General features: G+C 37.4%; 2 protein-coding genes across 10 annotated transcripts in view; one reads left to right on the forward strand and one right to left on the reverse strand.

The window, feature by feature from the left end:
- Positions 1-24,713: 24,713 nt before the first annotated feature.
- cadm1b (cell adhesion molecule 1b) lies at positions 24,714-230,492 on the reverse strand. 3 transcript variants are annotated; one of them, XM_065281369.1, is made up of 11 exons: positions 230,343-230,481; positions 114,050-114,070; positions 103,574-103,720; positions 91,731-91,883; positions 89,166-89,303; positions 85,830-85,988; positions 84,035-84,131; positions 80,430-80,602; positions 64,570-64,629; positions 30,164-30,289; positions 24,714-27,388 (listed from the first exon to the last, which is right to left on the reverse strand). In XM_065281369.1, the coding sequence occupies exons 1-11, from the start codon at positions 230,416-230,418 to the stop codon at positions 27,270-27,272; spliced, it is 1,269 nt and encodes a 422-aa protein (XP_065137441.1). In that variant the 5' UTR covers positions 230,419-230,481; the 3' UTR covers positions 24,714-27,269. The 3 variants fall into 3 exon arrangements, with proteins under 3 accessions (XP_065137441.1, XP_065137442.1, XP_065137443.1); XM_065281370.1 differs by lacking the exon at positions 114,050-114,070 and having other exon boundaries at positions 230,343-230,492; XM_065281371.1 differs by lacking the exon at positions 64,570-64,629 and having other exon boundaries at positions 230,343-230,480.
- Positions 230,493-268,742: 38,250 nt separating this feature from the next.
- ncam1b (neural cell adhesion molecule 1b) overlaps positions 268,743-273,699 on the forward strand; it is a 107,571-nt gene continuing 102,614 nt past the window's right edge. For all 7 annotated transcript variants that reach the window (XM_065281372.1, XM_065281373.1, XM_065281376.1 and 4 more), the window contains exon 1: positions 268,743-269,089. In XM_065281372.1, coding sequence (XP_065137444.1) covers positions 269,038-269,089 — 52 coding nt within the window. In that variant the 5' untranslated portion in view covers positions 268,743-269,037. The remainder of the gene's footprint in view (positions 269,090-273,699) is intronic.

Consider the following 273,699-nt stretch of genomic DNA (forward strand, 5'->3'; position numbering starts at 1 on the left):
CAGCATTGGAGACGTGCTGTATTTAATGACGCTCGTGCATTGAAGTTTTCTCAGTGTGAACTAATGTGAAGGGAGATCAAAGGTTCTGGGTTTCTGATGCAATACAATTATTATTTCGGTAAGATTACTTTTCTGTTCATTGTCCAAAGTATGATGAGTTTACAGTAGGATTTTGAACTGTCAGAAATGGCGGTATAAATGAACCTGAAGAGTTGAGATGCAGTGCACTGGCGGATCATTATTTGATAGCTACTGTATGAAATATTAACAGTTCTCACGCTACAAGCAAAAAAAAAAACGGTTGAGAGTTAATCTATCCAGTATTGTACTGACTTACCTTTTGAGTTTTAATTGGATAAATTCAACACCTTAAAATCTATATTTAACGTAGACTTTTCTGTATTTGTTAGTAGATTTAAAATGGGCAGCGTGCATTGACGTCAGAGAGTTGGGGCGGGGCATATCGAGTCGCTCCTCCTTTATTTAAATAGCGTGTTTCGTTTACCTCACGGTCACGAATCTGACAAGAAGATTAAAAGCTGAATGTTGCCATAAAATCGTGGATCTGCTTGAGAGAGTTTGTAAGTTTTGAATGTGTATATATTTTAAATGCACATTTTGTTATGTAGACACAGTTATCCTTAAGACTAACTAAACAAAAAACTAAATTTGATTTTGTGAAGACATGCTACCTGGCCTAGAGTGCAGCAGGGATGACATATTTTTGTAGGTAAAACCTGGGAGCGAGTTGCCATTTTAGTACTTCAGTTTCATCATTCTGATAACAATGGGTTTCATAATGTTTTTTTTGGGTAAACTCCTTAAATTAGATACTTGGTTAACACAAGCTCAAGATATTTTACGTTTATTCTATGACATACAACACACCAACAAAGCTTTAAAGATCACATAACAGACAGTTTCATGTTAATCTCTATAGAGTAGTATGTCATCCTTCATATGTCCATATAGCCTTTCGTGTTGTAAGTTTTATAAAAGACAGAATAGCCAGAAAAAGGCTGAACTCTTGGAAGTGTATATGGGAGGAGATAAAGAAGAGTTACGAGTACAGGACAGCTATATGTTCGTGTTGTTTACATTATATTCAATTATGCGCTGATTGCAAACAAAACACTTGAGATCCGATTTTTATTTACTAACCGGCTGTGGTTCGACTCCTGAACGGGGTATTTTAATGTGGGGACCGCTCCATCACTCAGTTGTAAACGATTGGCAAGTCCAGTGTCGTATTGGGCCTTGTTTGTAAAGCAATTGTCTCCGAAATGCAGGTAACAAACATAAACCCATTCGCAATTACCTTGCTGTCCGGAAAAAAACCAACTGCATCCACTGTTGTCTTAAGACAGGGTTACTTGGAAAGCTGAATAAGGTTTTTTTCTCCTTACTTTCAAAAAACACACTTCTTTCGTTGCTGATTCTTGATGTATAACAAAGTTGTTGTGTGCAGTGATGCTTGTTCTTCTATTCAAAATGTGGACATGCTTTCCGGGGGAAGTGCCCATAAAAGGAATAAGGGGTCCATGATACGTAACAGTTAACCATGTTCGAAAAAACTTTCCGAAACTTGTAAGAAAATGGAGTGAGTTTGGCCTAGTCTAGCACTCAACTGCTTTTTTGACACTTTTTTGATACAACTCTTTAACTGTTTATAGGTCAGAATGCATGAAATACCATTACCCCTCACATGTCTTTAAAAGGGTGGTTGCTACATGGGACTACAGACATTGGGGACTTTAAATGTCATCATTCATGAAGATCTCAAAAATAACGCAACATAGGCACAATTCCCAAAAAACATTTATCCTCACAGTATTTCCTTATTAGGGAACATGGTTTTAAATGTTTTTAATACATTTTGAAAGAGCTGTCGAAAGCTTGGTGGTGATAACATTGAGGTCAAGAGACCGTGGTGTGGGTCGCTTGTAGCCTAAGGTCTAGTAAATGCATACTTCAAAATTCATAGAAGTTTTATCTGTAAAGATTGTCTTGTTGGAGTAGGTGTGATGAACATTTGTTAAAAACTGCGCTTATTTTTTGTAAGACTGGGACGATTAATCGTGCAAATGCACGTTTTCTCAATTAATTAATTTGTATGAATTACGGTAAAATGCACCACATCCAAATCCAGAGGGCGATCTCATGCAGAAACTCTATTTATGCATCATAAGACACTTACTATTACAAACGCTATTCCAGGAAATGTCTATAAGCATATTTATATTGCTTTATATTCTTCAAATTGTTTCAGGTATTTTCAGATATTCTGAATGATTGTGTTTGACAAGTGTTGCTTTTTAAAATGCATGTTATAAACTTAAACTCATATGGGTGGTTTTTCCCAGACAGGGATTAGACTAATCCCAGACTAAAATTAATGTAAATGGTGTCCGAACTGAAAACAACTTGTACTGACATATCTTAAAATACATCAGTGCCCTTTGTTTTGCTTCAGAATGCACACAAGTAATATTTTAAGTCAGGCGTGTTTGTTAAAACTAGTTATATTTTCTTATTAAACTAAGGCCTAGTCCTGGTTTAAGATAATCCCTGTCCGGGAAACCACCCCATAGTGTTTTTAGATTGATAAGGACTTAGTTATCAAAGCACGAGCTGTGAATGAAACGCAGAATTGGAGCCTTGAAATTCAGAATCCGTTTCAGACAGATGTTTTTAATGGGAAATGTGATGCATGGTCACAGCCCCAATTTTTTGTCTATGAAAAAAGAATGGGCTTCTTGGCGAGGGAACCAGTGTCCAGCTAACTTCCGTGTTGGCCTAAAAAAATGAGATGGTTCTCACTGCGTAACACAACATCCAGGGGGCGGGGTTGGATCTAGATCCAACTCCTCCCACTTTATATACTTTGTTTTCCGCCAAATGAACCAGTATATTTGCGTTGTTGCAGCCCGCAATTAGTTGCAACCTGTGGTCGCCAACGTTTGCTCTTATCAATTTAAGTTTGATTAATAATATAGTTGAGAAAGATTCATAATTTAGAAAGTATCACAGTTAGGTGTAAGTGGAGGTAAGGACACGTTCCCGACATTGTGATATCACTGAAGGGATTTATTTGTACATTATCCCACTTATTTATTTGATATCTTTTATTAGCAAATAAAAAAAAGTAAACCATCTAACTTACGAGGGAAACCTGTTTCCTGTAAGCAACGCGTAAAACAAGTTCAAAGTCCATACAAGATAAACATTCAATTTATTAATTTCTAAATAACATGCCATAGCCTATATATTTTAATAATTATGCATATTTATACTGTATCCATTCATAGGTCTTAAACTGCAAGTGGTAAGATTACTTGTAGTAGGCTTACCCGAAATGTTTTACTCCAAACATTATAGCAAAAACTTACATTTCACCCTAAAGGCACTACTTTTATTGTAGTCATAAGTAAAGTTTGTTTTTATGTCTTAAGAATAACTTAATTTAGTTACGACTTTAATGCAGAAATGGTAACGCAGCAACACGTGTATGACATGTCTTGTGGTAAAACTGCCTACCAATGGGATCTCTGGATCTGGATCCAGCTCCGCCCCTGGATCTAAATCCAAACCCGCCCCCTTGATGTCGTGTTCTGCAGTGAGGCGCTACTGAAAAAAATCCTTGCCACACTCTATAGTGAAGTCAACTAAATTACTGTAAATCAGTGTTTCTCAAACTTTTTTTGGCAAGCGGCCCCCACTTGTGTAGGGTGCATCCCTTCATGGCCCCCCAAAGAAAATTTAGTGACATAAAATATTCCAAAACTTAACATTTTAATTAAACAAAACATATTAAATTATACGATGTAGTACTGTTGGTTAGTAGCCTTATTTTATGAGGTTTAATTACACAGAATTTATGATAAATTAATGTATTGTATAAAATTTCATTAAACTGGGGCCCCCTGGGCACCATCCTAGGGCCCCCCTAGTGGGCCATGGCCCCCAAGTTGAGAACCACTGCTGTAAATGAATTACAAAGAACAAAAAAAGCAATACCGCAATCTTAACTGCAAGTAATTTAGCTACCGTAAATATGCACACTTATATATTTATTGCATTTACCATATCTTTGCTGTTTACCATGCATTTAGTGACTCGCTGTCTCCCTTATTGAGGTCAAATCTCGTCCTAAAGCAAACCTAACCTAAAAACATACTTGCTGTATATATAAATATAAATGTGTTTCTAAAGTAACGGTTTACATAAATCAAACAAAAACAGTGGTCTTGACTCAAATATTAAGGCATAATTGAATTGTCTCGCACAATAGCAGCCATCTAATCTTTACATTCAGTGTGCACCTCCATTCAGAAACCGACTAGCTGCAATTTTGATGCTTCTGAAGGCTGCAGCCAAATAATTCATAGGAGCCTGAAATTGAAGAAAGCAGATTTCCAGCAGTATGGTGTGGGACTCTTAATGCACCATGTTGTACCGAATAAGCAGACGCTGCCTGAGTGAAATTGTATTATTTGATGTCATATGAAATTGTGAGGCGTTTGTGCCATGTTCACTTATCTGATTTGACTGTTAGCTTGTGTGACACTAACAAGTGTACACGTCTTTTATGCAAACCACAAATGCACATTGTTAACTGCGAATAAGACCATAGAGGTTCCTTCTCTGCAATTTTCAGTCTAAACTAATTGTGTAGCCTGAGCTAAAACACCATCAACATACTGGCAGTACATTGTTTGTGCGTCATAGTGGCCGTAAAATGATGATTTCTGGAAGTAGAAATGTGCCATGTAAAACTAAAGTATTGCTATGTAAGTGCCACCAACAGCTGCAGAAATCTGCTTTGTGAGGAGATTTAAAGCCAACAACAGATGTCTTGACTAGTGAACCTACTGGCATACTCTCACACATACACATAGTGTATACAGGTACAGGTATAGCCAGCCTAGAGATACTGGGCCAACAAACACTTCATCAATAACTTAGACAATTCTTTAAGGTAAAATCAAACAACAAGTGCTTTGTTCAAGAGTGGCATGCATACGTTCAACATATAGCTACAGTAAATCTGCAAAGTATAGGGTAGTGTGTATTTACATCCCATGCAGGATAGGCCCAGCTTTTAATAACTTGGCACCATAAAAGAATCACGGCTGCAGTTTCTAAACATAAATGAATGCTAGACAGGTTTAAGCCCCTTTTCATGCTGTCCTATCTGTCCATTAGAGCTGCCTTTTCTCCCATTATCATGGAGCTTTTTGGATGGCTTCAATATGCGGCACTCTGTCCATTAGCATTGATCAGTATGAACACGTGCAGCTTTCAACATGTTTCCCCTTCGTCTTATAGTCAGCAGGGAAGAATGACTGACAGGGCAAAGCCCCATGCAGTAAAACTTTCTTTTGGATGATGGAAGGTGAAATGTCTGGAAATTAAAGTTTAATTTCTGTAATTTAACTGAGTTTTCTTCATAAAAATAGCAATTAACAACAAACTTAAGCATCCGTGGTGTTTTGTTTATTTCTCTTATATTGTAATATGTAATATTTATCTTGTATTTCTCTTATCACTGTCATGTCATCAGGCGTATTAGTTTTTTAAAATTTTAAATTAAAGTCCCTGTAAAGTTGGATATTAAATGTGTTCTGCGTTTGTCACACCACAGAAAAATGTCTTATTAACCACCCAACCAAATTTGAATGATGGAAAAACAGCAGGTAAATAAGTTATCAAAATCTTGGCAAAATTAGGCAGCATTCTCTGCTCTCAAAGGCTAGGGGCGTGTCCGCAGTCAGCGCTGAAACCACACCCACTCGTGGGAAAGCTGCCATCTCTCAATTTTCAAATACTGCTACTACTTGAATAGATGCTCACGTTTGGTGGGGGCCATGCATGGTGGCTCAAGTGCCACCGTTTTAGGCCCTCCTAAAAATCCTAAACTCCTGTTAAAGGGGACATACCATGAAAATTTGACTTTTTCCATGTTTAAGTGATATTATTGGATCTCCAGTGCTTTTATCAACCTAGAAAATGTGAATAAGATCAACCCAGTAACTTAGTTTTGGTGAACCATTCTCAATAAGCATGTGAAAAAATAGGTAATTGAAATTTGGCTCCCCTGGTTATGTCAAAGGGGATAATACTGCCCCTTAAAGGGACACTTTTTAAAAAAATAATATGTTCTTTTTCCAGCTTGCGTGGTTCATGGTTAAAAAACATTATTTTCCACACACCGTACATTTTTGTAGCTCCAGATATACTGCCTTCCACAAATGCTCTGATTTTGAACAAAGCTCATCGATCTGAAAAGCTCTGTGCCCTTGATTGGCCAGCTAATCTGTACGTTGTGATTGGCCTGAATACCTCTGACGTCAGCCGGAAATGTGACGCTCCTTACCATGTTTAAAAGATTCGGTCACAATGCAAGGCTAACAGGAGTTAACTTACAGGCTGTGAGTCTGAAGCGGGAGGAATTATGATAATGTCGGTCTGGTCTACATCACCAATCCAAGGAAGTAAACTGTTGCCTACAATCTGTATGTTTGATGTAGTCCAAGAAAAGAAATTTACTTTGGAAATGGTAACTCGCGTCATCGTTTACTTTTGGGATTTGTACCTTTTGCATATCATTAACATGTACTAACACACACTTACACACCAAAAGAAATGTAAAATCGTGAATCGGACAATAGTTGCTCTTTAAGAATTCTTGGTACGAGTTTATATTGCTTATACAAAATGTATTGTTAGTCATGTGATCAAAACAGACTGGGGACACATTTGTCCTCAATATCCATCTCTATCCATTCAAACAAATGACAACTTGTCAACCATTTCCACAATTTCTTGATATCATAATGGTGATGGGATGCAAATTGGTCTCAAAAAGACATGACAGCACCTTTATTCGGTGAAATGTGTTCTGGCTTGGTCTGTTTTGTGAAATGACAGCTGATGACTATAACTTGGCATAATTTTGCAGCTGAATTTGTTCATAATGTTTTTTATATATATGAATACTCAATCTGACATCCCTGTACTTACTTTGGAGCAAAAGAAACAGCTCCAGAACGAAATAAGATACCAACTCATGTCAGTTGTGTTTGCTTTCATTACATTGTAACATTATAATCCAAAAAGTGAATATTTCACGGTTAATGATACAATACATATCACCAAAATGGGGGGGGGGTCTTGGCGATACGTTGCGGTACTGAAAGGATCTGCTGTATATTGTGACATTTCCTCTTTATGGAATAAAATTTTATAGATTTGTATGACAGCCTTCATTGAGAACACACCACCATGCAAACTTAGCAAAAACAATTATGACGCACCCTTATGTATAAAAAGTATCCTAGTGTGTATATCTCCTCTCCACTAATAAGATGGTGTGTGGTGAGCGTACTGGCGCAATATGGCTGCCGTCGCATCATCCAGGTGGATGCTGCACATTGGTGGTGGTTGAGGAGATTCCCCGTTCATATGTTAAGCGCTATATAAATGTAAGGAATTATTATTATTATTATTATCTAGTGGTCAGGATGAAAACTCCAAACTAAACAACTATGATTCTTGTATGATTTCATGACTCGTGACTGCTCATCCCAGTGGCGCAAATTCAAAATAAGTGTTCAGAGTGTCATATGTGTTGCTTGTGTTTTCAAAATATGTGTTCTGCGCATCAAGTGATCCTATGTGCATCGCGTGTTTTGTCAAAATAAGTGCCTGCTGCACATGCGTCAAAACCGTTTATGATAAAAGAGACGCTCACGTTCACAAAATACACGCAAGACACTCCCTTAACAGTAAACTCTTATTCCGCATGAGATTATACGAGTATCTGGCAAACGCGAGCGTCTCTTTTATCATAAACCCTTTAGACACGTCTGTAGCAGGCACTTATTTTGACAAGACACGTGATGCACATAGGTTCACTCGACACGCAGAACACATATTTTAAAATTACAAACCACACACATGACAGGCTACATACATGTTTTGACGTACTTCACATCAAGCGCCCTCAAAAAAAAAGTCATTGGCCACCACTGCTTACATCTCTGTTCTTATCTCAGACTAACTCAGTCTTGACTCACTGAATTTACATGCAACTGGTCTAAATCTTGTTTACCTTACGTCAACATGCACTTATATCATAAATTATTTCATTACGCATTCATGAAGTTGTTTTCCCCTTGTTTTCACTATCATTTAGAGAAATTTGAGCATTGAGAAGCTTATTTGGAAAATCTTGTCACATTAAGGACTCTGGGGAAATGCATGGCCTTGGTTTCCTGGTGCGTTGATGGTTTTGAAATGCTTCGGGTCACGGTTAGCACAAACATGCTTTATTGAGAGCTGAATGTTTAAGTGGCATCAATACTTGTGTATTTTGTGTCGTGTCTCAGCTGTTTGGTAAATCTTTGAAACTTGCGTTTCATAATCTAATCAGGATCAATCTTTATGTAAACAAAGAACATTGTGCCTACGCAATTGTTAATACAAAATTCCACAACAGCAATCATCCAAAATGCAATTCATAAGTTTGCATGAACATGTTATCAATAGGGAATGAGATGAAGCATATTTTGGCATGCTGTCTGAGGGGAGGGCCCTGAGCTCTTTAAATGGGATAGATGAACTAGCTGAGAGTGAGGTGATGGGGTGGAGGAGGGATGCTGCAAAAAACTGTCACGAGACAGAGATGTGGGACGGCCTCTTTTGCGCTGATTTGGTTGGATGACATGACCATGCTTCTCCCGAACTTAGTTTAATAAACTTCATCACATTTGTAGATGCAAACAATATATTTGGGATACATATTAGATGTGTGTAATGTAAATGATGTACATTGTGGGCAGGACATACCAATGAACCTGTCACATTTAAACCTTTAGTTACTATATCATTAGTGACCGTGATTTGTTACCTGCTGGTTGTTTGTAGATAGAAGGGACATTCAAATTATAGAGTATTTGATTGGACAAACATATGTAAAGTGCATGATGAGTCATTCGCATTTTTGGTCTGTTTTCCGAGGTTGGAGAAACTTCTAGGAATGAACACAAGTACAGAATCCACACCAGTCAATCCAATTTCACTTCAATCCTATTCCACACAGCTAATCCAAACCTTGATTTTCCTGTTCGGTTGTGTTTGATTAGTGTTGTAGCCGGATTGATAACCCTTGGACCATCATATAGTTGGCTTCAGAACCAACAGACATGGGTTAAAATCCACAAAACCCTGTTTTTGATTTCATGAGTTCACCACTACATCAGCTAAAGAGCCCAGAGCAGGTTAAACAGTAAGTTATCCAAACCTGAGATAAAAACCATGTAAATCTATTCGATTTCGGTGAGGACTGATAAAAGAGCACTTAAATGATTATCAATTTACTTGAAATAACGCAGTTATCAAAAGACTAGCTCCAATGCCCTTCGAGTTCAAATAGTCCTTTTATTAATATGCCCTCGAGCGACCGTGCCAGCGCTGACGGACAGTTTAAAAGACAAAGCCTCACCTGTGCCCCTAGCCGCTGTTCTGTCATTAGCGTTAAATGCAGCTATTAGAGAGCAGAATAGAGTCCGACTGAAGTGAGCAGGGCCAACGTTTGGGAAAGCTCTCAAATGTGTAATGATGGTACTAAAAAAAAACACAAAATGTACAAAGCAAGGTCTAGAAGGGAGGATCAGATGTGCCTGTTGCCGTGTGCACTGATAGGTTGGTGGTTGAACACACACACAGAGAGATTTCACCCTGATTTTTCGTGTGAGCGTGTACCTCTGGCTTTGGCATCTGCATGCTGATGGCTTGATTATCTATGATGAGCGGAGCTCTGATTCTCATTTCTACCCTCGGTGGAATAACCGAGGCAAATCTAGGGGTCTGATTTGCCTTGACACCAGGAGTAAAAATCTATCAGGAAAAATGGATTTAAGTTGACAAACCTCTGAAAGCTATTCATCTGCATTGTTTATGGAGTTTATGTTAATACAATAGGGTGCGGAGGAGCAGACCTGAATATTTATAATTCTCTGCTGCTGCTGTCCATTCCGGCCATTTAGCCAGATGTCCAGCGATATAGAGATGCCAGGGTTGAGCACTGCCTGCCAAAAAGTTGTGGGCATAATGGATAAATTATGCCCATTTTTACCAGAGGTTTCAAATATTTCTGACATTAAGCAGAAATTAATGGTCATTGTTGTTGTTATAACTGACTCGACAACACAAATGAAGGCATGTGTTTGACCTTCAGTGCCTGACCGTTTACAATAGTATTATACGGTGTCAATACTTTAAAAGGGCGATTCCTGTTACTTAATTTGACCCTCCTACATTATATTTACTACTGTATTAAACTCACAATTTCTAAAAACATATTTTATAATATATTTTATAATAAAAGAGCCACTAAACGCCACCTCCATTAAAAAATAACCAGAAATACCGGTTTGATGGCAAAATCTGATAAACGCCACAACATGTTTTTTTACCTGGTTAAAGGAGGTTTATTGAACGTATTAGGACATTGTCTGACCTTTTTTTTTCAGAAATAACAGTGAAAAGTGACTCGAGACTTTGTTAGGAGTGGGGATTTTTGCATGCAGAGGGTTTAGCAGCGAACCTTTTCATTGCTATTAAAGGCAGGGTATCTGATTTAATCCAGAAACATTTTTAGTTATGCTAGTTGAATGTCTCCTCACATTCTGATAGCAATCACTACGTTAAAGTGTCTAAATGTATTTTATAACTATGTATATATCACTTGTTAAAGGCTTAGGACCAAAAAAATTATTATTAAACTCGGACCAAATGCATTAATTGAAGACATGCAATTTTTGCTTCTCTTCTGTGAACGTTTTTGCATATGCCACTGCGCAGCCTGTTCACGCAGACATCATACATCAACAGAGCGTTCACGTGTGCTTACCTCCTTTTTGTAAACTGTAAATTTCCTGCTGAATTGACAACCTGCACAGGAATCACAAAACAAAATATATTTTTTGAAACAACAACGACAACACCATCTGGGTAAGCAAAGAGCAAAAACCTGAATTAACATTGGTAACTTTTCCGCTTTTCCACGATAGGGTTTGAAAGGGTCGTTGCTTTTGGAAAGGTAGGTATGCGGTGTGATTTTATTGAGATTAATTCAGATATTCTATTTTGATGGAACATTGTTGCTTCCATAGTTTGTGCACCTTTACGAATTAGCGTAACAATATTTGTTTTTAAAATTACAAGCAAACTGCTACGTCTATGAAAACGTGCTGTATCTAATTCCTATTTCCGTTATCTTGGTAATTTTATTCACTTTCATGGCTGGGTAGATTACTTATGAATTGTAATCCGTTACTGATTAGGTATTACATGACAAAATTTGTAGTCAGTAATATAATCTCTTAGATTACACATCGTTGGTAACGTAATCTGACTACTTATGGATTACATTTAGATTACTTTTGACATCTTATTTGATTTCAAATATATAAAGAGGGGAAAAATATACTCAATTCTATTTCACCAACAATAGCCTTAAAAACTCATTTTTAAAAAGCGAAATGTACTGACAGTTAATACTTCACAATACTAACACTGATTTACTTTGCTATTAGTGTCAACTGATAGTAACATACTGAATAAAACAAAATCACTCTATATGAATTTAAAACATATGTACTTAATTTTAATTTTAAAAATATGCAAAAAAATCGCTTTTATTTTGTATGCGATTAATCGCGATTAATCCTTTCCCAGCGCTACTCATAAAACATGTCATTCATGTTGCTTTGTGACATTTTTTCATGCCGTTTTCACACATAGCAACTTCTAATATAAAAAATCTTCCAGTTTCAGTTGTTTAGGTTTTAACAACTTTTTACAGAAATACTTCCTTAAATTCCCAAATTCAAGTAACAGCGCTGACAGGCACAACAAGAACGACCTTTTAACCTCATGCTGTAGAAGTATTCATACACAATAACCTTACTGAAGAGGGCAATCTATTTTTGTTTTCCACCGAGATATAAAAATATCTCTGTCTGTTTCTGAAGTCCCATCGCTGCTAACAGATCAAAAAAACTGACTTGCATGCTACGGTTGACATATATCTAAGCAGGCCTCTCGGGGTTAAAGCGTTTTATTTTCCTGTCCTTTGATTGTCCAGAGGAAGAGGTGATGTGCAGTGAGAAATGGAGAGAAATAAGATGGCTGCATCGGTAATCACTGTGCACTCAGCTATAGAGAGAAGCAATAGATGTTGCGGTAAGGAAGTGTTCAGTGTAAAGAGTTCAATCTTTGGTGTCACATCAAGGACAGTTTCTGTCATGATCGGTTGAGATAACGCAAAGCTCTTGGGGGTAAAACAGCAGTACACTTGCAAATAGGTTATAATGTACGAGACCTAAATCCCGAATCCCTTGTGAACATTACAGTAGATATCCTAAAGCACTTATTGTTAATTGGTTGAATGTCAAACCCATCTATTAAGTGTCAATTTCTTTTTGTATTTTTAAATCATTGGTTGACTGGTAACAGAATCCAGACGTCACTGTCGCCAGGATGACTGCCGCCGAAAAGTTACTTTTTCGAGACGCTAGAGAGACTCTAGATAATCTTATTATACGGAGTGGAAAAACTTACTACAGGGAAGCTCGGGGCTAGTTGTCACTCTTAACTGCCGTGAAAATTTCTCCGGGTATTCTCAAGGTATTTTTGAAAGCTGTTTTCTGTTTAGGCACATACAAAGTCATAAATCTTAGCTGGAAAAATCTATTAAACACTTTTGTACCATTATCACCCAGAGAAAAGTTCACTGAACATACATTGAGCTTGACTCAGAGTGACCTCACTGACCACATTGTTACAATATGAACCTGCAGATAAACAACATAAGCTTTTCAGCTGAACTTGAAAAATAAGGAAACAGAATACACCAAATTACTGTCTGTCCAAAATATATAGTAAATAATATATTAAATAGCAGTTAATTTCAGCATATAAAATACATGTGATTGCTTCATCATGACAATTATGAGCTTTCATTTAAATGTATGTCAAATGTGTTGTCAGCGTTTAGTTCACTTGCTAACTCACAAAAATGAAAATTCTGTCATCATTTACTAACCCTTATGTTCTTATAAACCCGTATAAATTTATTTTCTGATGAACACAAAGGCAGATATTTTGAGAAATGTTTGTAACCAAAATGTTCATGGTCCCCATTCACTTTCATAGTAGGAAAAAAAATACTATGGAAGTAAATGGGGTCCACGACTGGTTTGGTTAAAAAAAACCAATGGAATCAAAATAAACTGACTATACCAGAACAGGCCTTAAATAGTAGCCAATCCTACTAAGGAAAGATTAGTAAGGACTAAGGACATATTAGTACTGTCTGCAAAAAAATCAATCCTTTACAGATCCTTAAGAATAGCATCCTTCACTTCCCTAAATTTGGAATTGCTGTTTTGGAAATGAATGTTTTACCTGGCAGTTCATACTGCTTCTCAAAGTTATCCAGCATTAAATGCTGTTTTTCCACAATATTGAATGGCTTTGCAATGCATTGCATTACACTCAGTCTTAATACGGTCTTGTTTATACAGGCGCTGCAGCTCCCCCTTGTGTTTTTTAGAGAGATGGCAATCATTGTGGTGATCTGAAGCCATCGCGATGAGGTCTAATAATCGCGGTAAGACGATTATTTAATCACCATTACTAATATGTTAGTTGTTCAAATGTACAATGTGCAAACCATTATTACGGGTACATCCTGTAAGACCTATCCAGTCTCACAAAGTTTCATTATATAGTCACGTTTTTTTTATTATTTTTTCGTGATATTATCACGAATTTCCACGATTTTCCGTGATCGTTTAAAGAGTAACTAAACCCCTGGTCAGAGCCTGACTCCACCCACTGGCAATATTTGAAAAATGCAAGAAAAGTGGGCAGATCCCAACGAAGATAGAGGGGACGAACTAAGCTCATACCAAGTGTGTGGTGAGATCGTAACAAGGGTGTGGTGAGCTTGAACCTGCTTACGTCACGAGTCATTTTTTGGACCCAACATCCAATAGGAAAATTCAACTGCAGTAGCCACCGTTCAACCTGAAGAGGGAAGCAATCAGACGTTTTTACACCATATATTGTAGTATTGAAACACTTTATATCCAAATGTCAAAAAAATTACTAAAATCAATGAACAGCACTAATAAAGCATCATTCTTACAGATCATTAACTAAAAAAAGTTGGTTTAGGGTTTAGTTACTCCTTAACGAATTCCTGTTTTCGTGTGATTATCACGTATTGGTTACTCAACTGCTATTTCCTATTTTTAAACAATTGTCGCTTCGGTTTAGGGTTAGATTTGGTGCTTGCATTAGAATGCCACTTTATACATTGGTTTATACTATTTTTTCTGATTTATTTTTTTATATGTCGCCTGGCGTTGGGGTTAGAGTTGGGTTTGGTTAGGGATGTCATTTTATGTCTAGCCATAAACCGAAGCGACAATGGTAAGAAAATAGGACAAAACAGTTGAGTAACCAATACGTGTTAATCACACGAAAACAGGAATTCGTTATACGATCACGAAACTAGGGATGGCGAAAACGAAAAATTTTCTTGACCGGCCACCGAGCCTCATTAGCCGGTTGAAACCGGTTAACCGATAGGCCTATTAGTTTAAAATATGCTATGCTATTTAAAATAACAGCCATTTCTAGGCATGTGACAAAATGACGTAACACACACGAGCGCTTTGTTCCCACGGCTGTGTTCCCAGCAGGTATTCAGCGCCAGACACGTTGGTGACTTAGGAAATCTGTCATATCTTTGCTTTGTGAATACCTCTAAAGCCCATATACTAGTGACATAAATTACTTCCTCACGTTGATTCTCACGTTCGAATTTCCAAGACAGCTGTCGTAAAAAGAAAGTTATACGCGAAGCAAAATTTCTCTCGTGTTTGGCATTGAAATCCTCTATGAAGGCGAGTATTTTTTTGTTTCAAACCAAATACTTTTGATAGAATATACATTTAACTTGAATTAGGTGAAGTTTGGGATTGATTGTAACATTCGCATGTGCTTTTTTAAGATCCGCAAGTGACGTTGTTGTCAAAAGCAGAATCGCCCATTCAATCATATTGGCTTTCAAAACTTCTCCGTTTTCATCAATCCGTGCAGTATTTTTCAAAGTAATCATACAGAACGAAGGATTAGACTCTCTAGATTACATTATTGGCATAATTTTGTCAAACATATAAATAAATACATGCATGCAACATGCATGCATTTATTGATTTATGAATGATAAATAACATAATCATCAATTAATGTATTAATAATATCTGACCATTTAAATCGCTCGCCAGCATTATTAGTCAATTAAGAAATATTAAAGAAACAATGAAATGTTTCTTTAATATATAAAAATACAGCAATTTTATTTGAGAAGGCTTTGATTTCATATGGAAAGATATGCGTGGATTGATGCTCTGGGTTTCATTAATTAGTGGTTAATCAAACATAATAACATTTTTATATATCTTTTAAAAAGATGTCATCTTAATCTTGTTGGGCTTTTAATTACCTACAATGTGGTGTTTGAATTATGCAAATAGACCAAGAAATGAGGAAGTTATGATATTTTAAAGTGTTTGGTCAAGCGGAAGAGGTCACAGTTTTTCATAGTTTTATCGTTTTAATTGGGTACAAAAATGCCCCCTAATTTTCGAGATAAAAAATTCCATAACTTTCTTAATAATTATCCGATTTTAATAATTTAAAAACCATGTTAAAGTTCTTTTTATTATCTATATGGTTATATTTATATATGAATTTTCTAGTATTTATATTTTTTGTCACATACCTACCATTTCGAGCCGCGCCTGCAATTTCGCAACTTGCATCTCTCTGCGCTCTGCCTCCGGCTCACACACACACACAGACCTCACAACACTTTTTAAATCCCCTACAGCGCGAAACATAAGTCCCGCAAACGCGGCGCCGTGCTTAGTTTCGAAATAGTTTAGGTACTAGGTGATCGCGTTGAACTTGAAAATAAAGGCGTTTGTGAAGCTCATTTGAAAATTGCCGCGGCTCATTTAAGAAAATGACAGCTCAAAAGAGACTGCGCTTTAGTGGGGTAGTAATAATAAAGACATAGGATGAGCATCATCACCTTTTCTGTTACCACTGAAATATAGATGTAATGTATTTCCAAATCTAAACCCATCTTATGCGGAATGTTGCCTAATAGACTGCAACACGATAAAACCAATGGATTAAACGGGCACCTTTAGAATGTGTAAAAGACGCACCGGCCAAAGCAGGTCTCGCACTGTGTTTGTTCTAGAACAAATGCAGCAAAGATATTTAATGCTTGTATGAGGCATATAGGCCTACGCTGAGTTTTATTTATTTATGATGAGGTGTGTTCTAATTAACAATTCAATGCAAATGAACGCGCCGTGCCGGCGCCTTCATGCACGGACCGGTAATTATATACTCTGCTATATTTGCTTTTTATTTATGAAATCCATGCATTTGGTTGATGAAACATTTATTAAAATTAAGATACAATTTATACAAAACGAAATTCACTTTAAAGGAATGCTTTCTACAAAGCAAAACTTAATAAAGTGGTAAAAATCATGGCTGAGGATTTACAGAAACAAAACTTACTCTGCACTTTACTGTTAGCCTTAAAGACATAAATGTTAATAATTTGAAACACAACCAGGAGAGACTTTAATTTTAATTATTTTATTGCTGTATTTTATTTACTATTCGAATAAAGGAATTTATCAAAAAATAGCCTGTAGCATTTACTTTTCGCAAACCTTGTGAGCATGCGAAACCAAACGCAGTGACCTCGCGCCAAATGTTTTTTTATTGGTTTATAAAGTACAAACAGACCAGTTATGAAAAACTGAGTGTGAGGGATTTGTTCACTTCACACAACATGATCTTGGAAAGAAAGAGATGACTAACTGTAGTAGGGTTTAGTCCACTGTCTATAATAGCCTAATTTACAGATCCCTTTTTTTAACCGACAACCGACAACTTTGACCGGTTAACGTTGATACGGTCAACCATCGGTCAAACGGTCATCGGTTAACATCCCTACACGAAACGTGAAAATTTGTGATAATATTTTGAAAAAAGAATAAAAAAATACGTGACTATACAGAGAGACTGGTTAAACAGGTGTTAATTAGACTTTTGACTGAAGATAAGAGGAGATTTAACCGGTTTTGTTTATTTTCAGATTAAAATGGTAACATTTTTTACAAAGGTATAAAAAGTTAATAAAATTGGTTTTCAGATAAACCCATTTACAGTATACAAACAAGGAAAACTGCATTAATAGACATAAACGTTTATTCAGAGCACGATGAAAACACAAGACTATAGACACACTGTTACAATGCTATCTTTATATAGGTGGTAGATCCTATCCTTTCTTGACACATATAAAACCTTCATTCATTTAAAAACTAATTAGATTTAACAATACCAAATAAGATGGTTTAAAGATAGAGGGTTCATTTGAGTGCCATGTGATTTCATTCTCCCAATTAAAACGTTTCAACAGTGTTGTCAAGTGGAGCGGATTTGTCAATCTCAGATAAAAAATTGCCAGCAACTTCTTAAGCCGGAGCCATTTGTGTGTAGTGAAACATTTTACGCGGATTGAGTCACACACAGAAAAAGCTGTCCGTAAAGATTGCTTACGAGCTTTTCAATAAAATCAATTCCACATTCTATCAAAAGCAGCCCTCTTTGAAGGGAGCAGGCCGCTGATAAACTGTACAGTCAAACGTGACATTTACAGCTTTGAAATATTGCCTTGTATCTGAAACATAAAACATGCCTGGGGGAGACATCGTCCGAACATGATGTATGAGACTAACGCTTGCATTGGTTAATGTCATGTCGGCCATTTATCAAAGAGTATTTTCGGTACCTCCGCAGTCGTTTGACATGCTATTTGACGTCCACCCGCTGACTGCGAGAAACTGCCATTGAACCCGGAGCAGGGTTTATATTACCTGTGGTTAATATGAAGGTCATTCAGGTGTCAGTCAGTGTCCCGAGCATCAGTCTGCTGTGTTGAAGAAGTTTACTTTCTCTAGATATTTTGTGGCTCACCACAGACAGAGATGACTCACTATCAACTGTGCCGCTTCGTATTCCCACCGTGCTGAAGCAGGCCGCCTCTCCCATTGACAGCAGCCATGGGAAAGATCAAGCTCTAGACACGCAGCCAGTGACAAGCAATGAAGATATTTATTTGCTTCGTCTCAAAATGTGGGTCACGGGCGATACTGCAGCATACCCAGCTAAGCTCCCTGCTCAGTTTTTGACACACTTAAAAGGAAACATTAACCCTGTGTGCCCAAACAGGGAAGGATGCTACAATGGGATGCTATTAGGGTGCAATAGTCTGTGGTGAGTTTTGTGCTGTGTCAGCTTATAGACGGTTTCATCAGATGCACACGACACATGAACCGAAATGAACTTTTAGCTTGTATTTATTTATTGGTCTGGCTAATGGCTAAACTGATCTCTGAAACAAATACCTTATCGAAAATAAATTGTTTTGGTTTGCTAAGACGAGGGGAGACGGCGAGCATGAATCACAACTGTGTGGATAGGTTTGCTAGCCAGGAAAGAATTCAAGAAGCTGGAGCTGGGTCAGTGACAAAAACGGTTTGGCAAGATGAGAAATTCAAAAATCTTTGTGAAACTTGTTTTAAAAGCACGCATCAGGTTTATTTCAATGCACATAGTGCATTTATGTAAATTTTATGCAATAAAAAATGACATTTGCTTACATGCGATCAAGGTAGATAAAATTTTCTATATTTTGCATTTTTTTGGGGCAATTGGCGGTTACACCATTTGACATTTTCAGGTCCAATCAGTTATGAAAGTTAAGACTGATTGGACCTGAAAATGTCAAATGGTGTAACCGCCAATTGCGCCAAAGAATGCAAAATATAAAAAATTTTATCTACCTTGATCGCATGTAAGCGTAATCATAAATATATATATATATATATATATATATATATATATATATATATATACATATATATATACATATATATATATATATATATATCTATATATATATATATGTATATGTATATATATATATGTATACGTATATATATATATATATATACATATATATATATATATATATATGTATATATATATATATATATATGTATATATATGTATATATATGTATATGTGTATGTATATATATGTATATGTATATATATATATATATATATATATATATATATATATATATATATATATATATATATATATATATATATACATATACATATATATATATATATATACATATATATATATATATATATACGTATATATATATATATATATATGTATATATATATATATATATATATATATGTATATATATATATATATATATATATATATGTATATATATATATATATATATATATATATGTATATATATATATATATATATATATATATATATATATATATATATATATATATATATATATATATATATATATATATATATGTATATATATATATATATATGTATATATATGTATATATATGTATATATATGTATATATATGTATATGTGTATGTATATATATGTATATGTATATATATGTATGTATATGTATGTATGTATGTATATGTATATATATATGTATATATATGTATGTGTATATATATATACATATACATATACATATATATACCCAAGGTACCGTTTTGTATCTTTACAGGTATTTAAACATAATACAATGTTGTACCTTTTGGGGTACATACTGTTCCTTAAGGATCTATTTTGTACCCTTAAAGGTACAGGTAACTTTTTTGTACCCCTAAAATTTAACTGGTACAAAATTGTTCCTTAAGCTACACAATAGGTCCTTAGAGTATAATATTGTACCCCATAAGGTACAACTTTACAATGTGTTTAATACCCATAATGGTACCACCCCAGCGACAGAAAAAGGAACAACTTGTACTTTTTTTCTGACAGTGTAGGTTTATTTAAAACCCAACGGTTTGGGTTTTTTCATATTTTACCCAACCATGGGTTAAAACAACCCAACCTTTTTCAAAGCATAGAAGCAGAATGGCTTCCCAAACAGCAGATCTGCACCTCAGACATCCTGCAGTGAATGGTGTTTACATTACAGTACTTATATTGTACAGTACAATGCAAGTCTAATGGTACTGTAAGGCACTGTTCTTGACCAAATGTTGCCGTTTAAAAAGTATAACTGCAAAACATTATAAGCAGTGTTGTATATGGGAAATTATCCTGAATCATGTGTTTGGTTCTTCTAATAAGACGGTGCATATTTCTCCCAAGAGGATATTTAGCACAGCTTTAAAAGCTTAATGGTAAAACACAGGCATTTTAAGCTGACCCATACCCGGCTTAACCCTGCGTAAGAGTTAATAACCGATCAATGTGTTTCTCCTGAGAGTAACTTTGTGCATGAACTTACAAACCGAATCTGGGAGACCGATAACCCCAGCTATCATTCTCATGGGTGTCTTAAGGTTTTCATTAAATGTACTGACTAGTTTTTTTAATATGGTACCATGTTAGAATAGTGAAATTAAGAAAGAGTTGTTGTTCACAGCATCATTCAGATTTTACAGTCTGATAGTTTATCCATAAGGTAAAGTCTAAAAGCTTAGAAAAGTTAAAGCACACATATATTTGATAAACAGTAACTGCATGCTTGTCCTTGTAAGTGCCTCTTACTATATAGTAAGTGGAAAACAAGATACTAATTCTCAATATGTATACTATGTATACATCAACCATAAATCATCTCATTGTGTAACTTTTATTTATGTACTGCACTGTTGACTCTATTGTCAGCACTGTCTGTGCATATATATTAATATTTACAGTATACAGTATATACCATTTTCAGAATACGCACCTAAAGCTTACATGTAAATGCTCTTGTGACAATAAAGTTGACTTTGAATTAGGTGAAAAATATTTTAAAACAGATTTTTTTATTAATCAAAAAAGCTATTTACAAAGGAAATCAAATGTGTTACTCATTGTTTGATGGTGACGTGCTGCTGTCTTTTCAACAGCTGCAAGATCATTTAATTTGTTATCTACAAATTAGGCATTTATACAAACTAAGATTCTAGATTCCTCTCCTAGCTTGTCAAAATCTCCAATGGTTGATTTATTGAAGTGAATTATGAAGAGTGATCTCTGCAGTTTATTCATTTTTCTCAAGCAGGCTGGCGCTAATGTCTCAGCCTTTGAAAATGTGTGGGAGAAATATTTCGGTAGCATCCCTGAGAACAAAGAAAGAAAGCCTTAAAGGGCTTCAACCTAGGTGTTTTCATCGATATTAAAATAGTCTCTGGTATGCCCAGAATACACCACAGATCTTTCATTATACGATGTTGAACATGGCCATTTGTGGCTGCAATGAAAACGCGCTGTTTTTATGCAAAGAAAGGTTCTGTTCCCCTCCCCGTATGCAAAATATTACTACACGCTCATAATGCGGAGTATGTGAGCGGTCATGGGTGGGGCGTAATCAATGTGACATCACATTGATGCGGGATCCCCAACAGCCTGTTTTGTGTGACTGTTGCACTTTAAAGGAGATTATACAAAGAAGAAAAGATGGATTTGTATAATAACAGGATGTTTCTGCACACACACTGGCGACTCATTTTCTGATAGAAACGCATTTAAAAGTGCATTTTCTAGGTTAGGGGGGCTTTAACTCTTTTCCCGCCAGCGTTTTTTTTTTAAAACGTTGCTAGCCAGCACCAGCATTTTTCATGATTTTCACAAAAGTTTAATGCCTTCCAGAAAATGTTCTTCTTTAAATATATAAACATTCAATATATCACCACCTGGTGGATAACAGCGTTATTGCGGAAAGCCGGAAATACCCGTCAATAGCGGGGAAAGAGTTAAAGCATATGGCCAGTATATTTATTTGCAACACACTATAAAATTATCCATTGTACTCCATACATTCTTAACAAAATCAATCCACAAAGGTCAGCGATTTGCTTAAAGGAATATTCCATTTTCTTAAAAGAAAAATCCAGATAATTTACTCACCACCATGTCTTCCAAAATGTTGATGTCTTTCTTTGTTCAGTCGAGAAGAAATTATGTTTTTTGAGGAAAACATTGCAGGATTTTTCTCATTTTAATGGACTTTAATGGACACCAACATTTAACACTTAACTCAACACTTAACAGTTTTTTTCAGCTGAGTTTCAAAGGACTCTAAACCATCCCAAACGAGGCATAAGGGTCTTATCTAGCAAAACGATTGTCATTTTTGACAATAAAAATAACAAATATACACTTTTAAAGCACAACTTCTCGTCTAAATCCGGTCCAGCGCGACCTAACGTAAATGCGTAGTGACGTAGGGAGGTCACGTGTTCGTCCTCTGTGACCTCTTGACGTCATGACGTATTGCGTGGGGTCACGCTGGTGCATCACGACCGGATTTAAACGAGAAGTTGTGCTTTAAAAGTGTATATTTGTTATTTTTCTTGTCAAAAATGACAATCGTTTTGCTAGATAAGACCCTTATGCCTTGTTTGGGATCGTTTAGAGTCCTTTAAAGTCCATTAAAATGAGAAAAATCCTGCAATGTTTTCCTCAAAAAACATAATTTCTTCTCGACTGAACAAAGAAAGACATCAACATTTTGGATGACATGGTGGTGAGTAAATTATCTGGATTTTTCTTTTAAGAAAATTGAATATTCCTTTAAAGTGTAAGAGTAGTGTTGGTACGCATAGCCATATGTTTTGTTTCTGTCCTTTAATCCCAAGATTCTGGAGCCAGGTTCAAAAAAGATTAGAGAATATACAAAAAAATGCCAAGAGACTTGATTCTTGCCCAGAAGTTGCTATTTATTGCCTGAAGATGTATTTTACTTAAGTGGACTAAAGACAAACCACCATCAATCCACCAGAGATTTACAGTAGCCTATTCTCCCATTTGAAAGAATTGATCCATCACTTAATGCATCTTTTTTGCCATTCGAGTTTGGCCAGGTAGACTGAGAATGTAATTTATTTTTATATTTGATGCTGTTGTTATGTAAGCCCACTATCCTGGGGGTGGGTGGTGGGAGTGAATGTTTTTATTAAATGTGCATTTTTTATATGTGCTATTATGTATGCTATTTTTGTCAAAAACTAATAAACAGTCAGTCAAAAAAAGAAAGTTTTTTTTTTTAGCAAAATACACTGCCGTTTCTGCTTAGTTTGTTTCGTGTTTCACTTATTGTAATTGGCTTTGGCACAGAAACTCTCAACATATGTTTACAGCGTTGCCAAGCCTCGAATCGTGATGAAATCAGGTAATTCGTCGTCAGTATGACAAATGGGGGCGTTTATGTGACAATTCGAAACAGAAGTCTAACGTTTTGGGATAAAGTAGCGCTCTGTGTTTCTGTGCTAATTAGCGACTGTATGCAGGGCCTGAAGTTAACTTTTTTGACCACCAGCCACTGTGGCAGGTGGATTTAGAAATCCACCTGCCACAGAGACTTTTTACCAGCCAGTTTTTTTTTTTTGCCCGAATAGTGAATTATAACACTGTCTTTATTGTATGAATTAAATATAATTTTTTTCAGAGCTACAAAAGTGAATTTCTCTTTGTCTTAGGTTGTTTGATTAACATTAATGACACAGACTTAAGTAGGTTAATTGGGGTTACTGTCTCTTTAAGACCAGCACAGACTGGTTTTTGACTCTCTATACATACACTTAAGACATAAAGAAATGTTTTATTAGAAAATGAATACTGTTGAGATCATTTTATTTATATGTGCCCTGTCAAGAGCAGAAAGATTTTATGTACGCATGCTTTTAGGAACGCGTCTCTCCGATGTGCCCTATTGAGTCCCCTTAAACCCGCGCACGCACACAGAGACAGAGGGGGCACAAACTGCGCACATAAACGCCGCACATACGTTGTTTTTCATTACTATATTCGCAAAATGCATGTTACTATATTCGCAAAATGTATGTTAATGTACTACAGTATAAAGCATAGTAGCGAAACTCTCTCTAAAGTTTACACATCAAGAGTTCTGATCCATCACAGCAGCACTACACATCTGTGCAACTGTGATTGTACAGTAGCATATGTCAGCATTGCATTCTCTTCCCATCTCACCACCAGTTTAATACTTACTCGCACATCCAAACGTAGTCAGAGAAGTGCCTCATCTTCTTTCCAATCGCATGAACGTTGAGAAACAGTCGCATCCTCTCAATGAATCACTCAATTTGCATCGGTGATATGTGCAGGTTGATAAGAAATGAGCGGGTGCCGGTTACGAGTCATCCAAAAATATTTTAATGATATTCAGGCCGCGGTCAGTCGGTCGAGTTTAAAAACTATTTTGAACAATTGCGGGCGGGGCGGGTTAGTTGAAAATGTCGGTCGGGAGTGGGTTGTTTATACAATGACCCGCGCATCACTGATTCGCATTGGCTACCCGCCAATGTGGCTGGTAGATTGACAGTGTTACCCGCCAATTGCAAAATCCACCCGCATTTGGCGCGTGGTCGGGTGTTAATTTCATGCCCTGACTGTATGGAGTTATGGCTTTCAGTGAACGTATGAGACAGACTCAACTGGTGTTTGAACATTAATACCTCTTTTATTGAGACAGTACTGCTCCATTTCTGTAAAAATGTATTTTCATGGTCAAATACAAAGTGTAATTGGGAACGTGTAAATACTTTTAATTACACAGGAATACAAATTACATAGATGAGACAAACTATTGAACATAAAACAATGAAGGACAGATGATACAAGTTGTCTAAAAGTAAGAAATTCATAAATGTATGCACCAAAATTCTTTTTTTTTTTTTTTTAAATAAACAATTTGCTGTGACGTATCTATACAAAGTAATATAACATTTACACAGTGCACAGCATTTAAAGATCTGATAAAACATGTCGAATGTGTTATTATAATAATAACTTAAAGTTACATGGGACTTTTTGCATTCTACCTGAGATGCAAAACAACATAAAATAAAAGACCTGAGACAGGGGAAAATGAAACCTACATTAAAACTGATGATTTTTTTTAGATTTGGGCAGTTTTATATCAGTTAAAAATTGAATAGATATGAATGGAGTGTTATGGCTGTATGCTTGGTATCAGCCAGCTATATGAAAGGAGCCCACTTTACTGTGGAGATCCTTTGGGGTGCAGACCCTACACCATAAAGTCACTGTTGCGTGATTGTTTGACTGTACTGTAGCCCTCCTTATTTGATATGCTATAAAGTCAAAACAGCTTTGTGTCATGTTAAATGAGTAATATGACAAGATCGTATAGCTTTATAATGACCTTTTATTCCTTGCTTGCCATGTTAGGGGCACACAGTGATTTCTTTTGTCTTGCAAAACTTTGGCTCCAATTACAGGCATTCTCTTCTTATATTTTTGTGGGGTCGTTTTTCCATTACTCTCTAAATCAATACAGGGATGTAGGTGTTTAAAATGTGTTTAAATAAATCTGCTGCTTTATAAAATCACAAAATTCTGTACAACTCACAATGTCAATAAGAACATGTTTCTTTCCATATAACCAAATATAAAGTATGGCATTAGCTAGCCTCGCACAAATATACCATCATTTATAAGCGCTTTTGAATCTAAATAATGATCTCCTGTCGGATAACGTCAAAAAACAAACAACCAAACAAAAAAAGTAGCACTCCATAATACACAAATTCATGTAAACGATATGACCAAACATCTGTGCTGTCACGAGAATTTTACAATGCTAACCTCACCATAACTTCAAAAAATGTCATATTATACATCCTCAATATAGTTAATAATCACATACAATGTGTATCTGTCCTACCTTCTAGGACGATGTGTGAAGGCCCAAGATAACAAAAACAATGTCTGGTATGACTAATAGTTTAAGAAATCAACTATATACCAACTCTACAATAATGCAATAACTTCAAGTTCTATATAATTTTTAATACATTTATGAATTACAGAACATAATAGGCGATAGGTGTCCCTGTATTCTCCCTCACAAAAACGCAAACATATATCATATTAAAACAAAGCGTGTCACTGATAAAAGAGAAAGTTACTGCATTTATAAACTATTACGTTATTGTAGAGTTATTACATTCAGCCAGACATCTATAAATCAGCTATATTAAAAAAATCAAGATAACTAAACCGTACAGGAGGGCTACATACACCGAGTATGGCTTACAACATATAGGCTCAATCTATTTGATTAAAATTGTTGATACTATGACTGACCTCAACGTCATACTGACTCCATTAAATGAGAACTATGTTACTCACTACCTACGCTGTTTTATTTGATCTAAGGAACATCCTTTTGACAAATTTCTCATTCGGTTGAACCAGAAGCCATTTAGCTGTTTGCTTTGGCATTCATTTTTAATGTCTGGGTGTAATCGTGATTAAATTAATAGGCGAGTGGGGCAGGTATGGATGATGCAATACAAATCGGGATAAATCACATACAGTTTATCTAATACGTAACGCAATGACACGGTAATGCATAAGAATGCATTGTAGCCAAGTTGGTCACATCAACGAAAAAAGGTTTTATCATTTCTAACTCATTCTCAGAGGGACTAAAAACAACAGGCAATTTGCCAAATAAATAACTTGGAACCAATCCATAACAACAACCCGAGCGACAGTCCCTAAACTTTGCGTGTAGCTTCTTTCAGACCTGCAGACAGAACAGCGTGAGAGAGAGCGAGCGAGCGAGAGCTTTAAAATGTATTGATGTGCTGGCAATTAAAACAAGAACAAATAGATTAAACAAAAAAAAATTGTGGTTTTGGACCATTCGAGAGACGGTACAAAGCTTGTGGGTGTCCTGATAAAAGTGTGTACTTCAGTAACAACAGAACAAGGCACAAAATTTTTAGCAAATGTTTAAACTGAACAAAACCGGCCCCAGCGGGAGGTGTCGGATGGTGAAGCAGTCTAAAATTGAGCTCTCCCAGTACTCAGCCATCCCACACCCCGTCCGCAGTGATGGCAGAACCTTCGTTGTCTCATCAGCTGCCCAGGTGTGAATCCAGTCTGATTGAATCCCACAAACCCCCCACCACCCAACCCAGCAGTTCACAGTTTGCTGTTCAGCGCAGGAAGCTAGCAGGTCCAGTCAGAGTTAAATGTAGTATTCCTTTTTGTCGTCTGAGTTGTTGTGCCCTCCCTCTGCGTTGATAATGGCGGTGTCAGCGTCCGCAGCGTCGTCCGCTCCTTTGGCTTCGTGTGTAAAATAGGTACCTTTAAATAGGGGGAACAAAAAATAACAGTAAATATTTTAATTAGGTTGGTAAAATAATTCCCTGTTGGAATGGATATTTTTGGTTAAAGTAAAAGTTCACACAAAATTGACAGTTTTGTTTCATACACAAGTAATAAAGACTTCTCCACAAACATCCCATGTCTGATTCATGAATGAATGATTTGCTCTTTGCACAAAGCTATCGTGGGACTTTGGTTCCTTTTCTTGACAGCCCCAGTTCTTTCATTACATGGAAACCTTTTTATGTGCGACAGTCTGGTTTTGAATGACATGAGGCTAAGTAAACGAACACAGAATTTTTATTTTGTGGTGAACTAACACTACATTTTCACATGAATATTGTTGGAAAAATGGAGACAGTGACCGCCATGTGAATCAAACCCATGAGAATTTAATTTCACAAAGCATCAAAGTTTAATGCAGATTGAAGAGAAACAATTCATATTATAGTTTTGAATAACTAAAACATGAAAAATATATAAAATATATCAACTTTCTCAGAAAAGCAATTTTGCGTCACCATGAAAATAAAATGAAAAACTGTAGTTTGTTTTGAAATATTGTGGTATTTTTTTAACATTTTACTTTTTTTTAAATGTATGTGCCCTCGTAGTCTTTAACCCTTGTGCATTGTTCCAATTCACTACCCTTTCGTGTTGTTGGTGGCCAAAAAAGGCCACTAAATTAAACGGCTGTAAAAAATTTATCCGATTAATTTTTTTTTTCAAATGTTTTTGCATAAATCTGTTAAACAACCTCAGTACTGAACAAAATTACCAAATGTTTACAAAAATTTCATGATTTTAACTTTTTAATGGCCAAGTTCATAAGTGATGTCACTGATTTGAGGGAAAAAACACAATATCCACAGAAATATCCACATTTAAAACTTCATCGTAGGGCGCACTCACATTATCCAAACCAAACCAAACCATGCCCCAGCGCGATTGTCACCCCTCCCTACTCCCCCAGGTGCACGCACTCACACTGTACTTCTTATCGATCCGAGTCCAGGCGCGCTTTCATCATTAAGATGCGATTGTTTTGAAAAAAGCAGGAAGTAAAGCTCTCTCTTAACACTGGAACCCACCGTAATGATATGTCTGTGTTTTTTATTCTGAGTCATTTGGTGCGCGATTACAGACAGCCCTCTCACATGTTGCTTAGTTGATCTGTCACGTGTGCAGCTCGGACATTCACGTAACCCCGCTGCTCACATCAAAAGGTTTTTACGGAGGCAGATGAAGGTGAGTGGCACGCAACTGACGTCTTCACCTTTTGAATCGCGCTCAGGCTTGATTGCGCTCACACCACAGCCTTCCGCGCCTGAGCCCAAGTGAACCGCGCTCCGGCCCACCCCTGCAACCCGGCCGCGGCGCGATTAACCAATCCGCGCCCGGGCACGGAACAGAGCGATCACACTAGTCAAACAAACCAGGCTTTGGGGGTCAAACGCGCCCGAGCGCGGTCTGGTTTGGATAGTGTGAATGCGCACTTTGACTCCACTGTATTCAGGAGAGAGTATTAGCGTAGTGTACGTACTTTTCTTAGTGATGTTTGACAAATTCGGAGGGCGAGGGCACAGAGCAGCAGCAGAGAAACCTCCGTACGCTGCGTAAAGCTCTGATCTTGAATACGGACGCGACTAACATGGTGGCGCTACCGGAAGCGAGTTATTTTCGTTTATAAAGTTTTAAATGTGAATATTTCTACAACAGCACCGCGCGGATTACCCTCAGAAGACCTTTATTTATCATCCTGGAGCCGTTTCTATTTATTTTTTGAAGGATGGATGCACATTTTTTGGACTTGAAGGTCGTGGACCCCATAACTTCACATTTGATTAACTGAAAGATCTAAAACATTTTCTAAAATAACTGAAAATGTCATCGTTTGAAAAATGATGGACATATGCAACTCGGACGGCTTCAGGGTGAGTAAATCATGGGTTTAATATCATTTTTGGCTGAACTATCCCTTTAAAACACAGCCCAGTAGTCAAGTCTAAAACAAGGCAAAATTTGGGCTATCTGTAGCTGGGTTTCCACCACCCTGATTAAATGCGCATTTTGAAGTATCGCATAAGAAACAAGTGAAGAAAATGCCACATTTCAAATAAAAATCCCTTAACTGGCTAAAACGTTGTTATGCTTACTTGAGGTGGTTTTTGATGTTGCGAAAAAGAGTAAATGCGAATAATGGGAGATGGAAATGCATTTGCCGAATAAATTCTGACGTAGCGAACATTGAACCCACTCGACTGATCGTCTAGGTGTTTTCGCTGTTGTTGTCTTTACCATACATGTATAAATCATAAAACGTCTCTAAAAAGTCAACACTGTTGGTTACTTGGTTACCATCATTCGTTCAAACAACTTGATGGAAACGCACCTAAGTCCCATTTGTTTCTTTTTCTTTATTTGCGAATTTCAAACATTGAAACCCCACTATTGAAAATTTTATAGACGTTTAACCATAGCCCAAAAATAAATAAATGAAACCCAACACTTTGTAATCACTGTTCACTTTGCTTTTATGATAAAAAATGTCATACATATCGCAAGTTATTAAAACGACATGTAACCAAACTCAAGTTTATTTTGTCTTCAAGTGGGTTAATCATGACTATTTCAGGTCTATATCTAACTCTATAGACGGTAAAATGACAGCTATGTTCCCTTTCCTTCCTTCAAAGAGAAAAATGGAACATTTTCCAATCAAAGATGAATCAGGCAAGCATGTGCTCGATTTACCTTTGTGTCTTGCGAAGTATCGGCCAAGAATGATCAGAAGGCAAAGCATTGCAAACACAACCACGGCAACAACACCTCCGATGACGGCGTGATCAATTTTCGGTGGCACTCCATCTGCTCTCGAATCTGCGTCACAAAGAAAAACAAAGAGAAACAAATTAAGACACCTTGTGCTGTTGTCACACGGTCGATTGGGAATTCACTGTAAGATTCCCTGGAATAGTTGCCATATAACGCTATTCAGTTTCAAGTCATATTAATATCATCTTTTCTACTCATGCCCAGCTCTTATAATTCAAATCAACAATTTACCCGATGGCACAGAAATGTCATTTTTGGAACAGAAAACACCTGCCAGCTTCTGACAGTTGTCACATAATCTTATTTCTGACATATTTTGAAAATGTGTAAATGACACAGACTAACACAAATATTCAAATACAGCTTGTTTTGATCTTGAACCAACGCTGATTCTTTGGGGAACTAAGTTGATGGTTTTAATCAAAGAAAAGCTTCAGTCATCCAACAATGTACTTACCATGAATTAAGTTTAACTTAATGTTGACTCTGCTCACAGGTCAAATGAATATTTCCCAAGGGCTAAGTACATTTTCATTTTTATTTATCCTTAATGTGTACAGAAAAATAAGAATGCAAAAAGGGGTTAATATAATGAACAGTCGCTATGGGAAATCTTAATGCCCATTAAGCATTTACATATGAAACCAATTAGCTTTATATGAGCTGTTTCTGCCATGGCTCATACAGACAAAGCAACGCTACAGAAACCCCTGCAATTTTTAATTACACACTAAGTTTTCCGATGAAGTGCCTAGCAACTAGAAACAAGAATTTAGACTTGCGAGTGAGGACTTAAGTGCCTGACTATATTTTCCCTCAATATGCGGCAATCAATAGCTTTTCATCAGGCCGAGCGTGATAAAAGGTGCCCTTTTCTATTTTCAGCCAAAACACTAGCTTAGGGAACCTTCAGTCATTGACAGACATTTTAAACCTTCAAATCTTCTTTGATCAGGCTTTTCTAATAATTTAATCCCACCAAGTGTCTTTAACAATACACGTGGCTCTCTCAGGAGCGTGTTTCTAATTAGCCTACCTGCTGCATTAAATAAATGAAGGCTTTCCTATGCCAACAACTGCATACAAACAAGATCTTTTGATAAAGCTGTTCCTGCCGGCAGATACAGGGCCAGGATGATACGGTCAACTGAGATGCTGCTTTGATACTGTATGTGATCGAAAGGTTCCTGTGCCGATTTGGGACAAGAATGCCCTATATTGCATCATGTTGCACCACGGGTCGTGTCTCTAGAAGCACATTATCATGAGACAAGAAATGAACAGAGTAGAGATGCTCTGTCACATTTCATTCGCTCCACAGCGCCGCCCCCTCCTACATTCAGCCATCCCCTCATCTGTCTCCCGCTTGACATCGCCAGATAAATTAGCTGTCCAGGGGTACGGATATCTTAACCCGGGAGTGGAAAATTTGAAGGTGAATACATTTTCTTCCAGCTTGGCTTAAAAAACAGAGATGAACTCGGATCATACAAGCGGCATGATTACTAATAAATGAGATGTTGTTAGTTGGCTATAAAACATGTCATGTAGGTTACTGTTTAGGGTGCTGAAAGCAATGCCTCGGCACCAATGACTTTACATTCGTTAGCCACTAAAGTGCATTTTAAACCTCTGTGTAAGACCTATGCCGTAGGCTGTGCGTAGTCTGACACGCACCAAAATGTAACAATGCATCCATACTAGGGTGATTCTCATGAAATCTAGATTTAGGTGTCCAGCATCAAGGAATATTCCATTTTCTTAAAAGAAAAATCCAGATAATTTACTCACCACCATGTCATCCAAAATGTTGATGTCTTTCTTTGTTCAGTCGAGAAGAAATTATGTTTTTTGAGGAAAACATTGCAGGATTTTTCTTATTTTAATGGACTTTAATAGAGCCCAACATTTAATACTTAACTCAACACTTAACGTAAAGTTTCAAAGGACTAAAAATGATCCCAAACGAGGCATAAGGGTCTTATCTAGCAAAACGATTGTCATTTTTGACAATAAAAAATAACAAATATACACTTTTAAAGCACAACTTCTCATTTAAATCCGATAGCAGGTTAGCTTAGCTTGCCGTTAACTTAGCTGGCGACTGACGTATTCCTGTGGGCGGAGTTTAGTAAAAAAAAGCTGTTGAGGGCTGTAGTCCAAACCGGCCGTACGCTGTAGGCTTTGAAATGCGAATTCTGTTAAAGAAAATATATCGCCTGGTAGTGAACATTGAGCTTTATCATTTTACAGGTATTATTTATGCTATTATAGCAACATTACACACTTACTAGGATTTAAAAAACGGGATCAGAAAGAACGTGACCTTTAACATCTCAGGTTGCTGTCTTTTAACAGTACCTTCATTACTGGATGGGTCTCCAACAATTACACATCAAGCTGCTTCTTCTTCAGCTTTTATCTCGATACTGCAGGTTACACCAGTACCAGACTCTGTCAGCTGTGATCTGCATGTATAATTGCACGTCGATGTGAACAACGACGCAGAGGTATAAATGAAAACTGATGTGTAGAGGCTATGCCGTAGGTCCTACGCAAAAGTATAAATCACCTTAATCCAACTTTGTTCCTGAAGGATAATAATGAAAGTTCTGGTGTCTCTTCACCTCTGGCATTTTGTAATGTGTATTCTGGGCTTCATTTAAGAACCTCAGACCTTTAGCGTAGTGTTTCTCAAAATTGGGTCTGCGGACCCCCTGGAGGGCTTTTATAAATAGCCAGGGAGTCGGTGGAAAATTTCAGAATCGTGAAGAAGCGGCTTAGGTTTTAGGAGTTTATTTCTGATATTCTCCATTGACAGATTTAAGCCTTAAACCAAACAGGTCCAAAATAAATCACATTACAACATTTTGATACAATGTATTTAAAAATCAGAACAAAGATATTTAAGCAAATATTCTATTTGGTACCCATTGATTGAAATAGTAGGAAAACAGTACTATGGAAGTCAATGGGTACTGTCAACTGTGTGGTTACCATCAATTATCAAAATATCTTCTTATGTGTTCAATAAGGAACCTCATACATGAGGGTGAGTAAATGATGACAGAATTTTACATTTTTTTTGGGTGAACTATCCCTTTAAGGTCAAACGGGGGTGCACAAAGAGTTCAAGGCTCTGAACTGTTTCTGGGTTTAAAAAGTTTGAGAAACCTGCATCAAATGTCTAACAGCAGCGCAACATGCAGCAAGCTTTAAGTGCTGAAGTTCAGCAGACCGTGGCTTGTGATTAGAATTCATTGGGAAATGAAGAGGACCTTTCTCTGATTTACAGTCCGGTGAGGTGGGGGGAGACTTATGCACTGCTGCGGGCTTCGAGAGCTCATGTTTTATGAGTCTCATTCTGCATCTGTGCTGAAGTGACTAATTAAACTGCAGGCCAGTGTCACTGCAGCAGCTGTGGACCAACTGGAAATGGGTGATGTTACAGCAGGGCCATCGCCTCTGTGGAGACATGAGCATATAATGTAGCTTTGATTTAGGTCCCCCTGCTGCAGACATGACCGACCAAATACACCGAAATTGTGTGCAGGTTCCTTTAAATTGTCTACTTTTTGCTAAAAGGTACTTTATGGAATAATCAGGCAGAAGTAGACAGCTCAAAAATCAGCTTGCCAGCCCCCTTTTATTGGATTTTTAAATCTAGATTTGAGATTGCGCACTTGAGTTTAGTCCTCGAAAGAAAACCACACTGATAAAAATGAAATCGGAAATTTCTTTATAAAACCAAATAAGCATAACCGTGAACGCCTAAAAAAGCCAGAGTGACAAAATAATACCAAACACGTACAATTATGCAGCATTTGAAGGAGGCATTAAAGAAAAGTTTTTTTCAAGAGCTAGGAGATTCAAAAAAAAAAAACCTTCAGATTCAGGTGAGGACATAGCAAAGTTCTGGGTACAAATAGAGACCTTTCCAAACAAAGATGGGACCCTAAAGCATGCGGAGCTTTCGAAACATGTTTTCCTGATAGAGTTCATCCCCGCTGTCTCTAAATTGAACTAGCGGGCCACAGGGGTGACAAAGACATTTGCTACTATCTGCTACTCTCTGTGAGATAAATCACATTCACAAAGTGAAGTCTGCTAATGCAAAACTCTGCCAAAATATGCTCTTGGAGCGGCCCACTGCATGCCACAAAGCATATGGTTGGTGACATTTCCCCCTGAATTGTGTAGATGGAATGATAAATGTGCCAGCAGTCCTAACCAACTTTTATGTCCTATAGAGGCAGCACATTTTTGGCAACAATGCCTCTCTTATCAAATACACCATTTACAGGTTGCTTGTATATGAGGAGCACAGCGCTAAACTCTACCGACGGTCAAAAACGAAAGAATGATATTAACCGAATGTCGGCACGTATTATTTGTTCATCAAATACTGTACATTCCCTACAAATCTGCTTAATCCCAGCCTCAGGCCATACCGTTTTATTGGAAGAATCCACTAAATGCACATAGATTTTCGGCAAAGTCCTCTAAGTGCAACGAAGTCAGATGAAAGACGGCACGCAAAACGACTGTGTATCACATTCAAACTTGTATCCCGTTTGACCCAAAAGTGGCAGTGACATGGATCACAGGGCCCCCTAATGTGTGGTTCAGTTTCTTCATTTTCACATTCTGACTTTTGGATCTTTAGTGATTTTGCAACTGTTTACTTTGTTTTTGCCAAAAACCTTGCATGCACATTATATGGTTTTGCAGTGAATGACAGTCACATTTGTTAAATACCAATGAAATGACTAAAGTGGCATTTGTGAAAATAAAGCATTTCAATTACTGACTAATAACCTTTTCATTCCCATTAAAGTGAAATTACTGAACCTAAACATAAGTGCCTGATTTAAAATGCTCATTTATTAGAGGCAGGACACACTTACAGGGATCTGAACTTGCATCTGAATGTGTAACTTGCTGCACACTTGGTTTAACGGAGGAACATTAGTCAACTTCAAATCTTTATGTTCTTTGCACCACAAAGCGAAAACGAAAAAGGAGATCACAGACATTTTGTGTATCCCCTTCCCTAAACAGCTTAACTGGAGCATATCCTTTATGCTGAAAACAAAACACAAATGAAAAAGGAGATTGCAAACGTTTCGTTTTTCTCCACAGTGAAAGGAAGTGGCATCTTTGATAAAAACTAGGGCCGGGACTCGATTAAAAAAATTAATCTAATTAATTAGAGGCTTTGTAATTAATTAATCTAAATTAATCGCATTTTAATCGCATATAAATATTTGACCTGAGAACATTAAGAAGTACTTTTTTACATGGATTTTAGTATACACTCTTAGAAAGGATGTGTTAATTTTATACACATCATTGTGCTGTAAGCTTTTAACACATTATGTGTAATTTTAACACATTATGAGTCATTTTGTCTTGATTTTGTGTTCAAGTATAACAAAATGTGTTGTTTCAATAATAACACAGAGATGGGTGGATTCCAGGACGACGCAGTTAGTGTGTTGTCCCAGAATCAACATTAATGTGTTGTTTTTAACACATTCGTTCTTAGAGTGTACCATGAATAATGACTGAATACATAAGCTTAAGCAACAAAATATTGTTTATTGAGCCCTATTCGGACAGGATTAGTTTTACAGGGGTAGATGGCGTAATGTAATTTTACCAGGACGTCGGTAATATTAATGGTCAATTCGGACGGGATTAGAAATCTCTGTAAAACATTCAGAAGTGGGAGGGGTAACTCGTTGGCGCAGCGCGTCACCTCTCGTCTTCACGTGCACGTTACCTTGCTTCCAGATATCAGATGTGCAAACAACATGACACAGACAAGGAAAACGCGAAACACTGTGTTTAATTTCAGTTTGGGGAGAACGTCAGTTTCATAAACAGTTCCATGCCTCTGAGAAGTAAATTTGACTTTTTTTTTTAAAGTTTGTGTCGTGTTTTATTCAGAAACTGACTTGTAACTGACTTGTTTCTCCGTCTAGAACGCAAGTAAATGCTTCTTTAAGCGCTTTTATATTTAAAAGAAACCCGCAAATTAAAAGGAAATGACGCGATTTACGTGTATATTTACAGCTGGTCTATTCGCACTGGATTTGTATTACCTGAGGTAATTTCTCCGGACCTTTTTACAGAAGGTAAAAGACGCCGTAATCTTTACTGACATTGTCCGTAATGATTACTGACATGGAGCATTCGGACTGGACTAAAATCACCGAGAAGCTCTGATAAAAACTTGCTTTACCCCACATCCCTATGTAAAACTAATCCCGTCCGAATAGGTCGTTGTGCCGGAGTCGGGCTAATGTCCACGCTAGCGGCTGTATGTTTTGCATTGAGATGCTCGATGTGCTGCGGTGATATGTGAATTCCTTGTTGCATAGCTTACACACAACCATGCTTTTATCGACGCTTACATCCGTTCGTTTTTTATAAAAAAAATTCCCATCCACGGGGCCAACCAAAGCGATCTCATCAGCCTCTTGGTTCATGTTCACTATGGTTTGTTGTGAAGTCATGAACGCTAGTTGGTGCTCGGTCCGCCGAAACTCATGAGAAATGTTCCGCGGTGCAAAAATAAGTGCGATTAAAATGCGTTAAAAATGTTTAACGCGTTATTTTTGTGTAATTAATTAATCTTAATTAACGCGTTAAAGTCCCGGCCCTAATAAAAACCATCAACATTGTTTTGTCACCTCGACGCCTGCTGAGCTATCTTTGGTAACATGACTAAAAGACGAAGTGTTATGTTATGTTGCGTTTCAAAAAGTAATGGAAAACTTTATACCTTGCTGAATTTTGCTATTTCTAACCTTTGTGGTGTCATTATGATGATGCATTATTACTGGCCGAAATGCTTTCCTGTGTTCTAATAGAAAGTGCTTATGGTAACCGAGTTCTGTACCGTGTACTGTTAATGTGTTTCTTTATAGCTTTCTGGACTAAATTATTACTGGAAATGTTAACACCTTACACTATTATCATGCCTGTCCACTTCAGCTGCACGAATATAATTCAAGGCACACATTCTGGATCAAACGGCAGCCAACCTGTAATCATAAAGCTAGACAGACTTTTGTGTGTAATGTTGAGAGGTGGTTATGGTGAAATTAGGTTTAACTCTGAATTAAAAGTAGTAGACAAGACAGATGAGCTTGTTTACTTGCTAGACATGCTGTGTCTCAAGCAAAACTGTATCAAATAAAACCGTAAAGGGCAGTTAACATTATTACATTTAGTTTTAAAGGAAAACACCACAGTTTTTCAAAATTTTACTATGTTCTTACCTTAACTTAGATTAATTAATACATACCTATCTTTTTTCAATTCGTGCATTTAGTCTTTGTACACCGTGTCGTGAATGTGTTAGCATTTAGCCTAGCCCCATTCATTCCTTAGGATCCAAACAGGGATGAATTTAGAAGCCACCAAACACTTCCATGTTTTCCCTATTTAAAGACTGTTACATGAATAGTTACACGAGTAAGTATGGTGGCATAAAATAAAACTTTTGTTTGGAGCCATAGGAATGAATGCTAACACATTCAAGAAATACTGTACAAAGATTCAAAGTGCACGCATTGTCTAAGTTGAGGTTAGAACATCGTAAAATATTGAAAAACAGTGGTGTTTTCCTTTAAAATTTGTTTTATATTAAAGAGATACAATGAACGATAGCTTTGGGATCACAAGCTGAGTGGTGTTAATCCAACTGAGGAACGATAAACCATTGACAGCCAATCAAATCTATCAGATGACACAATGGAGAAGCTCATTGCTGAGGTCCACAACATAAAATTACCTCAGGTATTTAGCGCTGATGCAGTTTCTGTGAAATTGACTACGTAATGCTTTTTATTCTACTATATACTAAGATTCAATGTTTAAAGTTATGCGAAAAGCAGCGTGTTGAGAACATCTCCTGGCTATTCCCGCTGTGTAAATTAAACAAAAACAGCATATTTACACATTCAGTGTAAACAACTGCAAATGTTTTATTAAAGGAAATATGCTTTATTAGTTAATGCCAAGGTTATTTGTTTTGCGCAAGTACTGCATGTGTGAGCGAATTAACATTATCGTCCGGTGATGTGGACACTAATTTAGTTATTGTTATAGTTATCATTAAAGTGGTACATATTAGGACCTTTTTAAAAGGGACTGCCCCAGTGACAGCTTTTGTACCTTTATTTTTGACAGTGTACTTGCTACAGCAACTGCAACCGAATAAGCAGAATATATTGTTGCTATGTTAAGCTGTTGTCATTGTAAGTGTGAATTTTCCATGAAATGTAATGCTGAAACAAACAGTTATTTAATTAAACTTGACAAATAACCTAGCACAAATTGTGAAATTAATCGAAAATAATGAATTCAGTGTTACCGGCTTGGTGATATGTGACAAAATATCTAAATTAAGTGTTATGGGTGGCTTTGACAAAAATGAAACAATGCTTTCCATAATTCAGAACTGAACAAATAAGAAAGTTTGGGAGATATGACCTTAATTCAAACCTATACAAAGCCCACAGCATGGGCACAACTACCCTTGGGCGGCACAGTGGTTGCTGGTTCAAAGTCTATTTTTGTGTGGAGTTCGCATGTTCTCTTTATTACCCCGTTTACACAAAGGAAAGACGCAGATATTTCTGTGCGTTTTGGCCTCTCATTTACACAAAAACCCTGTTTTATCACAGAAAACGATTATTTCTAAAACTTCCGGCCAAAGTGGAGATTTCTGATAACATTGGTTTAGTGTTGCCGTGTCAACTGGAGAAACGGGGGGTTAGGTTCTGAAACGTCTCATTATGCGCCAGAAAATGCTTAATTAATGTCATGTGAGTGCCCTATGTTTACAGTTGAAAGGAAGTCGCTCGTGTTATTCGTTGGTGTCGATTCTGATTGGTTTGCATGGCTTTATTCCTCTCCCTGCATTACCACCCATAAGTTTGGCATAGTTATTATGGCGCTTGATGGCGTAACTAAGGCGGGGAAGTATTCTTTTCACTAAATACCTGGCTATGTGTAAATGTGGTCTATGTCAGTCTGGGTTTACTACAGGTACGCTGTTTTCCTTTTGCAGTCCAAAGACACGCAGGTAAAGTGAATTGGAGATGCCAAATGATCCTTCCCCAACTTGTGTATGGATAAATTTGTCTGTACTGTAGATTAACCATTACTCACCATGAATTTGGCCCTAGATCAACATGCTAAATAAACAAACAAACACACACGCAACTAACCTCTGATTACCCCAAACTCGGTGTGCGGTACCAACATTCACATGCTGATTGCTGTGTGCTAAATGAGGGCAGGACATGAAAGTTTAATGTAGACAAAGAGACTCGGTTTCATTTTACCCCTTAAAACTCACTGTACACTGTCAAAAGAAATGGTCAAAAAATGGTCACTAGCTGTCACTAGGGTGGTACCCTTTTAAAAACTACACCCTTGCACCTATAGAGTTCATATTAGTACCACAGAGGTATATATTGTTACAGAATGTATACATATCTGTATCTAAATAGTACATATTCGGGCCTCTTTAAATACTGCCCAAATGACACTTGGGACTATTCTGTCTATACTACTTTAATTAAAACTTTTTAATTTAAACTTTTCCTTGATTTGATTTTTTTTTACATGTATGCACCTGGAAGACGTTCACAGATAAGTAAGATAATGCAAGTTTCTCATTGTTGATACTGATGAAGACAAGTGTAGATTTTTGGCTTCCGTTACACTGAAAATGAGTTTATTGTTTGCAATTGAGCTAAATGAAAAAGACAAAACCGAATGGTTGAATATTTTGGAATACAATGCAATGGTAATTATCTTAAATGCTGAAGCACATGGAAGACAACAAACACCTGCTCTACTCAATTTGCAATTTGTTTGAAATGTCTCTCATGAGTTCATCTCATTAGCACACAATTACCTCTCAAACACAGCAAGACAACGGCCCACAGCGCAGAGATCGGATCCCCGCCGCTCCGATTCGAAAACGTTCATCTTGCGTGGACTTATGTTGGAAACAATTCTGTCAGTTTTGGTTTGATTTTATATAGTGGCTGATGCGCCCCAGCTGTAGACACCGCTGGTCTGTGCGCTGAAATAAGGTGTCATTTTTCATTGATGTGCCTTGTGAGTAGCGTTTTATTATAGCAGAATTGTGACAGCAGAGTGATAGAACGGGAACTAAACATTGACAGTGACATTGTCACTAGAGAGCGATGAGTACATTCATCCTCCATTGATTCTTCTGCAGTTGTGTAGTCTCTGGAGGCAACAGTAACCTCTATAACAACATTCACTAGCTCAAGAAAAAACCCTGATCGCTCATGCACAGTGCAGTGTGCTGTGGTATTTTAGTACATCATAGTTTAACATCAAACCCATCTGAAAATGTAATGAAATGGCCCAGACTAGTTTACTTTTCTTGTTTTTTTGTTAACTCTTTCCCTGCCATTGACTAGTCAACTTTTCAATTAAGAGGAAACGCTTCCTTGCCAATGACGAGTTTTTACGGCAATCTGTATTTCCACTATTATCCACCAGGTGGTGGTCTTACCCAACTTATAAAACCCAGAAGTATCCACTTAGGGCAAACAGTTCAAACTCTGTATGTTTTGATCATCACTCTAAATCTGATCTCTATCAAAAGTCCTAAACAAAAATGCGATTATCTCAGCTTTTTGCTCAAAATTCAGTATTTTTGAAGAAATACCTATATTTGAGAGTTGATAAAAAGAGAACAAATAAAGGTAGGATGAAACATGTTGACTTTTCACAAGCCAAAACTTAAAATAGTAGGTTGTATTGACTTCATGTCATTTTTGTGATTTACTGTTTTAAAGGTGCCAAAGAATGCACTGGAATAATATGTTGAATTGTTTTTTGATATTTACATAGAAGGTATGTAACTTTATTAAGTGCAAATATTATCCAGAAAGTTTTAACATTTGTCATTTGAATGAAATAGTCTATTTTTCCCTGTTTGGAAGGGTCATGAATAATAATGTTGAGCTCTTCTCTGATTGCTCTGCGGCTTATGTCAGTAGCTCACATTAGTAAACAGATCTTATATGTTTGAGGCTGTATCAGATGAAAATACAGATTATGTAGACATTTCTGAGTGGCAAGTTTGTGTTTACTTCAGTATGGACCTGCAAAACGAAACTGTAAAGTAAATAGTAGAACTTCAGCCTAAACGCTAGCATATAGCATTAACTAGCATGTAGCGCCAACTCAGCAGTTTGTGGCATTTAACAACTTTGTACTTAATTTAATGTGTAATCGGTGTTATGTTGGGATTGGCCTGTTTTCCATTGGTTTTTTGCATGCACCAGGTTTACATAAAAATGAGGAAACAAGCGCTTTGAGGCTTACGATATGGAAAGTTTTTACATTGTGCATTTTTTTACAATGCATATAATCATATAATGTAAAGAACATTCTGTAAGAAATAACATTGATAACATTAAAGGTGCTCTAAGCAAATTCACACGTTTTAGGCCATAAAATATTTTTTGTTTCATACAGTAAACATCTCCACACTATCTGCTACCTCTCCTCTGAACACACTGTAAAAAACGCGGTCTTTGCAGACAGCCCAGGCTTCGCAAACTGCAACCAAAAACAAAGTGGTCAAACCTACCACCACGAAACATAACAAAGTTTTCCAGCCAATAAACGACAAGAAGGATTTGGGATTGGGGGTTGGGCGTGTTCATGACTCGTTCAGAAAGCACGGAAGGGGGGAGGAGTTAGCTACGCTCTGTTTTGTTTGAAAACACTTCGAACGTCAACAAGAAGTGACGTCACACAGATTCGCTTAGAGGGCCTTTAATATTGACTAAGTAAGGTCATGACAAAGATCGAAATCAATGATTGAAATCAAACTCTGATGCTCCAACTGACCTATCGCTAAGCCTCGCCCCGCTTAGTTTACCGCTCGGGGGAAACAAACGGTTGCTGTCTTACAATAGGAGCTGTCAGAAAACCTTGGCCCAGGATGTTTTTTTTATATATTTTGGACACAAAAGGAACACTTCTCATCGAGGAGCATTCGAGTGGGACTAAAATATGACACAGAGGGATTTTAATATAAAGATTTAAATATAAATATGGTGGGAAACAAGATTAATTTAGAAGTGAGGGTTTATAGATCACAATGCAAGCGGGTGAAGCCTCATGTTACGGTCGTCACGATCGCAGATGACATTAGGATTAACACTGTGCGTGTACCGCAGGCTAAGATTAAATTTATTTACATTTATCCAGTTTATTATGGAAAGGCACTGAACTTTAGCTAACGTAAGCACAAGCTATCTATCTAACTTACCAGAGGCAGAGGCAGTTTTAGTACATAATGATTGCGATTAAATACGTTTAGAGATAAAAGCATTGTTCCTTCGTCTTACCTTAGAACAAATGTATACATCCTTGTTGATCTGGACATTAAGTGGCTCTATCTTGTTTGGGTTTAGAAAATGGAATAAAATACATTTTATTGTCCATCTTCCTAAGATACCTGGGACAGTGTTACTAGGTAGTACGCTAGGCACACTGTTTTAACATTTTTGCAGCTTAAACCAAATCAAATCGGTGTAAGCTTATGATCTTACAATGCTTTTCTATGGTGCTGAAATAGAAAATTTTGAGTTCTGGTCCCAGTCCAACTGCCATTGGCTCATCTGCTTTCAAGGGGTGGGTCAATTATTATTATTAGATAATGAGACTTTAGCATGGATTTCATAGACAGGGTCACATACTGTATGTGTGTACACATTTTCAAACAATGAATAGAGTTTAATTAGTCTCAAAAATAAAAAAAGTAGACACAAACATATTCAGGTGATGTAAATCTTACCCACATTTACTTCATTGCTCTGTGCAGATGCAGATTCTTACCAAGGTGACTTGAATCACATCAAACAAAATCTCCTTTTCTTTCTTGACAATTGAAAAGTCACTGCTTTGTAATAGGCAACTCAGTCTACGTTTGCCATTTCCATCACTGCAGTCCTAATGCCTAAACCACAAAGTATTTCACCAGCCGGCAGAATTACTTCTGACAGAGAGCAAAGATGTAAATAAGCACATAAACAAATAAGAAGCGTACGAGGGGAATGAGAAGAAGGCTCCTTGCGCTCTCGACTCATGATGACATCTCATAGGAAATGATGGGGGCTGTAAACTGTGCTGGCACTCAGGTGAACACTGCCAAACGGGACTAAATTACAATCCGGGCACACCGACTTGACTCCGTGCCACGAATTACTCATCTCCTCTCCATTTGCACCCGGCACTCATTTGCTCTCGTGCAGCATATGTGCTCCATGTCTGAGTGGAGCGCAGACAGTCACGGCGCGGGCCGCTCTGCTTGCCGCAGCCCCTCGGCAGACAGGCGTAATTAAAACCGCACTCCTAAATGGGAGCTCAAATGGTCGCAACCTGTTTGTAATGGCGGAACAAGTTTCACTCAAAATTAATCACCTGAGAAAAGGCCAAACTGTGCTATGATGAAGCTGAAAACGCTTCGGTAAAGTGGGGTCGACAGAAGGTACTGGGCCGTGCCTAATATGACTTTGAAGAGGAGAAGCAGCTGGGCCTGTAAAACCACCACTGGTTATGGTGATAATACTGCTGTCAGACCAACCCTTTTATGTGGTTGGACAACTTAGTAGATTCATAAGTAGATCCCTGTTTTTTATTTATTTATGGTGTTTAGTTTGCTTTTAAAATGGATACAGTGCAGATGTGTGTGTTTGAACCCTATGGCGTGGGAACCATGTGTTCCCACACAGATAGTGATGCCAGTCAATTTTTGACCTTGTGGGGACATTATTGGGTCACAATGAGAAAATAGCTTATAGATCAAACTAATAGCGCTTTTCCATTGCATAGTACCTCACGGTTTGGTTTTGGGTCAGTTTACTTTTAGGAGTTTTCTCACTGGATGCAGTACGTAGTACCCTATACTTTTTTTTAGTACCACCTCGGTCAGGATTCCAAGCGACCCGAACTGATACCAAAATGTGACACAAAAACACTGTAGATCACTTATTGGTCTGAGAGAATCGTCACTACCAGCGGCATCGCTATAATGTAAATATTAGCTTTACCTTCATGCTAGCTTGCGCTGTCTCGAGTAAACTTGTTGTCATCTGTGCTCAGCCACAAGTTCCCAAATTTCCTTGAAAAACATCCACAGGTTGTGAATCAGGAACACCATAACAGTTATTTTCCAGACTTGCAGTTTGTGGCGGCACATTAGCGACTCGCACATCCGCATATATGCTTACTGTAAATGCAACTTCAATGAGGCTCAGCGGAGCGCCGTCGACTGACGCCACGGGTCTTTGTACAAAAACTGTCATGTGAGACAGAGGTAGTGTTAAATCCGATGTGCAAACATCTATTTGTGGTGGTCAATTTTAATTTTGTGGTGGACTGAAAAATAAATAAATGTATGGGAATGTACAACAACACTCCCACTTGTACGATGTCACAGCAGTAGGCAGCACAAATGTAACGACACACCTATAATCCCTCCCACTCCTAAGTGACTCAACTCGATGGAAAAGCTAACCAAGCCAAAGTGAAGTAAGCTGACCCGACCTGACCCAAACCAAACCGTGGGGTACTATGCAATGGAAAAGCACCATTAATGTTGTTAACTTGAAAAAGTAAAAATGTAAAATCAGGTTTAGGGGTTGGGTTAGGGGAAGAGGACAGAATATACAGTTTGTACAGTACAGTATAAAAGTTATTACAGCCCATAAAACTGAGAGAGAGAGAGAGAGAGAGAGAGAGAGAGAGAGAGAGAGAGAGAGAGAGAGAGAGAGAGAGAGAGAGAGAGAGAGAGAGAGAGAGAGAGAGAGAGAGAGAGACATGATGACTATTGCAAGCTAGAGTAAATCCTACATCTACTATATAAGCACCATGGCTCAATGTGTCTGTTCTGACAAATTGCCTCTTTGTATTTACTACTTTGAGACTTGCAGACACCAAGTAACACAATCTATTCATTGAATTACAGACTGAAAATAAAGCACTATGTTATTTATGAATGCATGAAATGACATCAGCAAATATGACATCAGTTCTAAGTCTTAGATACGGACAGCATAACAGCGAGTATACTAACAATTCACCCAACTTTCTGACAGCAAACTAAACCCTAGAGGCTTTTAAAACATTAAGGCTTGGTTTCACAGACAAAGCCAGGACTAGGCCTTAGTTTAAAGGGACATTTCACTTTTTTGAAAATAGGCTCATTTTCCAGCTCCCCTAGAGTTAAACATTTGATTCTTAGCGTTTTGGAATCCATTTAGCTGATCTCCAGGTCTGGCGGTACCACTTTTAGCATAACTTAGCATAATCCATTGAATCCATTAATTGGACCATTAGCATCGCGCTAAAAAATAACCAAAGAGTTTCAATATTTTTTCTATTTAAAACTGGACTCTTCTGTAGTTACATCATGTACTAAGACCGACGGAAAATTAAAAGTTGTGATTTTCTAGGCAGATATGGCTAGGAACTATACTCTCATTCTGGCGTAATAATCAAGGACTTTGCTGTCATACCATGGCTGTAACAGGCTTAGTGATAATAACGCACTGCCTGAAAATAGTCCCCTTGGTTGCTTTCAGTAGCAGGTGACTATTTTTGGGCACTGCGTAATATCACTACGCCTGCTGCCGCCATGTTACATCAGCATAAGCACAGGTCATGTATAGAGACTATGTTCATATGGTATGTAATGGACTGTCCAGATAGATTTCGGTGATCCAAAACAATATCCTATGTTCTGAAATGTTAAATATCTGACACCCAAACATCTGCTAGCAGTCTGCTGTGCCTGCAGGTAAGCCTACGGTGAAGAGCAACAACAAGCAAACTGAAACCACAGCTGAGCAGATCCATGTCTGTAGCTACACACAATCAGGACTGTTTTAAAATAAAATATGGGAAATGATCATTCAACCACTTCCTACGTGAAATAACCTGTTTACCCTAGTGGAAGTTTCACCATTATCCATCATCAATCTATCTCAACATCACACCTTTCCTGTCTAGAAATTAGCTTTCGTCTTACCTGAGGGATCTAAATCTCTATCGGCGGCAAATATGCTCGGACTAGAAATAGACAGGCGGAGCAGAAGCTGTGAGGTGAGGTCCCAGAAATGGGTTTTGTTAAAGCACCGGGGATTTGATCTATCTGTCTGGCTGAAGCACATGTCCTCAGAGCACAGGTGATTGGTCTCCACGGGGTACTTTTGGTGAGTATTAAACACAGGACAAAAGCTTGCCTGTATCAGGCTCTTTCTGGGAAATGAAATAAACAAATCGTGGGGGCAGGTACTGCAAAAGCTGTTTGGTTGTGGAGATGTTTAAATTACTAAGTGTGCTTCAGCATGCCATTTTGCTCCTCCTCCATAGAAAACCATATTTAGGCCTTGAACTGTTGCTAGGTTACACAGTTAGGGATAGAAATAAAACACTTATCAAAAAAGAGAAAAGTGCACTCGGGGTGTGAAAGCGTAAACTGTGAGTATGAAAGACTAAATGTTGTGCATACCAGTGGAAAACCATGCAGGATGTGTGCTGTTTGACACCTTTAACGAAAGCTCTGCTAAAATGAAGTATGCAGTGAATAGTGTTCCTTAGACAAAGTATCAAATTTTCAGATGAGAAAGTCCTTGATGCGTATCATTCAATCATCTATGCATTCTAAAATATTCTGGGTTATTTTCAGTCCGCGTCGGGTCAAAACGAGATGAAGCCAACCCATTTGGTTGAAATTAACCTACTGTATGCTTGGCTGTTTCAACCCAACATTTTACGTTGGATCAAATCTAAAAATGTTCAGTTCATGCCTTTTTGACCCAGTGCTGGGGTTGAAAATACCCCAGCATTTATAGTTTGAAAAAGTATATATTTTTTATATTTTCTCTGTACAAAACAAACCAAAGATGTTTCACAGCTCGATCACGCACGGGCACACGGGGTGGCCCCTTTCTCCCGGGGAATGAGTGTGCATCACGTCTTCTCATCAGACCCTGATGGCAGATCATTCGCCCATTACTTCCACCACCGAAACGGGAAGCTTCCCGTGCCGAATCGATTCATGGGTCTTTCATCTCTGTGTGTTTAAGCGTAGTGACATTCTCTCACGTGTATGACCGCAGCATGGCGGTGGGCTGCGGTTTTAATGCAGGCCACGAGAGGGGACATGAAAGACCACGAGCAACGGAAACGCAGAAGCGGCTTAGACTTACAGAAGTTGCCAAGGATCTGAGCGTGCTGGGCTGTCTGGACTCACGATAAGGGAGGGAAAGGCGTGCAAAACAAGAACAGATGAAAATAAACAGGACAGTCAACAACCACAGGCTTGGGCGAAGCAACTAGAGAACTTAACACAAGGAAAGCTGGGGGAAGTCGGTTGACCTGGTGGTCTGCTCAGCTGCATCGCCTTCTAGCCCAAATGATACCAGTCAATGTCAATATATAAACATGTTCACAATTGTAATTAAAAATAAGGTATACTTGAATGTACAAAAATACTTAAATACCAGCAAGTAAGCATTTGTAGTTTTTGTACTTTTGTACTTTTTTTGGGAGGGGGGGCTAATTAAAAGTGCAAATACACTACAAATATACTTATTTAAAAGTATTTCTTCTGCAGTAGTACCTAAGTGCAGGGGTTTTCAAACTTTATGATAGCAGGGACCCTCACATACTGTATGATGAACCTTTAGTGAGGGATCCCTTTCTTAAAATTCATATCCATATAGTTGTTCCGATAAACTACACTGTTAGATGTCGCTGTAGATTTAGCAGTACATTACTGTAAAAATCCACAGTACTATACTGTATGTGTACATTACAGTACAGTACTGCAGTTCATAATGCATTCTGGGTAAATTTGTTTGAGCGGGAAAATTTTACAGTATATTTTGGTCTTGATGTAACCTTGCTGTAGCCATTGCTGTAATGTGCCAGGTGTACTTGCAATAATCAGAGAAAGTGCGCCAACGTCAAATCACACAGAGGGAGAGAGAGCACAACTCCTGGCTGCAGCTGAAGGAGGACGATTGATTTCTGGCAGTTCGGTAAGTTTGAAATATTTCTGTTTCATGAAAACTTAATTTTTAGTTTAAGAATGTTGTCAATAGTTTGTCACAATATTGTTTTAAACGTGCAATGAGAGAGAAAAACGGTCGCCAACAAAGTTTCAATCTCCCTCAGAAAGTAAGCTAACGTTACACACAGATGTCTACCGCTGCTTTAACTCGCTTTACACCTTTATTAATGAATATAGGGTTGTTTTAACTAAATTATGAGGGTTTTGGTAAGTTTATATGGTGTTGAAAGTGTGGTGACAATGAAACTATTTTTAACGAAATGGACAAAGACCACCCGCCAGCGCGATCTTGCGGTCCCAGCATAATGGTCGTTTATCTCGGCGTTTCATTAGTCACAGTAGACAGCAGTACCGAACTACTCCACAGAAGTGAAAACAAGAAACCTCATATTTAACTGGATACATGCATCGAACTCATCGCAGCTTTAACTTCGACCAAATATAATTCAGACCTGGGCTCATCTTAATATCAGATGAACGTAAGGGATTGCCGCGCTTATTGTTGTTGTTATTATATTGCGGTATATCAGCAAAAGCAGAGAATATCTTCTCTAAAGCGTTTTACACGCCCAGTAAGTTGTCCAATACATTTTTATGGCATATTGTTTCCACCACTTCAGATGCATTACACGCTGTATATATAAGTTTCCAAAACACATCAAATCAATGCACGAAAAGAGAATGGGCTCCGCATTTACGTACCTTTGTCTTCTCGTCTCTGTCATCTGATCCTTCATCTCTGGATGTAAAATAGTTCATAATAACATCGTGTAGGAAACTGGCATCACCAGGATTGCTCAGATTTAGGCGATCATGTTTATCTTTAAAGTGAGCAGCTAGCTACTTAGTTAAAAAACTTTGCGTGAAATAGTGTTACACCGCAGCCGGTCCGGGTTAAACATTAGGGGCAGTCTTTTTACCTTGTCACTATAAATCGCTATTTTCTGCACTAAACGAGACATTTTCAGAGATATTCTGTTGACAAGATGTTATAGAATAATAATAAAAAAAGGCTTATTTAGATAATTATATATAATATATAATATAACAACTAATATATATATATATTTGTTTTACAACTGACTAAACACTTACAGAAAGGTTTTATTTGTTAGCATAGAATGATAATTAATACATTTTTAAATCAATCACTTTGTCTCTGCACAATGAACATTATCAAATATTATTAATGTTGTAAAATATATTGTTCATTGTTAGTTCATATTAGCTAAGGCATTACCAAATGTTAAGGAATAAACTATTGTAGTAAAGTGTTACTAAATTTTCTTTTACCATTTCCTTCACAATGTCTATTTATTTCTATGGCTAACAGATTTTGTAACATTTGTCTTTTTTACAGTCTTACCATTGCTTGTAAGTCGGATTGGGTAAGATGGATCATCTTTAAAGGCACCAGGCAAGTACATGATGTACAGTTACAAGTCATGTATTTTTTTGACTGCAATATTAAATGCTTTCACGTCACATGTAAAAGTGCACAGGAATGTGGCTAATCACTTTTTATTTGTAGTTTACCTGAGTGTCCTTGCACTTTTCAGGAGTTAAGGCAGATGTGGAGGCACAACGGGTGATACCAGACACACACCAAGCACATTGTTCAGTAAGTTTGTACTTTACCACTACAGCTTCTTTAAATACCCATGTATACACTCATTCACAATTCCCACACACAACACTGTAACACGACCATACACAACATGTACACAATTGTCTTAGTTTGCCATGTAGAAATATACAAACCGAAATATTCAGACTTTGGTTATAAGAAATTTAATAATTGTATTTATTGAGCAGAGGTGTCCCTGGACTTTATTGACAAAAGATTTTGTTTTCAGAATAAAAAGTTGTGTCCAAATCAGTAACAATTGCACTTTCTGTTCAGGACATTCAATCATGACAGGATCCAGGTGGATGCTGTCCATTGAGGAAAGAGTTTGTTCAGAGGTAAGTGAATCTTCTGTATTTTAATGTAATTAGGTGTGGAACAGTAGAATAAGAGCAAAAGGTTTCAGAATAGGAGTAAGTTCAAGGCTGAGTTTAGTTTTTTAAAAATCTTTTTCTATCTTATATTTGTTGACTTAATGTTTATGATATTTCTAACAGGTTTCTGGATAGAATTAATTTCAAAGATGGGAAAAAGTGCACATCCAGACAAGGAGCAAGCAAAAAGACAAGGAACTTGGTGCAGAGAAAAGCTGTGGCGATTAACCCCCATGTGAACAGCTTCATGCAGTCCCTGATTGAGTTCGAATGGACGACTTCAAAGTAAAGGCCACTGTGGTCTGTCTGCCACAGTTTAATTTTTAATTTATTTTTAGTGTTCAATGAAATTTAAGTAGAATATTTAAAACTATGGGCCAGTGTTCTTTTTACCACAGTGAAATGTTACCTTTTAGTAGATGATGGACTTTAAACTGAAAACTTCAAACTATGGACCAGTGTTCTATTTGCCTGAGTTAAATATGTTACAGCAGGGGTCTCAAAACTTGTTTATACTTATTGATTTTATTTTATTTAACTTGTTTATATGTTTATTATTGTTTAAAATCTTGTTTTAAATATGTTTTGTTTCAATTAAATGTTTTTTTTAAATAAAATTTTGATACATACATTGCTTGGATTGCCTTTTAATTCATTATGTTTTAATTTAGCATTTTTACCATATTAATAACTATAGATTTAAACCTAAATATCTAGCTATTTTATATAATATTATTGTATTAACTGTAATAAGTAATAAATAGTATTTATGGGTCAATATAGACATTACAGTAAATTACTGTAAAAATAGACTACTGTAATAAAATATTGTAAAATTACAGTACAGTACTGCTTTGTAACTATACAGTACTAGTTTGTGTACTGTAAAATGGTATTACAGTACAGTACTGTAAAACCAAAATACAGTAACTTACTGGCAACCGTGCTGCCAGTACCGTACTGTAAAAATACAGGGAAATCGTTAACAGTGTATAGTATCGTGTATTGACGATCGTTAGATATATCGCTAATAGTGTGCTTTCATGACGATAGTTGGCGATAGTTATTATTATTATCATCATAGTTTCACAATAGCCTCCGCATTTGCATGCTTTTCCTGGCATGAATTCCTTCCCACATGCACATGGACTCAATGTGCGCATCTTGGACATTTGCTCGGACCTATATGTGACCCGTCACGGAAACCAGGGACTCAAGTCGGCAGCACAAGTTTCGAGAAAATGAGAAACAAAGTTTTTTTTTCGAAATTTGTGATTTTCGTTTTATTGCAGAATCTGTTAGTTGAGATCACGAAGAAGCCTCTCCATGTTTGAGATAGCAGTTTATGTATATTTAAAAGCGTACATTTTGCCGTTAAAATAGGCTTGTTTTTCCGGAGATTCTAGCGTGCAGCGGGGGGCGTCATGTCTGTGTGTATATTTACATACTGTATAAGCTTGTGTTTTCGCCTCCGCCCCCAAAGGGAACAGCGTGACTACTAAATAAGGATAGTTCGCCCAAAAATGAAAATAATGTAATTAATGACTCACCCTTATGTCGTTCAAAACTCGGAAGACCTCCGTTCATCTTCGGAACACAGTTTAAGATGTTTTATCGTTAGATTTAGTCCGAGAGCTTTCCCCTTCATTGAAAATCTATGTATGGTTTCCATGTCCAGAAAAAAACATCATCAAAGTAGTCCATGTGACAACAGTGGGTCAGTAAGATTGTGTTGATGCATCGAAAATACAGTTTGGTCCAAAAATAGCAGAATTACGACTTTATTCAGCATTGTCTTCTCTTCCGGCTCGAGCGTGAAGTCACGTGACTGTAGTGACGCGCTGTCCTGTTCCTCAGACATGTTTGCTAAGTTTTTTTTTTTTTTTTCAAACTTATAGCCTGCGTCTCCCCAGACTGTAAAGCTCGGGCGCACAAAACAAAAGAAAAATAAAAGAAGCTGGGGCGGAACAAATAACAGTCAGCCGCATCGTACGTCAGCCGCGTCACTGACTTTATGCGGCGCCGCAGTCGGAAGACGTCAAAGTACCGCGAGAGCACTTCAAGAAATCTTACGGAGTAGTTTAATTTCGACTCGCTCTCGCGGTACTTTGACGTCATCTGTATGTCAGTTCTTGCAGCGCAGCATGAGTCCAAACACACAGAAGTTACACAGATATAGTTGTATTCTTCATATAATTGGCTACATGTTTTGTCTATCAATATTTTCCATGAAGTCATTGGCTGATGGAGGAACGAGCGAGCCATTGGTAACATCTCTAAAGGATGTCACGTTTTCGACGGCGCTGTTTGGATGATCTATTATACTACTTCCCTATTTTAAATACAAACTTTGAAGGCGGGTTCATGTGTTTAACGGGGTGTAAGCTCATATACCCTTACATGTTACGATTTAAATAGTCTTCAGATTATATATTATATTGTATTACCAGACATTCATGCGAAATCTGATGTAAACAATCTATATTTCACGGATTATACGCATTTGTGGACAAATAATGGTCATTGGATAACCTGAAACAGACTGGATTCGACTTGTGATCCCCACAAAGGTAAAAGAGTCATGTTTATTTTTGCGGGTTGTCATTTGGTCATAAAATACTACATATGATGCTAAAACATCTCAAAAAGGGTTTTACAGGGGGCATGGCTTAGCTAAATGAGATGTAAATGAGCCCTATTGTCTCCCCCAGCTGAAAAGAAGAGTCCCTTTCGTCTCGATTTTCTCGGTTTGAGTATTTCTGAGTTCCTATATTCAAATGGCCACAACTTCTCCAAATCTTATCAGATTTCCATGTGTTACACATCGTTGGAAAGCTTAGAAACTGCACTTTCAGAATCTGTGAATAACTCAAAATGCCCAGATCCGACTTGTGTCCCTACTTTCCGTGACTGGTCACATATGCGTGTATATGCGTCATATGTGAGCGCCTGGATCTAATGACGCGGAAGGATTAATGGCATCAGTTTTAAAAAGATTGCGGTCTTGTTTTTGTTCACCAATCAAGTGACTTGTCATAAATAAGTAAAAAATTAACAAATGAATAAATGAGTAAACTACTGCCCCGCCGAAACATTTAAACTTTGTTAGATGAATAGGAATTGTGATATTATAGACCGCAAATTGTTTCCAAACTAGTAATTGGCTACAAACTAGACTTTTACAATTTTTGCTTTATCTTTTTCTCTTGAAATTTTCTGGGGGCCCCTAAGAATCTTTTTGGGGGTCCCAGGACCTAGCTTGAAAGCCCCTGACTCGGTGCATTACTAAAGACGTACGTTTATTTTTAGTGTTTTGAAACAATGTACACCACCGCAAAAATATACAGAGGAGTCTTATTAGTGCATTTCTTAGTGTATTTTGGTAGTTTAAATGTATTCATGTATTCAGTGCAAAATCTAAATTCAAAGCATTTAAACTTCGCTCTACATGCAGGAAGCAGTGTAGCCACAGTGGATCTGACACTGAACGGTTTGTGATATTTCCACATTTGATGCTGTGCTTTGTTCTCCAAAAATCAACAGAGATAACTTCTCAGAGGAGCTGGTATGGGGTGACCAAAGGCAACATCTGGAACACAGTTTTCACATCTGATTAGTGCATCTGCATCTGGTGGGAATTCACAGCGATTTACTCTATGTGGGCACTGTGAAGCTTGCTGTGTGACACCATGCTGTTACAATGAAAGATGGCTGATAATGAGTCACTGCTGAGCATTTCTATTGCACTAAATTCTTTAATAGACTCAGCCTTGTCCAGGACAGCCATGAAAACAAGCTTACATTTTAGAAATCTGGCTGACAACAACACCAGAATAGAAAGATAGTATGCAGCTTATGCCACACTTAAAAATTGCTCTTGCTGAGAAAATGATTAGATAACACAGTCTCACCCCATTTCGTCAATTTTTGACGACACTTGACCATTCGTCAATATGTGACGCGGAGGGTATACCTTTCGCGTCATTTTTTGACGAACTGGGGACTTCAATACTATTACGTCCGTTGCATTCTCTTCTCCTATTTTCTTACCAATTTCGCGTCGGTTTAGGGTTAGATTACGCAAAATTAAACCGTGTACGCGAAATTAAACAGTGTACGCGAAATTAAACAGTTGTCACCTGGCGTTGGGGTTAGAAACAGTTGTCACCTGGCGTTGGGGTTAGAGTTAGGTTTGGGTAGGGATGTCATTATGTAAATCTAACCCAAGAGGGGGAATGCCTATTAATGCCTATTATAGCCTAGTTCTTCTCTTCGCTCTGTTTACTCATAAGTTGCTGCCACCATGGCTCATACATGGAAATGTTTACCATGTCTGCACGGTTCGTGACTTGTGCCAGGGCTAGCATCGCTAATCATAGCTTACGTCAACTTTCACTAGCAGTGATTTTAAATGGATTTCACCAAATAGCATGCCAAACTTGCCAAACACTTTTTCTCTTGCGACCCTCAGACATTTTGAAAATAATATGGTGAGAATGCGAGCTTCAATGAATGGTTGAAACCGTAGCCCACCACACATATACACCTGAACGTGTGCATGTGCAGAAAGCGAACCTAGGGACGAGCACGTATGCGGCCTTACGTAAACATATCACCAGAATGATTGACAACTGGGATGACAAATAGTCTTGATGATCTACCCAGAAAAAACGTTCTTCCGCTATACCTTTTATTGTTTGATATTTTTAATATTATTTTTTTCATTTCACCTTTTTCTTTATAAATAAAATAAAAAAGCTTGTCCCAGAACAGTAAAAGACACTCGCAAAAGAAAAAAGGTGGAATGGACCACAGCATCATCCTAAAGACAAATTGAATCGTAAGCGAAACTGGAGAGCCTGTTTTAAGACTAATGATACACAGAGTCTTCTGTGTGTTGTTTGGCCGACAGCAACTCTATCATTCCCACGCAGAGCTGCTTAAATGACGCTCAGCAGACAGATCCATGAGCATGCCGCCCTCTGCCTTACCTTCAGGCGCAGTGAACTCAGCCCGGACATATTGCAAAAGCCTTGAAAAATATCTGAGGAGGAACTCATTACATAGGAAAACATTGCTGATGTCTACATACGGAACAAGGACACATCATCTTTCGTCTGTTCAAAGAGTATTAAACCAAATCTTTAGTCTGCATTTTCGTTAACCTTGAAATATCTATGTTGTCCCATGGCAAAAACAAATAAGCTAAAAGTGACTGAGTCAACAATCGGACACTTCGGGCCACCTGTCTCACCGTCCCAGCTTTAATTGGATTGTATAGGAGATTCATGGAAGATATTTTTAGGACAGAGACGTTTTCCTGAAGTTATACTGGATAATGAGAGGAGAAGAACATCTACAGGTGCTGATGAGTATATTCGCCTACATCTAGCAGCAGTTTCCGTAAAAAATTGACACCGCCTTATAAAATATAGACCCGGCCTGCGGCACACCTGATCCTGAGCTCAGCTGTATAAATTGTTTTATATTTCATCATTACCCAGCAGGGAAACCATATATCTGCTTAGATGCTACATATTTTTGCCCTTTCACGGAAACCAGCTTGGCAGTCAATTGCACCTATCAATATTAATCGCTGATCCATGGCAGCTACAATCCCCTTGAAGTCAAATAATGCTGAGCCGAGCCTTCATGCCTGTAGACAAAAAACTTCCAAGACCGGGGTCAGTGACATATCGCAAATCTTGGCACAGTGAACCCTGAGACATGGCCTTGTATGGCCAGTACATGATGTTGCGGGAGTTTGTATCAGGCATAAAATTGCTTCACTTTATCACTTTATGAGACAATGATGCCAACCTAGTCCTCCTCTTATATAGATATCAATTTATTTTACCTTCTCTGTGCAATGCTGAAAATTAGTTTTTGCTGATTCTTCTCGATTTTCTGTCATGTTGAAAGTGTAAATCTAGTGGGCTACAGCGTGTGTATGGTAAGTTGGCAGTGGGGATAAATTTCAAACCAATCAATAAACATTTGAGCTTGTCGTAAATGAGAGGGAAGTGATATCAGAGCTGAGATTCTGGAATGCATTCCATAATGCATCAGAATGCAATTTATTTATTAGCATTATTCCAGCATCTATCATGGCAAGAAATGGTTAATCTATACACAAGCTGATCTAGACAAAAGTTGAGGGAACTACTTTTTCGGACTGTAGAAGGAAGTTGGACTACCCAGACTAAATCCACACTAACACAGACACATTCTGGACATTTATTATTCTTATTTATACCACTGGGTTGTTGAATGTTTATTCTGATTGGCTGAGAAATGTTCCATGGGTGTTGATTATTTTTCAATAACAGCACACGTAACCTTCAAAATGTCTTAAAAATAGGCACCGGATCCATATTTTTCCAGAGGCAATTCTTCTGGCATCCCTCCTCCTTTCCATCCCCACCTTCTCTGCTCTCTTTCTTCCTCTGTGCAGTTCTGTTACAAGTACAGAGCTCCCTTCAAGGACAGCAAGCCAAGTTTGCTTACCATTAATTAAGACTAAATGTGCAGGGGCAGCGCCGCCGCTGCCATAACGCACATCACGCGCTGTGCGTAGGGCACCAAGTGCTGAGGGTGCACCAAAAATAATACCCTCATGAAAAAAATTTAAATGCTGATATTATTTCATTAGCCTATAGAAATATTATTAGGCACTTTTTAGCCATGTATATGTAACAAAAAAGGGGGAATGAGATAATTTAATTGCTCTAGTCTAGAAAGTATGCCCCCTTGCCTTTTATGACTTTTATGAAAATGGCCCTGAAAAGGATTTGAGAAAAGAAAGAACAAGAAACTGTGAGATGACCGTGCATCACTTGCAGGTAAGTCCATGTTTAATCATGGGATATGTGCATGTGCTGCTGCTAATCGTAATGCGCAATAATGCACCTCGAACTTGTTGACGTTAATGTTAACCAACTATGTTGTTTTAACTTCGGTGCAAGCTAAATCGAGATTTTACTGTTAAACATTATCTCTGCATATGATTTTTCAAATAACTGATGCCAGCTAGCTGTTACTTTCTTTACTATCTTTCTTTAGATATTGAGCATTAGTTTATGGTTTATTTTGACGTGACAGTGGTTAATACTTTCTCAGTAACAGTTAAAGTTAGCAGTCAGTGCAGTGCACATGGTAGGCTAACAATTCCTGTTAAATTATTATCAAATAATCCAGACATGTTTTTCCCTAATTAAATGTCACTTTGGATAAATTAATAATCATCAATAATTACAAACCAGAATAGCCAATCTTCTAAAATAAAACAAAGATTTAAAGGATTAAAAGTCACAAAATGACTTACTTTGTAAACACAGTAGGCTATGTAGAACAGCTAAAACATCTAATCTAATCTTTTATAAAAGTATAATTAAAGGGACACCATGAAACTTTTTGGCCACTAGGGGGTGCTAGACATGTATTTTTCATTTCTAGCACCCCTAGAGCCCACAAGCGCCGCAGCACTGTCGCAAAGGAAAGGAACTGGCCAACCTTAAAACTAAACTAAAAACTAAACATTTAAAACGCTAAACGATCAACATTTTGAGACAACAGTGAGAAACGCAGTCATGTTACAACTTTCTGATGAGGAACTCGTCGTGGCAGAAGCCATGTCTCAATCTGAAGGTTGCAGCCTCCAGATGTCGTATTTCTAAGCTGTATACGTCATCAAGACTGTCTTATTTCACAATATTAACAATTACAAAGTTGACTATTATACTTAGTTAATCGTAAATTGTTGCAGTATGCTTATGACTTGCGAATGTATTGCTCAGTTTACCTTAATAAACCAGGCTTGATGACGTATGCAGCCTGCATATTTGACCTCCGGAGGCTGCAGCCTTCCAATTCAGAAACGACCAGAAGTATTTCCTTGCCTTTTCCCAAACAAATATTGTTGCATCGTCTCTCTCTCCCCCTCGCCATCAGGATTTTCCGCAATGGCGCTCGTTTTTCCTCTCTTTTGTGTGAAAATTGTCGCTCCAAATCCAAGTAAACCGATGTGGTCCAAGCAGACCTAAAGGCTGCCGCTTTGTAATACGTCACGCGAGTATCAGCGGAACGCAGCAAATGAGGAAGAGAGAAGAGAGAAACGCTCGGATCTGATTGGTGAATGAATGGGGTTTGGTTTTACACTGTGTGAGTTTGAGCAAGTTTGACTGCTATTGCATCCTGGATTGTAATGTAAATATCATAGACACAGTAAAAGAAAGGAAAATACGCGAACACCGCATGTGAATACAGGGCACTATATGCAAGATAATTGCCGTCATTTATAAAGAACATCGCATTTATGTATGAATCAAGAGTTTATATAAAAAATTGCCATAAAGGGGAATCGAACCCGGGTCGCCCGTGTCATAGGTCCGTGACACTAAAGACTGTGCCACAGAGCCTCTTAATAGAAGCTGCTCTCTACATTCCTTAAGGAAGCCTCCAGCAAAATTCACGTTAAGAACAAATTGTGTGGAGGAAGTGACGTATGCCGTAAAGCAGTCGAATTTTGTAGTTTTTTTTGTGCTCTGGTTACTACCAGAAACCCTAAGTTTTAAAATACGAGTAAAAGTGATACAGACCCCGTCAGGCTATGGTAGACATGTCATTCAACCTATTTAAAGTCGATGTACTATCACAAGGGTCTTGAAAATTTATTATGAAGGTTGAAAAATTACATGGTGTCACTTTAAAAAAAAAGTGCAATAATGCACAGAATTCAACAGTAATGTTTGCTTTATATCATTCATAATGACATTTTATATTTCTAATTTTTAAATTTTTCTATTTACTGAAGAAAAGTTTGCACTTTCAAATGTGTAGTGTGAGTTGGCTATTTTGCATTAGTTTACAAAGTCAGCAAAGATGGGAAGATTTTACTTTCCCTTTTTTACTGTTCTTAAGTTTTATAGGCTACTGTGATGCTGCTATTGTGTTTTTGGTATTGAGTTATATGTGTAGTAAAAAGTTAAACTGGCAAAAACAAATGTTTTTTTCTCGGGGGCCGGGCATCCTAAAGGAATTATGCTTAGGGCACCAAAATGACTAGCAGCGGCACTGTGCAGGGAACTGGACCGGTAGAGGTGCAATACAATCGCCCATAACTTTCCCTCTCTAAACACTACAAAGACAACCCACCTATCAAAATAAACCAAATAGCATGTTGAGTGAAAGTGTATCAATCAAGCGTGCCGCACAAGCCCTGAAAAGCGAAGCCAAAACGCCTCGATTGCCCCCAGTGACTGGTCCTAGTATAGGTCATTAACCCCGCCTCCCCCATGTTATTCAATGGGACTTGAGACCAACTGAACAATTTAATTACACTTCAATTATCTTTATTCCTTAAGCTAGTTTCTGTCATTTACTGTAGTTTTTATCACGCAGATGTAAATTCAAGTCTTTGCTTTAGGTTTGTGTTTAGTTAGTTATTTAATGCTATTCACCTTATTCCGCCACGCCCCTTTTTAATTCTTCGTTCTTCCGCATTTTGTCAACCGACTTCCGCTGCTAATATGGCACAGTGCATTCGGTGGTTAGTTTGGTGGTTAGAAGATTGTTTGTAGTTCACTATAACTTTAGCGAAATGACAAATATCGCTATTGCTGTAAATGTTTTAAATTAGGAGCACGGTTAAAACTTCATACGACCCTCGGATAGTCTTATATTGTCCCAGCAATCGTCTCGTGGTTAGACGATATGAAGCGGCCGCGGCTAGTAACCTGGCATATTTAATTACCTTGTCCTGTCAGGAGTTGATGGAGCAGCATTGAAAATTATTAAAAGTATGTCTACCAATATTTACACAGTGATTTCGTCTTTTTTAAAGCAAATGTGCACCTTAGCCAGTCCAATAACTATTTCGTTTTTATGTGGTACCATGATAGAATTCATTTGCAAACATACCAACACTTATTCCTTCAAATCAGGAGACTTAAATCCTTTTAAGTGGAATCTACAAAGCTCACATATGGTTTAAGAAATTCCTTACAGATAATATCTGATCACACTGTAAAGGTTTATATAACTGCATGGCAGGTTACATCTGATCACATAGTAAATGTTTAATATAACTGCATGACATCTGATCACATTGTAAAGGTTTAATATAATTGCACAACAGATCACATTGTAAAGGTTTAATATAATTGCACAACATTTGATCACATAGTAAAGGTTTAATATAATTGCACAACATCTGATCACATTGTAAAGGTTTAATATAAATGCACAACATCTGATCACATTGTAAAGGTTTAATATAATTGCACAACATTTGATCACATAGTAAAGGTTTAATATAATTGCACAACATCTGATCACACTGTAAAGGTTTAATATAAATGCACAACATCTGATCACACTGTAAATGTTTAATATCACTGCATGACATCTGATCACATATGAAGGTTTAATGTAACTTTACAACAGGTTAAGCAAGACCACCCTGCAATAAATTAAGACACAGCTTTATCGGAGTCATCAGGAGCTGATCCCAAGCGTATGTCTGGAAGCTGTTGGTGTAGGTACTGGTAAAGTGCTTGGCGACTGTGTAATGGATGCAATATCAACCCTCTGTAAAGCTGAACCAAAGATGGTTGTTTCTCAGCAGAGATATGTACATTTCTGCCAGCTCAACACATTGAAGCAGTTTCTCGGACAGGGTTTACAGGACTAGGATTTAATTATATTAGGACATTTTAGTTTTTACAAACAAACCCTACAAAAAAACAAGAGTGGGGCGCATCTTGTGACAAAACAATGGCACTCATATATGTTGAGGTATGTCAGTAAAAGGTGTTTTTAAATTATTGTAGCTCAAATATGCATTTTAGCCTGGGACCAGGATAAGCCCTGTCAGGGAAACTGCACCATTGTTTTCCCCAGTTCAGATGTATGTTGCTTCAGGTTGAGTTGTGATTTGAAGTGAAGTGTAGTTGTGTTCAGAGACGGATTGATCCTCCCATTGTGTTTCTGCATCACAGTTTAGTAACATGTTGATTGTATCATCCTCACAGTTGTCCACTGCATCACTACACATCAATGCATCTGTGAAAATAATATAACCATAAACAGTTTTATGTTAGTATTTAAAATAAACTTGCATCATGAGACTTAATATATAAATGGCCCCCATACTTAAACAGAACAGTGTGTAAGAGAGAGATGCATTAAAAAGAGACAGTAACATTATACACACAATCTCTAACTTCAGTGTTAAATAATACGTTGTTTAATAGGTCATTATCAATATCTGAATGAGAAATGAACTGACATTCTAGCATCTGAAATCTCAGTAACTTGTAGGAATCACGTGGGCTACTGTAAGAATGCAATGACTATAATATCTCGTTGTATTATCGTAAATATAAAAATATAGGTGGACAATTAAAACCATTCAAATAGTTGCATTTTATAAACTAACGTCACTGCTCTTAAGTGTATTTGTAGAACGGACTTCACAAATCTAACTTTAGGCGAACGAGCACAAAGTTAGCTAAGATAGCTTACCTGAAACTGGCCACCTTTTCAACACCCGGCGTGGTTTAAAGTTACCGGAACATCGTAGTCGAACCATTACTTGGGATAAGGGTGTTCCTCAGTTCCTCAGGCTTAAAATTGGTAAGAAAGAAACATAAAGGCGCTCGAGTGAGCTTTTTAAGCTTAAGCGTCGCCTTCAGTCACTGCCTCAGCTGCTCATCGTCTATGCGGCCGGAAGAACGTTGACAAAATGAGCGAAATGGCGCCGCCCTTGTTGACGTGAAAAATAAGGTGAATAAAAACAGTGGTGTCACGTCATGATTGACAGCTGTGAAATGCGCATTCTGCGAGAGCAAGTGCAGGGCCTTGATTTCGTGGCTTTTCTACCTGCTCGCTATTGCGCAGACTCAAGACCCAAGATGTCAGCGCCGTATCAGGACACAGGCGGCTTCACTTTTCACCAATAGAAGAGAGCAAACGGGCGTAGTCCATCCTTTTTTACAATCTATAGTATCAATTCACACTTCCCCCAGTCCTGTGTAAGCTATGGGAACAACGGAGTTTAAAGTAGCTCCTCACTTTAATGCTCTTGATTGCCTCAATCTGGTCAATCCTGGTGATTTCAGTGCCCTAAATGATGTTATAATGGACTATTTCACATGAAGAGGAGGAGTCCAATGAAGGTAGAGTACTGTAGTCATGCTATTGACCATTTTGTATCTTTTACAACATGTACAGTAAATCTTTCACCACCATACCAACTTTTGTTTGGTATCAAATCCTATAATTTTTAAATTTACCATGTGAGGTTTTTGCAGATCGCATCAGAAATGAGAGGGAATTCACGGCGATTTACTCTATGTGGGCACTGTGAAGCTTGCTGTGTGACACCATGCTGTTACAATGAAACATCTGATTGGCTAAATTCTTTAATAGACTCAGCCTTGTCCAGAACAGGCATACCAACTTTCATTTGGTATCAAAACCTGTAATTGGTCACATTTCACCATGTGATGGGTTTTCGCAGATCACATCAGAAATGAGAGCTCTGTTCGACATTGTATGACATTTTTTTCTCTTTTAATTCAGCCAAATTAGTAAAGGCAGAACAAATCTTGCCAAGATAGGTGAATCTAACCAAAACAGTTAATAATGCCTCAGGTTCCACATCCTTGTCCCATACGCCCCGGGTCATATTCAGACATTCACAGCCGGCTGCATACGCTTATTCTACATCCTTAAGATTAAACTGCATATCAGATAAAACACAGTCACTCTTTCAGACGGCTGCCGGCTCCCCTGAGCCCTCCAGTACTCACACTGCGTGTGGATTACTCCCTGTGGCCGCTTGAAAGCAAGCTCTGCTCGAACGGTAATCCGAGGTTAAGACTGTTACACCAATAAAACTTATTGCATGCTTACTTTGCATGAGAACAGGCTAGGGAGGAACCAGAGAGAAACGGACATGACTTAGTTCAGCTGGATGATTACAGAAAATCACAAAGTAGATGACCATGCCTCTGCTCTGAATGACCGACACTGAAAGGTGTCACTATCAGACTACAGGGCACTTTCATTTGGCCATTTATTTTGCAATCATCTCTAAATGTCACTCCCTAAAGCTACGGAGCATTTCAGCAAGGCATTATGGCTTAATTGATTTTTTTGATAGTAGAGCGCGCCCTATTCTTTCTCACTCTTTGCTGGCTCATCAAAAATGTATTACATTTCCATGTAGCGCCAATTACCTCCCATTGATTTATTTGCTGGGAATTCCTAGTCCCAAGCTTTTCTTTGCATGTAAATAAACGTGGATTGGTTCATCCTTTGTAAGTGCTCAAAAGACTCTGATCTGTTAGAGAAAATCTCATTTAGGATCAGAATGAAGTAGCTATTGGGAAATTAAAGTGACAAATGAAAAACGTTCGGAAGAAAAAAAGTGGTGAATCACTATTAATGTCCCTTCGATCCTCTAATTGTTGTACATTTTTTAAATGATTGTCTTCATACCAATAGAAAAATCAACATCAACTTTTCATCAAAATCAAAAAAATAAAATAAAATTAACAATGGCCTCTTTGAGCTTCCATATGTGCTGATATAAATCTTGCAAATTGATCAGTATTCCCACATGGGATTCCTCATTGCTTCGGTTCCAGGAAAAAATCCCATTATATAATTCATCATTGGTCTTTGGCTGCGCATACGGCTTTTATGGTACATTGCTTCCCACCATTTCAACAACGAGTTGTTGTCATTCTTACGGAAGGTCGAGGACATTTGTAATCGTAATCTGAGGCCTGCCGAGACGCCGCGCAAGATCCCGATAAGATTCTCTCTCCAAAATGAATCTCAGCGGTGAAAGATCAGGCGAATGACAGAAAAGGATTTGACAAGCACAACCCAACAAGTGACAATGACAGCACCGAGAGACCACCGGGTCCACTATCGGCGTGAGATCTTATTAGAGCGGCCCGGCTACCTCGGAGCAAACCTGCACTTTACCCCCGTCACTGTCTTTTTAGCTCATGGACAGAAACATGCATCAGCAGACATACACACACAGGGACGCGCACACACAGCAGGAGAAAGAAAACGTTGAGAAAGGGAAAAATGTAAAAAAAAAATAAAGGTGAGATGGGGTGAGAAACCCTGAAGCTGAGATGTACTGTACCTTGGGAGGCATCAGGGTTGATGGTGGTAGTGGTGGGTGGGGGGGTTGTGGTGTGAACATCTAGATGGAGAAAATGGAAACACACACATAAGAGGTATTAAATGAAGGAGAGAAGTCACAAAAGCACTTACAGAAAGACTGCATGTTAGTATGATAGAGATGAAACGAGCACTTCCTCTTCACTAGCTAACATAATAGCTCATAAATGTCCATGATTGAAATGTAAATGCCTGTTTGGAAATCTATCTGATTGGACGAGAGCCATTTCAAAAGAGTGTTTTCTGGCCTGGCACAGTAATCATAAAGACAATACTATGACAATGTTATTTCATCAGTGGTCTACATCAGGATTTCAGTATTATAAATAATTAAATGTATCAACTAACTACACTGTAAAAAAATCAGTGTTGCACTTAAATTTTTAAGTTTAATAAACTAGTGAGGAGTTGCTATAAATTATAAAATAAGCTAAAGTTATTTCAACTTGACTCAGTCAAGAAAGTTGACATTAATTGTAAATCAACAAGGAACTTTTACATAGTAGTCTATATAAAAAAGTGACTTGGTTTGCAGATTGTTTCCATGTTGCTAATTGCTTTCTTAAGGGGTTGCAGCTCAGCACCGCGTCGAGTCGCGTCTAGGACAACTCGGAGGTATCATACACCGGAAGTGCACATTAAATAGCTTGAGCTTAGTCAGATAGCGTCTACTTCAAAATGCACAATATACAGTAGCAGCCAATGTTACTCGATTACGATTTGAGACAAATATGATGTTATTTAATGTAAAACTATGTGAGTGGCACTCTGTGGGGTGACAGGGATTTGAGCAACTTCCTGAGTCGTAGCTGGGCACCGCGTACAGGCGCCACCTGTCAGCGCCGATGTGCGTATACTCATAGAAAACAATGTGTTCAATTTTTTAGAACGGTGTGGCTCCGTGTTTAAACTACACTGTTTTCAATTAAAAACTTTATTTGTGTTTCAGCATTTATTTACATGAGAGAAAAAACTACACAAAATGGGAATTTGTGAAAATGATAAAGTCATTTGCATGCGTAATATGCATATTGCCAACCACTAGCCTTCCATGTGTAATACAGCACTTTTAGGGATCTTAGTAGGGGCCCAAACACTTTCCATCTAATGATAAAACATCAAGGACATCCAAGCGTAATACAGCACTTTTAACTCTTTCCCCGCCATTGACGAGATATCTCGTCAATCAAGAGAAAACGCTTCCCCGCCAATGACGAGTTTTTCCGTCTTTCCGCAATGCCGCTATTATCCACTTGGTGGCGCCCTTCCGCAACTTTTTAAACCCGGAAGTGTAAGTGAACCCATATTCAAAAGCTGATTACAAAAGAACTACTGAAGGTAGGATGAAACGTTTTTTTATTTTATTTTTGAAAGCAGAGGGTCTGTTCTTTCATTTGGTATATTGTATGTTTATATATTTGAAGAACAACATTTTCTGTAAGACATTAAACTTTTGTGAAAATCATGAAAACGCTGGCGCTGGCTGGCAACTTTTTTTTTAAACTATGGCGGTGAAAGAGTTAAGAGCCGTTCACATGTCGCGTCTAAAAATGTGTGGAAAACACTAGGCGCACCGCTTTCTCCTTCTTTCCAAAGCGCTCGGGCAGTTGCGCTCCTGAGGTTCTTGACCTGCGTTGCGCTTGCGGCATTCTAAAAAGTTAAGATGTTTTTTACTCAATGCTGTCCGGACGCACCTGGAAAAACCGTGCGTGTCGCACCGCGTCGCTACCATTATGAGCGCGCAAACCACGCACTTACATTTTAAATAACAAAGTTGAGTTTGTTCTGCATACAGGGCTCATAATGTAATTTTTCGTCATCAAAAGAGTGCATGCGTACGGTACACGCACAGCCAGATATCTAAAACCTATGTACACTGTACATGTCGGGCGCGCATGTGCCTACAGGTGAATGTAGCCTGTTGCTTAGGAGATGTGTTGCATTTGTTCGCATTGCGCATGCGTCGAACGTGTATGTATCCGTTCGTGTCAAATAAACTATACTTTGCAAGGCTGTGTGTTCGACTGTGCGCGTACGTTTGCGTACACGGAAAATAACAGACTATTTTCCAGGCTACAGTGGTAGCAGAGTATTTTTTGTACAGTAGTGAAAGAAGGCTTTAAATTGATCTAAAGCCCTTTTCACACAGACAGTACAGAAAAAAGGTGGTGGTGATGTCGCAGTGGATAAGACACATGCCTTTGGTGTGAGAGACTCGGGTTCGAATTCACTGAGACACACCATTGTGTCCCTGAGCAAGACACTTAACCCCTAGTTGCTCTAGAGGCATGCGACCTCTGACATATATAGCAATTGTAAGTCGCTTTGGATAAAAGTGTCAGGTAAATGTAATGTAAAATAAACAGAAAATTCACCCAGGATTTTTCCAGGATTGTTAGATTTTTTTGTTCATTCACACTGCCAATAACTTGGAAAGATCCTGGAAAGACCCGTGACGTGTTTAAAGTCCTGCACTTGGAATGTCCTCACTACGACACGCCCATTACGGCATGTTTCTGCGACTGAGGGCTTTCACGGTATTTTACGGCAAAGTCCTCTTTCCGGGAACGATCCCAGAACATTTACGGGATGTGTTTGCATTCCCACTGAATCTTGTCTGCCAATTTTACAGGTATTTTCCGGGACCAAAGTGCTGTGTGAATAAGGTTTAAATATGATTTAAACTCCAATTAATATTTCATGTCCATTCATTTTTTTATTTGGTAGTTTTTAGGCAGCCTGTGATAATGTACAGTGAAATGGTCATTACACTCCAGGCAATGGTTTTCTAAGGGGCCTAATGTTCAAATTTTTTACACTGGTTTGCTGTGGCAATAGAACAGCACCCTGTGAAATGTTAAAGCACTCCACATGCTTCAAATCTTTCCTGTTATACAGAAAGCAAGGAAATGAGAGAACGAAGTAAAATGACTTTATGAAAATAATTTATTAATAAACACGCAGAGTCCATATTCCACACTCTTCACACACAGTCATCAGAATAATGACGCGCCGGCAAATGCATGCGAGCTACTGTGCTGTGCAGTGTGACTATCTTTCCACTTTTACCACAGATACTCATGCGCCTTGCTGTGGAACAGTCTCAGCGGGCAAAATTGGCTGGTTGTCTCCATCACTTTATTGTCTGTGCTCCATCAAAAGATCTCAGTAGGGGCCCAAACACTTTCCAACTAATGATAAAACATCAAGGACAGGATAATATCTCTGAATGTAGATGCTGGGAGACGCATCAACCGATGAAAATATTTCAGGGATTCCGGGTGCCGTGACCGATCGCAGACGGGTTTGGGAAATGTCACAGTCCCGCGGCTGAAATTGTGCATGCAGGAGATATGGCCAACACAAAGGTCTGAATGGGATGTGGCATGCATAATACTCAAGCAAACAAGAATTTTCCACGGGCAATTTGCAGGCCGGGTGACTCTCGGCTCGACGTTATGAGCACCGAGATGTGAATGCGTTTGGACGTGCAATATTTCCATTTGTATGTGATGGACGGGAATATGAAATTCCAATCACGGCGTGTGAAAATAGACGATATGAGTACTTATCACGAGTAGAATTGTCCTGACAACACTTGCAAGATGTGTCCTCGGAAAACCTGTTGGATATATTCTACTGTCTCTGAGTAATGCTAAATGTGTCTTTGCGTAATGTTTGTCCATGTTTACGTTTGTGAATTGTAATCATCCTGCAATGATCTGAATAACAACAACATATTGCACAACTCCTAATTAATATTAGTATAAATATTAGTACAACATTTCATGACACAGACAGTTTGGGAACCGGTCTGGTAACTGAATAAATGGAGGTAACTGAATTTATTATGACTAGTTTTCTCCAATGTCTTACAAATTCGGACAAAACCTGCAAAGGAAACCCAGAGATAATGAACAGGGGTTGGTGTGCTATAGTGAAAAAGGCTAAAGGCTTGTAACCTGAAGGTTGCTGGTTATATTCCAACTAGAAGCAAGTCCCGAGTTATCGCCAATGTGCCCTCAGGCAAGGCACAGAGTCCGGGATGCTTTCTGGAGGATTATTCTCTAATACAATTACATCTACATTCAAGAGCGTTCCTGTAATAATGATATGTAGAGCCCAGCGCAAGCAATGCAAAAGGTCATGGGTTCAATTCCCAGTGAATGCACATGCTGCATGTGAAAACACACACACATGTAAAAAGCAACTAATATAGATCCACTGTCTGCACTAAATCTAAATAGACGTGGTAATCTAATTTCATCACTTGCAAAATGGCATTGCAGACAGTAAATCTCAAGGATCCGATTTGAAAACCAAATTGGATTTGTGTGCAGTGTGAACAAAGCCTTTGAGTGCATGTTAAATGATCTATGCAAATCTATTGAAAGCCCTAAAAGTATTCAATTGCTTTCCTTTATGTGGTATTATTTCAATGCATATCCGTGATGTCAAATGTATTATGCTGTCACAGCAGAAATTAAAGCGGTTGAAAGGCTGTCTAATACCGTTAAATAAACAACACACACGCTCTCATACTGCATATTAGCAAGCACGACAGACTGCTTTTCTTTATTTGGCATCTTTTCAAAGCTCACAGAAGAGCACTAATCATTCAGAGACTAAGACAGTCGGGGGAAAACAGATAAGATTGTGTTTGCGGCACTGCGACCGTGTTACATGGGTTTGACTGAGAGAAGATCTCCCGAAGGAGACTGAATATGGAGGTTAATGTAGGACATTATCTGTATCGATACTTATTCGTTCCCTATAGGCTTAAGCACTGAACATTGGGTGACTGTAATTGAAACATAAGCTGTTCCCACTGGGACAGACATTGGTTAAAAAACTGCAATAAATAACAACATTACCATCCTACTGTATATTTAGTTAAAACACATGAGTGTCAGGTTTAAAGAACCCCTTTTTTTTCCTTTTCATGATTTTACATTTGTTTTGGTGTAAGTACCAAGCATGCCGCACAAGCCCTGAAAAGTGACGCCAAAACGTCTCGATCGCCCCCCAGTCCCAGTATAGGTCATAAACCCCGCCTCCCCCATGTTATTCAATGGGACTTGAGTCCAACTAATCAATTAAATTACACTTCAGTTTTCCTTTTCCCCAAGCTGGTTTCTGTCATTTACTGTAGTCAGAGGTGTCATGCCCATTTATACTGAGGGGGCACGTGCCCCCTTGGTTTTTTGAGCCAAATGGATTTTGCATGCAACCTGAAAATCAAACAAGCGTCCATCAATCAGTAACTTGTCTTTTAATCTGTTTAATATGCAGAATATTATTAATTCTGTGTTGCATCCTTTTCAGAGATTTTTGCCGTTATGATAGTGTTTTGAAAATGTTACATTATCCGGCTTTCACATAGGACGCGGTGTGTGCTGCGCTATGAAACCCATTAATTTCAATGGCTTGCGCCGTGCGAGGGCATTTTTTTGTTGTTGCGTCGAGCAAAGCGCAAGGGCAGCGTTCACGCCGCGGTCAAAGTTCAAAATAGTTTAACTTTTGCGCTGCGCTCTGTGACGATTACCCGCGCGGCCAATAGAAACGGGGCATCCAAACAACCAAAATGAACGAAAAGCTTATAATTGGAATTCCCAGAGCTTTATAATACAAGTTTATACTCCTACAGAGACATCGGAAGGAAAGCCATGTCATGAAAACACGTAGCAATTCAAGTTGGCATGTCAGGTGTGTTTTAAGTCAAGTAGCTTGTTGTAGGTAGGCAGCTTAAAGTTATGTGAAATGGATACGGGCAACATCAGTCTCTGTATTCATCCACTATTTCACCCAAATATAAACACTGTAGTATTTATTGAAAACCCCGCCTACTTTGGTCTGGCCATCAGAGCACAAATCGCTTGCCTACGCTGAACACAGCGGCGAGCTCCGCGCACACCGCATCCTATGTTAAAGCCGCATTACTTTCTGGCGGCAGGCGCTGCAGTCAGAGCAGCCGCAGACGCCATCAGCGTGAGCGTGCTCACGAGCTTTCATGTTGCTGCTACATTTGGCTATCTGAGGAATTAAAACATGCAAGAAACGTTCACAACATTTTCAAACCCCAGTACGGTAATGTGCAGTTAACCTCCTCTGTGTAGAAAATGTATGGTTTTAAATGTGACCGTCTCGACGTTATATTAGTAGAAATTATCTTCTTAGCACAACGGCAAAGTTCGCCAGAGTTCACGTGGGCACGGGATCACACATGCTCACATATGAGGTAAAATTTAATGCAAAAATTTGTTCCTCCAATCATTTTATCTAAACATATTTTTTTAAATCATTATTGAACATTAAAATCAATCACGTTGCTATGCTTATGTCATTTTCGTTGTTTATATACTTGGATTTAAAATGACATTTATTTCATAATGCAGTTGTTGTGCAAAATGGATTAATGACACAATTAAACAAGTCATTAAACAAAACTTAAATAAATAAAACATGTCGTTTCTGTTTTAAATATGATACCAATATCATGTCATTATTCCGATTGAATAGTATTTGATATGAAAGTGAGTCAACACTTTTATATTGGAGTTTTTTGCATGAAGGCAGGGGCGCTCATATTGTTAGAAATGTAAGTGCCATGGAAAAGACTGAAAGCTATATAATATAATTCGTTTGATGTATGTGCATGCACAAATTTCTGTGAACTGTGCACACTCTGCCCCCTTAAAAGAAATTGGTGCATGTCGCCCCTGACTGTAGTTTTATAACGCTGATGTAAATTCAAGTGTTTGTTTTTAAAATAAGTTTGTTTTTAGTTAATTATTTAATGCTATAAAAACAGTGGTGTCACCAGAGGCGCACCTTGTCAACAGGCAAGGCAGGCAACTGCTTGGAGCCCCGAGCCACTAGAGGGCCCCCGAGTTTGTTTCTCGGATGGCCAGCTACACCCGGTAGATGAACATAGATACTCAACATGACTGCATATCAAAATTCCGATTGGATGGAATGTTGATTGACATTGGCTTAGCCCTGTCAAAATCCAACCCAGGTGGATAACTTGCCAGTTTCGAAAATGAACGTAGCGAATGGGTGACGTTGTATCATTCAGTTGTGCTGTCGCAGTTGATCCGTATGGATCACGACCCACGGTTTGGCTTGTGATTGCCAGATTAATACGCAAATTTAAATAGGAAAAGTTTATCATTTGCACGTGTTTGAAAGGCTTGCAAATGCTAACACTCAAATGATTTAAAACAATTTAACCGCAAAAAGGCGCTAAAGTGAGCAGCCTCGTACCCACATGTGGTTTAATGTGTCCGGTCCAGCTCCAGTCAGGCACGTGCCCAAGTGTAAATCTTGTGTGCCCCGGTGTAAATCTCAAGTTTAAATTTCAGCAGTTAACTAGTGCAATCCTTTACAAAGACAATCGCGGCAAAACGGATCTATATGCAATGTAGTTACCAATCAGTCGCAATGACGCGTACACGCACATATTCATGTCCGCGCGCGTCTTTGCGTTCATTCGCGCACAACCGCATTCAAAAGACGCCACGCGAGTGAGTTAGTTAGCTTATGAAAACATGATGAGACTAAAGGAAGTTTCTAAATAACAATGCAAATCCTATTTTGACTCGATCATTATTGGCTTCTGTAGATGGACATCAGAAATGTTTTGTGCAAAGCAGGGAAAGGGAAGAAGAAAGGAGAGATGATGAGTTTAAGGGAGACAAACTACATCCTCACCCTGTCAGGTCTCAAACATTATCAAACAAATCTCTGGAAAACCTCTTGTCAAGTCTATAGAATTGCATTGTTGCTGAGAAAATCAACAGATGTATGTGTTATACTGTTCTGTATTTTCAGATATGAAATTAATATTTAGTTTACTAATATTTAACTCTAGGACACTAATTTACATAACAGTTAGCAGTTACTATGTCTATGACTGAGATTATTTAGTATAGCAGTCATAAAATGACTGGTTTCTGAAAACATTATTGTAAAAATAAGTTATTAATCATTGCTATCATTGTATAATGTAGAAAATATTTCTCTGCTGTCATTATTTCCAAACATGTTATGCCATTTATGCATCCAAACATGTTAATAATGTTAGGTATGATGAAGATTACACTTGTATATTATGTATCTTTCGCAATAACTGTTGCACTGTATAATAGTGGGTTAAGCAAAGGACATTGTATAGAAGTTTTGCACACTTCTTGCACACAGGGAATTTTCTGCTTGGGGCCCCCATAGACCCTAGAATCGCCGCTGGGTGTCACGTCATGATTGACAGCTGTGATATGCACATTCTGCGAGGGCGAGGCCTTGATTTTGCGGCTTTCCTTCCTGCTCACTAGTGCGCAGGACTTGTCACAAATCGCTACTACGCAGACTCAAGACCCAAGATGTCAGCGCCATATTGGGACACTGGCGGCTTCACTTTTCACCAATGGAAGAGAGCGAATGGGCGTCGACCATCTTTTTGACAGTTTATGCTAAGTACATGTAAACTATCTGTAAAGTTACAAATCCCAAAGTCTAAGATGATGCGAGATATCGTCTCCAGCTGAAATCTCTTTTCGTGGACTACAATGAACGCAAGGATTGTAGGCAACCGTTTACTTCCGCAGACTCTATGTTAAACCAAGTGAACACATTGCATTACTCCAAATACACAAAATAACATTCATTTTACCAATGTCATAGGGGCTACAAGGTTACAAGCCATGAAATAATAATGCAATAAAAATAATGCTTGTCTTTAAATTGTGGTGCTTTTTAATGCCCACATCTTTACTGGTGTTGCTCATACTGCAGTAAGAGACACCACTACATCTGTAAGTTTTAACCTTGTGTTAAATGGTGTGTACTGATTGTGCTACAGGCATGATTGATACCACAAATTATGTTTGCATATTAGGATTTGATTATTGTGCTATTAATTAATTTAATAAATCATGCTTTAATGTAGTAGGACATCTTCCTGGATCAAAAACCTTTCTTTGCTCATCATTTTTGTCAACCAAACCACCCTAAACTGATCGGTTCATAGCAATGTTGCTCCAGAACAGTCAGTGAATAATTCACCTAAAAATAAAAAAAATCCTGCTATTACCCAGCAAACAATAACAGTCATTTCACTGTCTAGATTAACTATAGACCCGGCATGAGTAACCCACTTCTAGCTAAAAATATTTTGGTATTATATTTGGAATTTGGTTACATGTCGTTTTTGACAAAATAACTTTTAACCCTATCTTAAGGCATTTTGTGGTATAGTCACAAAATATTTTATTTATTTATTTGTGTTTATGAACACAATTTCCCTTTTTTATGTCATTGAGCATGAATGTCTTGTTCGTTTCACAAAAAAAAGATATATTGTTTTTTGTGTCCCCAAACGCGACTTTGTGTCTCATTTTATGTATTGTTTTTTTTTAATCTATTTTGAAATCATTTTCACTTGGGGGTGGGTGGGGTTCGATCTGGCGTTTGGGTTAGGATTTCATTTTATGTATTGGTTTCTCTTTTTTTTTTAAGATTTTAAAACTATTGTTGCTTGGGGTTAGATGTTGGGTTTGGGTTAGGATATCTGAAATGTAACAGAAATGATTTCTAACCCCAACCCTAAGCGACAACGGTAAAAAAAATACATTAAATAACACCAAAAAGTCGTGCTCTGGGACATAAAAAACAATATATAGGAATTTTGCAACACAAAAATGACATATGTGCTCATTGACACACAAAAAAGAGGAAAATCGTATTCATGAATCGTATCCATAAAACAAATATTTCATGACTAAAATGCCTTGAGAATGGGCTGGATATTGCATCATGTAAGCAAAGTCTACAGTGATTATAAGGTGTTTGGTTTTAATTTATTTCTTTTATTTCATTCAGATGTCTGGGCTGTGTTTGGACAGCTATTAGACACGTTTAAACGCAAAATTGCTTGCTGGGATACTTCAAGTTGTTATCACTGCAAAAACAGAAATTTAAAGGAGGCATTAATTTTTATACAATTAAGGAAATAGAGACTAAAGCTGTCAGTCAGTAACATTCTGCCGAACCCAATTCAAAACATGGGAACACGACGACGAGCAAAAAGCAAACATGCAATTAGCCGGACTGAATTGATTTGCTCCACCAGTAAATTAAAAGCATTGCCTGAAATCCACCTGCAAGCAATATTCCACCGTGAATACGGTACTTCAAAAACACAGACGGGATGTTAATAGAAATGCACTCATTCATCTGGAAGGCATGATTAGTGCGGGAATCAATTCTCTTGTGCGCACCAATGTGTACTTAGCTGTTTTTGGCCTGATTTTAGAATACTTTAAATAAACATAAGAAGTCTCCAATGTAATAAAAGCTCTTATTAAAATATTCAAACCTCTAAAGCTTACTAAATACTTACACTTTGCATTTAGTTTTTTTTTAAAGGAAAACATCAGTTCTTCAATATTTTACTATGTTTTTAACTTCGCATTGACGAATAATACATACATCCTTTTTTCATTGCGTGCACTTTTAATCTTTGTATAGTGCATAGTGAATGTGTTAGCACTTAGCCTAGCCCCATTCATTCCTTAGGATCCAAACAGGGATGCATTTCAGAAGCCAACAAACACTTGCATGTTTTCCTATTTAGAGACTGTTACATGAGTAGTTACACGAGTAAGTATGGTGGCACAAAATAAAACTTTTGTTTGGAGCCATAGGAATGAATGGGGCTAGGCTAAATGCTAACACATCCAAGAAACGCTGTACAACGATTAAGTGCACGCATTGAAAAAAGAAAGGTATGTATTCATTCATCCAAGTTGAGGCGAAGAGTATAGAAGCACAAGAGGGGAAACTCTCATTCGTTTTTGGCAACAGTCACTAGGTGGCGCTTCAGTAGCGCAGCCGCCATTTTGGAATGAAAATTCGAATTTATTAAAATTTAAAATTAAAATTTTGTTCCCGAAATGCTGTCTTGTATGTATGTGTTGTGTTGTTGTTGTTATCAGTTGTGGAATCCAATCATTAAATAGATACACATTTGAGGTAGTTTTTTCTTGCTTTATTATGTAATTCTATTTTAAGCTACTTTACACATTTTGAACTATTATTAGTTACCAACTCCACTAGGTATGAAATATATTTTGCACATATTATTCCCCTGGATCCCGCTACAAACATTATAATCTTATAGAACATGATGCATTGTTCTGTCGGTTATCCTATAATTGCCACTTTTTGACAGTGGCTGTGTTTTTTTTTTACTTAATCCATTTCGAGCAATTCAGATGTATATGTGTGTATATGTGTATGTATATGGAGCCAAAATATTACGGGTGGATGAGTTTATGTCGGTATGTTTGTATGTAAAATTTGCCAATATAAAAGTTGAAGATTTGTCTAAATATCTGAAAATAAGTTGTAAAAAGGGATTAATGATCACTGGTCTGATTGTATGTTATTCTGTGTTGACTCCCAAGTCGCTTTCATTCCAAAATGGCGGATTTGTAGGGCTGCTGCTGGGCGCTGGTGTTGCAATGGAACGTTCTATTGACTTTCACTTCTTGTCAGTATATGTTCTTTGGTTGAGGTAAGAACAGAGTATATATTATTAGAGTATAACATTGAAAAACGGTGGTGTTTTAGTGCGGTACCGCTGTTGTGACAATATCTACATCTTACATCACAGACAAAATGTGAATGAAGACAAAAGTGAAGCCGATAAAGACTGACATTTACAATGACACAACATGATGCTTGAATTAAAAACCATAGCTGTAGACCTTGAGCATCCAAATGATTGCATATCCCCAATGTGGTCAAAAAGAGAAGAACCCAACCCAATCAGTTGTAATTTGACCTACAGTATCCTGGGTTAGTTTGACCCTGGGTTGTTTTAACCAATTGTTGAGTCAAATATAAAAAATTTCTTGATCGAATAAAACCCAGCATTTTTTAAAGTGTACAGTCAGATCTCTAGATAATTTTAAATGACCTCATTATAATGATAAATGATAAGAAACATACAACAATTGCATTAAACTAGCACTTGATCAGGGCGGCATGTTTGCATTTGCAGACTAAATCACCTACTTTAAAAACATTATCTTACTGAAAGTCTGAGCGATAATCAAGTGTATAAAATGAAGCGTTTTTGGAAATTTTACTATAGGCATGCAAAATAAGACACAGACCTCTAGGCCTTTCTCCAGCTCACTCGTAGTCTGGAGTTCGAAATTGTGTCCTAGTTTTAATAACTGGGACAAATGGTGAACAATCAATAGTGTCAGAAGGTATTGTTAGGTATCTTGAGCGATGCAATGCACAGGAAAAGTGTCAATTAAAGCTTTCAGATCCAGATAGCTTTGCATTTGGCTTTGGATCCTTGTGGGGAAATATCAAACGTCAACTTGCAACAAAGCGCCTCTTGCTTTTAACATCAGCTCACTGTACCGCGCATCACACAGTTCATAATACCGTATATCTTCACTCATATATTACAGACAGATGAGAGGCAGCTATGCTTGAATGGCTCTGTTAAAAACAACACAATCTGTCTTACACAGTAGGTATTTTAGAGACAACACCCTAAATGTGTTAACACAAACACAGCGTGTAAAATATTAAAACATCTTTCTTATAGGCTCGTCCCGTACTGACGGAGGTGAAGTATCTTGTTCAAGGGCAAAATAGCAGTAGCTAAGAAGTGGCTGTGAAAGGACTTAAGCATCCGTCTTTCAATTCACAGTATGGATGTTTCTGCACTGAGCCATTCACAACTGCCAGAACCGGGATCAAGTCGGATTTTAACCCGGCACCTCTTCACCTCGAGACCCAACAAAATAGGCACTTATAAAAGTCGTGGCATAGAGATCCTCTGGAGAAGTCATACCGCTACAGCGCATTAACCAAACAAAACGTATTGCACTCTTTGCTTTGCACTGGAGGAGACTCGGGCTGTATATCACAAAGCTTTTAAACAAGATTTGCAGTCCAATTTTCTTTTGTTTAGGCAGAACGCAGAGCAGAAAGAGTGCCACATCTGGATACGGAAAAATTGGAGGATAATTATGGTGCATTATTGTAACGTACAAAGAAACATGGTATCATTACAAATCATCTGAAGCCCACTCTGCATCATGTCTAAGATGCTGTAGCTCTTATTTTTACACAATTAAAAAAAAAAAAATTATCAGGTAACCTTTTATGTGATCTAAATTACTTCATACTGTTCCACTAATTTAAATAATTGAATTATTTTGTAAAGGTTTGGTTCATGTAAAAATAGCTCATCATCAGTATAGTTTTTTTTACATAACATAATATATTAATTTGATCAAAACAGCTCTAACTTTTTAATTGGCCTAAGCTGTACAGCACATATGCATGTATAAAGTTTTATAATCTGTTTAATTTCATTACAGCAGCGCCCTGCTTATTATTTCCTTTATAATTATTGTAATGACTTTGGTCATGAAACCAAGTCACGAAACAGATAAATATAAACTTCATGCTTATTTTCTAGCAAATTAACAAGACTACCATTCAGTACATGTATTTTTATTTGCAGGATTTTACCAACTCAAGTTATCAAGTTACGACATGCATGGTTTCGTATCTCATGTATTTCTTTGCAAATTCACATTAGCCCTAAAAGTTATTTGATCGGACACCGAAACAGCTCAAGTCATGAATACAGTAATGGATTAAACAAGGTGTAAATGGAAAAGTGATATTTGTTCACTTCTGTCATTCATGTGCCAAGTGTATCACAGTATATACGCTTGATGATTTTAGGAAACTTAAACGGTCCGTGTGCGATATACTCACAAATTAGCTAATGAACATCTGCTTCGTTCCACATCTTTCTGTTCGCCGCTTAATGAAAACTAAGTGGAAAAATGGAGTGCAAGCATGAGGAGTCATAAGCGTTTGCTCAGCCACCGAGTCACAGAAGAAAATGCTGTGTAGTAAAAAAGCTGCCACCCCCTCAGGAATAGCATTAAAAGTGAATCTGACAGGCAGTAGAATTGTATCGTGTGCTCGGGATTATCAAGCTACACAAGGTCTTTCCACTTGTTAGACTTCTCTGAGGTAGGTCATGCTCTACAATTGCTGAGTAAATTGATTTAGAAATGCACCACAAGACGCATTATTTAATGCAAAGTGGGAGCGTTTAGGCCTAACTTAAAACAAAAGACAACTCTCATAGCAACATAACAAACTCGCTGCATTTCTACAGTATTTTCAGGTGGTTGGAAGGCCTACAAAATTAAAGGTCCAATGGCAGAGGAGGGTGTTAGGGAAAACCTATTTGGACCTATAGGGAAAGTTTAGTTTGAGATATATCCTGTCTTTCTGTGTAACTGCATGGTGTAAACTCCACAAGCCTGTGATACAGGAGGAGGTGAAGTAATCAGCAGGTGGTGCTCGCTCAGGTAAAGGTGACAGACATTGGGTAAAACTGGAAGAAGAACCAGACCAGACACCGCACACACCAGCCATCTGCACGCTGATGACATCATTTCCAAACACCTGCTTCTGATATTGGCCTTATGAGAGAATGATAACTGGCAGCGAAACACCTTAATGACAAGCCACCCATCTCTTTAGGGTTTTGCCTTTAGCTGAAACACGACAGTTTGCGATAGCTGCAGCTGGCTGCCCATTAGCCGTCCTGAACACAACCTGCTTTAAACAATAACAACACTTCAATTCTTCTGTAGTTAAAGCAAAGCTTTGTAATATCACGGGCGTCAAGTGGCGCTGTCATAGCAATTATTGCCGTGCTTTGAAAAATCCAGCTGTCGGCCCTTGTTAAGAATTAAACATGCACAGAACACAATGCACTTCCTGTGTTAATAAGACTACTAGTAGGAAAAACTCTCAGGTGAATCCTATTCAATAAAACAATTAGCCCTCTATTGCATGCAAAGCCTTATGTTTGTTATTTTTAAATGTTTCATTCACTGCTCTTGCACAAAATGGTATTGTGATGAAAATCAAAACAAATTTTAATTAAAAAATGTCAGATGGTTTTTAAGTACAGTACGTTTCCACTAACAGCGCATAACAGAATTAGTTTGTTCTTGCCTTTTATATTTAAGAAGTTTTAAGAAAAATGCTTTTCCCTTAAATAGACAATACAAAAAAATATAACCATAAAGTTTCTGCAATATTCTATACTGCCCGCATTCATTTCTGCGTATTTCCAACATATTCATATTCAGTCTATTGTTGCAGAATGCTGCAAACACATTCATGCACTTCTTATCATACAAATAATTTAAATGGCTTTAAATGTTTTAAAATGTGTGAGAAATAAAAATGTGTTTATGAAGGCAGTTCTCCCGAGCAAAAATGTGCTCAATTTTTAATTTTAAATAGACAGACGGAAAGTACAGTATTGTAACCAAAAACGCTTTTTACAGCTTCATTCAAAGTCACCCATTCATTATTTACCATTTTACCGCCATCTTATATTTATCATGTTCCTGCAAAATGAAGAAACCCAGAGGCAACACTGTGCAATAGAGGGTTAAACTGCTCTGTCCTTCACTCGTAACACCAAACAACAACAACACTACACAGACAGCCGTAGCATTTCAAACAGGAAATATTAAGTTTAAGAGAAACAACTTTCTTAAGCCGACATAATTACATGTGACACCTGAAACATCAAACAGATGATTACATCACACGTTGGTTGTTCAGACAAAGATTAAGCCGCAACTGATACTGTAAACTAACCATTAACAGCATCATTTATCTTCATTTGTCTGGGAAGCTGGTTATAAGTGGTTTGTTTAAAGACACACATTAGGTTTGATTACGTACCATACACATAAAGGATGTAATCATCGTAGGCTTCCCCCACTAAGTTGGATGCCACGCAGCGGTATGTCCCGTTGTATGACTTGTTAAGATTTTCGATGTAGAGATCAGAGCCGGTAATGACGGCATGGGAGGGGAAATCATCATCCACTTTGAGCCAGTTAATTTGATGAGGCCTGTGTAACATCAGAGTAAGCATTTAGTGCTCAGCGTGAAAAAGCTCAGGCAGAAGATAACACACTTTATTCATCAAACCTTTAAGAACTATCTATCTATCTCTATCTATCTATTGCAACTTTGGATAACCTTAGTTTACATTAATCTTTCTGCCTATGTGATTTTTTTTAGAACCTTGCAACAAAATATTAAGTAATACATTGACCAGTAACTGTAAAGTATTGTAAATGCTGTTTATTACTGCACTAAAGTAGAAAATTGCACATAACCTACATTTACATTCATCATTCTGTCTATCTGTCTGTCTGTCTATGTTATTTTTTACGATCTTAAAATCTGTCAAATAAAGCAAGCAAACATTACATAATACAGTGACCAGTAATATTGTAAGTTACTGTAAACACAGTTTATTACTGGACTGAGGTAACAAATGGCATCTTGAGATAACCTTCATTTAGATCTGTCTGTCTGTCTATGTTATTTTTTAACAACCTTAAGATTTGTAAGAAAACGCAAGCAAACATTATGTAATACAGTGAGCAGTGATACTGTAAATTACTATAAATGTTGTTTATTACTGGACTAAAGTAACAAAGTGCATCTTTGGATAACCTTCATTTACGTCCATCTTCTCCGTCTGTCTGCCTTATGTTATTTTTACGAAGATAAAGCAAGCAAACATACCGTAATACATTGACCAGTAATACTGTAAATTACTGTAAATGCTGTTTGCTACTAGACTAAAGTAACAAAGTGCATCTTTGGATAACCTTCATTTATGTCCATCTTCTCCGCCTGTCTGCTTTATGTTATTTTTACGAAGATAAAGCAAGCAAACATACCGTAATACAGTGACCAGTAATACTGTAAATTTCTGTAAATGCTGTTTATTACTGGACTAAAGTAACAAAGTGCATCTGTGGATAACCTTCATTTACGTCCATCTTCTCCGTCTGTCTGCCTTATGTCATTTTTACGAAGATAAAGCAAGAAAATATTACATAATATAGTGACCAGTAATACTGTAAATTACTGTAAATGCTGTTTATTACTGGACTAAAGTAACAAAGTGCATCTGTGGATAACCTTCATTTACGTCCATCTTCTCTGTCTGCCTGTCTTATGTTATTTTTACGAAGATAAAGCAAGCAAACATACCGTAATACAGTGACCAGTAATACTGTAAATTACTGTAAATGCCGTTTATTACTGGACTAAAGTAACAAAGTGCATCTTTGGATAACCTTCATTTATTTCCATCTTCTCCGTCTGTCTGCCTTATGTCATTTTTATGAAGATAAAGCAAGAAAATATTACATAATATAGTGACCAGTAATACTGTAAATTACTGTAAATGCTGTTTATTACTGGACTAAAGGAACAAAGTGCATCTGTGGATAACCTTCATTTATGTCTATCTTCTCTGTCTGTCTTATGTTATTTGTACAAAGATAAAGCAAGCAAATATATGTGCAATACAGTGACCAGTGATACTGTAAATTACTGTAAATGCTGTTTATTACTGGACTAAAGGAACAAAGTGCATCTTTGGATAACCTTCATTTATGTCCATCTTCTCCGTCTGCCTGTCTTATGTTATTTTTACAAAGATAAAGCAAGCAAACATACCGTAATACAGTGACCAGTAATACTGTAAATTACTGTAAATGCTGTTTGCTACTAGACTAAAGTAACAAAGTGCATCTTTGGATAACCTTCATTTACTTCCATCTTCTCCGTCTGTCTGCCTTATGTTATTTTTACGAAGATAAAGCAAGAAAATATTACATAATATAGTGACCAGTAATACTGTAAATTACTGTAAATGCTGTTTATTACTGGACTAAAGGAACAAAGTGCATCTGTGGATAACCTTCATTTATGTCTATCTTCTCTGTCTGTCTTATGTTATTTGTACAAAGATAAAGCAAGCAAATATATGTGCAATACAGTGACCAGTGATACTGTAAATTACTGTAAATGCTGTTTATTACTGGACTAAAGGAACAAAGTGCATCTTTGGATAACCTTCATTTATGTCCATCTTCTCCGTCTGCCTGTCTTATGTTATTTTTACAAAGATAAAGCAAGCAAACACTACGTAATACAGTGACCAGTAATACTGTAAATTACTGTAAATGCTGTTTATTACTGGACTAAAGTAACAAAGTGCATCTGTGGATAACCTTCATTTATGTCTATCTTCTCTGTCTGTCTTATGTTATTTGTACAAAGATAAAGCAAGCAAATATATGTGCAATACAGTGACCAGTGATACTGTAAATTACTGTAAATGCTGTTTATTACTGGACTAAAGGAACAAAGTGCATCTTTGGATAACCTTCATTTATGTCCATCTTCTCCGTCTGCCTGTCTTATGTTATTTTTACAAAGATAAAGCAAGCAAACACTACGTAATACAGTGACCAGTAATACTGTAAATTACTGTAAATGCTGTTTATTACTGGACTAAAGTAACAAAGTGCATCTGTGGATAACCTTCATTTATGTCTATCTTCACTGTCTGTCTTATGTTACTTGTACAAAGATAAAGCAAGCAAATATATGTGCAATACAGTGACCAGTGATACTGTAAATTACTGTAAATGCTGTTTATTACTGGACTAAAGGAACAAAGTGCATCTTTGGATAACCTTCATTTACTTCCATCTTCTCCGTCTGTCTGACTTATGTTATTTTTACGAAGATAAAGCAAGAAAATATTACATAATATTGTGACCAGTAATACTGTAAACTACTGTAAATGCTGTTTATTACTGGACTAAAGTAACAAAGTGCATCTGTGGATAACCTTCATTTATGTCTATCTTCTCTGTCTGTCTTATGTTATTTGTACAAAGATAAAGCAAGCAAATATATGTGCAATACAGTGAGCAGTGATACTGTAAATTACTGTAAATGCTGTTTATTACTGGACTAAAGGAACAAAGTGCATCTTTGGATAACCTTCATTTACTTCCATCTTCTCTGTCTGTCTGTCTGTCTGTCTTATGTTATTTTTACAAAGATAAAGCGATAAATTTAACATAATATTACATAAAATATTACATAATGTAAATTACTGTAAATGCTGTTTAATACTGGTGTGTAAAATGACAAAGTTTATTTTTGGATAACCTTTATTTACGTCCATCTTCTCTGCTTGTCTATCTGTCTCATGTTATTTTTACAAAGATAAAGCAAGCAAATCTTACATAATACAGTGACTAGTAATACTGTAAATAACTGTAAATTACTGTAAATGATGTTTATTATTAGACTTAAGTACCAAATCTTTGTATAACATTAAATTAAGTCTGACTGTTTATGTCATTTTTTTTAAATCTATGGATCTGTAAAATACAGCAAGAAAACATAATACGTAATACAGTGACCCAATGGCCCTGCGCTAGAGAAAACAGACGACTTACTGTGGTTTGCCTTTAGCGTTACATGTGAGCTCGAGATGTTCCCCCTCTCTGGTCAAACCCTCTGGGAACTCCACCACAATCTTCACTTCTGGTTTATCTGTGAATCAGACCCAACAAAAGGTAAACACACACTCATTTTCAGCCGCACTGCAGCGCATTGATTCAGCCCGCTACCCTTGAACCTATTGTATCTATCTAATTATCATTCTATAGCCAGATACAGTAGCTGCCTCTTTCACTTTGATTAAAAACACATCCCCAACAGGTTTCCACATCGTCCGTGCATGCACAGTTTTATATTCATGTGTGTTATTTATTCATGTTTAATACAAAGATGATAATAAAAGCAGCAGATCTTAGTTGCTCTGCTGGGCTTCATCGTTCACGTTACACTATATTAAGTCACCCCGGTGAGCTTAAAGAAGCACGAACATGACAGTACGTGATTTTTATAGCCTCTGTAAAGCTTGTGAGGGAGGGGGGTTATGAATTTAAACAGTCAATTTAACAGTACTGTAAAATGTTTTTTTTTCCTTCTCTTTTATCTATGTTAGTCAAAATGTCAAGCTGTTATAGTTGAGCCGATCTCTCCTGTCTTTTCTTCTCAAAGGTCACCCTGAGCAGTCAGCTATCTGAATAAATTAATATTCTGCCAAGATTACAAAAGGGTAGGTTAACCTTTCCAGGACTTCCCGTGCCACAAAAGACCATACCATCTTAATCAATGCATTATTTTGCGGACAGCATTGCCAGGTTTGGAGTAACATGACAGGGTCTATTATCAAGCAAATGCATAGATCTCGTCCAGGTTAAAGGGACAGTTCAGGCCAATTGTTATTAAATCCTCACCCTTGTGACATTCCAAATTTAATATAAAAGACAAGCTTCACATATTTTAAGGACCTAACCCCTAAGCTGTTCCAAAAATGACCAAAATCTGCACCATAAATACATATGATTATCAATATAACAATAACCATAAAAGTATGTCACAAGCTTTTCAAAGTCTTCTTATATTATAATTATTATTACTATGAAAACGGAGAAACCTAATGCTCAATATGGCTGCTTTGAAGTCCCGCCTTCCAATAATAAGAGCCAATCATCAATCGTTAAAGACTGACGATACAATGGAGCTTACCAGGGGTCGTGCATGCGTAGTAGCTAAAGCAACCTGAAAAAGTGTTTTATTTAGCGCAATATAAGCGTACTTATATTATCATACAGATTTTAAGGTATATAGCTAGTTACTGTCAGTTTTAATTGTTAGAAAGAAATAAGTTTAATTGTGTCTTTAGCAAGCAATTTTAGAAATTTTGCTCTTTTCTCATTCAAGTTCCCTTTAAAGGGATAGCTCACCAAAAAATAAAAATAAGTTTTTCCCAACCTGTATAAATTTATTTTTTCTGATGAACATAAAGGAATATGTTTGTAATCAAGCAGGAAACAGGAGCACCATTGACTTTCATAGTACAATTTTTCCTACTAAGGAAGTCAATGGTGCCCCAAATCTGCTTGGTTACAAACATTTTTCAAAATTTCTTCCTTATATTCAGCAAAACAAAGAAATTTATTCAATTTTGGAACAACTTCAGGGTGAGTCAATGATGACAAAACTTTCATTTATTCGGTGAACTATCCCTTTAAGAAGTGTGAAAACTTCCCTTAATGGAGTATTGTATAGTGTTGTATAGTGTCATATAGACCACACAGGTTTTTTATCATTTTCATTACAGCATGCAAGTGACGAGATCGGATTTAGAGTTTTTTTCCTCATCTCCCACTGGTGACTCACACTGTACTTCCAGATATTTCTGCGCCTGGAAGTCCTTCACGGCTGGGTGGTCAACGATGCAGATGACGGCCACTCCATCGTCCTCCTTAGAGACTCTGAGCCTAAGTCGGCTGGTGACAGTGTACATCCTGTCGTAAAACTCCTCGACAGTCGAGTCACCTGGGGAAGAGCGTGAGAGTGACATGTGAGCCATAACAAGCGAGCTCTCTCCATCTCAGGCTGCTTATAATAACACAGTGTCACACAGAGAGCGAAAGGGTCGGTCGTGAAAACGATATCGTCACCTCCATACAAATTTCACATTCATTTGTTGTGAGAGACCGGTCCGTGTTTAATATAATGTGTAGGGTGCACCCAGAGCCACCTGTATGACGTTGGAGCATCGGATCATAAGCACAGGTTTGTTTGTTACCATTAGGCTTTTCACAGTGTGAATCGTGAGATCAATGTGAAACATTAAACAAGATAACCCAGAGTTTAAAATAACACTGGGTTATACTGAACACTTAGGTTTTCATATTGTATTTACTGCTTTTTAAAAAAAAAAAAAGAACATAAAGTAATTTGGGAAGGAATGGGAAAATGCGGTGAGCAAGATTTGAGCCTGCATCGCCCACTAAATCATACATCTTATGCATGCTTACGATCACTAAAAATAACTATACAAGATTACTTGTCACTATTAAGTGTACTTATGATAAAAAGTCAGGACACATGGCAGTGATGAATTCATAAAGAGCAGCTCAGAGGTCAGAAGTGACATTTAGGGCTACTGCCCATCACGTTAGCCTTCATCCTAAGACAATTTCACATCTCAAGGGCATTGAGCTAATTACAGCACACAGTATAAGCGTTTACTTAGACCTAATGAAGTGGGAAATAATTACAGCTCTGCACTGACCTATACCTCAACTCCCTTTCCTGCTGCTAGTGCATAATAAGACACTAGTACAAAAAATGCTTGGGTTAATGTACATCAGAGACACTTTAAGGCAGGGGTCTAAAACCTTTTGAAGCCCAAGGAACCAGCGATAGATGTATAGTTTGAGAAGGGATCTGCATATTTTTAGTTACTTTTTAAACCTTAACTATTAATGCGTACATTGTACCAGCATTCAAAAGCTTACTTGCTAGTTAGATGTTTATTAAGGTCGCTGAATCAGAAACTCTTATAGGTCCCTTGATCCAGGCTGAAGAAAAGGGGTGACTGGGCTTTAGCCATAGATGGTCCAAATATTACAATAATCTTAAAAGAATCACTTGTTAAAACGAAAAACGTTTCTTTCCGAGTCAAATGGGGCTTGTTTAAGTTTCAATTATGTGTCCACACCAGAGGTTTTCAAACTTTATGAGGGCAAGGACCCCCAAACATGAGGAACCTTATGTGAGGGACCCCCATCCTTAATATAAATATATATAGACGGTTTCAGCAGTAACAACATAAACAAGCTCGGCTTAGAATAAATAACAACAAAGTTCTTTAAACGTAGTTTATTTATATAACAAGCAAAAAAAAACACATAGATTACCTAGGAAACCAAAACATTTGTTATTTTCGACGAGGCATTTGTTCAAGAGATCAGTTTAGCAATTAGTCAGACCATTAAAAAAACAAAACAAAAGTAAAGTTTGCATCCGATGACACCGTCTATACCCTTAAAACAAATGTGTTAAAATAACATTGTGTCTGAGTTAAGTACAACTAGACACGTCTCTGTGTTATTTTTGGAACAACACACTCTGTTGAACACAAAATCAACACAAAATGACACATAATATGTTTAAATAACACATAATGTGTTAAAGAGGATAACATCAAACAAACTGTTAGAAATAAACAACCTTTCTTAGAGTGTTTTTATATATAAATGTATATATGGATATTGTTTTTATACAATAGATAAACAAATAAACATATTTAATTATTAATGTATTTATTTATATTAATTCATTTTTATTTATTTATTTGTATAAAAACATTTAAACATGATATATTTGATATAATAAAAAAAGCATATTTATTCCAAATAGTTGGCTATATGGTAGAATTTTTTATTTTATTTTTGCTTAGTCCTTTTTTCAGAAATTTTCTGGGGAGTCCTATGAACCTTCTGGGGGACCCCTGGTGTACACTGTCAGAAGAAATTGTCAAAATAAATACAACAGTTGTCACTGGAGCTGTACTTTTTTAAGAACTTACAGCTTTGCACTATAAGATTTCATATTACTACCTCAGATCTACATATTGCTACCAAATGTTTACATATCCGTACCTAATGGTACATATTAGGACAGGACCATTTAAAAGGGTCCTGTCCCGGTGACAGCTGGGACATATTTTGACCATATTTTGACCATCGTTTGTACATATTCTAGATTTTTAATTGAAAATTTTCAGCAAATTTGTCAACAATTGTTTTAATGTGCTTTATAAATAAATTGAATTTCATTGCAAAGCCAATAAAAAAGTATTACTAATGCAAAAATGATATTGTATTATACAGTTCAAAATCATTTTTTTGTTTTCTTTAAGTTCAGATTTTTTTGCACAAAAAGTAGTTTGAGATCCAAAAATAATTGGTGGACCCTCAGCAGTGATTTTGAAGACCCTGCTTTCATGGAAAATGAGTTTCATTTTCCAGTCAAGTTATAAAGACTCCCGGCTATGCACTTTCTTGTGTGGTTTCTACCTTGTGATTCGTTGTGTGCTTATGCCAGAGTTCATTTGGCTCAAAGTAAGACAAACGTCAATTAGATGAGCAGTTATTACCCTAATGTGTGCATTTCTGATCCGTCCACTAGTATTTGATCCATCTAACACATGAAAATCTTTCGCCTGAGGCCGCAGCACTTAACAAAATTGCAGTATTTGTAATCCATAAAACGTTGACACGTTGATTAAACGTAGATTTGGTTTAAATATCGCCATATGATCTGCCCGGTTTGCCTCTGTTTCCCCAGGTAGTCCATGTAAATGTTATTCAACAAACCCTCCCTGCTGTCTAATGGAGAAAAGCTGTTTATGAGCACATTAACCAGCCTGAACACTTACTCCTTTATGCCAGCCAGTGCTGTTTTAACCAGCGAGAACTAATATGTGGGCAGCATTTGCCGAGTGGGAGGTAAACAGTTGGAGTTCATTCAAAGCTACTTATTTAAGCTCTACTGAAACCAGAAGAAATCCCTTTTCTGGAGTCCTACATGCCGCACTGTTCCCTGGATTCACCTTGATCAAAAATCATTATTACGTCCGAATCCAAAAACGCAACGTGTTCAGCGAAGATCAGAGAATTGGGTAATCGCTGCAGACTTATCTACTTTGAATCTGAGTCAAACCTTGCAGTGGTTGGTCCCCTTTCATCCATTTGATGGTGGAGGCAGGTTTGCTGCCCATGGCGGTGCAGGTTATCTCAGTCTCGTTCCCCTCGCTAACAATTTCCTCCCGGGACTCTAAGATTGGGTTGCCTGGTGGAACTGGAAGAAGATCAACAGCAGGATTAGAGATGGTGCGGGCAGCTCTTCCATGTAGATCAATGTTTGTATCTGTGTCCACGCTGAAGGACAAACTGCTATTTTACTAAGATCTGCTGATGAGTATCGAAAAGTTAAATGTGAAAATGTAAAAGTATATGATGGGGTTTGTTCTCATATTGTTCTTTGCAATAAGTAACGTTAGCCTACATCATGCAGCGCATAGTGTTCATATAGGATGCCCAGAAGAAAACTATATGCTATGAAGTTGCTTTTTCATAGCTCAAGAGACTTTATTAGATTCTCAGTTATGTTCATTTAAGTGTCAGCTTTACCCTACATGTTTCTCTAAAAGAGAAATGAAAAAGGCACAAATGAGGCAACTGTAGGCATACAGTAGAATGTAAAACTTTTATAACTTATTGAAGAATTTGGCTTAAAGGTCACCTATTATGCAAAATCCACTTTTACAAGGTGTTTGGACATAATGTGTGTTGGCAGTGTGTGAACACAACCACTCTACAATGAAAAAAATCCCACTCCTTGTTTTTGAATCCCCATTCAACCAAAGCAGTCTCATTAAACATGCTGTTTTGATTCTCTTATCAATGCGATGTCACATTGATAAAGCCCTGCCCACTTACAGTCCTGCATTACCATAGTTTCCCACCTAAGTAAGATGTACTCTGTCCACAATAGATACTATTGTCTCAGACTGTATTAATCAGATCTATTTTAACTGAAAGCGCTCACTGTCTGTTTGTAAAGGGAGTGAGATGCTGTGGCTCATTTGCATTTAAAGGTACAGACATTAAAACAAGGCGTTTTTGCTCCCACCCAAATAGGGTGGATTTCCAGGTCTGGCGGTACCACTTTAAGCATAGCTTAGCACAATTCATCGAACCTGATTAGATCATTAGCACTGCGCTGAAAAATGACCAAAGAGTTAAAAGTTATAAAGGGGACTATTTTCGGGTGCTGCGTAATATAATTGCGCCTGCTGCAGTCATGGTAAGCAGCAAAGTCCTTGATTATTACGTCAGAATGAGAGTATAGTTTCTAGCCATATCTATCAGAAGAGTCAAGTTTTAAATAGAAAAAAAACTGAAACTCTTTGGTCATTTTTAGCACGATGCTAACGGTCTAATCAGATTCAATATATTATGCTAAGCTATGCTAAAAGTGGTACCGCCAGACCCAGAGATCAGCTAAATGGATTCCAAAGCAGTAAAACTCAAATGTTTAACTCTAAAAGAGCTGGAAAATTTGCATATTTTCAAAAAAAGTCGCGTTGATCGACCGCATTCGTCATCAAGGTTTCGGGTTAAATTTCAGAAAAGCAACCATTACATTTCAAGGTAAGAATGAAACTACAATGATTGTATGTCTTAAAATAAATCTTAATTTTCTAAAGTATTTAACTGAAATGTGAGAACCTCGATGACGTATGCGGTCGAGCAACGTGACTTCCGGAGAACGAAACCCAAAATCCTATTCGGCACGTCTCTGACGGAACTGGCATGAATGGCCACCCTACCATAGCTAGATCATAACAACAAACCAGCAGGCCTGAAGCTAAATCTTAACTGCTTATTCTTTTTCATACATACTTTATATTTCTCATTTGTGCAATTGTTTCCCATTTAGGTTTTGTTGCAATAAATTACACCCTACTGCTTATATATATTACACGTGGGTGTTTAGAGGAGATATGTCAGGGGTTTAGAGCAACACCATTATGTTCAATTTCTGATACAGAAGACCTCAATCTCTAAAGTTTGTAGCTGGTCAAGAGGTGTCTGCCTGTAAAAGCTTCTGTACATTTCAGTGGTCTGTTTGTGTATTCTGACATGGCCGTAACCACTCTCAATTGACAAGATGTTTATCTCATTGTTTTACTATTTTCATGCAGAGAACCGATGACACATTATCTCATGTGGTGCTTTGCCGATGGTATTAAATCGTTTCTGTGAAAGCTGCTGTTGGAGTGACTCTTTTTCTAATATCTAGCCTCATATGCTTTCATGTCCCATGGTTAGGAGACCATGCTGTGATGGAATGCATATTCTTAAAAAAAACCTCACATTCAAAATTCCATTCAGTTCTGTCCAAACACGCTACATAATAAACCTCAAAGCGTTTGCGTCAATCGAGGAAAGAGCTTCACAACTGCACAAAGCTAACGCTCGATGTAGCCTTTTCAACATCTAAGAGGAATTCGATCAATATTCCCGCCAAAAGCGATCCACTAATATCAATAGAGCAACATCTGTTCCATTTTGTATTCCCGGCGTTGTTGGAAAAGACATGAGAGGAATTGGTTGATATTGTGTCACGGTGAGATTCAATTAGTCAAGTTCAACTGAGTGAAAGAATCAAAGAGGTGGATCAATAATCATGATTTTAGGATTCAGAAGGAAAACGTCATACCCAACACGGTGATTTCTGCGTAGGCTTCCTGCGGAGGGTCAGTGTAGAGCTGGCACACGTACCTTCCCTCGTCGGACAGTGATACGTTGGACAACGACACCAGAAGCTCATTGTCTGAGAAGTTAACCAGCTGAAACCGGCTGTCCTTCAAGGCTGACAAAACAGAAGCGTGAAGAGTGAGTTATACAGCCGTGACTGAGCAATGACAACTCCAGATGATGGTCGCTACAGGACGTAGTCAATTCGACCAATATGCTACATCGTAAGGTTTGGGGGATTGTTTCACTAAAATCTCAAAATTGTGTCATTGCTCATTTACCCTAATGTTGATCCAAGCTTGTGCCACTTTGGAAGGTGTGAACAAATCTAGTACAATACTTTAAAGGGGACCTATCTTAAGACTTTTTAAGATGTCAATTAAAATGTTGGTGTCCCCAAAATATATACGGGAAGTTTGTAATCAAAATATCATATAGATAATTTATTATAACATGTTAAAATTGCCACTTTGTAGGTGTAAGCAAAAATGTACAATTGGGTGTGTCCTGTGAAATGCAAATGAGTTGATCTCTGCACTAAATGGCAGTGCTGTGGTTGGATAGTGCAGATTAAGGGGCGGTATTATACCTTTTGACATCACAAGGGGAGGCAAATTTCAATGGTTTAACATAACCAAGTTACTGGGTTGATCTTTTTAGGTTGATAGAAGCACTGGGGACCAAATTATAGCACTTAAACATAGAAAAAGTCAGATTTTCATGATATGTACCCTTTAAATTCGAAATGAAACCAATTTCTTTTTTTAGCTTTTAGTATGAAAATGTTAGTCTATAAATATGAATATTTAGGATGATTATTTTAGTGTGCTGCAAAAAATTGACAAAACTCCAAATTTGAAAGTAAGAGGGGCCACTTGATATGCCCCATCCTAACTTTCTGTTCAAGTGGAAATTACATCAACACTTCCAAAAAGGCTGCACCTTTTAAGGTTCTTCAGTTGGTTTTTAATCGTCTTTTGTGTTTAGGGTTCCCACACCTTAGTTAACTTCAAATGCAAGAACCTTTCAAGGACTTTCCAGGTCCAATACCCTCAAATTCAAGGACTAAATGTGGGGACACATTTCAAGTGAGAGCAAGGTTACATCGTGTTACCTTTTAAGATACATTGTTACAGTTCCCTTTTGAGGGAACTCGCGCTGCGTCACTGCGGTGACACTTAGGGGACGCCTCCAGGGGTAAGTGTGTCTGAAAGTGTATATCAAATTCAACCAATGGTGAGGCTTAACGACAAAGACAGGGTGACACGGGAGCCGGAAAGTATATCGCTATCTGAAATATTGCCAAAGACGGCATTACAGGGACGCAGGAAGTTTGGAATGGGAGACGCAGCGTCTCGTTCCCTTCTCAGAGAACAACAGTTACAGTACATACGTAACCCGAGACGTTTTCATGTGTCAAATACAATTATGCAAAAAAGCATTTTGGTATGAATCAACATCCGCATACAGAAGATATAAGCATTTAAAGCAAACAGTTTAGCACGTGTGCTTAATATATATTTTTTCCAGAAAACTTCTTGCATAAAATAGATTCAAGCATTTTTAATGACCTGTACTGTATCTATGTATGTATATTTTCAAAAACTTCCCAGGGCCTTGAATTTTTCCCCCCAGATTTTCAAACTTTCAAAGATTTCAAGGACCTGTGGTAACCCTGTGTGTTGAAGAAACTAAATACAAGTTTTGAAAAGCATGAGAGTATGTAAATCAAGAATTTAAATTTATTGACTGAGCTATTCTTTTAAATGAGTGGGCTCATCCAGTAAATAAAGCTGACCTGTTGAAGTAAAAAATCTCAGGAGCCTTAACTGCATTCAGAAGCCCCCTTCCTAAGAAGAACGATGAGGCCGACTTGTTTCGAACAGAAAGACGTAGATTTAAAAGAATGATTTTGTTAAAACTCAGGCTGAATTGCAATCGATGTGGTGAGTTTTTGCACTATGCATCAAACAGTTCCATGACTTTAGACTTAAGGTAATGCTGGAGGGCTGCAATTTTCTCTATATCGGCACAGTACATCTCTAGAAGTGAATATGAGAAAGATAAATCTCTGAAAAGCCAGCCTTCACATGAACAGGGCTCATTAGAGTGCATTAGAAATTCTTAAGCATTAGAGCTTGTAAGGGGCTGACAGTAAGTGAATGTGATTGTTTCGTGTCCCAGCTGGTTTGAGCTAATCTTTAGCGCTGCCTAGTCCGCTATCCCAAACTGACACACTGTCTGGAATATAAAAGGAAAGGGGCTACAGGAATTTACATTAAAACAAGAACTGGATTGTCATGTAAAAATGTGTCCTACTATTTTTGGAGGGCTCTTAAAAACTCAGAATAGTTGCTGGTGAGAGTAGTTTTTCACAACCTGGAGTCCATGTGCCCCCCTAGGGTGTACAGGAGGGGCACAGGATTTTATACTTTATTTATGATAGAGGGTTGGGGGACTCAGATTGACATATGTACATGGAGGGGTGGGGCAAGGATAAAGGTTGAGAATCACTCTCCTTGATGACTGTCATGAGTCACATGTCACTTACGGCTTCAATATTTGTCTGCATTTGAAAGTAAGTGCCCATGTGCAAAGATGGTACATTTAAAACCAGAATTCAATTGGCACATTGTGCCAACTAGCCTAGGATTGCTTTAAATGCCTTAAAGTCTGATATTAAATGTGTTCTCAGTTGTATGTTGTCACACCACAGAAAAATGTGATATTAACCAAAGTCGTGGGCTTTAAAAGTATTAAAATTTTGCTCATTTCAGTGCACTAATAGGCAAGTTCACCACAAGAGTGACAAAAATATCCTCGAACAGGGAAATGTAATTTAGCGAATATCATTAAGCCTTGAGAAAATTAAAATGACAATTTCTTCAGGCATCACAGTTAAAGTCACTTTTTAATTCTGAATTATTCTTAAAAGGCTTTATAGAGCAGCTCATCCGTAAGTGACGGCAAATGAGAATAGCAGTCTGAATGTAATGTGATAAAAGCGTAGCTATCGCTCCAAGCTGGCAAAAATAAACCACCGTTGAATCATAAAGCCAATATATAGCCAACCACCGGATACAATATATCATCAGATTGTATCCACACGTGCTATACTGTATATCCCATGGACACATTCACACACCTGTCATTTTGAATGCACAGCCATCTGTGCTGAAGGAATAAAACTGTGAATTGTCCAAGTGGTCATACTTTCCACAAACAGAACTGGCAGGCCAGTAAACATTAGAGGGAATAATACATTACAACATTAAAGAGATTGAAGGCTGAGCATCCCTCCAGTCACATCCATAGAAATAATGTCAGAGCTTGCGGCTAGAGCTCCATCTCAATCTCTCTCTCTCTCTGCATGTCTGTCTTATTTTTGTCTGTCTATCTGTCCATCCTTCTGCCCTAAACCTCTCACCATATCTTGTCTTTCTCTCTCACATAACAACTATGAAAGCTCATGTCAGGTGTAGTTGGCACTAAAATACATCCACTATACTGTAGGAGAATTAGCAACCACTAAGAAAATCATTAAATTAGATAAAGTCATGACAAAATTATAACCTGACCTTTTACTCACTTGAATGTTAACGTGAACATTGAATGAGTACAATATACTTTGCAAATGTATAATATTACATCACTGTATTTATTTTAAGAGTATAAAATTTCCCTGAAGCTATGAAATCCTGGCCAGTAGGTCAAATAGCACCAAACTTTAACTGAAAGCGGCACATATGGTCATGCATAAATAAAGAACATGCATTAATGAGAATGCATTAAACAGCTTTCATCCTGAAACCAAATGGTAACAAAAGGACCCAACGCATAAACACATGTGAGAGAGGCTACAGATATTTTAAATATTGGTTGTCAAAATGTGCAATGCTGTTGACTATTAGTCTAGAATGTTTACAAAAAAATGTAACATTTACTTGCAAGGATGAAACTGAAATAAGGAAAATCTACATGCTAAAATATTTACTTAAGCCACATATGGGATCCTACGGAGCCCCTAAGGGGACATGGAGCAAAACTTTCATGTGCTCACGCGTAACTTTCTTGTGCTCACACGAAACCTTCATGGGCAGATTTTTTTTTAAAGTTTAGTTTCACGTGCTCACGTGAAGCTATCGCGCGAGCACGTGAAACTATCGCGTGCTCACCTGAAACTATAGCACACGATAGTTTCATGCAAGCATGCGAAACTAAACTTAAAAAAAATCTGCACATGAAGGTTTTGCGTGAGCACATGAAAGTTTCACGTGAGCACATGAAAGTTTCACGTGAGCAAATGAAACTAAACTTTAGATTTTTTTACTCCAATGTCACCTTAGGGGCTCGGTAGGATCCTACGGAAGCCGAGAGAGGACATGCACTATTATTATTTTTGCTTGCTTGTTTTCTCGTGATCACGACTTAATATCTCGTTATCTTGAGATAACAAAAGTTGTATTCTCGTGATCACGGCTTAATTTTCTCATGATCTCGTCATCCTGACATGATAATCCAAATGTCATAATGTAATTTCCTTTCCATAATACTTAGTGTATTTTGAAGTGGACTGCTAATGCATATGAGTTGGGGTCTTCGCCGTTACCACACGTGTAGCTAATGTGTAGCCGATAGACTTAATAAATAAATAAAGTTGGATGGTTCACGTTCGTGAATTTAGGTAACATCTCTTAATACTGTACATCAGTGGCGGCTGGTGACTTCTTTTTTTGTAGCGCACGATGCGAAGTTCGTCACAACATGTATGTAGCTTGTCATGTGTGTGGTTCGTCATTTCAAAATATGTGTTCTGCGCTTTGAGAGATCGTGTGTGCATCACGTGTCATGCCAAAATAAGTGCCTGCTGCCTTGAACTTGAACTTGAAAAGAGACGCTTGCGTTTATACTCGCATAATCTCATGCATAATCAAAGTTTACTGTTAAGGAAATGTCTTGCGTGTATTTTGGGAACGTGAGCGTCTCTTTTATCATAAACAGTTTTGACGCGTGTGCAGCAGGCACTTATTTTGACAAAACACATGATGCACACAGGATCTCTCCACACGCAGGACACATATTTTGGAAAAGGGAACCGCACACGTGACAATCCGAACACTTATTTTGAATTAGCGCATCCTCGGTAGAGCAGTCACCAGCCGCCACTGCTGTACATGTTTCTATCTTCAAAAGTATTAAACAGTTTCATGAAATCAGAAAAAAGACTAGTTTATTTAAATAAATATCAAAAAAGTGTGCATTATAGCTGACAACCACATAAACACGTTGGTTTTGTGACTGTTGGTCGACTTTAAGTCATTTCATTTAAATGCTGTTAAAAGTATAAACGTGTATATTATTGAGTGACTTAAAGACGGTCCCTAAATTCACCACTGTAAAACTCAAAATATTGACAAATCTATTTCATCTTGAGCGAATCTCTGATCCAAGTAAAATCTCATTTGTTCATCCATGCTAATTTAGCAAAATAGGCTTTTGCTGTTTACAAACAAAACAACACGATCTATCGAGTACACGTAGCTTTAATCACATCTCAAGAATACAACTTTTGTTATGTCGAGATCACGAGAAAACATCTTTTGTTATCTCAAGATAACGAGAAATTAAGTGGTGATCACGAGAAAACAAGCAAGAAAAAAATAATAATAGTGCATAGCCTCTCTCGGCTTCCGTACTATGGAGAGATAAGCCAACAATTGTACACGTGCAGTGCATTTAAGATAAATGTCACAAATTACTGTACCTCTCACATCTATGTGCTGCAGATCTGGTTTGTTATCATGAGGGATTGATATCTCAGTTAGAAAAATGGAGAATGATTCATGGAAGGGAATGTGGAGTTGATTTCCACACATTAGCCAAAATAGGTTGGGATCGCGGGTCAGACCATCACTTAGAAGCTCATCAAGACACTTATTTAGCAGCGGATGCAAGATTATATGCTATGCATGCAGAGCGCCATTGAGGTTCTAAACAATCTCAAGGCTGGCATCTAAACGGCCCGTTCTGAGCTTTCTAATCAGCCTGACACAATTACACCCCGTCACTCAATTATTGAAAAGGACCTTGTCAACAATGCAATGCCTTGCTGCTCTTTAAATGATAAGAGACAGGCTCGGTCGTGCCACGGAGTCACATTATGAATTTGCATGGGGCTGCCGGGCCAGTTCAATGAGTAAATTTAAAACGTGTTAGCTGTCAATTGCAGAGTAAAACACTTGCTGTCCTGAAATTGTTTATGAGCATCTTGAATCATGTCTGGTACCTTTTAAACAGATTATAAAGACTTTGAATGTGTCTTAAAAAAAAAAAAACGTTTCTGTTTTATTCTGTTGAGTTTACTCTATCCAACCTTAACCTTTAGAAAAGCAGCTGAAGGGTGGTAGATGAAGCCACATGATGCTAAACGATGCCATAGAAGAACCAGTTTTGGCTATGCTTGCATAGAGTTTTTTTTTTTCAGACTATAAAAAGTAAGAAAGAAATGTTTTATTAAACTTTTGTTTAAAAGGTTCTTTGGGCACCAAAAATGTGATATTATTTCTAAGAAAATGTTTAGCTTTATTTCTAAGAGTCAATGACACATCAAGTAAACACAAATTAGTCATTCAGACAACCCACCGATTGACTAATTTTCAAAATACATTCACTGTGAAAATAAAAAGTTGACTTAACTTCAATTTCAAGGCACAGCTTTTTTGAGTTTTGGGTGATGTAGTTCACTTAACTCAATTTCCTGACTTAACTGTCATTAAAGGTGCAGTGTGTAATTTTTTGAAGGATCTCTTGACAGAAATGCAAAATAATATACAAAACTATATTATCAGGGGTGTATAAAGACCTTTCATAATGAACCGTTATGTTTTTATTACCTTAGAATGAGACGTTTTTATCCTCATACACAGAGGGTCCCCTTACATGGAAGTTGCCATTTTGTGTCACCATGTTTTTTTACAGAAGCTGTTAACGTACAAACTTTTTTACTAAGTTATCTTCAACGGTGATATGTTTGTCCTGTGGCGGCTTTTCAAAAGCTAAGGGTGAGCTGTAAACTGAGCTGTTGGTTGCAATTTGCAACCTCACCACTAGATGCCACTAAAATGTACACACTGCACCTTAAAGTGTCATTCGCTCAATTATGTAATTTTTAATGCAAAGATGATATTGTTTGAGATGTCTTTGTCATGCAACCCTGTATTACGAAATTACGTACCTATAGTCACATAATTTTGTGAGTGTTTTCCATGAAACGTTGTTCCGCCTTTTTGCGTGAATATGTCACATATTTCTGTGAACGTGTCACTGTCACGTATTTGTTATTCAACTGTTTTGTCCTATTTTCAAACCATTGATGCTTCGGTTTAGGGTTAGATTTGGTGTTTGCGTTAGGATATCACTTTAAGTATTGGTTTATACCTTTTTTTCATTATTTATATTTTATAATTTTTGATTTTTTTAACGATTGTCGCCTGGCATTAGGGTTAGAGTTTGTTTAGGTAAGGATGCCATTTAGGGATGTAACAAATAACCGTGCAACTGCACGTTTTCTCAGTGAAATTGAATGAATTACAGTGAAATCCCGGCACATACGAATGCCAGGGGGCGCTCTCATGCAGAAACTCATTTTGTGCCACAGAAGAATATTTTGAATGATTTTGTTTTACTTTTTTAAATGCACGTTATAAACTACTCCGACTCATAATGATTTTAGATTGATAAGGACTTCTTACTGACCAAATGCCATAGTATACGCACAAGCTGTGCATACAGCACATAATCGCAGCCTTGCGATTCAGATTCGGTTTCAGATAAATTTTTAAATGGGACACACAGTTAATCGTTGCATCCCTAATGTCATTTTATGTAAATCTAGCCCTAAACCGAAGCGACAATTGTAAGAAAATAGGACAAAACAGTTGAGTAACAAATACGTGACAGTGACACGTTCACAGAAATACGTGACATGTTCACGCAAAAAGGAGGAAAAACGTGTCAGTGTCACGGAAAACACTCACAAAATTATGTGACTATAGACAAGTTTTTGAGCCGTTTCCGGTCTACGTCTTAAACTCCTCCCATCTATGCAACTCACTTCCGTTCTCGCGGGCTGGGTTTGTTTTGCTAGCAAGCTCTGTTGTGCTTACAAAGCACTGATATCGCAGTGACAAAGAGGATATAACAACATTGCAACATGAACAAAAGTGGTTCGGGAACAACGTGTGCTGTAGTAATTGAAAACATTCGAGAAAGCACCTGAACGAGTGGTTAGATAGAGAGTGCTACGACCACAAACCAGCTACGAAGAGGAAATGTCCATGCGCTCCATTGTTTACATTTTTTCGCAAGCCTGATACCGACTCGGAATCAAGGGCCTGGCTGAAGGCATTGAATCTAAAGAAACCACCCCGCAACGTTTTTGTTTGTTCGTATCACTTTGTTGACCGAAAACCTACCAAGGATAATCCTTTCCCAGAGTTGTGGTTGGGATACCATCGCACTCCCCAGCCAAAGAGGCGTCAACTCACCCAGCGGACCACTGCCTCCCCCCAGATAAAGAAACGCAGACTTGAATCTGAGGGTAAGTTTAGCAACTGTAGCTATGAAGCTGACAATACAGTAAATTATGAAGAAGTTGTCATATAATAATTGTGCTACCGGTATTTTGCTAGTGTTGACACGTTCATATAAACAGTACCTAACAGCTGCCTCAAAAAAAAAAACAGCAAAAGTAATGATTATGAATATGTATAAAATTTCAATGAGACATTTTCATGAGCCTTATGTTGTGATTATCTATTGTCTGTCTGCTATATTTTCTTTTTATTTATTAAATCAAGTAATTTGGTTAATGAACAAGTGCAAAAATGCAACACAAAAAAAACCATCACAAAAGACAAACCATCATGGATTTACAGCGTTTTGGAAAGAAATAAAATATAGGCCTAGATTACAATTTTCAAATAATCAAGTTACCTTCCACAGGATCGCAGCTGAGTGGGAACAAGATCTCCCTGGTCCAGCAACACACGTACATCCCGCAGTTTTGACTTCTCCAGCTTCAGTTACAAGCACCCAACCATTATGCCACGCATTGTTCAAACACTGGCTAGGCTCTACATATGCTTTCAGATAAACAAAACGACCATGTCTGTATGACATGACACAACCGACTTTGTTGCTGTGCAGATATTGATATGCCTCGGAGGATTTCAGATTGTCCATTGCTTTTACGTCTATTGCCATGGACTGCAAGAAGTAGGAGCAAATCTTGCTGTATGTTATGCTGGGCCACGTCGTCATGTTATCCTCCCAGTTCTGCACTGAATTCGGGTGGGGGAGAGTAACGCCATCTCCAGACAAAGTGGTAGAACTGTGTTCCCAAACTAGCATCGACATCTCTGTGTTTACACCGGCAGACAATACACTAACCGCATCGAAATCGCTGTGTTTACACCGGCAGACAAGGCGCAAACCACTTCCGGCGGAAATGAAATGCATATGTGTAGAGTAATGGCGCCCCCCACGATTTGGCGCATAAACTTGTCTATAGGTATGTAATTTCATGATAATGGGTTGTGTCATGACAACTTGATATTAACCAATACATCATAACTTCTGTACATAAAGATAGCAGATACATTTTCAACATTAAAAACTACCTAGCTTTATGGGTTAACATTACATTAAACTGTCATGTGGTTGGTTTTGACATTGGCTGTAATAAGGCCATTATAATTGTGTCTGACCACTTTTTAACAGTGAAACAAATTGAACTTGCCATTAAAATGTCATTAAGTGTTAATACCCTGTCAAGTAGTTTTATAACAGCGTCATGAATGTTTTTCTTGACCTCAACTACAGTGGTACAAATTGAACTTGTTATTATTATGTAATTAAGTGTAAATACTCTGTCAAATAATTTAAAAACAGCATCATAAATATTTTTCTAGACCTCAACTACAGTGGTAAAATTGAACTTGTAATTAAAATGTCATTAAGTGTTATTACTCTGTCATAATAGTTTTATAACAGCATCATGAATATTCTTCAGTTCATAGTGTTTTTTTCTTCAATTTCCTTCAGGTGTTAAAGAAATAAAATCAATCATCCAATGATAATAATAATACTAATTAAAATGTATACAATTATTTTTTATTGCATTTGAAGACAGATTCACCTAAAATTAAATGAAAACGGTAAAATTAAGCCATGCACCATTGGGTCCATATCGCTGCAAAATAGTTAATTTAATGTTAACTAAATTAAATTAATTCTATTTTTTGTTCATTTTTGCTTCTATGTCAGAAAATTTCAGAACCCTTTGTGTGAGGAAGAACAAGTTCTGTTAGTTGTCAGTTTTTTATCTATTGTGCACATACATAAAGATAAATATAATCGTTTGACGTGTCTGTTTATTAACAATTAGTATTAACATGTAGGGGCGGTTTCCCGGACAGGGATTAGACTATAGTCCTAGACTAAAATAAATGTACTGTAAGAGCTGTCCAACCTGAAAACAACTCGCACTGACATATCTTAAAATACATCAGTGCCCCTGTTTTTTTCATTTTCAGTGGCGACGCCTAAATTATCATGCCTAAAAGATTTATGACAAGTTACAGTATGTTGTCTTGGTAGTGTCAAGTTGTCATGACAAGTTATATGATGTATTGGTTTATGTCAAGTTGTCATAACAAAGATATCTCAAACAATGTCATCTTTGCATTTAAAATGACTTAACTGAGCGAATGACACTCAGTTGTCATAAATGGGCATAAAATCTCCTTCATATTCATGACACGTGTCATGTCATGATTATTAAGGCCTCATGTTAGTCTTATGAACACCCCTTAAAGTTAAGTGTCACAAAAAAATTATATAATGACCCCCTTCAACAAAAAAATCTTTACAGTGTAAGTTGCTTTATTATCTTTGTTGGAAGAACATGTTGTTGTTTTGTATGAAAAATAATAACACCATTCTTTAATTTCAGCAGTTATGTTGACACCCACCAGGTACACCACAAAAAAGATTTGTTGGTTCAACTTAAAAAAGTAAGTTACATGGTTGCCTTACACTTTTGAGTTAATGTAACTTAAAAAATATTAGTTAACTCAAATAATTGGTGTAATAATGTTAATATATAATAAGATTTTTAAGGCAACCAAGTAACTTACTTTTTTAAGTTAAAGCAACGCTTTTACAGTGTACATTTGAAAAAAATTGTCAAATGTAAACCCGCTGACACAGTACCTTTCAAAAGAGCTGCTAATATGTACCATTATATGTATTTATTTGTTAGCAATATGAACCTTTGGGGTACTAATATGAACTCTTTAGGTGCAAAGCTGTATACTTTATGAAAGGTTATAGCCACAGTGACTGCCGAATTTATTTATTTTTTTGACAGTGTAGGCAGGGGTGTATTTCTGGAGGGATGGAGGAAGTAACCCCTCATAGTCAAAACTAGTAATTGCTTGTTCATGTAAAGCTGCTTTGGAATAATGAACAATTGTAAAAAGCACTATAAAAATAAAATGGATTTGAACAACCACCCGATATTAATATAGTTATTAATGAATAAATATGTACAGTTGACACTTCAACTTGCAAATGCTTAAAACCAAATCTACACCTGTGCCTGTAGGTAAGGATTTTTGTATCTAATATAATTCAGTTACAGGAGTTGACATTCAGATGTTACATGTAATTTATGGGTAGATGGGTGAGTAAAATTATGCACAAAACTTTCTTCACAATTATATTTACTCTACAAATACTTACGTCTCACATCTCTGAAGTAGATGGTCTGTCTGTTGGGGTTGAGCAGCTGAATGACAGAGTCGTCGTTGTTTTTCACCCGACAGCTGATAATCGCCATCTCGCCCTCCACCACCGAGACATTATTCGTCACCAGGTTCTGACCCTGCACTGGAACCCAGAGAAAACATTAAAAATGCCTTACAACAGCAATACATCAGTGAGGTTATTACATACGGCATGTGTTATCACAATCTGGATTGTAATTACAATGCATCGGCAAAACAACATTTTTCTCATTTGCTTGTTGCCTTGGAATTCAGTGAGAGAGGCAATTGTGATACTCAGAAAAAATAAATAAAATAAAAATACTATTACAATTCAGATCCTGTTTCATTCTCTTCTTGTATCATGAAATTGTAAAGTCAAGGCTGAATAGATGACTGCCATGATAATGTGAATCCTCATGTGAAATCCAGGGAATACTGATGTTTTTAGGTATAATCTGAATCTGTGTTTTATTAAACATTGGCTGTCAATTATAAAATCAAACAATAGGTCACACTTTAGTTTAGGGTCCAAATCTTACTATTAAAGGCGGGGTGCATGATCTCTGAAAGCCAATGTTGACATTTGAAATCACCAAAACAAACACGCCTCTACCCCAATAGAATCTGGACCTTCTTTTGATAGACCCCCCTACACATACGCAAAACAGGCAACAATGTCGGTTAGTAGACACGCCCCTTACTGCTGATTGACTACAAGTGTGTTTTGGTACTCACTCGATTCCCTTTTAAAAAATGTTTTTCAAAAATCATGCACCCCGCCTTTAACTATTACTTTTCCTAAAAGGTAGTTGTCAAGTTTAGGTGGGAACACTCTCAGAAAATAAGGTACAAAAATTGTCTCTGTGACGTCCAATTTGGGTCCCCTGAAGGTGCAGACGTTGATGCCAGACGACATCTTTTTTCCAACTTCTACTGAACGTCCAGTATTGATGTCATTGGACCTCTGTATAGGGGCTAATTGTAGTCCAAATGTGGTCGTTGTGGATGTCTTCTCTACATCAAATTTAAATGAATTTTAGACATTTCGACGTTTTTATACTAAAAGGTCCAAATATGTACCATTTTGGTACAGATATGTACCGCTGAGGTACCAATATGGACCTTTTGGGTACAAAAGTGTACCGCCCCAGTAAAATTTTTGGTAACGCTTTAGATTACAGCCCGGAAAGTACTACGTAAGTACAGCGAATTTACAGCGTATGTTTCTGTAATTATAGTTTACTTATGAAGTACATACGTGTAATTATAAGGGAACAATTTATAATATTTGGGGAATAAAGGGGTAACAACCAGGAAAAATACAAATAATATATGCAGTAAAGTACTGCGTAAGTACAGCAAATTTACAGCGTATGTTTCTGTATTTATAGTGTACTTATGAAGTATATACGTGTAATTATAAGGAAACAATTTATAATATTTGGGGAACAAAGGGGTAACAACCAGGAAAAATACAAATAATATACTGTATGCAGTAAGTATTTTAGATTACTAAACAAAACTTAAAATTCAGTTAATGTGTTTATGCTATTTATTAGTACGATACAATTTATTTAGAATTTTCAATAAAGGTTCCTTACCTTAAGAAAGAAAAAGAGTTCAGGAATTTGTTGGGTCATCAAGCAAAATTAAAAATAGGCAAGGCAACTTTGGTGAAAACAAAGCAAGCAAAACTAAAACTACACTCTTAGAACGAATGTGTTAAAAACAACACATTAGTGCTGATTCTGGGTTGACACACTAAATGCGTTGTCCCAAAATCCACCCATCTCTGTGTTATTATGGAAACAACACATTTTGTGTTACTTTTAACACAACTTGTGTTATATTTTAACACAAAATCAACACAAAATGATATATAATGTGTTAAAATTACACATAATGTGTTAAAAACTTAACACACAAGGATGTGTAAAAATTAACACATCCTTTCTAAGAGTGAATTTTCTGTAGTTACTGTTTTGTGTTGTTACAGTCTAAGTCAAAAAATTTTACCCCCTTGTTTCACGAAGTTACAGAGTAAGTACAGAATCTGCTGGCTGTAAATTAAAGTGGCACTTATTACCCCCTTGTTTCACGTAGTTACAGAGTAAATACAACATCTGCGGGCTGTAAATTAAAGTGGCACTTGTTACCCCTTTGTTCCGAAAATATTATAAATTGTTCCCTTAAAATTACATGTATGTACTTTATAAGTACACTATAATTACAGAAATGTATGCTATAAATTCGCTGTACTTACGCAGTACTTTACTGCATATATTATTTGTATTTTTCCTGGTTGTTACCCCTTTATTCCCCAAATATTATAAATTGTTCCCTTAAAATTACATGTACGTACTTCATAAGTAAACTATAATTACAGAAACATACGCTGTAAATTCGCTGTACTTACCCAGTACTTTCCGGGCTGTAATCTAAAGCGTTACCAAATTTTTTAAAAACTTTTTTCTGTAAGCTAATAATAAGCAACTAGTTAATAGTGAGAATTGGACCCCAAACTAAAGTTTTACCTCACGGCCATAACACGGTATTCACTAAACATCATAATAATACAGTACCATCAGACACTTCAATGGTACAGTACTATGGTGCTATGAATAATACAGTACTATGGCTAAAAATATGAACACTAGAAAGGCATATGTCAGATAAAAATGCAAAAATCCCAAACATTTTGGCCCCAGAATTTTAAACATCCAGTCCATTATTGTGTCGAGCAACACAAAGTCATACAGACACTGTAAACACAAGCAGTTACTTGCATCTGACTGTGCATGCAATGGTAAGACGTGCTGTCTGGTTTCTCAGATGTATTGATTTTACAGCGTTATGTGTTTGTGGTGTGTGTGAAACAGCGATCTCGGTCAGCGAGAGGGGAAGGGCTGGTAATTGCTCCTCACGGCAGAACTTTATCAAACCTCTCCATCTAAGCACGAGGTGATGGAAGCTGGCAATCAAACGCGCCTCTCAACAGCATAATAGCCAGACCCGAACAACATCCTCTGCAAACACAGAGCTAAACACGTAGTATGTGAAACAACCTACAACAAAATCTGTGCCAATTCCTTATGGTTTACATCCAGAATAGGCATCCGTTATACCTTGCAGGCGCATGAGAAGTCACCTAGTTTTATATTTATATCTGAGAGGAATTAAAAATAACAAAAGTATAACCCTTTTATACACTTCATCCTTACATGCAGACTTTTAGACACAGCTGTAAGACGATACCCAATGCAAATTTGCACGGCCGAGCGATCAGACGGCTTCAAACCCTTGTGACATTTACAGAGACTAATAAAGCATGTCAATTTTCCAGACTCGGATTTGCGGAGATGAGCCAGCTTAGATGAGCACATCCCAGTTAAAGAACAACAAATAGCCGTAGAAATGAAAAAAAAAAAAAACAAATTTAGCCTGTCTTCCTGAGCTGTGAATGTTACACATGAATGTCCACTCCATCAAGAAGCATTAGCAGAGAGGAATGCTGGGATTGTTTGTGTGACCGTGCCCAATGTTAACCATCTGCGAAGCTAGGTTTAATAGTGCCACAATTATGACAAACAAAAGAGAGAAATATAACAAAAAACTGAAAAGATCAATTATTAATATGTTCTTATGCTGCATGCACCACCGCAGTGACTAGCAACGGCAGAGCGGCGCAATATCATTCATTTCAATGGAAGTATGCTGGCATCACGAGTGACAGTGACCGTTGGTGACATGAGGTGGGTGTGTCCAGGGTGTGACAAACTGTGCCTGATCTCACAAAATATGTGAAATAGTCACGCATTATTTTGCTCAGTTTTGTGTGACATTGTCACGTATTTCTACCATTTTACGTGCCCCTGCCACGACTTTCCTTTACGTGACATTTTCACGTATTGGTTACTCAACTGTTTTTCCAATTTTCTTACAATTGTCACTTAGGTTTGGGGTTAGAACAACTTTCTGTTACATAAAATGACATCCTTACCCAAACCCAACTCTAACACTAACGTCAGGCGACAATGGTTTAAAAATAGGAAAAACAGTTGAGTAACCAATACGTGAAACTGTCACGGAAAAGAAAGTCGTGGCATGGGCACGTAAAATGGTGGAAATACGTGACAATGTCATGTAAAACTGAGCAAAATAATGCATGACTATTTCACGGAAATTTGTAAGGTCAGGTTGGACAAACTTCATATTTATGCAAATGACAAGCGACTTTCAGTAGCAACTACCAATGAGGTAACGCAGTTCATGTCATCCACCTTAAGTCATTTACTGAGATGGTTACTTGTTTGTTTATTTGTCATATTTTAAAAAATAAAATAAAAAAATTCTGGTTCGATAAGTCAGAAACGGCTCCGTTCAGTCCTGCGAAAAGGCGCGGTGAGCGCTTACAGTAGGTGATGCAACTTATGGATCCTATGAAGGCTGTCTCATTTCAGTTTTGTGGACTTCGGAGGCTGCAACCGGAGTCCACACTTTGATAAGATCATGTAGTGCAGACCTCAGGGACCCTTGATGCGAGTCCACGAAGGCGCACCGGAGTCGTATTTTGGGACAGACTCTAGCATCACGCCGGAAATAGGAAGAGATTTTGCCCATCAGCGTGAACTCCTCCCTTCTGTCGTCTGATTGGTCTGATTGCTGTTTCATAAGGACTTCTGGGTTGGTGTGTGGAGCCTGCTGCAGTGTGGGCCGCATGAAGGGTGCAAAGGGGGCACTGAAAAAATGACAGATGGGACACCATACGGACTCGTATCCTAAACAAGCATGCGCAATTTAAGGCCACAAAACCGAAAGTCCACATGAAGTGCACCATTTGGGACCAAAGACAGAGTCCTTGCATCCTTTGAAGGATCCAGCCTTCGAACTGGGATACAGCTTGAAAGAGACGAGTGACACACTGGCTACTCGCACAGCATTATCCATATTCCTCTATTACTTCTTTAAGATGAATCGCTTTATTGTTTTGTTGTTGGATAAAAGCATCTGCTTAGCATCTGTACTATTTAATCATAGTACAAGTATAATTCTCTTGTTTTATGTTTTATACTTAGCTTATAAGTCATTAGTGTAATTGGCCTTTCTTTTGAAAAAGTACAAAGATGTTCCAAAACATGACACTGAGGACACTTTAAATTAAAAATAAGAGTTCAAAACAAAAGTTCCAGCTTCAGAACCTTTTACCAAACAACAAACCCTTTATTTGTTGTTAAGAAAATGATAATACTTTCTAAAAAATAAAAAACAACTCAAGGACCCTCTGAATCAAACACGCACATGAACGTAGCTAGGATTTCTGGTTCCTGGAGCATTTATAAATTGTATTAAGGTCCACTTTTCAGTGAGTCCCTAAAATCTTTCACCCCACTATCTTCAGTTCTGCCGATGCATGTCGTGTGGCAAATGCATCAAGTAGACTGCAGTCACTGACAGTTATTATTGTTGGAGATCCATGTCTACAAAGCCTAAATTTGATTTAACTCATTGATTTGCCCTTCAAGGGCGTGTCTGCCATGATAGTCTGGTGCAGTTCTGCCCCATAACCCCATCAAGGTGCCTATATCCTTCACACCTCTCAATGGCTTAACAACAAGCCTTCAATTCAGTTTACAATAAGCCCGGTAAACTCTTCAACAGGCTAACAATTGCCCAAATACAGTTTCTGCACGACAACACTCAATATATGCTTATTTAATTTCAGTTCAAATCTGCATGTGTTTTTATTAGATTAGAAAATTGGTCACTTTCAGGCAGTGCAGTGGGCACCTGTGACCGCATTCTTCCAGAAGAGCCGCCATTATTATTAGTCCTCAGGGGAAAGACTGACGGGTCTGCTCCAATCACATTGCAAAAATCCCATAATGCATCCAACCAGACACCTTTTAGCCTTGGCCAAATAAACATCACCACCATTCTCTTCTGTTTAAACAAGAAGCATGGTTGAAAATACTGCCCAAAAATGATGTCTAGGTTGGCAGCTTACTAGGTTTTTACTGTACATTTTTTGAAAAATGACACATTGTTATTGCACTACATAATTAGCTAATGTGAAGCACAGTGAAGGTTGTACAGGGATTGGAACGCTCTATTGGTTAAGAATTGCATCATTCTGCAAATGTAATTAAAGCATGTGAAGTTTCATGATAATAGCATATCTTTTATTTCAAAGCCTTTTTAAGAACAGATCCCATGGGTAATATATACATTTCCTGCGGCAACTTCTCAAGGTTGATACCTATTAAAAAGGTAATGTGGGAACAGGTTTTATTCATTTTATATTACAGTAGTATCATTAATTAATATACTTTTTAATACAAGACTTGGCTTAATAATTCTTTAAAAAAAGTAATTTCGGCAGGTCATTAACCCTATCCCGGCTTCTTTATTACAAATATTCATTCAAAAGAAATGCCTGCTTGTCAAAAATATAGGGGCGGTTTCCCGGACAGCGCTTATGCTAGTCCCAGACTAAAATGCATGTTTGAAACCGCTTGTCCTATTTAACTTTAACATACATCTGTGACATTCTTTTGTCTTAAAATTCACATGTGTGGGGACACATTTCAAGTGAGAGCAAGGTTACATCATGTTACCTTTTAAAGATACATTGTTACAGTTCCATTTCGAGGGAACTCGCGCTGCGTCACTGTGGTGACACTTTGGGGACGTTTCCAGGGGTAAGTGCGTCTGAATGTGTATATCAAATTCAACCAATGGTGAAACTTAACGACAAAGACAGGGTGACGCGGGAGCCAGAAAGTATATCGCTATCTGAAATATTGCCAAAGACGGCGTTACAGGGACGCATGAAGTATGGCAAGGGAGACGCAGCGTCTCGTTCCCTTCTCAGGAAACAACAGTTACATACATAACCAGAGAAGTTTTCATGTGTCAAACACAACTACAGTATGCAAAAAAGCATTTTGGTATGAATCAACATTCACATACAGAAGATATAAGCATTTAAAACAGAAAACAGTTTAGCAGTTAAGCACTTTCAATGACCTGTATCTATTTATGTTTATTTTCAAATATTTCCCAGGGCCTTGAATTTCCCCAGATTCACAAACTTTCAAGGATTTCAAGGACCAGTGTGAACCCTGGCACATGGGTCCGTTTGTAAAAACGTCTTAAATTACCTAATAAAATAAGGCCTAGTCTTATACCTAAACCCTGTCTGGGAAACCGCCCCATAATGTAATGAGGCTCAACTGAATGTAACACAACATGGGTTTAATTTCAAGGTTACACACACACACACACACACACACACACACACACACACACACACACACACACACACACACACACAAATACAGTGTGTAGCTTCAATGCACTGTTAGTTGGTTTGCAAAAGCAGCTACACAAATGCAGAAATGTAAATAAAGGTTATTGTCTAGCTGTTGCAGCATAATTTCTAGTGCCAACCAAAAAAAGGAAGTTCAATTAAGAATGAAAATCACTATTAATCTGTTTAAAGCAGGACGACGGTCTTAAATGTACCTATTCACATGCGATTTTGCAGAAAGTTGGAACTGGCTTTCGTCAGACAGGCATAGGGAATGATGAATTACTAGACCCTTTTACACAGTAAATTACCATAAAATTACAAGAATGACTTTTCCAGTAAATACACAAATGTGCTGTTCACAAAAGTAACAACATTTCGTCTTTTTACCGGTAAGGTACCATTCACACACCAGCAACAAAATTGACATCAAAAACAAATTGTGGTAAATCTGTAAACTCATTAAGCCGAAGTTTCCTCGAAATGGTGGCACTGACATTCATGCAGTTTACATCTTAACTCACCGACCCTGTATTAAAGGACACATATTTCATTGCTAAAAAACAAGGTCATTTTGTGTATTTGGTTTAATACAATGTGTTCATGTGGTTTATGCTTAAAAAAACCACATTATTTTCCACACATGGTTTGTAGCTCCAGATTTCCCTCCTTCCTGAAACGCACTGATTTTGTACAAAACGCATTGATTTGAAAAGCGCTCTATCCCTGATTGGCCAGCTAGTCTGTAGGTTGTGATTGGCCTGATTACCTCTGACACCAGCCGGAAATGTGGCGCTCCTTACCGTGTTTGAAAGATTCACTAACAATGCAATGCTTACAGGAGTTACTGTAACTTACAGGCTGTGAGTCCAAGCGGGAGGAATTATGATAATGTCAGTCTTGACTACATCACCAATCCCAGGAAGCAAAGTGTTGCCTACAATCTGTGTGTTTGTTGTAGTCCAAGAAAAGAGAGTTTGTACCTTTTGCATATCGTTAACATGTACTAATACACACACAACAAAGGAAATGTAAAATCGTGAATTGGTCCATTGGTGCTCTTTAAGGCTAATCTGACAAATATCAACAATAGTCTGCAGCGTTTACAAAAGTCAAAATTTATCAGGGTTAAAAACTCCAGAGTAATGTTTAAAGTGTTAAAACAAAATACATTAATGTAAACGCTCAGTCTTCTGTATTGCACTTATACAGTAGTAGTATTTCTCAAACTGATTCAGGTGGCACCCAACACTATAAATCTCATGCAGGGGTCTTGTTTGACTAATCCTGAGTCTCCAGTCTCTTTATGCTAGACTGCTGCTTCAAGCTAATGCACCTAAGTTAGAACAGCTGACAGCCGTATATAAAAAACATAAAAATATATAAGAAAGAGTCATGGGTTCAAAACAACGCAACCTAGGAGTAAATACTGTAAATGATTTCTGGGTAAAGTATTACTTTAACTTTTCCAGTATTAACACACCAAATAGTAAACCCAGCAGGATTTACATCAAATTGATATCTGCAACTTTTGAATAACTGGCAAGACTATTTCACTATGTGAAGATATATGTAGCTAACTTGACTATGCAAACAATTACCTACTGTATCTTGGTTGTTCATTACTTTATTTTACTAGAAAATGCTAGTCTTTGGCTTTAACTTTAGGATGTCATAATCCAGGTTTATAATATTTTTGGAACATAACAGGTTTGAAGAATAATAGTAAATCTTTGGGAAAGTGTTTGTAAAATATAGGGGGTTTGCCAATCTTTTCAGGTTAGGATGGTTCCCGGTCTGGCCACGTGCACTCTCAGAAATAAAGGTACGAAACTGTACCTTTTCTGTCACTGGGGCTGTACCCTTTCAAAAAGTACAGCTTTGCACATAAGGATTTAATTTAATTACCTCAGAAGTACATTCTGGGACCAAAGAGAGCTTATTAGTACCTCAAAAATTCATATCAGTATCTCAAAAGTACATATTGATACTACATTTTTACCGGTACATATCTGTACCTAATGGTCCATAAAATTGCCTTTTTAAAGGGTGCTGCCCCAGTTAGGGTACATATTTTGACTTTTTTCTAACAATGTAGGGTCCTTAAGGTACGGTAATCTACCCAAAATTGTATTCTGTTTTGTATTCCTGTAAAGATACCAAACGGAAACTTAGGGTACAGCCCCAGTGACAGAAAAGGTACAGTTTTGTACCTTTATTTCTGACAGTGTGGGTTGTATTGGTAAAGCACCGCATTAGCACCACAATTCCTCAAGGAACTCAAACAGATAAAACGTACACCTTGAATACACTGCAAGCTTTGAATAAAAGCGTCCATCAAATGTGTAAAGGTAAATGTAAGCTGGTCTTGCTGCATTCATAACCTGACCATGCTGATGTCAAATGTATCTGTCTGACTACTAGCTGATATGTCTCTTTTATGAGCGGTTTGATGTGTAACTTCCAAAACAACCAAAAACTGAGAAACTGAAAAAGTAAGTTAGGACATATGGGGTAGTTTCCCGGACAGGGTTTATCCTAGTCTCAGACTAAAATGCATGTTTGAGCTGCTTTAATTTAAAAACATCTTGCACTGACATATCTTAACATATATCAGTGCCATTGTTTTGCCTCAAGATGCCCACCAGTATTGTTTTTAGTAAGGTATGTTTGTAAAAATTACTTTAATGTGTTAATATAACTAAGGCCTAGAATTTATTTAAACCCTGTCTGGGAAACTGCCCCATAGGCCTGGTTTCAAAGACTTGGCTAAAGCTAGGACTAGGTCTAAGTTAAATGAAGCTGTTTAAGCATCTTTTATAAACATGCCTTAGAAAAAAACACTTTACTGGTGTGTATCTTTAGACAAATCAGTGGCACTGCCATATGTTAAGATCTGTCAGTACGTGTTTTGTTTTTTTTTGTTTTTTGAGACAGCTCAAACATGTGTTAGCCTTGTGTGTGAAACTAGGAGATAGATTCTTAAAATCTGAACAAAAAAAAAACACTCAAGGTTAAAAAAACATGCAGACTGCCTCGAAGGCCAGCCATCAAACCATGCATACAGGAAGACCGTGCAAAAAAAAAAAAAGAATCAGGGGTCAGGAGTCATGTGACCCAGATGAGAGAGAAAAGCAGTACCTGGTATGATCTGAGAAGCTCCTGAGCAAGCGTAGGGAGAGAAGGCAGGACACAGAACTTTGTTAAAGCAGAAAAGGTTCACTTTGCATGCATCACATTTCATTCAGATCTGGATTTTAATCATTTCGTGGCATCACAACACACTGCTGGGTGAGATCGCACAATCCTTTTCTTAACTTGATTAGCATTTGCTTCAAGTAGCTGTGTTACAATGTCACATTTAAAGGTGCAATGTGGGAAATTTAGAAGGATCTCTTAACAGAAAATGCAATATCATATACATAACTATATCATGAATGGTGTAAAAAGACCTTACATAATGAACTGTATTCTTTTTATAATCTTTAGAATTAGACATTTTTATCTCCATACACCACAGGACTCCTTACATGAAAATCACCGCCATGTTTCTAAAATAGCCCTAAATGGACAAAAGTCAACTTCAAAGTCAACTTAATTTTATAAGTTATAACAACTCACCTGTAGTTATAACAACTGATCTCTTGTCAAGATAAATAACAGTAAGTTGAAATGACTTGTAAATCCGAGTTGATTCAACAAAAAATTTTAAGGCAGCAAAGTATTTTTTACAGTGTACAGAGCGCATTTCATCCCTAAGTTGTCTCAGACAACAAAATATTTGTCCTGCGGAAGGTACCGTAGCTTCTCTTCACGTTTCGAAATTGAAGTTTGTTGCAATTCGCAATCTCACCACCGCTAGATGCCACTAAAAACCCATACTGGATCTTTAAATTACAAGAGACTGCTTGAGAAAAAAGACATTTGTAGTGCTGGCCATCACAGGTGGAGTGAAGAGACAATAGAGCAGCTTTGGATCAATAAGACAATTTTGGCTTTGGTACAATACCAACCTCTGAAAACTCTGTATTGATACAAGATCAATATCTTCACGCAGAACAAAATAAAACTACTGTAATGTCAAATTAGATAAAAGCATTGACTAAATGTAATGTGATTTACATATTTTATTCATTTTGAAAGCATTCATATGAAACACTAAACATTATGAAGTTACACATGCATTTACGCTTTAGAGGTGTAATATGGGTTCCCTTTCAATACGGTTCACTTCGCATTGCGTCAGTTAGCTGACGCTATGGGGGAAACTCCTGTTTACTCCGTGACTGAAGCCTATTGGTTAACGTCTGTACAAAGTACAGACCAATGACGTTTGAACCCGCGCGCGGGAGGAACGCGTCCCTATATAAGCGCGGTTCAATCGTCAGGAGCTCATTATTTTTCTCCTTCAGCGCGAACCTCTCGCTGCTCCGAAGAAAAGAAGAAGCCTTACCTCGCCGTTGACAAAAGCCCTGCAGCGGAGTCCAGGCCTAGCGTCTTCCCCTGCCGTTTTCCGGCTGAGAACCGAAGATAGCAGAGTCCAGGTCTAGCGTCTTCCCCTGCCGCTTTCCGGCCGAGAACCGAAGATAGCCTTCGCTTGCCGTGGTACGAGCCCTGTGCAGCGGACACGCCTGACGAGGTCTCCCCTGCGGCCGCCCGGTAAGATCAATATTTTTAATATAAAGCTATAAGCTAAAAGAGCAGGCGCTGTTGTAATAGCGTCCAGCACAGCGGCTCGGTGAGCCTCTCTGCTATGAATTTCCTCCGAGCGCGTTACCGGTCTGGCACCTCCCACGCCGGGACCGCGCTTATGCTTTGGTTGTCTTATCCATGTTTCGTGCTCCCCCTGCTGTTCCTCTCTCGCCGGGATGAACACACGGCGAGCCATGAGACTAGATGGATGCATAGACAAGCACACACGGACTAACCCCCCCTGTGTTCTGTCACACCGCAACCGTTCATGCTTACAGAGTCCCTTCGCTCCTCTCAAATTCAGTGGCGAGATCTCTGGCACATATATTAATCCCCCGAGTGCATCGGGTGATACCGTCACGACGCATGGCTGTTCTGTCTGTGTTGCTGCTCCCCTCTGCCGTTCCTCTCTTGTTGAGATGAACAAGCGGGGAACCGTAGACCTGGATAGATGCATACGACAAGCAAACACGGGCGGTCTGCCCCTGTCTCTGTCATAGCACAGCCACTCGTGCTCCACGCTCGCGGAGTCCCTCGCTCCTTTCCCCACAGTGGTGAGGTCTCTTAACGGCTTAGCTAGCACGCGGTATTACGGCTCGCTGCCTCTAAATGCAGCTGTCCAGTGTTCAACGATTACAGAGCTTCATGCCCCTCCCCTCTGGAGCGGCGCGATCTCATTCGTCTGCTCGATAGGGCCGATTCGCCGCTATTGGAGCACCAAGAACACTCATTATAAGAGAGCTTCATGCCCCTCCCCTCCCCTCCTGGAGCGGCACGATCTCATTCGTCTGCTCGATAAGGCGGACACGCCTCTATTGGAGCGCTAAAACACTTATTATAGAGCTTTACTGGCCTGAGCCGATCTCACTTCAGATAGCTCATTTTTCGTCTGCCTGGTAATTTCTCTCTGGTTTAGACGGAATCAGAGGCAGAACGAATTTGTTTATAATATACTGAGGCCCGAATACCTCCCTTTATTCAGTCCCGTCCTATATCAGTGCGCTGAATATTGGTACATTCTTATATATATATACCCGGTTTTTCTGCCCTTTTAATAAACGGCAAAACCGCGGGCCTCACGGCAGACTTCCTCTCTGCGATGGGTTCAGTCTGACATTAAACCACCTAGACATACTGCTCTGCTCCGTGAGCCGTTCGGTCACCGTCACTACTGAGGCTTGTGCACCTGAACGGCTGAGCTCTGGTCTCCGCAGCACAGCTGCATCAACAGAGAACGAAACTGTCTGGGAGAAAAGGGGTTATGTCGCGCCTCGGCTGGACTGCCCTGTAATGTTTTCTGTGTGCTGTTTATCCAAACATACTGTGTAATACTGTCGGCTATGCAACCTCACTATAGTGGCGAACGGTATTTAATTCCTCTAAAAAGAGTAATTTCCGTGCTTACTATACTGTGTATTGACACCCACGGTTGTACGGTGTCTCTAAACACTTTATCGCCTTACTGACAAGCAATCAGTAATACGCACACACGGCCCGCTGTCCATAATTCTATCGACGCTAGCCGAAAAAACCCCGGTTTGGCCATATACTGTGTATTGACACCCCACGACTGTACGGTGTCTCTAACACCTTTCTGCCAAATTCGCTCGCAGCCCACCTCAGTTTCTCCGCTACGATGCTGATGGCGCAAACGAGCACGGTCTTACGGCTGTTATTCTCTCTTCCTAGAGGAAGGACAGCCTCAGACTTTTGCATGGCTCCAAGCGTTTGAATCGCGCCCTCTCCGGACGGCCACTCAAAGGCTTACAGCCAAGCGGTTTATGACGTTTTTCGGCCATATAGCTGATTTATATTAGCGGATCCGAAGACGCTCACACCTCCGCTCCAATACTCGGAGATATTAAGGGTAATATCAACCTCAAGTGAGCTTGCTACCCGCCACAATAAGTTTCAAAGCTTAAAGCGCGCGCACAGTCAGACGCGCGCTGCATCTCGTTTAAGACGGGCACACGTACCCCTCTAACGAGCCTCAGAAAGCTGAATATCGTGGCATTCTGTTCATAAGTCCACTTCAGTTTGACTAAGCAAAGGTCCCGCCCCGAGCTGACGGCCGGGAAGCTTGCTTAAGTTACACACGGCTGCATGACGTGCTGTCATTACGAGCTAGCCCAGCATTTGCTGTGGGTTGAACACGCTTTACGACGGCAATCAGCCTTCGGCGCGTGGAATGCCGTTTGTCTCATATAAATCACCTTGTACTGTGAATACGGTACATTATGAGGATGATTTAGCACTGCAGCACTCTCGACCGTGTTATTGTGATAATGCGGTCGGGCAATCTACGGTGGTTTCATTATTTACCGAACCAGACTGAGATCTCGCCCCCTGAACAAGCTGACGAGTCATCTCCTTTATAAACTCATTGCATCGCTTTATAAGCTATGTTCAATCAGAGTGATACGCATCTCATGCTTAAACTACCAATATTAACCCATTACGATGGGCGTGCGGAGATGGCATCCGTGGGACACGACCTACATTACGTGCCTTATGACACATTGACACAAGCTGCTAGGACCCCTTTCACGAGGCGTCCTTATGCAAAGTCTGATCCATTCTGTCTAGTGACATTTGAAAGTCAAAACCCCCCGCGAATCGCCGGTGGAACACTTTTCTCCTCACTACAGAGGCACGGCGGCTCTCTCCCCTACCTATATCTATGTGGCCGTGATAACAGCGAACCACGCTTTTACGACCAACCATTCATTTAATTCACAAGCCTGTCATCTCTCAGATGCGGACGGCGGCGGTAACAGCGAACCATGCTTTTACGGCTGGCCATTCACTTTATTCATAAGCCTGTCATTTCTCAGATGCGGACGGTGCCCGAGGCACAGCGCTCTGGAACTGTCCAAGGTCCTGTATGACACATACGTCTGACGTACATCAGACGATCAGCTGTTTATCTGCGTCACAGATCACTCACTAGAGCACCTGTCAATACAGGCTATTTATGGATCGTTGACGTTATCACCTCCCGTGACAATTATGCTCACTTGTCTTAGAGCATGGGCATGGTCTTAGAGGTTTCTCATTTGACAATTGTGACACGGCCGGCTGGTCCCCGCCGTCCACGTTGTCAGTTTACAGCTTCGACATCCCTGCTTCGCGCACTACTGAGGTTTGTTGCATTAAAGGTGCGCCCATTAGCTCACCTGTATGCACGATATGGGTTTTAATTATATGCGTCCACCGTGCGCTTAGAGAAGCTCACATGTACACGCTATAACATTTTGGTATACAATAAGATGCGCTTGGGAAAGCTCACCTGTATACACAGCTGTGTTATGCTTTGTGACACATACATTGTTGTTCATCTGTGTACGTTCACGGTGCGTTGGGTGCCCACCGTTACGTCCATCAATCATATCTGTACACATTCACGGCGCGTTGTGTGCACTGATTTATCTATACGCATTCACGGTGCACTGAAGAGTTCACCCGTGTGCGCACAATTTATTATCAGAACACATGACGGCGCGCTCGAGAATCTTGCCGGCCTGTGCATTATAACACTCTGATTCATCTATATGCATTCACGATGTATTCAAGTGTTCACCTGTGCCCGTGCAATTTATAGTCAATACACATTTACGGCGCGCTTGGAAAGCTCACCGATCTGTGCACTATAATACTACCTATATGCATCCCGATGCGCTCGAGGGTGCACCGGGGTTCACACTATTGTGGTATCTGTATAATCCCACGCTACGAACCGTTCTGCCTCATATTATAGTCAGATCGGCCGTTCGTGAGCTTCGCAGATCACTCACTACGTATGTCTGTTGCTAACAGTGGTTATTTAGATGGATCGTTGAAACCATCGCACTGGCTCACGCCCCTCTATGAGCTATGTCCTATATAGAGCCCACTCTGTGCGAGTTTGGCTTCTTCATGAACTTGGTCTACAGGGGTATCTATATCTATATTTAATATCTGCTACGCGGCCGGCTGGTCTTCGCCGTCTACGTTGTCAGATTGTACAGCTTAGACGTCCCTGCCCTACGAGCGCAGGTTCTCTCGGCTCAATCATGCACGCTCATGCGTTTTATGTGTACACCACGGTGCGCTCAGCGAGCTCACCAACGTGACTCTGAATTTACTTATCTCGCACAGCCGCGGCGCGTACCTCGCCGTCTTGTGCTATGTTATGTGCCCCCGGTGCGTTTAAAACCCCACCGTGTGCGCGTCAACAATTTATATGGTGCTTACACATTTGCTTTTAAAGCTGTGAATATGCCGGGTATAGGGCCACACGCAGTGTCTCTCCGGTAAGGCACTTCAGTACGTTGTGTATGCACGGCGTGATGGGATTACGTTCCCCCATAGCGTCAGCTAACTGACGCAATGCGAAGTGAACCGTATTGAAAGGGAACGCTTAGGTTACTCACGTAACCCCGGTTCCCTGAAATAACGGGAACGAAGCATTGCGTCTCTTGCCGTGCTACAAACGTCTACGCAGCGAGTGTTATTCGGCTGCGCGCTTCAGTCGAATAATAATGAGCTCCTGACGATTGAACCGCGCTTATATAGGGACGCGTTCCTCCCGCGCGCGGGTTCAAACGTCATTGGTCTGTACTTTGTACAGACGTTAACCAATAGGCTTCAGTCACGGAGTAAACAGGAGTTTCCCCCATAGCGTCAGCTAACTGACGCAATGCTTCGTTCCCGTTATTTCAGGGAACCGGGGTTACGTGAGTAACCTAAGCGTTTTTAGCAGCATCTAGTGGTGAGATTGCGAACTGCAACCAACTTCAATTTCAAAATGCATAGAGAAGCTACGGTAGCTGCTACATGACAAACATGTCGTTGTCTGAGACAACAAAGAAAGGAAATTTGTCCGTTTCGGGCTACTGTAGAAACATGACGCCCACTTCCACATCAAGAGAAGGAGATAAAAACGGCTCATTCTAAGACTTATGAAAACAATACAGTTCATTATGTTATGATAAAATAGTTATGTATATTATATTGCATTTCTGTCAAGAAATCCTTTTAAAAGTCACACATTGCATCTTTAAAAAATTGTGTAGACCCTAACGTACAGCTTTTTTATAAGACTAATATAATATCAGAATAATGTTTAACACCATTAAAAAGCAAAGTCTATGGACATTAAAATGCTTTGTTCTGTTTGATTTCAAACAAAAGTAGACACAACTTTGTTGAATTTCCTTGTACCACATGGTTAAAACAAACATTACTGATCAAAGAGCAGTTCCTCAATCTTCCTGCATCCAGCTTTGTGTGAAACTTCATGTAAAGCTTTCTAAGCCATTTAACTGAGACTGAATACAAACTTCTCATTAGCCACATACAGCAACGTACAGTATCAATGCATACACATGGGAAATGCCGGGAATGTACTGTCATTTTCATCTGAACCACTATTTTAAAACCAACTGTAATGTCATTTCCACTGTATCACACCATATGTTTTTGTTCAGTCACATTTTGTAGTGCCAATGACATTTTTTAATAAGATGTCAGGTTATTTTGTCTTGCTAAAGGTAATTTCATAGCATTTTATGTATAAACACAATTACTTGACATCTTTATGTGCTGCACATAATTTGACAAAATTATAAATAATGAAAATAATGCACAACATAAACGATTCTGTTCACCAGATTTCATCTAAAGTGTGCACTTCACAACATCCTTCAACTATGTAAAAATATACAAAAGTATGAATAATTTCTCTAGAAAAGTATATATACAAGTAGGCTTTCCCTTCTAATAAGATTCAGTTGCATTAACACATTGTAATGATAAAGACTATTTTGGATATCAAAAAAACGTCAACAGCAGTGCTCATCATCACATTTGCAGATACTTATAAGCGGATCGTTTAACATGGATATAGCGTATGATAAACAGCGTGAGGCTAAAATCCTCTAAAAAGTCTTTCAGTCTCATCCAGACACTCGCATACAGCACTATAAATAGTGAATTTTGGTGTCAATAAGCTGCTCAGGCTGACATGCATCAGGTGAGAGTTATGGCATGTCAGTAGGGCAGTGATTAGATGTCACTACTGTCAGTCTTTCTACAAGATATTGATGGTCAGATTTCAGCAGAAGCTTATTTGATGCCATCCGTGTACAGACAGCTGCAGTAGCTCAGCATCATTCAAAGGGAACGATTTATAAAGCAGATGCTTCTCAAGCATTCACCCATGCAATGTTTTAAAAGTACAAAACAGGCCAATCGTTTTTAAAAATAGAACTTTTGAAATGAATCAATTACATTAGATTTATTGTTATCCTTACAATGAAAATGCCCCCTTTAAAGCAACACTAAAGAGTTTTTGCTCTTTGCTCCCCCTACAGGTTGGAAGCGGAATTGTCCATTATCACTGTTAGATTAGATTATTAGATTTTTTTTTATATTCCAGGCAGTAGACAATATGGTAAATCATATAGTGCAAACAAAAAAAAAAAAAAAAAAAACGACAAAAAAAGAAAAAATAACAATCAAACAAGTATACACTATTCAAATATACAGATATAATAATCATATTCTGCCTGAAAGAATATTTACTGTCGTAAATAATTTAGCCTACTGCAGCAAAGCTGGCTCTGATTGGATTGTAGGTCTGCCGTAAAGCAAGTTTTTGTAGTTTTCAATCGAACTACAGGACCGCGACCCGACGGTTGGAAACTTCTTTAGTGCGGTTTTGGCCGATAGAGGGCTGCAAAGCAAATGTGAAAGTGCCGTTCACCCTGTTTTGAATGAATGAACGACTGAAACCTTTTTGGAAGCGTTATTTTAAGGTAAAAAAAACCTCTTTGGTGTTGCTTTAAAAGAACAATATCTCAACTATGTCCTTAAAGAAGATATTAAAACAATACATTTAACTTTTTGTCAGCACTATCAGATATGCATGAAAATCAGGCAAAATCAAAGCCAGCCCTCAACCTGAAGGTCCTCTTGCTGTATTTCACCTGCTATTAATTCACACAACAAAGGTCTGGTAAGATTTTGAATGTTTAATAGTTGTGGCAACACAACAGATTCATCTAGCGGTGTAAAATCATTCATTCACTAATGCCATATTCATAATAAATATTTTAAACACTAATCTTTTATCTGACACATACCACAAAGAAAAGCACACATTTTAGGCACAAATTAAAGAAACAAACTGCAACGTTTCACATCACATAAGAAAAGCCACATTAGCTATCCGTTTTATTTCCCCTTTAAATTCACAGCTATATTTGTAATTGCCCCGCTTAGTGGCCATATTTGTGTATTCTGACCATGAGCACAATGCTATGGGCTTCTGTCTGTTTCTGTGGCGTGAGTTTGAATTTGTATGTGACCCGGTGTGCCTTTGTTTAATTAAACGGGTAAACGGGTTTCAAAGCACACCTGAACAGGGATCTGCTGGAATAATCTGTGCGTGCCATGTGTGCCCAAGGACACCCATTTGGGTCCTGCGACCACCTTACAGCCTTACATGAACTTTATATTTCACTTCAAACAGACGTATAACCCTAACTCTTCTATTAACAGGTAATAATAATTAACTTTTCCCAAAGAGGATCATACGCATAAACCTCCATGCAGTAGCAAACTTCACAACGTCTGATGCCGAAGCGTTAAAGATCATGTTGTTTTATGGCATATACTGTAACAGATCCCTGAGTGTTGTTTGGTTTCATGTTATTTTCACACCGCTTTTCTTCACCAGCATCAAGTGTGTTTCTAGTGCCCAGTGAGCATGTAATTAAATCTGGAGAAACAAATAAAAGGCTATTCAACCTGCCAGCGGTCTGTACGGTCATGGAGTCTCTGTGCTAAAGAAACATTTTTATGTGCTTTCTATGAGATCAAGCAAAAAGTGCCGCTCTCAACAGACTGCATATGTACTGATAGCAGCCTTGTGGATATGTGTGAACAGTTATTAAAAAGTGTGAAAAAAAACTATTCTTGCATAGATGCTGGCCATTTTCCACTAGATCTAAGATAATAAACGGCAGCGTTTATGCCTGCCGCCCTTAGGGGATACTTCATGCAAAAATTCTGAAATAAATGCTGTTATTATTTGAACAACCCTCTTGTCATTTTTATTTTTCTGTTATTATACAAAAATAGCAAAACATTCAAAGATTGTAAAAAAAAAACATGTACTTTTTTACCATACAGCAATTCATATAGAGACCAATAACCACTTAAAGATGGGGTGCCCCACACATATGCAACCCAGGCAACAATGTTGGTTAGTAGACATGCCCCTTACTTCTGATCGGCTACAAGTGTGTTTTGGTACTCGGCCCGACTCCTTTTTCCAAAGTGTTTTTTTTTTAAATCACGCACACCGCCTTTAAAGTCCCCAGTGAACTGGAAGTCGCAATTGACTTGTTGTTATGTTGTGACGCATTTCTGAGTGAAACATCAGACTAATGCTGCGTTTACACCAACCACGGTAGAGGCGTGAAGCACGAGTGATTTCAATGTTAAGTCAATGGGAAGACAAGTGGTGTAGTGCAGGGTATACGCAGGTATACGGAGTATACCCACCTCTTTATTTGATGGCATGGGGTATACCCACTTCTACTGGGGGCATACATTAAGAGTATACCCACTTCTGCTGGGGGCATAAATTAAGAGTATACCCACTTCTCCAGACACCACTACACCACTGAGGAAGACGCGTTGACGCGCATCTGGAGGTCCCGCCTCATTTGCGCTTCTAGCTGGCGCGAAAGGCGTGAATTAAGCGTTGTGCGCGGTACGCACGAATGGTGCTTTTTGTGCATTTTGTGTTTGACACGAATTGCCGGCTGACGCCCGAGTTGAAATATTCAACTTCGGCGGAAATTTGCGCCGCGTTAACCAATTAGGAGCCTGCTTGCTGCTGTGGAGGCAGCCCCACCCGGAGTCACTCATTTAACCTGAAGGAATGCTTGATATTGTCCGAAGCAGTCACCTGGAGCTATACGACACAAGTTCTTATTTCTATAGAGGAGACAGGAATAAAAAGGACCTCGCTTGGAAGAGTGTCAGTGAGAACATCGGCAACCTGGTAAGTTGTAATACACATTTCACTTTTGAGTCACGTGACGTTTATCGACCCGTGCCGTTTATTTTACCCCTATAGTAAGGTTACCAAATACAAACCGGTAACTCTCTCGATAAATGCACAATCAACATCAGTGATCTTGCAAACAGACAACCACATACACTTGCCCCTCCCACAAGAAGTGGAATTTGCCTCTGACGCGTGTCAAATGCTTGCTTTTTCCGCGCAACGCGCGAATGCATTCAAACTGTTCAAGCGGCAAACTAGGCGGGGTAGACGCGATTTTGACGCCTGAAACGCGGTTGGTGTAAACGCACCATAACAGTTGGAGGGGGTGGAGTTAACGGATGCTACCACCCAAGCCGTCTAGCTGATGTCATCAGAGAATGATCACCACAAGAGGGCGGATTTTTTAGATGTTGATTGAAGTTTATTCAGTTTTATAAAAAATGACTTGCACAGATAAATTGTTTAAAAAAACACTGCAATATTACTTTAAAATTAAGAATAGTCAGTTTTCATTTTATTGGGATTTTAACAGTGAATAATAGACCAAACAAGTTAATTAAACTTTATTTGTGCTTTTTTGTCACTTTTGGAGATTATCAGCTACAAGTGACCCTTTCTGTGAAAACTGCAAAAGTAATTTTTTTTTGTGATTTACGGTTTTCTACATAAAATCATCCTTTATAATGCAAAGAACAATCTGTGAAAACATAACCTTAATATCTTTAATATTGACTAAGGTCATGTCAAAGATTGAAATCATTGACTGAATTCAATCTTTGATGCTCTAATCTCATAAATAAATTATAATATTATCATTGTTTGTTTACAAATTCTCCAAAACTGAAGTTTGTTAAAGTAAATAATGACTTTTTATTGTTTAATTAAAACTGACACTGATGAAATGCTTGTTTTATAGAAGGTCATCTATTAGTCTCTACTCTTTTATATTTCTCCATATAATAATCCCTCATGGAGGGCTGTGTGCTGCTGTGTCAGAGTCTGTCATTGGGATCGGGGACAGGAGGTGGATAATGAGAACATAAGGGTGAGAGGAGCTGACAGGAACATCATCCTCCCACCACGACCGACAGAACACAGGTCACAGAACAGTCACTAAACCTGCGCTCACCCACCTGGACTTCACATTAAAATTACCCCAGCGCTCACGGTGGACCACGTCCACTCAGCTTTTCTCAAAATACTGCGAAACTGCAATCTGCCAAATTGCCTCATCTCCAAAAACCACAAGATGGACTTCACTTTACTTTGCACGTACTGTAGTGATTGAAATCTGCCCCGGTTTCAGGGAAGGCTGCATATGTTCCATTCATTACGGATATTACAATTCGATCATAAGTGTCATACTGTGGGAAATCATCTATCCATTTGAAAGGTTAAACTAATTACATCACCATAGTGAACCACTCGACAGATACACTTCAGGATATCACGATGATTTAAGCAAGGATGCTCGGTGCAACAGATACACAAACTTCACAACACCTGTGCCATTCAGTCACACGCTCCCCACCATCAGATCTCCGGGTAATAGCATCCATCAAAACAGACTCCATTTGCCACGAGAGCCACAAAATGCATCAATTTGTTTGCTATTTTAATGTCTTTTGTGAAGCGCAATGAGACATCTGTCAGAGACACCTGCTGCATATTTGTTGGGCTAAAAAATGGAAAGTTGGCCACCTTTGTCCCGTCTACCAGTTTATAATCAACGCTATGTTTTCACGCCGCAACTAGCATTTTTCAATTTCCCCTTCTCCTTTTCTTAATACAATCACAGCGATCAATCAGCTGTGGGTGGGGGAAATGAATGATGAAGCAAATATCTCGGCTAACCGAGCCCTCGTTTGTCAAGCATCTGTGGGAATGTGCACAGTGTGGACAGCTAATAATTGTTTTATTCAACCTTGGCAGGTCAAGGTCCCTGTCTGACTCACATTTCATTTGAGACCCAATATGTATAACATCAAGATAACATAATGTGTTTTAAGGAAGCAACATCATATTTGCAAGCGTGCTGTTTTATGAATTTAACCACAGCTGCAGATTATCACAGTAATGCTTAAAGGTGCATTGTGTATCTTTCAGAGGGATCTCTTGACAGAAATAAAATATAATATACATAATTATATTACCAGTGGTGTATAAAGACCTTACATAACGAACTGTATTGTTATTATTACCTTAGAATGAGCCGTTTTAATCTATATTATCTTACATCAGGGGTGCCCAAACTAAGTCTTGGAGGACCTGCAGAGTTTAGCTTCAACTTGCCTCAGCACACCTGCCTGGAGGTTTCTAGTATGATTAACAAAACCTTAATTAGCTGCTTCAGGTGTGTTTGATTAAGATCGGAGCTAAACTCTGCCGGACACTGACCCAACAGGACCAAGCTTGGGCACACTACAGTAGCCCTATATGGACAAACTGCTCTATAGAGAATGTTTTGTCGCTATATGTTGGCCCTGTCCTCAGAGTCCACACTTTGATGACATCATGTAGTGCAGACCTTAGGGACCCTTGACAAGAGGGCGCACAAAGTCGTATTTTGGGACAGACTCAAAAGCGTTAACAGAAAGAGAAGTTGCATATCACTGTGAACTCCTCCCTTCCGTCGTCTGATTGTTCTTTCGCAATGACTTCGCAAGGGTTGGTAAAGTGTGTGGAGCCTGCTGCGCTGCCGCCTTTGCCGAAGACCACGTCAAGGGTGGAAAGGGGGCGCTGATGAGCACACTTCGGAGCGTAAAAATGACAGATAGGACACCCTACGGAATCGTAGACTAAGCGAGCATGCGCAATTTAAAGCCACGAGACCGAAAATCCACATGAAGTGCGCCAGTTTGGACAGGGCCATTGTCTAAGACGATGACATGTTTGTCCGTTGGCGGCTATCGTAGCTTCTCTATGTGTTTTGGACTGAGCCATTGGTTGCAATTCACAATCTCACCAATAGATGCTGCTTAAAATCTACACGAAACACCCTTAAAGGGACACTTCACCCATTTGCATTAAGCTTTGTATAGTTAGAACCCCAGTCATGTTTTTGAATGGTCATGCATCATTTTCTAATATTGCTGCTGAGACAGGAGAAATACAGATTTCAGTGTTGCACTTCCTTCTTTCAATGATGTAAAAATCATCATTTTGCATCATGGAAATAAGGAAGTCCAATATCTTTGTTGAGGGAGTGAGACTACAAACACCCCTTTTCTCGGTCAAATAGGCACCTAATTCTAAATGTATGTTACATTTCGACTACAAATATGACACACTTTCAATAAAGATGAATGTTTCTACGGGTGAAATGCTCCTTTAAATTGAGAACAATGTCATGCTTGCGAGTAACATATTGATTTTATAAAATTGTTTAGTAAAACTACTTGAATATTGACAGAATTTGGCTAGATTAGGAGCATCAACGTTGGATTTCAATAAGAGATTTCACATTAATTTCAATCTTTGACATGACCTTACTTAGTCAATATTAAAGATTTCAAGAAATATTTTATTCACAGAATGTTTTTTTTACATTATATATGATAATTTTATGTAGAAAACGAATTTCACAGGCTGAGTCATGTTTAATAATAATAATCATAATTAAGGCGTTCAGATGCAAAATCATCTAAGTGTATCTGATATGTGACATGTTTTCTTGTAAATGAGCATTTTTATCAGGCTCTTGTTTAGATTCAGTAGCTTTACAGTAATGGCAATGAAAAGTTTATTAGTCAATAATTTGATAGCAAGATTGTTTTGCCAAAGGTGAAGCGAATGTATTTTATGAGTCTATAATGTGCCAAGAGCATTCACTCAATATCATTATCTTATTTTTTACAGAGGTGGCGTTCAGCAGCTTTTGCATGAGCTCCTAAATTATTAATAGTATAATAATAATTAATCTCGTACAAATATGATGTTTAGGATAGAAAGTACATTAACTAACTAATGTCAATAAATGTAACTCTTCGTAAAGTGTTTCAAAAATGTATGCTTTCCAAACAAAGCTTACATGAATGTGAATACACAAAAACAAATAAAAATTGTCCCAGTGATTTTATACTAAATATCAGAAATTATGCTTGGATGATAAAATTAAAGGACTGAAACTTATTGTTGTCTAATTACGTCCAAATTTTAGAATGTTTATATAAAGGATGTAACTTGTTCATTCTGCTGTTTTTATCACCTAATGTTTGGACTGTATTTGGTTCACACAGCCAAGAATTTGTATTTGTCACTGAGATTAATAACCGCTTACAGCAAAAATGCCATAAAACAAACAAACAGGTCACAAAAAAAAACAAGAGCAGCAGAAAATAATCTTCCACAGTGTTGGTTTGACAGTGGATATTATAATTTTACTGGACAACATTTTTTTTTTCAGAAAGATGTCGACATAAGCACTTCCTACCCCAATACTTTGTAAAAGTAATAATAACCCAAAGGACCTTACATAATAGTTATGTATAGTTTTTAGTCTAAGCATAAGTATATTTAGCACTATTTGTTTATTTTTTTCCAAAATGCAGTGTCTCACCCCTGAGGAGATGCAAAATAATGTGTTTGATTACTTGTTGTTATTCACAGGTGACTTGTGATTTCTCCCAGTGCAACTGCAATGGTGCCACTCCGTATTGAGTTACCAGCCAGAATAGCATAAAAACATTTATTTATCAAACAAACTTCAGACTTCTTATTATGGACTTAAAGGGGTAAAGCTGCATCATTAAAGTAATCCAAATGATTTCAGTGGGTTCATAAATGTCTTCGAAAAAGGAAATATGTTTGTAGCCAATATGAAATGTAAATAAGTAGATTGCTTCTCATTGGTTCTCGCATGTATCATGACGAAACAAGCATATGACAAAAATCACACACAAAAACCAGTGAGATTTGGTTATGTGTGCCTGTTGGAGCTTCATCATGTACATGACGGCCTTTAATATAAAATTATTCATTTGCATTTGCCTAAAAAAAGAAATAATACACATCAGGCATGGCATGAAGGTAAGTAAATTATGAGCAAATTTCATTTCTCTGTGAACTATACATTTAAGATATGTGTGCATTCTTTTTAAAGCTGAAATATATATATACAGATTATAGTGCATTTTTATATAATCAGTCATTTGATGTGCTTTCTCCTGAAAGAAATTGCTATAATGAAATGAAAATGATGGGGGATGAGAGTGTTAATTATCATGTCTTGTGACCAGCATGTCTTGTGTAAAGAATCTTTAAAATGCTTGGGATGACCTGGGAGGAACGTCTCTGATGACCTCACAGGCACAGCTGACATCACACATACTGTACTGTAAATAAACAGCAGTATAATGAATGTATATGGTGAAATCCATGACACAATAAACAGCCTTCATATTGTCAGAACACGCGTTTCCTGACAGAAGGCATTCATTTTACTCCCACAAGCAGACCACAACTGTTATTTTACAGCAGAGCCCGTATCTCAAAGGCTTATGGTTTGGATGCGGATGCATATTAAACAGATGCAAACTGCAATGTGCGTGAATTACAATCATTCAGAGTGACGACTAAATGTTATGTGTGTGCCGTTCCAACGTTCCTCTCCGCTTGTAACGAATGGCAGGAAATGCGATGCTATATTAAAAAAATAAATGGCACTTAGTCTTCTAACGTTTCCAGAGTGAGCTCCATTCTCCATGCATCATAGAGGACGTGATGATGCAAACAAGTCGCCTGACAAACTGCGTGTCAGACGGCTTAATGATTCACCTTGTGCTGCCGGGACCTCGTGCTAAAAGCACTCTTGGGAAATATTGTTTATATTTCAGGAACTTAAATCAATATGATTGCTTTACAATAGACAGCTTTTAAAATATATCACTAAAAATAATCCAATAAAGCCCATTTTACAGTTTTTGAGAGATTCGTCAAATCAAAAGATTTAATTAAAAAGAAAAATTTATTAATGTATCAGACATCCTTGCTAAGCTAGGACAGGAGTCAGGATTATTTATTTGAAGAGTTCAGAGTTCAAACCCACCTTCGTCAGTTATGCTAACAGCATGTAGTATACATGAATCATATACTTTAGCTTCAAATCCACTAAATCCTGGACCAACGCCATTCAGAAATACCAGTTTGTTGGCATAATCTGTTGAATGCCACAATACTTTTTTTAGCAAAGTCCTCTATTTGCATGGAAGAAGAAATGTATAAATGACAGCACTCACTGTAAATAAATGCAGCATGAAGTTTAAACAACTTGGTTTTATTATTTTAATAAGTTAAGTTATAAAAACAAGTTTAAAAAGTTTAACTTAATTTTTAACCTAATTTAAATTTAAGTAACTTTAAGTTAAAGTAACATAAAAATACACGTTGATCTGACAAAAATGCTACATTTTTTTACAGTGATGATGGTGGAAAGAGTTTTTTTAACTGCACTGTTAAAAATATGTGATGTTCACTTAAAAATATTATGTATAATATTGTTACCAAAACATTTTTAAAGGTATTTTTATCTTTAATTTTATTTTCTTAAGTATTTTTAAAAGCTTACTTTTTAAATGAAATCTTCCTGATTTAATCACATATAAATATTTATTTTTTTTCTTTACATATTTATTATTACATATCAAATAATGTTGAGCAAGTAAGAAGAGACTGATCTCAGTACTGGCATTAGCAGTAGTAGTTATTGCTCATTGAGTGAATTAACACACATCATGATTTTCATCGTATTGTCTTTACACAAGCACCACTCTTCCAAATGATGGTAACCACAAAACTCAAAGAAGAAACAAAAATTCTTCTAAATCTCAAAGATAAATGAACATGAATAGTCTTTATTTTTAGTTAAAAACACATAAAATAGTATTTAATTTACTCTCTAAAATGTAGAGTCTAAATGCAGTCCCATGCAAAGCATGCTGGGAACTTCACACAAAATTATTAAGTTAATTTCCTTCTTACAAATTAAACCATTTAAAAGTCAACCCCGTCTTTTGAAAACTCCAAAAAAGTCATACCCAAACTAAAATTAAAAACAGTTTATGAAGCCTTTGCACTAAAAGCATAAGTCTGGTTTCATTTCAAAGCAGATACTTGAAGTTTTTTGATAGTGAAAACACTAGTTATGAAAGTCTAAAAAAAATTATTTCTAATAGAACTTTTAAAGTTTTTGTATTTTTTTATCCATTTGATACATATTTATCAAAAACTAATTAAATTGAAATGCACTGCACTGCAGCTAAACCCACAGGTCTGATATTTTTGTGTTTAAAATCTGAAGATGTTATCTTTAAAACCCAGAATTTTATTAAAGGTTTTTTAAAGCAATGTCATTGGGTATTTTTTAGAGAAATCTTATAAATGCTAACATTTATTTACTCACATCTTTGCATTGCATTCTTTGAATGAAAAATTCCATTATTTAGTGTGTCAGACTGACCCATTTAGTAAGAAGCAGTGTTCCCACACCTTAGTTAACTTCAAATTCAAGTACCTTTCAAGGACTTTCCAGGTCTAATACCCTCAAATTCAAGGACTAAATGTGGGGACACATTTCAAATAAGAGAAAGGTTACATTGTGTTACCTTTTAAGATACATTGTTACAGTTCCCTTTCGAGGGAACTCACGCTGCGTCACTGCGGTGACACTTAGGGGACGCCTCCAGCGCGTCTGAATGTGTATATCAAATTCAACCAATGGTGAGGCTTAACTACAAAGACAGGGTGACGCGGGAGCCAGGAAGTATATCACTATCTGAAATATTGCCAAAGATGGCGTAACAGGGACACAGGATGTATGGCAAGCGAGACGCAGCGTCTCGTTCCCTTCTCAGGAAACAACAGTTACATACGTAACCCGAGACGTTTTCATGTGTCAAACACAATTATGCAAAAAAAAATTTGGTATGAATCAACATTCACATACAGAAGATATAAACAAATAAAGCAAATAGTTTAGCACGTGTGCTTAAAAAGTCTCACATTTTTATGATATTATCCTACACTACACAGGGAATATAGTTTTTTTTTTCAGAAAACTTCTGGCATATAAAAGATTCAAGCACTTTCAATGAGCTGTATTTATGTATGTAGATTTTTAAAAACTTCCCAGGGCCTGGATTTTTTTCCCCCAGATTCACAAACTTTCAAGGATTTCAAGGACCTGTGGGAACCCTGAAGAATGTCAAGGGGAAATAAACATTCACACCTCTTTATATGAATTATGGCCATCTATATCATTCTTTTGTAATTATTATAATTACTGACAACCAGGGTATAACTTTGATTTGAGAAGTGGGGGGACAAAAAATGGGGGGAAATGTTTTTGACTTAAAACCCATTCCCTGCATTTACATACGTTTAGGAAATATTGTGGTACATAATACAGGAAATAATTAAGTTAATTATAATAATAAATTCTGCCAAGAAGAATATATGCTACTATGTATAAGGTTTATTTGTAAGGCTAACTGTTTTCTACATAAATCACCCTACATAATGTAAAGAAGATGTGAAATTTTAAACTTGATATATTTAATATTGACTGAGTAATTTCATGTTAGTGATGGAAATCTTAGTGAAATTAATGCTTGAAATCAAACGGTTATGTTCACAATAAGATTTGAGACTTGAGTCTCAGTGACATACTGTATACTTACACACATCAATAAAATTGCAACATTTAAAAATGGCAAACAACAACAATACACATTTTCCAGAAATTTAGCTTCTGCATTAAATAAGAAATGCTTGACCAAAGCTTGTATTATTATTATTATTATCAATATCCATAAGGTTTCACAAAATGTATTCTTTGAAACAGTGAACTTGAGAAAACAGCTAAAATCTTAAATGATTCTTCAGACTGTTTTTTATCAACGAGATTCTACAATGAAGATTACAACTAGCAGGTTACAGAATAAATTTTCATTGATTTCTTAAAGCTGTTGCAAGGTAAGAAGATTTAAAGGGATACTTCACCGATTTAGCATTCAGCTTTGTATCTGTAGAAACCCGGCAGTATTACTGAATGACCATGTTTCCCTCCCTCATTTCCCCCTGAGAGGAGAGATATCTGCATTTTGGTTCTGCAAAAAAGTCCTCCGATGATGTAATATGACGATTTTTGCATCATCGGAGGACTTTTTTGCAGAACCAAAATGCAGATATCTCTCCTCTCAGGGGGAAATGATGGAGGGAAACATGGTCATTCAGTAATACTGCCGGGTTTCTAAAGATACAAAGCTGAATGCTAAATCGGTGAAGTATCCCTTTAATATCCATTACTGGACTAGTTTAGCATTCGTCATGTTTCTGTCTTATCACAATCAACTCGATTCTCGGATGCATAAAAATACTTCCTTGGCATATTGTGTTACAAGACGTTTGGGTGTTTAACTGATGAATTTTTAGGTAATGTTAATTATCTTATACGGGCTGTGTTAATTAAAACAGCTATAATGGTTAACTTCGCATCAGAATCATAACACAAAACAAGTAATGTAAATCTGTTTGTATTTCTCAAGCGTCACATTATGTAAACTGCATTTATAATAAGGAAATATGCAGATGTCAGCAGTAAATACACACACCTTGCTCTCTTCTAAAGTTCTCTTCTCACGCCGCGACCGCACTAAGAACTCAGAGTAAAGATGGGGCGGAGCATGGGAGAGAGGGCCCACCTGAGGGGCGGCACAGTCAATGGCTGGGGACTTTAAAAGTTTATGGGCCATTAGAATTGTCCTAAGCATTCCCCCTTACAGTGCCCTGTCGACACAGGCAGACTCTCCTTGTCTGTTCTTCCTTGGCGAAGACAACATGCGGTTAAAAAATCAAAACATATAACTTTGACAGTGGGGAGGGGGCATGATCGGGATTCTGAAAAGTGGAGGGACATGTCCACCTTGTCCCCAATGGAAATTACACCTATGCTGACAACGATCTATTCACAGTGTTTTAATCCCTCTTTTCTTTGATTTGGATTTATATGATAAAATTAAGTTGAAGTTACTCAATAATGTGTTCGTTTAGAATTACTTAAAATACTCAATTTTTTGTATTATTTAAAAAAAAATTGGTTTAAAGACAATAACTGTTTTTTTTATTTAACTTACTTGTTTTATTTAGTTAAATTTACTAAATTTACTTCACATAATTATTTATAGTGAAGGTCGCAAAATTCAGTTTATATCCTAATATGTCCATTAAACCTCCTTGAATTTAACTTTACTTAGTTAATTGTACTTATTTATTTATTTTTTAAATCAGCTTTTCTGAGTAAATTTTGAAATTTTGAAAAACCTTGCAAAAGAAAAATTAAGTAAATTTTACTTTTTTTGTGTGTGTGTGTGTGTTTATCTATATTTGACAGAGAAGAGTGACTTGAGAGAGAGATATTGGGATTGGGAAATGACGAATGTGCATCACATTCAAACTTGGGTCCCTTGTAAGTACTTGAACCTGAATTTCCTTTTGTGTTTCACTAAGTCATATGGGTTCGACATGAGTTAATGTTATTTTTGGATAAAACTGTGCGTGACATATGCTGCGCATCATTCAAAATTTTAACCGTTTATTAAACAGCGTAGACCTAACAGTCCCTCTGCCTTATGGTGAAAATTCAAATCAATATTAATTCATTCCAGTTTGCTATTTATGCACCATTTTACCTGGTGCCAGTGTAAAGTATGTCTTATTGATTGACTGTGTAATTACCCAACTCGCTTGCTTAATTTGTTGTTAATTTACCACTGATGGCAATCACATTTGACTGGCGAGGAGCCTGGTGCTCAGCAGCTAGTGTTTATCCTCCATCTGGCTTCTGTGACTGCGTGTGTGCGAGCGTGCGACTGGGAAATATGTCTAAGCAAAAGCCATGCCACTAAAATAAGGTTTTAAAGCCTGGTCCGTAAAGTCAGCAGCGTCTGCCAGAATTCAAGTCTCCGGTCGGGCGATCGGCGCTCTGCTGCAGAACGCTGGGTGACGACGTGGCAAGCGGGAAACATTTCAGATAAAAAACGGTGTTATCCGTGGTGTGACATCAAGGAAGTATAATATACATCTCTGCTGCCCAAGTGCACGCAGCAATTCACAGACTGGCGCCCTCTTTTATTGGCTTTTAGCGTGATGTAACTCGCATATTATGTATAGTGAGCTTTCCATACTGTATGCGTACATATATTCTATTACGGTTTCATTTCGTTTGATTGGTAAATAACTTGACGTCTACCATAAATATATTTCATGTTTTTTAGATGCTAATCATAAATATTCAGACAAGAAAGAGAAGCGTATTTAAGTATACAGCCGGCCCCTGTGAGGCAAAGCAATTTCTTTTGTAAAATAAGAGAAAATTCTTTGTAGTGAAAAGGCATAAAACATATATTCCCCCGGCTATGCTAAAACGCCACTTTAAGGGATGTGCCGGCCATTAAACAAAGGGAAGATTCATTCACTGCCATTTTTCTTCCTTTCCTTTCTTGCAAACTGTTATTTTATGGTATGTTTGGGGAGACGGAGTCAGAATCAAAGGATGCAGATAGGAATGGATCTGTGAGTTTCATATACATAATGGCAATTCGCTGGGGAATGAATTTATTTCATTATATTTGCAGGCTCCGTCTGTGTCGTTTTAGTGCCCGTTTGCTAATGAAATTATGCAAATCAGGCAAATTATGCAAATCAGCTATCCAATTTAAATCTTGTAAGATCCCTGTCATGACCAATAGAAACTGTGCAGATGTCTCTTTTAAATTAAATACCACACTTTTGGCGGTAAAAGCGCAACACTACACTGTTTTGTAACTAAATCTCGGAGTATAGTCTTTTTTTTATGTGAACATACGCATGCGATCGAACGCAGAGACTCGCAAAGCATAGTTTATTTGACTCATACGTGTACACAGATGCATTTTGACAAAATGCAATGCATCTGGGCTGACAAATGTCAATGTTAAGTGTCAATCACTTTTTACTATTTAGTTGCCAAGTTAGTATATTAGAGACTGCAAAAGTGAAAAAGAAAATATCAAATATTGACAGAAATATCCGAGCTGCTAATGGTAATGACTTTATGACCGTCCTCTAAGCCACAGCAATTCAGCTCTTACTTAAAACGACCTAAAGTTAGGAAGAAATATGAGCTTTCAGTGAAAGGGAGGAAAGCAGGCCTTTGATCGTCACCTGGCACATCAGCGTCTCCTCCCCAGGGGTCTTCCCATCACCTGTATACACACATCTGACAGGTGGGGAGAAGCTCCATAAGCTCCCCGTGTGTGGTTCAGGCAACAAACAACCAGGAAGCAAACAGCCATCTTTTATTGTGGCAGATCAGCTTTGAATAATGTGTTCAGCACCCAATATGTGGTATGAGGTTACAGGTGAGGCAGAAAATGAAGGCGCATCGGCGATGCATGCGTGTAACATGCTTGCGACTCTGAGCCAACTCATTATCAGTGCATTAGAGCTGCATTTGATGTGACGATCTGGACGAGAACACCTGATGCGCTCGCCGTATGACGTGCAGACTGTTCCAAAAAGAAAATAATAATAAATAGATTCAGCTAGCGTTGGGAACTGACTTTTAAGGAAAACACCACCGTTTTTCAATATTTTACTATGTTCTTACCTCAATTTAGATTAGTTAATACACGCCTATCTTTTTTCAATGTGTGTACTTAATCTTTGTACAGGGTGTTGTGAATGTGTTAGCATTTAGCCTAGCACCATTCATTCCTTAGGATCCAAACAGGGATGAATTTAGAAGCCACCAAACACTTCCATGTTTTCCCTATTTAAAGACTGTTACATTTTTTATTCACTAAATAAAATGAAATTTTCCACCTAACAGAAATCGGCCGATTGTTTAAGAACAGCCGATTATATTCTGAGAATCAAAAGTGGTGGAAAATGCATCAGACCTCATGCTGTGTGATTAATTTGAAATATGGGTGACAATGAAAACCGAATTGCAGGTTGGATTTCTAGGACTACTACGATTGCAGAACATAACCATTTGAAACAAGGAGTTAAGAGCAAAACTTTTCATTGGGAAACATTGGTTTGTCATTCATTCACGGCCTGCTCTTCATTCCTCTCTCTGTTTCTGACTGGATCAGATTACTATGAGAGAGAAAAGTGCTATCCGCGGGCTAACTCCAATAAAGAACCCAGCGCTCGGCTGAACATTGATGTTAGTTAAGTGAGACCGGCCGTGCCGTGACTAACAGCTCAATCTCTCCGACTCAAGGTGCAAAGTTTTTTTATACCGCAGATCTCTGTAAGGTGACGGAGACTCAGACAGTTCTGATATATCAAGCCTCCATCATGTGGGTGAGATGACATGTTCAAATGGCCTTTGATGTGACAAACATTCTGCGGTTCTCCTCAAACCCTTCATCCGAGCGTGCGTTACCTTGACGAATGCACGGCGCTGTTAACAGCTAGCAGCATGTTTCTGATTGTGGAAACACACAGGCATGGGGAAGCATCAGAAAGCAGTTTTGTTGCCACTGCGGTTATGTCAAGGTCAGTGATCCACATTGATGGCTGAAACAAAGAAAGTTTAAATAGAGTTGCTGTAGCTCAACTGATAGAGCATCGCTGTAGCAGTGCAAAGGTCAGGGTTCGATCTCTAGGGAACACACATACTGCTAAAAATTTATATCAAGAATGCACTATGAGTCGCTTTGAATAAAAGCATCTGCCAAGTGCATAAATTTAAATGTAAAAAGGCATTCTCATGCATCTCAGTGGTTAAAGCAGGACACATGCCAGTGGCATGATGCCAGCTTTAGTCATGGGTACTCGATGTTTTTACAATCACCTGATGTCAGGCTGACAGCTCTGATTTATTGTAAGCTCCGCAAGAAGTCACATGGACACTAAAATTAAAAAATATTTGGGCCAAAACTACTGTAAAATATGTCAAGTTACAGTATAATGAAAAAGGCTAAAAAAAAGCCTACATTACAGTCATTCTTTTTGTTGCACTACATGGGACATTTCACAAGACTTTTTTTAAGATGTCAAATAAATCTTTGGTGTCCCCAGAGTACATATGTGAAGTTTTAGCTCAAAATACCCCAAAGATAATTTATTATAACATGTTAAAATTGCCACTTTGTAGGTGTGAGCAAAAATGTGCTGTTTTTGGGTGTGTCCTTTAAAATGCAAATGAGCTGATCTCTGCACTAAATGGCAGTGCTGTGGTTGGATAGTGCAGATTAAGGGGCGGTATTATCCCCTTTTGACATCACAAGGAGAGCCAAATTTCATTGACCTATTTTTTCACATGCTTACAGAGAATGATTTAACAAAACTAAGTTACTAGGTTGATCTTTTTCACATTTTCTGGGTTGATAAAAGCTCTGGAGACCCAATTATAGCACTTAAACGTGGAAAAAGTCAGATTTTCATGATATGTCCCCACTAATAACTGCTTTGTGGTAACTGTAGCACTTGAAAAAAAAAACATTGTATGCACCCACATTCATAGCTCAGTGGTAAAGCATTGTGTTAGCAGCTGATATAAAATCCAGGATGCTTTGGATTAAAGCATGTACCAAATGAATAAATATATCATATTATCCTTACTATCATGAGCTGTGACATAAACATTTCAAAAATGCTTTTACCCTGATAATCCTTTTGCCTCAGGTGAACTAACAGCCCATACCACCAGGAGTTAACCAGGCCATGTAACCAAACCTTGAGCCCAGGTCAAAAGACTTCACGTTTCCAACATACAGCCCATGTAAAGACTACAATTAAAATCAAATGATTCTGGCAGTCATGGTGGACCAACCTATGAGTATTGAGTTAGTAAGTGGTGTTTATCACTTTAAAATATTGTCCTGTCTTTTCACTGCATGAACGGGGCAATTACCGACTCAACGGGGTGTTGTGTTCTGCAGAAGAAGAGTGGGCCACTAGTCGTGCCAATATACCAACTGAAAAGGATTTTAGTGACAAAATGGCTTCTGTAAATCATGAGAAAAGGCCAAGCAGACAGTGCTGCTATAGAGGAAGCTATGCGATCTGATTTATTATCTCGATCCAAGGGGGATTACTGCTTCCTATGACCGCTATTGACGAGGATCTCCATATTCTTTCTGACAGTATATGGACTTCAAACTGCATATAAAGTCATTTTTTAAGCATTTGACAGATATTTTTAACCAAAGTGATTTAAAGTACATCCAAGAATATATTTTATTAGTATGTGTGTTTACTGGGAATCAAACATATGACCTTTGGATTACCAACAAAATGATAATATTTGCCATATTATTACCATAATTTTTGATCTTATAATAAAAAAAATTATTGCATATATTTTTAACATGCACATATATAATATTACATATATTTAAGTTTTAATTAGGACTGTCAAAATGTACTGATAATATAGTTATGTATATTATATTGCATTTCTGTCAAGAGATCCTTCTCAAAGGATTTTCCATAATCTCTGTGAAAAATCTGTGAAAAGGGCTTATGACTCTCCTCATGTTCGAATCTTTTACATTTGCAAAGAACATAATTTCATTAAAGTAGAAGAAGTTTTTGAATCAATAGCCACTTAATACTTTCATCTTAAATGATTCAAGCTATATTGGATAATTGCTCCCTCAGTCTTTCAATGCTTTTAGCTGTCAGGAATAATACATTTAAAGTTTAAATAATACCATATCAAAGTGAAAATTGTTCAATAATAATGATACGCGTTTAAGCAATGATATTATTAAATTGAAGTGTGCTCTCAGATACAGTTGGTTATTATCATTTATTATGCATATCAACCCCTTTAATAAGGCTGAATGTAATTATCATATACTTCTTGTGTTAAATGGGATATTATCTAGTCTTTCTCATTACTATAGTACTTGTTGCACATAAAAATGTTTCTTACACCATAAGATGACAGGTAGAAAATGTTAATTGCCAACAGTCTCCCCCTTTTAAACAACTGGTCTCTGAGTGTGAATGGCTAATGGCAAAAAATAAATCCTAGAATTTGTCACACGCTATCACAACATGGCTAATTAAAAACAGTTTGTTTCTCAGTCATCATTAGAAAAACACACGTAGGTAATGACAGCGAGAAGTTGCCAGCCTATATCTCCAAAGTCTGCACCCAATTAATGAGTAGATAATTATGAGCAAAACTGAGAGACATTCCTCATAGACGCCTCGCTTACATCAGCCGAATTAAAGAGCCTCAGTTCATCTGGTCCACCCACAATGTCCATTCCAACTTAACCCAAGGTGTTGCTGCTGCCACTAAACACTAAAAGTATGTTTGCACTTGTTTTGTTTTATTAATATTATGGGCTGGGTAACATTATGCTAAAGATGTACTTATTAAATGTAAATCAAAGTTTTAATACAATCCCATAATCGCTTTTTAGCATAAAACCATAGATTGTAAATAAAGATGGACATAGTGTCCGTGACATCACCCATAGGTTTGTAAAGAGCGTTTTTGAAGCTTAAAGTAGATGTCCCTGCCGTCGCCATCTTGGCCGTGCATCACTGTGCATCACTCGCGGATATCCGGAAATGGGTAAACAGTGGATGAAGCTGAGGTGACTGGTTGCTGAAACCACGCCTGCCTAGCTCGACTCTAGTGACGGCAGTGGCTGTTTAACCGTCACTCAAGTGGCCACGCCCTTAATTATGCAGAACTTTATGGCTTAATATCATTTAAACGGATGAGTTACACAAAAATTCACCCCTCTCACAGTTGTCATGAAGGGCAAAATTAGCTATACAGACCAAAAACACTTTTTGTACCAGGCTGTAAACATACGATTTTCTACTGTAAAGTCAGGCATTTTAACATGGAGGTCTATGGGAATTGACTCCCTTTTGGAACTAGTGGCCAGTCGATGAATTGCAGTTTTAATCACTTCCGTACTGGCTTCATCAGAGAGATCGGAAGGTTGCCCCTCGCAAAAAAACATGCAACCTGTCAAGTAACCAATATTCAACCAGCTAAGGTTTTTTATGTACTACATGGCATTACAGGATTTGCTTTGACCTTTTGCAGTAAGTTCAGACATAATTGCAACGTTCACAATTCATAATTCATTCACTCCTCGTCCAGACCTCTGATTAAAGCAAAGCTTCAAGAGTGGTAGTGATATCACAACCACGATCACATTAGCATTAATCTTCACATCTAGTAACCAGCCCTTAAAGCAGTAGTTCGTCCAAAAATGTAAATTACCCCATGATTTACTCACCCTCAAGCAATTCGTGATACATATCCATCATCTTTCAGACGAACAAATTTGGCGTTATTTTAGGAAATGTCCTTGCTATTTCAAGCTTTATAATGGTAGACAGGGATCAGGGAAAAACTTCTGACTTTAAACCCAAAAAAGTGCATCAATCATTCACAGACGTAATCCACAACGCTCCAAGGGGTTAATAAAAGATCTTATACGGGTAATTGATGTGTTTGAGTAAGAAGAATATCCATATTTCAAACTTTGTAAACTATAATAACTAGCTTACGATAACGACGCCATCTTGGACTCACTCGTTTTGCGAGAATCACTGCGCAACATACCCAAGGCAACCAACGCTCACTGCGCTAATGCTACATACAAACGGGGGGCATCGCATTACTCGCTCTAGATTACTCACGGGATTTAACTTCATGTCATGCTAATTTTTCGCTCGAGTTGAATATTTTCAACTTAGGCGTAGACACGTTTGGATCGTCCCACGCGAGGACGTGTCTGATCGTGTTTTTGCATTGACTTTGTATGTAATCTACTTGCGCAAATCGTGAAAATCTCCAGTGACACTCGTGAGCCCAAAATGGTGTCGGAAGCTAGTTATTACAGTTAAGAAAGTTTAAAATATGGATTTTTTTGTACAAAATCACATTATTGCAGGAAACCTTTATTAACCCTTTGGAGCCGTGTGGATTGCTTCTGTAAAGAATGAATGCACTTTTTGGGGCTTTAAAGTTAAAAGTTGTTCCCTGATCCCTGTTTTCTACCATTATAAAGCTTGGAAGAGCAAGGACATCACTAAAATAACTCCAAATGTGTTCGTCTGAAAGATAATGGACGTATGTATATCGGATTGCTTGAGGGTGAGTAAATCATGAGGTACATTTTTGGCCAAACTATCCCTTAAAGCAGAACAGTTTGATCCAATATATAAAGTTAGCCAATCATAAAAAAATCATTTTCAAAGTATCACACCTAATCTACAAAGCAAGTGGTATTAAAGTCAATGATGCTTGTTTGAAGTGTAAACACAGCGTTATGGGTACACCAGAGCTGAATATTGAAAGTTTAATTATGTATCTTACATAAGTCTTTTACTATAAGTGTTAATGAACCTTTGAGAAACTTTATTGTTTACAAATAAGGCTCCCAGTTTACCATGTGTAATAAAATGAATTATTCAAAAATAATGCAATGAAATGCATAACACAGACATAATGGGAAAATGCGCAACCCTGAATTTAAGCAAAGAGAGATAGATTGTGAAATGCATTGCTGTGGACTACAGGTGTTTAATGATATGTAAACAATATATCGACCTCACATTTTGCCTTAATTTCTCTGTCATAATAATCTATTTTAAGTATGTTTATTCAGAAGGTTTTCTAAAGGAAATGTAGACACAATTATTTGGGCCTTATTCAGTTACTCAGCGAATAAATGCACAGTAATGAGTCTGACAAATTTTTTTACAGCCCTAGTCCAAAACGTTAAATGGGATAATTATTAGTCTCAGTTATAATATAAAATTCCTCATAATAACATAATACTTTACCAGCCAAGACTACTACTAACAATTAACCCATAAAACTAACTCTTTACTTCCATCCTACTCTCTCCAGCTGAAATGTTGCTCTTGATTTAACTTGCACCAACACTGGCTTGGCTCTGAATGTCTCAAAGAAAGATGCCCGAGCAATGGAAAGAAAAAAAGCAGACATTCTGGGATTGATTTTAGCACAACGTGAGAAAGGTGCAGGAGTGTCCCCATTTTCAGGAGTGCTTTAAAGTGTCTGATGCCAGCAAGTCAATACAGAAAACTTCTAATCCCAACACCAGTGCACATAAATGTCCTGGCCAGAGCTACAGTATTGCTGTGCAGTCTCAATGTCTAGCACTACAAAAGCACAGGACGAAGAGGTCAAAAGAAACAGAAAATACACAGGACACTATGCATGACCTCCTGTGACTACTGCCATGATAAATCCCATGCTTTACTGCAAGATGCACACCAGCCAGGTCACAGTCTGTTCACCCCACAGGGTTTGGCAGCAGATCCCAGCACAGTTAACCACAGGCCACATAACACGCTGATGACTGTACTGTACATGTCCTGCAGACATGCACAGACAACTACCTACTTCTAGCCATCGGATCTTATGAACCATCTACTCAGTTTAATAATTTCAGTATGTTACCATCTTTTTTAAATGTACATTATGCATACGTAGATAATGCATCACACTATCATGATTTGATGCTGAAATGTCTATGAATGTTTGAGGGAGATGTATCTTGGTCATTTATTCTTTTAAGCCTTTACTACTTTAAATACTTTGCCTAAACTAGTTAATAACTAGCATTTTTAAGTGTTTAACACATCTATTAATGTTCAAATAAGTTTAAGTGCACATCATTGTATGAATCTCGTGTTTCATATAAGGAAAAAACTTGCAATTCTTCAGGTTGTATTACATCATCTTATGGTGAATATGAATTGTTACCATCTTGTCGCAGTTATAGGGTAATTATTACAGACTGCCCATGCACAAAATTGTAAATTTCCTCTAGTATAGCTCTGTTAAATCATTTTTGTGATATTATAGTTGTCATTTTACATATGGCAGTGATTTTGCCCAGAATGTAATTGTTTGATGATGGTCATCATCTGTTAATGTTTTGTAAATTGTTGCTGTTGATGACAAAATTGATTTCTGAATGGACAATAAAAATTGACAAGTTGTATGTATTGTTACATAAATTAAACCAATAGTTGTAATTCTACAGTCTATATTTGAATAATGATTTATGGTTCATGTTCCAGCCATGTTAAAATACACAACAAAGCATTGAGGCAAAACACTACACTGTGAAAATGATCAAGGGTGCGTTTCCCAAAAGCATCATTAGCCAACTACTGTCGTAAGTTTCGTCGTTACTAAAAAGTTCAACTATTTGGTGTTCAAATCAACATTCTCAAGCTGCATCGCAAACTTGTGTGGTTTGAACGACAGCTCTTCATGTAATCGCTGATCTCCTTGTCCGTTGCAGCTGTTTTACGTATTCTGAATGAAAACGCGTTGTGGAAACGCGTTGGTAGGCTAGTGCTTTTTGTCCCTCTCTGCTATTTTAGTTTATCAATACGGCGTAACGACATGGAAGCCTCCTTGGACTTACCCGTTCAATGTAAGTAAAGAGAAGAAATTCTAAGCTTACAAAGAAAAGTCAGATCACTGGCAGAGGTCATTTGACACCAACGAGGACATATTTATGAATAAAGACATTGATTTTGATTAATAAAACACTTAAAATCCTACTTACAGTCCCTTTAAATGTGGAAAAAACAACAAAATTGGTTTGTATGATGTCATTTGAAATCATGTGCAAAATAGTACATGAAGAGATGTTTGTAACTGTATGCTTCTTAATTTGATAGCATTTACTTTACATTTATTATCAAAATGTTTCATGACACCTCCTAAGTCTAATTTCGCGAGGATCACCCAAATAATTTTTTTCATACAGATGTATTAAAATCTAGTTTGTGATGTGAAACTGTTTTGAAGTGCAGATATATTCATACTGTAATGCAAATACGTTGTGATGACGTCACTGATATGCTAATTATGTAATGATGTAATAAAAGACTTTCCAAGTAGGCTTTAGCTACTTTCCATTGAAAATTGTTGGCAAGACTGTGTGTAATTCATTAAAAGAAAGTACACTGCCATCTTCTGCCGACGAAAGTGTCTTAAACGCTCCTGACGTTGTAAACACAACTTGCTAGCTCATAAATACGAACAAGGAGAACTTGAACATCTTCTTGTGCAATAAAGGCATGTAATGAATTTACCCAAAGTAACATTTGAATACATTTTTGTGTCTGTAAAATTCTTTGTTGCCACTTTCTAAAACCAATAAGGCATGCTATATTACAAAATACAGTCAAAGCGTAAGTGGTTGCAGGCAACATCTCTTACAATACATCTCATACCATATTGTTTAACTGAAGAAGGAACTATAATGAATCTTGAGAATCTTCATTTACCGGTACAAGAAAGTACATAGCAAACGAAGTGACAAGGGAAAAATCACAGCCACAATCTTTTGTTCGTGTATAAAACAAAACAGGGCCCATTAAAACGCAGCAAGCGCATTTACAATCTCAGAGTCTATTGTGGAAAGTAATAAACATTCAGAGAGGAACCTGATGGTGCTTTGTCAATGTTCCACAGCAATAGTAGATGAAAGCTTGATTAATTTGGCTTATTAAGTAAGCAATTCAATTAGCCAGTTTCATCCTACGCCATCAGACGTTTATATCCTTTGCATTGCTGGATAGAGCATTCGCCCATGTGGTTTCACAGCATCTATTGTCCATATAAAAAAAAAATATAAAAAAAAATAAAGCATCCTCAGTCTTTTTTAAGGCAGCTGTTCTTTCATTCCCAAATTACTAGCAGATTGCACGGACAGATGACACAAGTGCAAATGCAAAGTGACTAAAGAAGAACGACAAATTAGCTGCAACGTTGTCGCCTCTCAGCACAACTTCTTTTCCGAACTAAAGTCGAAAGGAGAGGAAATTAGCCTGCTAATTGCTGAAAATTACAGCTGCTTCAATTATGCCATTTCATGAGCTTTTTCCAGCCAAATCGCGTGACTCTTTAAAAACCGGCATTTCATAAAGCGCAACAGGCTGTGAGGTATTCAGCTCGAAACTGGCAACAGGCTACGGTGATTTATACCCTTTAAATAGTTTAACCATTAAATGCGCTGTCTGTCGAACCATCGCTACATGCATGAGATTAATGTGGCAGTTCGTAGCTTATATAGACTGTATGGTTTTTTCACACAGTGGCTAAGCATTACATAAACATCTCAGAGTCCTGAACCCATTCCTTGTCTTTCGTTTCAGCTACAGTAGCATCTTTCAGAGCACTTCCAGGCGATCAATTATTAAAATCAGCTTTAAATGGCTCCCTTTGTCAACAATTTTAGAAAATCTGATTTATTTTGTGGTTTAAGACTTTTGAGAGGTCATTTTTCATTTAAATGGCCTTTAGCATTTCTTATTAAAATACATTATTGCTCTTGTAGATTTATTTATTCAATGTGATAGATCATTAGTCAGATTAATGTAATGTGCGTTCTTTCCATTAGAACTGGTGGCTTCGCTGAGAGCTCGGCTTGCACAGATCTCATCCGCTGCAAAATATGGCATAAAGAAACCAGCCGACTGAATTAAAATACTTTCTTGAATCTTAAATACATTTTGTGCCTGCTTGCTTATATATATATTCTGAGCTATATACAATTTCATATTACTTATATTATGTTATATACAGTTCCTGATGCACCTTGACAGTCTAACCTTAATACATAAGTCGCCTGCTAAAAACAAATAAATCTTTCAACCGAATTCCACAGACACATCAAACGCTATTTCAACTGGCGGCTTGAAAACTCAAGCGAATAAATACTCCCTTTCCCAGACCCTCACGGTGACAGTGCACATGCTAACCTTGAACGTTTTAACAATATGTGAAGAAATGTTGGGCTTACTGCTTCAGTATCTTCTGCTCTTCAAACACTTTGGCTGTCAGAGATCCAGCAGGCTCCACTAGAGAGAATTAATCGCTCTTCATTTCTATTCAATTCAGTGCCCTACATGTACACACAGAGCTGAGAACCGGCCTACACTCTTCTGTGCCTGAAAATGAGCTCAACTATACACTGATTATCCAACCTGAACTTTCAACCCCAGGAGAAGCTCCGACCCTCCACTTCATCGCCAAGACCAGGGGCAGGAGGGCATCTCACGCGCTACAAAAACCCAACGGTAGTTAACATGGAGACCTGATGCTGACATACGGTCTGAGAGAGAATACAAAATGACAAATGTATTTCATTATGTTTGAACTGCTGTGCTGGACGCTAGTTTCAGGAAAATGGTGATATTAATGTACGTCTTCTGTAAGAAGTTTAAAACTTAAAGGGACAGTCCACTTTTTTTGAAAATAGGCGATAAACTTTGCAGCCATGTTACAGCAGCAAAGTCCTTGATTATTACGTCAGTTTGAGAGTATATTTCCTAGCTAATGCTGATCCGATGCTAATGGTCTAATCAGATTCAATGGATTGTGCTAAGCTATGCTAAAAGTGCTAGCGCCAGACCCGGAGATCAGCTGAATGGATTCCAAAACGGTAAAAATCAGATGTTTAACTCTAGGGGAGCTGGAAAATGAGCAAAAAGTGGAATGTCCCTTGGAAAGTCGAACTGACAAAATGTTCATTATGAAACACTAAACAAAACTTTTGGTCATCATTTACACACCCTCAAGTTCCTCCAAATCTGTATGAGTTTCTTTATTCTGTTAAACACATCTAGATCTGGGGCAGCATTGACTCGCATAAAAGAACAAAAAAATGACTACTTTTAAAGTCAATGGTGCCCCTGATCTGTTGTTTCAAACATTCTTCCAAATATCTTCCTTTGGTGTTCAACGGATTAGGTGTTAAATATTCTCAAACAACACTGCATTTATTCATCAAGTTGTTGGTCTTTTCAGTGCAAACACGCAAACTTATTTTTGTTAGCACCTTATTTAAAAAAACATTGAGATCTTTGCCAAGCGAATCAAAGCTGTGCTGCAAACATCCGTTGAAAGTTAGGTGTAAAAGTATAATTTTATTAAATAGAGAGTTCTTTGTACATTTTCTACTTATTATAATAGCTGTAGTTTATCAAATGATGGAGAAGAGCATTATAACAGGGCAGCATGTATCCAGACGCGTATTGTGGTACGTTCACCATAGTCGATTCAGGAGCCTGAAGCAATGTTGTACAGTCCCAGTAAAGTATGTCAGGTTGCGGCTGCATCCCTCATAACCCATCACTCAGTACCGGCCTGAAAGATAAGAAACTGCTCCATGCAAATTGCATTCAAGACTATTTCCGTGGGCAATGTTTGCCGTAATACCTAATTTGCATAATTCATTTAGCTAAAACAATGTAGAAAGCGTGCGCAAATAAATTATAAGTGGGCGCAATTAATTGTAAGGAAATACTGAGTAGACATTTCTATACAAAATTAGTGTTTTTTATGTTTAAAAAAAAAACACGGCCCGAAGCCACGGCGCAATCTACACCTTAGCTCATTTCTCACCATATCTCATATCCTTACATGCCGTGGCCCCCAGCAAACCCTCCTGTCACCTCTGCGTTTGTGTTGTCCAAACTGTCCTCCCGCGTGCCGCCCGCGGCCCATCCATTTTTCCATCCAATCGATGCTGTGCTTGGACAGCATGTTCAATCAGAGCCCGAGAGCAGGCGCTTTTCTGCGGTGAGAACAGGTGGCCTTTAGGGCCGAGTTTAGAAAATCTCTCCCAGTGATTACGCCCGCAGCACTGACAGCTCTGTTTTTATGCCGGCCCCGATATGCCACCCTCGCAAATTAACACGGACACAGCGGAGCAGCCAGCACCCAGCCAACGTGGTCCCTCGAGGGCCTTAATCCTTGTACTGACACTGTAAAACTGTTTAATTTGGATTTGGCTCCCCGGAGAACTGCCATTGAGAAAGCAGGTGTCTCCAGCCATGGCAAGCTAGATTTCCTATCATAATGCCCTTTCTGACAGAAAAATCAATTTCCCCCTCCCCAGGTGTCGGCCCACCTTTTCATGGCAGTTATGAAATGAGCCCTCGGACGACTGAGTTTCAGATGTGAAAGTAATTAGAGGTCTTGGACGTAATGGTACAGCGGCTAGCAAAGTTCACACAGATTTGTGCTAATTGCTCACATCCTGCTAAGCCTTGGATGCTGGAAATAAAAGAAAATGACTAGGGTACAGAAAAGCACTTATAAGGTGCACTAGATCCATTGCATCGAGTCTGACTATTCAGACAGTAAAAATGACATCTGAGAGCTTAAAGAAATAGTTCAAGCAAAAATTATGTCAATGTTGTTCTAAAAGCATATAACCCATATAAAAAGAAAAGTTTAGCAGAAGTCTTTTTCATACAATGAAAGTGGAAGGTGACCAGAGGCTGTCGCACCATAAAAGCATCTGAAAAGTGATAAATCGTCTTGAATGGACCCCTTGTATCTCCATTTTTGGTCATATTTACTTCATTGCTATTGATCATTTGCTTGTGGCTGGATATTTAACAAATAAAGTTTTGAAATAAAGTTGTGACAAAACCATGTAACGCCATTACTGTTTGTGGATAAAAAACACACCTTTGGTGTGAGAGCCTCGGGTTCGAATCCACTGAGACACACCATTGTGTCCCTGAGCAAGACACTTAACCCATAGTTACTCCAGAGGTGTGCAACCTCTCACATATATAGCAAATGTAAGTCGCTTTGGATAAAGCGTCAGCTAAATGAATGAATGAATAAATAAATGGGTTGCAAGAAAAACCCTTAAGTGTTCACTTAAGAAACCATAAGGCTGTCAATAAGTATTTACCCCTCAATGCTAAAGTATTACCTTAAGTTCTGCTATGCGTTGCTACAAAGTCCTTAAGTCCCATTTTCCCTTAAATACTTAAGGGACTATAACAGGTCCCTTAACGTCACACACAATGTCTGATTTTATTGTTATTTAAGAAAATGAAGTACCAACGCGCATTTCTAACGATCAAAATAATCCCTTGTAATGCGACATTTCCTTGTACACAAATCTGCCGTCTGTTGAGCTGCGTGCGTTGATTTGTTTACGCTGTGAGATTTTGTAACTATAGCAACCGTTTCTCCATTGCCGTGTTTTGGCAGAGACTACCATAAAATACTTACTATAAACACTTAGGTAAGGGTGACAGTTAAGACCTTTGTTGCAACGCTCTTAAATAAATTCCTTACCACAGGATTTTTTTCTCCCTCAGGGAAACCCTCACTTAAGGACTTTCATGCAACCGGGGACTGAACTCCACCCTGCCAAATAAACACTACACAGGGTTTAGATTAAGTCAGGACTAGTTTTGTTACTGTACGACAGTGCTTTCCAATCCTGTTGCTCGAGTCCCTCTTCCCAGAAAGTTTTAGATGTCTCTTTATAAAGGGGACATTTCACAAGACTTTTATAAGATGTCAAATAAATCTTTGGTGTACCCAGAGTACATATGTGAGCAAAAATGTGGCGTTTTTGGGTGTGTCCTTTAAAATGCAAATGAGCTGATCTCTGCACTAAATGGCAGTGCAGTGGTTGGATAGTGCAGATTAATGGGCGGTATTATCCCCTTCTGACATCATAAGGGGAGACAAATTTCAATGACCTATTTTTTCACATTCTTGCAGAGAAGGGTTTACAAAAAATAAATTACTGGGTTGATCTTTTTCACATTTTTTCTAGGTTGATAGAAGCACTGGGGAGCCAATTATATCACTTAAACATGGAAAAAGTCAGATTTTCATGAAATATCCCCTTTCAAACAACTGATTTAACTCATCAGCCTTCTTGGTTAACATGTCTCCCTAACAAGCTGATGAGTTAAATCAGGTGTGTTAAATAAGGAGACATCTAAACCATCTGGGAGGGAGTACTCAAGGACCCAGAATGGGAAACACTGCTGTAGGACATTTTGTTTGCAGACATACCTTACAAAAAACATATTTTGTATGTCAATGCAAGCTGTTTTTAGTTAAGACAGCATAAACAAGCAATTTAGTCTTGGACTACAAGCCCTGTGTGGGAAACTACAACCCTGAATTTTTATTTTAGACATACATAAAAAAAAGGTTTTGCTAATTTAGAAATTATTTTTTTAAACATTTAAACAGATGGCACATGAAATAAAAGGAATATACAGCTAAACTTACAGAGGCAAAGAGCAGAGAGAGTTAGAAATGTATGCCATGCCGACTAATTCCCATCCTACCCCCTGCTCTTTAACAGTAAGAGAGTAAAATAAATGAGGACCAGCACACATCAGGGAGCAAAGACACAGAAGTGGGGGAAACTGGATATGCAACATTACAAATGCAGCCGCATGCACCATCCTGTCAGGCAGGGACATCCAGATGGGATTACTTGAAATGTGAAGTACCATATCCAGCCCTCAGACTGGAAGGCGCAATTAAGAGGGAACTTCTGAACCGCATGGTAAATTGCGATGAGAATCAAAACATTTTATTTTCTGCATAATATTAGGGATTTCTGATTAATAATTCATTATAAGCAGGCCCTCAATGGATGGAGACCTCGTTTTCTGGCAGGTTGCAACTGATGCTGTGAGGGTAAGTTCGAGATTGATGAGTTTGATAAAGATGACATTCAGAAGTTCATGTAATAATCTACAATTCCAGCCTGTTAGCAAGAAATGATGGCATTCGTGACTGCTTGAAATTTCTTTCTCCTCGACTCGGAGCTGCATTTAACATTTTCGCAGAGATTTTAGAAGAGAAACTCGGCTTCAAATAAGACCGGAATATATTTTAAGACCTTCTAAAATAACTTTATCGTGAAAAATTCCTGTGTTAACACATTTCTTATTAAAACATCAGGTTTGGATGGGACTTACTGAAGCTGTCCCTTTTTTTAAAGTCCCAATGGCCTTCCTAAAGAAAAGTGTTGGAGAGGTTCTTGGTTTAACATAATTATTGACCCTAGGACAATATTTCAACAGCTCGATTTATGGAATAAGGTCGGGTCAGTACACAGTTTGCTAAACAAAGTAAAGCTAAACTTGTGTTAAGCATAACGCTCGTCGCGATTCTCTCATACCAATCAGTGATCTTGATGTTTTCATGTCATGTTTTAGTATCAGGTGAAGCACCTGTGTAGAACCAAATATGGTTCTACATGGCACTATGTGGTTCTACACAGGTGCTTCACTGGTGCTATATGGCACTAAAAACGGTTCTTCTATGATTACGAGCAAAGAACCACTTTTGGTGGTATATAGCACCATTTTTTTGAATTCCCACAGTTGCATTTGTGTTATGCCATAGTTTGGACAAGTTTATTATAATTCTGTTATCTGGAAAAAATATAAATAAAGAATGAGTGAGTGTGTCAAAACTTTTGGCCTGTACTGTATGTACATATATATATACACATGCGCGCGCGCACACACACACACACACACACACACACACACACACACACACACACACACACACACACACACACGTATATATTTTATATAAATATAAAAATGTATATACACATGTTAATATTTCTTAAATATATACATGCATCTGTGTGTATTTATATATACACCTAATTATTATACAAAATACACACACATACCGGTATATGATGTAAACAAAAACTTTTATTCTGCAAACGATTAGTTGTGATTAGTTGTTATGCAACCCTAGGGTACAACCTTAGTGACAGCTGGGGTACATATTTTGACCATTTATTTTCTGACAATGTAGTTTTTACCACAGAAAAGAAGGATATGTAAATACAAAGCAAACAGTGATTGGTTACTTCCCCTGCCAGTCAGATGGCTTTTGATCTCTAAGTAGGTGTTTCTTGGCCAGTCTCTGTCCAAAGTTAAATTTGCACAAAAGTGCGAAACACAGCCATTACCGGCTACTTGCGATTTTGTTTGATTACACAAAAATTGAGCCATCAGTGTCTGGCTCATATTTCTAGAAGACAGACTGTACAGGTGTTTGTGTAAGCGTGCTAAAAGTTAATTTCTCCTGAGCAAAAGCGGGAACCACTGAACAAAACAATTTCCTGTGGGATTAACTAAAAGCCACAAAACTTACATTTTAATTTCATGGGATTTTTAACAGAACAGGCTTTCAAAAAGCTGCTGTATGCTTATTTTAACAATAACAGGTTGGTTTTTTCCCTTCTGGTTTCTGTTTGAAAGTAAAACATAAGAAAGGCTTTGTCGAAGCTTTTCTTCCCAATGATTTGCATTTGCAAAATTAAAGATATAAAATATTGCTTTACGGTATGTGCTCACTTTGTATTCACTGGCGCAGTATCTTGCTAGCGTTGCTCAGGTCTGAAAAGAGTTGTGTTTTGAAACCATGCTTCAAAGTCAGAGAGCTCAGCATAGGTCTCCATGGGGCAGCCATGACTATTGTACTTCAAAACTAAGTCTGAAGTAAAGCAAAAGTTCAATGAAAGACTTGTATCTTCTTCTAAAATAATACCCCCCAACAAAGAGAAATGGCGAGTCACCAGTAAAATAGGAAACAAACATGGTTGTATGGGCTTTTTGCGAGCAGATGACTGATCTTGTTGCGATGCATTTACCATTTTCAGTTCGTACAAATTTGCATTTCAAACAAGGCCAGAGACAATCCCTCAGGCATGCCACCGGGGAGGCTTTTTTTAATAACTGTGTCTAACTTATAAACCTGCATATTCTCCCCTTAAGCAGGACATTTTCATCCACGACCTTTGGCCAGACAGATTCAAATGTCTTCCGGCAACAATCCAGAGTCACAGCTTTGATAAGTTAAATGACATGAAATGAAGATTCTTCACAAACAAAGCTACATGCCCAGGGCAAGATCTCGGCCGTGGGTTGCCAATGTGTCCTGATAAACATGGCACCTCAAAAAAATGAAAGTTCCAAGTTCCTAGACTAATTTTTTTAATAAGAGCAAAAATATAGTTAAAATTCAAAGTATATATCACTCCGCTGTTGGTATTGAACACTGTTGCCAACATTGTAACCGTGCTTCAGGCTATTGCTCTTTGTAAAGAATAGAAATAACACCAAGCTGAAGAAAAGGTTTTAACTTAATGTGGTTCAAAGTCCAGACTTCACTCATGTATAAACCATGCACTTGCATTAAATTATTCCCTCCTTTTAACAGCTCTAACCAATAAGATAACCTGTATAGATTACACAAAGAAAGATTCTGTTAACGCAGCAGATTGTGGCGGTTTATCAGCAGGACAAGGTGTTCACATCAAGGTCAAATTACGGAGAGTATTTGAAACCAAAGGCCGGTTCATACTGTGTCTCACTAAACTGTATTTCAGACGTCCATTGAGGTTCAGGTAAAAAAATACAGTTTCCTCTTTTGATCCATTGTTGGAGTCGACATTCGTCCCCCCAAATGCCCATAACTCCTTTGTTATCTGCGAGCTGCCGGCATAAAAAATGTAGAGCGAGCGCTTGTGAACAGACTCTTCCTAGATTGACCTGTCACTCCAGTCGGTTTCCTGACATATCAGCACCCTGGCAAAAAAAAGCACCAAGTTAGCCGGTCGATGCGTTTCGCCCCAACTGAAGTTATCAAGCGCACCTTGGAAAAGTGGCACTATGTCCTTCAAATGCCTGCCGTGATCAATGGGCCCAACAACCTGTGCGACCAAACGCACCGTGTCGTTTCCAATACGGTAATGTCAAGGAAGACCAATAGCTACCTCAGCATGCTTCTCATCAGACTGAGGAATCGCCCATTCAGCCGAGAGTTTCTGTGAGATGGTTTATGTACGGTCCGTCATTCGTCATAGATGCCCACTTGTGTCCCGACAAGCTATCAAGTATGTCACCGAGAAATATTCACAGATATCGCACCGTGCATTAGTGTAGTTTAATATGAATAAGGGCATAATGTGTGCTCATTAATTATTTAACCACTGCCACCCATGACTGATGTGGTACATTCTGGAGACGAAGTGATGCTGTCATTACTGAGGTGTCGCATACAGCTGCTGACACAAAACTGAAAGCTGTCTGGATTCATCTGTGCCAACAAATCAAGCCTTTCCCAATAATCACAGTTGCATGCAATCATGCGCAAATTCCAACAATGAGATTTTTGTGTTATTGGTTAAATAATTCTGAAGGCAAACCGAAGAACATTAATGTGTTGCTGACTAGAGCGTGCAAAACATTTTCAAAAGTGACTAGTCAGTGAGCTGTCTGAACTTTAGAGTTAATTAATCTGAATTGCATACATTTAAAAAAAAAGGTTGCTAAGGGTTCTTTCTTAGCAACCTTTACTTTAACATCCACAGAACCTTTCTTTTGCACAGAAAGTCCTTTGTAGGTCCTGTGTAGACAATGTAAAGAATAATTGATGACAGGAATAGATTTATTCAAAAATAATGCACACCCAAGGTAGTAAATGCAGGCTGCAGTTAAACCGATGATGTGCATTATGTAAGGAATAATTCACAACGGGCCGTTGAATTATAAGAAAATACTGCACACCCAAGACGCGAAGCAGAGTGCCGTTACACCACGGGTGTGCATTATTTTCAAATAATTCAAAGGACCGGAGTCAATTATTCTGCATATACCACGGGTACCACAAATACTGCTCTGGTGTCTATTTTTAAGACATTTGACAGGTAAGGCGTGCAGTTTACAGAAAAATAATCAACAACCATGGAACATTTCTCAGCCAATCAGAATACAGCATTCAACAGCCCCGCTGTATAATTTAAATTATACCACGGCCTGTTGAATGTTTATTTTGATTGGTTGAGAAATGTTCCACAGGTGTTAATTATTTCTGTACTACTCTTAATATGCTTTTCAGCACTTTGCAATTGGGTGGACCGCCTAATCTGGGAAACCCTACCGCCTTAACTAGGTCGTCCCAAAAAAAAAAAAAATCGCTGGACAAAATGCCGTCAAGTGCATCTCAGAGAACAGCACGGACACGCTTCACTCAGGACCGTCACTGTCTGGAGGATAACTAGCCAGTTGATAAAACATTTCGGAGAATAGAGCGGACGCGCTTCACACCGCGAGCGTGCACGAGCGCCACCCAGCCGAAATGAGATAAAGACCTGGTCCGTCATGTCTGGAGGATAGCCAGTTGATAAAACACGTGTCCTTGAGAACTGTAAGTGGAATTATGTTTTGGGTTTATTAAGGCCTGTTATTGTATTAGTCTATAGTTCTTGCAAATTTAGAGTAAGTTAGCTGGTGATTTAGTTGTTTGAGCAACCTGCTAGCTAGGTTTCACGTGCCTGTTGATTCTATATAATTGTTGAGCGCTCTTGCTCATGTTATTTATGTGCATTATTTACATGCTACAGTAGTTACACTCCTTTAAGATAATGTAACTAATAGTGGGAAATAATCAGTTTTTACCATTTTTGAGCTATCTATCATCGTTCACCAGACGTTCTACAAATCTGCTTTAGTTTGTGTTTATTAACCCTTTGTGTTCATTTTCTGTCATAGTTTCTTCAAAATTAAGTTTTATTTGAGTGTTTTAAATAAAAATATTAAAATTTTCATCATGATGCGTAAGCCCCGCCCCCCAGCCCGGCCAACCCTACCACCTTAACTGACAAATTTTCTGCAGGAAACCCTGCTTTTTAATCTCTCTCTTGGTTATTTAATGCCATAAACCGATCAGTTTGGCAGCGCGCAAGATGTCAATCACACCTCTGCTATTTTGGGTCGTGTGTGTGGGCACGGGTTGAGACGCGGATGCATGTAATTGTGCTGCGTGTATGAGAAGGTTTTTACCGTGACAGTTGAAGTTTCACACTCCATACTGTATAACATACTGTATAAGACTTCAGCAAAATTCTTCACATCTCCGTGAAGAAATAAGTGAAATATTATTCGTGATTTTTCAACCATCATGACATATCCAGCTTTCACTATGCCTTCAAGTTTAATAAAGTATACACTGCTACCGCCGTTTTACCTACTTCAGGGACCATGGCAGAACGCAGAGAAATCCCACATTCGATGGCATTTTCACGACTTTGTCTGACTAATATGAGAAGCGCTGTAGCCGTCACATTGCACTCCATACGCCCATGCGGACCTGTGCGCCAGTCTCCAGGGTGCTCTTCATTATCCACCCGCCTGTGATCACACTATCCAACTGTACCTGAAGATATCCCTGCCAGTCTTTCAGATTTCAGGGAAACTGTTGCAAAAAAGACCTACTTACCACTCATCATTACATCTAACTACCTCTGAGACCTCATTTATGCCGTTTTAATGCAGAAGCAGCGTAATTGGACAGTAGTGCGGCTCTGTGGTCTGTGTGTTTAGTTGACATGGAGGTGTTTTGCATAACATAAGAAAACATCTTGTGTATGCGCAGGTCATTATCTGAACAGATACGTGCATATTTTTGTTGACACAATATACAGTTGGCATACAATTAGCAAGTATATAAATAAAATATTACATAAATACATTACAACTACGGTTTCCTAATGAAACCGTTCAACTCTACTGTGTGTTTCGCACGTTTTAATATAGAGAGTGATTTTTTATGTAAATATCACTTAGACAAGCATACTGCACAAGACGAATGGCGGTGACATAGCCTTTAACTTTACCAGAAATAACTGCTAGCCTATGCTGATAATGCTAACTCATATTAAACATGACATATATTATTTCTCAAATGCAGATGGCTGGGAAATCCCTTCTGCAAACAGTAACATCCTGTCTGGGTCTGACAACCTCTGTCAAAGCCTCTGAAAACGAATGTCAGAGCAAATAATGGCTTGTTACTCTAGAGGAACACGAGCGAGATCTTCACCGTTGTTCCAGCACCGGGGCACTGGTGCATTTTTGATGTTCTTCACAGGCAGACAGAGAAAATTTGAGGCAGAATACAGACTCAAGAGCACGTGGAATAACTCAATTGTTGTGTTATTGAATCAGTTCAAGCTAAATTAATGGACAGCATCTGTCCGTTTCAACTGGAGTCCATTTGTATGGAGCCAAAATGATCTCAATAATAATTCACGCAAAAAAACATGTATAGCCAAATTCACACGCATAAAACCTAATTCACATGCACAAAATATATGTATACATTTACAAATGATTCATATGCACAAAATAAAAATACATATTCATAAAATACGTTTCACAAACAAAAAACGCAATTCACAAATCTATAAGTGTACGAACAATTTTAAACTGTCTTTTTCGTGTGTGAATCGCCTTTGATTCGTGTGTGGTTTTTTTTTTACTTTCCTGGTAGCACGCTTCTACAACATGGGTCACTCGTACACTTTAGCCCAGTGGTTCTCAACTCCAGTCCTCGGGCCCCCCTCCCAGAATGTTTTAGATGTCTCCTTAAATGAAACACCTGATTCCACTCATCAGGCTCCTACCAGAATGTTTAAAACGTTCCCTTAATTAACACACTAACAAGCTGATGAACAGAATCAGGTGTTTCATATATGGAGACATCTACAATGTTCTGGGAGGGGGGCCCGAGGACTGGAGTTGAGAACCACTGCTTTAGCCAATCAGATGTGAGCTCACCATTCAACCAATTATAACTCGCCAAGAGCGCAGCACTCAAGGAGCTCAGCTTTGCACACCTTTTGTGCAATCTGGCTTAATTACAATAGAAATTGCTGTGATTTACGAGGGTCACTTCGCAACGTACTTATGTCAACAAATGCTTCCAATGCTATTACACTTGCATGGATCGCATGAGTCCAAAATGGCATTGTTACCGGAAGCTAGTTAATATATGAAGCGTTTGGTTCCAAAACGCATTACCAAAAATTAGTTACCACCAAAATCAGTATTGTATCTAGTCAGTATTTGAAAGTAAATTCTTAATTTTTATGCAAAATACCATATCCCCCGTGATATTCTGTCATTTTTTTAGCTTTTTTCCCAAAACGCAATAAACGCCACTCCTTCTTTTTTCCAGAATGCAATAAATCTGCTTAAGAAATCACAGCGCAACATTCAACACATTGTAAACAACAATGGCGGCACGTTGGAAACACGGAATCCTAGTTTTCCTCATATTGTACTTCATGATCAACAAACAAACATAAACAAAGTAATACTTTGATGGCATTGATAAACCTGTGATGGTTTTCTGTGACGGGAAAGAAATGTAAGCCATAAACATCTAATAATTTACGTGAGAGGCACTTGGGAGATGGAAAAATATTGGTTGCTTGTTCTCTCGTGACAGCATCAAGCTTCTGTCATGATAACACATTGACCCCAGGGGATCTTTTGAAAAACTTTCCATTATTTTAGGCAAAGCCAACGAAAATCGAGCAGGACCAAAACATTTTACAGCTGATCGCTGTCAAAATTTAGCAACGACGTCCCAAGGATGACAGCAGCAATGACAGTGTTCTTAATATGACAAAGTAAGTGTTTTGATTAATGCCATTAATGTTTATTTGTTTTTAATTAGTCTATACCACTAGTCAACCAAAGGAATATAACATGGCAAAGATGAATGCACACTTATATATTGATTCAAAAGATTTAAAGCATTTTGAAAAAAATACTCAGTTTTTATCAAATTATGGATTTTTTTGTTTTTATTACCTAAAGATGCTATGTGAAAGTTTGTAACAGAAAATAGTGGTTTTCATTTTGTCACTTTCTTGGCATAGAAAACAAGTTTTAACAGAAATCAGTCAAAATGGATTTATTGCGTTTTGGAACCAAACTCTTCATTTACTAAAGATGATGGACATATGTATCTTGGATGGCTTGAGGGTGAGTAAATCATCGGGTAATATATAAAATAATATTTGGCTGGAGTATCGCTTTAAGAATCAAACGTTATGGTACGGAATTGGTTTGTTACATTGTCATTTTTTAGAAATATCTCCATTTCCCCATTACTTTAGTCTTGCATGACTGAAATAACTGCCCGGACATGTTGCAAAGATGGCCGCTTTGTGAAACCACTTCCCTAGGGACTTTAATATCACTGTCTCCATTGCACAGTTACAACCCATTTGTGACCCAGTCTATGCGTTATTGTGACTTTACATTTCAACATAAAATCATCTTATATGATGTAAAGAACATTCTGTGAAAATATAAACTTGATATCTTTAATTGTGACTAAGATCATGTCAAAGAGAAAATAAATATGATAAAGATCCTAAAAAGATGACTGATATTCTAGAATTTTTGCTTAGCGGATAAAGACATTAACAAGACAAACAAACAAGCCACTTGAGCAAAGTCAGACTGCAAAGCGAGAGAGATGAGAGAGAGCACATGGCACTTCATCATTCTTGCACGGTTTATAGTCCTGTAAAGTAACCACCGAAGAATAACTCATCTCTCGTGTTGACCTCTGTCTTCCAACCTGGCCGCACACAGAAGCCACGCCCATGATGGATGCTTGGTTAAGTCATCTATTGGCGCAATTTTGCCGGAGATAAACTGTGTAATTAATGTCTCAATTTTGTTATCTCTCATTTATTTCCATGCCATAGAGGTGACTCTCGCTGTGGATGAAGAACAATGGGCATGTGAGGAGATGGGCTTTTGGCAGAAAAGCGTGCAGGCGAAATGCTGAATAACAATACCATCATCCATCATAACACGCTGAGAGTTAGCAGACTACAATCAGCCAATGGTGGACCTCCTGGGACGAGAGCAGAGACTGATATAAGCGAACTTCCCACAGACCTACCAACTTCGCTCTAGGAGAACACAGAGGGATATTCATTGGGTGTAAATAATATGTGCCTGCTCTTACTATGGCCAGATTGTGGGTGATGACTAGATTCTCAGTACACGGTTCACCTGAAAATAAAAATCCTGGCTTCATTTACTCAACGCTCACGCTGTGCGAAATGACTACTTCTTTGCAGCACTAAAGCAGATATTTTGAACAATGCACTGGTTGGTCATTTCTTTCTGTGCAATTACAGTGAATGGGTACTGGAAATATTTTAAGCTTTACAAAGGATGCAAAAGCACAGAGAATGTATTATAAGTCTTTAAAAACCATATGGTAGCTTTGTGTTTGGATTTTTTTACTAAACGATTGTGTTGGAAAAATGGCATGGCCCTTTTAGACTATCTTTTTATGTAAGCCACTATATATGAGCATGATGATTTCTAATTGCATTAAAAAGGTCAAACAACATTACTTAAAACATCTCATGTTTGGTTTAGGTTTCAAATGCCTTAAGGTTGAGTTTTTCAATGATTTTTCATATTTCCCTGCACTGTTCCTTTAAATAACAACTCTATTAATATTCGTCTCGTTCGGTTTGCACAGATCAAGGACGCGTTCGGGGTGTGTCCGACTGCTGTGAATTTGCTTCTGCACTTAATCTTTTTTCAATTTACAGGTACGTTAACAGAGCCATCAAGCAGAAGCTACACGGGTTAAGAAAGTGATAGTCACGCTCACGAACAGCCAAATGCAATCACTGACTGCAGCACAATACAACAATGAATCTGACAGAGGGCAGAAACCTTGACAGTGGATGGAGATCAATGAGAATTCTAAATGGGCATCGTGCAACACAGAGCACCAGCAACTAAATGCACACCGGCAGGCAAAGTTCAGAGAGAGGCGAAAGGGCCGGGGCTGGCAATCCATCTAATCGGAAAGAACTGCAGCTTGAAGGCGTTGGGTGCTGTTCAAAAGTGTCCATTAACACTAAATGTTTATACATTCTGATTGAAGCCTTGTTGAGTAAAGCAATCAGACAACATTTTGTGATGACTTTGTTGGCACGACAAGGAAACGATATTTTCTTATCAACACAGCACTGGAATACCATTACTGAGAGTTCAAAAATTATCAATGGTTTACCTATGGCAAACAATCGGCTAATACCTGGTATTATCGGCAACTAACATGATTTTATGTAGCAAAAGGGACATTTACTTACTCAAATGACCAAATATTAAGCCAACTAGTGAAAAGGCTATTAGGCGAGTTAGACTATTAGTGAACAGTTTAATCTACATCAACGTGTCATATTTTCTAAAATAAATGAATATTTTTCTGATTCCATATTTATTTGAATAAGTCAGAAACATCTCCGCTGTGTCCTTCTGACAGGCGCGGTGGGCGCGTGCAGAAGGTGACGCAAATTATGGGTCCTCCGAGAGGGTTAGACCATCTCATTTCAGTTCTCTTCGCGGACTTCTGAGGCTGCCACCTTGAAAGACCAAGTGCTCGCCTTTAAGGTCGTATGCTTAGAAGGTCGCAGCCCTTGAATTGGGACACAGCTTATTTCTGCAAGTAATGCACTTTTAAAAGATGCTTTGACAGATTGCTTGTGTTTCCGCCCTTACATGCAAACATCTTGTTGCACTTACCTGTGCGACAATGAGCTTTGTCTGCATCAACTCTAGTAAAGTATAACCACACTTTTAAACGTTTTGCTCTATCCGCCATCGTCACCCTTTGTTTTAAGCGGGAGTTTTCGTGCTATTATGTGTGTGCGTGCGCCGCGCTCGTTGTTGTTGTGTGTATGTGTGTGTGACAGACAGCTTCCACGGCGCGCATGAGAGATCTCGCAGATCTCACAGACAAACGTCTTAATATTAGCGGAAATTTGAAATGTTTGGTGAGATAAAATGTGCACGAAAACATTATTAATCAAGAATACATAGTACATTTATTTTAATTTTTTTCTCCAGGACCGAAAGCAGAGCCGATAGCGTCAGATCTTACTGATACTACGGTCTTTCATAATTTATCCCTGGGGCCAGTTTAATACCAGGTTTCGGTACCCATCCCTACCGACCACCACTGGTAAGTTTAAAATATAGTGCCGCAGGGATGACGTACTTTTAACCTGGAAGTTAGTGGGACTGGTTTGAAATGCAAGAAATCCCATTCTTATTTCCCATATACTTTTGTATTATCGCAAAAAATAAGCTCTTGTGTTTAACAAAAGTTTATAACACTTACAAATTTTGTCCAACAAGTTGGTCTTCACATAGAAACTACTTTTATGAATTTTGAAGTCAAAATTTGGCTTTTATATTTCTAGAAAACACATAACCACTTCAACATTTATAAAACGTTTATTTATCTGTAAAGATTAACTTGTTGGACAAAATGTGTAAGTGTCAAACTTTTGTTAAACACACAGCATATTTTTTGCAATAATCCGATGAAAATAGTTTTCTGCAAAGGAACCAGTGTCCTGCTAACTTCCAGGCTGGCCTACAAAAATAAGTGATCCCTGTGGCACTCTTTATAGAATTTTTTTTTATATGTTTACCAAAAATATTTTCCACTAATATATTTTTGCCTTTTTTGGTATATTTAATATAAATAAAATAAATATAAATAATTTAAAGCATATATTTAGTCTTCCATTGGAAATATATTCACATTGCATTGAAATAAAAACTTCTTAAAATTAAAATAGAAAGGGTTAAAATTAAATATATTTTAAAACTGCAAAAATATACTTTATAAAATATACTTTACTGTTCATAAAATATATTTAGCATAGATTTAAAATATATTTTTGTCAGAAAAACATATTTTTTGGCCAAAGAAATGTATGTTTATCCCATATGGGGTAAGTCACAAAATAACAAACTTAGGTTGGTATAAAGTAAAAAGTATTATAAAATAAAGGATGACAATGTGTATTTAAAATCTTAACAAGGCAATATACTATGCACCCCATGAAACTCTTTCACATTAAAAATCTAATGATGATACCATAAAAAACTCTTGATCTATGCTTATTGATTGTAAAATAAAATAAAAAATATTGTGGTTTATAGCAATGTAAACCATTCATGATTGCATGGAGACGACTAAATTACATCATTCACCATGCATCATGGGATTGGTCATGCATGAGCTGCAAATTTCATTTCCATGGTAACAGGGACTCTCTGGATCTCTCCGCGGGATTACGGACTGTGTAGTTCAACACTACAAATTTGGCTGAATTTTTGAATGAAAAAAAATGTTGGCATCATATCAGGTATTGATCACTAATCTCTGTATTTTGCCACAGTAAAACTTTTTGCCAATTGACAAAACCTACATCAACACTACCGTGCATTCTCTGAAAAAAACCTAAAAGGTACACATATGTACCAAAATGCTACATATAAAGACCTCTTTAACCTTTTTCTGAGTGTAAGAACTTTTCTTCTTGGTCAGATTATGTCATGTTTACTGGAGGGCTCAATAGCTGTCTTGAGAAATGTATTCAATGCATGGCTTTAGCAAGGTCACTGATCACACCAATTATTGCACATTTGCGAACATGGCAAAAAAATCAAAGTTCTCATATTCTCCAATTCTAGCCCTATTAACGTGACTCTTGTACTAATAAACCGCAGCAAATTCGTGCGGTATAATGATGCTTGTCCCCAGGCTCTTTTGACTCACAACCTAAGCAAAAGCTCGCCTCTGTTCATTAAAAGACTGAGAAGTGACATTAAGCCTGCTTTGCACTGTTACAGTACATACGCGAGGGGTCCGAGCTCGACGTGGGCTCGACTTCTCCTGTTGATATAACCTTTAGTGAGCCTTTATTAACTCAGCCTTATTTTGCTGTATTAGATTGTCACGATAAGGTAAAATTAACAAGGAGAACAGAGCAGCCTGGATCACGCTGAGATCACACCAGCCTGTGCTTTCGGCTCTGAGTAATTACTTCAGATGGTGAAGCTTTAGAGCTTCTGCACAAGAAATCTCATTTTGACGTCAACTTCATTAGCCTGTGGCTTGTATCTGACATCTTGAGGTCCTTACAGTGAACTAAAACTAATGAAATGGACAACTAAGGCTGTTTACACAATAAACATTTACAATGGAGAAGTGAAAAATGGGAAAATGAAGATCAGATTACTACACTATTGATAGCTGAAAACCCAATTAAAAACGCCTAAAATATGTAATAAACAAATATGTAAAGGAATACAATATTTAAAATATATAATATTCATTCTAATCTCTATCTTTGAACCCAAGCTGAATTGGCCGTCACTGTGCTGGCGTGTTCCTCACCGCCTTTCGTGCCTCCAGAAAACAGATCACATACAAAGCTTACTGCTTACTGTCAACGTGTAAAGGTATCCCGTTCTCAGAGCCTGATGCTTTTAAGATCCTTAATATCACGAAAAGAAAACAATAACTGAAAGCAATAAGGGAAACTGGAGTGTGCTCTACAGATCAGGCTTATATTGAGGAGTTATGTTTACTGCCTCTTTGGCCTTTGCCAGCCAAACTTTCACACTTAAAGAAGACGGGGAAATCAATAAATTGGGTTGGATGTTAAGATTGGCCACATTTCCACTGACAAAAGAACTAATCGTTCTCAGGATAAAGAACAGAAAGCATATTATCTGGTAACATTTGGATGGATACACTAACAGGTGATGAGATTTTAACTACGAGTGACCCTGCACTATAAAACGGCAACATTTTGTAAACTTTGTTGGAGAAGCGATACTATCTCGAGTAGCAGAAACACAGTCCTGTGGGCCACCAATATTTGTTTTGGTTATGCCTATAGACTGAATTAACACGTTCGCATTACCTCACCGTTATCACAGATTTGTGTTTACATAGTTAACACGAAGACAACATAGTGTTGTTATCAAAAAACAAACAGCCAAACCGTATATGAATGTTTTGGTTTTTCTTTCATGATAAAAATGAATATATATATATTTTTAAAACTTAATTTTGAAGAAACTATGACAAAAATGAACACAAACTAGATTATTAATAAATGTAATGTTTTTAACAGAAACCTCTAACGAAAATAGCTGCGTGATGAAGTGAAACTAAAGGGTTAATAAACAAAAACTGAAGCAGATTTGTAGAACGTCTGGCGAACGATGATGATAGGGCGAAAATTGTAGAAACTGATTATTTCCGTGTAACTACTGTAGCATGTAAATAATGCACATAAATAACGTGAGCAAGAGCGCTCAACAATTATATCTAATAAACAGGCACATGAAACCTAGCTAGCAGGTTGCTCAAACAACAAAAATCACCAGCTAACTTACTTTAAATTTGCAAGAACTCTAGACTAATACAATAACAGACTTTAATAAACCCCAAAAAAGTCCGTTAACAGTTCCCAAACTGAAAACCCTGGTAATGTTAGCTCAGTGTAGTTTTTGATACGCTTTAACTATGATTTGAACTACGGTAATCTAAATGTTGTTATCAGGCATAAACTACTTTAAAAGGGCTTTGTTGTTATTGATTCTTTGCGAGGTTTACCGGAAGTTACATTTGTTCCATAAAAGCTGTTTGTTTATGTTTTTACTGCTGAAACTGTCTATAGTACTATAATTAACTCATTCCCGGCCATTGATGAGTTATCTCGTCAATTAATAGAAAACATTTGCCTGAAAAAAAAACGTGTTTCTGATAAGTTTTTTATGGTAATCTGTAATGCTCTGGTTATCCACTAAATAATACCCAATTTATAAAAAACTTAAGCAAAACATTATTTATTAATTTTACACTCCGTTTATGTTTTGATAATCATTCTAAATCTGATCTCTTTTCAGCTTTTTGCTAAAAAAAATTGTAGTTTTGAAGAAAAATACACATATTTAAGTTTATAAACAGAAAAAAATTATAAATGAAACGTTTTTTTTTCCCCTTTATTATATGTTTGTTTATAATTTGTTTGAAAGCTTTCATTTGATACATTTGTATGTTTATATATTTTTTGAAGAACATTTTTCTGGAAGGCATTTTGTGAAAATTTATGACAATCCCAAAAAATGCTGGCGGGCAAGTTTTCAAAAACAAAAAAAGGCTGCCGGGGAATGAGTTAAAGGGTTAGTTCACTTTAAAATGAAAATTCTGTCCTCATTTACTTATCCTCACGTTGTTCTAAACCTGTATGAATTTCTTGTTTCTGATCAACACAAAAGAAGATATTTTGAGAAATGATGGTAAACACACAGCACTAAGTGACCATAGACTACCATAGTAGGAAAAAAATATTTTGAAAGTATTGTGATAAATGACTAAGAAAATATTTTGATAGATGATGGTAAGCACACAGTTGATGGTATCCATTAAATTCCATCATATTTTTTTATTCCTACTATGGAAGTCTATGGTAACTTACTGCTGTGTGTTTACCATCATTTCTCAAAATATCTTCTTTTGTGTTCATCAGAAAAAATAAATTCATACAGGTTAAGAACAACATGAAGATGAGTAAATGATGACAGAATTTTCATTTTAAAGTGAACTATCCATTTAAGGACATTTTGTGTAAGTGGCCATAGTTTCAATTCTCGGATCTCAAACATGCATGTCTTTTGAAATGACATTCCTTCACAAATAAAATAATCACCACCTGACTACGCTTTATGATGCATTTTACATCTAACCCACAAGGCGCTGCTTTAATAAGATGTATTATTCTTAAAGGATGATACATTACAAAACACACACACACAAATGAATAAAAAATTCAGCAATGGCTTGAAAATATCTTTTAGAAAAAAGGTTAATGGTTCGACTTGCAAAGGATTGATATGTAGCGGGCTGAATGGAAAAGATGACGGATAGCTCACCAGGAGGGAATCAATGGGAAAGTCTGGAAAGGAGAACAGAAGTCTCATTAAATTTCTAAATAACGCTGTGGAAGCCCCCTCAAAACGTATCTCTCCTATCAAGCCCGGAGACAGCCTGTGAATGCTATTCTATAAAATGACATCCAAGAGGCGCTGGAGGCTCGATCAAAGCCGTGATCGGCCGGGACATGCGCTATCATGTTGGGTGTGAATGGAAGATGCTACGATGTGCAGGAGACCTGGACGATGTTTCCAGCTTATGAAATCTCATTAGTAGATGAAGCAATGTGTGGTTACTTGTAATGTCCCAACCCACATACACCTAAAAACTTGTAAGCCTAACACATTTGTGGGCCCCACGATTTTCACTACATGTCCTTCATTCCTGATCACAGCCCTGGTGTTGAAATGTGAGTGGGTGATGCAAATGGTAAGTTTCACATCCCGAGTCCCAGAGGAACGTCAAGGTTCACACGACAGACATAAGGAGAACAGAGTCAAACCAACCGGCAATATTCACCAGCTGGGTCCTTTACTTTTGTCAGCCCTCTTGACTCTTCAAGGACTCAAATGCCAAGCAATATGTATTTAAATACTTAGCCTGAACAAATCCTCACAGACAGAATACAAGTCCATAAATACCACTACAGTGTGAAACCGCATATTTGCCAACTGTGTTTATTATTGTGTATTTGCCAACGTGAAGTCTTGCCTGGTTGTATCAAGCACAAGTAAAGGCGTTCAACATTGACTGTATCTTTTATCTTTGTGCTGCTGGTGGATCTTAGTAGTCGCCATCTGCTCCAAAAGCAGATGGTGTGTAATGTCAGGTTTACTCACTCATTTCACACCCAGCCTATTACTTCTTCAATTGTTTATCTTACACCCATCTAAAGGTCATGGTTGCCATTTGGAAATCACCAAGGGTCTGGAACATTCATGTGCCCTTTCCCTGACATGATCTACAAGGGCCACGATCTCCTCTCACAGTCACTGACTGGACAGCTAATATCACCAATACAGACAGGCTTGGCAAACTCTTGTGATCTTTCACTGTATTGTTTAAGCTCTTAAAATATTCGCTGTCAGGCAGAGAGTTTATCGGTAACATGATTAAACAGCGCTTCCCCTGAAACCTTTTAGGATTGACAAATTAGAACAACCATTGGTTACAAAACATCCTTAGGTCTTCATATTTTAAATATATTAAAATATTTATACAACAGTGCATTTTCCCATCTCCATTATAAGCTTATTTACTGTTTCATAAGAGTTGAGAAAGAGTGTGGAGCTAAGCATTCTATCCAGCGCCTCCAACAAAATTGATTGGAAAAGTTTTACATTTACTGTAATTGAAATTAACAAAAAGTTTTTGGATATGCTGGATCTTCTTTATCATGACAGGTGGCACAGTGGCTAGCACTGTTGCCTTACAGCAAAAAAAACCTGGTTTGACCGTCAGCTGGGTCTTATTTTCATAGTGGGTTTACTCCGGCTGCTCCAGTTTTCTGGTGAATTAGGGGGGCATGTACACCAATGCACTTACGCCTGCATCCAGGGAATGTTTTGAATTGTTTCCAATGCTTTTCAAAAATGGCAGCAGGTAGCGGGTGCTCTGCGTTCCCTCCCCAGAGTTAAAACATTTTCAACATTGGGTGAAACACTCGGCTCATAAATGTCACTTTTCACTCAGCCGTCCAATCAAAGTCAAGTAGGGGCGGGAAAATGCCATAAAAAAACCAACGCATCGTACAACGACTGATAAACAAAACAGTAGTATCATAACAACCAAAGTGCTTAGCCAGAAGAAACACAGTTGGTGTTTTAGCCGTATTTAAATGCCTTGGTGTACAAGCCCCTATATGCTGCGTAGACACCCAACATGAAACATCACGTTTCTCGCTCTAGATTACTCGCAAAATTAAAGTTTCGTGTCATCCAAAGTTTTCGCTTGAGTTGAATATTTTCCGTATATATAATATTTTCCAATATATATTGGCATCTCAATGACATTGCATGTAACAGAGCATGTGAGCGGAGCAGGGCGCGAGTGAGGAGCAGGGCGTGCCAAATAAAGTCGGAGCGCAGAACGGGTTTTTATCCAAAGACCGCTCATACCACGGGTCCTTCTCAATTCTTATTCGTGCATCCCTGTTTCCTTTCCTTGAGACGTTGGACGGAGGAGGAGACAAAGTACTGTATTAAGTGAAATGGCATGTCCTCATTCCTCAGTGTATAACGTTCATTTTCTGTTATCAAATTATCAAGTGCATTAAAACCCCCAAATTTTTCAAAAGAAAAATAAAGTCTAATACATACTTGAGTTAGAGTTCATAGCCTTACTACATTAAATAAGATATTCTTAAAAGTGCTGTAAAATTAATATATATATATATATTAATAATATACTGTCTAAAAACAAGTCTACATTTACAATAATTTAATGATTAATGCCAATTTTTTTGTGTGTTTAAAAATTTGATGATGTGAAGTGGGGGGGGGGTTTAGTATACGTGCATCAGGTTTAGTTGATAAAACACTTCCACATAGGATATCCTCCTTGTGTATCCTCACTCATGACTCCTCAGAAAGCCTCCTAACTCATTGTTCCTCGCCTCCTCACGGTGCAATTAAAGAATTAAGGCCCTTTCCCAAATGGTGCCCTTCATGTGGACATTCGGTCTTGTGGCCTTAATTGCGCATGCTCAATCTACGAGTCCGTAGGGTGTCCCATCTGCTATTTTTACGCTCTGAAGTGTGCTCATCAGCGCCCCCTTTGCACCCTTGATGCGGTCTTCGGCGAAGCCCACACTGCTGCATGCTCCACGCACACTTACCAACCCAAAAGTCCTTGCAAAAGAGCAATCAGACCAATTCAAGAATCCAGTGCACCCTCTGGTACTCACGTTAAGGGTCCCTAAGGTCTGCAATACATGATGTCATCAAAGTGTGGACCCTGAGGAAGTCCACAAATATGTGTGTGACAATGTGCCATTTGGGACAGGGCTTGAGATGTCCTACATGATGATGGCACTCGATCGGTTTCTGAGTCGTAGGATGGAGGAATTGAGCGCAGAAACGAGGAAGCATATTGAGAAGCACCTCTTCAACAATTAACAAAATTGTCAGCCTGTGTCCCAGGCTTAAGGGTTTGGTTTAAAACGGCATGCAGAGGAATTTTAAATCTGAGCAAATTCGTTGAATTTGCGTTTGGTGTGTACACCCCATTAGAGATGTCAATGGTCCTTCCTCCACTTGTAATTGGATTATAACTTGTGTATAGATTGACTTGTGTGTGGGTAACCAAATAACGCCATGAGTATAGCCATAGATGCTGAAATGGCAGTAGGAAATACACTTCTTTATCATAACAATCTTTGACTTTATACTGACACCTGTTGGACAGGATGTTTGAAGTTGTTTATTAACTGCAGCAACATTACATTGGAGCTTTTGATATTTGAACTATTGCTGCATTCACCCGTTATCGTAATTAGCGTTGCTTCTAGATGACATCACGCACCTTCAACCCACCTTCAACCCAAAGCTGTTCACGTCCTTGGACTGGGGATTATGCGTTTCTGTAGCAACATCAAAATTAATCCATGTGCAAGAAAATTGTTGGCAGGTGTAAAATACATAAAGTAAACATAGAATGATTGAACGGGGTATTTATCCTTGTTCTGTGATGTGACATGTAGACAAAAATGTTTTTGTTTGGGTCTGTAATGCCTTAGAAGCTTCCTAAAAACCTCTCTCAGATAGCTCTATTAGGGTGGGGGATTTTAAACAAGTGGTTTTGCACCTATTTGGCTCCTCCTACTGGCTAACTTGCAATCTCATTACTGATTGGCTGACTTTGCTGCCACTCCAAAAATGTAGCCAATTATTTTAAAGTGGAGGGGCAGTGAGATGCCTGTGATGTCATAAGCATCAGTTTTTCAGATTGGGCCGTTTTCTGGCTGACATTTCTAAAAGAGGAATTTCTATGAGACTGAGATGTTTAGCATGTCTAGCACTTTTTGTATGTTTGTGAATGTGGGTAGACTACCATTATTCAACAAAGACAAGGTAAAAATGGTTTTTCATTCTCTGTCCCTTATAATTACGGCTTTAAATTACATTTTAATGCTTCTGCTAAATATTGCAAAAACACAGAAATGCCAGGTAACAATAAAACATACAAGAAGTGCTCCCGCCTGAGGATGCAGTGGTCAAATTGTTTCAGTCCACAAGCTGTAATTATGAAGTCTACGTGGACGTAAACACTTTTTACACCCTGAAATCTTGTAATTACGATAATTACGATATTGCGTAAATGTACCTTATGCTTTTATATATTTGTGTACGTACTGTAAGGGCAACATTGTTAAAAATGCTCTGCACTACTTTGTTAAACATTTTATAAAGAATGAAAAATCACAAAGTGTGCACTGGTTGGCTGTTTTTACACTTAAAGTATAATTGGCTTTTTTAACATTGTCTAAGTTTTCCTCATTGCCCTAATTGACTTTGACCCAATATTCTACTTTAGCACGACTCATGTATTTAAACACTGAAAGAAGAATCAGTATTAATAAATCTGTGATTTGCACGGCTTATGGCCCATTACTGATAAAAGATCTTTATATTCTGCCTCATTTCAGTTGTTGGCTTGCCCTTTGGAGAACACTGAGGAAATTCAATGAAAGTGACAGTACCACACCTTTCATTTCTAATGCTGTTGAAAGCTTGACATAAACTGTTGTGACAAGTGCAGATAGGAAGAAAATAACTCAGAAAGCTCTCAATAACTCGGAGCTCTCATACACACACATACAAAAAAAAAACATCTCACTGTCTTTTTTATGCATATTTGCGCATACTTGACCTACTTCTGTAAACAAAGAAGGTTAAAGGTTTTGCCGCTCGCTGGAGGTTCTGAATGAGAGAAATTAGTTGCGTAAGCAATTAGTTAAATAAAAGCTATGCAGGAGAACTATTAAACAAATGAAACCCTTTAGCCACACAGATTCATCTTTGTTAAGTTGGCATTGATAAAAATATTTCAAGAGGCCACTGATTAAACACTTTACCGACAATAATTATAAACTAAAAAACGGTAATTCAAGCATAATCCAAGCAAAATTCATAGACGTTGCATCACCCAGATAAAGCACCCTTAGATAGGCTTTTACTGTCTTATATAATTAATCGGTAACACTTTATTTCGATAGTCCACTTTAGACATTTTACTGATTATAAGTAACTTTGCAACTACTTATCAACTACTTATCAACTACCAATCTTTAGATAATTAGTAAACTGTCTGCTTAATATCTACTCACACTTGATTGCGATGATATCTCAACAGACATTCAACTGTCTAGAAGTATCTTTGCATGTGCATGTCAACTTATTCCACTAACCCAAACCTCTTCCCTAACCCCAACCCTTACAGTCTACTAATACTCTAATGACAGTTAGTTGACGTATAGTTGCAAATTATTGAAATTTAGTTGACATGTAGTTGCAAAGTTATTTATAGTTAGTAGAATGTCTAAAGTGGACTATCAAAATAAAGTGTAACCAATTAATCTATCTGTACTCCCCTACCATTATATTCCAATTTATCCTACACGAAGGCCGTAACGACCCCATAACTTCACAAAAACGGAAAATGAAATACACTCAGTGTCCAAATGAATAGATGTCTTGCTCATTTGTACTGTCAGAGGTATAACTGCTATTAAGAGCAGGTGCTTTAGAAAACCATTTGCATTTTTTATGATTGCCTTTTGATGCTTTCCAACATCAATAAAAGAAGACTTTTGATATTGCATTCATTGAAGTGTCATTACGATCATGATTTATTGCACTGGGAGTCTTCATTCCCCTGCTAGTGAACTCTTAATACATACATCATCCTGCATTACACCACATGATGCGGCAAAATAAGAGCCAATCAGAATGCATTTGGTGTATAAAATACTGTGTTCTTGGTGGTTATGGGTTCCATTCCCAATTCAATTCAAAAGGATCAAACACGTTTTCATAAAATGTAGAGTATGAATGCACTTCGAGTCGCTTCGGATAACAGCATCTGCCAAATACATAAATGCAATACAATTTCACTGAGGTTGAAGCTATCCAGCGCAAAGCCACATAAACAGAAACCAAACAACCAATGAAACATCACTTTGTTTGTGGTCTGAAGTTGTCTCTGCTCATTTAGTAAAAAAGCCCAAAGGTTTGAGTGATATGGCGAATCAAAAGTACTCGTGGCACAGATTTACTTATGGCACAGATACCTAATTAGTTTCCGTAAGTGGGCATTAACAAGAACATGGCACATAGACAAGTGTACCTCCTGCATTCAGAGCCATCTGTCTCAGACTCAACTTTTGGACTAGTGGCAAAACGGGTAATTTTGTGAATATTATTTGACAACATTTGTCAAAAAATCACATCCAGAGACAGCTGGAGATTATTGTCGGGTGCGCGCGATACATAGTGAGTCAGTGAGAAAGTTGTTCAGATAAAACAAAAATAACTCATTATAATATCTGACTTACTGTAGTTGTACTAAAATGTATGTTCAACGCTTTCTATCAGTTGTTCTCACTTAAAAAAGTTTTTTTTTTTGTAAAATCGTGGTGGGTGATTAACACCAGCATATGTTAGATTTAATTGCTATTGAAATGGCAACTTTAATGAAAAAAAAGTATCTTTACTGTGAATAAAGTGTTTACAGTTTCTTATGTTTTCTATTCTGATAACTATTATTTGGATATTTTGGATAACTGTTTATGTAACACAATAGTTCTCACAACAAAAAATTGTTGTAGTATAAAATGTATTCTTAAATATCAATTTTCTGAAAATGTAATTAAGGTTTGTTCAATTTTAAAGGTTTAGCATATTCAACATTTAAAATCACACAGTAGGGGAGAGCAGGGCACAACCTAATGCTTTTTTGGTTTTGGCTCAATCAATTCAAAAAATATTTGAGTTTGATTAATTATATTTTTACACAAGCAACACACACATCTCTGCTACAAATGAATATTTGAAGTTTGTTTCTAGTACTTACCATTAGTGGACAATTACATCAAACGTGACAGAAGTGCAAACGTTACATTATACCCCATAGGTGGGGTTCATTGTAACAGGCAGGGGGTTAGTTGTAACACTTGCAAAAAATTAAGTTTGCAGGCAAATATTTCATTACTATTTTGTCTATACACTTGAAGTGGATATTGTTTATATATCTGTCTATAATAGACAGGTATCCACGCTGTACTTATTCATTCAGCCCTTTTCTAACAATAGTTCAATTATAAATGGATACAAATGCCTAAATATGTGAGAAAAAGCAGCACAATTTTAACAAAACATTTTTTATATATGTGATCCACTCTGTAATAATCATACTACAGTTTCAAATCAAATTCTGAGATAATGAGCATCAAAGTCTGATTTTAGCCAATCATTTTATTATGATTTAAATCTTTGACTTGACCTTATTCAGTCAATATTAAAGATATAAACAAAAATAAATTTGACACACAATTTTTGATAAGACAGGCACATTTATTTTGTTGGCAGCCAGCAATCATTCATGTGTAGCCTATTTAAAACAACAGCAAGCAAGAATTGCGCTAACGTTAGCGGTTTTCATATCCTAAGTGCTGAGGGGTTAGTTGTAACACAGCATTACAATTAACCCACGCTGCGTCAAAATATTTTCAAGCCCACCAAAAAAGTTACTAAGACCTGCAGACATATTTCAAAACGATGCTATGTTTTAGTCAACAAGACACTGATTAAGATGACATAACACTGGTTTTGGTATCTTACACAACCAACTTAGAAAACCGAAAAAACATATGATGAAAATATTTATTTACATGCCACCAAAACACTCATTCATCAATACCTCTCTAGAAAAACATTATACATTTTCAATAATTTGCGGGAGATCGTCTTTTGGCAGCGTGAAAAAAATACTGGAAAAACAAAACGCTCAACCTTGTGCAACAATGTCTGTGTTACAACTAACCCCGCGTTAGTTTTTGCCCCACGCACCCCTACATAGATCATAATCTATAAAGATTTTTAAACTATTGTAGTCAAACAATAAAAGTAATTGGCAAAATAAAATTTATATTTTTATTTATTTTGCACACAACACTTAAAAAAAGGTACCAAAGCTGTCACTCGGCGGTACCCTATAAAAAAGGAATGCCTTACGTTTATGGTGCACATTTGAACCTAAAACCTAAAGTTAGATAATATTTCACCAAAATCTGCACCTTACTTTAGTAATTCTACCCTCGTATCATTCCTTACAACACACCCACAATTTGACCATAAAACTGTATTGCTTTTTATTTTCTGTACAATGTTTGCATATTGTGCAAATAATGTATAGATATTAGATATGTAATTTACAGTATGTACAGTAAATCTATAGTGTAAATACTGATAGTGTATATATGTATGTCTATCGTAATATTGTCTCATTACAGTCACATGTCTCAGTCCTATGTTGATCAGAACAGCACCTAAGATTTGTGTATATGTTTCAATAACAATAAAAGAGATTTGATTAGATTTTGATTAACAGGATCTTTTAAAAGGGTATCATCCCAGTGACCCTTTTTTCTGAAACCTGTTACTACTTAATTTCACTTGATTACAATTTCCCTTGACCTTTTAAAGTTCACACCCAACATTTTCTGAAGGTTATATGAACCACCGCTCACTGACCATTACCTGAAAAAAATACAATTACTTTCAGGGGTTTCAGGCGCTGTTTTGCAACCTATTTGTAGAAAGAGCCAAATCGTGTCTGCCTCTAATGCTAAAACAAACCCAGCACGCTCCCAAAGGAGGCAGAAGTCATTTTCATAATGGAAGACCATTCATCTTAAAGTAAACCAAACAGGCTTTGGTTTCATAAGGGCTCGGATTGAGTCAGCGGTCAGCTCTTGATGGGTGGTGATAGCTCATACATACAAGGCTGCAGAGTCAGCACCTGCTAGTACGTGTACACTTCCATCCTGTGTGCATTAAGTGTAGCTGTGCTGCAATATGTCGCCTTAATCATTCCTGCTTTCTCTCATTGGCACCGATCAACTGTAACCACTGTTAACGCAATAAGAACTGCTTGCCAAGGAAAAGAAGACCATTAAATCAGTAGTGTAGAGATGTAGATAGAGCTGATCATACCGGTGCTGCTGCAGTGAATGAGAGATGATTATGTCCCGCTGTGTGTCTCATAAGATCGCTAGACAAAGGATGCTGATGTGTTATTTTCTAAAACTTTTTAGAGCATAAACTTCATAATTGAAAGCGTGGGACTTTCTTCAGAAAACTGTATATAAGGGGAACTCTAATCAATCAGAAATTAAAATATAAAAAACACAGAAATTCGTTTTAAAGGGGTCATGAACTGCATTTTTATTTAATTTCGTAATGTTCTGTGAGGTCCATTTAAAAACATCATCATTTAGAAGTAATTCGTCATTTCTATCCAGCTTTTGAAAATCTCTTTATAAAACTCTTGTATGATAGGCCTGTTGCATTTAAGACTTGGAAGTAAATGTCTACTGCTATGATTGTAAGCTTATTCAAATGTTGCTGTAATGTACACAAATTTTGTTTAAAAATGTATAATCGTTAAGTACATATCAAATGATCATATGGTAAAAACATATACAGGAAAAGTGTATAAACCTACAGTACATTTACCACGACTAACACCAACTCACACAATAAAAGAATGGTAAAAAATCTCTCTTTATAAATGAGGAAAAGTCCAATAAGAACTGCACTTGCAACAAATAAGGCAACAAGGCAACAAATAAGCGCTGCTGTAGCTTTCACAGCCAGTTTCAACCTTGGGGTTGCCATTAAAGGTTTTAACTGAGCACCTATTTGCTGTGCCCTGCAATCAAGTGACTGCCCGGCCGAACACGCGGACGTGTTTCTCAACTTTCCAAGATAACAGACCTCGCACTGTTTTAGTTGCCAAAAAACACTTGCTCTTTAAAAAAGAGATACCTCTTATTTGGCTGAGAGGTCAAAAAAGCGCAGGCAAGTGCTCCATTTGTCCAAAACTAACTGTGAGAGACATTTTAACAACAGAGTGTTGTGAAAAGAAAATGGTCAATCTAAAGCCTGAAGAGGACTTAAGAGAAATATGACAAACCGCCACACCAGAGTTGGCAGTGCCTCCTTAAAAACTGTGGAGAGAAAATAACCAACAGCACAAAAGTAAAAACCAATATTATGCAATTTGACACCACATAATTCCCACGCTGATAGTGCAATATGCACATTTTTACATTTGGCAGATGCTTTTATCCAAAAGGACTTGCGATACATTCAAGCTACACAATTTTACACCGGGTATTAAGATGCATTTTGGTTGATCGGATCATAAGTGGATGACACTAAGCCGTGTGTAAAACATTTTGTGCTTGTCCACAGTAGTCAAAACCCATTGCTTTTGTGCTGTATGTGGTCAAGCAGCCACAAAAACTGCCTACTCTCCGCCTACTGGCCTAATGTGTGATGTACCAAGCACAATATTTTTCTATCGGTCCTGACTTCTAGCGTGAACGCCACAATCTTTATACTATCATGGTTAAAACAAAAGTGCTTGCTCTCTTTCATTTTTTGTTTGATTTGCAAGCGCAAAAGTTGTGCGAAATATCCGAGAAAGCCCTTACATATGCATGCATAAAATCATGTTTACTAACAACACAAGCAGCTGAAATCTGTCATCACTAATGCACGTCAACTTAAAGGGATAGTTCACCCAAAAATGAAAATAATGTCATTAATGAGACTAAAGTCACGTGACGTACGACGCGGCTGACGTGTTATCTGGTGCGCCCAAGCTGTTTTATTGTGCTTCGTTTACAGAAAAAAACTTTGCAAACATGTCTTAGGATAACACGTAATCCGTGTTCATGTCTCAACACATTTCACTGATGATGTTTTTATTACCTTTCTGGACATGGACAGTATACCGTACATAGAGTTTTAATGAAGGGTCAACAAGCTCTTTGACTAAATATATAACATCTTAAACCGTGTTCCGAAGATGAACGGAGGTCTTACGAGTTTGGAACAACATGAGGGTGAGTCATTAATGACATTATTTTGTCATTATTATACGTGCCACTTGTGATCTGATCGACCAAAATTCATCATAATACCAGGTGTAAACAGGGCCATTGCAAGTATCCATTTTTAATGAGGCCCAAACCCATGACTTTCGTGTAAACATGCTTTACAAGTTGAGCTACAGGAAAATTTCAAATGCCTTTCAACCTGAAAACCATCCTATGGAATTGTAACATGAATTTACATTAAAGGGGACATATCATGAAAATCTGACTCTTTCCATGTTTAAGCGCTATAATTGGGTCCCCAGTGCTTCTATCAACCTAGAAAATGTAATAAAGATCAACTCAGTAACTTAGTTTTGGTAAACCATTCTCTACAAGCATGTGAAAAAATAGGTCATTGAAATTTGGCTCCACCTGTAATGTCAAGAGGGGATCTTATTATTCAACCACGGCACCACCATTTTTTTGACCGCACAAATGAGTATCAATTTTAACAAACCACCATTATGGCGATCAGTGTTTGCATTTCATCAGCTCATTTGCATTTTAAAGGACACACCCAAAAACGGCACATTTTGCTCACACCTACAAAATGACAATTTTAACATGCTTTAATAAATTATCTATATGGTATTTTTAGCTGAAAGTTCACAAACGTCTTCTGAGGATACGAAAGATTTATTTACCATCTTGAAAAAGTCTTGTGAAATAACCCACAGACAGGACTTTGCATCCTTATTTCAGAGGTCCATCACCACATGTACAGTAGCAATCACATATGTGTTGATTGACCCGAGTACTGGAGGTCGATGCTAAATATTCATTGTTATTCTGCATTGTCCATTATTGGCAACCCGAGCATTTTAAGACAGCTTAATTAAATGCACCAATTCTGCACGGACACCAAGTTCATTACGTATATTGATGTATCTATCTGGGTTCTCCGGTGAAACCGGTGAGTCGGCCACAGCGTCTACTCTAAGCACCCTCCGTGGACCCATTCAGAGCATGCAAACAGTATAAACGTAATAAGGATCTGGCTTACAATGGCCGCAGGCAACTTCCAAAAACACATTTGAGCCAGTACAGCACAGCACTTATGTTAATAAAGTCATATATGAAAGATTTCCATGCATGTATGAAAATGAAAATGGTCCCATCGAAAAGCACGGTTATGATCCCTGCTTGCCCAGGATGAATTGGGCCATCTTAGTCCTCAGGCTGCTACAAAATGGTCAGTGGGAACGACAATGACATCATAATTGAATAAGGGTCCCAAAGGCACATCCAACCAAAGCAGCCGGGGTAAAATAACGTGCATGTACATGCTAAAATAAGACCTTAACGTCTCACAAAAAAAAAGAATTGCTTTAGGGGGCAGCATTAGGGGTAAATGAGTAGAGGTCAAGAAAAGGGAAGGGGGGGCAAAGAAAGCTGCTCTCCCTCCAATCTTACATGTAGCTACGACTGCAAGCCGTTTAATTAAAGGGAGCTGAGCTGTGACAGGAAAAAGACAGGACCACGGCTACAGTCTCCACAAAATCCACTCGGCACGATCGATACGCAGCCATTCCCAAGCAGCTCCTTAACTACATGTGTGTGCCGCCAGTTCTGTAGCGTATTCTTAGCATGTTGACGTAGGTCGGTTATTCGCGTCGAGGTTTACTGTGTGGTAAGAGGCTGGCGCGGTTGTCCAAAGCTCAAAAAGAAAGCACATTTCTGTTATATCCACAGGGATGGGTCTCCAGTCGCGGCTTTAAATTTGCTCAAAGGGTACCCAATAATTTATAGACTCTTATACTTCTATACATCTTGCCTGCAGCACTAGTGATTATTAAGATCGAGAAAAACATATTGTACAGTTGTCCCTACAGCATACACAAATGTCTGCTATATATTTTTGTGATTCAACATAAAATCATCTTACATAACGTAAAGAACATTCTGCAAAAATATAACCTTTATATCTTTAAAATTGACTGAGTAAGGGCATATCAAAGACTAAAATGAATGCAAAATCTATGATTTAAAAACAAAAGCATTTAGCTAAACGTCTCCTTTTGTGTTTCACAGTTGAAAATTAAACGGGTTTGGAAATGACACAAGGGTGAGTATATGGTGACAGAATTTTTATTTTTGTGTGAACTATCACTTTAAGACAGGATGTGGTGGCAGGCCGACTTGTTTGCACTTTCCTTTTTCTCCCAGCATTATGCAAATATCTGTCACCCCATTGCCTCTCAATCTTCTGTCTGCATTGAGCTGAGAGCTCTCTCTCATCAGGGGATGGGCTCTCCTGCAAACACTTGGGATGGGAGAAACAACAGCACAGTGATATCAGCAAAATACTAAACGCATCAAGCAAGATGGTGGATGAAGAATTTGGCACAATCTGCTAGATGTAATTTGTCCGGTGCTATTCTCAACTAAAACACAACACCCAGAGGACAATTTTATTGTTCAGTGGATGTTTTCTCATACCTCTGGAGACATAAACAAATAGCTGACCCGAAAACAAAAAGGTGTCATAACCCGTATTGCTTGTATTTTTGTTAATGAAACCCACAGACACACAAAATGTTTTTTAAAGAACCATCACATATCTCTACAGTGACAGTTCATAGTAATGATGGGCTGTCAGATACAAAACACACAGAGACACTATAAAAGCATCATAAATAAATTCCATATGACTGTAAGTATATTTCAAGTCTTTCAAAGCCATATAGTAGATTTATGTGATAAACAGATCAAAGTGTAAATAGCAAACCTCTTGACTAAGATCTCAGATGCAAAAGCTGCAAAACGCCACCTCTGTCAAAAATGAGATAATGATATTGACTGTCGGCACGAATGATAGCCTACTTTTATTAATATAAATCCGCCTAATCCCAGCCTCGGGCCATTAAGAAATACTGATTTGTGTCTGTTAAACGCTACAATTTTCAACAAAGTGCACATAGGAATTGGATGAATTCCTCAAGAGTTTTTTAGCTTGTTAAAGGACATTTTTGACTGAAATCTCAACCCTTTACCTTCACTCAGAAAGGACAGTGAAGAATGACCATGTTTACAAGCACCCTCATAATGCGATTGTAATGGGATTTGGCAATATTGCGATTATATTTGACATCATGTAAACGAAATACTTTGATAAAAAAATGGGATTAAGCTCATAATCGCATCAAGTATAATCGTATTAAAACAGGTGGCGTACGCCATTTTTAATTGCAGCATGTGGTCATGTAAACACCTTAATCACACTAACTGAAGTGCGCGTGTGTTTGGTCACAAATCTTAAGCACGAATTCGTTTTAAACTTGACATTAGGAAGTATTTTTGTCTTGTTTTCAGTAAAAATATCAAAAATTCTTAAATTAAAGGACACGTTCGGTATTTTACACTTAAAGCCCTGTTTTCAGATTGTTTATGATGAAATAGAACGGTTTTGACTGAAATTTGGACATTTGATGCTGGCCCGAGAATTTTCGGGTGTTTGTTGTATTACAACAAACCTCCCACCTCTACAATGGGTATATAGGTGCACTGGAACAATCCTTCCTAAAATGCATTAATCTTTTGTTTACAAAGAAGTGAAACTCATCGAGTGGTCAGGGGTGTTCACTGATATGCTCACACAAAAATCACTGCAAAAGATGCTTTCCAACAGGTTTTATCGTAGTTTTTGTCCAACTCCATTGACTTGTATTAGATGTGCTGTGAGGTACGGTATTACTCCGCGCCGGGAACTTTGTTTCTAGTCTTGCAATTGGCAAAGGCGGATTATCGCCACCAACTGGGCTGGAGTGTTTATTATTCAAGCTCTAAGCGGAAGAATGTACGGGTGTGAGGCGTTTGGAAAAATAGGTCCACAAGTTTACAACGAATGCTAAAACACCTGTTGGAAAGCATCTTTTGCAGCGATTTTTGTGTGAGAATATCAGTGAACACCCCTGACCACTCGGTGAGTTTCACGTCTTTGTAAACGAAAGTTTAATGCATTTTAGGAAGGATTGTTCCTGTGCACCTACAACCCCATTGTAGAGGTGGGGGCTGATACAACAGAAACCGAAAAATTCTCGGGCCAGCATCATATGTCCAAATTTCAGTCAAAACTGTTCTATTTCATCATATTAAACAATCTGAAAACAGGGCTTTAAGTGTAAAATACCAAACTTGTCCTTTAAGATGTATTTCCTTGATGAGCAAAATGACCTAGGAAAATAAGTCTAGTTTTTAAAAAAAAATATTAAATTTAAGCGAATTTGTGCTGTGCAGTGTTTATGAAAAAAAGTAAACTTTCAAGAATTTTTTCTTATTCCATTGGCAGATTTGTTTTGTCTGTTATAAGCACTAATTTACTTAAAGTTTATATTTTTTTGCCTTAAAACTAGACTTATTTTCCAAGGTCATTTTGCTCATAAAGAAAATACATCTTAATTTAAGAATTTTTAAGATATTTTTACTGAAACAAGACAAAAATACTAAGAAAGAAAGTCATTTTTTGCAGTATTCCCTGAACTCTGTCAACACGACTCGCTGTCAGCAGTCTGCCTTCATCCAGAAACAGCTCAAATAACACAACAGCAGCGTATTTGTTACAGGCACTGTCATAATATTTCTGTCTTCATCACGGCACAGAATAACAAAATACGTCCATAAGAACGTGTTTGTACGTAAGTATATTAAAACATTGGACAGTATATGTCAGTTCATCATTTGTGCTCTTTCTGAACAATCTGAAAATAAAAACTGCATGTAAACAAAATTGAAGAGGTTAGCTCCAGTCATGAAAGCATGCGATTAAGTCCTTACTCTGATTATTGGAAATAATCGCATTATTGGTGTACATGTAAATGCAGACTTTTTTAGAAGTGAAGATTTTTTTTACTTAGAGGGTTTTGCAGCGAAAGACGGTCATATTTGTTAAATGCCAATGAAATGACGGTAACACTTAGTATGGGGAACACTTATTGATTATTAATTATGACTTTTACTGCGGTAAACTCCCAATTTACTGCTAATTAATAGATAATAAGGTAGTTGTTGTAGCCATTAGGTTTAGGTATTGGATTGGGTTAAGGGATGTGCAATATGGTCATGCAGAACAAGGCATTAATATGTCCTTTATAAACAGCCAATATGTAAGCTAATAAGACACTAGTTAAAAGTGAGAATTGGTCCCTATACTAAAGTGTTACCGAATTGACTAAAGTGACATTTGTGAAATTAAGGCATTTTAATTACTGACTAATAACCTTTTCATTGTGAAATTACTGAATATAAGAGCTTGATAAAAAATAACATGTCAAGCACTTGGAGGGTTTTGCATCTGAGCTCCTTAATATGTTTTCATTTTATATAAAAAAATAACAAATTTTACTTAGATTTGGTGTTTGCGTTAGTATGTCACTTTAACTATTGGTTTATACAATTTTTTCTGATTTATTCTTTTATATTTTTTAAACTTTTCAAACAATTGTCGCCTGACGTTGGGGTTAGAGTTGGGTTTGGGTAGGGATGTCATTTCATGTAAATCTCACCCTAAACCGAAGTGAAAATGGTAAGAAAATAGGACAAAACAGTTGAGTAACCAATCCATGAGAATGCCACGGAAAAATGAGCAAAACATTCTGTGACTATCCCACGGAAATTTGTGAGATCGGGCTGAAATTTGAGATAGTTTATCAGTTAAATTTAAAACAGCCATTGTTGACAAACCATAAGTTTGATAAGCTAAAATATAAACCTTACAGTAAAGCCACATAAACCAGTGTAGACATGTGATCAAATGGGTAACATTTTTGTATGGTCAAAACTTAATTTATTTAGTTGTTAGCATGGGCGAGGCTAGCCCCTTTTTAGGGGTGCTTCAGCACCCCTAAAAAGGTGCTCAGCACCCCTAAAACTTGGAGCAAGAAATGTATTTATTCTAAAATGTTCGTTCGTCTTTGACAAGGTTAAATAATGTCCAAAACATACTCCGTAGTTTGTGGTTTAAAATGTATATGTTAAGGTAGAAAATGAAAACCTCCCCGTTTAGCAAATGGTGTCATCCTTTTCTTTTACTTCTCTGTACCTGCATCGCTTAGCCTGAGCGCGAAACACACGCAGAGTGAGAATGAGTTAAAAGTGTTGTGATGCAACTTTTTTGTTCAAAACTTACAAAATGTTTACGTTATGTTTATAATGAGCAAGTACATCACGAATCAATCTTTCAAGCCGTGTTTTTGTCTTATACTGAATCACCATGGTACACGTATAATAAGTATTTATTTTCGGATTATTTTAGTCCGGCGGGTACCCGCGCGCTGCGGAGTAGTACATGGGTGACTCGTCCATAGACTTAAACGGAGAGAAGTAGCGCCGGTTACAATGTTCTTCCGCAACTTACGCATGCAGTTTTGTGCGTCTCAGTGGGTAGTTGCATACGTGTGTCTCCGTTGTTAAAGTTTATTGTATGATTTATCGTTAATTTGAGACTTATTTTAACAATCGGGAGTCATGTAAACATGACATCACGTGCGTCTTTTCTGGTCAGTCGTCATGAAAACATGGCGTTTGGAACAGAGTGAAAACAAACTACATATCACTGTATACCACCAGTACCGGTAAGTTATGTGTCAAATCACTAACTATCAAACTAGACAATAAATATTTTTTTAGTTTGTCACATGTAGATTAATATGAAAGGGTAACGTTTTTAACCCTTAGTGCAGGAGTCACAAGTGTTTTGTTTTAGACATATAGTAAAGGTAATGGTTCAATTAAAGGACTGTTAAAAGAAAAGCTGCAAATTAACAAACTATTAATAAACCTACAATATGTTGTAGGCATAAAAGTTATAAATTAGGAGATTTGTCATTTTGACAAAGGCTTAAAACGACACACTGTATATCCACATAAAACCATACCCACACTGCTGCTGTAGCCCACCTTTTGTCCTGATACTTTAATATGGCATTAATGGCAAAAAATTGATAGCTCGCCACTAATTAGAAATAAAAAGGTTGGCAAAAAAATGCATCTCAAAACTCATCAGATTGATGCTTTAAAATATGTAATTTTAAAAAAAGTTCTAAGGGGGAGCATGCTCCCAGAGCCTAGAGGTAATTTTCTTCTCATCTTTTTCACCCCTGACCCGTTTTCATGCCTGAAAGGTCTCCAAAAAAATCTGGATTTTGGAGTTAGTTGAACCAATGTTAAAATGATAGTTATTTTACAATAGACATATTATTGGTTTCTGTAGGAAAAAAGAGTGGGTGGTGGCAGCGGAGCTCATTGGGTGCTCAGCACCCCTAAAGCTCTAACCCTAGAATCGCCTCTGATTGTTAGTAATTAAAGTAAGTTGATCCTAGTACATGTAAAACCTGAACCATTTGGAACATTTTAGTGTGAATCCCATGTGTTTCTGTAAGTTTAATCTTAATAAAATATCTTAAATAATCTGATGTTGAAAGTAGACAACATATAATTGAGTTTATTTTGCATTTTTATTGCAGGTTTTGGTATTTGGCAAATCTGGCACATACAGTTTGTGTCAGCATTGTTATCTCTTCTAAAACTCTAGAGGAAGATGTGAGAGATAAAAAACCTTCACTAGTTTTCCATTTAATTTCATTGCCTTTTACAATTAAAGACCATTAAACAAATTAGTGATATTAAAGTAAAAATCAAAGAGACATTGTTTGTGATTTCCTTATGCAGTCAATTTTCTCTTAAAAACCTCAGAATCACACATCAGTATTTATTATTCAGAGTCTAATACTTTGGCACTAGTGATGGGATTTATGGCTCTTTCAGGGGATCCGGATCTTGGCGATCCGTTCCTTTCAAAGAGCCGTTCAAAAGAACGGCTCATTTGGCTCTTTTTAAATATTTAGTCAGTTTTAAGAAGCCAGCTTGGGGGCATCTCAGTTTATCCTGTAAAACTGTAAATAATCACTGGGAGGAATGATGAGGTTAGATTTGTAGTCAAATCATTAAAACTCAGATATCACACACCAATATCTGAGTTTGAATTATTCTGAAATATTGATCATTACCTCATTTGTCATGTGTGGACTATATTCCATAGGGTTTCACAACATTAGACAGTGACATCACTATTTTGGATTTATCTTTAGTACAAAATGTAAAGCTACGTTGTCTTATGTTATTCATACAATACCTGCTCACAAATAAATATCAAAACAAAGCCTGCTGCAATGAATTTCTGTGCAAAATAGCTTTTACTACAAACACTTCCACAATTTAGAATAAATAAAATGGAAATGTCTACATACAGTCCAATATTACTACTATTACTAATGTAAACTTTGCAAATAGGACATCAGCCCCTTCAAGTCTTAAATGAACAACCCCTCCGCTGGGTGCGCCCCTCCCCCTATAACTGTTCTGTCTCGCGGAGGAGCTAATTTGTGTGCATCTGTGTGAAACACGCATAGGAAAAAAGAACGACATAAAGAACGGCTCCCCTCCAGCCGCGACTCGGCTCCCATCGTTCATGTTTGTGAGCCGTTCAAAAGAATCGGTTCGTTCGCGAACGTCACAACTCTATTTGGCACATTTATTTATTTGTTCAGCTTGTATGTGTGTTTAGCTAATTAATACCCGCATTGGATATTATTCGTTTCAATATCTGTGTCAGCCAAGAAGCCTGTGCATGGCTTTTCCTAAAATCTTCATCTGATCGAGCAATGGCAATGACAGCCATTTATAAACAAACAGCAGATCCAGAAAATAAAATGCCATCGTCATTTACAATTCTATTGTTTCTTCCATGAAATGCTAACAGAGATCTTGGGCAGAATGTCCTAGCAGCCTGGTGATTTATAATGATAGACAACAATGAAAAATCGTACTAATCATCTTTTGCAGTTATTGTCAGGCGGAGAACTTTGAAACTAGATAAGAAGTCTGTCTACAGAACATTGCCAATAGGGCACTTGAGTACAGTATGTTATTAATTCATCATGTGTGTTAAGCTAATAGAGCTTCAGAGCTCCATTAATGATCACTGACTTGCTCTGTAGGATAGATGAAAGGTGTAACATAACAGGCCGGGCTCATAAAGAAGGACGTCATGCAGCTAATGAGGATTTAGACAGTCTTGTAGAAGGGCAGGCAGGGACCCAAAAGGCCAAGGCCTTCAAGGGTTTCAATACAGGCTCGCAACTAATTACACATGTACTAATGGCATAGATTTTCATTAGAGATCATTTAAGTCTGCTCATCCGAAATACCTAAATCTGGATAAGCTGAGACAACATGTACAGTGCCAAATGCCTGGCATGCCATTCCAAAATTTCATCCTTAAGACTTTCTGGCTTGTAATGATCACCAACGAGCTGACAAGATACGGTATTCTTTAAATAGGATATATTATTAATCCAATTATCACATATAATCACTGTTAAAAATGTGACGGCAAATGTGTTAACTGCTATATATGAGAGATTTCACATAGTTCACATATATTTTAGATATTAATGATTGTTGCCTAAACAATAAAAAACAACATTTAGTAACCCATAGTCACATTTCTGCTGAAATATAATAACTACAACATTGTTGAAGCAATGGGGAGAATGTATAAAACAAACAAAAAAAATCCTAATAATAAGAAACTAATTGGTATGATAAGCTTTCCAGTGTTGGGAAAGTTCACTTTCTACATGAACTAGTTCAGTTCACAGTTCACAAATTTTAAAATGAACTAGTTCAGTTCATATTTCAAAATTTTGAACTATAGTTCACAGTTCCAAAAATGAACTAATTTATAGTTCTTTTTCCCCATATTATTTTTTTAAATATTGCCATTATAGCCCATATAGAACCACAAACAGCAATTATTTTATCAGTTTTAACACTGAAATGCGTCGCAGGTTTTGCACACCGCACGTGCACTTTAAATACTGTGAGGTTATTCAGAGTCTATTTCAAGATCCAGATATGCGTAAGCAGCCTATGTTAATCGTTAACTGTTTAGGACAAATATGATGTTATTTAATGTTAAACTATGTGAGTGGCGCGGCAGGGATTTCAGCAGCGTCCAGTGCGTCACCTCCATGCTGCTGTTTGTTTTGATGACGCATGCAGCCGTGAAACGCGGTTGTTGCCAGATTGGTTGTTTTTTCCGCTACACATTAAGGCCTGTTTACAGTGTGTTTAGCCGAGTTTTCGCCTGGAATAATCTATAGAAATCTGGCACCCTATTGAAAGAAGTTATACTAAGAGAGCATGCCGTTCACAAGCCCCAGAATGTACGACTTCACAGTAACGGCAGTAATACGGTACGTTCAGTTCACGTTCGCCCAAAATATGAAGGAGTTCATGAACTTCAACTCGTTCAGGCACAACACTGAAGCTTTCTGTATAATCATACACTGTCGAAAAAGGTCAAAAATGGTTCCTAGCTGTCACTGGGGCAGTAACCTTTCAAGAAAGTACACCTTTGCACCTACATAATTCATCTTAGTACCTCAAAGGTACGTATTGGTACCAAATGTAAACATATCATTACTTACATGGTACATAATAGGACCGTTTTAAAGGGCTTTTGAAGATTTCAGGTGCGTCCCCCGGAAGTCACATTGGTCGACTATGATTGTATGTCTTAAGAGAAATAAATCTTAATTTTATAATGTATTTAACTGAAATGACGTATACATGCGGTCAACCAATGCGACTCCGGAGGACACAAACAAAATTGTGGCCCGAACGCGTCCGGTGAAAATGGCACGTATGGCCACCCTACCTGAACCAGTGACAGTTTGGGACCATTTCTATCAAAAATGATAAGAGATAAAGACAGGAAAGTTCCAAATTCCAATTCATAAATACTTTTAACCTGACGGGAAAACACCTATTTTACGTGAATTGCACAAAAACATATTAGTGCCTATAAAAGCACAAATCAAACCCCACCCCTAACCCCATTTCGCCCCAAAATGTAGAAATGACATCGTATGACTTTATACAAATTAGCCACCTCTTAAATTACGGTCGGTAGCCTATACTGCCCCGAGATTGTGTTGATACTTTAGCAACTTTCACAGCATCAAGTAAAGGCCATATTTCAATGTTTTCCAGACCTCTGTGCCCGCACAGCCAGGCTAAGCGCACGGTGCAGTAATTAGCTTTTGTTCTTATTGATTTTACTGGCACAGGAAATATATGCTAATACAAGGTGGACTTAGCTTAGCTACCGGCTGCCAGACTGGATTACAGACCTCTCAGAAACATGTCAAAAACTGAGCTGTCTCCCTAAGGGCTCTGCACGCTCTGTGCCAGCTCTGCATTTGGTTTCATTGTCATGGTAGCAGAAAAGTGAAGTCTTGAAAGATTATCCGGGAACGCACGATTGGTAAGACTCACTTCCATGAGTTTTTCGCAATTTCAGAGTCTGAAGTGGATATAGAGGTGGATATGGGCCTGTCAGGTACTGAGAGGAACAGGACAATATGAAAGCAAAGATATGTTTCATAGTTTTAGGCTTTGAAAGCGCTTCTGGAATCCATGTATCTAACATTGTATATGAACAGTAGGATATAGTGTTACTTGTTAAACAAAAAACGCATTGTGATTGATACAAACAGTAAAGCTCTAACAAAACCCTTTGTTATTGCTCAGAGAAAAACTTCAAGTGTGTAATGAATTTAAAAGGCAATAATTAATAAAAAAATAAATGCACAAAAGATGCATTTATAAAAAAAAAAATGTACAAAAGATTCTTCGTAGTGTAAAATTATTTTTCAGACTATAAAATAGTAAAAAAAAAATGTTTCTTGTAAGAAATTTTGACTTCCATTGTAAAGAAGTCAAATGAAAAACGTTCATTCATTGTAAAGAAAAAAAAACATTCATCTATTGCACGGTTGTAACAAAACTTTTTAAAGCTCTTTTTTAAACTTTATAAACTGGAATAACTACACTGTTAAAAATACTTTGCTGCCTTAAAATTTTTTGTTGAATCAACTTGGATTTACTAGTCATTTCAACTTACTATTATTTATCTTGACTAGAGATGAGTTGTTATAACTACAGGTGAGTTGTTATAACTTATAAATTTAGATGACATGACTTGTAAATCTGAGTTGATTTAACAAAAAATTTTAAGGCAGCAAAGTTTTTTTTACAGTGTAGCTTCTGCTAACGATGCCAGTTTTAGCATAGTAAGCATTGTTTGCCATAGGTTTCTCGTGAATCGTGTGAGTACAAGATGGCGTCGTTACCGAAAGCTAGTTATTACAGATTATACAATTTGAAATATGGTTAATAGTATTACAAAATCACATTGATTTCCCACAAAAGACCTTTATTTACCCCTTGGGGCCATGTGGATAACCTCTGTGAAGGGTGTATGCACTTCTTTGGGTTTAAAGTCAGAAGTTGTTCCCTGATCCCTGTTCTCTACCGTTATAAGCTTGGAAGAGCAAAGACATTTAGTAAAATAACTCCAAATGTGTTTGTCTGAAAGATAATGTACGCAATGTATCTCGAATTGCTTTAGGATGAGTAAATCATGGGGTAATTTTGATATTTGGCAGGAGTATCTCTTTAAGCACATTTATTTTTAAGTAAAGATACTTATCCCCTGTATTAAAGTCGATTTATTTGAACCAGTATGGCTGCAGTATGTCAGATCGCATTAATTCAAAAGTTGAAAGCAATGCGGAGATAAAATGTTTGCACTTTTCACAAAACCTATAAAAGGCTTACTTGTCACTTCACATTAAACTGAAAGAAAACTATTTACCCAGAAAAAAATTATACACATCACCTTTAATTTGAATGGATTGTAATAAAAAATAAAAATTAGTGATTGACTCTTTTTGTTAGGTGGGTTTGAAAGCAAGTTACAGTATCTGAACCAAAAATGACAGCAGGACTCATCGTTCAATTATCTCTCATAACTGTGTAACAAAATAAGTTTTTCCAAATAAAAATTATTGGTAATGTTAAAACAAAGTGTTTATGTACCAAATACAGACGCAAAGCCTCTCTCAATTTCCTGTTACCAATCAATGAAGCTCAAACAAGTAAATAGTATGAATTTTTCAACCTGAAATCTTGCCCATGCGGTTCTGATAATGAGCGAAGCGGGTCTGGACCGGGCCTTACAGTTATTACTGGCGTAATTTAGGCCACCCTGGAGAATTTTAAGATTTAATTTAGGCATTTGCGGATGATGCTTAGCTGTGACAATAGCGATCCATCTTTTTTTAACACTCCTAATCTTCACAGAGGATTCAAACCGTAGTTATAGTCTTTGATGGATAACCCCTCCTTCTTTTCATATCTCTCTGTCTCTCTGTCTATCTATCTATCTGTCTCTCCTCGTGTGCTTCCTGCTGAAATACTATTATCAAAGAGCAAGTGCTGAGACTGAAGCACATCTACAGCGTCCAATGAGCGCCATAACTGCAGCCTGTGGTTTAAGAGAAGGGCCAGGAGGTTTTTAACACAAGTTCACTCTTGTTAACTTTCATGGCGCAAGTTAAAATTTGTACTCACAGACTAAGTATACAGCAGAAAACATGTAGGTTCTGCCATGTTATTAAGAAAATGGGAATTGACCATCAAAATGGGTGCTAAAGTTTGCAATGTTGATGTCAAAGTGACACCTAGAGAAGATGTACCCTGTTTGCTTTCTTAAAGCATCCTTCTTATTCTGCACAAATCATTAGTGCCAAAGAAAAATGTTTGTCATTGTAACCTTTTGCAAAAAGTAAGATTTTTTTTCAGCCTCTACACAACATCAAGGCCACTTAAGTTTAAACTGCTGCCAGTACATTTGAGAAAGGCAGTAATCTTCTAAAATCTATTTTCAAGGTCCACTCTATTCCCAATAGACACAAACAGTCCCATTCTTCAATCCAATTTCTTCTTGTTGAATATTGCCTGTTACAAATATTTTTCACTTTTCATCATCATTGGCTGTCTGTCACAGCTTCACTTGAATGAATGCTGTTGTTAACAAACATCAAAGGAGACCATGAAGTTCAATATTGTCCAATATATTCATTTAAAGGGACACTCCACCTAGAGTTAAACATTTGATTTTAACCATTTTGGAATCCATTCAGCCGATCTCCGGTTCTGGCGGTAATACTTTTAGCATAGCTTAGCACAATCAATTGAATCTGATTAGACCATTTAGCATCGTGATCAAAAATAACCAAAGGGTTTCAATATTTTTTATTTTCAACACTTGACTCTTCTGTAGTTACATCGTGTACTAAGACCAACAGAAAATTGTATATATATTTTATTTTATTTTTTTTAAAGTGTCCTGTCATTTTATCTTATTATACTTAATGACAAGAAGGTTGCTGTTTTGTACATTGCTTAAACTTGCTAAGAAGTTTTTCTATCTTGTATTTATTTGTCGTCATTGCAAATAACATTTTGAATGGACAAACAGACAGATTGACAGCAAAAAAAATATATCTTACAAAATATATATTTTTTTGTTTTAACTAAAATTCCTAAATAGAAATACATTTACTTGAAAAGCAAAGTAAAGCAATAATGTATATATTATCACATTAAGTGAGTTCATGCTTAAAACAAGATAAAAATCTCCCAATTGGGTTAAAAAAATAAATAAACTTGAATTGAGTTTTACCTCTTTGTTTTTTTTATAATCTTTGGCATATTTTTCTTTTGTTTTAAGCATAAACTCACTTAATATAAAAACAGCTTAATATCTTATCGTGCGTTCACACCAGATGCGAATGAAGCAGATAAATTACGCTATTCGCGCATAGTTGGACGCTTGAACGTTTTGAGTATTAGCACAAAAAATTCTTGTCATTTGTGCGTGGAATTTAATACGCTCAATTTGGGATGTCTATTGCGTGTTTGCATTGACTTAACATGTAAATCACTTGCGCTTAATGCTTTCATTCGCATATGGTGTGAACGCACCATTAGGTTGTTTTGCTTATCAAAAGGGCTTTTCACATAGGAAATAATTAACCCTGGGTCATTCTAAACCCCAGGTTAACGAAATCATTGGTTATCTGTTATACGTTTCACAATGTTCATACTTAACCAGGGGCCATGAGATAACCCTGGGTATTCATAATCCGACATTTCACCCTGTGCATTCCTTAACCCTGGATTAAAGTTTTTATATGCATATTTGCTGTGTAAACAGTGATGATTGGATAAAAAGCGATGTCAAACTGACTGAATTAAAATATCCTGCTGCACTTTAAATAACCACGTCAGTGACAGAACAGGTCACAACGTAAAATCTCTCTTGGTTGTTTTAAGAATTCCTGGGGTGTGTTTTTACTCCAATTCATGTGTTTTTTTGTATAGACATTGACATTAAGTATGTGCTCTTCAGTTTCTGATTGGCTGTCCGTTGCTAAGCATCGAGTCATAACATTCTAACCCCGTTTTGTTTTACACTGCATTTGGCACCGCAATGAGGGGTTAACCCCACAAAAGCAAGGGTAACCCTTCTTCGGAGCAGGGTTTCATAATCATAGGTTAAATAACAAGTGTGAAATGCTTCTTAACCTAGGGTTAAAAGTGGGGTTTAGAATGATGATAACTCGGGGGTTAAGCTCAGTGTGAAAAGCCTTTAGCGAATGTATCTTGATTTAAGTATATTAAATACTTGCATATGTATACACTTTTGCAGTGTAAATAGACAGACAGACTGACAGATAAACAGTTCATGTATGGACAGAGATATTCCACATAAATAACAATATAAGATATGCTGGCACGGACAGATAAACATATAGATGCTATTAAACTGTTTGTGTATTTGTTTTCCTGCTGTATTGATGCATAAGGAAACTAATGAATAAAGCACTCATCCAATCATCATGCTTTATCTTACTGATGATGTGTGCCCGACAGGGTCAATATCAGTTCACTTTCTCCATAGGCATCTGATTTACATATACAATTATACTGAGATATTCTGTCTGAGTTATTTTCCATTTGCATTATGAAGGTTGACTATTAATGTTCATATATAATCAGCGCTGCAGCGCTTTAATCCACAATGGTGATTTACATCTACATACAGTATAGAGGTACTGTGTGTGTATATATATATATATATAGGCTACCTATAAATTTACAATGCACAACTTTTTATTCAATATCAACAGAAAGAGTCCCCAAGAAAGATAACATATTCTCTAAATTACCATTTACCATTTGCACTACTTGCCAATTAAGGAATTACAGCGAGCTACTGATGGCATAAATAAATAAATGAGAGAGTGCAGTTATCCATCACAAATCATCTTAGCCCTCCTGTCATCTTACCCAGCATGCTCCCCTTCCTCAGCTTTAATTAACTTATTTTGGAAGTGCTGACAGAAAAAATAAATATATAAGAGTTTAAAGGGAGAGGAGCAGTGTGGGGAGTTGTCATGGAGACCTGAAGCATCTGGCGGCATCCCAAGAGTTTAGCAGCCACTTCTTCCTCTCTCACTTTCATTCGCATTGGAGCATGAACATCTGTCACGCCCAACACAACATTACCTATAACTGCACAGCAGAATCAATCTACTCCCAGCACATGCCCGTGCAATAACACTGGAATACAAGCAAACTATATTCATGGAGCCGTTCGGCGTGACCGTATCGCCAAGGACAAAATTAAGTGCGCTGTGCTTTCTAAAGTGCCTTATGAAGTTCAGAGGGCACAGTGTATGCTGTTCTTCACAACAATTTAGCTATTTAGACATAACCTAACAGACAAACAAGATCATCATGGTTAACACATTTAGACCATGGACCACAAAACCAGTAAAACATTTACACAGACAAAATGGACTCAAGCTGTTACTCGGGATCTACCTACAGTACCAACATGTACCTCTGAGGTACTAATATGAACACTTTATGTACAAACAGTATGAGATAACTTTAAAATTGGGTTAGGATATGCAAGTATGTGCTATAAACCAAGGCTGTTATTACTCGTACTGTATAGCACTCTATCAAAAATTTGTGTAAAAGTCTTCAGGATATGGGAATCATCACCACACATTGTTTCAACGCCCCTCCTGTGAAAATTGCACGATTTTTCCATTTTGTTACAGCTGTCAATGTAAGGACATATGTTGAGTTCTCCCTAGATACCAATTAACTGCCTCATGCCCATTATGAAAACCAAAGGACGGGTTCATATTAGCGCTGTTCAACACAATAGCATGATTCGCTACAGAGATGATAGCTTGTCTTTCTGTCTGAAGTAAATACATTAATGAAGACAGCAATTAAAGTGAGATCTATAAGAGAAAAATAAAGGAGCACTCACATGAATGAAAGGCGACTAAAGAACGATGCAGAACGGTTACGCCGAGCGAGAAACCAGCTTAGAGCGATAACTCTTTATCACAGCATTTGCGCAGAAGAAAACCTTGAGATGCCAAATTATTGTTGGGAGCTATGCTGTTTTTTATGAATAAAGAGAAAACAATATGAGCTTGCATCATGTTAAGGTGGATATGCTTTTACGGCCCTCGTTCACACAAGCCTCCATTCATCTCATATTCAAAATTCTCCAAGAGACGTGAGGCAGATGTTGTTGAAGCCAACCGCAGGCATGGACGATGGAGTTGGAGAAGTCAGATGCTTTTTGTTGGAGGCGCTCTCATTATTAGGGACCGCGTGTGAGGTGTGCAATATGGAGACAAAAAAGCCTGGTTGGCGGCAGCAAATTGGTTTTCTCGCTGACGTTGAGAAAGAGAGAGAAAATTGACCATCTGTTTAAATTTCTAAAGTTACACTGCAAGCATCAGGTGGGACGCTGTGAGGTGGCAAAAATCTGAATCGGCTCCCTTTTGGTTTTTGAGTTACTGTTGCATTTGAATTTAATTGGCCCTACAGGATGTTGAATTGAAATTACTGCATTTTAAAGAAATTCCTGTCCAGTCCTGTCACATATAACTTCTAAAATACTAAAACATACAAAAACAACAACAACAACAATTTTGAGGTAATATAATGAAATGTATGTTAATTCTACAGATGGCATTAGAAACGTGAATTATTAATCTAATGTTCTGTTATATCGTAATGTAACTATATCATCTTGTTTCTGGGATTACTCCATCTGTTGTGTATCGCAACACTCCAAAACTTTCTCATTGCAGGACCCATTAATTTTCTTTTAATACACAATGAAAAACTATATAAAGTTTGATTGCAAAACCGAAATATCAAGATATCATTAATAGGACTAGACTTTGAAGTGTCATTTACTGCAACAGCCACATGACTCTGCATGACCCACCTTATCCCCCTGTAAGATAATATGACTAAACTTTAAACTAAATTTACATTGTTTATATACATTTTCGGTAACACTTTACAATAAGGTTGCATTTGTTAAAAAATAGTTAATGGGTAACAATAAACAATCCTTCTACAGCATTTACTAATCTTAGATAATGTTAATTTCAGCATTTACTAATGAATTTATAAAACCAACATTAAATAATGCAACATAACTAACATGAATAACTCTAATGACATTAACTAATATAAACAAGAATTAATACATGCTAAAAACTATATTGTTCATTGTTTGTTTTCTTTTAATGAATTTACTAATGTTTACTAATACAATCTTATTGTAAAGTGTTACCCAATTTTCTTTTAAAGGTAGAATATAAAACGGTATTTACCTAGGCATAGATTAATAATAAGAGCTCTGTACATGGTAATGACATATCGTGAGCCTCAAACCTGTTTGTTCCTCATTTTTATGTAAACCTTGTGCACGCAAAAGACCTTGTGCTAGAAAACAGACCAATCTTAACATAACACCAACTGTGACATTACAGTCGAGATGTACGCCCCCCAACATTAAATTACACATTAAAGGGACACAAGGCAGCATTTTTATGTTAATAAATCATCTTCGTAAGTCGGTATATGGTTAAATGACTCATTACATGACGAATGAAGACTCTCTCGCCCGCCCCTACCGTCTGTAGGAAGAATACCCCACTTGCAAGTTCGCTGTATCCGACCCGGTGTCCTTCAGTCTCGTATAGTCTTAGATATAGAACGCATTTACTCCCAGACACTAGGGGGAGCTAGTAGAGAAATAATACTCAGACTTGCCTTGTGTGCCTTTAAATAATTGCAAAGCTAAAAACAAAGTTGCGTCTGCTGAGTTAGCTCTACATGCTAATAACGTTTAGGCTGAAGTTCTACTGTTGACTTTACATTTACGTTTTGCAGGTCCATACTGAAAAAAAACCCCCACAAACTTAGCACTCAGAAACGTCCATTAACAATCTCCAAACAATTAAGGTCTGTTTACTGTTAATACTGGCATGAGCCTCAGAGCAGAGGAATCAGAGCAGAGCTCAATATTATTATTCATGACCCTTCCAAATGTGGCAAAAATAGACCATTTCATTCAAAGGACAAATCCTCAGGTTGTAAATGGACATGTAAAAACGTTTCTGCACTTAATTAAGTTACAAACCTTCTCTGTAAATGTCAAATAACAATTTAACATATTTTTTCAATGCATTCTTTGGCACCTTTAATTCAATTCTGTTTTGTATTACAATTCTGCATCTCTTATTCATATTCAAAATGTATAAAGGACATAACATGAGCATTGACTGTTGACAGCTTATAGCAACCAGACTCAACAGCACAGTGTTGATGTCAATGGGTCTGTCTAATGGCTCATAATGCATACAGTGTGACTTTTCTACAGCGGATCTGTCGCGAGACCGAACGCCTTTCCTACGAAAACAGCATGAAGTCTACCATTAAAATCTGATTCATCAGAGCACTGTCTGAAAAATGTGACACATTAGCATTTACAGCTCTCATTCAACTGCTTATAGAGCAGGATGTTATCAGCACAGCACAATGGCTCTCCCACATACATTATAAAACTCTCACCTATAGAATTCCAACTATAAAATCAAATCGAATGTCAGGCTGGTAACATCATAAAATGGATATGTGGGTACTTTCCATTTCAAACCAATCTTGAAATCTCTGGCTACTGCAAAAAAATGTTCACGTGTTGTTGGCTCTGGGCTATGGTTTTAAACAGATAACCCGCTGTACCTCATATGCTCCGATGTGTTGCTTTGTAGTAAAAATATCCCAACATTCCTGAAGCAGGATTAACTTACTATTACAAATACAGTAACTGAGATATAAGATTTCTATTTATATATATATATATATATATATATATATATTAAATATTTTGTTAAACCTATTTTTACCCAGTGCAAAAAGCTAATCTTTATTGGACATTAATTAACTTAAAATGATGTGAGGTATGTGCTTTAAGGATTAGTTTACCCCAGAATGAAATTGTTGTCATTATTTACTTACCTTCATGCCATTCCACACATGTGAGACCTTCAGAACACAAATGAAGATATTTTTGATAAAATCTGAGTTTTTCCGAGCCCCCATAGACAGCAACGCAATTTACAACTTTCAAGGCCGTAAAGGCATATTTAAAATAATTCATGTGCCCACAGTGGTCTAATCAATATTTCATGAAGCGACGAGAATATTTCTGGTGCTCAAAAAGTCAGTTTACGACAAATACTGTATTAACGAAAGCAGCATACAGATGTGTTTTAAACAAAAGTTATATATGGCCCCCTTAACGATTGGCTTGTATGGAACAGTTGAAAGAGGCAACAGTCTGTGTGTACACAGTACATACATACATATAAAGTGGCAAGAAAAAGGGGGAACCTTTTGGAATTTCATGGTTTTCTGAATAACAATTTTAAAAAAAATCTGATCATTTGTGTCCTTATTGAACACAATCATTCAACATTCAAAATGGCAGTGAGTTACCTCAACCAGGCGCTTTCTATAGCTGTGGATTAGACATGCACATCATTAAGGAGGAATTTTAGCCCATTCTGCTTCAGCTCTGTCATAATCTTTAGACGTCTCATATGCATGACCCTCTTCAAGTATTCATAGCATCTCTTTTGGGCTGAGGTCTGGGCTCTGATCCACTTCAAAAAGCGTATTTTGTTTTTCTGAAGCCATTCTGTTGTGGACTTGCTCCTATGTTTTGGGTCATTGTCCTGTTGCATCACCCACCTTCTAGACAGTTTCAGCTAAAGTACAGGCATTCTCATTTGTAGATTGTTTGCCTCAACTGTAGACTGGTGAAAGTCTTTGAAATAACTTTGTTACCCTTTCAAGCTTTATGTAAAGCAACAATTCTTGATCATAGCTCGTCTGAAAGCTCTTTTTGGCGAGGCATGGCTCACATAAGCATGTTCTTCTTGTGCAAAGCAAACTCCAAACGTTTGAGGGGTTTTTATCAGTCGAAGTAGCTGTAGTCCACACCTCCAAATGTATTATCTTAATGAGACTCCATGTGTGCTAAAACCTGACTCTAATTAGCTTTTTTGAGGTCATTAACTCGAGGGTTGACATATTTTTTTCACAAGAACTATGAGGTTTTTTGGTTGTTCTCAATAAAGAGATAAACAAATTTTTATTTGTGTTATTATTTTTAGACACATTATGTTTGTCAATACCCCTGACCAGTGGCAGCACAGTGCTGTGCCCCAAGGCAGATCTGAAACTAGCCAATAAGAGCTCAGCCTCAAGTCACATGCTTTTACCCCATTTACGGACCTACATACGCACTCATTTGGGTGGCGCCCCAGACACACACACAATGAACTGAGTTTTTATTTTTTTTAAATAAATGATAACATGACCAACAGTGAAATAGTACAACTAAATGATTTTATTTTGTATTAATTTTCAATATATATTTAACTTTTTGGTAACATGTTAAAGTAGCTTTCTACTCTGACAAACGTAAGGGGGGGGCACACCCCAGCACCCCCTATTGACCAGCTGTCACTGCCTTTGACTTAGTTGAAGATCAGATCACATTTTATAACAAATTTATTTTAAAAACATTAAATTCCAAAAGGTGTTCTTTACTGATTTTCTTGGCCTTGAAAGTTGTAAGGTAAGTTGATGTCTACAGGGGCTAAGAAAGCGTTCAGATTTTATCAAAAATATCTTTGTGTTTTGAATATGAACGAAGGACTTACAGGTGTGGAACGACATGAAGGTAAGTAACTAATAACAACATTTTTATTTTTTGGTGAACTTAATTGTTGTCTATACAAGGCGAAATTACTGAATCATTTTTTTTGCAGTGCACGTGGCGACTGTAAGACTTTTTCAAAAGCTCACGTGTACATACACACACTCTTGCACAGAAATTTCGTGTACAGTACACACCACACACACACAGAAAACAACAAAAGGCCTTTTCTATTCCCCTCGATTGAGAGCAATCACACTTGAGAGAGGGACATCTGCTGCATCTCCTTTTGTGTGGGTATTTTAGACGGCTCTTCAGCGGACCACAACACAAAAGGAGTCAAATGTATTTTCTGACCACAGAGGTGAGACGGGCCCACCATCAATGGCCATCTTCCTCACAAAGTCTGCGAGAGAGAGAGGCAATCATCAAGCACGCAGACCTCTGATGGATGAACCCAAAGCCTCAACCTCCTACTCTCTCTCTCTGACCCTCGTTCGCCCCACGCTGCTATGAGACAAAATAGAGCACAGCTCAATTATAAACAGATTGACAGACACATTATGCCAGAACAACAACTCAGTCGCTGAGAGCAGGGATGAACTGAAGAGAAGCTTAACCCTACATTACTGGGATGTCGATGACGGATTGGTGCTCACTAAATCGAGGAGAGCGTGCGTACAAGGGCGATTGAAAGGGGTGAGACGTGCTATCGGGCGAGAGGAAATGGGTGTCTGAAGGGATGTGACCTTTATCGACCCCAGTCAGTTTTCGGGATGTTGTTTGTTAGGGGTCCAGGCTCATGCAAATGTTGACAAGTTAATTCTCCACGTCTTTTATATGGAATGATAAAACGTCAGATTCAGTTTGAAGACATAAACCATTAAAAGATTAAAGGTCAGCTGTATAATTCCAATTGGAAATCAAGTTTAAAGTCAACCCGAAATCTGCAACGCATTTTAATTTTATTTAATAGAGTAGGAAATTGACTGGGTTGTGAAAAGTGGGCATTTCATACCAGATCTGAATGTGAAGAGCTCTCTCAGCCCATGTAATCCCAAAACTTTTAGGTGGAGGTATTAAGTTATTATTGTAAGTTTTACAATTATATGTCTCATTAGTCATTACCTTTCAATTTTCAATAAAATCAAATCACCTTTACTAAAATACTAAAACACAGAAGGTCAATTAAGTCCTTGGCCCATACTCCAGAACGTGCATCTTACCAGTACACATGATATAAATATCAGGGTTTCCCGCAGCACTTTTCAGTTCGGGCGGCCCACCTAAGCTGGGATACCCTACCACCTTAACTAGGTCGTCCAAAAAAAACAATTCCACCAAACGCCACATGGCCGAAATGAGAGAAAGACATGGTTCGTCACTGTCTGAAGGATAACTAGCCTGTTGATAAAACATTTAATTCATTAATAATCTAGTATGTGTTCATTTTCTGTCATAGTTTCTTCAAAAAAAAAAGTTTTATTTGAGTGTTTTTAATAAAAATATTTGTATCATGACGCATACGCCCCGCCCCTTTGATTGCCACGCCCCCGGCCCGCCCACCTGCACGACCCTACCACCTTAACTAACAAATTTTCTGCGGGAAACCCTGAACATTATACAAAATGTACACAATAAAAAATACACAGCAAAAGAAAACGAATGGGAGGGTTGGGATCAGGACATAATCCGAAGGCTCACAGTTGCCAACCGCTAACCCACAGCTCTGATGAAGGAGGGTCATATTGATGCTCTTTCCTCCTGCGGTTGCTTGCGGCCAGTTACCAAGAGACCAGAAGAGGACAGGTCACTATGGATGAGGAGGTTCACTTGTGTGCCAGAGATGTACATTGAAGAATTAAGTGCATGTCTCTATTTCCCCTGGCTTTCTGCTAAAAGCCCATTAATAAAGAACATGACAGGGTGAGAAAGCTGCTGCCTCCAGCCACCAGCAGGACCTACTTTGACCTCATCCACAGTCCAAGAGATGCGGTCTGCGTATAACACATCTCACTTAAAGCAACTTCCCACAGTTCAGCTTATCCGGCCCCCTCAAAAACGCACAAAATACAAACAACAACATGGAACACCAGAAACGCCAGCGTTTGTAATTTTCCAGCAGCGTTATGTAAATGGCACAGTATATTTTCCAGTTGATATACTTTCAATAAGATCATTCGCAGTGGGACGTGAGGTAAAAATTTCATCGTGGTGATCATTTTATTTATAACCCAGCATGAGAAACATAACGCATTACAAATGAGGTGATTAATTCGCTGTCATATTGAGAAGTTGTGAAAGCTGGGGGCACTGTCATTGTTTTATCATGTTTTTGTAAAAGGCATTACAAGGATCAATATTTTCTTGTCTTTTACACATAATCGTCTGCCTTTTTCTGCAGGAGGCATTTGGAGGAACAGAGTACACATTGAAAACGCTGTACTGTAAACGTGGCCTATAAATACCCATATCAAACGCAATCCCCGCTTCGCAGTGACACCAATACAGTGCGATAAATTGTGTTACAAGATGTTATACTTCCACAGTAAAGTACAGTCTGTGAAACATATTCAAACAGATAAACAATTCTCTGGGTTCGTGATCATTGTCTAGTTTATTTCCTGTAGTTTGGCAATAAAGTTATAATCCGTAAACCTTGTATAAATACACAGCTTCATTACTGTACACACTTGTAATCAGTCTGAAATTATTTTTCATTCCCTGTGTAAAAAGTAGGAAGCAAAGAAAAGCCATGCTGTGTTGGTAGCCCCTAAAAAATAATGGTAACAGTTTACATGGCTTTTTGAGTCCACAAAATGTATTTACTTAAAGGTGGGGTGTATGATCTTTGAAAGCCAATGTTGACATTTGAAATCACCTAAACAAACACACCCCTACCCAAATAGAATCTGGACCTTCTTTAGATAGACCCGCCCCACACATACGCAACCCAGGCAATGATGTTGGTTAGTACTGTAGACACACCCCTTACTGGTGATTGGCTACATGTGTGTTTTGGTACTCGGGCCAACTCCCTTTCCAAAGCATTTCTCAAAAAAGGTTACTCTGCTGCTGCTCTGTGCCCCCGCCCTCCGAATTTGTCATACTTCACTAAGAAAAGTGCGTACGTAGTGTACGCACTTTTCTTAGTGACGTATGACAAATTCGGAGGGCGGGCTAATACTCGGAGGGCTAATACTCTCTCCTGAATACAGAGGAGTCTAAGATGGCGGCGCTACCGGAAGGTTGTTATTTTCGTTAATAAAGTTTTAAATATGGATATTTCTACAACAACACCGCGCAGATTACCCTCAGAAGGCCTTTGTTTATCGCACATTTTTTGGACTTGAAGGACATGGACCCCGTAACATTACATTTAATCAACTGAAAGATCTTAAACATTTTCTAAAATATCTGAAAATGTGTTTGTCTGAAAAACGATGGACATACGCATCTCGGACAGCTTGGGGGTGAGTAAATCATGGGTTTAATATCATTTTTGGCCGAACTATCCCTTTAACTCCCCTCACCTGACCTTCAATCGCTATTTTGTTTAGTTTTCCCTATTTAAGGCCCCAGTGTGTCTTGTCCTGTGCTGAATCGTTTTGTATCGTTTTTGCATTTCTAAAACCAACGTTTCAGGGGACATTTGCAAACTGCATCGCACCAAGGCTGAAAACGCCAGGCAGATGACAACTGTGGGCGCTTGCCAGCATTTTTTTAAGCTTAGCGCTTTGGTTGCTATGATACTTGTGTTTTGTTTATCAGTCTTGGATGATGAGCCGGTTGGTTGTTTTGCTATTTGTCCCGCCCCTCCTCCACTGTGATTGGATGGCAGAGTGAAAAGTGACATTGACGAGCTGAGCGTTTCAACCAAAGTTGAAAATTATTCAGTGCGCTCAGCACCAAGCACCAAAAATGACGAGTGTCAGTGCTTAGTGCGGACAAAACCCACAAGCTGCTGCCGTTTTTAAACAGTGTTGCGCTTTTATTGTAAACAAGTTTAAAAAACAAACGTCAGCCACAGGCTTAAATGCCTTGCTGTACAGTTTGTAAACAAAATTAAAAGACTGTTTCTTGAAAAATTTGTAACCTATGGGTTTTAAGACCCTGGGGAAATGCCTGGAAGGATGTTAAAGAAAACTAGCAAAACAATTAAATATTTTGAAATAAAACAACTTAAAAACGGTAACAAATGCTTCAGATGCAATGTACGTTATTTACAGCAATAATCTGACATTAAATCGATCCAAACAGATTAATTGGTACTCCATCTCCTACGTAACATCATCAACTATATTGTTGAACCAACATGGTTAAAATGACAGATATGACAAATTAACTATTTGTTTTCAATAAAAATCTGTGACTATCTACTGTAGTTAGTATGTATCGTACTATGGTGCTTCAGCAGCGAGTTACATTGGTTTGCAAATGCACCCCAGAGGTAAACCCAAATATTACAATGAAGGTACAATTTTTAGCATACTTTTCTTGATTTAAGATTTATTTTATATAGTTTAATAATTTAACATATAGGAGCAAAATGGTTTTTCCATGTTGCCAAGCTAATAGCACGCGTCCCAGATCATTGGGATGTGTCATTTGACAACTAATCTAAGCAAGCATACTGAAAAACTGTGGGAAACTACATTGAGGGCACAGTTTTCTGACCTATTTTAGCACAGATATATTTGGGAGCAAAAAGAGTTGAACAATGTACAGAGTAAAACTGTGTGTCTCTGTTAGAGACCCAGTTTGATTTGGAGGGAACATACATTTCCTGACTTGTTACTAATGCACTACAATGTACAGAGTGCTACAAATGGACAAAAAGCTACACTCCAGATGTAGCGGTGGGCAATGCTAATGCAATAAAAGACATGTCAAGAGGGATATCAATATATAAAAATCCTGCGTTTGGTCATTAAAATTACTTGTACAAATTTCAGGCTTCTGTATATTAAAGCACATCAGCATTTTGTAATGCATCTAAAAGCCTCTTTCTGCTGCACTAATATGAGCAAATGCAACAAAGGTTATCCCTGAAATGGATACCCAAGAGCCCACACTAATGCGTGATGTACAACGTGAATTTTGCAGGGTAATTTGTGAACTTAAACCCGAGTGACTTACGTGTCATTTTACACAGTCGATAGGGAAAACCGGCAAAAAGTGTCTATTCAATTGGTTCATTTTTAGAAAGTGCCACTTTGAATAATTTACATCTAACATTTTCATTCGACCCACTTAAGTTTCAGAACTGCATTGAGGTGTAGGCAATGAGATGAGAGAGCTACCGGCCGTAAAAACTCCCTCCAGAGATGGAAAATATCACAGGTGGTGGAGACGGTAGGGGTTGTCCAAATCTTCACTACTCAAGTGAAGCCCGTCGACTGTGGTTGAATAAAGGGGGCTGAATGCAATATGGTGTGTTTTTCTCTCGGCCTAACAGTTTGACCTCCTTGTATGAGTCAAGTACCAGGAGAGCTTGAAAATAATTAAGGATCAAAAGTGACTTACGAATCCCTATCCCCCCATAGCGGCCTGGGAATACTACACTTACAGTATTCAGAGACTCGGATATTGGATTCGTTTTTTTTCCAAGACAAAATCCAAGGTCTGAATAAAACAGATGAGGTAATAAATTGCCTCAAATCTGTGTAGACTACACATAATATCTCAAACGATGATACTAAAACATTAAAACTGAATAAAACAACAAAATAAAAAGCAAATGTTCCCCTCTCCATCTGTGCAGGTGTGTTGATGAGCCTGTGTGTAGAGTATGTGTGATGAAGTGTTGGATGTTGTCGGAGCTGTGGTGCTCAACCATGACTAATGTTGGTGCCCATTCAGACCGGCTCCCTGGCCCCTCCTGCCGCACAGATCTCAGGCTCACAGACCTGGAATCTGTGTCGCCCGCTCCATCTGCTGACCTTCCTCCTCCAAGAATGCACTCCACACCCCCATACGGTCACCGAGCGGGACTCTCATCCAGCTGGAGGTGAACTCAGAGGTCTCTCTTAATAACTACCGTTGCAAAAAGCAGCCCAACCCACATCATAGATCTAAACGTCTAGGCTGGCAATGTAAAACCAACAATGACTGTTTGGGGGCAGTTTTTTATTTACACCAGTCTAAACCAGTCTAGGAGCTTTCTAAAGACCAACTAGTTCAAGGTTTTTTTTTTCTCATCTCTAGGCTGTTGGATGCAGGACTCTCTGGTGGACCAATACAACCAAAATAAAATACTGCTCAACCAGTATGGGGCAGTTGGTTAAAAAGTACAGGGTGGACACCAGCACAGCAGTATGCTATGCTGTGGACAAAATATAATGCATACAAAATACAAAACGCAATATGAAAAAAAATAAGCTGCAATTCGGGTTGCACAACATGTAACTAAAAGTTGCAATGGCAAACTCTAGAAATGAAATTCAAGTCTTGCAGTGTGTGGTATGACCTTGTTTTTCATATTCACTAACTGACAAAAAATGGTATTATAAAACAATGAAAATGGGCTGTTTGCCTGACTGACATGAAAGCCAGAGTTCAAAGGCACAGCGCATTACAATGAATTGCATCATACGAGACTCAAGAGATTTAGTTACTCAGGAATATGACTCACAGATATGAATAGAGGACCATGAAAACCTCAGAAACTGCGTCTTGATCACGGTTTGTTTAATCCAGGGTGACACCAGTTAGATGACAAACAATGCGAAAGAGGGGAAAGAAATTGTATTTATGCGCAAACAAACACCCTTCTCATCGGACCGTAAACACCATCGTTATTTTTCTAATAATAATAACAATAAACGAACTGCTTTGATCTGATTCGAGGACGATTGTTTACCACGTACATTTCGGCCTGAGGAGTCGATACAACAGAAGCTCGAATAGATTTCCATAGCCTGACCGTGACAGACTAATTTGAGCTTCATTTAAAAAAAAAAAAAGTAAGAACCGCAAGAACGCAGTCAGTGATCACCGCAGAGTCGCAACACCAGGCTAAACACAGGGCGTTTCCCTCTGGCAGGGACATAATAATACCCTTCTATTTTGGTCCCAGCAGATGGGAGGTTATTATAAGTTACGCTCCAATTTTCCTCCCTTCATTTTCAAACTGACTGTAGAATTGAATTTTTGTAGGGACGCTACATTTATTCAGGCTCAGGTGTCATTACAGGGTCTCTTAACTTTCAAAATGAGCCCACTATAGAGCACATGCTGTGTGTGAAACATTACCGTATAGCTATTATATACAATAGGAAGTCAATGTGCTCAAGCACTTTCTATATCTATTTGTGTTTTTTTCTTGTTTAGCGAACCAGCGGAAATGACCTTTCATTTCCATTTCATGATCTTTGTGCTGAGATTTCAACATGAAAACATTAGCCGTGTAAACCTAAATGCTTTTTGGCTGAAAACAGCTTGATACACGTTCAGCCTTCCTATTCCACAAAAGAATAAAACTTCCAAAGTCCAACTACATCCCTATTCTCCAGAAGAGCTTTAAAATGCCTTTGTTGTTTGATAGACGGATGTCAATATCTAACACTGACCAACAACTGTCTTCAAACATCTCAAACACACTTGGGATCATTTCTGTACACACCAAAAAAACGTCAGTCTGTCTGCAAAAAAAAGGCGAACCCATAAACTTGCACACAAACGTGACCATTTTCCCAATTTCTCCAACAATGCTGCCATCTTAACCAAACATCATCAAACTAGAAAAACCTCCGGAGTTTATTGCCGGTAGAGATCTGTTATTAGGCGTCCCAACAGCAGAGGTGCGAGCCGATAGGTCGGCGTGTGCGGCTGGGACCCGCTCTGTAACCGGATACAAGGCAGTCTTCTGGTCTGCAAGACCAAAGCAGATTGCTGGAGCAGACCACAAATGCTGACAGATGGCTCCTCAACCTTTTCACTGGCAGCTTTTGTGCTAGCAAGGGATCTCAGCGAGAAAACCACCCATTTGAAAGTATTTTTGGAGTTGTTGTTCCCGTTTCTGAGGGGGAAATATTTTCTGCGTCAGCTTTTAAAGCGCATGGCATTTTTGAAACTTTAGGGGAAAACACGTTTGTTTAATACCAAACACAAAAAAGTCTATATTTGAGATCATCTGTAATTTGACTTGACACTTCTAATTAAAATCTCAGTCGCAGCACTAAAACGCCACAGGAACCGGGCTTTCATCCGTGGCTTGCAATTTCCGTCGCGTCTGCGTTGTTTTCATAAGAAAATTTGTTTTCGTTTTAGTCTTCTGACTGCATTTTATTTTAATGTAGTCACTTTTTAATCTTTTTAATATTGTTAGATTGGAGATCAACAGAATGAATAACTGTGATAATTGAAAACATTTGGCATGTTGATCTGTAAAGTTGAATCTATTTGCTTGCTTCATCGGCTTTTCTACAGTACTTGGATAGTCATGTTGGGTTATGATGTGCTTTTACTCACATGTTAATATTAATGTTACTAACAAAATTTTCATCATGTCATTAACAAGTCGTTTATCCTGTCAATTTAATTCTCATATTTTGCACGTTCTGTTTTGATTTGTAATTTGAGCTTTATCCAATTGTCCAGTTTACCTCGTATGATACTGTATTTATCTTTATTCTTTAATTAGTAATGATAATACAAGCACATCTTGTTTTTGCAATTATTATTATATTTTGATATTACAGTACTTTTTTTCATTTATTTTGTTTAGTTGGCTGATAAGTCTTTATGTTCCCTAAATGATCTTTTACAATAAAAGACACAAAAGCCAACATTCAAACAGTCTTATTCAAACAGTAGCGTGCGTTGTTAGACCCGCAGTAGCTCCAGCTGGGACACAGATATGATATAAAATAACTGATCATTTATATTACCTTACAAAGAATCACAAATCATATGACTGGTAGTATGTATTTCTACATTGTCCACAACAACTTATTTTGTTTTATTTGTACAAAGGTTTTGTAAATAGTAGGGGAGAGCGGGGCACAACCCCGCTTTTTGGTTTTGCCTCAATCATTCAAAAAATATTTGAGTGTGATTAATTATATTTTTACACAAGCAACACACACATCTCTGCTACAAATGAACATTTGAAGTTTGTTTCTAGTACTTACCATTCTTGGACAATTACACCAAACATGACAAAAGTGGCCCCTATTTTTGAATTTGCTATAAATACCCACATTTTTCTTAAAAAATGCAGCATTCTTGTCAAATCAAGATATATTTTAATGTAACTTTGGGGCGGTTTCCTGGACAGGGATTAGACTAGTCCTAGACAAAAATAAATGTAAGAGCTGTTCAAACTCAGGGGTCAACATAAAGGACTGCCTATTGGCCCGTGCAAGCGTGAGAGACGTTCGGGCCAGTAAAAAGTATTGTCACTTGCCCGATCGGGCCAGTGCCTCACCCTCAGTCACTGAAATATATTTTTTATCAATGTATATTATTTAACATCTTGGAAGCAGACATTTTTTGGGTAAAACATGGCAAAAGAAACAATGCAATATTTTGCACAGTTTGCTGTCAGTTTACAGGTAAAGCAGAAAAGTTGGAAGCGTTTTATGTTGGAACATGTCTGTTGTATATGTATATTTGACTTTTAAATAACTATTCTTAAAAATGTGACACTGACATTTTTTATTGGGGCCAGTGAAAATTTTGGCAGGGCAAGTGAAAACCTGAACCACTGGCCCGACCGGGCCAGTATAAAAAATTATTTGTGTTGAGCCCTGACACTGAAAACTACTTAAAATATACATATCTTAAAATACATCAGTGCCCTTTGTTTTGCCGACAATGCACACAAGTAATGTTTTTGTTTGTTAAAACTAGTTATATTTCCTAATTAAAATAAGACCTAGTCTTGGTTTAAGCCAATACCTGTCCGGGAAACCACCCCATAAACTGAAGAAATTAAGTTAAACAATTTTAACTTGTTTTATAAGTTATGTCCACTTATCACATGTCAAAACTTAAAATAGTAGGTTGAATTGACTTGAAAAACCAAGTTGTTTAACATCATTATAATCAAGCATTATTTTTTACAGCTACTAAAGACTTGTTTTGTGGTCCAGGGTCACAATTCATATTCCAATTTTTATTAGGTATTTATACCTTTTCCATTAGGATCTCAGTGATAAGGAAAAGTGACACTGCCCCCACCCATATTAGACAGTGATATTTAGGAAAAAAACAAATGTGATTTACAAACAGTGTTTGATACTACAGTAATAGTTTCTAAATATGAATTTGTTATTTTTGTACCAGTCAATTGTTATATTACTGTATTTACACCCTTAATATACTGTAATCTCACCAACCAGGCTGCAGAAGATATAAACACATCAGTATATAAAATATTCCTCCTTATATTGATCCTTTCCCAGCCCTCTACAATGGGACTAAATCTTCACTCTGGGAAAATAAATAATGTCTAATATTAGCCATTGTCTAATCAATTCATAGATATTACTCGCCATTGTGTGTTGAAGTTTGAGTTTAGCTTTAGTATAACTTTACTATACATATTTTTAATCCCTTAACATAGTCTCAGATCACTCTATTATTAATAGAAATTGAATTACATCTCTGTTGCAAATTACATAAAGATAAAAACGAATCGAAAACATTCCACCTTACCCATCACATTTTAAATACCAAAAGACCATTAGCAGGATGTTTATACTTTGTTGTATAGAGATTTCCTTCACCCAAAGGTTTAACCAGGAAGCCAATGTTAGTAAAATGAAATACTCAAGGAAGACATAAGTCTCATTAAAGCTAATAAAGGATAGCCCTAATAAGATCCTTGGCCTGACATTAAGGAGCTCTCTAGTGATGGCTGATTAATTGCAGGTGCAAATGAAAGCTTCAGAGAGAGCTTAGTTTCGGTGGAAGCAATTCATCCTTCTGTGTCCTTGCAGAAAAGAAATATCTGGCAGGGCTACGCTGGGGTCACCTGGGGAGATACGCTCGCACCTTAAAAGACAGCTCCATCGTTTTAGCTCATAATGGGCTCTTTTAACAAAAGGAAGTCAGGGCATGGGCGCTGGCTTTATTGGAGACTCTATAAAGCCAAAAGTCAAACGATCTTTTAAAAGCAAAGAGACGACTGAACAACAAAGCTCTATAAAATAAGATGTTTGTGAAATGTATGTACATTCGAGTCCTTTCTAAGAATCAGCGAATCTGTGAAGAGCTTTCACAGCTTCATGAATCATTCTGTTTCTTTCCAAACAGGCAAACATGGCAGGGTAAAAACAGCAGAAAAACTTGAAACATATTCATTATGAGCCACCCCGGATTTGAAAGCAGTTTTATCTATTTGTGTGTACGTGTGCCCAGTAGCTGTCAGAAGAAAAACAGCTAAAGACACCGGGGTCACGACGAAAGCACAGGCACAGAATAATTGTAAGAGCTATGTAGAAAAGGTCGACCTGCAAATACAAAGTATGTGTGAAAGGAGAGGTTAAACGCGAGAGCATCGGTTCATCACGTGACTCTTTTGTCGTCTACTTAAAGAGCAGAAAATCACAACAATGAGCATTTCATTGCCATGCAGAATCGACATGCCTATTAAAACGGAAGGTGCACGTGCCCCCTGGTGAGGTAATAATGATTTGTCTAAAACACAGTGGAAGAAATCATGTTTTAAAATTACCCAATCGACTATTTTCACACCATTTGCATTTTCTTCTGCCCACCCATTCATCTACCCACCCTTATGCTTTTCACAACAGACGTCATAAAAAATGCTTTTACTTAAAGTGCATCTATTTCATTGCTAAAAAAACAACATTATTTTGTGTATTTGGTATAATCCAATGTTAGTGTGGTTTATGGTTCAAAAACACATTATATTCCACATACCGTACATTTCTGTATAGCTCCAGATATCCTGCCTTCCTCAAACGCTTTGATTTTGTACAAAACTCATCGATCTGAAAAAGTGCCGTGTCCCTGATTTGCCAGCTACTTTTATCTGTACAATTGGCCTAAATATCTCTGACGTCAGCCGGAAATGTGACGCTCCTTACCATGTTTGAAAGATTCGCTTCCAGTGCAATGCTAACAGGAGTTAATTTACAGGCTGAGTCCAAAGCGAGAGGAATCATGATAATGTCGGCCTTTACTACATCACCAATCCAAGGAAGTAAACTGTTGCCTACAATCTGTGTGTTTCTTGTAGTCCAAGAAAAGAGATTTAGGTTGGAAACAATAACTTGCATCATCGTTTACTTTGGGGTTTGTACATTTGCATATAGTTAACATGAACTAATACACTAAATGTACTAAAATGCATTGTGACCACTGACAGTCAAGTTTAAGATTTTGAACCAAGAAACAATTCCATAGAGGAACCATTTTTGGTTCTCTAAAGAACCCTTCAGTCAAAATAAATGTTAATTTAGTTTCACTATTATTTACAGTATATCTCTTACTTATTTATTTATATTGGCCTAACATCGGCCAATCAGCCACATTGCTTTTGGCATCTGTCATTAAATTACCCATATCGGTCAACCACTGGGTTCTTCTACAAAAATGAGTTCAAATTAAAAAGTTTGTGACACCCTCATTTACATGTACTTTTTACCTTAGTGGAGAAAATCCTTATCACCTCGACAGATTCAAAGTCACTCCTCAGGGGCCCAGACGTGTCAGGTTAGCGTATATCCTATACGTCATGTGAACTACCCAGCTAGACTGATAATGATTTAAAAGGCTTGAGGAGACAAACCCTTTAAAAGGGTTGTGACAGCGCGCCGGGGTTCTGACAGGATGTTTACATCACAGAGCAATACATCCGCATGTCACCTTCAAATAGGCCGTGCTTGACTGAAGGCCTGATTGGTACCATAAATTTTAGCTCTAATTACATCTGCGCCGGAACACAAACCCTGTCGCGGGTCTTTTCGGACAACTATTAAAAGAAACAAAGAGCGGTGTCGTCGCACCACTTTGCATATGGTGACAAGCTGATATGTCACTGTGATGGCTTAATGCACCATAATTAGACCACTGTAAAACACTGATAGCGGCGTAACATACAACAGCGCATACGACCATCAAAGGGACACAGAGGTTTTGCTGGGAGAGATTGAACTGATGTCAGTTAAGAGATGTAATGAATAATAGAAAGGTGACTGGCTTGCGGAAGACAAATAGCAGGAGACGAAAACAAACATACATTTTTGTCTGCAAATGATGTACCCCTGCGTCTCTGAAACCATCATGCATAATTACACATAATCACCGAACAAGGAATACCTTGCGCCACAAAAATCCCACACCGCCCAAACCGCGTGATTCATCATAATAATAGCTGTAGCAAGGAACTCATTTAGAGCGATAAAGAATGAAGCAAAGGTTTAGCGTGTGCATTTAACTTTAAATGGAGGTGTTTATGCTTTGCGGGAGCATATGTTAAAACCTCTGATAATGACAAAATGATACAATATTGATACAATGTGACTTTAGTGTATAATGCTTAGGCTTAGAGGCTGCTCTTTTATAGATTAGGAGATGTAATCGAGTTTTCAATTATGCAAGGATCAACATACAGTTAGTCTATAATTTTTACTTAAATCTTATGTTAACTTTGTATCTGTTAAGATTTGAGTTTGGCATATGACTTTTTCCAGGACACCATAGCTGAGGTCTTCGAAAACTTTAGAGGAAATTGAAGTGTTTAAAAAAAAAAAAACTGAGATGTGAATAAGAACAAATTAGCATTTTTTCTCAAGGGTTTCAATATTGTTTATATATTGCAATATAAGTTATTAGTAATATGTGACCCTTGACCACAAAACCATTGTATGTTGCATGGGTATATTTGTAGAAAAGGGGCAGAATAAGTGGCGGCCGGTGACTTCTTTTTTCGAGGGCGCACAATGAGAAGTTCGCCACAACATGTATGTAGCCCATCATGTGTGTGGTTCGTAATTTCAAAATATGTGTTCGGTGCGTCGAGTGAACCTATGTGCATTACATGTCTTGTCAAAATAAGTGCCTGCTGCAGACGCGTCTAAAGGGTTTATGATAAAAGATGCGCTCGCATTTTCCAGATACTCGTATAATCTCATGCGTAATCTCAATCTCATCACAGTTTACTGTTAAGGGAGTGTCTTGCGTGTATTTTGTGAACGTGAGCGTCTCTTTTATCATGAACGGTTTTAACGTTTGCAGCAGGCACTTATTTTGACAAAATACGTGATGTACATGGTTCACATGACGCAACAAAAACATATTTAGAAAACACGATCAACACACATGACACTACAAACACTTTTTTTTTTGCCTTCATTTTGCATGAGCTGAACTCAAAGCATGAGCACTCCTTTGCCAAAATTATCCATCCACCTCAAAGGTGTGGCATATCAAGATCCAATTAGACAGTACGGTTATTGCACAGGTGTGCTTTAGGCTGGTCACAATAAAAGGCAAATCTAAAAAATGCAGTTATACTGTATTTGGTGTAACCACCATTTGCCTCACGCAGTTGATCTGGGGTGCGTTTCCCAAAGCATCGGTAGCCAACGAACATCGTAAATTCCATCTTTACTAACTTCGTTCAACGATTTGGTGTTTCCCGAAATCATCTTTCAAACGAACATTCGCAAACTGCATCGCTAACTTGCTAGCTTTTCAGCTGTCGTTAGAAGCATCGTTCCTTGTTATTATCATATGTAGACTTTCGGTGATCATGCTTTTGAAGAAAATAAGTAAAAAACATGTAGTACAGTCTATATCCATCATTCTAAATATATTACAATTTTATTTTAAGTCTTTAAATTTGTAAACAGAATGAAAGTGCTACATTTGAAAACTGCGCATGTGCGAGAATTACGAGCTTTAAGACCCTGGGGAATCCCTGGGAGGAGTGACGTAAGAGGGAACTTGCATGTGAATTAAATAGCTTTAAAATTTACAACAGATAACTAAATCACGATAACAAAAATCTTTCTTCTGATGCAATATATGTTATTTACAGCAATAATCTGACATTAAATCGATTTGCACAGATTAATTAGTACTTCACCTCCCATGTGATATCATCAACATCGTTCAAACGACGAATGTGCGACAAAGTTTCTATGTTTTCGGGAAACAGTCGTGGCTAGGTAGTTTGTTTCTCCAACGATGCATCGTACTATGGCCGTTTAGCAACGAGTTACGTCGTTGTTTGGAAAACGCACCCCAGGTTGTTGATTGTGTCCACTCCTCACTAACACACCTGTGGGGTGAATGGATGATTTCGGCAAAGGAGAAGATCTCACGAATATAGATTAAGACAGATTTGTGAACAGTGTTTGAAAGATCTTTGAGTTCAGCTCATGAAAATTGGGGGCAAAAACAAAATGGTTGCATTTATAATTTTTTTCAGTGTCTTAAGCTTTTTCATGATGTATACATCTCAATTTTAATAAAATTACCCTTACAACTGGTTTTGTGGTCCAGGGTCACATACTGTATGTAGTAATATATTGTGACATTTCCATGTTGATGAAGTTAATACCCTTAAATCAAAATCTATTTCAATCACACACCACAAAATTCCAAAGCTTCAGGAATCAACGTTATACAGGATCATATTTCAGCAAAATCAAAACCAAAATTATGAGCATGTACCAGCAAACAATGGCATCATCTTGGAATGCAGATAATAGTTTTTGTGATTATACAATTTGCTTTTCTTCCACATTAAAATCAACTGATTTTATTTCCAACATTCTGAAGCTGGCTGTTTGACTTACAATGCTGGAAAACAAACACTCATCACACAAAACCCAACAACAGCTGGAATTCAGCGTTTGTCAGCATTAGCTAGGGCAGGGTGAACCAGCCTTTTAAAAGATTCATCCAGACAGCTGCTTGCCTCTAACAGAGCTGTTTTTACTGTACTGTATGAGATGCTCCAAAATTCAATGTGAATTATCTCTGTCAGATCGTCTCTTGTTCTACCATGAATACACAAATATGCTCAAGCTGTGATGAATGACAAATTTCATCAAATGGTTTAATTAGCAGATACTGGATGACCATGCGCGTTAAACTTTCATTATCTAACACTTCATGGTCAAACAGTTGCAGTAAAGATCAATGTTCTTCGATGTGAGGAGAACACAGACAGATGAGGATTCATTGAAAAATACAAACTGCAAATGCATCAGTCGGCATGCGTAGCAGGAGCAAAAACTTAAAAATATTGCTTACAGAACAAAAAGGACTGAACCAAAACAGTGTGCAAAATGTATTGATGGGAACTGCAGGCAAGTGATGGTCATATGTTCAATCATATGAAAATAAAACAAACAAACAATCTATTGACTTCTAAGATCATTTTTGTAATCTCTTTTTAATGGTTCATCTGCCACAATATGTTGTCTATGAATTTTCCCAGTTGGGTGAATTTTGCAGCAGATACTGACGCAAGATTGTGATCATTATTCTGTGTTTTATGTTAGTCGTTTTATATAAGGATGCACGATATTGGGAGGGGGCTGATAAACGAGATGAACGATTTGCAATACAACAATACAGTTTGTGAAATCAACTAAAATATGTTTAAATACTAAAAATTATATAACAATAATGTTTAACATCTTCCACACGTCAGAGCATATGCAAGCACTAATTTGTGTGACAGACTGTTTGCTAAAACTTTATTTATAATATATAACCCTTGTAAGTATTCAAATGATTTAGTTATTGCAAACTATTTCTATGCATATTAGCAAATGCGCATTTGCCATATTTCAATAATTTCAATATTTCACAGCCCTCATTTTAGATACAATAAATAATCTCAGGATGTACTGTGTAAACTTTCTAAATATGACTGGAAGATTATCATGTTTTATATATCCAAAATGTTTCATTTAATATCAAGAGAAACCCCAAACTTCTATTTTCCATTCTTGAATAGCACTCTTTAAATGCCCCTGTTTCTTTTTATAACCGTCTCTTTTTCCCAAAACTGTTTTTCTGTCGGTGTCGTTCGGCTGATAAAATGTGAGGGGCTGAATGAGGTTTTACAAATAATCCAACTTCCATGGCGGCAAACCAATTACTGAGGTTAAGATAACCTCTTTCCTGTCAGGAGGAATTAACCATTGTTTCTTCAAGGCCAGTCACAGCTCTCCAGTATCTGCACAGTCACACTTGTTGCCTAAAGTTTATGCGCAATGAATCATTCACAATCTTTAGTTCTCACTTACTGTACCATGTATTTTCCAGCAGTCAAAACCTTTTCCTCCACACAACTACTTCAGAATTTTAAAAAGTTGCAAAGCTAAATTAAGTTATAAAAAGTAATTAAAATGTTTGTGTTTTATATAAATATTTTTTTACCAATAGATACGCAATAAATATGCATATATATATATATATATATATATATATATATATATATATATATATATATATATATATATATATATATATATATATATATATATATATATATATATATATATATATATATATATATATATATATATATATATATATATATATATATATATATATATATATATATATATATATATATATAAGTTTGTTAAAAATATCATAAAAAATAGCATGTCAAATGTTAATAACTGTCTAGAGTCAATCAGTCATTAAAGGTGTAAACTACTGTAGAATCAAAAATTCAACAATTCCTTGGTAAAAAATCTGTACAATACAATACTGTAAGTGCAAAAAACATCCCAAGTTTCTCTCTTTCTTTCACCAAGTGAATCATCTTAGCTGTTACCAAGATTGCACTCTTCTGGACTGAGATGTCTGTTGAAGGCATTTTCAAGCTTGGGTGTCACAGCCCCAGGAGCCCCTATTATCAGTGGAACTACTCCAGCTTTGGTTCACCATATTTTTCAAAGCTTTACCTTCAATTTCAGATATTTTTCAGGCTTGTCATTCTCTGACAAATGCCGTTTTTGATCCATGTCTGTGACACATGAAAACAGCAGTCTTAAGGACTGTACAGTACAATACCCTCTCAAGCTAAGCTGTACATTAATCATAAATTAAAATAGTTATTCATGTCACCTTTATTTTATTACGTATCTACTTAGAAAAGGGACTAAAAAACACTGAAGCTATTAAAGGGGGCAATATTTTAAAGAGCAACTATGGTCCGATTTACGATTTTACATTTCCTTTCATGTGTAAGTGTGTTTTAGTACATGCTAACGATATGCAAAAGGTACATACCCCAAAGTAAACAATGATGCAAGTTATAAGATATTTTGTACATTACTTACCGTAAATATATTTAATGGGGACATTTCACAAGACTTTTTTAAGATGTAAAATAAATTTTTTTTGTCCACAGAGTACATATTGCATGGTCAAATTTATCATTTATCACAACAGGTATGAGCAAAAATTTGCTGTTTTTGGGTGTGTCATTTTAAATGCAAATGAGCTGATGAAATGCGAACACTGATCGCCATAATGTTGGTTTGTTGAAATTGAAACTCAATTGTGCTGTCAATTATTTTTCCTCTCTTTCTCTCTCTGCACTAAATGGTGGTGGTTGAATAGTAACAGATTAAGAGGCAGTATTATTATAATACGATCTTCTTCTGACATCACAAGGGGAGACAAATTTGACTGACCTATTTTTTCATGTGCTTGCAGAGAATTGTTCAAGTTACTGGGTTGTTCTTTATCACGTTTTCTACAGGTAGGTGGAAAGAAGCACTGGGGACCTAATTATAGGAAAAAGTCATAATTTCATGATATGTCCCCTTAAAACAAATTTTGTGAGTGGATGCAGTTGTTAACACTTTTCCTGCCATTGACAAGTTAAAGGACAAGTTCGGTATTTTAGACTTAAAGCCCTGTTTTCAGATTGTTTATGGTGAAATAGAACGGTTTTGACTGAAATTTCGACATTTGCGGGTGCCCTGAGAATTTTCGCGTGTTTGTGTTTCAGCTCAGACCTCTACAATGGGTTTAATGGTGCACTGGAACAATCCTTCCTAAAATGCATTAAACTTTCGTTTACAAAGACGTGAAACTCACCGAGTGGTCAGGGGTGTTCACTGGTATGCTCACACAAAAATCGCTGCAAAAAACGCATTCCAACAGGTTTTATCGTAGTTTTTACCAGCTCCCTGGACTTGTATTAGATGTGCTGTGAGGTACGGTATTACTCCGCGCCGGGAACTTTGTTTCTATTCTTGCAATTGGCAAAGGCGGATTAGCGCCACCACCTGGGCTGGAGTGTCTATTATTCAAGATCTAAGCGGAAGAATATACGGGTGTGAGGCGTTTGGAAAAATAGGTCCACAAGTTAACAACGAATGCTAAAACACCTGTTGGAAAGCATCTTTTGCAGCGATTTTTGTGTGAGCATATCAGTGAACACCCCTGACCACTCGGTGAGTTTCACGTCTTTGTAAACGAAAGTTTAATGCATTTTAGAAAGGATTGTTCCAGTGCACCATTAAACCCATTGTAGAGGTCTGAGCTGAAACACAAACACGCGAAAATTCTCAGGGCACCCGCAAATGTTGAAATTTCAGTCAAAACCATTCTATTTCACCATAAACAATCTGAAAACAGGGCTTTAAGTCTAAAATACCGAACTTGTCCTTTAACTCGTCAGTTAAGAGAAAACACTTCCCAGCCAATGACAAGTTTTTTCCGACAATCCATTATTTACCAGGTGGCGCTCTTACCCAACTGATAAAACCCGGAAGTATTCCCTTAGGGCAGTGCTTCTCAAACTGTGGGTCGTGGCCCCCAGGTGGGCCATTGCAGTATGGCAGGGCCTTGGCTAGCAGGGCTCTAAAGTGCGACCAATTTGGTTGCACATGCGACCAATTTGGTTGCACATGCGACCTAATTTCTCAATGGTGCGACTTAAAAAAATATCAGGTCGCACTGGTGCGACCAGGAGTTCGAGGGAAAAAGCCATGGTCCAGATCTACGTGTGTTTACGTTTAAAAATGCGTGTGCGCTCCAGTCATACAGAGAGAGGCAAGTAGCCTTGGTCCGTCAGATAAACAGAGTGGATGTAGCCGCGGATGATGAGAGAAGAGGAAAAGAACGATTGACAACTTTTTCGTTAAGAATGTTAAGTTAATGCCTGATCCGTCCGAAGATCATAACCAATGCTCTGACATCAACCTCCCGTCACATCAGTCCTGGTACAAACCCGAAGACGGAATTAGGTAATGAGCCTCTTACAATCGAGTCAGACCCGGAGCATAATTCTTATGAAGAAAATTATTTGAACGTCACCCCGAACAGCAATGTCGCGTGCGCCCAATTTATGTTTTCATTCATGTTCACCAGAACAAAGACATTTATACAGGTTTGTAACAACATGAGAGTGAGTAAATTTTGATAGAATTTTCATTTTTGGGTGAACTATAAATCCAATGCAGTCAAAAATTTGGGTGCACCTAACTTTTGTGCTGGTGCACCTAAGAAAAAATGATAGGGGCACCAGTGCAACCAGTGCAAAAAGTTAGTCTAGAGCCCTGGCTAGGCTAAATCAAAACATTAAAATATTCTAATTGTCCTGAGATTTGATTGACTCTCCCTATTACATAAACATAAAGCATAGAAACATTTTTTATTACAGTGAGATGAGATTAATTGCTTGAAAATGGTTTTAAATTTTTTTTACATACTTATGTAATTCATTGCAATAGATTTGTGAAAGATGTAGCTTCTGTTACACACTTTGCATTATTATTGTAAACACTATGCAGAAAGTATGTAGTGTGATGGATTTAAATATATTTGTAAAGAATGTTTATGTCTTTTAAACATCTTTCACCAGAATATTAAATATTTCTCATAATTCTTTTTTATATTTCTCGTAGTTCTCATAACTCACATGAGATTCTTAAAAACTGTTTAATAAATGATGATAATTTTGTGCAATGAGACAATCTGCTTTATTAAAAATATATGTAATATACAAATGTGGAGGGGGCGTGGAGCTTTTGCTACGGTCTTGGTGGGCCTTACCATTCTGGAGTTTGGGAAGCTCTGCCTTAGGGCAAACAATTCAAACTCTGTATGTTTTGAGGATTGCTTTGAATCTGATCTCTATCAAAAGTCCTTCACAAAAATGCAATTATGGTAACACTTTATTTTGATAGTCCACTTTAGACATTTTACTAATTATAAGTAACTTTGCAACTAATTATCAACTACCAATCTTTAGAGAATTTGTAGACTGTCTGCTTAATATCTACTAACACTTTATTGTGATGATATGTCAACAGACATTCAACTGACTATAAGTATCTTTGCAGGTGCATGTCAACTTATTCCACTAACCCAAACCTCTTCCCTAACCCTAACCATTACAGTCTACTAATACACTAATGACAGTTAGTTGATGAATAGTTGCAAATTATTGAAAGTTAGTTGACATGTAGTTGCAAAGTTGTTTATAGCTAGTAGAATGTCTAAAGTGGACTATCAAAATAAAGTGTAACCCAGATTTTTGCTCAAAATTTTGTATTTTTGAAGAAATCTACCCATATGTCAGAGGTGAAAAAAGAAGGTCTGTTCTTTTATTTGATATATTGTATGTTTATATATATTAAAAGAAGAATATTTTCTGTGTTTTCATAAGTTTTGTGAAAATTATAAAAATGCTGGCGCTGACTGGCAACTTTAAAAAAAAAAAAAAACGCTGGCGGGGAAAGAGTTAATGACTTAATTTGGACAACTTTAATAGCGATTGTTTTTGCACCATCTGATTTCAGATTTTCAAATAATTGTATCTCATCCAAATATTATAATATTTATTATATCCTATTATAATAAACCACACAATTGAAAGCTTATTTATTCAGATTATATACAGTAAAAAATGACCTTTTCTGGTTTGTGGTCCAAGGTCACATATTGACTTTGATTAAATACTGATAATAAATCAGCTCATTTCATGAACCTTTAAACAAGTTTCACCAAAATGAATAAATGTCCCTGACTGTAGCTTAACTGGTAAAGCATTGTGTTAGCATGGCTTCAATCCCCAGGAACACACGTAATGATAAAATGTATACCTTGAAGTGTACTGTAAGTTGCCTTAAATAAATGTGTTTGCTGAATGTATAAATGTAATGAAGGGGACTTTTAAACACCACTGGGAGAAAAGACAAATGCTAGCTGCATGAACTGTATAATGTGAAATACGATAAAGAAATGTAGTGTTATGTCACGTTAAACCGCTACTCACTGGAGACTGTATACAGCCGAGCCACTATTATTATGCTACTGAAAAATGTCAGTATCATCTCTATACTTTTAATAAGTTACTCCCTAGCACTGGTAAACAAGTTTACTGGTGTTATCATCTACCGTAATTTGCTTCTAAATCTGGAATTCTACTATCACAGGAATAAGATGCTTGCCAAACAACAGACTAACTGAAGTTGTGCTACTTCCCCATAATACATTTCTGACTTTGTATTACACAAATGTATTACACAAATCAATAGCCTTGTTAAGTGTAAATTAAAAAGCTATTGTGCTGAGTGCTCAAAGCTCCAGATGAGAACAGATACGTCACATGAAGAGCAGAGAAAAGAGATTGAACAGATGAGAACTACTGAGATCTTTAAAAAAAACATAGTCACATTTTAAGCCAAAGTATGATGGTTTTAATACCATAAACTTAACATCCCTTTCTTCAAGTGGGGGATTGGTTAACCTACAACACTTTGCAGAACTTATTATCAAAATGGATCTCTATTAAAAGAATGCAAATACCATACAAAGACCTTTGCATACATGCATCATGTAAACGTTTGTTTAAATGAATGAGACAGGCACTTGCCTCGTATACAAGATGTAATGGCTACGGCAAGGATACGGTTTCAACAGTGCTCTTAATGCTGTGAAATGACATTAATCACACATCATGCCTAACAAGCGCCTGTGCAACAGGCAAGCCAAGAAAAAAAATCCCATCATGCAATTCTGTCGACCTACGGTTATTCAATTTGACACATTTGATACTCTACCATTCCTCAATCAACCACAAAGGAGAGGCTTCATTACGTGGACACCATTCCCCACCGGACCAGCGATCAATAGACGGTTGATTCAAGTGAATTGCTACGGGTGCATTGTCCTGATTCAACAGTGACAAATGATAAATTAAAGTCCTATTGTAAAACTGTAATTAAGATAGCGTGTCCCAATGGAATAACTCTGAGTTGAGTTAAACCTTTAAAAACATTTGTTTTAATGGACCATTGAAGCATTTTAATACAAACTGTGCATGAGAATTGGGATTTCGCACAAAAGTAGCACAATGTGAAGTTATTGATTTCAATAGATTTTTGCAGAAGTTACAAACTATACAGAATATTTTATCAGACAGCAACAGAATCAAATTCAATTCATGTAAGTGGTTCACTACAGATAGTGTGGTAAGTTATCTAATATTAACCTAACTTTTTAAAAAGCATAATTTATATGCACCCAGACTTTGACAGTAAAAAATCAATACAGCTCATTCCACCAGCATTGTCAAAAAGAAAAGATTTGCATACAGAAGAGAAAAATGTTACATGCAAATAATAAAATGCAACTAAAAATATTAAAGGGGACATTTCACAAGACTTTTTTATTGTGTAAAATAAATCTTTGGTGTCCCCAGAGTGTGTTTCAGAAGTTTAAGCTCAAAATACCATATAGATATTTATTATAGCAGGGCTCGCAAAACATATCTCAATCCTGCCCATCGGGCTATCTTGGGGAGGAAAAAATATTTTAATGTTTTTGCATTGTCTCAGATTTAGTTAGGTAAATATTTGTATGTAATTCGGCATCCTCTTGTGTGATGTGCTGAGGTATTTTTTATTAAAAATAACCTGTGTTATAATACATTCATATAATATTTCAGTATTAGAACAATTATTCTAACGTTAGGGGAACGTTAAGCTCACCTAAAAATAACGTTAGGGGAATGTTTATTTTCTTAAAGAAAACATTCCTGGCTAACCAAGAACCTTGGAAACTAACGTTCTAGAAACCAAAAACTAATATTAGGGGAACGTTTTGGGAACCAAAGATTGTTAGCTGGGGATGGGCAGGAATAGTTGGCTTACATGGAAATTCAGGATTTATCAATATTCTACATTAAACAATGTATTTTTTATTCTGGCTACTTATATTCATTTCGGGCTACCAAAAATTAAAGAGTGCCTTGCTGCCCTAAGGGCTACCAGGGATTTTGAAATGTTGCGAGCCCTGTATACAGTAGGCATGTTTAAATTGCCACTTCAGTTTTCGGGTGTGTCATTTTAAATGCAAATGAGCTGATCCCTACACTAAATAACAGTGCCATGGTTGGATAATAAAGATTAAGGGGCGGTTCTATCCCCTATTGACATCACACAGGGAGCCAGTGACCTATTTTTTCACATGCTTGCAGAAAATGGTTTACCAAAACTAAGTTACTGAATTTAATCTTTTACACATATTCTAGGTTGATAGAAGCACTGGGGACCCACTTAAACATGAAAAAAGTCAGATTTTCATGATACTGTACGTTTAAGATAATTTTGTTATGTACAGTTAAGTGTGTACCTTATGTACTGTGTCCTCTGTTGTCTTCTTGCGTAACATATTGGTCTGGGAGAAACACCATGTGCAAGTTGTATAATGTTAAAATGACAATATATTTACAATTACATTTATTCATTTAGTAGACAGTTTTATGACTTACAAATGTGAAAGCATTAATCAGTGAGCTACTTAATGTACATGAGAACCACTATTATACTCTGTAAAAAAAAGTCGTTTAACTTAAAAAAAATTTTTAATCTTGACTAGTGGTGTAACCTATAAAATAAAGTTGAATCAGCTTAATTATTTCAACTTTATTTTATAAGTTAAAGCAACTTTTTTCCAGTCAAGATTAATAAAATAATTTCTAATTATTAATTTTAAAAATTTCACGGCAACCAGGAATTGTTTACAGTGCATACAATCACGACTGTGCAGACAGATGTTACCGTCCCAGAACCTGTTTTTGCTCGAGGTGGTGAGATCAACCACTGTGAATATCCAGCGTCCTGACATTCTTAGGTATTTAGCAGCTCTATTGAATAGCACCTCCCCTCTGAGTCACCATCTGTATGTACTATTGATTGGTCACTCTCTCTTACTCAGACAGCTGGAGTCCCACTCTACGTCTCAACTGATCGATGGTGATGCGATCTGCAGTCGAGACTGCATTCACGATGTCACTAACTAGCTCGCCCCTCTCCGCTTTAAATATTTTAAAACGCTGAGAATGCAATCAATTTATGGTTAAGGGGAGGTGGGAGAGACGCTATATAACCACAGAGACCCAAACAAAAACAAGGCTTGAGTGAATGCAGGGGTCTCTGGAGACGATGCTGAGACGCTATAGGTTCCATCAGCGGCTAAGTGGGTCACATCTTGTCGAGCTTCGGGGGCATGTCATCGTTCATATGTTTCTGAACATTTTTCATGACGACACTCGAAACGTGGAGAGATGAAGTAGGTCATCACAAAAAAATATGTTTCTGAAGTGCATGGTCTGTAAACACACACCTATAGTATAAAATGTATTTTGGAACGGGTCTCAAAGGATGGAAATGTATAATTTAGCTGGTTATTATATAAAGCCAACATGATCCGCATTCATAAATCATTTTACTTGCATAACTTGACATATTTGAACATGAAACAGGGTACGTGAGTGACAGGTGGTTAAAGTAAAGCATTTTATTTAAGTGTAAAAACATTTCACCTTGAACCTTTATTAAAAAACTAAAATGTTTCATTTTGATTTCCTTGGGATCTCATAAATGTATAAAAAATTAAAAGAATCACTAAACCCTGAAAGGTGGCATCAATCAAAATATCTCCAAACGATCGCGATGCTACATATCTTTCCGTAGCTCTTCTGCGTCTGGGAAGCCAAACAGACCGTGAACTTTGTGCCCTGATAAACAACCTAATTCGATTTTTTTCATGGTCAGTGCCAAAACAATTCGCCAACTAGGACAGACAATGAGCTGGGTCCATGAAAGACAGGGCAGATTGAGAACAATGACAATATTTATCACAGAAGACACAAGCCCCCTCCCCTCGTCATATTCCCCCCTCTCATTACTCCAGCAGCGTCATGAATGAAGCATTCTCTCACCACTGGGCTTTTCTTCAATTCGTTACAACTAATTGACTCGGTGCTGCCGCATAGCTCTCTCCACCAGTATCTTTCCTACAGCAGCGATAGTCTTTAAGCATCATTTTGTTTATGGTCTAGTACTACAGATGAGAGGATACCTCTCCTATGATGTTTAGTAATACAAAGGGCAGAAAACCAAGATAGGAGAGGTTTTTGAAGCCCTGTACTTGCGTGTTTACTCGGTAGACAGTGTTTTGTTGTGAAGTTACATAAGTGGATGAGCAATGTAATAACCTGTATAACAGATTGCAAAGTATGACCCATCTATTTGATGAAATACACAAATGCAAAATGAATCAGAATTGTTGAGCTGTCAAAATTATATAACTTTAAAGCCCGCTTTGAACTTCGGCATTAAAAGACTCCTTTGAAGCAAGATGTGCTTATTCTGATTCAAGTTCCTTAATGACACGGCAAAAAAAGCTTATAATTGTACCGGGCAGCATCATTTTCTCACGACACACGTTTATAGAAAGTTATCCACATATTTTCCATCTCGGCAACTTTAGCATCTGGTATGGCCATAATGCAGTGTTGTGCATTATTTAGCAATCAGCACAAGGCTTATTAAGCAGGGATAATGTAAATCTAATGAGCTATAAATTCTTTTGCTTTAAATAGAAAGGAATATTATTTCTACAAATTGTCCCGGAAAACGAATGCACCAAGGGTAAATCTTTTACTATACTGCCAATCACCAGTATATGTTGGGATTCAGTCCATTTTGGAAAAACAAACAAGTAACAGCGTGACAATCTCAGCGCAGGCGTGCAGAAAGACGATTCACCGTAAATGGCTTTAAACAGAATCCCTCTGCCGCGTGCAAGCATAAGCGCTCTGTTTTTTACTTGTCTTTTCTCTGCGGGTATGTTTAAGAGGGTTTCCTGCTTGATTTTAGAGGATTTTAAATGAGTGCTGATTGTTGTGCGGAGTGTCAGAACATTCATCTTCCATAACATTCATCACAGGGCATCGTGAATTATGCAAAAGCTGCAGTGTGTTTGTAATATTTACAACTTGAGCTCCTCACAAACGCATGGAGACCTGTGAGTCATTCACACCGAAAATTACCCCTGACGTGAGGCAATTTACATGAATATCTAATCTCATTACAATAGATAAGAATTGCTATTATTTGTATATATACTTTAATAGTATACATGTACTGTATGCTATTAATAGTACTGTATAGTATTAATACTAATATATATATATATATATATATATATATATATATATATCTTAATCTATATTAATATAATTGAGCAAATATGCTCTGTTAAACTAATATGCATTTCTTTTTTTAAGACTCATGCTGTTCACTGCAGTCTGCCTGTACATTAGCCTCTTTATAGCTTTTATTCAGTATATGATGAGTTCAGATGCAAAAGCCTTTAAACGCCACCTGTCAAAAATGAGATAATGATATTAACCGAATGCCCCCGGCTTGTACATAAAATACATAAGAGTCTGATAAAAAAATGCTCATTTACAAGAAAACAAGTCAGACACACTAAAAGGGTTTTGCATCTGACCTCTTTCATATGGGAGTGTAGCTTTAAAAATTATGATATTACAGTTATATAAACGTAAGAAAATAATGTTAAAAATGTTTTAGGTTGAGCAAGTGTACTGCGTGATATCTCGAGAGCATTTAATCTCAACTACCTATTAGCATGCGTATATTTAGGATAATGTAAGAACTGCTTGGGAAGACACCCATGAGACGATAAATATAAGCATTTAAGTGCACGTACACAAAAGCTTGACAAAAAATCATTCAGACTCAGAAACAGAATGGCATGATTGTGTTAACAGTGGACTGCAACATCCACACCAAATGATCAAGTCACAAAACAAACGTGTGCACCCCCAGGTGACTCTTGTGATGCTGTTAGACTTACACTGTTTTTTTTGCAAAGGAGTTTACGCGGTACACAGGCATTATTTGACACTGCAAAACGCGCCACCTTTACAATAATCTTTATACAGTAAGGCATATATGAAAAAATACAAACAATTGGGAAATCACATACAGCACACGCAATACGAAGCCAGTAAGTTGCGAAAAAACCTGTTGATGGATGAGATGCGCACGGAGCGAATCTCAGCGCTTCCCGTACAGTGTAACGAAGCAAAATATCAGTCAAAAACATCTTTAGGCATACCGAATTAACCATGAGTCCTTAAATACCTCACACAAAACAGACGAGAACAGTTCAGTTTGAAACAAATACAAAATAGGTGCGCGTATGCCGCTTAAATTCACTCACTGTATGAAGTGAATGGAACTGTATCGCTTTATTCTGCATTGCGCGCGTTCGTTATTCACAACCATTTCATTATGGAAAATAAAATAATGCCTTTACACAAACACACAGTTTAACATCACCTTATAAAGTCGTTTAAAATCATTTGAAGTGCGTTTCAGATAGCCAGCAACCAACCAGACTTCTAGCTGAGTAAAAGGCACTTGTTCCCTCACATCAGCATCACTAGGTTTCCAAAAGCATCAGGACAGCACTTTTCTCCAGCTAAACAACCACAAACATCATTCACAACTGTAAACGTCTCTAACAACTCTTCATAACAAGTCCGATGCAGACTGTATATAAACTATAAATCACACTTTAGTAGGCAAAGAGCTTTGAGAGTACTGTACACTGCGACTATATGCAGAGCATCATGCGCAAGTAATTGCATATGTTTACACGCTGCCCTGACTCGCCCAGACATCACACAAGCGTTCACGCATAGTCCGCGTGTCTTACCTTGATGCAGAAACGCTGCTAAAATCACGTAGAAGAAGAGTGAAATTGAGTGAGATGCGAATCCCGAGATCGCCATGTTGAACACCTGCTTCAGACTGGCGCCGCTAAATCACCTAGAGACGCTCGCGGGATAATGACATGCGCGGGAGGGAGAGAGGGAGTAAACACGCGCACATACACATGGGCGCGCGCGCATAAAGTATGCACTTCTACTGCAAACACTGTCGTGTGGTAAACACTTGAAGTGTTTGAAAGTGTGCAAGACCTTTTTTTCTCTTTTACCTCTATGTAATTTAAATGTAGTCTACTATTATTAGGCTATAGTGACATTTAAAAGGCATTTTCTGTGAAGCTGCTTTGAGACGATATGTGAAACAAGCTATACAAATACATATTGAATATTTTAATGTAAATAATAATACTCTATTTGCTTAAGTAAATCTCTTAATTTTACTTGTGATTGCTACACTTTGTTAATAGCAATAGTATACTTTAATAAGCTGTTTACTGCATATTACTACTTTTTATTTAGTACGGTTAACTGTGATAAATTGTAGTATGCTATACTTCGTGTATGATAGTAATTGCTACACTTTGTTAATGTATATGCCTACTATAGTATTCTGTCATATTTACTATATTGAATTGATAAACTGTAGCAAATACTGTTGCCTACTTTTACCATGACTTTGGTAAGGTTCAATGTCGTAGTAGCCTATATTTTACTATAGTTTACTCTAGTAAATACTGAAGTGTACTACGGTATTTTTCATGTGGGTACGTTTGTTCCAAATAAAAATAGTTTTGAAGATCTCTCAAGTGAAGCAAACATATTTTCTTATAGTGTAATACATTTACAGAATTCCCAATTTGTTCGTTTATTTACAAAATGTAGTGTGATTTCGAGGGACATCCTTGACATTAAGATGCCTGAAAAAAGTGTCCTAATTTACATGAATTCCGCTTATAGATTGGTCAGTATGTTTTTGTGAATTAAGCCTGAATTCTTTTCACAGTATCATACGGTTTTACACACAAATAGCGCCCCCTGTGTTCATGATTAAGAAGAGCAGTCTCAACACAGCCTAATGCAGAGTGGACTAAGAAGACTTTAAACGTTGATCAATACATCACCAGTGTGTCTTAAGCATATTCATTAAACAATAATTCGAATGCAGATACAGACACAATAAAAATCGTTGCAAAAAAGTAGAACAACGAGCAGAAGTGACATCCCAAAATATGGCAAACAGTCTGTCATTGCTTTGTCCATCTGCCCTCCCATAAATCACACTGAATACTCATCCATCTGTGTATGAGTATTTGTAGTGATTTATGAGTGCAATCATTTCGGTTGCATTTTACCGCATTAACCCGTCAGTCATAACAACTTAACTAAATGCAAATTACATCTTATTCATCCAGTTTTTCACTGCCTTGAGTAAAGCTGACTAAATAGCACATTTTTATGCATCTTTTTCTTCAGTAACACTTTACATTATACTCTAGTGTGTCTATGTTGCAGGTTGCTACTGTATAATGCATTACAGTAGCAATACAAATAACAACTGCAAGTGGTTCTACAGAATAATTACAAGTAAAAGTTGTTTTGTTGATGTTATTTAGTAGGCCTACAATTACACTGCAAAATGTAAGTGTGTCCTACCTTACATGTAAAAAATACATTGTAAAACCCATAATAACTTTTCAGTATTTATAACTAAAAGCAAGTAGTTTTTGTCATGTATATGTGTGGTTAAATAAATTTTGTAATCCATGTCTTTTATTTTGAAATGATCATGTCTGTTTTGTAGTCCCATGTTCATGGTCTTTGTAGTTTTTTGTGTTACCCTGCCTAATGTCTACAGGTGTGTCTATTTACCCTTCATTAGTCAGTGTATATATACTCCAGTGTTTGCCATTGGGTTCTCTCAACTCGCCTACAGTGGATTCTTTTTCACAATTAAAAAAAAAACAAAATACAAATTGGTTGTCTGGACATTGTTTTCTCGAATTTTGTTAATTTTTAATATCAAAAAGAGCCAAAAAGTAGAAATAAAATGAATACATTTTGTTTTGATTACCAAAACGTCTTCACCATGGTACTACCACTGTACTGTTTTCAGATGATGATTTGAACTTTGCTACCTCATGGCAAAAATATTTTTTAAATATATTTCAAATTATACAAAAAATTGCCAAAAAATGTATTTGCTGAAGTATATTTTGGAATATGTTTACAAAAATATGTTTCACCAATATATTTTTGGGGATTTTTTTTATTTTGCAATATATATTTTAAAAGTAAATACATTTTAAAGCTATATATATTTTAAAAAATATATTTAGCCCTCCATATTTTTCAATTTTTTTATATTCGCGTTGCATTGGAAAAAACTTTGTTTTTGTTACGAACCTGTAAACATAACAGTTTTAAAAGGGATATTTATAAGATATATTTTTAACTTTAAAAGTATACTTTATAAAATTTACTTGTATTTAGCATATATTTAAAATAAATTTTTGCCATATGGGTTGTAAAATTAGAAATGTATTTGCTTGCCCTTGAAATACAGTTTGAAATATATGTTAATATATGAAGGTTAAAACTTAATATATTTGAAGATTCAAAAATATATTCAATTGGGCATAACATTTTACAAAAGGTATTAAGCATATATTTAAAATATATTTTTTGCCAGAGAATTTAAATTTTTTTGCCGTATGCTTAAAGCTTTGTTCCCAGAGGATGTCAAAATGTTATTTCACATCCAGTTTTAAATTAGCACTAATGTATTCAAGTGTAAGTTCAATGTTAATCTTTAAGTGTTTCTTTTCACCCAGTAGACAAATAATTAAGAATTACAAATAGGCTGAATCATTAACATCAGCAAAAACCCATTCAACAATTCTCCAATGGAAAACCATTGAGACCTTAAACTAAACCTTGTACAGTATTCACATAAACAACTCTATTCAAACCAGACCTAAGAGACCAAAACATAAAGATCTCTACTTTATGTTGAATATAATTCATAGCAACAAAACAGCAGCAAATAGTTCTGAGACAAGAGTTGAGAGAAAAAGTAAACACGCACGCACGCACGCCGCACGCACACACGCACGCACACACACACACACATTCTGGTTTCCATGTTTTGTGGAGACATTCCATAGACGTAATGCATTTCCTCATGGGGACAACAAAATGTCACAAAAATACTGGTATTCCTATCTTTGTGGGTACAATTGGTCATACATACATACATACACAGATGTTTGTCTGTTTCTCATAACCCACCATGGTCACAGAATTGTGCTCAGCCACCACAGTTTCCTCAACAAAACTACTCTTTTTTTTACTCTTTTTTTTTTTAAGAAGACATAACAGTGACACATTATGTCAAAACCCTATATAGATTATTTTTTATCGGTGTTTCTGTAGCTCAGTGGTGGAGCATTGCATTAGCAGTGCAAAAGGTTGTGGGTTCACACATAATGATAAAATGTACAGTTTGTAATGCACTGTAAGTTGCTTTGTACAAAAGCATCTTCCAAGTTATTTAAAATACATTTTCTGTTCTGTTTATAACAGTAGCGGTCTACTTATTTCATGGATGGCATTGTTTATAGGCCTTCAGTACTTGAATCGATATAGAAACAATATAAATATCTTGATAGTTTTTGAAAGAAAGAGTTTAGGTAAGACACATTCTTTTCTTAGATGTTTCATCTAAAAAAGGCCCCCATAAGTGTCACACACTCTTAAAATACAGCTGTTTAGAAGGTTCTTCATAGTGGTGCCATAGAAAAAACATCTCTGGAAATGCACTTTGCCAGGGTTTGTAGAATGTTCGGAAAGTTTTTTTTTTAAACGTGAAAGATTTTACGTAACAATCTTGCTTTATTTCTTTTATGGGCAAAAGTGCAGGAAGTGCAGTGGAAATCCTTATATGGACACTTTAACTGGAATAACGCATGAAATCAACGTCATCGAGGAAGTGTGTTGTTGTTTGTGAGGAAAATAGAGTGCCGCAGGCATTATGTATTTTTGTAATCTAATTCGGAAGTTAAGGGCTTATTAAAATTGTGCGTACATCCTACGATGTAGGCTACGCGTCGGTTTTCAGTTATACTTCTGCGTTGTTTTCCGCGTCGTATCCTTGCGTGTAACCACAGCAGCTTAACTGCCAAAGAAGAAGCGGCTTGCTCAGTAAACCCACAAATGAAGAAGAAACAGCAACTTGTTGTGTATGCTTTGAGAAGACCAGCAGTGATGGAAGTAAATAAACAGCGACTTTCGTTGCAGTTTGAGTTAAATCACTCCTCAGCTTGGCCCATCTTTGTTCAAACCGTCGCAATCGGAAATACCTATGACGCAGTTTTTTTTCCTGATGGGAGGGGTTCTAGTGGATCAATCACAGCGCTTGCGGCCCGCATTGAAATGATGCGCTGTAAAAAATTTGGCGAGGTGCAGGATACACAGAGTCTATGGATAACCTACGGTGTAGACCTTAGGCACGACTATAAATTGGACTTTAGCAGGATACTGGTTCCTTCCATACGTTTTTCCCATAGACTTTTGGATCATCGCAAAAAATAAGCTCTGTGTTTTTAACAAAAGTTTATGACACTTACATGTTAGTGTCCAGTGTCCACACTTCACACCTGTCCAACAAGTAAGTCTTTACAGATTAACACACTTTTAATGACTTTAATCGTCATTTTATCGTTGTTTTATTTCTAGTGAACGCATGTACACCTCGGAATTCATAAAATTTGCACTCATCTGTGAAGATTAACTTGTTAGACAAAACGTGCAAGTATCTTTAAAGGTCACATTCTCTCTGTGTTTTTAAAGCTTTGATTGTGTTAACACAATCATCTGAGTGCGCAATATAACATGTGTTCACGTTTCCCGTTTAAAAAAAAACACATTTTCCACACAATTTACTTATCTGTATACCGCTGTTTTTACTGACATAAAAACGTGCTGATGTCTTCCTTGTTCTATGAAGTCCCTCCTTCAGAAATATGTAACAAGTTCTGATTGTGTAGTTTGTTTAGTGTGTTGTGATTCGATAGCAGCTTAGCTTGCCGTTAGCTTAGTTGGCGACTAACGTATTCCCGTGGGAGGAGTTTAGTCAAAAAACTGTTTTACTGACGTCAATAAAGCAGGAAGTATAGGGCAGTAGCTTGTTCAGATTTTCAGAAAACCCAGCCTTATGGAAACAATGGATACAATTTGTTATCTGGTGGAGCAGCCGAGTTGTTTGTGTGTGTTTGGATTTCGTTAAAATGGGGCGGTCTCAACTCGGTCATGAGTCACAGGCGGTAAGTGAAACTGCATCAAATATCTTTTTTTGTTGGCAATCGGCCCATAAGTGCATATAATGTAAACGACACAAACATGTAGTGAATCAAAAGTTATTCAGAGATAGTGGGACAATGTTTTGTACCCACTGTACACCTCCAGGAGCACGGGTTTATTAATAAATCTGTCTTTTATAAATCTGATGAAACTAAATACTCTTTGGATATAATTGAAAGATGTAATACTACACTATAGGTACTCAATATTAACATTAGATACATGAGATAAGCAGAAACACTGTGGGCCCTATTTTAACGATCTGAAACGCAAGTGCGAAGCACAAAGCACAAGTGACTTTGTGGGCGGATCTTGAGCACTGTTGACATTTTCCCGGCGGGAGAAATAACTCTTGCGCCAGGCGCAAATCAATAAGGGGTTGGTCTGAAGTAGGTTCATTATTCATAGGTGTGGTTTGGGCGTAACGTCAAATAAACCAATCAGAACGCTATCCAACATTCCCTTTAAACGCAAGGGCGCAAGTTCCATGGCGGGTTGCTATTATTATGACGGATTTACCCGGCGCACGCCAGGAACGGTTCACAGCCGAGGAGACCCACGTTCTTGTAAGAGCAGTCAAAGACAGAGAAGTTGTTTTGTATGGGGATAGTAGAAACCCGCCCAAATCAGCGTCGGTTAAACAGGCGTGAGAGGAAATAGCCACAATTGTCTCATCAGCTGGCATTCCCATCGTTGCGCCAAGCGCTACAATGATGTCAGGAGACGGGGAAATCCCAAGCTTGCCAGCATAAATCGGGCACGCCGTGTAACGGGAGGTGGATCTGCCTCAGGACCTGACGCCAGCAGAGGACATCGCTGCGTCCACCCTCACCGCTGAAAGAGTTTGGGGGCTTTGAAATCGGAACCAAGAAACGCAAGCAAGGTCCAACCCCAAAGTACACTTACAAATCAAGTTCATATACATTAAGGTTTCTTATGAAAACATTTTAATTATTATTTACATAAAATAAACGTAATACAGCCACACAACAAACTTATGAAAATATTTTAATCGTTATTTGCATGATAATTTTTTAACGCAGCCACACAATAAATAAAAACTATCACCACAATGCTCACCACAATGATTTCCATTATCTCATGTGTTAATATTTTTTTATTTCGCCTTGCCTACTGCTTTTCGCGTACTATATAGTATGTAGTAGGCGGTTTCGGACGCAGCAATGCATTTAGTAAATTAGCGCCTCTACCGGCAGCAGGTGAAACTTAATATATTAGGGTATAAAATGATATTTTGGGGTAACAATTTATGATTTGCAAAAATAACTGTTGCATCTGTGTAGATTAGATAAGCAAAGTGTATGCGCGTTGTGCACGCTATACATTATGGTCAAGCATGCGCCCTTAAAATAGCATAATGAACCAAGCTGAACGCGCCACGGACTTTAGACTTGTTTTTTTTTGTCAGTGGCGCAATTGTTTTTTAAAACTGCAAAATAGCATCAGGGATGGTTTGCACCGCAACACGCCTCCTTTTTTGCGCTGAACAGCCCAGGGAGCGCAAGTTCATTCCCTAGTTTGCCAACGTGCGTCTGTGGAGGGAAAAACCCGCTGTGCGCCGGTGCAAAATACGAATGATACATGCGTCACTGACAACGTCAATTGCGCTGGGTGCAAGATAGGGCCCTGTGTGTTATGTGAGCTTTAACCTCAAAAAATATTTTGTGAAACAGAAAGGTTCTTCGTATATTAAAGGTTCTTTTGCAGCCATTCAAACAATAATGTTTTTTCAACGGTATCATAAAGCACCTTTGTTTTTAAAAGTGCTTGTGCCACAGAGATGCAGACTGTGCAGACTGATACACACAGTAAATAAAGCATAACTGCATAAAGTCTTATGAGCAATGAAGAAATAACTTTTCAGAAATGTTCCCTTTCCTCTGGATCAGCAAAGATATGTAACCCAGCATGCTGCTGACCAAGTCAAAAGGAGCTGTTTATGTAACACAAAATACAGTCTGTGATAATATTTCATAATGTCCCACCTGCTGAGTTTGTAAACAATAAAAAATAGCACTTAGCACTTTTTTATCTTATTTAGAAGAGCTGCTTAAAAATATCAAAGGTCTTTTTATTTACATTATCCTTGCCTGATATCCCCAGCATGTTTGTTAATGCCAGGCTGTACAGTATTTGATTCTGCTCTATAGTCAGCTGGTGCTGTCTGCCAGGAATTCATTTGTATTCACAACCCTTTTACTATGCACGTCTCCTTTTGTCACGAGCTTCTTATCAATTTTCAATTCCCTGCTTGGCTTCTTTGCACATACAAACATTTCATTACAGTGATAGCTCACTCCGGGATCAATCCGGCAAGTGACCCGAGCGCCAAAAACGCACGCGTAACTCTTTTGAGTGCTTGCGTCAGACTTCGAACATCTTGTTTGCGTCGCCCTACCTGTTGAAAACAAAGCTTAATCACAGATGGGGGCATAGGGACAATGCACATAATTGGGGGGTATCAGATTCAATTTGCTGCAAATCATTTAAATGGCAATTAGGTGATTTTTCAGCAAGAGAAGTGTGTTTGCTAAGTGCACGGGTGAAGTGAGCAATCACACAGAGGGTGAAGTCCTTTCGTTTTCTGTGACTGAAGTTGGATCATTTGCATGTCAATGGTGAAAATGTGAAGAAATAAGCCAATCAGAAAGCAGATTCAATGTTAACACAGTGATTGCACATAGCACGAACACATGCACGTAGCGAAGGCATTTTTGTCGAATTTCATACCAACATGAATAAAACTTTTTGGTGATATTGTACACATAATCACATTTGGTGATATAGTAACGATCTTTGTTCAAAGTTACTTTACTAAAAAGTGTACAAGTTCCAGCAAGGTTGCAAAAATCCTGACCTTTACGCTTCCTTATTTAAAGAATTTAAGGGTTGAAGACTTTTGCTTAGCAATACAATAACAAAGCGAGATATATGCATGACTTGCACCTCCCTGGCGTAGCACTTCAATAACACTGAATATTGATGTGATTGTTGATTTGTTCTGTGGGCACTGGAAATGTCCTCTATGATGGGTTTTCAGAGCAAGAGCACAGAGCACATAGAGAAACAGGACAAAAATTCTGATGCCTGCAATGATAGACTTTAACCGTATAAGAAGTGTGTTTAAAATTCCTCCTGGATAATAATTCAGCGTTTTTATTTTTAAATTGTGTGCCTGCAGTTTTGTGGCACAGCCACCTCTGTATTATAATACAATGACATACTTGTGCTTATATGCCTGTCGCTCACTTTAAGTGCTGCTTTTAATTCTGTACACACGCAAAATTTTGTATTTTACTAGATTATTTTGAACGTTGACAGGTTGTCTGAGGTGCTGCGCTAGAAAATCACAATTCAGAGGTGGATGCTTTGACTCATTCACACATTTTGTTATTGTCGTCTTTAACAATTTTTCACTTCCATAGTTTTTCCCACCAGATCTGTGGTGTCTGAGAAATCCATATTTTATAGATCATATAGCTTGCTGTTTAAATGCATACAGTATACAAGAGATATGGTGCCACTGCTGACAGTGATTTATACTACTAGCAATATGTCTCAAATCCCTAATATTACTTTAATTAGTATTTTAATAGAATCATACTGATTTGTTTTTAAATAATAATGTAACATAAAATAATCTCCAACATATCCTCCAACCCATACGATTGCTTTGGTCGTTTGTCCATTTCACCAAATACGACCAATAGATGGGCTGCGTCCGAAACCGCATACTGTATAGTAGGTACTGAATTAGATGAAGTACCTACTTACTTGCCGTTAAAACAGTACTGTATAGTATGAATCCTGGTAGTATGAATGAGATTCGGACGTACTACATCCGCCATCTTGCTACATCACGTGACATACGTCGTCATTACGTCACACTCTAAAAAACAAACGGTGCTATATAGCACCAAAACAGTTGCTTTGGATCGTAACGATAGAAGAACCATTTTTAGTGCCATATAGCACCGGTGAAGAACCAGTGAAGCACCAGTGAAGCACCTGTGTAGAACCATATAGTGCTATGTAGAACCATATGTGGTGCTATATGGCCCCTATATGGTTCTACACTGGTGCTTCACTGGTGCTTCACTGGTGCTTCACTGGTTCTTCACCGGTGCTATATGGCACTAAAATGGTTCTTCTATCGTTACGATCCAAAGCAATTGTTTTGGTGCTATATAGCACCGTTTGTTTTTTTAGAGTGCATGTCATTTCAGCCCGAAAACAGCCGCGTGCCTCTTCTCCTTCATTGGATAACTCCTCGTCCGGGGCATCATGGGATAGTGAAGCGTCCATCGTATGCACACTGCAAAATCTAACCGGAAGTAGTAGGTCATCCGGGTACTTTTCGCATACTGTTTTTCGAATACTATGTATTCGGACATACTACTCGCCTTGCCTACTGCTTTTCGCGTACTATATAGTATGTAGTAGGCGGTTTCGAACGCAGCAATGCATTTAGTAAATTAGCGCCTCTACCGGCAGCAGGTGAAACTTAATATATTAGGGTATAAAATGATATTTTGGGGTATCATATTGGTATGATGACATGTACTGGGATAAGATTTTCAATTTAGACCGCCAGGATTAATTGTATTTTATTACACATTACACTATTCAGGCATTTAGGGCAAATAACATACCAATTTATTTATTATATGATATAAACACAGCATACAAAACAGTCACAACTTTTTAAACATACTTAAAATATTCCCAAGTTTACCGAGGTCAAACGATCGATTTATTTGACGAAAGTGATGAAAATCCGCTGCAAATATCAGATCCGGACGTACACCGTAAAAAAAACTGCTGCCAGAAGAAGCGATGACGTCATCTATGATTGTGAAAAGGCATTGGCTCTCGTGACCAATCGCGCCATTACGACAGATAAGAATGTAAAGCGCTATTGGCTCTTGTGAACGACTACGTCACGCTGGTTTATGTTTAAATGAGATCTGACTGTGCGTTTTGATCAAAAAGTTTTTCATATAAAGTCATCGTATGGCTTCAGTTCGCAAGGTTTGTAACGCGAATGGTTTGTAATATTTTTTTACTGTTTTATGCAATAAATACCTGACTGTACTTTTACTTGCGTGTTGTGTTTTATATGGTTGAGAAGTGGTTGGGGTAAGGGTGAGGGTGGGGTTAAATACTCCAAAATATCTTTAAAACCATAAATGTTTATGAAACTGTTTCCACATTTACAAATTTATCAAATTAAATGTGTCTAATTTGATGTATAAGGCAAAAACCTTAAAACGTAACAACAGGTTGTATAAGCTACTGCCGCTAGAGGACACTAATGCCTTAATACGTCACTTTACGTCGTAATAAGTTGCTTGCACAAACGACCTATGAGGTCGTTATATTTTGGAGGATCAATGTTTTTATTCTACAACTGCCAAAAGGTCAAACATGGTTATCACATTGTCAGTGATTGCAATGGCTTCAGTATACACACAAGCAAGTCCACCTCTGAATTGCTGAAGAAAAACAATATGAAGACTTTGAAGTGGCCATGACTTCAATCCTATTGAGATGCTGTGGCATGACCTTAAAAAGGTGTTTTGTGCTCGAAAACGCTCCTATGTGGTTGAATTACAACAATTTTCCAAAGATGAGTGGACCAAAATTCCTCCATAGCGCTGTAGCAGACTCATTGCAAGTTATCGCAAACGCTTGATTGCAGTTGTTGCTGCTAAGGATGGGACCCAGTTATTAGGTTTAGGGGCAAACACGTTTTCACACATGGCTCATGTGGGTTTGGATTTAGTTTTCCCTTCATAATAAAAACATTCATTTAAAAACTGCATGTTGTGTTGATAAATATTTAACCTCCTAAGAGCTTTGGTTTCTCTCTCTTTTTTTTCTACCAGCTATTTGGGGTTGGGCAGAACCAATAAACCAAATATTTTTCTTTGAACATGAAGCAGTGTAATTGTTCACATTTGTGCACAACAGGTTCCAATTACACAGAATTAAGAATTATAATGCAAATAACAAAAATGTGATGTCCACGTATGTGAACACACCAGGTCTTAGGAGGTTAAATGTGTTTTATGATTTGAAACATTAAAGTGTGACAAACAAAAACATAAAAAACCAAGAAGGGGGCCAACACTTTTTCACACCACTGTACTGTATAATGTATAATCAGAAGACCCAAGTCAAACCTCTCATCACTATTTGAAGCTAGACATATTTTTTTAAACCTTACATATAAATTGTTACAACCTTATACAGTAGCCTACACAGATAATATATACAGTATGTAAGGTGTCTAAAAAAAGTTTTTGTGTTTATTGAAATTGTAAACATGAGACCATCTTCATTAGTCATATTAATGGGTATAGTGAACTAGATGAAATAATTCATGATTGAGTTAATTGAGAAATGGCTGTATTCAGGCATGGCTCGGCTGAATGGGCAGTTGGGGCGGTGCCCCACCAAAATATTAATCCACTTGAAACTCAATAAACTTGATCAAATTTTAACTGTTAACATGTTTAATATTTTTCTACAAGTATTTTCGGGGTGTCATAGTATTTTTAAATCATAAAGTAAATTAAATATGTTTAATTGTGTTTAATGGTAATTGTGTGCATGGCTCGGTTGGCTACTGTATGAAAGTTGAAAACTCTCGGCGGTGGATGCAGTGGACTGCAAGCTGCTACAGCAAACAAACAATATATACGCGACAACTCTGGCATCTGCAGGTCTGAAATTTGTCGAGATTGCTGCAGTATGGATATCTTACTGGCTCCAATTATGTTTCATGGATGTCCACCATAGCCATCTTATTTGGATAACAAACAAACCCAAGATCCTTAATTTCTTAACGCAAATTCCATCAAAGTTTGATCATTGCCTACCATTAATATTGTATTTCTGTCAATAGATCCTCCTAAAATGTAAGACTTTGTATAACAATGTGAACTGGCACTGAACAACAAACAAATGCTCATGAGAGTCCAGCAATGTTATATTGTAAGACAATGCCCATGTGCCGACAGAGACAGCTTATCAAACAATCTAAATATTAAAATGAAGCCACAATCAAGAAGACTGGACAGTGAAAAAAGATTGTGGCAATATCAAAGGGAATTATTGATATCCGTCCCCGCTTTTATCTGGTGGAAAAGGTGGCCGTCTGCTGAATGCTTGATCAACAATGAGAACTTTTGAACTTGTCATAAAACATCAGAATTCGTTTGGGTAGTTTGTCTCCATACAGGCACAAAAAGCACACTTGTTTATATTTCACTAGATGTGTGCTTTCGAAATAAAGATGTGAACATTGCATTCAGTCAATATATGTGCTTCATTGTCTGACATGTACTGTATTTCACATAAATGAAATACATAAGTACAGGGACGTGCACAGACATTTTGAGGGGCAGGGGCTCAAGTGAAATAAAGGGCACTTCTCATAATTATGTTTTTTTTTTTTTTTTTTAACAAAAAGTATATATATTAACGCAATTCTGGCTTCCTTTTTAAAAAAAATATTAAAAAAGTTAATTAATTTTATCTTCCTCAAACTCAAGCAATTGTTTAATTTTCAAAAGATGTCTACAAAATAATCAGTTCACACAGGTCTCCTTAGTAGTCTAGGTTTATAGAGCACCAAAGGAAGCCATTACACAATGTGCATGTTTTGAAAACTTTAAATTACACATTAATTACAAATTTGTTAAAATGCTAAAAACAAAGTTGTGACTGCTGAGTTAGCGCTACATGCCAATAAATGCTATATCATATGCTAGCGTTTAGCTGATTAGTTGTTAGTTGTTACTCAAAATGTATTTTTGTCTGATAAGGGCTCAAAATATAAGGTCTGTTTACTAATGTGAGCTTCTGGCATGAGCCTCAGAGCAGAGCTCAACATTATTATTTATGACCCTTTCAAAAAGGGCAAAAATAGACCATTTCATTCAAATGACAAATTCTAGGGTTGTAATTAGACATGTAAAAACGTTTCTGGATCATTTTTGCACTTAATAAAGCAACATACCTTCTATGTAATTGTCAAAGAACAATTTAACATATTATGACAACACATCCTATGGCACCTTTAATCTTAGGTTTCATATTTATTAGGGTTACACATGTCAGAAACAACAAATATAGATACGGCCTATTTTATTTGTATTTTATATTTTACTTTTTTGTGATGTCAGTGAAAATTCAGACTGGGCAAGTAAAATACTGAACCATCAGATTTCTTCCCAATCTACTCCAGCACTCCAGTATAACACATTATACTTATTTAACAGCCATTACAAAAAACGCAAACAAAAAAGCTTACTACTGCAGTTAGCAATTATTTTATTGTTTGTGCTTTATTATTTTATGATCAGTCTGTTTAAACTACATACACTACACTGTTACACGTTTGCAACTCTTCAGGTTAATATGGGATTTCCGTGCAAAACAATGTCCCTGAATCGTTATGTGTAACAACGTGTCCCATATTTTGTGCATAAAATTGTTAATATAAGAACGTTTTCTTCCTCACACACTTACCGGTAGCCTGCTTGCATAATCATGCACATGTTCGCGTCTCGTTCAGGCTGAGCTTTGGCGCTTGAAGCCCGAATGATGAAGCACGAGTGTAGACAAACCAATCATAAAGCGAAGTAAGTTAGAGAGGCGGGACTAAGGAAAGGATAAGCCAATCATATTAGCGATGTGAATTTTGGAGGCGGGACTCATCGGTTAACCGTTTGTGTGCCACAAATAGCGCTATTTTTCTTTATATAAGAGTTTAAATCTCATTTAAATGATTCCTGAATAAATTCATGTTAAATTAAATAAGCAACAAGTAAAAAACACAAGAAACAGACAGACATCAGTTGTTATATGAATAAAGATCATATTATTATTATTATTTTTTTAAAGGCACCCCAGAAAAAAAGGGCACTTTCTCTCCAGGAATAAAAAGGGCAGGTGCTCAAGCCCCCTTTGATGTCTATGTGTGCACGTGCCTGCATAAGTAACACATTTGCTTCGATGTGACAACAAGCATGCGTGGTGCTTTAACGAAGGCCATGGTTTGATTTTTATTAGAGGTAATATTTTTTTATATAGCTAAGATTGTGTGTTATACACAATCCTACTTTTATCAAAATGTTTTATTTTTTTAGGATACATTTCATTTTATGAATGTTAAAAAAAATGATTTTCTGGGGGAATAAAGAAAACAAAGTGCAGTTATATCCATTGTTGGACATTGTTAGTAGACAAATGAAAAACGTGTGAAAAGAAAATATTTTTAGATGTGTTTTAAAGGAGTTTGTTTTCTGAATGTTCACAAGACCCAATATCCCCATAGTTGAAACAACACCAATTTAAAGTTTTTATCTAAATAAACCTGTTACACTACATACTGATCTCACGCAAAGTCGTGTCATAGTCAAGAAAATTTTGATTAATTTATTCGTGTCCATGGCACGAGATTCAGCTTTATTTCGTACCTTGAGCACAAATGTATTTTTCGTGTCATTTGCACGTATTTCTATAAATAGTTTTTGTGTCCGTGGCACAACTTTCTTTTTTGTGGGATTTTATGTATTGTTTTCTCATTGTTTTTTCTTATTGGGTTAAAATCACTTTCTGTTACTTTTTAAGACATCCTAACCCAAACCCCAACTCTAACCTCAACTCAAGGCAAAAATAGTTTTAAAAGCGGAAGAAAACATGTAGAAACCAAAACATAAAAGTACATCCAAACCTAAACCCAAAACCCAACCCCAAGCGCCAGTGTTTAAAAATAGGAAAAATGAGAAAACAATACATAAAATGAAACGAAAAAAAGTCGTGCCACGGACACAAAAAAGCTGAATTTTGTGCCATGGACAAAAATAAATTAATCAAATTTTTCGGGACTATAACACGACTTTCCATGAGATCATGTTGTTCCGGTCATAACTGGCTATGGGAGGATATAAGGCAACAACAAATGGCAAAAGTCAACAGTATTGCAGCATAACCTGCATAAACATTTTACTTTAACCCTGGAGAACCAACCCACGGGGTCAAATTTGTTTAATAGAATAAATGGGTTTTTAGATTTTCCTGGGTTCTCCAGGGTTAAAACAGAGAGACATGCACCTTTCCAAACACCCGAACCATTCAGATATCTAGAAACTTGTATGCTGAGAGAAAGCCATGTACAATGCTGTCTAATTATGTGATTTCTCACAAAATGTCATGGTTGCCCGTTTCATAAAGTTCGACAGCTCTCAGATAATTACATAATGTGACAAATTTGATCATTACCAGGAGAAAATTAAATTCGGTGCTTGGGCGCATTAAGCATGGGAGCCTCGCAAGGCCTTTCTGAACGTTTGCTGATCTGTCATGCAGTACCCTAATGCTCAACATCGTGCCAAATTGGAAATGACAGCGGCCTGAGATTCCCCCAGTGAATTTTAAAACCACAAGTATCCCGGTAGAAATAAAAGGAAGACTAGTTTCTGATAAAATAACCTAGAGCATTTGACTTGCAAAGTGATGCAGAAACAAGACGTGTGTATGCTTACCTTTTGTCCAGCTTGGTAGGATTGCCTTGAGCAGAGCACTGAATAAAACCTTTTCAAACATTACTTTCAATGTTTTTTAGGCCTGTTTCTTTTAAAGAATAAAATGACGTTTGATAATAATTGACAGCTATGTGACATTGTGGAATATATCACATCTATTTATATTAACAAAAACACTGTAATGTGTTTAGGGCTTTATTTGTAAAGGTTTGAACTCTACCAAATTAGGGGAATGCACAAATTGTTATTAAAGGATTAAAATAATTAAGGTCACTTTGTTATTAAAGCCCTCTGGTTTAATACAGCATTATGAATATTCCACAGGGAAGACTCGATGTTAAATTAAGCACACTGTGCTCTAACAGAGACTTAATATTTTATTAGGACTTAATATTTTGCCGTTCTTTCGCATTCATCTTCTCGGTAATACCCAGGCTTTTGTCAGTCGGTGGCATTTGAAACCAAGGGTAATGATGACATTTCAATTACAAATTTGGTTTTAATCAAGACATTTTGACAAAACAGAAATTTTAGCGACCAAGCGCTCATTGCCATTTTAATTATCAGCAACAACAAGGACGACACAACATGCGTGTATACACAATCAGATAACCTTCAATAAGCAGGACCTTCACCTCTAACAAGGCATTCACACAAATGCATTGAGTGCTGCCCACTGATTGCTTGAGTGTATTCTTTAAAATGAGCTGCATCAAATAATCCTCTCCAATTAATGTTTCAAGGGCTCCAGGATTTATATTTTACCGTACATTGTGTCATCTTCATCTCAGCAATATTTGGGAACCTAATCATGGAAACCGAAAATCTTTTAAGCGTATGGCCTTGGAGAGCAACACAACAGAAAGCGTAATATACAGTATGTTCAGGGCTTTATTTGTTTTGTTTTTAAGTTTTTGAGTTTGACGTTGACACTCTCTTGGTTCAGTCTGCACTGTGCTATTTCTTTTAAAGATAAAGGGAGCTGAAAACAGTTCACTTTATATATCAAACTGTTTAAAAAGGTGAATACCCTCACCCGGCTTAATATGCTCTTTTCAAAGCACCCCTTAAAGGTGCAGTCCGTGAACGATTCGCACATTTCTGCCTGATTATTGGATAGATTCTGCTGCAAATAGATTAATAGTAGACCTATCCACAGTTCCCTCTGCAGTATATGATTGGCAGGTCGGTGTAGAAAAACCCAGTTAAAATGGTCTCGAGGGTATGAAGAGGAACTTGTTACATCCAAATTGCCAGAGGACTGCAGTTCTGCTTTGTGAGCCATGAAGCTAATGTTTATCTCTGAGCCAGACACAGTCAGCACAGTGTAATGAACCACACAGCATTAAAATGCCTCGGCTAGGTGAACCTTAGTAATCTGATTTGATAGTGAAGAATATCATTTAATTTGAGCATTTAAAACATCCAGTAAAATAAAGCAGGAGGCACAAGAACGCTAAAGGAAGATTTTTTTATTAAAGTCGTCATGAAATTGAATGCGCTTCATTATTTTTATTTACTCATCATAATCTTTAACCAGAAATGCTAATCTCCTCCTCGAAACTACCTCTCTTTAGTTCCTGTCACGAGGAATGGCACGAAAGAGATCACATCAAAAATCAATAAGCAACATCACCAAATTTACAACCATCCAATCAATTCTCATTGGATGAAATCAAATCCCGCCTACCTTTATTTCTATTTAAAAAGTTTCACTTGCATACATCACCACAGAGAAAATAAGACTACTTTTATTATGATGAGCTTCCAAAACAAACTTGATTCTGATTGGTTGATCGGGCTATTTACCGTTATGATATTCCTCAATAAAATCACAATGCAGGAGTTTTGTGATAATCAAACACAATCTCATGGCAAAAGGCTTTATGCCCAGCTGCACTACTTCCTGAACTTCAGCCAGCTCCTTGTTTCCAGTCTGCCATTATTGGACAAACTGATTAATCCAGGTTTGTCTAATTATTGTTGTTGTGACTACTGAGGTCAGGCACACCTGGATTAATCAGTTTGTCCAATAATGGAAGACAGGAAACAAAGAGCTGGCTGTAGTTTAGGAAGTAGTGCAGCTGGGCATAAAGCCTATTGGTACGTATTTTACGAGGTGGCTAATTCATATTAATTTGACCACATTTGTACGATTTGCTTTCGACCCATGACGTTGGAGTTCTGGTGGGATTTCATTATTATTTTTTTGTACAATTCGCTTTTCATGAATTCATGCAAATTAGCTAACTCGTAAAATCTGCATGAAATCCTGTGAGATCAGGCTGGACGATCATATTTCACATAACAAAATAAATAAAATAATGTCAATACACTTTCAGAAAAAAGGCACCTAAGCCGCCACTGGGCCAGTAAAAAGTACATTCGATAAATAGTTTCTCGTATCCGTGGCACAACTTTCTTTTTTGTGGCATTTTATGTATTGTTTTCTCATTGTTTTTTCCTATTTTCTTACCGTTGTCGCTTGGGGTTGGGTGTAACAGTTACAGTTACAGTTACATTTTCAGACAAACCCCAACTCTAACCCCAACTTCAGGTGTAATTAGTTTTTAAAAGCGGAAGAAAAACATTTAGAAACCAATATATAAAAGCACATCGTAACCCAAGCCCCAAATCTAACCCCAACCGCAAGATTTAAAAATGATTAATGATTTAAAAATAGGAAAAAATGAAAAAACAATACATAAAGTGCCACAAAAACGAAAGTCCAGTAAGTATTTATAGAAATTTGTGCAAGTGTCACAAAAAAGAAATTTGTGCCCAAGGCACGAAAAAGCTAAATTTTGTGCCATGGACACGAATAAATTAATACATTTTTGCATGACTGTAACACAACATTATGTTGCACTAAATGCATATATATATATATATATATATATATATATATATATATATATATATATATATATATATATATATATATATATCTGTACCTAAATAGTACATATAAGGATATATTTAAAAGGTTATGTCGTAATGACAGCTCAGTGTTTTTTTTATTTCTGAGAGTGTAGATGGATGGAGTATTTTATATCGTATCTATAAATGGTATAAGGTGCATGCAGCCCATTATTGTAAAGCAAATGGCTTTAAATATTTGATTCTCATGCAGACAGGGTAAAATCACCCAAGATATCCTAGGCAGCATTGCTGTCTTCTTCAAACCGTGTTTTGATCTTTGATGGTAGACAGACTTTTTGATGGACAGTGGAACGGTGGTTTTCTGAATGTTATCTGCTGCCTTTGACCAAATCTGTTGGCCATAGACTGTTAAGTGCACTTTCAGTTTCACAAAACCATTATTCCCTTTGCCACTAAATGTTTGTTATCGTAGTCTCGTTTTAGGGCTGAATCTCAACTTGAATCAAACTGTTTTCTGTTCTTTTACACTGGTATCTTATAGCCTTTCAGATACATTCTTGACAAAACAGACCATTTACTAGTAAACCTTTTTATGCAGTGAAAAGCCCGTATCTTACTTTAGCTCTAAATGACTTTTTTTATTCATCACTGTCACTGTTAACTACTTGTATTAAATGCAGTGCCAAGCTTTGTAATACCGATACACTAGACATATTCTGCCACTGGTCTGTCCAGTCTGGTCTGGGTCATATTGTGGTTCCTCTATTGATTTTTTTCCCTTTCTTTAAACAGTCAATGACCACCAAGCAATAGGTAATTATCCTGCTTTTCAAATGACAAGAAGCTCAACAATGTTCATTTAAACTGACCCTTTGTGACAGAACATTTCTCTAATTAATATTATGCAAATACAAGAGTACATATGGCATAGGAAAGAATGGTAAAGTAATTATGGATTATGATGTCTAAAGATACATAAAACTAATTTCCTTATGCAAATTAATCCAATTAAAAATACCTAACCTTCCTTACAATCTCACTCTTTAATTTGAATTTGAATACTGTGTACTTCACTCCTAAAATTAGTTAATGAACTCCGAAACTTAAAGTTTGGAACTGGGAATACTGTGAAAAGAGCATTCATTTGTGAAAGCATTAAAACTGCTGGAAGTCAAACCGTATGCTAAAAATGAGCTTGACAGATCTTTTTGCAGTGTTGCCATGGCGAACATTACTTATGTGTGTTATTTTGCACAACTGTGATTAACTATGGTAATGTGTGCATCTAGGGACAAACTAATGACTAATGTCTGCTCCTTTATGCTACCTGACAGTGATAGGTGAATTAAATTTCCCAGTCATTTCTGTTTCTCACAACAGTGATATTCCGTTTATTACAAACAATATTTTTGTTCCTTTGAAAATTTAATTATTAATACATTTCCATATTTTTTCCAAACGGCGCAGGTGCAAAGTGATTTTATTTCTCATTTTTTGTTTGGATTATTTCACATAAGTTTCATTACATGCTATTTTGGTGGAAAGGTATTCCTTACAACATAGAAATGGTCATTTTTCCCACCCACTGAGGATGAGTGCGCAACAGTCTTTTTAAACTTCTTTGGATTGGTTTGTAAATTTAAACTGTCAGAAAAAATTGTCCCCAGTGGTACTAAAGTAGAGGTGGCCAAACTAGGGCCCGCAGGTCAAATGTGGCCTGCCAGGAACTTTTATCCAGCCGCAAAGAAGTTTATAATTATATTAAACAGTGTAGAATTTTGGACCAGAATTACTTATTAAATGCAATACCATCAACGTCCAAAAAATGTCGAAAGCGCTGAAAAAGTCGATTGGAAAATGAGCGTGCCAGGGGCAACAAAAGAGAAAAATGAACACGTAGGGCTAAGCGGGCAAAAGATGTTAATAGGCATGTCCAAATCCACTTTTGCTAATTTAAAGATGGGAAAAATGGTTTGTGCGCCTAGCACACAGTCTAAAATGGTTGTTCCTATTCTCGTAATGAGTAGGGGTGTGTTCTGGGTGTAACTTGCAGTAAACCAATGAGAGTCTAATTTCCCATCCCCTCTTAAAGCCAGTTGCGCTTGTGCCATTTCTATTTCCTATTTAAAAGGTGGAATTTGTAAACTGAAAAAACTAAACGAAGAAGGAAAACCACCAGTTTAAGATTGCTGTTAAAGAAATTGTCTTGTTTTTACTTGAATTGAAATTAAATTGGGACACAGGGACAGTATATGATTAGCATTTCAGTTACAGCTATAGCTTTTTCTGACAGTGTACATGATTAAAGGTGCAAAAGAGGATGTTTGTTTTATACATTTTTGCAATATAACTTCAAACTGTCTTTACTAAATGATAAAAGACTTTATTTATTAGCTGCACTGAAAGTAATATTATTAATATACGTCATCTGTGCACAAGACAGGGCCTTAAAAACATCAGCCAATTGCTCATGCGGTCATCGCATAAGCGATTGGCCCTCTGGCTTGTCAATCACTGCCATTACGATCCTTGTGAGAGACGTGCGCTCTCCAGTAACTAAACACAGGCGACGCATGCGCATAGCGCATGAAACTCTGTCTTAAGTTTCGGTTATTTTTCATTGTCGATCCTGCTTTCCTCCTCGAATTTGCACCACGGTAGAGAAGAAACTCGAAGGAGGACGCAAAAGAAAGACTTCTTTAAGCCGCTGGGAATAGGAGAAAATTGTCAGAAGAACGTAATGTAAACAGAGTCGTTATTGGAGAAACATTTCAACGCTGGAGAGCAATGAAGGAACAGAGAGGTGTCAAGACAGACGCGCAGTTCGCAAAATTCTTCCCGACAGGTAACAGTGATTATTCTTTCTTTGTGGAATAATTATTGTTGTACTGTTTTTCAGGTATATTGACGTTGTTCTTGTACTGTAGTTGTAAGGCAGTGACCAGTCTGCTACATGCTAGTTGAAATGGGAGTAGCATCAACTGATCTAACGTTTTAATGTCTTATTTGTTTATTATCATCATTTCACATAATTAATCCACTGACGCGAGTCACGCGACACTCATGTTCAAATATTCGTGCACGAGTTTTGGAAGGCGTTCCCTAGAAATGAGCTGTGAAGGAGGGAGGCTGTTCTTACGCATGCGCTCATTTAAAAAACTCAGTAACCGTTTTGGATTCTCAGTCGGCGAAAAATATCCTCTTTTACGCCTTTAAAGGTGGGGTGCATGATTTCTGAAAGCCAATGTTGAAATCACCTTAACAAACACGCCCCTAACCCAATAGAATCTGGACCTTCTTTTGATAGACCCGCCCCACTAAGCCCTCTATCCTCCGTGTCATTAGTAGACATTTGCTTTACTTTTGATTGGCTACAAGTGTGTTTTGGTACTCGACCTGACTCACTTTTCCAAAGCGGTTTTTTTTTTCGTGCACCCCGCCTTTAAGATTGTATTCAAATCATATATTTACAGTGTACACTGTATAGCCTATTAATTTGCAGTTTCGCCTGGCACAAAAATTTTATTTACTTGCACAAGTCATATGCGGCCATTTTGTGCCTATAGTGTTTATTTTGGCCCCTGGTGTGTTCACTACGAAACCTCTTCTTCCTGTTTCTGAAATTATTATCACCTCAAAAGCTCTCCAATCAGAACCTATTGTCACTTTGTCAACAGTTTTAAAAAAGCTCTCAAGTATAAGAAACACTTCTGTCCACCCCATTATATATCTCAGTTCGAGCATACACATGAATATTTAATACAGATGATGAATCAGTCCAGCATAAACTAAGAGCCCAAACAACAACCCAAAAATGTTTGCTCGTAATCACCAACCCTTGGCCTGATTGCAGATGCACATTGATTTCAATCAGGAAGGTTATTTCAGGTCCCCTTGGCATTGTTCTCCTTTGAACCTCCTTGAACTTTGAATCTGGTCAGTTCACAGGAAAAGGTTATCTTCAGTGTCTGTCTTTTGAGATTTTTTTAATATCGGATAAATCAATACTCGCAGCAAGAACTTAAGGGTGTTTGTTGTGCTTGCTTTTTGCAACATTGCCGGGCAAGCATTCAATAGTCCATTCTTTCCACATCCATAACATTACCCCCACAGACTTAAACCCATTTAGATGCATTGCATACAAAAGCTTATTAGCAAAACAGGAAATACAATACATGAAATATTTTACAATAAATCAGTGCTGTTGGCTGGACCACATCTTTCTATTTTATCCTAAATAACTACACAGAGTTACCCAAAAATACAGCCTTGAACAGTGAGAAAACACAAATACGGACAGTAAATACCACATTTTCTTTGATGTTGACAATTTTCCAGAATACACAACAGATATTACATTCAGTTTTGAAAAAGAAGCTGACAAGATCATAAACACTTGAGGACGTGGTCTCGATCAGACACGGCGCTTTATTTTATTCTATCAGAAAATGACTCACTGGATCTGACAGACTGGTCCACTTTAATATAAGACTGCAGTTAGCAGAAAAGGTTGGTAAAATGGTTTTGTTTCACTATGGCAGTACGCTGTGTAGTTCATCACTGAGACTGTCATCACAATTGAAGATAATAATAACACCCACACAACTACAATCATGTTTGAGGTGCAAAAAAAGACATTGCACTTTTGCCACACTCACTTCAAAAAAGACATTGGGTTGATCTATGCTATAAAAGATATTTTCAAATATTGCTTTAATATCTTTTAAAGTAAATGGTAACTGTTCATGAAGAAAAATATGAACACAGACATTGCAAACAGCAGCATTTTAATATTTATTCTGGTGCATTCTGTAAAATAAATACCCTTGTAATATTTGGTTAGTTTAATTTCTAACCTGGACACTGCACCGCCTATAATTTGACATGAGCCATGTGATAAAATCTGCTCTTTTTTACTATGCAGACATGGGCGGAAATCCCGGGGGGGTCGGGGGGGACAGGACCCCCCCTATCTGAGGGTTGTCCCCCCTAAATTATCATTAGAATATGTGTATTGAAAATAATTTAATGATTTATAATACTTAAACTAGTTGTGTAAGAAGTGAAACAATACAAATGCAAACGGAGCAACAACAAAAAAACGTTTTAAATATTTGGATTCCCCCTCCCTTGCCTCACAGTGGTTTGGTCCACTGCCCACGCCCCTTTTACCTCACCACCACACATTCCGGTGGTAGAGAAGTGTACGGAGCCGACGCGTTAATAAGCTATATACAATACAACGTTTCCCATCACTTATCAGTTTATCCTCATATGTTTTAAAACTGGACTATTTTGACATATAAACATGAACATATTTCGTTTTCTGAGAACAGAAGCAGATAAACGATCAAGAAAACATTTTTATGCATTCATGCAGAGGTGAGGCAGAGCTGAAAGTAACAAATTACATTTACTCACCTTGCTGTAACTGAGTTTTTTGTGTACTTTTACTTTGAGTAGTTTTTAAAATCTGTACTTTACTTTTACTTAAGTATGTTTAAAGTATTGTTGGTTACTTCGCTACATGTTAAATCATATCCGTTACTGAGTAAAAATAAATAAAAAAGTAAGGTGATAAAGACGCGCCACGGTCGGATGATTGATTGATGGGCGGGGGAACGCGCAAAAAGAACCATGGAGAGGGACGAGACAGGCGCAGGCTAATGCAGACCCTCAATTCAATTCTTACGAAAGAAACCCCTGGCCATTGACGCAAAGCGATTGTTTCATTCAGGTAGGGTTCATGCTCTTGAGTACGGAGTTTGAGAATTGCCGACCGTGTTTAACCGCTAATTTGCACGATGCATTTTTAATACATGCGCATTATCTTCCGAGGTCTAGCAGCTTCGCGTCAAGTCAAACAACTTGAGAACGTCCTCGAGAATGCGCAGATCATTAGACATTGCAGAGAGAGAGAGAGCGCGAGAGAGATAGATTGAAAGACATCAGGTACACAGGTCTGGGAGCTAATAAACGTGTAAAGGATGTATAGTGTATAGCCATGGCACTCATCTCATTATATGTTCATTTATGTATATAGTTTAATAACAATGTATGTTACCAGCAATACATCAATTACAACTTTCATATAATGATTGTATTTACTAGCTGCTGACCTCATATTATTTTTGCTTCAAAAGTGCATAACTCACCTGTAAAAATCATTAAATAATTCCATAAATGTTTCTTAGTTATAAAAAGCTTTTTATTTTATTAACATTTGTTATTGCACTTTAATTGTAGAGATGTTTACAATTAAAAACATAGTTTGAGATGTATATATCCTTCCTTTGTGAACTATACTAGAAACCTCTCCCCGCTGTAAAAAAGTAACTCTTAAAATTAAAATGACTTTTTACTTGAGTAGATTTTTAGACCAGTAACTTTACTTTTACTTAAGTAAAATATTATTAAAGTAACTTTACTTTTACTTAAGTAACATATTATTAAAGTAACTTTACTATTACTTAAGTAGAAAATTGTATTACTCTTTTCACCTCTGCATTCATATGTATTAAAATTAAATTTGCGTCCGTTCATAGAGAAAGAGAAACGTTTTCTATCTGTACCCATTTCCTTGCAAGTACAATTTTGCCTGTATTATTGGTGTCCCCTTCAAAAATTGTTCTTGAAAAATTTTATGTTTATTGTCCCCCCCAACATTTAGATGAGATTTTCGCCCCTGTATGCAGATACAGTATGTTATTACCCTGACAGCTTAGTACAGTAGGTATTTAAGCATGAACTGTGTATTTCAGGTCCTGCCATATCATATCTGTTGGATTCAAGTCAGGAATTTGTCCAGGCTACTCCAAAACTTTCATTCATTTTAAGAATCTGGGTGTGGACTTGATTCTGCTTGAGATGCTGTACAGATGGTTTATCATTTCTGCTTCAGGCAGACACAGAAAGCAGTGGGATTCAAACCCATGACCTTGGTGTTGTTAGCATCATGCTCTGATATTTAAGCTATCGTGCTTCAGGCACAAATAGTTGTGTGTTTTCTTTGGTAATTGTCTGATAGATAATAGAATTCATGCTTGCTTTAATGTGCTGATAAATCATGTGGCAGCAGTGTGTTTTACTGGAGCTATGATTTTCTTACAGCTAAATTGTAAAGTAATAGATCTGTAATGCTGCTGTATTGTTTGTGATTTTCCTGTAATTGTGGCATTGTGTAGCTGTAGGAGCTTTGTGGTGACTACTTTTCTCTTTTGTAATGGTTGACTAAATGTGCAATTTAGACTCAACTTGGTTGCAGTATAGTCAGCATGTGCTCACTGTTTTAAATCTAATTAATTACTAACTTAAACTTTGTTTCAGTTCTATTAAAAAGACTTCCATCCATCCATCCTTTCGTTCTTTCTTAATTGCTTCCATCCACCCTACCATTTTTTCTTTCTTTGCTTAATTGCTTCTATCCATCCATCCATCCTTTCTTTATTTAATCACTTCTATCCATCCATCCTTTCTTTCTTTCTTTCTTTTTTTATCTTAATTTCTTAGTTGCTTCTATCCATCCATCATTTCTTTCTTTCTTTTTTCTTAATTGCTTCTATCCATCCATCCTTTCTTTCTTTCTTAATTGCTTCCATTTACCCTACCATTTTTTCTTTGTTTGTTTAATTGCTTCTATCCATCCATCGATCCTTTCTTTATTTAATCGCTTCTATCCATCCTTTCTTTCTTTCTTTCTTTCTTTCTTTCTTTCTTTCTTTCTTTCTTTCTTTCTTTCTATCTATCTTAATTTCTTAGTTGCTTCTATCCTTTCTTTCTTTCTTTCTTTCTTTCTTTCTATCTTAATTTCTTAGTTGCTTCTATCCATCCATCCTTTCTTTATTTCTTTTTTCTTAATTGCTTCTATCCATCCATCCTTTCTTTTTTTCTTAATTGCTTCCATTTACCCTACCATTTTTTTCTTTCTTTGTTTAATTGCTTCTATCCAACCATCATTTCTTTCTTTCTTTCTTTCTTTCTTTCCTTCTTTCTTTCTTTCTCTATTTCTTTCTATCTTAATTTCTTAGTTGCTTCCATCCATCCATCCATCCATCATTTCTTTCTTAATTGCTTCCATCCATCCTGTCATTTTTTCTTTCTTTAATTAATTGCTTCTATCATCCATCCATCCTTTCTTTCTTTCTTTCTTAATTGATTCCATTCATCCAACCATCCTTTCTTTTTTTCTTAATCCCTTCTATCCATTCTTTCTTTCTTTCTTTCTTTCTTTCTTTCTTTCTTTCTTTCTTGATTCCATCTATCCAATCATCCTTTCTTTATTTATTTTCTTTCTTTCTTTCTTTATTTTTATTTTCTTTTTTTAATTGCTTATATCCATCCATCCATCCTTTCTTTCTTAATTGCTTCCATTCATCCAACCATCCTTTCTTTTTTCTTAATCGCTTCTATGTATTCTTTCATCCTTTCTTTATTTTCTTTTTTTCTTTCTTTCTTTCTTTCTTTCTTTCTTTCTTTCTTTCTTTCTTTCTTTCTTTCTTTCTTTCTTTCTTTCTTTCTTTCTTTCTTTCTATCTATCTTAATTGGCTTCCATCTATCCAACCATCCTTTCTTTATTTTTTTAATTGCTTATATCCATCCATCCATCCATCCATCCATCCATTCTTTCTTAATTGCTTCCATTCATCCAACCATCCTTTCTTTTTTCTTAATCGCTTCTATCTATTCTTTCATCCTTTCTTTATTTTCTTTCTTTCTTTCTTTCTTTCTTTCTTTTTATCTTAATTGCTTCCATCTATCCAACCATCCTTTCTTTCTTTTTTTAATTGCTTATATCCATCCAACCATTCTTTCTTTTTCTTAATCGCTTCTTTCCATCCTTTCTTCCTTCCATTTTATCTCTTTCATTCATCCCTTCTTCCTTCCTTCCTTCCTTCCTTCCTTCCTTCCTTCCTTCCACCTCTTTCATCCATCCATTCATCCATCCCTACTTCCTTTCTTTCTTATCTGCTTCCTTCTAATATATCTTCCCTTTCATTCATCTATTTATCCATCTATCAATCATCCGTCCATTCTTGTTTATTCCTTTATTACCTCTTGACTAAGTGACTAAAACCAATTCTATCCCAAATGTTTGAGAAATGTTAGATCTATTTCCTAAAAGCCCAGATTACACACATGTACTATTCAATACTCAAAACATAATATTTGTTCAGAGTGTGATGGATTTTCAGTGTATGCGTAAAAGGCCGTCCTCAGACACAGTGAACTGCTCTTTCTACATTTTGCTACATGTGATGGATCGAGGATGATCTGAGGCAGTGATTCGCTACAGCCTAGATGTTTTCTGCTGTTTTTTATGCATCTCTCAACATCTGTGGTGAAGTCCTGATAAATTGCTTAATGCCTTTTAAACCTGCCACTGCCAAGGAATTGATACGATGGGCAAAAGGAAATATGTGGCACCCCGGCATGAGGAATTTATGAGTTTTGTCAGCATTCATTACGGCCATAGCCTCAAGGCAAAACAAAGGGAATTCAACTGTCTTGGCTCTCCGTTTCTCCTGTGGTTCCCCGGAGAGTTCAATGGCACACAGCGGTCACCTGCACACACAAACACACACACACAGTCTCACCAGTGGATAGGATTTGCGGTTCAGTGGTCTTATGTGCTACAGGGATCAGCCTGAGCTGTGACTACAGGGAAGTTTCAATCATCCAATATACCATCTCACTTTTTCTTGTTTCGCAAGATTTATGTTGTGCACAAGCCAGTTGGATTCACAGAAAAAAATCCTAAAGTCTTAATGGACCCTGGTGTTGAAGAGTTCCCAGAATATGTCTCTGACTGGCTAAAAAGTTAAATGAAAGAACCTCTTCAGTAAGATATTTTTAGGAAAGACTATAGATTTTAACAATACACTTCAGCCGAATTAGCTACAATATAGTGAAGAAAGTCCAGTCTTTCAGTAAAAAAGACAATTAGCTAAAAACTAAACGATTCTTTGGGGGAGAATCTCATTGATCTGTAGAAATTGTTGTGAAGTACTTGCAAACAAAAAATTAAAGTAATAGTGATATCAGGTTTCATTGTTGGTTGTTGTTATATTGGGACCTTAGCCGGCTGTTTTAAAGATATCTGTCTTTCCCCATTTAAGTAGATTGTCTTTCTATGACTGAAATGGGCATTGCAAGTGTGTTCACCAAGTGTGAGGACTTTCCTATAAGGAAAACTTTGTTACTAATGTCACTGCACTCATAGCTCTTGGTTATTTGTGTTGCCTAGCAACACAATACTGTTGATCTGTACATATAGACATTTTCAGTTTTTAATATTTTCATTTTGCGAATATATAATATCACCAAAAAGCAATAACGCACTTGACAGTTTTGCCGTATTGTGAATACAATCACAGCCAAAGGGTTGCAGGCACTTCACATTATTCACAACATAGCACAGTGTCCTGTCCCTTATTCCTTAATACACAGCAAACATTGTATACACCTAGAAACAAGACAGCAGAATTTACAGAAAGCATTTATACAGTGCTGAATTTAACTGATTAAAATAATAATGTAAAATGTAAAAAAGGCACACTAGCGTATGACACAGCCCGGACAGGTATTACGCTTGTTATCTTGCTGTTATACAATATCTTGCTGCACCGTTTGCTACCTTTAAGAGCGTAAGAGTTGGCAGCCTGCCGCAGATAATGATATCAAAAGTGAATTTGACGCGTGAAATTCAATCGTTGGTGAGAAAACTGGCTGGGAGATTAAAATTAGGTTGTAAATGCTATCTGTGTCTGCCATAGAATGAGGATTGACATGAAACAGTTAGAAAAAAGATGCAAATAGATTGAGCAATTAGATGGCTTCCTGACTGCTCAGCTACTTGTAGCATGGCAATAAAGACAGGGCAAATAATGCACTAAACTCTTTCAATACCCTGAACTTCTCTGCTGTAGTATTTCTGTGTGTGGGGGTTGATGTGGTTTAAGGGGAATGAATAGTGTAAAATGGCATGTTTATAGTGCAATAAATATGGTTTACTGAGACACTTCCTTTCTCCCAGTAAACTAAACGGCTTAAAAACATACTAAATGGTTCTTTTTCATAAATTAAAGACTGACAAAAGTTTTTTTTTTATGGTTGAGGTCAGGGACTGAAGGTGAAAAAATATGATTGTATAGCATTTAAAGGAATAGTCTACTCATTTTCAATATTAAACTATGTTATTACCTTAACTAAGAATTGTTGATACATCCCTCTGTCATCTGTGTGCGTGCACGTAAGCGCTGAAGCGCTGCGACACTTCGATAGCATTTAGCTTAGCCCCATTCATTCAATGGTACCACTCAGAGGATAAAGTTAGAAGTGACCAAACACATCAAAGTTTTTCCTATTTAAGACGAGTAGTTATACGAGCAAGTTTGGTGGTACAAAATAAAACGTAGCGCTTTTCTAAACGGATTTAAAAGAGGAACTACATTTTATGGCGTAATAGCACTTTTTGGAGTACTTTGACTCGCCTGAAAAGTCCGCTCCCCTTCTCCCTCTCATAATGGGAGAGGGAGGGTGTTACTATGCCGAGTCGAAGTACTCCCAAAAGTGCTATTCCGCCATACAATATAGTTCCTCTTTTAAAGCAACACCAAAGAGTTTTGGCTCTTTGCTCCCCCTACAGGTTAGAAGCGTAATTGTCCATTACCCACTGTCATAAATACTGAGGCATAGCTGGCTCTGATTGGATTGTAGGTCTGCCGTAAAGCAAGTTTTTGTAGTATTCACTCGGACTACAGGACCACTACCCGACGTTTGGAAACTTCTTTAGTGCGGTTTTGGCCGATAGAGGGCTGCAAAGCGAATGTGAAAGTGCTGTTCACCCTGTTTAGAGTGGATGAACGACTGAAACTGTTTTGGAAGCGTTATTTTAAGGTAAACAAAACTCTTTGGTGTTGCTTTAAATCCGCTTAGAAAAGCGCTACGTTTTATTTTGTACCACCAAACTTGCTCGTATAACTACTCGTCTTAAATAGGAAAAACGTTGATGTGTTTGGTCACTTCTAACTTTATCTCTGATTGGTACCATTGAATGAATGGGGCTAAGCTAAATGCTATCGAAGTGTCGCAGCGCGCTCCAGCGCTTACGTGCACGCACACAGATGATAGAGGGATGTATCAACAATTCTTAGTTAAGGTAATAACATAGTTTAATATTGAAAATGAGTAGACTATTCATTTAAAAGATAGTGTCTGTGGAATTTTGTGTGTGCGCGCACTTGTGTGTGTGTGCGCGCGCGTGTGTGTGTCTGACCACAGTTCCAGAAGAAATGTGTCAGACAACTTGGTAGTTCTGTATTCAGGATCCAATAGAAGGACATAGCAAATAAAAGATTCATAGTAGATTCAAGTAATAATAATAAAGTGGAGATCTTCACACAGCATATGAATTCAAGTCGATCCATTGAAACTAATTTACAGTGTTGTGGTGGCCCTGTGTGGTGGCTTATTGTTTGCTGCGTCTTTTAAATTCTGAAATTGAAACAAACAGCATCAGGTTCAACCAAAAGGTCTGTTTCACCTCAGTGTATAAATGTGAGAAAAGTTTGGTTTCCATTATAGTTTTTTGTTGTTTTGCTTCATGGCTATGTTTTGTTATTTTGATCTTGCTCAAAGCAACATATATCGGGCAAAAATGGGAAATTGCTCTTTCTGTGTGGAAAAGAAAATAAAGACCAAGGAGCAAGAAATGAAAGGTGAATGTTCTGTCTACCTCTCTGCGACTTTCATATAGTGTACCATACAATCAATAACAAAGTACAGATAAAACATCATTCTTCAAAGTATGGCTTATTCTCTTTGAAGAATGACGTTATTGGGCTTGGAAGAAGTTTAATAGAGCTCATGAATGAATCATCAATGGCTTAGATGTGACCATAGCAGCGGATGTAATGTGATGTTATCACATTTTAAATGAAAGTGCAAAGTATCCAGGGTATTCGGGAGGACTGCATTGAAACTTTGTTTGTAGCTTGCAGTACACTCGTATTTAAAGAATTCACTATCGAGGACACTCAACCTTAATCAAAGAAGATCACGTTTCAATATCACAGCAGCTTAAATAAAACACTTGGATTATTATGCAAATGGAGAATGAAAAACTTTTGTTGTTTCTTTGTTGGTAAAAATTGTTTTCATGGAAACAGTGCCCATTGTTGTCTTACAAATGCAATGTTTTTTTCTGTTGTCAACCAGACCACACTTCAGACTAAAATTTGATTTAATTTGCATTATGGGAAAAAATTCAACTAACCGTAATCAAACTAAAATAGTTTATTTCAGATTGTTTTTTTTTAAATAAAGGCATTTAGAGGCATGTAATGGATTCATTTGTTTTGGTTCGTTTTTTATTAGACAGTCGTATTGCTGATACATTTAATGGCAGTAATTCAGCCCTCTCGCTCATTTGTCACAGCGGGGTGAATCTTCTCTGGAAAACATCATTACATTAGGTGTTTATCTCTACAAACAGAGGAATTTATTAGCTTGAAAATTATAATGACTGTGAGATATTTCTGCTCAGAATAGGAAAGAAAGAATCTGAAAACTGTTTACAATTAAAAGTGTCTCCAGCAATACAGTAATTCTCATAAATTCCACACTGTGGAAAATACAGCATGAAGTTAAAACTACTTTGCTTTGCAAGTAAATTCAACCTACTATTTTAAGTTTTGACTTTTGAGAAGTTGACATAAAAGTTGAAATCGTTTAACTTAAAGGCTCCATGTAGTCGATAATGTATAATTTAAAACTCATCTTTCAGCATCATAATAGTATGTTAAAGGAAAACACCGCAGTTTTTCAATATTTTACTATGTTCTTACCTCAACTTAGATGAATTAATACATACCTATCTTTGTTCAATGTGTGCACTTAATCTTTGCACAGCGCGTCGTGAATGTGTTAGCATTTAGCCTAGCCCCATTCATTCCTTGGGATCCAAACAGGGATGAATTTAGAAGCCACGAAACACTTCCATGTTTTCCCTTTTTAAAGACTGTTACATTTAGTAGTTACACAAGTAAATATGGTGGCACAAAATAAAACGTGGTGATTTTTAAGCGGATAAAAAATGAGAACTATTTTGTATGGTGGAAGAGAACTTAGTTTGCAGCACTTTGATTTCTTGCGCAGTAATATTGATGGAAGTTTGTAAGAGAAGGGGAATAGTCAGGAGTAGGGGTGTCATGATTCTGAAAATCCTTGATTAGATTATTTTTTTTATTTTAACTCTTTCCCCGCCAACGTTTTTCTCGATTTTTAAATTTTACATTGATTCTCGATTTTACAAAAAAATTCTATGCCATTTTTAGACTAGACTTTTTTGAAATACAATATCTTATCTTGAACCCGGAGATGCCCTGCCATTGTTAGTCATGTTGCCAGTGGAAAAATATGGTACACGCACATACCTAATAAAATGAAACGTCCTGTCAGATGAACATTCCTGTCAGTACTTTGCACCTTTAAATGCGTTTTTATTACCGTCAGATGAGATTGTAAGACTATACCCCAATAAGTAATGTTTAAATGCTGCTTCCATAACTCTTAAACAACGGAAAAAAGTGAAACTTAAACCTATCTCAGTTCAGAGAAACGATCGTTCCTGTCACAGACACCGTTCTGCTGTGCACGCATGCATGCTCTGATTGAGTTTAGCTGAAGATGGGAGGCGTGTGCTGTTTTTTGTTTCCCATGTAAAGAACTGCTTGTGTGGTGTCTCCTGCATCTGCCATGCTCTTTTAACTGGCTGTAGCTCGCTAAGTTAGAGGAGGTTGAGCTCGTAAATAGACGCCAATTCCAGTAGTTTCAGACACATAACTGCCAAGTCCAGTTTCGCAATGTATACATGAACTGCGCGTTTGCAGAATAAATTGTTTTTAGTGCTGATGTGAGTGGGTTTGACACTGCACGCAAGTTCAGCACATGTGATTTCAAATATGATGATGTGATTGGTTACATGTGTGTGACATAGCAAACCAAGGCAATTTCAAACCGCGGGAATGAGATGTCTTTGGAAAACTTAAATATTATGGATAAAATACTCATCAATAGTGTTGAATAGCTTCATAGCTAAAGCGCAATAAACTACACTGAGCTAACGTTACTGTATCAAATGTGTACTATATAATGTATACAATGTTAACTACAGATTGCTTGCCAAACCTCCCTTCGTATAGCGATGGTCCTTTATCTTCCCTCAACTTTAGGAAACTAAAACATTTGTTATTTTCAATGAGGTATTTGTTCCAGAGTTCAGTTTAGCAACTAGCCAGATCATTAAACAAACAGAGACCAGAAGTTAAGTTCAGTCCAGATGCATAACGGTGACAACGCATTTGCGTCGGATGGAACCGTCTATATGGAGTGGTTGAATGTCAATTCTACTTATACATATCTATATGTTGTTACTGCTGTAACCATTTATAAAAAAGAAATTTCTCTAAAATATGCTATGGGAACTAAAAGGTTAAAAACCAAGTAGATGCTGCCAAGTACAACTCTGGGGAAAGAATTGTTGTGTACTACTACATATCTGGTAGGCTCTGAAGGCTAAAAGACAGATTGTTTGTCTGGGACGAGAGTATCTGGTGAGATTAGCAAGCAAAAACGTTATCCCCTTAAATACAGCCCAGGCAGTAGAAGACTCCGGGTCGGTTCTGCACCGGATCTGCACCAGAGCTGCTGACTTTGGCGCTGATCTGGTGCAGATCCTGCCCAGAGTTGTCTGCTGTCTACAAACCATTTTTGATTCAACTCCACAATTTAATGATTAAAAAATAATATGGTCAAAATATGTGGCCTTTTAACCTTATAGCCATTGCAAACATGAAACCACATCTGCTCTGCCATTGAGGGTTTGGAGATTTTTATTTTATCCAGACTTTATTTTCAGTATTGAAATCCATTATACACCAAATATCTACAGTACATGGCCTGGTTACTGTAGATGGTTTAAAACACCATTGCTAGGCTTCTCGACTGGGACCAGGAAGCAGGACAGTATTTCTCCTGTATTGGCCTCTCTTCACTAATTTACAATTCAATATATAATCTAGTTTATGGCCTTATTATTTGTTTATGAGGGACTAAATGGCTTAGCACCTCATTACATCTCCAATCCCCTTTCTCAACATTAGACCTCAGGGGTCATTAAATATCTTACTACTTTCTGTCCCAGGACCTGTTTAAATTTTAAGGGTGTCATCTAATGTCATTATTGTTTTAAATCTCCTCTTAAGACTATTTCTCTGTAGCCTATGAAACTATAATGTGAGGTTATAATTATTGCTCATGTTTTCCCGTGGCTCAGAGTGTTGTATTAGTACAGTAGAGCAATTAAGCGTCATGGGTTTGATCCTCTGGGAACACACATATTGATCAAATGTATAGCTTGAATGTAAATGATAAGCACTTACTAAGAATGTAAGCACTGTAAGTTGTATTCAAATGCATTTACATAGGCTAGGCCAAATGCTCCAGGGATCGGTGTGGTGTCAGATTCTAAATAATGATATAGTGTAGTGTGCTTAAATGGTGTTTTTAAATGTGAAATGTCTTGGATTGGTTTTGTTGTTGCATTTAAAATGTGCTATGTCTTGAAGGCAAGATGCAAGGCTTGCATGTTGCAAGCCTGCCCTCTATTGAAAATTCCATCAAATTGCAGAAAAATATTTGACCTAACCAGCAGATGTCAGCAAATACAAATAATTCAATCATGCATTCTTTATTCGCTGCTCAATGCTTTATATTTTACTTATTTGCATCCTTTGTTTTGAATGAGACATCACAGTTAGAATGAACAGTCACACACAGACAATGGATTATTGTAACGTGCATTTTTAAAGTGACAGTACTTAATAGAATCGTCAGTACTTATTTTATTTGCCAGATATGAAATGTGAGCTCCTATTATTTTACTTGTGTACTTACCAAAGCAAAATTAATGACATAAAACACTTTCAGACTTAGATTTTGAATGAAACAAAACATATTCAATTATAAAATGAATGTAGTGCTGTTGGTTTGTAGCCTGAGGCTTACATAGACAGAACTTATGTATTTTTAAGAAGCCTTTGTGTCCCCAGAGTACATATATGAAGTTTTAGCTCAAAATAGATCATTTATTATAACATGTTACAATTGCCACTTGTATGTGTGAGCAAAAATTTGCTGTTTTGGGGTGTGTCCTCTATTATGCAAATGAGTTGATCTCTGCACTAAATCGCAGTGCCGTGGTTGGATATTGCAGATTAAGGGGTGGAATTATCCTCTTCTGACATCACAAGGGGAGCCAAATTTCAATTAGCTATTTTTTTGCATGCTTGCAGAGAATGGTTTACCAAAACTAAGTTACTGGGTTGACGTTTTTTGATAGAAGCACTGGAGACCCAATTATAGAACTTAAACATGGAAAAACTCAGATTTTTATATGTCCCCTTTAAAAATGTCATGAACGTGGGCTCCCCCTGACACTCTTGTGGCCCCATAGGGCCATGGATGTACACAGGGGAGACTGTCAGACTCTTTAATCCCTCTTTAATGCAGTGAATATTTTTTTTAGGGTACTTATATTTCTTTATAGGAACATGCTGTATAGCTTAAAGCTATAGCAGCTGTCCAAAAAAATTAAATTCACAATCATATTGCCCATGCAAGAAAGAGATAGGCCTACAGATAAACACTGATCACTACTGAAATATGTAGTCATTCGAGGTAGGTTATTTCAATGAAACTTGTCTGAATCTGATAGTTTCATGGTGAACTTTTTATGTTCATTTATTTACCCAACAAAAATGGAAAAATATGATAATATGATAATAAAATGCTAGATTGAAAATCATTTATCTTTAAAAGGATGGTGGGTTTTACACAAGCATAACCACTTCCAGCAAAAACACATATTTATGTCATTTTAGTTTTGACTCAAAATCTTATGAAATCGTACATGTGACGATTTCTTATTATTGAAATTTCCCTGTAAGCCAGCTAACTTTGATCTCCCTACATGTCAAAGACGATAAAATTCTTATTGATGTTCCCAAATTATTGAATGTAATGACAAAAACAAATGTATTATCAAGCATTTCAGCCGCTATAAAAACTAAAGAAACATGTTTATTTTCCTATCAGCCAAAGCAATTTCCTTTCTACCAAAGCATTTTCACCTGCTTATGATTACACTGCATATTTTAATACTGCGTATGTGCAAATGTGAAAATTGCTGGCAGTAAACATTCAAGCATCCATCCTTGTTTGGCAGCAAAAAATAAAAAATTAATACATACATTGCATATAGCATATTGATAAGACATGTGAAAGAAACGGTGCTTTTAGAATAACAAGTAGAGCTGAGCATCTGAGCTGTCTGGATGAGACATAGCTTTGAAAGCTATATCATCAGATCCAGATAACAGAAGAGGTACATCACCTCCTGTTTTTAGGCAGAGGAAAATTTTGAAGGTGTGGCACACCTATTGATTTCAATGGTTCGCATAGAAACAATCACAATGACACATAACCATACAAAGCAGGTTACTATAACATGCAAGACGTCTCAAATAACAATGACACCCACTTTTAATGACATGATCGCTCATGGTGGCTATCCGATAGCTTACAAGACATTTTCTAACAAAAGTAACATTGTTCAGGAATTGTCTATTAAAGTTTTCTTCCTTTTTGTCCATGTAAAGTTTTTTCCCCATATGTAAATTCTATATGCACTCGTGTGTGCGTGGGCTTTCTTTATGGTATTGAATATCATCAGGCAAATAAACTCAGTGAATGTAAAATGCATACGAATAATAACAATAACATCATCTACTGCCAATGCTCACCCACACCAAAACACTTGGCTAGCCCTGAGCGACACTTTAAATCTGTGGTTCTACTTTTAGATTACCATTGTTCTCGAAAACTCCACCTTGGACCACAGTGAAAAGCCACAGTAAAAGTAGTTTCACTTCAGCTCTTTCTGGGATATCTAGCTAGATAATGAAATCATCAGTGAACTGATCCGTAAGAGACATTATTATTTAGAGAGGGAATGACAAAAAGCGGGCAATGAGCCATTATACAACCCTATATTTAGTGGATCTCAACCTTTAGGAACTTCATGGCCCCCCATTGTCCACAACAATATGAAGACCCCCAATAAACTCATGATTTATACATCCCTCCCCAAAAGAGCTTGGGATAACTACTAAAAATATGTATAGCTATAAAAGAACCAAAAAGACAGAAATATCTAGATTTTAGCTTAATTTAATGCTATTTTTATTTGATTTTAAATCAATTTAATTTATGTTGATGCCCTATGTATAGAAAGCCCCGCCCCTGTTGTCAAACACTGATCCTACATCTATTAATAATTATAAAAACAAAATATCACAAAACTTTCTCATTTAACCACATTTAAATATGCACATTTAATTAAATCCGCCCAAACATTTGGAAAATACAGTGCGTAGGATTTACAACCCCCCTCCCTCCCTTTTGTCTTTCTAAAGCTCGCCTAGGTGTATTTGTTGTTGTCTGCTACTCTGCTTCAGTGCAATACGATCACATCTTCTCTCCTCAGAGGCGCCGCTGATTGGCCGGATCAGTTCGCGTGCATCTCAGGGCGGCGTGTGCGCGCGCTTTCGCCTCTCCATCTCAGCGCGCGACAAACGGGCACGGAAATTCAAACCGCATCGATATCAATACAGTTCCACGGTGAGGATCTTTATTCGCATTCGGTTTCCCTCGCGAAAACTTGACGGAAACTTCCCAAGGATTAAGGATTCTTCGGTGCACGCGCGATACCAATAATAAGCGAGCTGTGTTTTGTGAGGGGATTGCAATGTTCCCGACCAAGGCGATCATCTTGGTGCTTCTTTACTTTGGCAGAGCAGGTAAGATTGTTTTTAAGTGTTATGCAATAGCAGTAGGCAAATCGTTATATAATAAATAGCGGCTTTTCTGTGCATTTTGCAAGGGTGCGTACTACTTTTATGCGAACTCTGGTCAGTGATGTACGTTACTGTAGTGGCAGGTGCATCAGTCGACCTGTTTGAATTCTGCTGTACTTATTCGTCAGCTCTGTTGCATGTGTTTAACAATATGTAAGGTGATTTTTATTTAGTTGGACGCACGATAAAGCAGATATCATAAATAGGGACCATTGTTAGCTGACTGGCTATGCTATTTTTACAATAGGATATAACATTATTAAGCTATGGCAGATCCTTTACTCTGTGCTGACCCTAAAGTGCACAACCTTACTCATATTGCTGTATTTTCAGCTCCCCATTAATTTCCTCTGGCAAATTCACATAAACATTTATATAATTGCTATACACAGGAAATCCTTAAATTATTTTACTGTTTGAATTAAAGCATCTGCACTATTTCCCAAAGTATCGCATTGATTTTATCGCAGTTGATCTTTAATAAATTCTTATGGGACCGTGGTGGGATGAATTACTTGGCAATCCACCTGCTGCACGAGTCGAGAATGATCCAATCAGCGTGTTTGGGGCGGGAACTCTCTGTTACGTTTGTTTATGACGCAATAAGCGAGCAATTTACGCGGAATCCCGACGTTGTAGCGGTTATGACGAATTTTTATCATCACTTATGTGCGCCATAAAAGTATGTATAATATACATTGCTATACATTGCATAAGTAACTATGATGTCAAATGAGTACCTATCTAGTTAAAAGATAAACAATGTTATAAATAAAAAACTTGAATATGGGATTAAAAAATATTTGGGCATTGTTGTGTTTTTGCATCACACACATCATTTACAGTACCTGTATGTTTGCCTTCTAACATGTATGATTGTTTATATGCAAAGATGCAACCATGAACTGTAGGTGTTACTGCTGGGGATGTTCTGGGATTGTCATTAGAGAGATACGATGGGCGGAGTCAGGCAGTCACATGATGCACTTCCACAGGCTATAACCATGAGTCATCTTTTTGATGTAATCTCCCGATATGCAGTTAAGCTCTCTTTGGGTTTTTAATTAGCTCTGCTGGAGATAGCCTGCTTTGACTCTGAGGGCCTGAGCAAGACAAAAACAATAAATGTGATGTAACCCAGAGCGCCTCTGTTGAGCCTGAATCACAATGGGCTCATCTCCAAATCTCAGTTGCTGAATATATGTAGATGTGGCTTTGTGGCCTGAAGAAAATAGGATTTAACAGGACAGATGTTGCACTGACAGATCAATTTCCCATGATCATTAAAGCCGCGTGTGCGTGCACACGTACTCGAATGCAGAGTACGACTGTAAATCTGATGAGATTTGTGTATACGTGTTTGACGTTTCATAGGAACACTTATTTTTTGCGTACGGTATTTTGTTTGCAGTGGATTTTCCACTTCACTGCCCCCCAACATTAACTCTCCTGCATCCAGTGTTGTATTATTGGTAACATACATGTTTTTATCGGACCGGTAGTGCTATACGGTTCCTGAAGTTAAGCTAAATGTATTTAGGTGGTGCACTGTTCATGCTGTCGTGTTTTTGTCTGAATGTTCAGCCATTGTAGTGGAAGCATTATGTCACTTAAGCTGGATAAACCAAGAATGCCTTTGGGTCGAAGAAGGCGTGTTACAGTCTGTGCTCTTGTACCATTTGGTTGCAAATTATGTTTAGGCCTTCCCATATGTGCACTTTGAAACTACTAGCTGTGATTGGTCACACTTTTATCCTCAATCATGCCGTGTCCCATTGGAACACTTTAAACTTTTATGATGATTTCCCAGTGATGGTGATGCAGATAATTTGTAGTGAAGTGTAAAGTTGCAATCCTGCCTCACTGTAATAATGGTTATCCCATATAGAATAAGTGTGCTTGTGATGAAATAGGGATGGATGTGCCTCTAACAGGCCGGGATTTGGTAATGATGGCAATGTTCACCCTGGTGTTCTGCAGGACATCCTGCTTTGCTTAATAGCTCTCTAGCTCTTCTGCTTGGTCTCATCTTTTGATCATGAATGTAGCTGGCATATTCAGGACTGCAAAATGCTGGAGGAACAGCGGCACGCACATTCTTAATGAGTCTAGCTCTTTAAGGTTCACCTTAATAGTTTTCCTGTAATGAATATTATAAGTTTTGTTTCAGTGTGGCTGACTAATAATGCTGTTGGTTCCTAGAGTAATGGGTAACAGAAGTGATTGTTTTTTTTTCCCGAATGTGGAAATGTAGCCGATGTCACAGTGCACCTTCATAAAGGACATGACTTTAAAGTGTTGTGTCTTGGACACTGGTGATCATATAATCAAGCTCTCAGGTATGCCGGTTTAACGTTTTCCACCATTTAGAGGTGATCAAGGTATTCAGTTTAAAGGTGCAGTGTGTAGATTTTAGCGGCATCTGGTGGTGAGGTTGCAAATTGCACCCCTCCCTTTTGAAGCACATAAGCTACGATAGCCGTCACAGGGCAGACATGTCATCATCTGAGACAACGTAGTGGCAAACACGCTCTGTAGAGCAGTTTGTCCATTTAGGACTATTGTAGAAACATGGTGGCGCAAAATGGCGGCTTACATGTAGGGGGACCCGCAGTGTATGTAGATAAAACAGCTCATTCTAAGGTAATAAAGACTATACAGTTCATTATATAAGGTCTTAATACAGCACTGATAATATAGTTATGTATATTATATTGCATTTCTTTCAAAAGATCCTTCTAAAATTTACACATTGCACCTTTAAAGGGATAGTTAATTACTCAGCCCATGTTGTTCTAAACCTGTATGAGTTTCTTTATTCTGTTGAACACAAAAGAAGATATTTTGATAAATGATGGTAAGCACACAGTAGACTGTACCCATATTATAAATAAAAAAATACTATGGAAGTCAGTGGGTACAGTCATCATCATCAACAGAATAAAAGAAACTAATTCAGGTTAAGAACAACATGAGGATGAGTAAATAATGACAGATTTTTGAGTGAACTATCCCTTTAACATTTTGAATTACCAAAAGACACATATTTGAGGAAAGTTTTCTGAAAAGCATGCTTTACTTCAAATGATGATCTTTTTTCAGTGTAATAATGAGACAGAATGAGAGAAAATTATCTAAAGCCTGAAATAAAACATCCAGGTGTGAGAAATCAGAAAAGTAAAACATGATGATCCAAATATAAAGGCACATACAAGTCAAAGACATTTGTTCAGAGTTTTCAATGTGTCAGGTTTGTGTGGGATTATTTTTTCCTTTATTAATGGCCTTGATTTATTCACTTTCTTTTTTGTTGCCTCAGGATGTGTGGATTCCTCACAGGGTCGGCAGTCATTTATCTGATGCACATTCTTGTTCTTTTAGCAACTGGTATCTTTATACTTTGATATTATAGTCTGGTGCTAAAAAATATTGAGAGATTGAATTTAGAAATGCAATTAAAATGGCGCCATAATGTTAGTCTACTGTAAATAAACAAGTGATATTCTAAACTTTTGTAGCATTTTATTTGTTTGTTAACTTTTTTAAGTATTCATAGCAGATTGAATCAAATCTTAAAGGCATAAACAGAAAGTCACATAAGATTTTTTGGGGGGTAAGGTCAGTTCGGTCGTTTTCAGATGGGGAGCCTACAGAAGTTACCACCATGTGAAATGAGGCAAAATGACACTTTAAAGTCCTTTAGAGTCAAACATACATTTACTGTCAATATTTATGCATTCATTAAAATTTCACTGTAATTTCATTTTCTTGCGCCTTAACATAAAACAGCCAGTTTTTGCTACTGAAACTAAGTCCTTTTATCATCTAACATCTTACTGAGGTTTTTCTTTGATCCCAGTCACATTTGACTTGCTCAGTTGAGGCTAAGACAAATACGCTCTATACAAATAAAAACACTTAGAATTTATGTAAATTATCTTTTTTACTTTGAGTAATAATGCTTGCTAACTAACAGGTTACTAGTAAAAAATGTAAAAATTTCTACTTGAATTTTTTTCCTGATATGGCCCTTCAGTGAACCGTATCTGCATTAAACTGTGCTTGAGTCTGCTTTAGAAATAGCATAGGCTTCAGTTTTCAGTGGAATCTTTATGTCCTGGAACGGCATAAATTTATGTACTTTCTCCTCCGGCATTGGCAGAGGCGTTCCAACTAAAAGACATTTATGAAACCTTAAAGTCCCCATGAAATCCATACTGAAGTTTTATTTTGGCTTTGAATATGTTTACCTTAAAGCTATTTATAAACTACTGTGCTCCAGAACATTGCCAAAATTTACATTTAGAAGATATAAGCATTTAAAACTCACTTTCACCAATACGGATCAAAGATTTTTATGATTTTTCGTTCAGCATTCTGCATCAGATTCAAGGATGTGAGGCAGGGAACTACACTAACCTTTTCCACTGGTGGCACTTGCGCTACTAACTTTTTCAGTTACTGGCGAAAAAAAAACATGATTTGGTCGCACAAATTAGTTATATTATATTATGGATAATAATGAACAATAATGAAACTGCATTGCATACAGA

This window comes from Paramisgurnus dabryanus, chromosome 8 (assembly GCF_030506205.2).
Source record: "Paramisgurnus dabryanus chromosome 8, PD_genome_1.1, whole genome shotgun sequence".
In the NCBI taxonomy this organism is placed as follows: Eukaryota; Metazoa; Chordata; class Actinopteri; order Cypriniformes; family Cobitidae; genus Paramisgurnus; species Paramisgurnus dabryanus.

Coding starts and splice junctions, on each gene's coding strand:
- cadm1b (XM_065281369.1), bottom strand. CDS start 230,418: ATGGCGATCTCGGGATTCGCATCTCACTCAATTTCACTCTTCTTCTAC. Junction 114,071..230,342: donor AGCAGCGTTTCTGCATCAAG/GTAAGACACGCG, acceptor ACGCTTGCTCAG/GAGCTTCTCAGATCATACCA. Junction 85,989..89,165: donor AGGGGACCAACCACTGCAAG/GTTTGACTCAGA, acceptor GCTCTTCCCCAG/GTGACTCGACTGTCGAGGAG.